This window comes from Mixophyes fleayi, chromosome 5 (assembly GCF_038048845.1).
Source record: "Mixophyes fleayi isolate aMixFle1 chromosome 5, aMixFle1.hap1, whole genome shotgun sequence".
Taxonomy (NCBI): domain Eukaryota; kingdom Metazoa; phylum Chordata; class Amphibia; order Anura; family Limnodynastidae; genus Mixophyes; species Mixophyes fleayi.
Window position 1 is genome coordinate 52,999,493 of NC_134406.1, and position 239,455 is coordinate 53,238,947.

The 239,455-nt window shown below is 39.9% G+C and overlaps 2 protein-coding genes across 6 annotated transcripts; one reads left to right on the forward strand and one right to left on the reverse strand.

Annotated features, from left to right (window-relative positions):
• The first annotated feature begins 18,806 nt into the window (after nt 1-18,806).
• On the forward strand, nt 18,807-23,393 carry SP8 (Sp8 transcription factor). The gene is made up of 2 exons (XM_075211247.1): nt 18,807-19,180; nt 20,009-23,393. Exon 2 carries the CDS (start codon nt 20,042-20,044, stop codon nt 21,545-21,547), a length of 1,506 nt encoding a protein of 501 aa, XP_075067348.1. The 5' UTR covers nt 18,807-19,180; nt 20,009-20,041; the 3' UTR covers nt 21,548-23,393.
• Nucleotides 23,394-75,708: 52,315 nt separating this feature from the next.
• On the reverse strand, nt 75,709-217,349 carry ABCB5 (ATP binding cassette subfamily B member 5). 5 transcript variants are annotated; one of them, XM_075212203.1, is made up of 28 exons: nt 217,197-217,349; nt 207,534-207,646; nt 204,815-204,875; nt 203,110-203,260; nt 198,704-198,746; nt 197,337-197,528; nt 197,089-197,260; nt 189,868-189,992; nt 189,617-189,791; nt 188,799-188,912; nt 185,628-185,738; nt 184,986-185,111; nt 184,665-184,868; nt 183,325-183,495; nt 182,772-182,933; nt 181,019-181,177; nt 179,809-179,952; nt 179,079-179,183; nt 177,721-177,798; nt 177,547-177,630; nt 176,846-177,049; nt 175,603-175,703; nt 174,995-175,135; nt 170,199-170,355; nt 84,362-84,559; nt 82,968-83,174; nt 79,104-79,250; nt 75,709-76,926 (listed from the first exon to the last, which is right to left on the reverse strand). In XM_075212203.1, the coding sequence occupies exons 1-28, from the start codon at nt 217,236-217,238 to the stop codon at nt 76,729-76,731; spliced, it is 3,885 nt and encodes a 1,294-aa protein (XP_075068304.1). In that variant the 5' UTR covers nt 217,239-217,349; the 3' UTR covers nt 75,709-76,728. The 5 variants fall into 5 exon arrangements, with proteins under 5 accessions (XP_075068304.1, XP_075068302.1, XP_075068305.1 ...); XM_075212201.1 differs by lacking the exons at nt 170,199-170,355; nt 174,995-175,135; nt 175,603-175,703; ... (19 more) ...; nt 207,534-207,646; nt 217,197-217,349 and adding exons at nt 84,687-84,843; nt 88,060-88,200; nt 88,825-88,925; ... (19 more) ...; nt 119,827-119,948; nt 146,409-146,500 and having other exon boundaries at nt 75,718-76,926; XM_075212204.1 differs by lacking the exons at nt 170,199-170,355; nt 174,995-175,135; nt 175,603-175,703; ... (19 more) ...; nt 207,534-207,646; nt 217,197-217,349 and adding exons at nt 84,687-84,843; nt 88,060-88,200; nt 88,825-88,925; ... (19 more) ...; nt 119,827-119,948; nt 131,741-131,806 and having other exon boundaries at nt 75,718-76,926.
• Nucleotides 217,350-239,455: the final 22,106 nt, after the last annotated feature.

Consider the following 239,455-nt stretch of genomic DNA (forward strand, 5'->3'; position numbering starts at 1 on the left):
ACGTACACAAAGCTTAAAAGTTTTGCTATCTGGTACGCATACATCTGCATAAGTGTGTCCTGGGTGTTTAATATATGGAAATTCTGCGAGTTCACCCACTGTGACTCTGTTGGAGAATAAGCTGTAACTTGTATTCTACATCTACACATTGGATGTTATATTACAGTTTTTGTTTCCTGGTTTCCCCTCCACTGGTGTTTCCAGTCCTACTGTGGGTTCTTGTGTGATCCCAATACTATATCAATATACTACACTATTGTGTGCCTCCTCCTCCATTTTTCTTATATATATATATATATATATATATATATATATATATATATAAATAAATGTAGGTGTAACCAACTCCAGCTCTAAAAAACTAGATTATGCACCATGTTTACATCAGGAGAAACAAGTGTGTATATATATGCACCACGGTAGCACAGAGAAAGTGAAGAGAAAACATAGGGATAATGTAAGGGTAGTATAGGGATAGCGTAGATAGCGTAAAATGCAGAAATGTGGCTTGACAGTATTAGTAGTAAATGCAACTTTCATATTACCCTATTTGTACACAATATAATAATGCAATAAACTGTCATGTACACATTAAAGAATAGTGTCTGGACAGTATTAATAATAAATGCAAAAGTTGTTTTCCCTTTTAAAAATCAAAAGGATATCTTCTTTATTGATGCAGTCCAAATGGGAATATCAGGTAATGCAAATAATGTAGGAGCCCCACTAATGAATGAAGTGGGTGTGGTCAGAAAATCAGAAGCAGATAGCTAGTGCTATGGTTATTATCCCTCCAGCACCCGCAAGAGATATTCCTCCTGACTGGTTTGTATTTGTATGCATCCAGGTCTACTTAAGTTGCAATTACGTGAACATGCCCCTATAGCCTATACTCACCTGCTCCTCCCCTTCCCATTCCGCCTCTCCAGTCTTAAAGAGCCGTAAGTGTACGATGCAACATAATCTGCGTACGGACATATGTGTAAGCATTTTTGGTGCGCATAAGTAATATTTAAATGTGAATTTTACAAGAAACAAGTATGTGCATCCAACTCTACATTAACCTGTGTATGTATATGGTACATGCAAGGTGAGAGACCACAATGTACTGCTGCCAGAGGTAAGGTGCTCACTAAAGAGAGTATAACCTTGGTGGAAATGATTGTTTTAACAAAATTCAAATTGCATAATATAACAGCTATACTGTATTTATTATCATAAAGAAAGTAAAACATTTGATGGACTGAGAGATTTCTGTGAAATAGGTGTTCCTACTAAAGGAAATTGGTAATCAGCATTGCATGCTTGTCTAAGGAGTCCTGCTTGAGCCAAGTTGAAGTGAAACTACTCACAAACTACTTGCAAACTGCTGCTATTTCTAGAGATTTGCTGAAATGTGTCACTTCTATCAAATAATTCATGCAAAAGCTCTATGGAAATCAGCACTATATGCTGGTTATATCACATTTTTTAAAAAATAAATTTCTGCTAGAGAGAGTGAATCCAACTCTAATTACAAGAGCAATATTTACCACAAAGGACAACACTTTTGAATTTATCTAATAACTCTCACTGACTTGGGGTACTTTGTTGATGTACCCCACTCGCTGTGGCCTCCTGCTTCGGCTATGGTGTGGCTGTGACATACATATCCAGTGTGTCCCCTGAATACTCAGGGATTTAAACACAGATACAGTGTAGTGGCCACTAGTAATTGGACACCAGACTATCTCAGTTCCAAACATGACATAAACTTTATTTTACTCCTCTTCCACCAGCACAATGAGCATAATGGTTGTAAAGAATTGTAGACATTCAAAGTGCCTTCTCCTCCTGCACATTCTTAAGCAGATGGTAATGCTTTCTTTGTTTCTCACTAAACTCCTGCACACGGCCTGTCAACACATAATATCACTAATTTTGGGTGAGGAATATGATTGCCTTCAATGGACATTCCTCTTACAGTGAGAACATGTCGGTGGCCATATTTTTTTTTTAATTGTCAACATATACTCTCCCACAATGATAGTTTTTACTCATGTGGTTAAAGCGAAATACTGTAAACCTCAAGAATAACACACTATGGTTAATCATTTCATTTGGATTCTTTATTCCATTGCAGGAACTAGAAAAACTTAAACACTGGAATCTTGGACCTTGGCCACTCCAGAAGCCAAAGAGCTATGGATAAAATTATAAGCTGAAAAAAATGGAGTTGCTCAGGAACATGTAATTTAGGAGAGAAATAGACGGGTTGTGTTTCAAGATCACATATATTATAAATATCATATATCAAACCTAATTCACTGGTAAACTAGAATGAAATTCATAGATAACAGGGATCCTATTCAACCTATTGAATGTAGCTCACCAATAGAGGATGACAGAAAATACTGACCATATGTAAAATTGATCAGTCTGCTGTGAGCTCTTCAGGAAAATGAAATTCGGGGACTATAAAATTTTTGCAGCCCCTTTGGCACTAGCCCTGGCATACAAACTAAACCAGCCTACATTTGTGAGTGTACGTTGAACTCCCCTACCTCATATTCTACACTTAGGGGCCGATTCAATTGTTAGTATAACACAGCGTTAGACCATTCTAACGCTATTTTGTGTGATTTTGGAGCACGATGCTGTTCCCCGCAATTCAATTGTCAATATTTTTTATTTTTTTTTACTGAAAACAGCCTATCGCTGCGGGTTAGGCTAAAGGTATAGGCTAAAGCACAAGTGAGCAATTCAATTATATGTTAACCCAGCGATGTAAACTGTCAAATAGGCAGTTTTATCTCGCACCTCTCCTGGCGGGGTAAAAAAACTGGAGTATGTATTAAAAATGTGATAATTGATTGTTTTTTTAAAAAATAAAATTACAAAGAACTAAAAAAAAACATTATAAAGGACACAAATATTTTTATTCCAAAAATTGCAAATCTACCCTATTATGTATATATGTTTGTAGTAATGTGTTTTGAGGTACTTTGGTATGAATATAACTGGAAATTAGTGTAGTGTAATTAAAATATAATATAAAATGGGTACTGTAATGTAATGCAATTGAATTTTTCACTGCAAAAAATTGCTAGATCCTATGGAGTCACAAGGGAATCACCAGAAATCCCAGAGATGACAGTAATGTTGCTGAAGATTTTTGTTATAACTTCAACATGAAAGCGTTAAACCCTCCCTTCTCCTCTCATAACATTTGCATTCACCTATGATATTCGCACGGGAGACGCATTTATAGTTTTTGAATTGAATTGCACTATTTAGAACACGGCGGAAAATGAAAACAGCAGCGGGTTCTGAGTTAATGCAGAGTGTTTTGTTTTCTTTTCGTTTCAGCGCAGCGTTAGAAAAATTAATTGAATCGGCCCCTTAGGCTGGGTACACACTTTACAAAATTACTCCCAATGTGATATCCTTAATTAAAAAATAGGGAGCATTTAGCTTGAATAAAATCACAGAAGTGCAGTCATTCTGCAATTCTGTAGCCCTGTATATGCCAAGGGCCAGAATCAGTTGTTTGCTGCCTCACTGTGTACCCAACATTATATTATAACTGTGCCATACGTTTAATGCCATCATGTTGCTCCTCACATCATACCTTCACTATGCTCCCTGTGTTATCAATGTTTAGAGCTATCTCTCAGAACCTGCATTGACTTTCAGCAGGATGATTGGGTGGATTTAATCTCTATTGCCAAGTTTGCATATTATAATGCCATATATAGCTCTACCAAACAAAAGTCCAGTTTTTAGTAGTTATTGGTATCATCCCCGACAATGGTGCCCATGTTCCTGAATCTTTATAACAAACAACAAGACAATTGGAAGCTTTTGACAATTAAGCTTAGTGAAGCTCAAAAGCTATATAAAATTCTGGCAGACAAACTTTGCAGACCTGCTAAAGATTATTGTGTGTGGGATCAGGAGTGATTGGCTACCATCACCCAAATTAGCAAATACATTTATTGGAGCATTTTCTCTGATAGGCAGACCATCCCCATCTGTGGTGAAACATTGTTTTCCATTTTGGCTTGCTGTGCCACTTTCTTTGCAAAATCTCACCACCCCATCCATCAAAGTCTGTAGTCATGAGAAGTTTTTAGTAGAGAAGATTTTGAACTCTCATATTTTCCATGGGGAATTATAATACCTTATTAAGTAGAAGGATTAGTTTAGATGAATGTTCATGGAAACCCGCCAAGAACGTGCATGCCCCCAGATTACTCTGGGCATTTTTTTTCTGTACATTCAACTGAGCCTGAAGCGCCTAGAAGTCACTCATTATGAAGACGGTACTGTCACAAAAATCTGCTGCACTGTTCCAGCATCAGAGCATCTACATTATTAGGGCTAGTTTCTATAAAGTACTGGCATTAAGGTATGGGTGATATACATTTTTAAGATTGGCATCCAGATTGAGATGTAGGAAGTGTGGAGGTTGCGGTTCCCGATCACCAGCAGCAGCCAGCGGCTCTGAACTATCAAGTGCACGTAACAACCAGCTGGCAGAACAGAGTGAGGAGTTTCTTATCGACTCTGCTATCACATCATCACCGACGCCTCTAAGGCGCTATATTAATTCAGCAGCCTATTCACTGGGTTACAAGATTATTGAGTATGAATCCTTAGCACCAATATTTGCAGTAAGTAAGATGACTACAACCAAAGGAAAAAGTCAACCTTGCTCCTGAAACAAATTTAGCTTGGAGTATATTGCGGCATACTTATATCCTTATCAGGAGGTCTCTTGCTGGTTGGTACATACATGATCCATGTTCTTTTAATATTTGACTGAAAAAAAAGAGAAATAAAACAATAATGTACACTGTGTGCTATAGAGGTTATTCTAATAATAAAACTGCACTCACCTCAAATGGGTGAAAGGAGCGCTTTGGACGTTCTTAAACCACTGTCCACCAGTGGATGTGTCACAGTCACTAGAAGTTCTTGACCAAATGCTCTGCTAGTTGTTATCACTACTCTCGAGGCGCGGAGTCTAACGCAGTGACTGGTCTTCTCCAGGGACTCCCGCAAGAGGGTTTGGGTTTTGCGGCGTCACAGCGCAGGTCGCGGTCCTCAAGAGAGTGCCGCAGAACAACGGAGTACAGCTAACTTTAATGTTGATAAATGGAACTAGGAAGTATCCGGCCAACAGGTGGGAAGCAGCAGTCACTGTAGCATACAACAGGAGGCAGGTTTACCACGGATGTGGCTAAAAGTATCCGGCCAACAGGTGAGAAGCAGCGGTCCCTACAGCATACAGCAGGAGGCAGGTTTACCACGGATGTGGCTAAGAGTATCCGGCCAATAGGTGAGTAGTGGTCACTACAGCATACAGCAGGAGGCAGGTTTACCACGGATGTGGCTAAGAGTATCCGGCCAATAGGTGAGTAGTGGTCACTACAGCATACAGCAGGAGGCAGGTTTACCACGGATGTGGCTAAGAGTATCCGGCCAACAGGTGAGAAGCAGCGGTCACTACAGCATACAGCAGGAGGCAGGTTTACCAGCAGCCACAGAAAGAAGGTACACAGCTGACACGAGGAGGTGAGAATCAAGATCAGACAATTAAGGAGGGGTCAGGAGTGCCTAAATAGAGACAACGCTAATGGATAGCCAATACCAATAAAGGAAAGGTTATAAAGAGAACTCCTGATCTGCACATGCACAGAAGGCTAGTCAAGATGGTGGATGGCCAGAGGGACAACTGGCCCAGTGTGCACTGTGTAATAGAGAAATGAAAACTTTCTATTTGTGTTAATTACAATCTTCTCTCAGGTTATTGGATGCTAGGCAACCATGATGAAGCGTAGCCCGGCATTTGGTAGACACATGAACGCATGGCATCCAGTGACCTGCTAGGGGTTCGCTCTTGGGAAGCCTACAGTTTGGCTCCCTGGGAGCGGAGTAATTGGGAGGGAATAGGGTCGAGTGGACAGGTTGTAGGGTGAGATGATAAGATGAGTGCAGAGACTTCGTCTTCAGTTACTGCAGAGAATGAATTAAGGGGGGATTGGGGAGCGTAGATAATGATGGGTAGAGTGATTGGAGTGAGTGGAATTTGGCATGAGGAAATATCCTGTCGAATGGTGTCAATTTTGCCTTTGAAATAGGTGGCAAAATCATGGGCAGTGAGGGAGGAAGAAGGAGGAGGTGCAGGTGGGCAAAGAAGTAAGTTGAAGGTGGCAAAGAGGCGACATGGGTTAGAAGACTGTGTGGATATTAGAGATTTGAAGATTGTTTGTTTGGCAATTGAAAGGGTAGTGCTGTAAGATGAAAGGATGAATTTATAGTGGGGGAAATCAGGATAGCAATGACATTTCCTCCAGTGTCGCTTTGCAGTGCGGGAGCATTGTTGCAGGTGGCGGGTCTGTTTGTTTGCCATAGCTGGGGTTTTGATCGTCGGAGACTATGGGGTATATTTATTAAACGGCGGGTTTGAAAAAGTGGAGATGTTGCCTATAGCAACCAATCAGATTCTAGCTATCATTTATTTAGTGCATTCTACAAAATGAAAGCTAGAATCTGATTGGTTGCTATAGGCAACATCTCCACTTCTTCAAACCCGCCGTTTAGTAAATCTAGCCCTATATGTAGTAGCTAGAGCTGCATTGTCAAGGGTTGTAGTGAGTGTTTTGTTATAGAAAGAGGCAGCCTGATTAGGATATGACAATGCAGTCACTGGAGAAAATAGTTAAATATATATTATCAATAATTACCACTTTTTCTGTGACTTCTCTCCTTTCCTCATATCTGAGCTCAGCCTAGTGCTCTTACATGAGCTTCTGTTGCTTAGAAGTTATAGTAATGTCATGCAGCTCATCTCTAGAACCACTTCTACCTACTAGACTTCTCCTTTGCTGCTACTCACTTATGGAATTCCCTACCATGCCTGATCAGATCAATTTGATATCATTAGATGAACAGAGGCATCAGGAAATATTTAGATATGTAGATACCCAATTGTAAAGCGCTACGTAATTTACTATCGTTATATAAATAAATGTTGATTAAGGTGATTATAACAATGTTGTTTGTCATCACTGAGGAAGATGAAGGTGGTCTGCACTCATTCTAAAAACTTTAAAGACTAGTACTATGCACTTCTCAAAGGGAAAAGCATTCATCATTTTACTTAAGTGGTTGTTTAAGCTACGATTGCGGTAGATGTGGACCGTAATGCTGCCCTTGTGAATCAAACCGTGATATATATGCCAGTTACAATGTATATCTACATCCATTTACCATGGATTTACATATTAATGTCCAGTTTGAGATTCTTGTCCATGTAATATATTTGTATACATGTAATTAGTGTAAATAAGTCAAGTTGTATACAGAGTGGTTGTAGTGTAAGAATAAAGTCCATTGTTTGACAGGGAAAAAATCATTCTCCAAACATTCCATATCAAGCTGAGACTAATGAAACAATTTGTTAAGGCCTTTGACAAAGATAGCAATTATTTCAAATACATTTGTAGATCCTACCCTGTGCTAAGTATGGAAAACATAAAAGCTGGAATCTTTGATGGCCTTCAAATTCGTAAGCTTTCACAAAAATTATGAATGGCATTGAAGCTTCTGCCTGGTGCAGTTATGCCTCAGTTGTCAAGAACTTCTTGGGTAACCACAAAACAGACAGTTATGAAGAACTGTTGCAAAACATGCTCAAAAGCTTAAAAATGAGGGTAATACTATGCCTAAAGGTACACTTACTCCATAGCCACTTAAACAGATTTCAGGATAATCTTGGTGGTTTAGTGAAGAACAAGGGAAGAGGTTTCATCAAGATATAAAGGTGCTGGAGGAAAGGTATCAATGCCGATGGGACAGACACATGATGGCAAACTATTGATAGAGCCTCCAACGTAATTGTCCTGATAACCCACATAAATTAAAATAGTACAGTGTTTTACTATGTATTAATTGTAATTATCTGAATCAGCATAAAATGCCATTATATATTTCATATGTTTACTTTTGTATGGTTTGAGATCATTTCAATGCGACTTGTAAGTAGGCTCTGCCTGACATTACATTTTTAACATGTTTATGTTTATCAATGGGGTACCAATTATCTAAAGAATTAGAGCCAATCTAGGAAATCCGTTTTGATTTGGAATCAGAACCACAATTTTAGCCCAAAGGCACTCTATTATGATTGAGAATAAAATGAGTGTCGACCAATGTAATCTATATATGTTATATTAGTGAAGTTTAAGAAATATGTAAAACAGACTGTTCAGTTAGGCCAATAATTGGCCTTCCCACACAAATAAGTGTGTATAAGTGACATTGATGCAGATTTGGTTGCCAAAAACATCTGTCTTGAGAAGACCATGCAATTGTCCACATTCAGAGAAATTAAGATGACTAATTGGCACTGGCAAATAAAACATGTATAGATGGAGATATGATGGCTGACTATGTGATGGAGTTAGAGAACTGTATAGACTGATTAATGATTTTTTGGATTGAATCAGAGAAAGCAAATGCAATGATAGCAGAGTTATAAAATCCTTCATTAAGACGAGAGTGGACACAAAACCTCAACTACGGACAGCAGCATTAATAGACATTTAAAAGATGATGAGAGGGCACAATGTTAAATTGTGCAAGTCAAGATGACATTGTCCTTGGGCCCACACCCATATGTTTAAAAGGACATGGACATAGTTTAACAAACCAAGCACTTCAGCGACAGGGACTGGCACTTTTGTGACTGAAGTGCTTGATTAGTTTGGGCCCCCATAAAAGCCAACATTTTGGTTGTTGAATTGGGGAATAGATAGGAATGTTAACAAATGAAACCTGGGGGAAAACCTGTAACAAAGCCAAAACACAAAGATTTTTTAGAACCAAAACCACATCCAAAACCAAAACACGTGTGTCAGCACACATACAGGGGCTGTGCACACACATGTAGTAGTACAGTGAGCTGCTTCTTTTGAAAAGTCCTCTTTGCACAGCGGAGGTAATTCTGCCCCTTCATTCATCTCAGCTCTGATTGGCTCATCCTGCTTAGTTCTGGTTATGCACACCAGCAGGTCCTTCCGCCAATGCAGAGAGCTGGAGCATGGAAAATGGTGACAAGAGGCAAGTAACGGTCACCTGTTCAGTTCCCAGGACTCCTGAAACCCAGGCAGGGCATCCAAGAAAATGAACTGTCCCTACCAAAGACTCCTGTGTTTGAAAACATTAATTGTACTGCGCTGTAAAAATCACTAATACTACATTGACAAAGGATGATAACAAAATAAGTTATTTTGAATTTAAATATATATATATATATATATATATATATATATATATATATATATGGATAGATAAATAGATAGATAGATAGATAGATAGATAGATAGATAGATAGATAGTACAATGACAAATACATTACATCAGCTGTACTCGCTTATTATTCTTAGCAATGTTTCTGTGGAAAAATTGGAAGTCCCCATAAGGCACATTACCAAATAAAAATGGACACGTCCTAGAAAAAGAGGCTGTTGGGAACTCCAATAAGTGACGGTGGATTAAACTATGAATATTATTGATTAACATTAAAAAGATAAGTGAATTATCAATAGCATGTATTAATAAAAACATTACTTGATAGTCAAAAATAAGCAAATATCACTGAAAAATGTCAAAATCAAATGAAATTTTTATGGATCTTTCTGATTGTCTTTGTGTTACAGGTCACATGAGACACAATCCAGTCTTCCAGTGCATTATGGGTCTGATTTAGGAGCAAATCCAGCTGGAAAGTGCAATTTTGCACCTTAGCAAAAAAACATGTTGTGTTGCAGATGGGGTGCATTTAAAATGTGCAGATAGATTTAAAGTTAAGAGGGGGAGCAGCCAAGCTCAATTCTAAAACGCAGTGCTAAAATAATGCTGGCCAGTATTTCTGTGCTACACGCAGAAGCAGACAGTCTAAATTAGGCCCAGTACAGCTGTTGGATTGTACAATACAGTGGAAACTATTAGACTTGAAGTCCTGTAGTTACACAAATAAAATCTGCAATCAGCTTAATGGTAATGCTGAGGCAAATTTATGGATTATACCTGAGGAGAGCTATTAAGATCATTCCAATGTAAAAGGATATTAGAGCTTCTAAGCTATACATTGGGAAATATAAAACAGTCTCAGGAGATTACAAAATACGTCTATCCTTTCACCTCCACACGTACTTCAGTAACAAGGCATTCTATTCTATGGGAAGCAGCCCATCTTTTGTGCTCATTGAAAATAGTCAATTTGTATTATGCATGAGGAAATGCGGTCTTTTAGACTTATTATATGGAACTGCAAAATCATGTATGTGCAGAATCATGTCTATATATTTACATACCATATTTATCTAAATATGTCTACTGGTATGTAGGACAACAATTCTACATAACATTTTAAATTTAGAAAACAATCATATAGTTATGCAAATATAAGGTAGCTGATGATTCCTTTGTCTGTCTTTTTATAAATGTGGCATGCACATTGCTTACAGGGCTAGTGCGAGTAAAGCCACTATATACTTAACTAATTCACCATGGTCTTTTCATTGCTCTGAGGCGGGATACCATGCCATGAGGGAGGTCCTTCTATAACTTAGCCATACTTGCCAACTTTGAATAGTCAGCCTGCGGCAGATAACGGAATGGGGGTGTGGTGGGAGGGCTTAAGGGGGCGGGGCATGGTGGGGAGAATCACATCATTTTAGCCCCACCTCCAGCGTCAAAATGTTGATTTCATCACGGAGGCAGGGCATAAATGTTGCCTCCCGACGGGCAGGATGCGGGAGGCTTGCCTGCTCTCCCAGGAGTCTGGCAGACCTACCCGGATTTCAGGAGTCTTCTGGACATTCCGGGTGAGTGGGCAAGTATGAACTTAGCAGATACAGTGTGACTGACAGTCTTGCAACTATGCTCTGCAGAAATGCCTAGTGTGAATTGGTAACTTCATACACAGGGGCAAGGACACTGGTGACAGAGCAGCTTACCTGCCTGGAGTCTCCATATTTTGGCCTACATCAGATCCCTTTAGGATACTGCTCTACAAATGTGGTTGGTAGCTTCAGCACTGTGTAACTGAGTGTACATTTATTTTGCAACCTCACCCTGGAAGTGATCAACTTGTGTGACAAATTGGACAGTGCTCCTGTGAATGGCTGAGCTGCAGGATAGCAACATCTATGGCCACATTTAGAATGTTGCAGAGGAATTGGGCAGCTTTCCTTTGAATGGCTGAGCTGCAGGATCACAGCATGTGTGGCCACATTTAGAATGTGTCATGGTGCAGAGAGATTGCGCAGTGAAAACTCATCAATTTTTAACCCATTCAATTTTTTGAAAGAATACATTTTATATTATAATGGGTAAAATTAATATTCTGCTAATAGTTTAGTCTAGTATTTTAACTTTTGCTTTTAATGTTTTGCATTCGTAAGTTAACAGATAATGTAGTGTCTTACAATAGCCACACTCAGTTTCTAACCCTATCTCCGGTACTCATCCCTTCACCAGTGTGAAAATAATCCTTACCTAATGTGTGTGTGACCTATTTATTTTTTTTAATAACTTCATTTAGAAAGTACTAACACACAGTGTATAAATACAGGACCTCATTTAGCGTCGGACGCAAAGTCCATTTAAGAAGTGTAGGAGTGGGAGTGTGCCCAGCTTGGTAGGGTATTACGAGTGGCAAGCAACCCCAGTTGTGTCCCACTCGTAATACCTTACCAAGCTGCGAGCAGTTCCTGCAGCTAGCTAACTGCTTGCGCCACCTAATTCCTGCGGCACAGCTTTAGCCCTGTTTTGACGTGTGTTGTGTCTGCGCCTCACTGCGACTAGGATTTATTTACATGGTCACACCTTTACAATTCCGCGTTCCTCCCATTCTCTCGTAGTGAGTCGCAAGCTGTCGTAAGTGTTAATTGCGTCCAAGATGCAGGCGGATATGGTGCTTTCTGCACATGCGTGGTAGTGTTTTTTTGTTGGATGCGCCTAAAACGGATTTTGCATCCGACTCTAAAAGAGGTCCACAATGTAGAAAGCCAAAGTAGACCAAAATAGGTGACAGTATATACATATGGAGGGGGCTGTTTGACAGCACCAGCCTTTACACAGAAGAACGTACAAAAAAGGTAACAAAAAGTCAAATAAATTACACGTTCCATTATATGGTCTGAACTGTATCAAAATATTAAATACCAAACCATTGAGTAATATATTGGATTGTGAGGTCTGTTTTCTGTAATGTAATAAGGGAGGGAGAGAGAGGGAAGTAAGGGGGAGTGGGGGGGGGGGGGTAAACTGAGACAAGACATGGGGTGTGTGACCTATTTTAATGTTATCGCATATGAACATTCTAAGGCCTATTTTCTAAGAAAGAATGGTAAACGCACAAGGAAAGGGACCAGCCTCCATCAAATCTTATTCAAATTCAAATATTCCCTTATATCAATGAGGGAGTGCTCTTCCAACAAACACAAACTATAACACTAAAGAACCAGAGTTGGAATTAGTAGAACAGGCACTCCAGGTCCACTGAAATACATAGAAATGTCAATTTTATTCATTATTGTTAAAATCAATGAGCTATCTTTGTGGACCTCATTTAGAGTCGGACGCAAAGTCCGTTTTAGGCACATCATCCAAAAAAGCACTATCACGCCTGTGCAGCAAGCACCATATCCGTCTGCATCTTGGACGCAATTTACACTTGCGACAGCTTGCGGCTTACTACGAGAGAAAGGGTGTAACGCGGAATTGTGAAGGTGTGACCCTGTAAGTAAATCCTAGACGCAGTAAGGCGCAGACGCAACACACATCAAAAAAGAGCTAAAACTGCAGGAATTAGGTGGCGCAAGCGGTTAGCTAGCTGCAGGAACTGCTCGCAGCTCATTACGAGTGGGATGCAACTGGGGGTTGCTTGCAACTCATAATACCCTACCAAGCTGCGTAACACTCCCACTCCTCCACGTCTTAGACGCACATTGCGTCCGACTCTAAATGATGTCATGTATGTTAATTAATGGGCAAGTAGCCTTTATTATCAAGATATGCTGGCGAAATATTAAAAACAAAGAATAAGGGAGTGAATGTACAGAAAGTATGAAAGATAAAAAAACATCACCGAATGGTTTTAATGTTTGATGTTTGACACCTCCGGTTAGTTTAAGATCCACACTGATGATGTCCATTGTGCATAAGATATGTTTGGCTTGTAATACAAGTAAAGTACAGGATGCAATTTACACTTACATGACCCCCACAATGAAAACATGTACACAATGCTGCAAATTACATCAGTACTGAATATGAGAGGACACTGCTTACTGGAGTATATACAGTATTTTACCTTCTTCAATCCTTGTGTAGTATTTTATTTATGTACTTGCACCACAGTGCATTTCCTGATTTTTGTAGCACTAAATTAATAACAAGCACAAATGGTGACATTATTGATTTGGCCAATATATTGTATATCAATACTTAATATGTAGAGCGTAATAAAAATGAATATTCAGCCTTTCTGCAGTGTGGCATGACTACAATAGGATGGTTCTGATAAGTAGGGTTGTATTATGACAACAGGGTTGTATGCCAGATGAACACTGCCATACAGAGAAACAGCTGCACAGCTCCACCAGACTCACATTCACCAATAACAGCGAAAACTAAAACTTCACTTAGGAATATTATGTCATTTATATAAAGGCAAAATATGCTCAACAGATGATAGTAAAAATGCAGCCAGAAAACTACTCCAGCTATTGAAACTGCCAAATGTGACATAAAGCTGCATTGTAAAAATCATCTGGAAAGCAGGTTTAGCCATTGAAGTATCTATGTGTTAATTACTGTGATCTGGAAGAGCTGAGTGTCTGAGTCTGACTATCACTCCGCATATGTAAATGCTACTGGTGCTGAATCCCAGCCAGGGGTTTCATAGCCCGGTCCTCTCCCCCTGTTTGTGCCGAGACATCATTGTGTAAGGCTGGTGCCTGCTGCAAACTCACGTTCTGGGCTCCTTTACGAAATTATTCGCGTTATTATGTATGCTACATTGAGCGATCTAATTTCTTCCTGAGAGTCAGCTAATTGCTATGGCAGGTAATTAGAACCGGTTTATAAAGCAAAGGAGTTTTTTTTCCTTTGCCCCTTAGATTATTAAATGTGCTCTGTCAAAAATATTCCGTATATGGGATATTATTTAAAGAAGTGAGTGTCTCATCTTTTCTAGTAAAATGTATTGAAAAAATAAACACAGAAACAAAAGAGAGAAGACAGATCGGGTGAGGGATAAAGAGAAAAGGAGAGAGATAAAGAAAGAGAGAATGGGGGGAAGAGAGAGATTGTGATGTTTTTGATTTTAAAGTTTAACAGAAATAAAAAAAATATATAAATAAAGCTGGAAGTCTCCACCTAAAACTCTGGCCACAGTTTCCCTGAAATGTAAACTCTCTTTAAATAGTGGCAACTATCAAAGGGTGCAAGATAGTGTCAGCATTATCGGAATAAATTCACCATTATCCATAAGTAACATTGAGTTTTAGAAATGATTCATATAATCCACAGTCACTCTGATATTCTCTTGTTGGAGGACAATGGTTTGTACTTTCCCACTGCACAGGTGTGTTAGAAAGAGATTGCGGGTCGTGGTTGTTGAGAGCAGAGCAGTCACATCATATTCTCTGCCTTTCACAGCTAAATAATTCTTTCAATCATAGTGAACGCTGTATGTAGCTGTGGACGCTTTGTTATAAATTCACGCGTTCCCATTTAACGCGCAATTTGCGACTGACTGGTAATTATCAGCTTTCCTTATTATTTAATATCCAGACCCCTTGCTTCAGTCCCCAATAAAATGCTTGCGATTTTCGACTTTTTGACCATATGTGTGCTTAAAGATGAAGACCCAGAACAGCTCCTAGATTACTTCTAATTAAGCTCAATTCCCAAAGCAACATTTATCTTCCAAACTGCGATTACAATTGTCATCCGTCTGGGGGAGACGCTGTGTAATCTGGATACATCCCCACCCCTTTAAGAGGAGCATGAACAGAAATCAATACGGGGCAGGGATGAAATGCACTTTTTTTTCAACAGAAACCTGGACCAGTGAGAAAGTGATATATAATGTTAAAAAGAGTACAGACTCATCCTTTCTCTCTAACGAACAGAAAAAAAAAAAATAGAATACAGCAATTTATATATCCCTCTATACATTGAGCTTATGGCAGTAGAATTTACACTGTTCATCTTTTTATTGACTTACCTGATCAGGACTCAGACACATGATTTGTAGGGTTATAAGTGAATAGCAGAGACTTTATTTAATCTTACTAAATGCACATACTTAATTTAGTGAGTGCATACACATATATTATGTATATGTATAATAAGGCACATGTGCTCAATATTAGTCATTTTGAGGAGTATGTGGCGGCTGTGTCTTTGGCACCAATAATCTGCAGCTCTTAAACTGAGTTCTGATTAAATCCGCTGCTAACAGTCTGAGCTGTGCTCTCTATCTGTTTTAAAGGCACAAGACCAACATATATATATATATATATATATATATATATATATATATATATATATATATTTAACAATAAATGTGAGCACTGTATGCTTGATTAAGTTTTGAACAAACAGGATGGTTTTATGTCTAGCATCCTTATTAATTAAATATTATACTGCTGAGACAGTTACTCTACCCATAAGCTTTGTCAGGAACAATGAATTAACTGTGAGATTCTTCATGTGTTTGCGGAGAAATATAATTTCGGTGTGCACACAAGATAACCCCTTAACATTGACTTAATAAAGTGCTTTACAAGGAGTAATTCAATACACTCTTTCAACGATTGTAAAAAAAATTGTGCAAAATGTTTACAAACATAATTTTTAACCATCTAGTTAGGTAATTTTTAAACAAGGAATATATGCTAATACAATTAATACAATGTGTATTTCTTATATTTGCAATAGAACACTATACAGATATGTAAGGACTATATGATGAGCAATAGATAGATAGATAGATAGATAGATAGATAGATAGATAGATATATGGAAAGATAGATGGATAGATAGATGTATCCCATATCGCCATCACTAGCAATGTCACAAGCTTACAATCTCTGTACGTGTATATTTGTAGCTTGTGTTCCATTGTGTTTTGTTCAGTATAGGTGTTTGAATGGTAAAGCTACTTACTCGCCCTCCCCTCTAAAAATAAAATCTGGTTGGGCATCTTACACGACTACTCGGTGCAAACAAGTCACTTCTTTGAAGGTTGTTTGCAGGATGTAAATTAGGTCCCAAAAGCTGTTGTCCAAATCGAAGAAACAGAGAAATTAATCTGAAATACTATCCATCATACCCTGTAATAAAGGAAGCGACGTAGATGAGACAGATGATATGATTAAGGAGCTGTGGTCGTTTTAATTAACTTTTTGCTGTCCTGTAATGATCAAACTGGTCAACAGACCCGGTCAATAAGCATGTTAATATCAAACAAATAAAACCGGGGATGATTAAAAACCTCCTGGTTTATTAAATTTGAAATTCAAATGAAATTTATGCTGTGGATGCTGTCGGAATGTTAATACTTGTCAGCATTAGAAGAAATCATACAGGTTTTAACGCAACAGCGTCTTCTAAGACCGTGTGATCTGCATTCACATGGGGGGGGGGGGAGTTTTACCTCCTTAAAAATTCTTATATTATTTAATTTATTTATTGAAAAAATACTTCTTTTGTGTCATGTTCGCCCAATAATCTACAACAGCGCGCTTTTCAAAAATAGTAATGGGAAGTAATAAATTCAATTTATTTTTCTTATTTCTGATTCCATTATATATGCTTGTATTTTTCATCTTTAGAACTGAATGTACATGCCACATTTAATTGTCATTGTTCTCTAAAGTTCAAATATATTTTGCTTCTGTACTTTACAGAAAATATTACAAAGATTTTAATTTATCATATTGTCAAATGAGTTTTTTAAATACATTGTCAGGGCCAACAAAATCCTAAATAACATTTAATAAAACAACGCTGTGAAGTGCATCACACAAATAAACTAACGAGATGCATAGTAAACAGCAGATATAGATATATATATATATATATATATATATATATATATATATATATATATATATATATATATATAGTGAACACTGTATGACACATTTTATATTGATGCACAAGAACTAATGTCTGAATCTATACTTATATATGTATCTATGAATCTGTGTGTGTCTTTTAGATTTTATCGATATCTGTATGAGGTAGTAATAACCTTTTCATTGCCAGGGGTCTTCATATCACACCCCCGGGCATCGGATGGGTTAAGTTCCCAATTTAAACAAGTGTGCATTAGATCCTGGAAATGAATATCATTATAGGGAGCAGAGCAAAGCAATGAAGTTAATTCTTTTTTATTTGTTAAACGGAGTCCCCTCCTTGTACCACCCCTTCCTCCTTTTGGGCCGGGCTGTCACGCCTTCTCAACAGGCTAAAATCATTCAGAGTATCTCGGAGAGATAAACACGACATTTATGTTAACCGTCAACCTTCCCAGAAAGAAAGCAGTTCATTAATTTACTTCCCACTTCCCTTCAAAGTGCCATAGTGTAGGTATCAGCCCGTAATCAATAGATATGATGTCCAGCAATAGATCGACCCCCAGCAAGAGAAAAATGAAAGATGAATCCGTTTTGCTTAGAGAAATCAGGAGGCACTAATAACCCAGACTTTGCAGTGTGCTGTCATTACAAAAGCTTGCTGCAAGACAAATAAAAACTATAGAGACCTTTATGGTCCCTGAAAGTGACTTATATGACTGTTTAATAATATGTCTACATGTTGCATCATCTACAGCTGAGGGTCGATAGATAGATAGATAGATAGATAGATAGATAGATAGATAGAGAGATAGATAGATAGTTATGCACTTCCATTCTATAGATCGGGTTTAAGCAATATGAGGCTATTGGGGAACTATAAATCGCTGCCAACCTCCTGCAGTTCCCCAATATCTGGAGAGCCATAGATCTTCCTTATCTCTTCTTAATAGTTTCACTGCCCTTAACCCCTTCAATGCCAGCAATGCTTTCTGTCCTTCCCTAGCAGTTCACTGTTTAATAGCTTGGTGGAAATGAGTTTCTGAAAAGAAAAGGCTCGTTCAATATATCAAACAAACTTTAAGTTGGTGAATCAACAACATAATCCACAACAAGTACAATGTAAACAGTCAGTGTATGCAAAGCGGACGTCTTTTGCTTGGGAGTTGTTGCAGCCACTGCCAAGCAGTCACTTCCGATTGGGTAAATTGCTAACTCCTACTCACAGAGAGAGACAATAAGGGAAAAATCTGAAGGAAGAAAAACTGATGAACAGATTCAGGCTGAATTTGTACAATAACAGAATTCGCATAGGCTGAAGAAATGGTGCTTGTAAAGGTGGAGGGGGGGGGGGGGGGGAGACGCTGGGGAAATGTCATTGTATTGGTTCCACTCCCTCCTGTTTCCAGCGCCCCCTCTCCCTCTGCCGGGGAGGAGGGGAGGGGTGACAGTGTCTAGATGACCTCACGCAGCAGAGGGTCTAGGCGACCCAGCAGCGCCTCTGATTGGCTGGCTGGGGCTCAGCGGTACTTCAAAGCCAGAGAGGAGCTACAATTGTGCTGGAATGGGCGGACCTGATCATTGTATTGCACACCTCTAAAAAAAACACTGCTCTGATTTATACATATAAAAAAAGATCCTCTGAGGAGGGCACTTTTGTGATGGCAACTTCTCTACTAGGGGTGAGTCTAAGGATTTTCTTGCTGGTTTAATTAGATCTTTTATTCTGAATCTTTTTTTTTTTTTCACTGCCTGAGTGGAGGGGTTAAAATAGCCCTGGTCCAGACAAGGGCTATCAGTCTCCTATTGAGTCCTATAGTACGAGGGAGTGAGAGGGTGAGAGAGAGAGAGAAAAGAGGAAGGAACTTAAAGGGGGGCAGAGTCACTTTGAGTGAGGATAAGGTATTGAGGGCATTTGTACCAACATCCTTACAGCACGTTCCTGAGGAGAGGTGGCTTCTTACATGACTGCAGACACAACTTAAATATATCGGCTGCCTTTTGTAATAAATCTCAGCCCTCTTCTCTGCCAGGTACGTTTAAATGATCTTGTTTATATATATATTTATGCCACTTAAATACGTTTTCATTATTCACTATTATAATTTACTGTTATTTTTTAATACTATTCAATAATTGGCCGATAAGTGGAATATGCACTACGTACCTTTTGCACTAATGATGTAGTGGATGAATAGGACTCAATTGCTTTTATATGTATTATTGGGCTATTATAATTTTTTTAAATGATTTGCTATATTTATATTTTGAGTGCTCGGTATTTTGGAAAAGCTGTTGCTTAAAATCTATTTAATATGAAAGCATAGGCAAAGTTTGTTATCTCAATGCATAAAACAATACATCAATGAATTAAATGACTCGGGCAGAGTAACCAATCTGAATTTGAATCCTTAAAGTATTATGTATTTCGTATAAATGTTTGTTTAAATGTAATGATATGCAGAGTTTTTTTCAAATTAGATTTTAAACAATCTCGAAATATTATTGGTCATGATAGTATCCCGTTCGTATCTTACTGGTGTAACATGCTTAAAAGTCAGACACTGATTCATTTTTATTGAGGAATCGATATAAAAAAAACATTATAAAAATTATTTTTTTCATTCGTGAAATATCTGACTTACCATGAGTTACAGTTTGGTAACTGTTGCATTGTAAAGTTTTTCTTATAATGAATAACTAAGTAGCTCATATAGAACATTATTAAACAAACATAATATTATTAAAGAACCACTGATGATGTTACTGATGTATGTGATAAATGTGTGTACACTGCAGCGTTTATGTCTAACTCCACTGACAAAGTTCCCTGTTCTCTTGTCTCTCTCTTTCTGCCCCAGGAAGAGCCCAGGTTGGGATCCACACCCCTGGCCATGCTAGCCGCCACCTGTAACAAGATCGGCAGCCCCAGCCCGTCCCCGTCCTCCTTATCGGACAGCTCCGGCTCATTCGGGAAGGGTTTCCACCCCTGGAAGCGCTCATCCTCCACCTCCTCCTCCGGGAGCTGCACTCTGGGTTCCGGCTCACTCTCTGGCTTTGGGGTCGGCGGCTCTCACCGAGTCGGCTCTTCTTCCTCCAGCGCAGCAGCGGCCGCGGCTGCTGCTGCTGCTGCGGCTGCCGCAGCGGCACTAGTGTCGGACTCTTTCAGCTGCGGGGGGTCCCCAGGCTCCAGCGCCTTTTCTCTGACCTCTTCAGGAGGGGGCGGCGGTGGAGGCGGAGGAGGAGGGGGGAACGGAGTGGTCTCAGCAGCCTCACCATTTGCTAACGAGTACTCGGTGTTCCCGGTGAGCGGGGGATCACAGGAGGCGGCGGCAGCAGCTGCGGCAGCTGCAGCAGCGGCGGCCGCGTCCCACCACCAGCCGGTCTTCCTGTCCAAGGTGCATGCCTCAGTGGACAGCCTGCAGAGCATCTATCCCCGGGTCGGGATGGCGCACCCGTACGAGTCCTGGTTCAAGCCCTCACACACTGGAGAAGTGAGCGCCGCAACTGCAGGGGGCGCGTCCAGCTGGTGGGAAGTTGGAGCTGGCTGGATAGACGTTCAGAGTCCCGGTGCGGGAGCAGCTCTACACCCGGGCACCCTGCAGGGCTCTCTGCACTCTCCTTTGGGCGGATACGGCTCTGACTATACAGCCGCTGGCTTTGGACATTTCACCACCGGGGGAGGCGGAGGAGCTGGTGGAGGAGGAGGCGGAGGAGCCAGCGGTGGAGCTGGAGGAAGCCCTGGGGGTCACTTATTAAGCCCAGCAGGGCAGCACCTGATGGACGGATTTAAGCCAGTAATAGGCCCTGGGTCCTACCCTGACCCGTCCTCTTCACCTCTATCTGCGAGCTCCATGCTGGCACCGACTGGGCCATTAGGGGGATCGCCCCGCTCCTCGGCCCGGCGCTACTCTGGAAGAGCCACTTGTGATTGCCCCAACTGTCAGGAGGCAGAAAGGCTGGGGCCGGCCGGGGCCAGTCTAAGGAGGAAAGGGCTCCACAGCTGTCATATCCCGGGCTGTGGCAAAGTGTATGGCAAAACATCCCATCTTAAAGCGCATCTACGCTGGCACACCGGGGAACGACCCTTCGTCTGCAACTGGCTCTTCTGCGGCAAAAGGTTCACCCGCTCAGACGAGCTACAGCGGCACCTGCGCACCCATACAGGTGAGAAACGCTTTGCCTGCCCTGTGTGCAACAAGCGCTTCATGCGCAGCGACCACCTCAGCAAACATGTGAAGACGCACAGCGCAGGGGGAGGTGGCGGTACTGGCAATGGGGGGCCAGGCAGTGGGGGTAAAAAAGGCAGCGACACCGACAGTGAGCACAGCCCTTCGGCCAGCCCGCACTGTCACTCCCCAGAGTTGCTGCACACCACGGACAGAAACGGTTTGGAGTGAGATATGAACAGTTAACCCCCTGCCCCCTACACTCTCCTGCAATATACACTAGGACCTGGTATCTTTGCCCTCTGCCCCTCTGCTCATTCTGTTTTGTAACTAAGGACATGGACATGTAAGTGCATGCATTGTTCTCCGGACAGTTGGAAGGCTCAGTCACACTTGAGCTCATGACACCATGCACTATAACAAGAGTCGTGTTTTCAAGGAATTATTTAAAAAGGTAAAACCCAGCAGCAAATTCCTCCATCCCTGCTCACTGGAAGAATGCAGTTAGAGGACCTAATATCTGGAGCTAAACTTGTATGTAACAGGGCAGTGGGGAGCACGGAGCCAATAACTGAAGTTAATGTCACCAATTCATACTTGCTTTGCTAGGGCAGAGTCGTGTTTGCATTTCAGGCTTCATTATCGCGTTTTTAATGTAGTCTTGAAATATGTAATTAAGGGTCAATGTTTTTATTGTAGTCTTGAAATTTATCATCAAGGATATTGCCATGGACAGCAAAGCATACCAAGGCCTAACTATATACTGCCCAGTTCGTGTTTAATGCACTGTATACATGGAGCAACACCCTCACAACTCAAACTTTTACAAGCTGCTGTCTATATTAGTGGGTTTAACAATACAATGGGATGTTTCAGTAAACAGGTAAACACGTGACAATTCCACTGGAATTCAGTAATGAATGTTGGTAATGTTAGTTTACTTGATTTACACTTATACATTTGACCTATTTGCAATATCAAACAGTAACCTTTTCATGATAACTGGGCATATGCCCCTAAAGACACTAAAGTGATAATAAATCCAACCAGGGTTTTAGTAAACATATCCCATTATTGGGCAATCCATATACTAACCCTGTTTCAAAATATTTTACAATTTATGGATAATTGAAAATGTTTGGATTTTATTTGTTATTATTGGTGTATGTACAGCTCTAAAAGCAATATTTAAATATATATTTACCTTCATAAATATTGCAGAGTAAATTCAGCCCATCCAAACCCCTTATAGAAACATTACCCATCATTTCACTTTCTGCAAGCTCTTGGCCAAAGGCCCACACTCTAAATAAATTATATATAAACAGTCCTTATAACTGGAGAAACTCAAACGGGTTAATATCAAACACCACTAATACGTGGACTAGAGGAACTGAGTACTGAAGTCGATTTTGTATAGTATTTTTCTTGTATATTAATTACAGTAAATATTTGAAAATATATAGGAGTACAAATGAGTTTCTTTTTGTCACAAAAATACTGAGTAATTGTCGCAGATCACTGCATTCTTTTTTTATTATTATTATTATTATTATAATTATTATTATTATTATTTTGTTTCTTGAAGTGTACATCAAACAGAAAATGCACTTTGAGGATCTAGTTTTTGCTTGAATATGACTTTAGATAGATATACACTGTAACTAAGCAGACACTATTTCATTAATGTTGAATGACATTTAATTTACCCGAGCATGTACTTTTGCTGGCAGTTCAGATATAGCTAAAAGTGAGAATCCTTTATTTCAGTACGAGTGGGTTAGGCAAAAACTCATGTATTAAATAAATTTGTCAGAGTGAAACTGAACTGTCTATGGCCTGTGTATTTCCTACTCAAAAAAAAATAAATCACCACAGACCTATATGTCTATAGCTACTGACAACACTACATCCATAGTTTGCAAGTATTGCAGACTGTACTCCTTGTTGTAATGTTGAAATAATTTGAATATTTCACATTGAAATGGAAAAACCTTTCACTGGGACGTTTTAGATTGCATTTTAAATGCATGAGATGTAATTGGTTTTATTTGTAATATTTTAAATAATGGTATTAATAAACGCTGAAAAAAAATCGAAACATTTATTATGTGTTTATTATTCTAATTGTTATGCTTACTTTATTTCAAATTATTTGTCAACCAGTTTATATTACTATTATTATTATTATTATTATTATTATTATTTATTTATTTATTTAGACCCTATCACACAAAACTTTTTTTTAATCAAATAAATAGTACAATATTATTTACGCTATTGGTTGAATTTATGATGTAAATGTATATACAGTAATGATTTACATTTACGGACACATTTGGTTATTTTAGCTTAACTTGTGGTCAAATGGTTGATCTTTACCATTTAAACTGTGACAATGGATTGATTACACTCATTACTTCTAGACAGGTGGCAGCCAGTGAGCCTCTAATAGAGATTATTCTTGATGTATGCTCGCCATGGTCTCTTCACATGTCATAAATTTGAACTGCATTCTAACCTAAATAATGCTATGGACTTTTAAATGGAGATCGGGTCCTGTAATGCAAGGAAGCTTCTATTACTTCCAAAGGCCCACATGGCCCTTCAGGTACAATTGGACTAAACTGAGGGTAATTTATCCAAAGCGTCCGGTTGTTAAACTGAAACAAAACCTTCGCATTTGTCAAAGGCACTTGGATTCCATAAAGTGATGAAAGCCGTTTTTAATTTACAATCATTACTTAATCAAAGTTGTTTTTGTTTCTAGATATCTTGTAATTCTACAACAAAAATAGCTAGTAATAATAATTATAAGCCCACTAACTGTGATGAAAAAAACATACAATCGATGTTTGCTTAAACTCTCCATTTTACGCGTTTCTAAGGTCATCTTTCAGTCTTTGTTTGTTTAGCCGAGTATCCTTAAGATAATTAAAAATGTCTGACTCCAAAAAACATTGATTAATGATGCTTTATATATGTATAGAAAATGTATAAGATGTATGAAAATAGCAAGTATAAGTAGGGACTGGAGGCTTTATATATGCATAGAACATTTATAAGATGTATAGAACATCTATCTATCTATCTATCTATCTATCTATCTATCTATCTACATAGATATATATAGATAGATAGATAGATAGATAGATAGATAGATAGATAGATAGATAGATAGATAGATAGATGTAGCTCTTTAAGCTCCTGAAACCAATTGGTTAATATTATTCTACAGCAGTTACGCTTCAATGTAAACTCCCTTGTAAGTCATCTGAGTAGTTTTAAGTGTTCTACAGCCCCGGTACAGTATTATGAACTTTGTTAGTTTGCAGAATAACCCGAGCCCAAGCTTAACTGAGACTGATATAAAAATATTGATTCTCCACCCAGCACTCAGCCAAGCGTGGGACACTGGACAACACGAGTGTTCTGGATAACTGCGCTAAATCTTTAAAGCGGAAATCTCTCTTCATGGATTTGTTGGGCTGAGTTGAAATGGATTTAGGAAAAAAAAACACAATTGCATACTTAGCAAGTCTGCATCATCGCCCCCAGCTCTATTATCCCCGCGGAGTTTTAAGGCTGTCCATCTCGGTGGTGGGATTGTACAGTATGCAATAAAAGGTATACGCATGTTTTCTAGCAGACCTGGCACCTTGTATTTATTTATTTACCAATGCAACCGTTACAATTGCTCATATTGTTTGAAAACATCAACTTTCCGTATCTCTTTGAGTCAGTGACGCATGGCATGGCACAGATCAAGACCTACTTAAACTAGCTGTTGACCTCAAGGTCAACCAGTTGTCCATCAAGGCATTTCCCCGCTACGCTCGATCAGATCGCCAGCCCCTGTTATATTTCATTCTTCACTCGGATCTGCTTTAAATTATACACTAGTAGCCCAAACTATAACATTCTGTACAATATCCAAATTGCGTAAAAACAGTTCCCGTAAATACGTTATACAAGCTGCAGTGAGCACGTTATCCGGGGTATTTACAATGTCACAGTGCGTGAAACAATTTGCTCAAAGTTCTGAAATGTGTAAAGAAAATATGTAGCTCTTTTTAAAGCAATGTTTAAAAAGTAACAGTAGTTTGTTGCAGTGTAATCTAGTTGTAACCTTATAATAGAATGTAATTGTTTCCGATAATCACAACAGTATGAAAAATAAAACTTAGAATATTTTGAATACATTTCATTAACATTTTTATAAATGACATTAATGCGATAAAGGTCTTACAATTAATAACTGCTATGCTGCGCCTTTGTGGCAAATAATTTCTGCCATTTTCTTTATTAAATGATGATCGTTTTTAGTAAAATTGGTTAAAAGCTGATATGTTTTATTAACGGGTCAGCATAGGAAAATTCTTAAAAATATAGATTTAAGTCCTCAGACAGGTAAATTAATGAAAATGTACTTTGGGAAATTACTTTCCAGCAACACTTAGATGGTAGAGAAGCATTTTGTGCTGGATCTACCCTGTCCAGCGCTTGTCCTCACCACAGCTGGAGCGAACAACTGACCGGTTGATCCGGAGTGGCAACAAAGGGTGAAGTTCCTGTGGCTGTTGTCAACCCGCTTATGCGTTAAATCTAGTTGTTTTGCAAAGGAGAGGAAATAACAATACTTATTTCCCTGCCAGGATTAAAAAGCCCTTCATTACTAACTAAATGTAACCTGTTTCATTCTTCAGTGATTACAAACCGCACTCCCTAAAGTTCCTATTGGGTCAGTCAAGCAGAACATACTTGCAGCACTATGTTTGTATAAGACGATAGGATATATATATATATATATATATATATATAGTATATATATATATATATATATATATAGATAGATATGAGACAGACAGATAGATAGATAGATAGATAGATAGATAGATAGATAGATAGATAGATAGATAAGGCTAAAGCATCAATCCAAAATTTTCTACAAAAGAAAAAAAACTCTGTCAATGCTTTTTTTAAAGGAAGATATAATTATTATACTACTATCATCCATATTATTTAAATAATTATCAAAATTCACAAAATAGATATGTCATTTGCACAAGCGAAGATTTTAAGCAAATTGGTGTATTTAAAAGCACACGCACACACACACACACATATATATATATATATATATATATATATATATATATATATATATATATTTATTCTGAACATTGAAGTAATTTATCACTGAGATGACAAAAAAAAGCAAATGCTATGTTGTGATTTTACCCACAGTATACACCAAGGTATGTCTTATTAGCCAACACTGCGCCTGATTTTATTGTTACCATACCAGTACGGAAAAACAAGTGAAATTGTATTTATAATTGAGAAAAACAACCTATTTGGCTTGCTAGATATCGAAATAAATTGTAAAACAAATAATACTGAAACAAACTAGTTATTCACAGGTATTATGTAATGAATACAAGAGTCATCAGTGATCACTTGTTGATAAGGCATTGGTAAGCTGTGTCTCTCTTGTTGTTGGGCAGCTACAAGTCCCAGCATGAAATTCTACGACTTGTGGTTCCACAACATCCGGAGAGCCACAGGTGGCCTAACTCTGCAGTACACAGCCTACGGTGAGCATCTTACAAGAGCAATAGGGACATCTAGCGGTGGACTCTGGTAGTTCAACAACCGGTGGAACAATTTGCGGTTTCATTATTACTATTAAAATAACCTTCATATTTCCTTTCCTTGAATAGATTTTAATTTCTATAGCTTTCTCAAAATACGGCTCAGTTAGCTGTGAAATTATTTCTTCACCCTTGATGAATATGTTATCTTTCAGGCAGACCTCAATAATGATATGAATTAAACTCTACACTGCCTCAGCTATAAAACACTTATAAAAAATAACACTCCACAACTGAATTTATAATTTTAATGATCAATAATAAATATAAAGTGTCGTCAGCCTCTAGACTGTGTAAGTTTGTGGCATGTGGCAACGTGATCTAATATTAATACAATATTTGTACCGTCAATATCAAACGTACATCCAATGACTATTTTTCGCAATTTATCATGCGTTGTTTTTTATTAAATGGAGTTATACATCTTATATGTTCAATTTACAGCTACTTCAGAAAAAAAAACTAACAAAAAAAAATTATAATAAGAATATTAGGGATAATAATTACAATTCGTTCTGCAATACTGTTTCCATGTATAGATTAAATGTAGAATTAACACCTTTAGCTATAGGTTTTCACAATTCAGAAGACCTTTGTGACATTGATCCTGCTTCGATGGTCAATAACTGCTAAACTGAGGTAACAGAAATTGACGTTTCTATCCGTGTATAATTCACACACTCCTAACTGGTTTGTCGATAGGTGAATATTTCTACTTAGAGGACCAGTCGGCTTAAAAAAAAAAATCTTCCAATAAATACAAACACTCAGGTGGTTTTCTATTTAATAGAAAATCAAGCTGGTATATACTTTACATGACATCTCCATTTCGTTTTCCCAGTTGATTCCACCTTAAATGCTTAAGCTCTTCTCGCTGATCGCTAATTAAATTTTCTTTCTTTGCGGATCACTTCTAATGGGCCCTGGGTAAAAGAATAATTATGCAGTAACATTTCATGGCTTGTTGGCCGAGGAATTCCCAGCGAGCTGGAGTCAGCATTTTATACCCCAGACAGAATTCCCCGGTGCTGTTCTGTGTTAAATGAGGCTCCAGCGATGAGAGCAGTTTTGCAGCCTTAATTTGCTCCAAGCTGGTGAAATAAGCGGGATAGACACATAGATCCCGATACTTAAATTCCTGTAGCATCTCCAGACTATATTCAATTTCCAAGGCTAGAATAACACTCCTCAGACGAAGTACATTTCTCCAGGCTTTCATGATTTCCTGCAGAAATGGGAATTGTTATAGTTTGCAATCTAGGACTATGAACACTTACACCACGGTATAGTCATGTCTTATAGATAGTATACTGTAATAAAACGTTTATGAATTATTTTCTTTTGTTAAATCAGCACATATGAATATAATATGTTTTATTATTCATAATACCGTTTAATTACATCCCTCCTGAATTATTATTTACTTATGAATCTATGAAGAGGCAAGTTGATACATGTAATGGTATCAATATAGGAATATACAATAATAAGAAGATATGATGATGTTGCTTGAGTTTACAATATAAAGGAGATAAGGAGAATGAAATGTAAGGCACAACAATTCCATGTTATGGTCCAGCCACATACTGGGTATGTTCATAAATTTTAAGTAATGCAATTTAATAAATTCAGCTGATGAGTTGGGTGGAGTTCAGTATATTTTTTTCGGATGAGAAGTAGGAATGGGGTCTTATGACATTGTAAATATTAATCATAGTTTCTAAAAAAAGATATATGTACATATATAATATGTACAGCACTATGTGCACCACACGTTAGTAAACTATTAGGGCCTGTTTTTAAGTTAGGAGCAAAGCAAAGAAAAGGAGTAACTTTGCACCTTGGCAAAACCATCTTGCATTGGGGAGGGGGTAAATTTTAAATGCAGGGACAGATTTATAGTTGGGATATGGCATGTCATAGATCAACTTTAATTTCAGTGTAAAAAATAAAGCTATCAAGTATTTGTGTACTACATGAAAAAACAGCCAGTATTTCCATTGTGTGCAAAAAAATAAGTAATTTTGTACCCCTTGCATTGTAACATGGTTTGTCCAGGTGCAAAGTTGCTCCTTAATCTGTAAATTATTAGTACATAAACATAAGGGACAGCTATACAAAATTATATACATTTTTACTTAAGTTTGGTTCCTGTGAGATAAAAACATCTCAATGCACAAATGATTTCAGTTATCCTATTCATCGTCGGACATTGAATTTCACATAACTTTATTTCCGAGTGGAAAATAATTACGGATCCCTGGATGTCTCACTAAATCCACCAATGTGTGAAGTCTGTGCTTCTGGTGGGAAATATTAGTCATAGATAGAACAAAGAGATATTCATTTCCTCTATAATCTGTTATTTGAAAGTCTGTTGGTACTGAATGAAAGTCACTCGCTTTTATATGCTTTACATACTTTATCATCATCATCATTTATTTCTATAGCGCCACTAATTCCGCAGCGCTGTACAGAGAACTCTCACATCAGTCCCTGCCCCATTGGAGCTTACAATCTAAATTTCCTAACACACACAGACAGACAGACTAGGGTCAATTTTGTTAGCAGTCAATTAACCTACCAGTATGTTTTTTGGAGTGTGGGAGGAAACCGGAGCACCCGGAGGAAACCCACGCAAACACAGGGAGAGCATACAAACTCCACACAGATAAGGCCATCGTCGGGAATTGAACTCATGACCCCAGTGCTGTAAAGCAGAAGTGCTAACCACTGAGCCACCGTGCTGCCCACTTTACATACTTACATACTTTGCATACTGAACCTACCCTATGCAAGTAAAATATAAATATATTCTTTAGTAAACATTAAAAAGCAGATTACACCTGAAAACTAAAGTATTAATAACTTCCACTAAAACCAACCTTCTACATCCTTCCTCTGCCATGATACCTAAATTGGATATTTGAACCATACAATGGAGATTTGTCCAGTAAACTGTAATTTAAAAACAGGACGAGATACATTTAAAAACTTTTCTATCCTCTTTTTTGGTTCCATAGACTTGCTGTGTTGCATCATTTCAACTTGAACAGCCTAGCTAATACAGCCTAGCTAAAACAGCCTAGCTAATACAGACTAGCTAATACAGACTAGCTAATACAGACTAGCTAATACAGCCTAGCTAAAACAGTCTAGCTAATACAGACTAGCTAATACAGACTAGCTAATACAGCCTAGCTAATACAGCCTAGCTAAAACAGCCTAGCTAATACAGCCTAGCTAATACAGCCTAACTAATACAGCCTAGCTAATACAGACTAGCTAATACAGCCTAGCTAATACAGACTAGCTAATACAGACTAGCTAATACAGACTAGCTAATACAGCCTAGCTAAAACAGCCTAGCTAATACAGACTAGCTAATACAGCCTAGCTAATACAGACTAGCTAATACAGACTAGCTAATACAGCCTAGCTAAAACAGACTAGCTAATACAGCCTAGCTAATACAGACTAGCTAATACAGACTAGCTTATACAGCCTAGCTAATACAGACTAGCTAATACAGACTAGCTAATACAGCCTAGCTAATACAGACTAGCTAATACAGCCTAGCTAATACAGACTAGCTAATACAGACTAGCTAATACAGCCTAGCTAAAACAGCCTAGCTAATAAAGCCTAGCTAATACAGCCTAGCTAATACAGACTAGCTAATACAGACTAGCTAATACAGACTAGCTAATACAGCCTAGCTAAAACAGCCTAGCTAATACAGACTAGCTAATACAGCCTAGCTAATACAGCCTAGCTAAAACAGCCTAGCTAATACAGCCTAGCTAATACAGACTAGCTAATACAGACTAGCTAATACAGCCTAGCTAATACAGACTAGCTAATACAGACTAGCTAATACAGCCTAGCTAAAACAGCCTAGCTAATATAGACTAGCTAATACAGACTAGCTAATACAGCCTAGCTAAAACAGACTAGCTAATACAGCCTAGCTAATACAGACTAGCTAATACAGACTAGCTAATACAGCCTAGCTAATACAGACTAGCTAATACAGACTAGCTAATACAGCCTAGCTAATACAGACTAGCTAATACAGACTAGCTAATACAGCCTAGCTAATACAGACTAGCTAATACAGCCTAGCTAAAACAGCCTAGCTAATAAAGCCTAGCTAATACAGCCTAGCTAATACAGACTAGCTAATACAGACTAGCTAATACAGACTAGCTAATACAGCCTAGCTAATACAGCCTAGCTAATACAGACTAGCTAATACAGACTAGCTAATACAGACTAGCTAATACAGCCTAGCTAAAACAGCCTAGCTAATATAGACTAGCTAATACAGACTAGCTAATACAGCCTAGCTAATACAGACTAGCAAATACAGACTAGCTAATACAGCCTAGTTAAAACAGCCTAGCTAATAAAGCCTAGCTAATACAGCCTAGCTAATACAGACTAGCTAAAACAGCCTAGCTAATACAGCCTAGCTAATACAGACTAGCTAATACAGACTAGCTAATACAGCCTAGCTAAAACAGCCTAGCTAATACAGACTAGCTAATACAGCCTAGCTAATACAGCCTAGCTAATACAGACTAGCTAATACAGCAGGAACAACTTTGCTACATGCATGCAAAACAAAATCATTTTTCTAACTTTGCTCACAACCGACTACTAAAGTCTCAATAAGTGTCTGTGAACCATTTGTAAGCTTCTAATTACTAGCAGTTCTCTAGCAATTACCTGAACATGCCCATACTGTACATTGTCTATGTTAAATCATCCCTTCCATCCAGTGGCGTATCCAGGGGGGGGGGGGGCGATCGGGGTGATCACCCCCCCTTAGCAGGGGCTTGCTGCCGACGGCTGCCAAAAAGGGGGTTGGGACTAAATTGCCCACCCTAAATCGCCCCCCGTAAAATAAAATTCTAGATCCGCCCCTGCTTCCATCCCCCTTCACACCTCTTCAGGCATAAGGAGTCGTAAATGTCAAAAAGTTGCAGGTTGGAATAGTCCTAGTTGTATAGGTCCCTTTTTGAGCATGTGCAGTGTGAAAAAACGCAAAGAAACACCGCACTATCGGGTGTACGACTCACTCTGAATCAGGCGCTTAATCTCCTTTTTGACCTTTTCTTTACTGATGTGATAAAGGGCAAGCACTACGACCTTAGGCAGTTGCTTAGGGTGCCTAGGAGTAGGGGAATTTCTCACATTTTAATTTGTTACATCACAGGATAACATGTAATGTATTCTTACCACTGAATAAGACAACATTCTAAGCTTTTTTAAATTAGTTACATTGGGCTTAATGCAGCATATTTATGCCCATATGCTGAGCCGTACGCATCTTAAGATCCGCGCAGGTCGACATCAGTATTATAGGTGCTCAGTTTACACCAGGTCATTACGCCCAGCATTCGCTAATAGGCCTCAATAAAACTTAAGTAAAGCCAAAACAATTTTTGTCTCATATACAAAAAAACCCCACACAAATGTAGCTTAAATGCACACACATAAGCATAATATATGCCTGAGTGATGAAAAAAAGCACCAATCACAGAGAGCCAATCACAAGCAGTTCACTAGTGCCGGAGACTGTCATCATTATCATCTGCTATGTACAACTTCCCCTTACTACCCATAAATAAAATTACTTTCTCAGACATATATACACATCTTTTTCCCAGTATGCATCCATTAGTAATTGCATGGGTACATACAGGGCCGCCGAGAGGGGGGGGGAGCGGGTACTAATTACCCGGGCCCGGCATGTCAGGGGGCCCGGCCCGGGCCCTTGCGCTGCTGATTTTTTTTAATTTTTTAATTTTTTTTTTGAAAACGTTTTTTTTCCTTTCCTTTTTTTTTTTTTTTTTTTTTGGCGGGGGGGGGGGGGGGGGTGGGGGGGGGCTCGGTCGTTGGTGGGGGGAGCAGGCTAGTTTAAAAAAAAAACAAAACATACTCACCTGATCGCGGAGCCGGCATCCCTCCTCTCTGCTGCTCTGTGCTCTATTCAGACTGTCTGAATGCTGGGTGTGATGTCATCATGTCATGCCCAGCATTCAGTCAGTCTGGAGCAATGGAGCACAGAGCAGCAGAGAAGACCAAGAGAGGAGAAAAGGTAAGTGAAGGGAGGAAAACGAGGGGGGCACAGAGGGGTTAAAAAACGGGGGGGGGGGGGGGGGCAGCATGACAGAGGGGTTAAAAAATGAGGGGGAGCACAAAGGGGTTAAAAAACGGGGGGGCAGCATGACAGAGGGGTTAAAAAATGAGGGGGCACAAAGGGGTTAAAAAACGGGGGGGCAGCATGACAGAGGGGTTAAAAAATAAGGGGGGGCACAGAGGGGTTAAAAAACGGGGAAGCAGCATGTCAGAGGAGTTAAAAACGGGGAAGCAGCATGTCAGAGGGGTTAAAAAATTAGGGGGAGCACAGAGGGGTTAAAAAACGGGAAAGCAGCATGTCAAAGGGGTTAAAAACGGGGAAGCAGCATGTCAGAGGGGTTAAAAAATGAGGGGGAGCACAGAGGGGTTAAAAAATGGGAAAGCAGCATGTCAGAGGGGTTAAAAAATGAGAGGGGCACAGATGGGTTAAAAAATGGGAAAGCAGCATGTCAGAGGGGTTAAAAATTGAGGGGGGAGCACAGAGGGGTTAAAAAACGGGGAAAGCAGCATGTCAGAGGGGTTAAAAAATGAGTGGGGGCACAGAGGGGTTAAAAAATGGGAAAGCAGCATGTCAGAGGGGTTAAAAATTGAGGGGGGAGCACAGAGGGGTTAAAAAACGGGAAAGCAGCATGTCAGAGGGGTTAAAAAATGAGAGGGGCACAGATGGGTTAAAAAATGGGAAAGCAGCATGTCAGAGGGGTTAAAAATTGAGGGGGGAGCACAGAGGGGTTAAAAAATGGGAAAGCAGCATGTCAGAGGGGTTAAAAAATGAGTGGGGGCACAGAGGGGTTAAAAAATGGGAAAGCAGCATGTCAGAGGGGTTAAAAATTGAGGGGGGAGCACAGAGGGGTTAAAAAACGGGAAAGCAGCATGTCAGAGGGGTTAAAAAATGAGAGGGGCACAGATGGGTTAAAAAATGGGAAAGCAGCATGTCAGAGGGGTTAAAAATTGAGGGGGGAGCACAGAGGGGTTAAAAAATGGGAAAGCAGCATGACAGAGGGGGTGAAAAAATGAGAGGGGCACAGATGGGTTAAAAAACGGGGCAGTATGGCACAGTGGGGTTAATAAACAGGGGTCAGCATGGCACAGTGGGGTTAAAAAATGGTGGGCAGCATGACACAGTGGGGTTACAAAGGGGGGGGGGAGGCATGGCACAGTGGGATTGAAAAAGGGGGGGAGCAGCATAGTATAGTCTGATGAAGGGGAGCCAGATGAAGGGGGCAAAAACAGCATGGAGGGCACAGTGTGATCATAAGGCATGGCGATGATGAAGGGGCACATTATTGTAATATTGGAGCTGGAGGAAGGCCTAATTATTAATCGTGGGTGCTATTGATTTAACGCTGGGGCTGGCTGTAATTTTCTAAATGTAGCCATTTTTTTTTCAAAATAGGTCCTTCAACATTTCTGGATCCGGACAAGCCACAACTAAAGAAAGCAGCAGCCACAGGTGGAGAAAGTGAGAAGAACAGGTAGGAGAGAGCAGCACAGTGTGTGAAATGTTGTGATTCTAGTAGGGACAATACCAATTTTTGGTGAATGTTGTGTCCAATGTAAGGTGTAGGCCAAGACTGAACTGTTTGTGTACACACTGCATTGTTTGTATACTACCCTGTGGTGGTAGATGTCCTGAAAGTCAGGAGTGCTTAAACATATGTGACGCTCCGGCGAATTGAGAGCCTAGTGGTTTTTATGTTAGCCACGCCCCAATGGCACGTTTGCCACGCCCCCAAATGCATGACCGCACCTCCCAAAATTTTTGCACTGCCGTTTGGCTAGCCACGCCCCTGAATATATGACCATATACATAATCTTTTTTGCGCCGCCGTAAGGCGGCGCAAAAAAATTTTGGGGCTTACTTCACTATGAGGGGGGCCCCATGAATTTGTTGTACCCGGGCCCTGAATTCTTCTTGGCAGCCCTGGGTACATATGCATGCGCCCCATCCTCTCCTGTTCCTCCAGCATACACAGCCCAGCCAGTAACAAGTTGCATATACTTTAGGTTAGGAAGAAATTGCCATTGCACAAGATAATAATGGAGGTCCCCACTCCTCACCAGATGCAATATACCTTTTAGGTTCTCATATAGGGTTGATTGCAGGACAATTTGCATTGCGTATAATACCAGTTTCACTACTACTCATGCCTACAAAAAAGATTTAGGGGTATATTTACTAAACTGCGGGTTTTAAAAAGTGGAGATGTTGACTATAGCAACCAATCAGATTGTAGCTGTCATTTTGTAGAATGTACTAAATAAATGACAGCTAGAATCTGATTGGTTGCTATAGGAAACATGTCCACTTTTTCAAACTTGCAGTTTCGTAAATATACTCCTTATACTATTTGCAGAGTCAGCCGCATTTTACGTATACAATTTCTTTCACTTATAGAGGTCCTATCAGTGGAGCCAAGGGACATGCAAGCTTATTATTATTATTATTCTTTATTTATATGGCGCCACAGGGTATCTGCAGCGCCGTACAAAATACAAAAATACAGTACAGACAGTATACAAGGGTACAACGGTACAGATTAAAACGAGTATAGCCAAGACTTCAATATCTCCAAGCATAGCAAGTACAGCAGTGTAGGAGTAGATGAAATGGTATTGAGGCAGAAGGGAGGATGGCCCTACTCATACGAGCTTACCTACTAAGGGGAGGTGAAACAAACAGCAGGCACAAGGGGAGTCAGAAGTGGGGTTCAAGCACAAGAGGAGACAGGAAAGTAGGAGGTGATGAGAACAAAGATGGAGAAAGTCAACCAAGCATAGACAAAGTACAATGAGGGCACGTTCAAGTCAATGCGACTGATGTAGACCCTGGTATAGACACAGATGCGACTGTCAGGAAAGCAGTCTGTTGTGGGTGGGTGAGTTACACCTGGTGTAACTTCTGAACTGATGATAATGATGCCTTCCTACTTAACATACTGGACCTCAGTTAGAGTCGGACGCAAAGTCCGTTTTAGGCGCATCCAACAAAAAACACCATCACGCATGTGCAGCAAGCACCACATCCGCCTGCATCTTAGACGCAATTAACTCTTGCGACAGCTTGCGACTCACTGCCAGAGAATGGGAGGAACGCGGAATTGTGAAGGCGTGGTCATGTAAATAAATCCTAGTCGCAGTGAGGCGCAGACGCAACAAACGTCAAAAAAGGGCTAAAGCTGTGCGGCAGGAATTAGGTGACGCAAGCAGTTAGCTAGCTGCAGGAACTGCTCAGAGCTGGGTAGGGTATTACGAGTGGGACGCGACTGGGGTTGCTTGCCCCTCGTAATACCCTACCAAGCTGGGCACACTCCCACTCCTACACTTCTTAAATGGACTTTGCGTCCGACTCTAAATGAGGTCCACTGTGTAGAATGCTGCTTCTTTCATGCAATTTACCCCTGCGTTTTAGGCAGAACTTACTTCCAACTCTGCAGGAGACCCTTAGCTTCATGAGCAGCAACAAGCCATCAGCAACTATCTCATGGACACATTATACACTGCACATTGATTCCAGGGCAGTGGCAAATTTCTTTTGACTTCTGTCTTCATTTGCAAATAAATTTAGCAGGAATCTAAACTTGGTTATACAGGTTTACTGGCATTTTTCAAAACTGCTGCGTTAAATTCTTAAAGCAATGCTTCGTGTTTCCTTTCACATTCTTATATAGTTGTATATTTTTAGACTCCAATTAAAATGATCAGACATATTTATTGGAGGTGAAATTTAATTATGTCATTTTATTGCAAATTACTTTCTAAAAATAATTACAATGCCTGAATTGGAACAGAATGATCACAGATCGAACTACTTTTATTATTTTATCACGTATTTATCACTCAAATATTATCCTGCATTCCAAATCACCACAAACAAAACACTATGGGCCTGACTCATTAAGGAATGTAAATGCGATACACGCCGTATTTTATGTAGAATCACTCTATGCATGTCCAGAAACAGACAAGGCTCCAATGAACATCCAATTCAGTCAATTCATCTTCTAGTGCAAAGGATGCTTACGACAGCCTATGATTTCATTAGTGAAACGGGGAGGGGAATGGCCGTGTGCACGTAGACAATGTACAGTAAGGGCATGCCAACCTCGAGCACAGGCAGCAGTGCCCAATTCAAGCTTTGGGTATCTCTAAGGTACATGTTTTTATGACGTATCACTTGCACCAACTACAGGCAGGGCCGGATTAACCATAGGGCTAACTGGGCTACAGCCCAGGGGCCTATGGCATCCAGGGGGCCCTTGAAAGTGCTCAGCAGCAGTATTGATCGGTCGGGGGCGGGGGCGCCCCCCGGCGCGAACAGTGCTGCTGAGCACTTTCACTGCAGTCCTTCTCCGGCGCGCTGTAGTCTCCTTACTGAGGAGATCTCGTGAGTCTCACTCTCACGAGATCTCCTCAGTAAAGAGCATACAGCACGCCGGGGAAGGAAGTAAGTGCCAGGGGGGGGGGCGCGGGAAGCTCGGATCACGGGGGGGAGGGGGCCCTCACGGGGGAATGGAGGCCCCCTTAGCCCAGGGGCCTCCGTTCCCTTAATCCGGCCCTGACTACAGGTCAGGTGTAAGTGCCGATTGACAGTGATGGCGGCTGTGTCTGCCTGCTAGAACATGTGTATACAATCTGGAGCAACTGTAAAAAAGCACTTTATGTACAGTAGATATTAAAAACATCATGAAAAAGTGTTACAGAATTTCCTGGCACTATATAAATAAATGTTGATGTTGATGATGATGATGATGATAAATGTATTTCATTGCAAAAAAAAATGTAAAAAAAATTTTTTTTGTCTTTTTTGGAAAAAAATGTTGTCATTAATGACTATATTATTAACAGGTGACGACAATTGAATATTTTCTTTCTTTTTCTGTGTTGTGCTGGGACCTTACATTCCACATATGTATTGGACGTATCCTGCAGTGTATTGTGTGTGTCAGAGCAGACCATACCTAGAACTGTATTCATCAAGAGCTGTTTCTTCCTACCAGCTTCTAGTTGAATACTTACGTGCGTCTGACCGAATTACATACATTTTAAAAATAACATAATTGATGTTCGTTTAGCGTACCTTAATGAATCAGGCCAAATTTTTATTTAAAAAAACAAACAGTATCTCCTCCTAGACTTTAATATAATTGCTACCACACCATTGTGACAAATGAATGTGAATCAGCGTATAAAAACCATACAAAATATTTTTACCTTAATGTTTATTATAAATAAATCTTACAGTGTCTTACCTACAATATCAAGTAGATATTATCAAAATATCTTTATATATCCACTAATAGCGCACAACAACCGAAGAGTAACAAAGCCTATTATTGCAATATATTTAGGAAAAGGGCTAGTCAATATATCTAGTCAATTCTGTAACCTGCATTGTATCATCATCATCATCATCACCATTTATTTATATAGCGCCACTAATTCCGCAGCACTGTACAGAGAACTCAGTCACATCAGTCCCTGCCCCATTGGAGCTTACAGTCTAAATTCCCTAATATAGACACACACTCACACACAGACATAGACAGACAGACAGACAGAGAGGGAGACAGACAGACTAGGGTCAATTTTGATAGCAGCCAATTAACCTACAAGTATGTTTTTTGGAGTGTGGGAGGAAACCGGAGCACCCGGAGGAAACCCACGCAAACACAGGGAGAACATACAAACTCCACACAGATAAGGCCATGGTCGGGAATCGAACTCATGACCCCAGTGCTGCGAGGCAGAAGTGCTAACCACTAGGCCACTGTGCTGTATTAATTTGTTCAATTTATCAAGTTTCACACTGTAACAGTACACCCCTTCTCTCTGGTAACTCATTTTCTGTAATATCTGCCATGTCAACTTTTATGTTTCTATTCATAAAAAGTGATGGACTTATTATGTTCCTGATCTCACATTTGTGTTCATTAATCCTCAATACACTGACTCTTACAGAGAACCCACTGAGGAAGCCACGCACGGTGGCGAACGTGTTTGGACACAAACACAGTTTGATTCTTCCCTTTATTTATATGTTTTTCTGTTTTATATTTGTTTTTTTGTTTGTTTATTATTTTTTCAGTTTTCAAAACATTTACACTGTTTACCTTATTTTACATAATCTTCTCTGAGAAAACACTTCACACAGCCATTCGCATCCTCACTTTCCAAAACTTATCCCTAGCTCCATCCTGCTTTCCACTTACACCCCCAACACCTATACTTCCCCTCTCCCGATCTAGATTTCTATATCCACATACATATATCTAGCATATATCCTATACTGATATCCACATTAGAATTATCCTTTATACACAATGGGCTCAATTAGAGTCGGACGCAATGTGCGTCTTAAATGCAAACTCACAAGCATCTGTGGGAACTGGCCGCAGCTTGCCACCTTATTTCCTTATTTCTACTTTTCTTTAAGACTATTCTTCACTACTTACCTCTCATTTTTCAATACTCATATGTACCCCTTTACATTTTAGCATCTCATTTCCCAAACCATCAGTACCTCATTTTGAGAGAAAAAACTGTAGAACAACACCTGCCCAGACATCAATTATCAGGACCATTGAAAGCGCACCATGGCTAAGATCAGATAAATCCTCAATACACATTTTGGCCCATCCAGGGCACCACAATTATGTCTCCCTGACTCTTACTGTCACTGCTTATCCCTCTGTCACACGCCGCTCCCTTAATCAGGTCCCGGCTCTGTGACTTTCCCTTTAAGAACCATGATTCTGCTTGCTTCTCCTTCAGACCTTACTTTCACAGGTGTTTCCAGCTACTGTGATCTGGACCACTCCCTAAACCTTATTGGTCCTGCAGCACTATATTAACCTCCCAAGGTTATGGGTTTATTGCCTGATCTTCGTGTTACTCAGTCTACCCTGGTCTAGGCTAATCTGCTACTGCTGTTACCTGTGTGCTGGACTTCTACATCTACAACCATCATACCTGGTACTTGTAGTTCCACACTGCTTGCTGGATCTCCTACTGCTGTTACCTGTGTACTGGACTATTATGGCCACGCTGTACTTCTAGCAACTTTCAATTGCATGATTACTGATTAACCAAGTTCTGGGACTGCTTTAACATTTCCTGTTCCGCTGTTTGAATCATTATGTTACCTCTATCACCATCTCAGCGTTGAACTATTTCTTTCAACCTTCATGCCGTTGCTATTGGTTACCAACTGAACTCCTTTTGTGATTTCATTGTATTTTGTGAACTGCCGTGTACTCAGCTTGCTGAGTTGTACATATCTTATACTGTTGCTGTTATACCATCTATCAATATACTATATTGCAACGCTACTAACATCTTCTGTGTTTTGTTCAACCTTCACCATCCACTGCTAATAATATCTAAGTAGTGGCAAAAGAGATCCATAAAATATCCTTAGCCGTGATACCCTCTCTGGTCATGTGTTCTCCTTGGTAGTGATGTTTAGTACGGAGGACAATTGGAGGTTCTAGAAGAAGGGTCAGGTTCACCGTATGCAAATCACCTTCTCACAGCAGCAGTTAGTAGGACATACCCCGTTATTCTGTGTTTCAGGTTACAGCATACTTACCCACTTTTGAAGGCAGCTGTCCGGGAGGGGGTCCGTCGAAGGGGCGTAGCCACATGTGGTGCACCATTAGGTTCCACCCCTGTCAATCTTATGTAATTTCGGCCAATCGCAGCAGGGGGCGAAGCCACAATGCCGTGTTTAGCCCCGCCCCCACCCATCTTCAACAAAGGAGACAGCTGATCTGGGATTTTTGCCTGCTCTCTCGGGAGTCCGGGAGAACTCACAAAAATTCGGGAGTCTCCCTGAAATTCCGGGAGAGTAGGCAACTATGGGTTACTGTACGTCGTGGAGTGGAACCAATGCGGGTGATAAATGTTAGTCCGAATTTTGTGCTGAACACTAATGACCAAAGTACACTAGAGAAACCTGCAAAATGCTGCAGTAAAACACGAGAAAAATATTTTGCAGAACAGTTTTGAAAATTTTGCTCATCTGTGATATGTGATTTTAGTCAATATTGTATATATATACTCTGTGGCACTATAGCAATAAATACAATAATTAAGACATCAAGACATTTCTATGTTCTATATAGTTAAAAACATAGATGATTTTGGTAGGCCTCACTTCTTTCTAAATATTTAAATAACTTTACTTCTTAGATCCTTATATAGATTGAAAGTCTAAAAAACAGATTATAACAAAAATGAAAAGTACAGCCAGAATTTATGCATCACTATGTATGACTCATTCACCTGCTAAAGCAGTCTAAGAACCTTGTGAACTTGACACCTTAGTAGGAAGTGGTATAATAGGATTAAATGAAGTACCCTCTAAACTTCTGACATTGACTGACAAATCTCTTTATTGCTACAGGGCTTTCAAAAGAGGCAGCAGATGATCGATGCATTGCTGTTAATTCCAATGAAGGCCAGATTACAGGCACTACTATACAAGCTACTGCCAAGGTGCTCATCCAGGAAAACAAGTTATGCAATCCAGAGAAATTATGCCAGCAAAGAAAGTCACGCAGTGGTCTAAACTACGAGAGGTTTGAGAAAGGAGAAATTCTCCCCGAAATGTCACCTGCTGATATCCGGGTGTAGTACCTTTTAACGGTACTGACTACCACGACACCAAAGAAAACGACATGAGGAGTCCGATTGTATACTACAGCGACCTGCAAAAAAATGTACTTACCAGAATGCAGAAGACTTGATGCGACGACTCGCTGTGTTGCAGACTCTAGTAAATGACGTCATCATAAACCGCGACGTCTCTTAAAGCGTCGATGGACGGACCCGCCTGTCATTTATGTCATGTAAGTATTATTTTAGGGATTTTAGGGGTATTAGAGTTAGGATTACCTCTAACCCTAACCCTAACCGTAACCCCTAGAATACTGCATTCTGGTAAGTACATTTTTTTTGCAGGTAGTATACAATCGAACTCCTCATGTTGTTTTATTCGTTGTCAGGGTAGTCAGTACCGTTAAACTGACTACCACCGTGATATCCAACTAAATGCTAAATTGTTTATTTTTTTAAACCTTGAGAACTTGAGATGGGATGACCAATGAGTGACTTCCTTTGCTGACACACAAGCACACACACACACACACACGTATATAAGAAAGAAAAACAGATTCCTTTGAGATGGATATATAATTTCTTGATACTGGAGATGGTCAGGCTCGGGTTTCCGAAAACTGTATCCCCCGAACATTGCCAATCCAAGTACCGGCCTGAGCCGGCTCCGTACTTTCCCGCTTCGTCGGATTTGAATAAAGACAAAACGTCATGGTTGTGTCGTCGGATCTTGTGGGTTTTGGATTCCATAAGTACCTCCCTCCCCAGGAGATCCAGCGCCATTTCTCACACAGAAACAGGGGTAGCAGTGTTCTTGTCACTCTCCATTCTCCAGTGACATTGCTCATACAGAAACAGGAGGGGTAGCAGTGTTTGTGTCACTTGACAAAAATTGACTGGAAACGTCTGAAAATTAATGTTGTTGAGGTTAATAATAATAATGCAGGGACAAAAAGGAGCCAAATTATGAAATTTTAGCATTTTATAGCATTTAAAAAAAAAAAATACAGATCCAAAACAAACACCAAAACCAAATCGAGTGAGGACGGTTTTGGCCAAACCAAAACCTAAACACAAAGTTAATACAGATAGAAAAATAAATCAAAACCAAAACATGGGGCTCAGTGAACATCCCTACTTGATACACCCATTGTAACATTAAGGACAATGGACATTTACATACTGGAAAAATGTATGTCTGCAGCACGATTCATTATGTAAGATGCACCCATAATATCTACACTTTCTTTTATGGGATAGCGGTTTTAGCAGGAAACATATATGGTGAAAAGAGTAAAAACGACACTTAAGACCACTCCATTAATTTAAAATGTTCAATTTTTTTACTAAAATATTGTTTCAGTTATGCCTTAAATGAATCATGAGAGTAATGGGATATCCAGACTGCTGTTATTTTATGAATCGTTATCATCAGGGCCACCAAGAGGAACCGGTACCAACAGCTCACTAGTTCCCCGTGCAGCGGCCCCATTATCTCCATGGTCCCCGGTGCACAACACCTGCTGCCCCAATGGTAGTTCCACCATTGCCTTGAGTCTGCATAATACGGAAATTGTAGACATTTGAGTAACATACTGTTAAAGTGTAGGGTACACTAAAAGTGTATGATATGCTTTAAGAGCATGATTTGGAAGAAATTACAGGCATCATCTTTAATGGGATGAGAAAGATGCCTGTCGTCTACACAGGCTTGTTTAAATAAATAAATATAAAAAAGCAGCACTGTGTTGAAAACACTAGGGCAATTCCCAGACCCTTGGAGCGCTTAGTGTGGTTTAATTATTATAATTAAAGTGATATTGTATAATTTTTACATGGTGCACTACAGATCCTTGTATGCCCTGGTCACCTAAAACTGTTTTGGAATGCTGGCTATGGTAGAGCTACAAGTGCCAGCATGTCCTGGCATCCAGGGCCCGCTGGGACTTGTAGTGCACCTTGAAAAAAAATGACACACAGTGATAAAAATATTTTATTATAAACACCCCCCCCCCCAGCCCCTGCACAATCCTAATTCCTGAGGTGGTTCTTTAATTTATATAGAGTGGGAATCTCCTATGCCCTAAACATAGGCAACATTGCACCCAGTTACAGACATACAGGACATGCTGGGATAAGTAGTGCACCATGTAAAATTATAACAATTATAATCACTTTAAATATAATAATTATAATAATGACCCCACACAGCTCCAGGGATGTCGGAATAGCCCTAGTGCTTTCAGTGTAATATTTCTTTGGGGTGCAATTTTTTGTTTTGCGGACTCGATCCCCCAGGGGAATTCAGCACTGTGCTGGTTGGCACTATTGCAGGGGGACCACAAGGTATGTACTTCCCATCAACACTGGCTGGCACAGTCTTATGCTGGTATCAGCATTTTTGGGAAGATTCATACTTTTCGTCCTCTCAATTTTGTCGACATCTGCCTAGGCTGGTTTGACTTTTTTGGGTGGAGAAGGGGCACACTTTTTATTTTGTGGATGTATTTTATTTTTTTAGCAACCTGTGCAAATGATGTATCTGAGCCTGTTTCCATCCCTACATAGGTCGTTAGGTATGTGAAAAGTCTTTACTGTACACTATGTTAAGCTGGGTACACACTACAGGGTTTTCGTCCAATAATCGGCTCAACCAGCCGACATACAACTGCTCGTTCAAAAGTCGGGTCAGTGTGTGTAGTGACACAATGGTCGAAAGTCTGCCCAAATGGATGATTGTCGCCTCATTTGGTTGGTCGTACCGTTAAATATTTTCGTTCCAATCTCGTTTCCGTTGTGTAGTGTGTAGAAACTTCCGACCGATCCACGACAATTCTCCGATACTTCCTCGACCTGGCTGGCGTGTGTATGTAAATTTGTGATGCCTGTACCAATCCCACGTGGTGCGGGATCCGCACATCACAGGCTTGTGTTTTGTATAGATGTATATTGCACCTGTCTGGCTGCAGACCATTACACGTGTATAAAGCACGTGTGTTATTACCCTTTGCATCTATGTTGGCAATCTATTCACATTTAACCTTTATAAACTTTAACCTTTATAAACTATTAAAGTTATAAAGTCATATTTACCTTTATTAACTAATAACCAGTACTTTGACCATCATCTCCACCTCTCTTGGGCTCATTGGATTTGCTCTTTGCTCTTCTTGAGTATCTCCATCCTCCACCTTAACTTTTTCAACATTTTTTGGCCCTTCCAGCACCATCTCTGACTCTGTCTCTGTCTCCATAGCTGCAACCATCACTGACACCTTCTCCTCACCCGCAACCCCCACTGACACCTTCTCCTCACCCGCAACCCCCACTGACACCTTCTCCTCACCCGCAACCCCCACTGACACCTTCTCCACACCCGCAACCCCCACTGACACCTTCTCCTCACCCGCAACCCCCACTGACACCTTCTCCTCAACCGCAACACCCACTGACACTTTCTCCTCACTCGACATCGTCTCACGCTCCGCGGCGCCAGACAGGTTCGTCTGTCATTTTATACACTCAGACATGGGCGTTCGCTTTTGCTGTGGACCAATAAGTGATGATGCCCACAGAGAATGGAGCATTCCATTACACACAAAGGGATTTTATTATTAGGGAATATTCATTGCATTCGACTTTACCAGTTAAATGTTTTTCTAAATTTTATGTATGGTAGTAAACTTCTATTTTATAGGAATGAATGAAGAGACAAGTGTTGCCTTCTCTTTTTATGCGGCTTTGGGTGTTAACTATAGTGAAAGCTATGCCCTTTTATGCTAATGTCTTTGGTATATCATTACATGCCCCGCAAATGATGCTTCAGTGTGTACGAAATTAAAATTATTGGTCACAACAACATGGCTGTAAAAAGTAGATAAAGGGACGTCCGCTCTTCCCTTTATCGTCATAAACAAGGCTAGTGTGTATGCAGTCCATGGACCCAGCGATCGGACCATCGATCGCATCTAAAATCGATCGGCATAAAAAGTTGGTGGAAAATTCTGTAGTGTGTACCCAGCTTTAGCGCACCCCAACCCTCCCTCTTCTGTCTTTTTAAACTTAGAGGAGTGCAATGGACAGATACATCTAAATCTGCATTCTGACTGCGCATGCACAGTTCAGAAAAGTTAATTTTGTGTTGACATTTTAGACTTCCGTGCAACTCTACACGAGCCACATAATATCTCTGTTGCTAGGCTATAACTAAAATTGCATTAATGAAGGATTACACTATCTTTCCTCTACAGCTTTGTTAATAATCACATTTTTAGGTAGCATTTTTTCAACTTCATCAAAAACAGCTAAAGTCAAAACCATTAGACATTGGCTACTGAAGTGTTGATTCAGGCCAAAACACTCAAGTGTCACAGCATAACATGTCAGTTGTCAATTATGATAGCTGTGCAATTAATGGTCCCACCTTTATGGGAGGGGCCACATCTCTATCCAATCAGCATGTGTGTTAGAAATTAACATGGTGCTGTTTCCTTTTCAATCTTCTGTGTTGTAGACAGGGGGTAAGAAACTGGTGTGGCATGAGTGTGCAAATAGGAAGAAATTATCATGAGAGCGTAGCAACGTAGTGAGAAGAAATGAAGTTAATAGGGCAAACAATAAGGTGGTATTTGTAGAGGACAGATGCAATTGTTTTCATTGAAGGAATAAAAGTGACAAGGATGTGTGGGGGTGGGAACGGATTGTATAGCTGATTGGGTATTTGTAGATTATAAAGACTGTTTTTTAAAATAATTTATTTACACCTCTAACAATTACCAGGGAAGACACATATGTTCACCTCAGTTACAGCATACTTGAGATATTAATGGGCCAGATCAGTTCAGAGGCACGTAGGACATTTCTAGACAGTGTATGGTTGGCATATATCATTTTATGGAATTTGATTGAACCATTAGCTACATACATACTGGAATCCATGTGTCTTGTAATGTGCACTGAAGACACTAGAGCAATTCCCACACCCCTTGGTAAAATCTTTAAAGATAAAGGAGGTACAAGATAGACAAAGGGGAAAGTTAAGGGTGTTTTAAATTGAACTATCTTATCCAGGAACACAGTGCTGATCTTGATATGCGAATAAACCAACTCCCAGGTTATTGATTTTTTGAGTTTGGAGAATTGTATTTTAAAGCAAAAGTCATGGATCTCTCATTACATGTGTGTCTACTGAACTATGTATACTATCACATTACTGTGCAATCAAGCATGGACTTGTTGAAAGGTCACAAAGGCCTGGTCAGTGGCGGCAGAGTTGGGGGCTTTTCATTTTAATTTTTATTTATTTATTAATAATTATTTATGCATTATGAACATTTATTGATAGACCCAAATTAGTAATTCCTATGTATATATTTTATGTAAATTGGAATAATTAATGGGATGGAATAATGGATGGATGATGGAATAATGGAGAACAGTGGTAAGGGTGGGGGAAAAAGTGGCCTAGCTGGGTTCACGGTACCAGGGCCGCTTTCTACTCACACCAATCAGCCAAACTTGTTAGCTGGCAATGAATTTCACACCTCATCGGTGCTTATTTTCATGCTACAATCACCAAAGCGGCCATAGCACTTTACTGCCTAGTTCACATACACTGTATATCACAATGCAACCCAGAGGGTAGCAATACTTAACATAGAAAGTACTTGGCACAGGTTATTACACATCTTCTTGGCAGCGATCCACTACAGACGTTACCACACTTTTTGCTGGCACACACAAGGGGTATGAAGGGGGTGTGAACCTATGGAGATGGGTAGCGGACAGTGCTTCTGCTAGCAATGATCACGTAGAGTGATTTTGGTTCTCGACAGTCCAGTGGAAGCCGTAACCTCCAACCAATCCTGACCACAAGTCTCTCATCTGGCCTCAGGCATTGTCCTTTTAAAGAACCCCATGGCCCTAGAGAGCAATGGAGTGCTATGAAGCTATCCCACCCCAGCATTAAGACTGGTGGCCCTTATTTTTGATGAAGTGATAGGATGCTAGTCATATCCAAAATATACTCCCTGGAGCACCTGCTGTTCAGGCTCCTCAATGGCTTTTGCTGAAAATATGAGCAAGTTTGGAAAATAAACTCTCACAAAAGGAGCTTAATCCCATTGGATAAGATTAAATGGTGGCTGCTTGCTGATGTTAACCCCTAAATGTCTTTCCAACCAAGTTGGACCTCCGGCTTAACTTGGACTTCCAGCCTGAGGTAACTGACCACTATAGCTCAAAGTCCCACAGTCAGTAATGACAGTGGTCAGGGCCTGGAGGGGTCTCCCAACAATCCCCAGGATCACTGGTATCAGGGTGCCCATAGACCTCTTATTGACATTTTAACTACACAAAAGACAAACACATTTAACCGTGCTATAAGACGCAATTCAAGAATATTTACGTAAATCTTGACTTGTATGCTATAACCCCTGTATAATTATAATACAAGCCAATTAACCTGCTAGTATGTTTTTGGACTGTGAAAGAAAACGGCAAAATTATTGGTTGAACATATGAACCATGGAAAACATGCGCAAAATTCAAATTACTAGATCCATAAAATAAAAACTAACATAAATATTCGCTGGGCTGAGGGATAGGATGTTTTCATCACTGTCCGTGCTGAATGCCTGTACATGCTACTTATATTTAAAATGATTGCAAAAACAATGATAGAATGCAAGGGGATAATAAATATGTATGTATGTTGGTTGTAAAAAAAAAATTAATTTTCACATTTTTTCCATATCTACTTATAAAATGTGTATCTATGTTGAGTATGTGTACCTAGTGGAAATCACTGCACTGAAGCATTTTCCTGTTCTTTGCAATACTTATTGTAATTTAATGTTATTTGTATTATTATGATTATACACACATATTTATATATTTCTGTGCAAAATAACTATATAATCAGTCAGTTCTGAAATGCCACTGGAAACATATATATTCCTTAACTTATAGTAAAAAATACAATTTCCTTATTACAAGAGGTAATATACCCTGCACTTTTTTGAAAATAAGGAAATTAGAAGTCACAGCAGAGATGCTGTGGCTTTGTGTCTCTGTATGGCTATAGAGCTTCATGGGGGGTTCTAATTAGAGATGCTCAGGCTCGGTTCCCCGAGGCCCAGACACCATCATGGTTCCTGCACCATCCTGGTCATTTCCCAAATAGTTTTGGACTAAAACGAACTTTGGGATGGTTGTACATTTTTTGAAAATTGTAGAGTTCAAGTTTTGCTGTTTTTGTAGTTTCAATACTTTTCATAGAGAGTTTTATTTTAGTTCACATTTATTGCACTTTTTTAGTGTATATTCTTTTTGAGTATAAGATTATTGATTGGCAGCGCCATCTTTGTTCTCGAATTTTATGAATATTGTTTGATTTTTTGGGTTGCATTGTGATATAAAGTGTATGTGAACTAGTCAGTAAAGTACTATGGCCACTTTGGTGATTGTAGATCAAAAGCCAGAAAACAGAGGGCAGCTCTTGATTTTCTGTGCTAATACACTAATATCTTTTATTCATTTCCCAAATAGGCCTCTGCACCAACTGGACCATCCAGAACGCTGTACTACCTAGGCCCCTTCATCATCATGGCCCAATCTAGGCCTCTCTACTTCATGGCCTCAGTATCTTGTAAAACCTCTGCACCCAAAATGTCTATTGTTCCCACTTGCTCCTTTTGTCTCCCTCCCTCTAGAATGTAAATTCTCATGGGCAGGATTCTCTACCCTACGCCTCATGTCTGTGCTCTATGTCTCATGTCATACTCTCTGTCCCTGTTTTATCTTATGTTCAATTGTTTTTGTATGCCATGCAATTTGTTCTGTTAGTTACACCCATGCATTTATTATTCTGACAATTTGTATCCATTGTTCTTAACTGTAGGTAGTTGTGTAATATTGTAATTTTGTTGTATGTTCCCACCCACTACAAACGGTGCTGCAAAAGCCTTGTGGAGCCTTATAGCTAAAAGTAAATATAATAGTAATAATAATAATATACATATGTAGGATAGTTTCTTAATCTTAGAAATGCACATATAACCAAGAAAATGTGCATAGCAGTATAAACATGGGAAGTAAGTTAAATGCACAATACATTCAAAATAACTTTTACCTATACGATTTTTTAGTGTTACAAAGAGTTATTTCATAGAAAAGATTATGCTCTTTGATGTAAGAGCAAAAACCATTGTTTTGTGAATAGACCGGCATTAGTAATTTTCATGCTGACTTTGCCTGTTTCGATTCATTTAACTGTCCGTAACACATTGTTCAGCTTTTAAACAAGCCATACAGTAAAACATAATCTGATAGCTTTAACGTCATACTTACATAAGATAACCACAGGTCTTCAGGTAACAAAGTAAAAGAATCCATCTATTCTTAGAATTCAAACAATCTAATACTTAGTGAAAGGGTTTCTGCAGAGAAGTGCTTGTTATACTACATATGTGAAGGGAAGGAAGTCAGCAATTTAATGAATTTCTGGAGTTCAACCACAAAGGTCTATACTGACAAAGCTTTAATGCGAAGAGAGTTGTACATGTCATAATGCAGACACAAAAGCTTTGAAAGGTGCCACAGTTTACCTTTGACCTTGAGAGCGCTTTGTACTTCTCTAGTGCATCTGTCATGCCAGGAGGTGAGTATCTAGCAGATTTTACTATAATTAGCATGCAATGCTTTGGTCAGGAACCTGATCCTTATCCCTTGTAATTTGTGCAAAGTTCACCGGGTTGTCATATTTTGTAAATTACCTAGGGTGAGCCCTGGAGGCAAGAGCGTCAAGGAAGGCTGAAGAAGAGATTTTCATTGTTTATTGTTTTTATTATTCGCAGAATATTAATATTTAACAAATTTAAAAAACAACAAAACCCTGATGTTTAAAATAGCACAATATGTAGTAACTCTTCTTTTCCCAATAAGGTGATTAATAGGGTTAACTAGTTTAAACTGCACTACCACCTACTGTAAAAAGTCACTAACATGCTCCTCCCCCTAGCTGGTGCCCAGGGAATGCTACATACCACCTTTTCCCGATGCTGCTCCATTCTAATTCTTCTAACAACGTGCTCCCATCCTTCTATGCCATTTAAAATTGGTGAATGGAATTGATTTGCTGGTTCTGTATTACAGACCTGTGGAGCCCAGTGACATATATCTGCAGGAGCACATTAATAAGTTTTACAGTAGGTGTTTTGGTGTTTTAAATAACAAAAAAATCCTCCTCACACCCATTTGGTTATTTTGTTTATACTTAGACATATCCAGAGATGCAGTTCTGATACAGAGGTGGTCCAGCTAGCATAGCATAGAATTTGTCAGGTATGTATAGACCTGTGTTTTAACACAAGTCTTCTGTGTATCTAATAAACTGTGCTATATGGATTAGTACAATATAGTGCAAGGTTTAGAATGTGAAAATAAATATAGCATATTCCAGAACAGTAGAGTAGCAGAAAACGTGCATAATAACTTAGTTCTACAGACTGGTCAAATCCGTCACCATGATGCTGGATCAGGGAGAGTGTCAATATAGTGTCTGCAAGCTACTAACTGGATAGCTAAATGTAAATAAAAATAAACAAAAACATTATAGGGTTGGTGGGGTCATAAAGGGGTAGATGGGGAATTTTCAAACTAACTGGAGGACCCCTTTACTCACTTCACCTAGCAACCTGTTTTTACTATAGAAAACTCTAGAGTCACTGTTTGAAATGGAAATGCCCTGTTTTTGTCAGCATATATTTATTTTTTATCAAAGCTGCTGCATGTTGTATTCTGGAGCAACCTAATAAATTATAACTGCCTAGTACAGTTAGAAACTTAAAGCAAATGTCTTACTGGCTGCTGTGGGCTATAGCACTGACTTTAAAGTTACCTGTACACCAGTTGTCATGAAAATCCCCTAATATGTTTTGAATGTCTCCTCTTTTCTGAAATCAAAAAGGATACTGTCACATATGAAGGATGTTTTACCTACTATGTACTGCAAAGCAGAGATGATCAAAGTTGCGGAGGAATTTTGGCTAAATCAAATTTTGTGGCAAAACAGGCCACTTTGCAAAGTTTGAAGGTTATGAGATAAAGGCCTGATTCATTAAGGAACATGCCATATTTGCGGAAAATCACTCTGTGCATGTCCAGTACTGGACCATACGCCAGTGAATGCAGCAACATTCAATTTATCTTCCAACGCAAATGATCTTTAAGGTAGCCTGCGATTTCATGGGCGAAAAAGGTAGGGGCTAGGAGAATTCATATAGTCAAAGTACAGCAAGGGCGTGCCAAGCTCAAGAGAACGCAGCAGAGTCTGATTCAAGCTTTGGGCATCTCTAAGGTATTTGATTTTCAGCCAAATCACTTGTACCAGCTACATGTCGCGTGTAAGTACTGATTACTAGTGATGACGGTTGTGTATGCATGCTACAACATGTGTTTGAAATAAAGAGCAACTGTAAAAATGCTTTACATGTACAGAAGACATTAATAAAATCCTAATACATTTATTTTTTTGAAAAAAAAATGTTTTGTCATTAATGACTGTCGTGAACACAGAGAACTTAAAGTTATTTATAGTGGTTAACCCATCACATAATTATGGGGAATAAGGCCTAAATCATAACTGCAGTGTAAATATGGTATATCAAATGAATCCATTGATAAGTTGAGCTACTAAAGTGTAAAATGTGAAGTCAGAAAGTGTGTTGTGTGTGGGTTTTCGGTGGCTCTGTACATTCCATTGTTAGAAGATAGGAGTGCCACCTGTAGCAGCTTCAAAAGGCCCCTGTGGTGAGATATATCCTGGCCTGGGATGGAGTTTTGACACCTGAATAGACTTTTAGGAACCACTCAGCATGGTGTCTGGCTCTACTAGACTATAAGCTCTACTAATATTGTATTTAGGCCTGTTTGGTATCAGAAGATGGACAAATTCATAAGGGATTTATAATTAATAATAAAATTGGGTCTGTGTGACGCTCCACAGAAAAGTTAGGTCACATAGTAGAATTGGGTAGTAAACCAGACAACATGCAAATGGTGACTGAAAAAAGTATCACAGACCACAACCCCCGGGAGGTGGGAAAGGTGTAAAGGTGTCTTTAAAAAACTGAGACCAGTTACAACAGTCAGTCTTTTGGGAAAACCAATCCACATTGATAAGCAGTCCATCTTCCTAGCCAATTTCCCATGGCACATATTATACAACTCATGTAAGTTATGTTCTGAATGTAACCCCTTTTTTTTAAACTGCTTTGCTTGTGTATGTTATGTCAATTGTTTGTTGTTTTTTTGATATCTGAATGCCCTGTACCTTTGTATATTAAATCTATAAAATTAATAACTGGCGCCCTTGATACTCTAACAAATCCATTAGCCTGTTAAGAAGAATTTGCCAGTGTGTGATTTGTAAATACATTTGACTAACAAGCCTAGTGTGTGTTTGTGTGTTTGCATTTACATTTGTGTAGTAGTCTGGAGGTGTGAAGAGTTAACCCTTTGTTTGCTAGTGTGGGCCTTGCTAGCCTGTGGGTAGCCAGAAGCCTTGTGTGCCAGTGTGGGACAGTATATTGGGGTCCTATTGCCCATATTCAATTGGTGGTGGAAAACCTGAAGTGTATAGGGGTGTGAGAGCACTGTGTGGGGGCGATTCAGTAGGTCTATAACCTGTGTGATAGGTAGAGAGAGACTGCGGGCTAGAATCGTATGTAACCTCATACAGCAAACACCCCAAAGTCACGAAAGCTGGGAGCATGTTCGTGACAATGACTATGGCCTGATTCATTAAGGAAAGTTAAGCAAAATATTGAGTACGTTTTCGTACTCAAGTTTTCTGAACAAAACCATGTTACAATGCAAGTTAGTTTATTATTTTGCACATAAGGAATATACTGCTTTTTCATGTAGCACACAAATACTTGATAGCTTATTTGTACACTGAAATTTAAAGTTGATTTAGGACATGCCCTACCCTAAATATAAATCTGCCATCATATTTTAAATTTACCTCCCCCTCCAATGCAACATGGTTTTGCCTTACTTACGTACGTTTGCTTAACTTTCCTTGATGAATCAGGCCTAATATTACTAACAGGTGAAATTAATATATATTTATGATTCTTCTGTGTGTTCTTTTGGGACTTCATGTTCCACATATGTATTAGACATATCCTGCAGTGTGCTAAATCACAAACAAATAAATATAGAAAATACATACACTACAGGCACACAAATATAGATGCAGCCCTTTCTCACCCTCACAGTAACACCAGACTGCAATAAACACAACTACAAAAAAAGAGTGGATTCAGCGCTTCCATTTATTAACCCTATAATAGGGAAAAGAATCAAACCAGTCCTCTTATCAAAGAGAGACAAAAATGGCAAAAATAATACGTTCGTCACAGCAGTGCCGTAACTAGCCATTTTAGTGCCCTGGGCGAGACAGGGAATCGGCGCCCCCCATCTAAGTGGGAGTGTCAATTGTCGGGTGGGTGTGGTCAGCCTACTGTGGGGGCGTGGCTAGCACTTTACAAGTTCTAGACTGCACTGAAACCCCCTCCCTCTCCATTATTCTTGGTCTGGCTTTGTAAGGATCTTTATGTAACAAGCCTCCATAGAATCAAAGTACTTTAAATGCAGCTATCACATGCTAGCTGTATAAAAAAATTAATTGGTTATTGAAATAAAACTCACTGAAACAAATTAAAACATAAATGTAATGGTACCATCTGTATCACACTGCCCCTTCATCCCACTGTGCTCTCCATAACAGTTTCTCCTTTATCACACCGTGCCATGGAGCCATCTCTATCATTGTGCCCCCTTGTCACCATCACACTAAATATAATATATATATATATATATATATATATATATAAACACAAAACAAATGGGAGGGGCGCCAAATAGTATAATACTGTATATAAAAATACAGAAAGGTGTACCAAAAGTCAGAATCTTAACCACTAAATAGGTATAGACACTCAGGTAATAATAGTGGATCAACAGGAAGAAGGAAATGAGGAACCACTCTAGAACACCAGCGCCGTGCCAATATAATATGCGTACCAGATAAAAGATCTTTAAAGCTTATCTGTAGGTATAACCGGTATCTTCACCAATCAAGTTGAGCCTTATTACCCCATGGGAATAGCAGATGCTTCATACAATGTTGAAAGGTTCCGGAACTGGCACTTCATATATACTCAGTAGTATTCAGGATAATGGAGAGGAAGAAACTCACATAGTGTAATGCTGTATAGCAATACATTTATTACATAAATAATGTGGATGTGCACTTACATAAAAAATATATATATATATACACACACACATACAATATAAAGAGCCTCCTAGTGTCCGCCATACCTTACAGAGAGCATTCCTGTGACCGCCATACCTTACAGAGAGCATTCTGTGACCTCCATACTATACAGAGAGCATTCCTGTGACCGCCATACTATACAGAGAGCATTCCTGTGACCTCCATACTATACAGAGAGCATTCCTGTGACCTCCATACTATACAGAGAGCATTCCTATGACCTCCATACTATACAGAGAGCATTCCTGTGACCTCCATACTATACAGAGAGCATTCCTATGACCGTCATACTATACAGAGAGCATTCCTATGACCGCCATACCTTACAGAGAGCATTCCAATGACCACCATACAATACAGAGAGCATTCCTATGACCGCCATACTATACAGAGAGCATTCCTATGACAGCCATACTATACAGAGAGCATTCCTTTGACCACCATACTATACAGAGAGCATTCTTGTGACTGCAATACAGATAAATACCTCACCTGAAATTAATAGACCCCACCATTAAATAAAAAAGCCCCATCAATAAATTAAATTGACCCACCAGCACCTCACAAATAAACTAGTACCCATTAAATAATTAGCCCCCACCTAAACGTCACCATTAAATTAATAGCCTAACTCCCACCCATGTACTAAGACACCCAACCTCCCTACCCTCATATCACACATTATATTAATACATACCCCCCTTCCCTCACACATTATGGCAGCATACCACCCCATCCCTCATAAAGCATAGCAGCATCCCCCCCCTCCATAATAGCAAGATGCAGCACACATTCCTCCCCTCCCTAATAGCAGCACACATTCCCCCCCTCCCTAATAGCAGCATACATTCCCCTCCCCCCTCCATAATTGCAGCTTACATTCCCCCCCTGCCTCCCTCCATAATTTCAGCTTACATCCCCCCCCTTGCCTCCATCCATAATTGCAGCTTACATTCCCCCCTCCCCTTGCCTCCATCCATAATTGCAGCTTACATTCCCCCCCCCCCTTGCCTCCATCCATAATTGCAGCTTACATTCCCCCCCCCCTTGCCTCCATCCATAATTGCAGCTTACATCCCCCCCCCTCCCCTCCATAATTGCAGCTTACATCTCCTCCATAATTGCAGCTTACATCCCCTCCATAATTGAAGTTTACATCCCCCTTCCCCTGCTTTGAAACTTACCTCCTGTCCAGCCGTCGCTGCCTGGCTCCTCTCTGCTTCTCTGCTCCTCTGCTGCCTAGCAACGTCATGACATCAGACGCTGAGGCAGAGGGCAGAGTTCAGAAGGGGGTGGAGCCGGGTGCCGGCCGCCATCTTGGATGCGCCGGGCGGCCGGCAGTCTGAATCTGAGGTCTGTTTAATTTTTTTTTTTTTCTTTTCACTCCTCACACAGAAGTCGGTGCGGGCGGCCACTGCGCCCCCTTGGGACTGCGCCCGGGGCGGTGGCACCGCCCGCACCGGCCTCGTTACGGCTCTGCGTCACAGCAACTCATATAAAGTCATGAAAACACTCAATAGTGTAATTAATAAGAGATATCTCTAACTTGTCCTATATGTGTCCATTCAGAAATATTGTAATTTCTTCCTGCCCCCTACCCTATGTGTTTGTACTCACAAGAGGATGATAGGAGATCTACAGTTTCAGCCCGGGTATCTGTAATGATCCAGTAAATAATTTCTTTTAAACAGGGAACACCTTTCTCAAATGACTCCCACTGAAGCCAAAAACTGTATAGTAGAAAACTCGTACCGGATGTTAAATGTCAAAAACGCTAACAACCTGCGAGGAGCGACAGCCGTAATACTCATCACTGCACCAGCTCCAGACTCCACGAGCTCCACGCAACAATCTAAACAGTCATAAACTGCTCCCCTGTTGTGCACCAATGTGTTTCAACTATTACAAGTCTTTTTCAACATGATTCAGGGGAAGGAGTATTTAAATACTCCTCTTTAATTAGTCCAAAGTATACCTGCTGGTGGTCAATTAATGTCATCGGAGACCTACCGCACACCTCTCACAATCTCAGTTCTATTAAGCCCACATATAAAAACACATATGGCATATAATTTATCTGAAAAGTTAAAATATGTGAATCGCATTCATAATGAAGACTGGAACTTCAGGCCTGCACTGACCGAGGTTTCTCAGTGGACTTCCACTGGAACCTCAAGAGGAAGGAAAGTCTTATCTTGAACTACAGTATGCAGTGCAATGCAGACTGGAGCATTACAGCGAAGGGCAGTGCTCTCTATAATTCAAGACACAGAGTAATCCTTTCTGGGCCGTAAGAGCACAGTGCAGCCCTCCCAACATCTGGGCTGCTCTGCCCAAGGTCTTTGTGAGGACTGCCTCTGGCATTTCAATTGCACTTCCCTCTTCTTATGAACTGCAGTAGGCAATGCAATCCCATCTGGAACCTTACAGCCAAGGGCAGTACGTTCTGGCCCTCAAAATTCATGGCAATCCTAGGATGTAAGGCAGTCCTGTGTAAAAAAATCATGTTCGTACGCATGCCCTGCCTCCAAGAAGAGGTTCTTCCCTCTCAATGCCCTCTGTACCTCTTCTTTGTGGCAGGGATGGCTTTCAGAAATTAAAAAGCACACCCAGTTAAATAGAACGTTTGCTAAGAACAAATAAATACTGACATCAACATATTCTATCAAACAATAAGTTAAAGCAAATATTAGGAAATTAATGTTAGAGGATTGCAAATGCAGTACAGGAATTTGGTACCTCAAAATACAGGGTGGTTCTGCTTGGAACATCAGGAGATTGGGCTGTCCTCTGTTGATCCTCAGGAGGCACTGCAAACCTTTCTGGAACAGCAGAGCAGTGCAGTCCTCTTTGCAACCTCGGAATTCAAAGCAGTCCTTTCAGGAATTGCTGCGCTGCACTGACCAAGGTCTCTGAGTGGACTTCCCTTGGAACCTCAAGAGGAAGAGAAGTCTTATCCTGAACTACAGTATGCAGTGCAATCCAGTCTGAAACATTACAGCGAAGGGCAGTACTTTCGGTACTTCAAGACACAGGGTAATTCTTTCTGGGCCATAAGAGCACAGTGCAGTCCTCTCTACAACATCTGGGCTGGTCTGCCCGAGGACTCCGAGAGGGCTGCCTCTGACACCTCAAGAAGCTGTTCACTCTTCTCCTGAATATTAGTAGGCAATGCAATCCAGTCTGGAACCTTACAGCGAAGGGCACTACTTTCTGGGCCTCAAAATTCATGGCAATCCATTCTGAAACTTCACATGCTGAGATGTCCTGTAAAAAAACGCAGGGCGCAAGCCACTCCTCTGTCCAACCTCTGGGCTGCTCTGCCTGAGGGCTCTAAGAGGACTTCTTCTGAAACCTCAAGTGCCAAGTTAATCTTTTCTTCAAACTCAGTAGGTAGGACAATCCAGATTGGATCCTTAGAGCATAGGGCAGTTCTCCCTGTAGCTCAAGAGATAGGGCAATCCATTCTTGAACTGAAGTGTGCAGTGCAGTCCATTCTGGAACATTGCTGTGTATGGCAGTCCCCTCTGGAATAATGGGATGTAGGGCAGACCTCTCTGGCACTTAAGGTCACAGGGAAATCCTCTCTAGAACCTCTGGGCTGCTCTGCCTGAGGTCTGTGAGAGGACTTCTCTTGGAAACTCAAGAAGAAGGGAAGTCTTACCTTGAACCACAGTAGGCAGTGCAATACAGTCTGGAGCATTACATTAAAGGGCAGTACTTTCTGTACCTGAAGACACAGGGTAGACCTTGCTGGGATATTAGAGCACAGTGCAATCCTCTCTACAAAATCTGGGCTGGTCTGGCTGAGGTGTCTGAGAGGGCTGCCTCTGGCATCTCAAGAGGCAGTTCACTGTTCTCCTGAAATTCAGTAGGCAATACAATCCAGTCTTGAACCTTACAGTGAAGGACACTACTTTCTGGGCCTCAAAATTCATAGCAATCCATTCTGAAACCTCACATGCAGGGATGTCCTGTCTAAAAAATCAGGGTGCAGGCCAGTCCTCTCTACAACCTCTGGGCTGCTCTGCCTGAGGGCTCTAAGAGGACTTCTTCTGGAACCTCAAGTGGCAAGCTTTTCTTCTCTTCAAACTCAGTAGGTAGTACAATCCAGTTTGGATCCTTAGAGCAAAAGGCAGTTCTCCCTTTAGATCTAGAGAGAGGGCAATTCATTCTTGTACTCTCGTGTGCAGGGCAGTCCATTCTGGAACATTACTGTGTATGGCAGTCCCCTCTGGAACTTCATGGCCCAGGGAAGTCCTGTCTAGAACCTCTGGGCTGCACTGCCTGAGGTGTCTGAGAGGACTTCCCCTGGAACCTCTAGAAGAAGGGATGTTTTACCTTGAACCACAGTAGTCAGTGCAATATATTCTAGAGCATTAGAGTGAAGGGCCACACTCTCTGTGCTTCAAGACACAGTGTAATCCTTGCTGGGACATGAGAGCATAGTGCAGTCCTCTCTATAACATCTGTGATGCTCTGCCTGATGTCTTTGTGAGGACAGCCTCTGTCATCTCAAGAGGCACCTCACTCTTCTTTTGAACTTCAGTAGGCAATGCAATCTTATCTGAAATCTTACAGATAAGGGCTGTACTTTCTGGCCCATAAAATTGATGGCAATCCTAGGAAGTAAGGCAGTCCTGTGGAGATAGTCATGCTCGTATGGATGCCTCTGCCTCCAAGAAGAGGTTCCACCCTTTCAATGCCTTCTGTACCTTTTCTTGGGGGCAGGAATGGCTTTCAGAAATTAAACAAGCACATCCAGTTAAATAGAACGTTAACTAAGAACATATAAATACTAGCATCAACATATTCTAGCAAACAATGCTTTAAAGTAAACATTAGCACATTAATCTTAGATGACTGGAAATACAGCACAGGAATTTGGTACCTCAGAATACAGGGTGGTTCTGCTTGGAACATCAGAAGATTTGGCTGTCCTCTGTTGATCCTCAGGAGGCATTACAATCCTTTCTGGTACCGTAGAGCAGTGCAGTCCTCTCTGGAACCTCAGGGAACAGTGCAGTCTTTTCTGGAACTTATGGGCTGTACTGACCGAGGTCCCTGAGTGGACTTCCCTTGGAACCTCAAATGGAAGCAATGCCTTATCTTGATCCACAGTAGGCAGTGCAATGCAGTCTGGAACATTACAGTGAAGGGCAGTACTTTCTGTACTTCAGGACACAGGTTAATCCTTTCTGGGCCGTGAGAGCCCAGTGCAGGTCTCTCTACAACATCTGGGCTGGTCTGCCTGAGTTCTCTGATAGGGCTGCCTCTGGCACCTCAAGAGGCAGTTCACTCTTCTCCTGAAATTCAGTAGGCAATACAATCCAGTCTGGAACCTTACAGCGAAGGACACTACTTTCTGGGCCTCAAAATTCATAGCAATCCATTCTGAAACCTCACTTGCAGTGATATCCTGTCTCAAAACTCAAGGTGCAGTCCAGTCCTCTCTACAACCTCTGGGCTGCTCTGCCTGAGGGCTCTAAGAGGACTTCTTCTGGAACCTCAAGTGACAAGTTTTTATTCTCTTCAAACTCAGTAGGTAGTACAATCCAGTTTGGATCCTTAGAGCAAAAGGCAGTTCTCCCTTTAGATCTAGAGAGAGGGCAATTCATTCTTGTACTCTCGTGTGCAGGGCAGTCCATTCTGTAACATTGCTGTGTATGGCAGTCCCCTCTGGAACTTCATGGCCCAGGGAAGTCCTGTCTAGAACCTCTGGGCTGCTCTGACTGAGGTGTCTGAGAGGACTTCCCCTGGAACCTTAAATGGATGCAATGCCTTATCTTGATCCACAGTGGGCAGTGCAATGCAGTCTGGAACATTAAAGTGAAGAGCAGTACTTTCTGTACTTCAAGACACAGTGTAATCCTTGCTGGGATATGAGAGCATAGTGCAGTCCTCTCTAAAACATCTGGGCTGCTCTGCCCAAGGTCTATGTGAGAATTGCCTCTCAAGTGGCACTTCACTCTTCTTTTGAACTTCAGTTGGCAATGTAATCCCATCTGGAACCCTACAGCTAAGGGCAGTACGTTCTGGCCTTCAAAATTCTTGGCAATCCTAGGAAGTAAGGCAGTCCTGTATAGAAAGTCAAGCTTAGAGGATTGGAAATACAGCACAGGAATTTGGTACCTCAGAATACAGAGTGGTTCTGCTTACAACATCAGGAGATTGGGCGGTCCTCTGTTGATCCTCAGGATGCACAACAAACCTTACTGGAACCGCAGACCAGTGCAGTCCTCTCTGCAACCTCTGCGTACAAAGCAGTCCTTTCTGGAAATTCTGCGCTGCACTGACCGAGGTCTCTGAGTGGACTTCCCTTGGAACCTCAAGAGGAAGAGAAGTCTTATCCTGAACTACAGTATGCAGTGCAATCCAGTCTGAAACATTACAGCGAAGGGCAGTACTTTCTGTACTTCAAGACACAGGGTAATTCTTTCTGGGCCATAAGAGCACAGTGTAGTCCTCTCTACAACATCTGGGCTGGTCTGCCCGAGGTCTCTGAGAGGGCTGCCTCTGGCACCTCAAGAGGCAGTTCACTCTTCTACTGAAATTCAGTAGGCAATACAATCCAGTCTGGAATCTTACAGTGAAGGACACTACTTTCTGGGCCTCAAAATTCATAGCAATCCATTCTGAAACCTCACATGCAGGGATGTCCTGTCTAAAAACTCAGGGTGCAGGCCAGTCCTCTCTACAACCTCTGGGCTGCCCTGCCTGAGGGCTCTAAGAGGACTTCTTCTGGAACCTCAAGTGACAAGTTTTTCTTCTCTTCAAACTAAGTAGGTAGTACAATCCAGTTTGGATCCTATGAGCAAAAGGCAGTTCTTCCTTTAGATCTAGAGATAGGGCAATCCATTCTTGTACTCTCGTGTGCAGGGCAGTCCATTCTGGAACATTACTGTGTATGGCAGTCCCCTCTGGAACTTCATGGCCCAGGGAAGTCCTGTCTAGAACCTCTGGGCTGCACTGCCTGAGGTGTCTGAGAGGACTTCCCCTGGAACCTCTAGAAGAAGGGATGTTTTACCTTGAACCACAGTAGTCAGTGCAATATATTCTAGAGCATTAGAGTGAAGGGCCACACTCTCTGTACTTCAAGACACAGTGTAATCCTTGCTGGGACATGAGAGCATAGTGCAGTCCTCTCTATAACATCTGTGATGCTCTGCCTGATGTCTTTGTGAGGACTGCCTCTGTCATCTCAAGAGGCACCTCACTCTTCTTTTGAACTTCAGTAGGCAATGCAATCTTATCTGAAATCTTACAGATAAGGGCTGTACTTTCTGGCCCATAAAATTGATGGCAATCCTAGGAAGTAAGGCAGTCCTGTGGAGATAGTCATGCTCGTATGTATGCCTCTGCCTCCAAGAAGAGGTTCCACCCTTTCAATGCCTTCTGTACCTTTTCTTGGGGGCAGGAATGGTTTTCAGAAATTAAACAAGCACATCCAGTTAAATAGAACGTTAACTAAGAACATATAAATACTAGCATCAACATATTCTAGCAAACAATGCTTTAAAGTAAACATTAGCACATTAATCTTAGATGACTGGAAATACAGCACAGGAATTTGGTACCTCAGAATACAGGGTGGTTCTGCTTGGAACATCAGAAGATTTGGCTGTCCTCTGTTGATCCTCAGGAGGCATTACAATCCTTTCTGGTACCGCAGAGCAGTGCAGTCCTCTCTGGAACCTCAGGGAACAGTGCAGTCTTTTCTGGAACTTATGGGCTGTACTGACCGAGGTCCCTGAGTGGACTTCCCTTGGAACCTCAAATGGAAGCAATGCCTTATCTTGATCCACAGTAGGCAGTGCAATGCAGTCTGGAACATTACAGTGAAGGGCAGTACTTTCTGTACTTCAGGACACAGGTTAATCCTTTCTGGGCCGTGAGAGCCCAGTGCAGGTCTCTCTACAACATCTGGGCTGGTCTGCCTGAGTTCTCTGATAGGGCTGCCTCTGGCACCTCAAGAGGCAGTTCACTCTTCTCCTGAAATTCAGTAGGCAATACAATCCAGTCTGGAACCTTACAGCGAAGGACACTACTTTCTGGGCCTCAAAATTCATAGCAATCCATTCTGAAACCTCACTTGCAGTGATGTCCTGTCTCAAAACTCAGGGTGCAGTCCAGTCTTCTCTACAACCTCTGGGCTGCTCTGCCTGAGGGCTCTAAGAGGACTTCTTCTGGAACCTCAAGTGACAAGTTTTTATTGTCTTCAAACTCACTATGTAGTACAATCCAGTTTGGATCCTTAGAGCAAAAGGCAGTTCTCCCTTTAGATCTAGAGATAGGGCAATCTATTCTTGTACTCTCGTGTGCAGGGCAGTCCATTCTGGAACAATGCTGTGTATGGCAGTCCCCTCTGGAACTTCATGGCCCATGGAAGTCCTGTCTAGAACCTCTGGTCTGCTCTGCTTGAGGTCTCTGAGAGGACTTCACATGGAAGCTCAAAAAGAAAGCAAGTCTTACCTTGAACCACAGTACGAAGTGCAATCTATTGTGAAGCATTAGAGTGAAGGGCAGTACTCTCTGTGCCTGAAGATGCAGGGCAATCCTTTCTGGGACCTAAGAGAGCAGTGGAGTCCTCTCTAAAACATTTGGGCCGCTCTACCGAGGTGTATCAGAGTGTCGACTCTGGCAACTTAAGAGACAGTTCACCACTCTCTTAAACTTCAGTAGCAGTGCAATACAGCCTGGAATCTTACATAGAAGGGCATTACTTTCTGGATACAGCAGTCCTGTGTAGAAAGCCATAAGGTAAGGCCCAGTGCCTTAACTCTTATCTCTATGGACAGCTTTCGTCATAGCATTGTACATTGTTCAGCTGCCAAAACAGTAAAATACTATTAAATCGCACAATAACAAGAATTTTGGAAAATGGGAAAATATAATATAATCTTACCTTAGACGCTGCAATGTCTAATCAAAGAAACAAGGAGTGGCTATATGCAACCCACACTCATTCACAGGCATCTGATAATTGCCCAGCACTAACCTTTATACCCAGGCTGAGTGACAAAAGCTCTTTATGGTGTAGGCTAGTGACATAATCAGCCTAGTCAAAATTGTTATTTCTCAACCAGCCTGCTTATTGTGGCTGAATAGATTTATCGCTATCTCAGGAAAATGAATGAAAAAATGTATTCTTTGAATAAGGCATTTTTCAATGGTCATTATTTTTGTTGCATTTTTAAGCACACTATTTTCACTTTTTTCTATCTTTATTTTTTTTTAACTTAGTGGAACTTAAAGCCCAAGGTCTGGTCTTTCAGTTCCACCGTGCACTATTGAACCAGCTAACATAGACTGGAGTGAGTTAATATTTACTGCTCCGAGCCATTATTGCCAAGACAGCTGAGTATTGTATTGATAAATTGCAGCAACAGGTTATTTTTTATATATAAAATATAGATCAGCTTTATCATAGCATATTAATAAACCCATTAGTATCTAGTTATTAAAAATATTTAGGATAAAGCAAAACTTGAAGAAAAAAACTTAAAAAATAATAACACAGCTGGATATTTTAAACCTGATACATAAAATCTGTGGTAGAAGAATGTCAATGTGTAAAAGTGCAAAAAAAGTTTGGATAGATTATTAAGATGAATAGACTCCAGCTCCGAACCAGTGACTAATTCTAATTACTTATTTACTCACAGTCTATGGAGCCCCCAGCATTACCTCACAGCTCCAAGCTCCCCCTGCTTGTAATCAATCATTTTATATAACCCTTACCTTGATGACTGTGAGAGTAATCTGCCAAAATACACTCTCCTCACACACTGTACCTTGCAGGAGGGGTTTATTAGCCATCATCAACCAGGAGCCAGGAGGGGAGGAGTAGAGCTCAGCATGGGCAGTCACTGTTGCTAGGTTATGGAATGCTGGGGGCGGGGCAGGGGCTCATACATCATACAGAAGCGGGGCTCAGACATCACAATGTAGGAGCCAGGAGAGGAGGAGTAGAGCTCAGCATGGGCAGTCACTGTTGCTAGGTTATGGAATGCTGGGGGCGGGGCAGGGGCTCATACATCATACAGGGGCGGGGCTCATACATCACAATGTAGGAGCCAGGAGAGGAGGAGTAGAGCTCAGTGTGCAGTCAGTGTTGCTAGGTAATGGAATATTGGGGGCGGGGCTCAGACATCACAATGTAGGAACCAGGAGGGGAGGAGTAGAACTTAGCATGTGCAGTCAGTGTTGCTAGGTAACGGAATGTTGGGGGCGGGGCTCATACATCACAATGTAGGAGCCAGGAGAGGAGGAGTAGAGCTCAGCATGTGCAGTCAGTGTTGCTAGGTAATGGAATGTTGGGGGCGGGGCTCAGACATCACAATGTAGGAGCCAGGAGAGGAGGAGTAGAGCTCAGCATGGGCAGTCACTGTTGCTAGGTTATGGAATGCTGGGGGCGGGGCAGGGGCTCATACATCATACAGAAGCGGGGCTCAGACATCACAATGTAGGAGCCAGGAGAGGAGGAGTAGAGCTCAGCATGGGCAGTCACTGTTGCTAGGTTATGGAATGCTGGGGGCGGGGCAGGGGCTCATACATCATACAGGGGCGGGGCTCATACATCACAATGTAGGAGCCAGGAGAGGAGGAGTAGAGCTCAGTGTGCAGTCAGTGTTGCTAGGTAATGGAATATTGGGGGCGGGGCTCAGACATCACAATGTAGGAACCAGGAGGGGAGGAGTAGAACTTAGCATGTGCAGTCAGTGTTGCTAGGTAACGGAATGTTGGGGGCGGGGCTCATACATCACAATGTAGGAGCCAGGAGAGGAGGAGTAGAGCTCAGCATGTGCAGTCAGTGTTGCTAGGTAATGGAATGTTGGGGGCGGGGCTCAGACATCACAATGTAGGAGCCAGGAGAGGAGGAGTAGAGCTCAGCATGTGCAGTCAGTGTTGCTAGGTTATGGAATGCTGGGGGCGGGGCTCAGACATCACAATGTAGGAACCAGGAGGGGAGGAGGAGACCTCAGCATGTGCAGTGAGTGTTGCTAGGTAACGGAATGTTGGGGGCGGGGCTCAGACATCACAATGTAGGAACCAGGAGGGGAGGAGGAGACCTCAGCATGTGCAGTGAGTGTTGCTAGGTAACCGGAGGCTGGGGGCGGGGCTAACCATTAAAGTAACAGGAAATCCTGGTTTCTTGGAGGGCTTCTCAGAACCAGGGGAGACTGTGATTGTGACTATAACTTGCAGAGTGCAGTGTGGGCTCATATGTCAAGGAGCCATCGCAGGATTTTTGGCCAACTGGGGGGAATAAAAATTTTGGGGGTTTTATACATAAGTCAAAAATCTAACATTGATATCATAGCGCAAACACTCCCAACCACAATTGTAATTGCTAGTGGGTATGGGATCAATACAATTATTTATATGCTTTCACTAGCATTTAAAAACTAGTTAAACATATATTTTGTAGAGTACAGTCTAGGCCCATAGTTTATAGTGGAACACGTATACTAATTATAAATGCAAACAAACCAATGTAATAAAGCTTAAAATGAATAATTGTGACATATGAAATAAAGAGACCTCAATGTTCTTTTACTGTGACAAGCAATATTATAATCATAAAATAAGTGTCGTTCATGAAGAGGGAGGAGGTGCAGGTGTCAGGCAACTTTGCAAGGAGAAAAAGATTGGTAGCATCATGCAAACTCAGGAGCACATTTATATATGGCCAAAATTCACTCCTTCCTGATATGCCAAATGTTTCACCCTGCAAAACAGTGCAACAGAAACTACTGTTTATCATAATTGCCTATTCTCCCGGAATGTCCAGGAGACTCCTGAATTTCGGATATGTCTCCCGGACACCCGGGAGAGCAGGCAAGTCTTCTGGGAGTGCCGGGACGTGGAGAGGTAGTGTTTCTTGTTTTGCTGGAGGGCACAAAGTATTTTCCTCTCTGCACAAGGACATAACTTTTTCACCACCTCAGAGTGTGAAGGTTCTGTCTTATCCTGGACTCGTCATCATCATCATCATTTATTTATATAGCTCCAACATATTCCGTAGTGCTTTACAATTGGGGACAAACATAGTAAACTAATAAACAAACTGGGTGAAACAGACAAAGAGGTGAGAAGGCCCTGCTCGCAAGCTTACAATCTATTGGACAATGGGAGTGTGACACATGAGGTTAAGTCTACATTTGCAGTCGGCCCAGCCAGACTGCAAAGGTAAAAGTGACTCATAAGCTAAATGATCCTGTCACACAACAATGGTGATCAAGGGGTAGTTGTATAACAGGTGGTAATAGAGTAATGTAGTGAGGTTAAGAGGGTGGTTGAGGAATATTATAAGCTTGTCTGAAGAGGTGGGTTTTCAGAGAACGCTTGAAAGCTTGTAGACTAGAGGAGAGTCTTATTGTGCGAGGGAGAGAATTCCATAGATTGGGTGCAGCCCAGAAAAAGTCCTGTAACCGGGAATAGGAGGATGTAATAAGAGTGGATGAGAGACGCAGATCTTGTGCAGAACGGAGTTGCCAAGTTGGGAGATATTTTGTGACAAGAGAGGAGATGTATGTTGGTGCAGCTTCGTTGATGGCCTTGTAGGTTAGTAAGAGTATTTTATATTGGATTCGGTAGAAAACAGGCAACCAGTGTAGAGACATACAGAGTGATTCAACAGAGGAATAACGATTTGCAAGGAAAATCAATCTTGCCGCAGCATGCAAAATAGATTGTAGGGGTTTGAGTCTGTTTTTGGGAAGCATTTTGCACTTTTACAGGAAAGTGAATTTCTACGTGCACTACAACCAATGCAATAAAGGCATTAAAATACACAAAACTCAGTTAGACTCAGCAATTTGTGAAAGAAGTGTAAATCTTTAAATTAAAAGAGGGCTATTATTTTGTTTTGTTTAGGCTGTACTAGTGAGGGTTCACTCTTTCCACCAAGTACATTTTCAGAAGTAGCGAGGAACAGATTGAATTTCTGCGGACAGCTGCAAGGACAGGGAAGTGGGCATGCAATTTGATAATTTCCTAGATCAGCAAGTACACATAAGAGGCATTGCGGACCTGACAAACCACGTTACAATGCAAGGAGTGCAAATTAATTTACTTTTTTGCATGTAAGGAAAATACTGGTTTCTTTTTCATGTAGCACACAAATACTTGATAGCTTTATTTTTGATAGTAGGTGTAAGCTGCTAGTTCATATATAGGTCTTTCAGCATTACCTGGGGCAATGATTGAATGTCACAGTTTATGTCAATACCATTTGTATGTATCAGATCTATTTGATTGTTCATATATTATTATATAGCAGTACAGCTGTGGATTAGTAAGTACATATAGTAGGTGTACCACATAGTTCCAGGAATTGTTATTTTGAAGTAGCACTTTAAACCTAGCATGGATCTGCAAGGAAGCCTATACTCCCATCTGTTTCCATCCATCAGCAACTGCACAATTTGTTCATTCATTACAGCAGTCATATTGTAGTGCAAACATATACACAGTGCTATATTTCTATGTTCTTAGCTCACAAATGGTAATACATGATGCTACAATAGCATTTGAGGGTCCAAAGACCTGTGGGTCCTCTTCGCAAAATACCCCTACTGTCTATGTAAAATAAGACAGTTATCTTATAAAAGTTATTTTTGTTACACCATATTTAGTTCCTTACACTAGATGGCAGTAAATGTATTATTTTTTGAACACTTGGCTTCTGCAACTGTATTAAGTTAAGTGTTTCATGTACAGTATGAGAAAGACTAAATAAATTAAGAAAAAGAAAATATGAAAATATGTCGGCTTATGTAAACTTAATTTCATAACTGATGGCCTGATTCATTAAGGAACTTAGGCAAGAGATTTCTTACTTAAGTCTTCTGGATAAAACCATGTTAAAATGAAAGGGGTGAAAATGAGTTTTCTATTTTGCACATAACTTAAATACTGCCTGTTTTTTCACGTAGCACACAAATACTTGATAGCTTATTTGCACACTGAAATGGAAAGTTGATATTTAAATATATAGTTGTGTACTACATGAAAAAAAATTATTATTTAACTTATGTGAAACATGATCTCAAACTGATAGCTCAGGTATGGACTGAGGCCAAGTGGGCACTGAGCGGCCCGGATTACCCTAGCTGTTTTTATGTTTGTGGGTTTTTTCTGAGGGGTTCAGATTACTTACTATTTTAATAGTTTTTTGTTTTTTTTTTACAAACGAAGTGAGTAGAAGGGCAGTGGCGCACGCAGGGGGGGTTTCTGAGTCTCCAGAAACCCCCGCGCGCTTACTTAGTGCCCACCATAGCGGCACTGTCCTATACAGCAGCCGCGGCGCTGTCAAAGAAGCGTTCGCGGCGGTTGTATACAGCACCGCCACAGACGCATCTTTGACAGCGCCGCGGCTGCTGTATAGGACAGCGCTGACAAAACGGGCGCATGCGCAGCAGCTCTCTCTCGTGTTTTGGTTTTTCCCCCCCCCCTGACAATCCTGCGTGCGCCCCTGAAGAAGAATTATCTTGCCCCATGGGATCTTAATCAGGCTCTGGTACCTGGTAATAGGTTTGGGCGAGGGAATTTCCAATTGAGTGGGTGTGGGCATTTCAAATATTTTGGCTATATCTTTTTATATTTAGCGGGGCCGCCCCTCAGCGGGTACTAGAAGAAGTTTTTGTACAGAAGGGTAAAATGCACATTTACAAATCTAATCACAGAAAGGTAGACGTCAGTAGCCTTCCATCTCTGAGCTCTGACATTACATGCAGTGAGAAGCACCTCACAAAGAAATCTGTAAATTGTTGTTAAATGGTTAGAGATGATTCCCAGGGGCCTCGTTCAAAGGGGATTCAGGAGCACATATAACATACATGCTAAGTTTGGAGATCACCCCTCCGGGAGACCTCCAAAGTTGGCCGTGTCTTGGGAGCATGGCCACGCTTATCACATCATTAGGCTTCGCCCCTGCTATACAATACCAATTTTGGCCTATTATAGCAGGGGGTGGGGCCAGGATGACAAGATTAGCCCCACCCCCTCACACTTCACACTTCACCAACGAAGTGGCCAGGATTCGGGAGGTTGCCCTACTTTCCTGGGAGTCCGGGAGAGCTCCCAAAAATTCGGGAGTCTCCTGGACATTCCGGGAGAGTAGGCAACTACAACATATAATCATTTAGAAATAACTTTTCCCAGAATAACTCATCCATGCGGTGACCTCTACATGACTCTCTGTGCGCAAAATGCAACCTATTAACAATGAGTTAAAAATGTAGAAGCAGAAGACACCATGTGACAATACACTACAATATGAGTCACCAGCTAGCCTCAGGCTACCAGGCCCCAGACAAACCCGGGCCACTAGGCCCCAGCATCCCTTGGTCCCTGGCTTGTACCCCCAGCACCAGAAGCACCTGAGTAGGCCACCCCTAGTCTAGTGCCCTTAGCGATTTTGTGTCTTATTATATTGCCTAGCATAGCATTCCAAGTCGCACAGATCTTTAGATCCATGCAACTTAGAATACTATGCAAATTGTACAAACACTCCTCTTTATCTGCCCTATTGGCTGGTGTGCAAGACACACTTAAGTGTATCAGTCATAGTGGTCCTGTAAAGCATATAAATGAATGAACAAATAAATTAATATAAAAAAAATGTACTTCTCCCACCCAAACAGGGTTGGCTAAGCTGTCTGGGAGGTGATGCACACTGTTTTTTAAAATTTAGGGGTTTTTTTTACTTCTTTTTTTAACACAGCAAGGTCTGTTGCACCAGGAGAAAGCACCCGAAAAAAGATACGTCTGTGACTGCTTTCAGCTCAGCATAGCATGTAAAGTGTGTGAACACACCTTTTCATTGCTAGGCTCGCCCACTACCTCCCCCGTTCACCTCTCTAAGCGCAGAGAGGTTCAAGGGGGAGATCCGTCTCAGTCTAAGTGCAAACTGAGACGGATCCTTGACCAAAATTGCTTTTTGTTCTGATCAGTTGGACTTGCATCCAACTCTGCAGAAGGCCCTGTATCGTGACTGTGTGCTGAACTCTGCCCCTCCTTTTCTATTATATTCCCATTGTCATATTACTGCTGTGTGGTGTACTTTTCATTTGTGAATTGCACACATAGGATAGTTGTCAGGGTTGGTGTGCAAGTGATCAGATGAGTATTATTGCAGCTAGGGTCGGGTCAACTTAAGTAGGGAGACTGTACTCTGTTTACAGACAGCGGTTGGTGGACGAGGACATTGGATGACCACAGCGAGTGAGATAAAACCCCTGGAGTAGCCAGGACCAGCAAATTCTGAAATTTTGTTTCAAGAGACAATCTAGCAGAGAGAAATACCTCACTGTCGTTATGGAGAAGCTTCTAGTACCACCTTCCTTCAATCTTCAAAACGATACTATTCTGTCCCGTTTCAGTCCATCTGATCTTCTTTAGACATTTGATTACACATATCTATAAGTTATTTTAAGTGCGTCATGTACTGATGAAAAGGTATTTTATTTTTATTTTATTTTTTTATATCTGGAGTCATGTAGATACTGATTTCTATAATATGGTTTTTATGTAGTAGTAGTAGTAATTAGAGATGCTCGGGCTTGGTTTTCTGATAACCGAACCCACCCAAACTTAGGGGATCCGAGTAGGCCCTCGAGCTGGCTCTGTATTTTTGCGCCTCCTCAGATCTGAAGCAAGACAAAACGTCATTGTTGCGTTGTCGGATCTTGCGGGTTTTGGATTCCATAAGTAGCTTCCTCCCCAGGAGATCCAGCACCATTTTCTCACACAGAAACAGGGGTAGCAGTGTTCTTGTCACTCTCCAGTCTCCAGTGACATTGCTCAGTGCCATTGCTCATACAGAAACAGGAGGGATAGCAGTGTTCTTGTCACTTGACAAAAATTGACTGGAAATGACTGGAAACTATTGTTATTGAGGTTAATAATAATAATGTCGGAAGAAAAAAAGAGCCAAATTATGTGATTTTAGCAAATAAATAGGGATTTCAGAAAAAAAAAATAGGGATCGAAAACCAAAACCAAAACACGCAAGGGCGGTTTTGCCAAAACCAAAACACAAAGTTAATCCAGATCCAAAACCTAAACCAAAGCACGAGGGTCATTGAACATCTCTAGTAGTAATAATATGATGTTCAGATTCTATGCAAAAATATTGCTCCTATTTGAACATTTCTGATAGGAAATATGTATATATATCATTTTTGTAATTGTGCTGTTTAGAGGAGTCCAAACTAGTGCAGCTGATTTTATTTTGACACAACAACCAGGGTTAAGAGGTATAAGCCATATGCTCTGGAGTACTCGATAAAGAGAGTAAAACAATGGAAGAGAAAATCACCATTACTCTTAAAGAAAAAAAAAGATTTCCCTCTGTGCTTGTCTATTTTCGTTATCAACTTTCCCTATTTTCCCATATTCTTTTTCAGCAAAAAGATATCTATTTATAGAGGCTTGGTAGCAGTTTCATGTTTTTCCCACCAGATGGCAGTAGAATCATATAAACACCAGCAACCCAGCTTTACCAAAGCATTTACAGCTATAAATGGGAACAAGCCAATGTGGCACTTTTATTGCAAAGTGGTAGAAGATAAGAGAGGGGTTTAATGGCTGGATGAGCTTGGGATACGATTATAAAAAGCATGTGCAAGGTAACTAAATGTAAAGGAGTCTTGTTGCACAATTTATAGTTACAATAATATTAGATTTGTTTAATAATCATCATTTATTTATATAGAGCCACTAATTCTGCAGCGCTGTACAGAGAACTCATTCACATCAGTTCCTGCCCCATTGGAGCTTACAGTCTAAATTCCCTAATATTGACACACACACACACACACACAGACACACAGAGAGAGGCTAGGGTCAATTTAGATAGCAGTCAATTAACCTATCAGTATGTTTTTGGAGTGTGGGATTAAACCGGAGTACCCGGAGGAAACCCACGCAAACACAGGGGGAACATACAAACTCCACACAGATAAGGCCATGGTCGGGAATTGAACTCATGACCCCAGTGCTGTGAGGCAGAAGTGCTAGCCACTAGGCCACTGTGCTGCCCCAGTAATGCCCCAGTAATGCCCCAGTAATGCCCCAATAATGGTATAAAAGCAGCCTATCTCACAATATGATGGATACTACCAAACTCTGGCCAGAACAGTGGCTTAGTGGTTAGCACTCCTGCCTCCCAGCACCAAGGTCATGAGTTTGATTCCTGACCATGGCATTATCTGTGTGGAGTTTGGAATTTGATAACGGAAAACCACTTGGCCCATGCTCCCCGTTATTTCCTCCCACACTCCAAAAACATACTTATAAGTTTATTGCTGACAAAATTACTGTGTGTGTTAGGGAATTTAGACTGCAAGCTCCAAAAGCACAGGAACTAATGTGAATGACAAATATTCTCTGTACATTGCTGTAGACTTGATGGCGCTATATAAATAAGTGATGGTAATGATATGCAATCAATGAAATATCAAGTCTAACACACAACCTTGCATTGTAATTTTATGTAGCTAAACAGTATTTCTCTCTAGTATGGTGCGGCTTGGCAAGTTGGGAGTGTGATTAGGATCGGCCTCTGTGAACTTGGACTTGAACGTATAAGATATGAGAACATTTGCGTTCCTCTATCTCTTTGTGCCCACTGATAATCAGGCTGTGTAAGTTTATTGTATTTTTGTTCACATACGTGTGCTAAAATGTGCATTTATTTTTCCTTCGTAATTTAGATTATTGATTGTGTGTTAGATGAATTTATTCTTAAATGTCGCCAAGTGGAAGAGTTAATCAAAGACAGGACAAGGGGTCTGGGCTAAACAATGAAAGTAAACAAACTCTATATTATCCTCTTCTGTCTAGAGATGTTCACTGATCCCCATGGTTTTGGTTTTGGATCTCGATTAACTTCATATTTTGGTTTTGGTTTTAACAAAACCGCCCTCGCGTGTTTTGATTTTGGATTTAGCATTGGATCCCTATTTTTTTCTAAAGTCCCTATTTTTTTTTTGCTAAAGTCACATAATTTGGCTTTTTTTGTTCCTACATTATTATTAACCTCAATAACATTCATTTCCAGTCATTTTTTGTCAATTGACAAGAACACTTCTACCCCTCTTGTTTCTGTATGAGCAATGGCGCTGAGAAATGGCACTGGAGAGTGACAAGAACACTGCTATCCCTGTTTCTGTGTGAGCAATGGCACTGAGCAATGCCACTGGAGAATGGAGAGTGACAAGAGCACTGCTACCCCTGTTTCTGTGTGAGTAATGGCGCTGGATCTCCTGGGGAGGGAGGTACTTATGGCATCCAAAACCCGCGAGATCCGACAATGCAATGATGACGTTTTGCCTTGATTCAGTTTATTTCCCCCTTAGTGCATAATTGCCAATTCTCCTTAATTTCCAGGAAAAGTCAAAGGTTTTATAGTTTTATGCCTGGAGATGATGCCCTATTTTCAGTATTGATCACCTGCACAGTACAATTGCAATATAAAAAGACATTCTACATAGTATGCTGATTGGGACACATCTCAGCAGATCGTCATCATTATCAGTTGGAATCTTACACCCGGGGTAGAACACCCGTGAAAGACACGTTTCCTGACAGGCCTATCTGTGTCTGTGTCCAGGTCTACATTAGATGCATTTACTTAAACACACCCTTATTGCACTTAAACTACGCTGAAACGCCCCTTGCCTCCCCCGACCTGCCTCTATAAACATAAAGAGACGTATACACAAGGTGAGACTGACACTGCATACAGACTCAAGCACAAGGTTTTGTTGTGCGCAGTAGTGACATTCGTATTTTACGCTACGCAAATGGACTTGTGTCTAACTCTGCTTGAGGCCCTGTGTTTGTAACGTCCGCATTCCACATTCATCCTGTTCTGTTATGCGAATGGGGTGTCAGTCTGGGCGAATAAAAATTATAGGAGAATCTTGCGCAGAACACTTAAGGCAAAGTTCTGCCAGTGAAACGTGCTAAATTCTGGTCCCAAATACAGATTGAGGTCAATATTCTGCAGAAAGGTTTGAAGAATCTTGCCCATCTATGAATATATATATATATATATATATATATATATATATATATATATATATGTAGTTAACTGAGCTGCCTTGTAGTAACACTGCTCACCATTCACAAACACTAATCAGAAACATGGACACATGGGGGTATATTTACTAAGCTGTGGGTTTGAAAAAGTGGAGATGTTGCCTATGGCAACCAATCAGATTCTAGCTATCATTTTGTAGAATGCACTTAATAAATGACAGCTAGAATCTAATTGGTTGCTATAGGCAACATCCCCACTTTTTCAAACCCGCAGTTTAGTAAATCTAGCCCATGGTGTCGTCATCCACTACACATACTTATATATTATCTCTTATTTTCTAGTTTGTCCAAACTGCCAGTAACTCCAATGACATTATACCACAGAATATTATGTAAGTTTGTCAGTAGGCCAAGTTGTTGTATTTTGATTATTTTATCACACATAAATAGAGTGATAGGAAAGCTTTGGTCAGAGATATGTGCTTTATGGGATAAATACAAAAATATAGCTCTCTATTGACTGTTATGCTCTGCAACAAAATCCAGTAACATCTTTATAGAAGCAAAGTAACATCACAAAAACAAAATTATTAATATAGATCAAAATTTTAATTTGTCAAATACAAGGGAAAAAAGAAAGAATGGGCTTTGTGCACATTTAAAGACAATTAACGATTACAGTGTTATTTATATTAAATATAGCAACAATTTTTGATCAGTAATTGGTGCAAAGGGGCAAAATATTTAAACTATATTTTTAGGGTTAACAGTTTTCATTAGTAAAAAATTCACTTGATAAAGGTTCAGCTGTGGTAATTGATAGGAATGTTGTGTAAAGTGTAACACATTACATTTGCATTCTCAAGTGGTGTTTTTTTTTATACCAGAACATAATTCATATATATAGAGAAGTGAAACAACTTAACAAGATGTGGAATTTGACAGATTTCGGTTAGATCACAGAAAGTTTGCGCACAGCTGAAAAATTTGATAACTCTAATTGCTAAAAAAAAAAATGCATTAAAATGCATACTCTCAGCAGCAACCAAAATAAAATACATTTACAGGCGCAGTGCCATGTGATATGTTAAACACCACTAACAGCCAACAGAACTTTATTTTATGAATTATGGGTTATATGCGATTTATTCACCTTTGTGCAAGCTAATATTTGATTATCTCTTGGAGTGTACCTAGCACTAGTTACAGCAACCAGTGCTATATAGATTATGAAATACCACTCCGCCAGCAATTCTTATGTAATACACAACTTTTAGATGGTATCTTACGTCATTTGAGGTCTACACACAAGTACAGTGTTTATTGACAGGTAAGAAGGAGGACAAGAGGCATTTGTCAGTGTTGAGCATCAGTTAGGCCTCAACACTCACACTGGTGACCTTAGACACACCTTGTGCTTTGTAGCACTTTCTACACCTCACCTTAACACCTGACGCATACACACATACCTGTGCATATGTTCTATTCTTTGCGTTGCTTTACACAGCAACAGTCTCTCTTCTCAAGACCACTACAGTGCACTCGCAACAATAGAGTATCCAGCTGACTTTTATCCAGGCTTTTTTGTTTTTTTACATTTACGTTATAGTTTGTGCATTTACAAGATCAAAATATGCCCCTTTCTTTGCTAGAAGTTGTTGATGAGTTCCATGTTCTATTATCCTCCCGTTCTTCATGACGACAATAAGGTCCGCATTCTGAACTGTGGACAGTCTGTGTGCAATCATGATGCAGGTCCTTCCTTTCCTCGCTTCATCTAGTGCTTGTTGTACAACCTGAATATGATAGAAATTATATTGTAGTGAGCAAATCATTTCTGCTTATTGTAAGATTACGTTAGTGAGTATATACAAGAAGCCTAGAGATATTTGAGATGAAGCTCTGAATGTAAAGTAAGCTTTTATTTCTGTAAGCACAAGACTTCCTCTTTTCCTTCTCCTTAGACAGGGTAATTGTACATTCAGGGGCTCATGTAGAGTCAGACATAATTCCAAAACATAAGCGCAAAATGCACTTTTCTTTACTGTGCCTGTACAGTAAAAAGGATTATTCTGCAAACAGACTGAGACATATCTCTACATTGTACACCTACATGTAGAGAGTCAGAACGATGGAGGAGGGGGGCGGGCTGGCTTAGTTCGAGAACAGCAAGGGCGTGCGTACTATGTTGAGAAGGAAGCAGCCGCCTCTAGGAGGTGTATATGTTGTTGCTACTTCCCCCCAGTGTAAGATCTGTGCTGATCATCATCATCACAGACAAGAATTAATTTTTCATTTGTATGTGGTGTGCTACAGGCCCCAACATACCCAGGCTTCCTTTAACTGTTTGCGCATGCTGGCGCTTGTAGTGCTACAAGAGCCAGCATACCCATGGCTGCCAGAGCATGCTGGCACTTGGGGAACCACATGTGCCAGCATTCCCTGGCATTCAGGGTCCACTAGGACCTGTAGTGGACCAGAGAAAGTAAACACACACACATATATAAAAAAAAACAAATCTCCCCCACACCATCCTCATTGACCCACTTGGGTTATTTGAAAGCAAAAAAACATTAATAGACTCCGCAAAACCAGCTCTGTTAAGAGCCCTGATGCAAATAAGCTCTTAGCGGCTTTGCAGTTATATTTACAATTGGGGAATTTCTCATTGTTTGATGTGCTGAGGGTTTTCCTGCTATAGTGCCACCCAGCCCAGACTGGCATAGTCTAGTGCTGGATTTTAGGGGGACCCCATGCTTCCCAGATTTTGTCAATTCCACCCTACGCTTGCAGCACTGGGACTGGTTTGGCCTTGTCGTCTCTTTTTAACAGTGATTTAATTAACTATTTTGGCCCCATCCTGCAACATAAGTGTATCATACTTAAGGTATTTTTTTGCGTACTGTGCACATTCTCACATATATTAGGAAATGTGCAGCTCTACATACAAAGTAAATCACGTATTTTAGATGGCTTTTGTAATTTACAAATACTCTTTTGGTGTAAATTACGTCCAACTCTACCTCAGTCCCATAACATCTTGAATTCTGGGAATTTAGATGCATCATGCATCATACTGTGTGGAGCTTGTATGTTCTCCCTGTGTTTATGTGGGTTCCCTCTGGGTGCTCCAGTTTCCTCCCATACTCCAAAAACATACTGGTAGATTAATTGGCTACTATCAAAATTGACCCTAGTCTCTCTCTCTGCCTGTCTGTGTGTGTGTTAGGATATTTAGACTGTAAGCTCCAATTGGGCAGGGACTGTGCAGCACTGCAGAATTAGTGGCGCTATATAAATAGATGATGATGATGATCATACATAACCTGTAGGATGCCAATAGAAATGATGCTCTGAAAGAGGTATGAATGTGTCAGCTACTGTATTTGCTGTTTGTTGTCAGTAAAAATGAAGATATATGTTGATTATATTTAGCGCTCACAATAATTCATCTGCAGTTGTCTCACATGTCCAGGTTTTCCCGAAACGTATTATTTACCACTGGAAATCATTAACTTGCTTATTTTCCTAGAATTCAGATTCCTGATACATTGGACTTTGCAGGATTAGAAGGAGAAGAAGCCTAAAACTTAGAAAATTGCTGTGGGGTAAAACTACATTTTCTTGAGCACCAGTTTTCAGAAATGTGCCCATATGAGTCAACAGCATTCAGCCAATCAGAAAGCACATTTAATGGGAGTATTCAATTTTGTACGGTGTGCCGTGATGCGCCCCTGGTACAGTAGCGGGGGCACTCCACGACCATGCAACATGGCTGATTTTGCCTTGTGCCCCCATAGAGGTGTGCAGAAAAAAACCCTCTATTTTGGGGTACCTTAGTAACCGCAGATGCGCTCAGTCAAACATCGCAGTTATGCTCGCGGCACATCGTGGAGAACTGTATTCCCCCATTATTTGTGAAAAGATAAATGACAAAATAAGTAAAATTCTAATTATGAAGTTCTGTTCTCACCTTTTCACTTTCATTGTCTAATGCTGAGGTGGCCTCATCGAGCAGTAATAGTTTTGGAGAACGGATAAGTGCCCGGGCAATGGCAACTCTCTGCTTCTGACCTCCAGACAGCTGAGTTCCTTTCCCACCAACCGGAGTGTTATATTTCTGGAGAATTAATAACATACATCAGAAGCTTTGTTTCAATGGGACAATAAGGTTACATGTATAGTCAGATCACATATAGGTTTTATCCAGTGCTTGCTTCTGCTCCTATAAAGACATTCTTCTATCTTTACACTGGAATAATTGTTTTCATAGATTTCAGACTCCAAGAGCAGCTAAATAAAGAATATGAGGCAGGTTTTACAACATCTTTAGAAGGGAAAGACAAGGTAATGACACATCGCTAATCCGTTTGTTGGTTTCAGGAAACTGGGAATCCTAGGTGTAGAGGACGGAAAGTAGAGGAAATTGACCTTGTAAATCTTGGCCTTGGTGATAGTTGGTTGACAAAAGGATTTAGTAGGTGTGTAAGAAGGTACTCAGAGGCACATGTGATTTAGTAGGTGTGCAAGAAGGTACTCAGAGGCACATGTGATTTAGCAGGTGTGCAAGAAGGTACTCAGAGGCACATGTGATTTTGTAGGTGTGTAAGAAGGTACTCATAGAGGCACATGTGATTTAGTAGGTGTGTAAGAAGGTACTCATAGAGGTACATGTGATTTAGTAGGTGTGTAAGAAGGTACTCAGAGGCACATGTGATTTAGTAGGTGTGTAAGAAGGTACTCATAGAGGCACATGTGATTTAGTAGGTGTGTAAGAAGGTACTCATAGAGGCACATGTGATTTAGTAGGTGTATAAGAAGGTACTCATAGAGGCACATGTGATTTAGTAGGTGTGTAAGAAGGTACTCATAGAGGCACATGTGATTTAGTAGGTGTGTAAGAAGGTACTCATAGAGGCACATGTGATTTAGTAGGTGTGTAAGAAGGTACTCATAGAGGTACATGTGATTTAGTAGGTGTGTAAGAAGGTACTCAGAGGCACATGTGATTTAGTAGGTGTGTAAGAAGGTACTCAGAGGCACATGTGATTTAGTAGGTGTGTAAGAAGGTACTCATAGAGGCACATGTGATTTAGTAGGTGTGTAAGAAGGTACTCATAGAGGCACATGTGATTTAGTAGGTGTGCAAGAAGGTACTCAGAGGCACATGTGATTTAGTAGGTGTGAAAGAAGGTACTCATAGAGGCACATGTGATTTAGTAGGTGTGTAAGAAGGTACTCATAGAGGCACATGTGATTTAGTAGGTGTGTAAGAAGGTACTCAGAGGCACATGTGATTTAGTAGGTGTGCAAGAAGGTACTCAGAGGCACATGTGATTTAGTAGGTGTGTAAGAAGGTACTCATAGAGGCACATGTGATTTAGTAGGTGTGTAAGAAGGTACTCATAGAGGCACATGTGATTTAGTAGGTGTGTAAGAAGGTACTCATAGAGGTACATGTGATTTAGTAGGTGTGCAAGAAGGTACTCATAGAGTCACATGTGATTTAGTAGGTGCATAAGGTACTCATAGAGGCACATGTGATTTAGTAGGTGTGTAAGAAGGTACTCATAGAGGTACATGTGATTTAGTAGGTGTGTAAGAAGGTACTCATAGAGGCACATGTGATTTAGTAGGTGTGTAAGAAGGTATTCATAGAGGTACATGTGATTTAGTAGGTGTGTAAGAAGGTATTCATAGAGGTACATGTGATTTAGTAGGTGTGTAAGAAGGTACTCATAGAGGCACATGTGATTTAGTAGGTGTGTAAGAAGGTACTCATAGAGGCACATGTGATTTAGTAGGTGTGTAAGAAGGTTCTCATAAAGGCACATGTGACTTAGTAAAACTACACTAGAAAGTTGGTATATGTTGCTAAACAAATATCCCTATTGACTTATGATACATTATGACTATATATAAATAAGAAACACTGATATTAAATAACAACATAGTAAATGTAAAAACAATATCTGAGTTTATATTCAATTTTACTCATTGTAATATTATTAACATTGAAAATATGTAGACTATATTATATATAGATTTTCTATATAAGTGTTGTATATAAGTGTCTTACAAGTGAGATGCAGTATACTTATACAGTAAATATGGATCTGTTTACCCTTCTTAATGATTGCACCATTGCTGTGCACTTGTACTGAATATCACATTGCTACCGATGAGCAAAACGATTTAGTCATTTTCATAATTTTGGCTGATTCGAGAGTCTAAAACTAATTAATACTGTTCCGAAAGCTTTTTTTTTTTTTTTGCAAAGCCTGCAGACTCACAGGTATACACTTCTGTGTACACCTGTGTATAGTTTGAAAGAGGAAACACAAAAATGTCAAACTTTCTGGTTCAAACATCACTGGTTCAATGGTTCAGACAAACTAAAAGATTTTAACAAATGATTCAACAAACTTAAATGTTCAAAACAAAGCAATGAAAGTTTGTTCGCCTATACTAGAGATGCTCGGTCTCGGTTTTCTGAAAACCGAACCCACCCGAACTTAGGGGATGCGAGTAGGCGCGCAAGCCGGCTCGGTACTTTCACGCATCCTCGGATCTGAATTGAGGCAAAACGTCATTGTTGCGTTGTCGGATCTCACAGGTTTTGGATTCTATAAGTACCTCCCTCCCTCCCCAGGAGATCCCGCGCCATTGTTCACACAGAAACAGGGGTAGCAGTGTTCTTGTCACTCTCCAGTCTCCAGTGCCATTGCTCATACAGATACAGGGGGCTAGCAGTGTTCTTATCACTTGACAAAAATTGACTGGAAGTGACTGGAAATTAATGTTATTGATGTTAATAATAATGTAGGAACAAAGAAAGAGCCAAATTATGTGATTTTAGCAAAAATAAATAGGGATTTTAGAAAAAAGATAGGGATTCAAAACCAAAACACGTGAGGGCGGGTTTGCCAAAACCAAAACACAAAGTTAATCCAGATTCAAAACCAAAACCAAAATATGGGGATCAGTGAACCTCTCTAGCCTATACCCATCATCATTTCTCCTGCATGTAATAAACGTGCATTAGTTCACAGCAGCAAAATGAAAGCTATTTACCCAAAAGCAAAACTAACAGGGCAAGTCTTAATCATCGCATCATCGCTACTGCAGTCATACTATAGATTAATCAAACATATTCCAAAAATCTTTTCAAGGTCTCATCACATCAGCATTGGCCAAAGATGTGAAACTGAGGCCACATTTAGCAAATTGAGTTTCATAGCAGAACAGTAGTTTCTCAGGTGTGAAATGTCACCAATACAGTCTTAAGTCATTAAGGAGAGCAAAGCATAAAAAAGGAGTAACTTTGCATCTGGGCACAACCATGTTGCATCGGAGGGTGACATAAATTTATATTGTGGGGACAGATATATATTTGGGATAGGACATGTCCTAGATCAACTTTGAATTTAAGTGTAAAAATAAAGCTTTAAGTATTTGTGTGCTAGATAAAAAAGCAGCCAGTATTTAACTTGGAAGCAAAATAATAAACTAGTTTTCACCCCTTGCATTGTAACATGGTTTGTCCAGGATTAAATTGACTCCTTTTTTCGCCTTGCTCCCCTTAATGGCTCAGACCATTTGAATTGGCTTTACTATTCCACCAAATGCCATTCTGAGTTTCCAAATTCCACATTTTGAGGAATTTATAGTCTATAAATAGAGCTGAGACAACAATGGTTAAGTCATTCTGCCCTGTAGTGTGGCTTTATCTCCTGGTAGGACACAGGACAAATTTCGCAAGAGAAAAATGTAAAATGTGGAATATTCTGCAGAACAATTCTGAAAATTTTACTCATTTCTCATCCTAGGTATTTACCTCTGGCAGATTTTCTATAAAAGAGTGAATATTGGCTGCTTTTGCAGCCTGCTGTATTTCCTCCATTGACACCTGGCGGGAGTTGTCTCCATAGGCGATATTCTCAGCAACGCTGCAGTCAAACAGCATTGGCTCCTGTGACACGATTCCTATCTGAGATCGGAGCCACTGAACGTTTAAGCATTTAGCATCAACGCTATCGTACAACTGAAATAAGAAAGGTGAAACATTCAGAGCTTGCTGGACTGCTAGTGAGCAGTATTAGACAGAGAAATACACTTTTTTCCATTTGATACATTTACATAACCATTTTCCTCTTTTATTCATATAGAGTTGATGTCACCCTGTGGCATTGGTGAATAGCTGTTTAAAGGTATTTGTGTCCAATTTACGGCAAATGGTAGTGCCGCTAGGGCACAGAACATTGCAGTATCTTGGATAGTAACCCAGATTGTTCAGCAACCATAGTGCTGGTTCTGAATCAGTCCTTCAATAAGTGTGGGTAAATTCTATAGTGATACTCACTTGTGTATGCAGCTATGCAGTGTATAAAATAATACACTCTTTTGGACAACTATCTATTTTTCAATAATGTTCCACATGTAATGATTCAGCCATCTTTCACCCACTGTCAAATGATCACAGCTGCCAATCACAGCAAGGGGAGAGATTCAGTCTGATAGGATGGGAGGTTTGTAGTGAATGTAGAAGCTGATTGGATGTCCACAGCTCCTGTCCTATCAGATGCTGCATTCTGTACACATTTCCAGCCTGGACAGAGTTTAACTGCCCACGAAGGCTTGGTCACCTCAATCAAATCTCCTTAATGATCCTCCTACTTTGTCCACTAGTAAAAACTGGGATCCTGGTTGTGGGGACTACACACTAAAGCCCTATTTTGGGGTCAATATGTGAAGAAAGGCGCTTCAGGTGGTTTAATTTAACCTACTCCACTGTATGAAGGTGACTGCCTCTTCTGATTGAAAGGATGACTTTTCTGGAGATCAGAAACACTAAAAACAAGAATCCAATTGATTCTAAAATGTAGCAAGTTTATTTATAATAGGATCTAACTTATTCCTCATTCTCCATTATGAATCACAATAGCATCATCTAATGTGCGGTTATACAAAATATATAGCAAGGTATAGCTAAATCATTACTGGTGGCAGATAAAATAATAGCTAACTTTTTACAGGGTTTTTTTTTTGTAATTAAGTGACTCAATAGAGCATTAAAGAAAAAACAATTTGTTTTATTCATGGGTTTAAAAAAATATAGCCCACTTAACCAAGGTGGTTTTATTTTCTGTTTAATGCTATGCCCTGTATCGTTTCATAATGACTATTTACTATTTGTGTTTCACCAAGTATTTTGTAAATCCCAGATCTTACCACTGCCCCCTGGTGGGGATCATAGAACCTCTGCAGGAGCTGGACAGAGGTGCTTTTGCCACATCCGCTGCTGCCCACAAAAGCCACAGTCTGCCCACTGGATATTCTGACAGATAACTCTTGTAGCACAGGAACATCCGGCCGCGATGGGTAATTGAAGGAAACTTGACGCAATTCCAAATTTCCTTGAAACTTTTCCTAGTTTAAATACAAAAAAAACTGATTTTATACCCCAAGACAATTTTTACAATTAAAATAAATAGATACATGTAAATCACATGTCATTATATGTACACATTGGTGGTGTAACGTAATGCTCACTTACTGGTTTCTGTCCCTGCAGGCTGTAGCTGTCTATTGCTGGTTCACTACTGAACAACTGAAACAGGTGGGAAGCTGCAGATTTTGCTTTGGCGTAATCAGGAGCAAAGGATAAACTCTGTCCTACAGTTATAGCTCCGTATGTCAGTAAGGAAAACACACTGTAAAGTAAATCATAAAGTCAATAACTAGATACCCAGAATGTACAACTTTTCATGCACGTGTCTCACCATGCTCATCCTTATATGTACATTTTGCCCCTGTGATAACATATGTGAAATACTGTTACAGTGTTACATAGTGTAATCAAGCAATGTGTGAAGGCAAAAGCACAGACTACTGGTACTGATTATACAACTGTATAGGTCCTTACAAGGAAATTATGCCTAAATATTTGAAGGTCTAGGGCAGAGGTGCCTTTTGGGGAGGCTTTTCAGTTGCCCAGAAACCCCCCCAACACTAAAATCATGACAGTTGTGTGGTTTAGAAAGCGTAAATATCTTATAGAAACCCCCTCTTCCAAACTGTTTTAAAAAATAATAACTCATAGGGGCATAATCAATTGTTGGAGTTGCAGCCAAAATTAACGCTCCCGTCATTACGGTAATAGTGCGTGTAAATACCAGTATTACGGTACTTTTCTTGCTGAATTTTAGCTTACGGCTCAGTGAGCTGTGAGCTGAAATCCGGCTTACTATTACCATAATACCGGTAATAGTTTTTCCGCAGCGGAAACCGCGGACAATTGAATATGCCCCATAGGGCCTGATTCATCACGTATCTGCTGATTTTGAGCGTATCATATGCAAAACCACTCTGCACACGCCCAGAACCAGGACAGACGTCCGTGAATGCAGCCCTGTCGTACGTGAAGGACACTTAATACAGCCTATGAGTTCGAGGAACAAATGGAACAGGAAGGGACGTTTTGCTGTAGACACTGTACAGTGCTGGTGTGCCAAGACACCTCCGAATCAAGCCCTACGCACCTCAAAGTTGCTTACTTTTATGATCCCTTGTAGCTATAGAGCTATTCTAAGTCCTGAGTCCTAGTGATGATAAAAAACATTTTTGAAGAATGTCGAAATGCTAGAAAAATATTACTATAGGTGAGATTTTTTCAACCCATTTTTTTCTGTTTATTTATATTAAAAAAAAACAGTTCTATAAATTGGTGGTTTTTTTTTTAAATAAATGAAAATATGTATTCATGTACATTTTGTACCATAAAAAAGGATCATGTTGAAGGTAAGCTAATATCTATTATACATTTGTCCCTTTGTATTGGATATTAACTCCCAGACAAGATAAGAAGTTTGTGATGAGAGTAGCAAGGCTAAAACTATTGATGACATCAACCCCTACTACTGTAATGACCGAGGAAATTATTTGCATTCCACACACACTATTATGGACTCAAAGCCATTCTGCCATTTCCATCATATGGGATATTGCCATAAATCACTACATTTGTACAGACAATAGAGTAAAAAATCATTTAAAAAAAACGGTGAACAGCCCAGAAACAGCTTATCCAACTCTAGTGCTGCCAGGCTAGACAGGAACAGCAAAAGACAACGTGGGTTCACCCCGATTTCACTATTCCCAGCACTAGAGTTTGCCCACCTGGGCTGGTGGCACTACAGCAGGGAATCCTGCGGCATGGGGTCCCTCTGCCATAATGACAACCAGCCCCAGAGTAGTCAGCATTGGGCAGCATTCCCATGTGGTCCTCCAACCACCACCCCTGTGTAGAAAGATCTATGGCTTTTCCCACCCCCTGGGCGATGGGTGTTGGGTAATATTAATAGTATAATGCATCAAAGTATTTTGTCTCTGGTGCACTACAGTTCCCAGCATGGCCAGGCTGCCAATAAGTGTATGGGCATGCAGGCGCATGTAGTACTACAAGCACCAGCAGACCCATGGCTGCAAGCCCATGCTGAGACCTGTAGTGTCCCAAAGGAACATGTAAATAAAACACAGACATAAGTGTTAGCATTATTTTGAATGATATAAATACACCCTACACACCCACTGACTATGTTTGTTGGTCACCTACATCAAGGGTCTTTCATAATACATTGCGGGATTCAAATAAAATCAAAACCCTGGTAGATTATGCAAAATCAGCTCCTAAGAGCTTCCCTGCAAAGCATCAATGGACGCACTTATAACAAGCAGGCAATATAAATGCCTAACGTACTCAGACGTACGTGTGCTATGTAGTCAGTAGTGGAACACAGACTTTTATGAATTCAGCCGTTCACAAAAGCCAATATACGTGCGGGTTGCACTCAGACTGCGAGTCTTGATGAATCAGGACCTTATTCTGCAGTCTTAAGTATTAATGAACTTTGGCTTCAGTAAAATGGCCTCCATGACTGTTCTCACATTTGGCACTAATGTTTCTGTGACCTAGAATATGCAGTAAAAGTTTTATTTAATTGAATGTGAGGGAGAGATTTGTATTCATTTGTAGAGCTGTCTTATTTTACAAGGTATTTCATTATGTTTCTTTGATAACATGGTCATCTGCCCAGCTGCCCTTGGGCCATTTTTATGGTAAATTGGCTAAAAATAGACTTTCAGTCACTGAGATCAGCAGCGATCAAAAATCTACCTCAACAGTGGGTCTTCCTAAATAGACCCTCTAGTCTCTAGCGCAATATGCCTAATATTTACCTTCCCCATGAAATCTCCATCATCTGGCTGATGCAAGTCGTTTGAACTGGATAATGCTAAAAACCTATGATGCTGCTCAGTTCCAACCGGGGGTCTGGCTATAGACATGAGATTGCATATGTCTGGCCCTCAAAGATGGAGGAGGAAAAGCAAGCCCTAGAAGCACTCTGCTAGAAAGTATCTAGCAGGCAATTTTGAAACCTTTAGCCCTTGAAAAAAGTCTTGTAGACTTTTCATTTACCTGTTTTAAAGATGGTTCGTATAAAGCTGTTGCCTGGGTAAATGGAAGCTGACCTGTTATCATATGTGACTTCTCTCATCCACCTCTCCCTTTCATATGCCTAGTAATGACCTACTTTACTTACTGAACATATACAAAATATGTTTCTCATTAGTGCCGCTCATGAATACCTGTGCATGCTCATTAGTGCAGTGCATGAATACCTGTGCATGCTCATTAGTGCCGCTCATGAATACCTGTGCATGCTCATTAGTGCCGTGCATGAATACCTGTGCATGCTCATTAGTGCCGCTCATGAATACCTGTGCATGCTCATTAATGCCGTGCATGAATACCTGTGCCTGTGTAGTCACACCAATGTGTTCGCTCATGGTTTGTTGATCAGGTAGTTAAGGTATGGAGAACAGAACTTGGGTAATGAAAGACAGGTATATAATAATATTATACTTACAGAAATACGTCCTCTGCTTTCATCCTTTCTATTTCAATCAGAAAACCCCCAAAGCGGTAACATGCAGCATAGGTAAAATGTAAGAACGACTGACTGAATGCGAAACAGATGCCGTATATCATAGCCTTGCGCTGAGCGTTCCTAAAATATATCAATTTAAGAATACATTGTAAATTACTATTAAGGGAACAAAGGGGGGCATTTCAATGACAAATAACTGATTTATCATGGTATTATCCCTGTTCACCAGCTGGTATAATGCAATGAAACTTATATGTGCAATAACTATGTGACATGGCACCCACTGTATAAATATACATTAATAACTGCTAATTTCCCCTTAGTGAGCTCCTTCTATTTTACAAAGCGCTAAAATATCCTATAGCGATGGAAATAACTACATGAGACATAGATACATAAACATCCAGATGTAACAGGTGGTGATGGTCAATATGCAAGATAATAATAATAATAATAATAATATTAATAAGTATTATAGTATAAGATGAGGTAACTGTTATTACCTCAACCCATCAATGCACAGAATTCACTGCACATGGCCAGTCCATGATATAAATTAATCTATTAATTGTTTGTTTGGCTTCTAAGTCAAGTAGCCAGTGGTGGAATTTCCGATTTTATATCCAACTTTATTGTAACCCCTTCCAGTGAGAAGTTTTATTGCTAAAACGCCTAGTTAATAATACATATGAGACCTATTTCATTATAGTATGAATAATTATTAATTAAATATATATTTCTGACCTGTAGGGTTTCAGTAAGCGCTCTGCATACATTTCTTCAAAAGTTCGCTCTCTAGTTAATGATACAACTGTTCGAATGTTATCCACTGCTTCCGTTGCAACCTATTAATTTGTTGAGAAAAGAAGAAAATTATTATATGCTACAATACATACCTGTGACATCATTGAAGCACTTCGGTAACGAACATCAATGACAAATGTTTCAGCTAAAAAAAATATGGCTGCTTTAGTTGTGCTTAGGAAACTAGTAAACTTTAATGACTGCTATTGGTACATGTTGCAAGGATATCCAAATTTAGGCGCACCAGGGGGTAAATGTATCAAAGTGCGATTTTGCAACTCCAGCGATTTTCTCGGGAGAGTTGAAACTCGCCAATGTATGAAGCTGAGATTTCATGCAAAATCGCCAGAGTTCTGCTTCTGTCAAAATCGCTACTTGCAAAATCGCCAGAGATCAAACTCCCGACTGTTTGCCACTGCAGCTATACAGCTCTCAAATGTATGAAGCTGCGAGTTAGCAAACTCAGGAGAGTTTGCTTCAAAACACACCAGATACAACACGCTGCTTGATAGCAGCGTGTTGTACAAACACATCACTGTTACACTGCCCTGGTAGTGTTAAAATGGTAAAGAACAGATAAAAGTTGAAAAAAAAAAGCTTAACCCTAGTGCTGCCTGACTAGTGCTGGTCCCGTGAAAATCGGGGAAAAATTTTGCGTGGGGTCCCTCTGATTTTTTAGTAATTACAGCTTACGCAAGTAGCGTTGCGCATGCGCAATGAGCTACGTTACTTGCGTAAGCTCTAGGTACAGTATTAGGTGATTCCCCCACTAGCGTGGGAAAATCACATAATACTGTAGTTATAGCTTACACAATGAACGTACGTTCATTGCGTTTAGGACCTCCTACCTATTAGGAGGTGTTTGCGTCGGGTAAAGACTTTTTTTATTTTTCTACAATCAAGAACAAAGATTTGGGATCTTACAAATATGGGGCCCTCCTGGCCGAAGCAATGAAGATATTGGACAAGCCATCATTTTTGGAAGTATAATTTGCTGGGACTGGGGCAAGCACAGACTATTGGAAGAAGAAAGAAGACATCTTTGGTGAGTATTTGGGGTGTTTTTATTTTTAATAAAAAGATGTGATTTTAATGAGGGTGGTTAGTGTATTTATTGTGGGGTTTTTATTTTTAATAAATATGTGTGGTATTTACAAGGGTGTTGTTATTTATTAAACTTTTTTTTGTGGTACTACAGGTCCCAGCAAGCCAGGGATGTCAGGGCATGTTGGCACTTGTGGTTCTCCAAGTGCCAACATGCCCTGGCTGCCTTGGGTATGCTGGTGCTTGTAGTTATACAAGCACCAGCATGGCCACACTGTTTTTGGCAACCTGGCTGGCTGGGACTTGTAGTCCCACAAAACAAAATGGCGTCCGTTTATTTTTTTCATACTTTTTCGCCGTATTACCTTACTACCCACAGACCAGGGGTAGTAGGAAGAGCCCTAGTGCTATCAGCACTGGGCTGGTTCTTTCTAGGGGGGGGGACCGCTCGTTTTTTTCGGCGGACCCCACTCCCTAGGGAATCCAGCCCAGCGCTGAACAGTCTAGGGTTGGTTAGTCATTATGGCAGGGGGACCCCTGCCGCGTGTCCCCCTGCTATAGTGCCGCCAACCTTGGCTGGTTTGCCTAGTGCTGGTAAAGTGAAAATCGGGGGGACCCTACGCAAAATTTTTCCCCGATTTTCACGGGACCAGCACTAGTCAGGCAGCACTAGGGTTAAGCATGAATAGTGGGGGACCTCAGGCTTTCTTTTTTTTTTCAACTGTTATCTGTTCTTTACCATTTTGACAGCTGCCGCAGCTCCAGCAGCTGTATGACAGGTCAGTGTAACAGTGATGTGTTTACAACTCACTGTTACAACACAGCAGAGTTTGCCAAACACAGGAGAGTTAGCTATACTCGGGAGTGTTTACATCGCACAAAATCGCCAGAGATGACCAGCGATTTTGAACATGAGTGTCAAAATCGCAGCTTGATACATTTCATGTTTTTTTTTCAAAACTCGCAGGTAAACACCCGCGATTTGCCGCGATTTAAACACGCTGGCAAACTCGCACTTTGATACATTTACCCCCAGGTTACCATTAACTAACTCACTTATGGCAATGTACAGCAGGTACATCCTAAAATGAACTATTTGTACTGCTAGAAAAACAATACAGTTATTATATGAAGTTTAACAATGTGTTAGATATGAAATAGAAATTAAAGTGTGAAAACTGAACTCATTAAAAAAATCCACAGTGAGTTGTTGCACGGACCAGTAGATTTTCAAAGCTTTTAGCTATTTAATTTCTGCATTGGTCAGCTTTAAAAGGAACATTATTGCAAATGATATGATTGACTTGAGAATATATACATATTGAGATGATATTATTATTATTATCCTTTATTTGTTAGGCACCACAAGAGTTCCGCAGTGCTGTACACTGCACAAACAGTAGACTATACAGAGTAAAACATTACTGAACAATAAACAAAAAATACCAAAACTTCAGAAGCTCCAAGCAGGCTAATGCAGTAAAGACAGAGCAGAAGAACTAGAGATGGGCGGGTCCGGTTCTCCGAGAACCGAACCCACCCGAACTTTGGGTATCCGAGTACCGAGCTGAGCAGCTCGGTACTCTCCCGCCAATTCCGAATCCAAATCGAGGCCGAACGTCATTGTGACGTCGTCGGATCTCGGGACTCGGTTCTCGCGATACTTCAACTTTATAAATACACGCCTCCACAGCAATCCATCGCCATTTGACAGAGGGAGAGAGCAGGGTGTAGTCATAGGCTAATTAGAGCAGGGACAGAGAAAGAATACAATATTGTTCTTGCAATTGCTCTAACCAAAATCGCTAGTGCAGAGAGGAGGATAGAGGTTTATTATTTTTTCTTCATATTTGGCACTCCCCAGCGCTTTTGGGTTGTCCCCCATAATTGTGCATTAATATTTCTGGCTGTCAAAAGTCATATCTGTCAGCAGTATCTACTCAATAAATGTTAGCACTCCTCAGTGTTTTTGGGGTGTCCTCTCTAATTGTGCATTAATATTTCTGGCTGTCAAAAGTCATATCTGTCAGCAGTATCTACTCAATAATTTTAAGCACTCCTCAGTGTTTTTGGGGTGTCCTCTCTAATTGTGCATTAATATTTCTGGCTGTCAAAAGTCATATCTGTCAGCAGTATCTACTCAATAAATGTTAGCACTCCTCAGTGTTTTTGGGGTGTCCTCTCTAATTGTGCATTAATATTTCTGGCTGTCAAAAGTCATATCTGTCAGCAGTATCTACTCAATAAATTTTAGCACTCCTCTGTGTTTTTGGGGTGTCCTCCCTAATTGTGCATTAATATTTCTGGCTGTCAAAAGTCATATCTGTCAGCAGTATCTACTCAATAAATGTTAGCACTCCTCAGTGTTTTTGGGGTGTCCTCTCTAATTGTGCATTAATATTTCTGGCTGTCAAAAGTCATATCTGTCAGCAGTATCTACTCAATAAATTTTAGCACTCCTCAGTGTTTTTGGGGTGTCCTCTCTAATTGTGCATTAATATTTCTGGCTGTCAAAAGTCATATCTGTCAGCAGTATCTACTCAATAAATTTTAGCACTCCTCTGTGTTTTTGGGGTGTCCTCCCTAATTGTGCATTAATATTTCTGGCTGTCAAAAGTCATATCTGTCAGCAGTATCTACTCAATAAATGTTAGCACTCCTCAGTGTTTTTGGGGTGTCCTCTCTAATTGTGCATTAATATTTCTGGCTGTCAAAAGTCATATCTGTCAGCAGTATCTACTCAATAAATGTTAGCACTCCTCAGTGTTTTTGGGGTGTCCTCTCTAATTGTGCATTAATATTTCTGGCTGTCAAAAGTCATATCTGTCAGCAGTATCTACTCAATAAATGTTAGCACTCCTCAGTGTTTTTGGGGTGTCCTCTCTAATTGTGCATTAATATTTCTGGCTGTCAAAAGTCATATCTGTCAGCAGTATCTACTCAATAAATTTTAGCACTCCTCAGTGTTTTTGGGGTGTCCTCTCTAATTGTGCATTAATATTTCTGGCTGTCAAAAGTCATATCTGTCAGCAGTATCTACTCAATAAATTTTAGCACTCCTCTGTGTTTTTGGGGTGTCCTCCCTAATTGTGCATTAATATTTCTGGCTGTCAAAAGTCATATCTGTCAGCAGTATCTACTCAATAAATGTTAGCACTCCTCAGTGTTTTTGGGGTGTCCTCTCTAATTGTGCATTAATATTTCTGGCTGTCAAAAGTCATATCTGTCAGCAGTATCTACTCAATAAATGTTAGCACTCCTCAGTGTTTTTGGGGTGTCCTCTCTAATTGTGCATTAATATTTCTGGCTGTCAAAAGTCATATCTGTCAGCAGTATCTACTCAATAAATTTTAGCACTCCTCAGTGTTTTTGGGGTGTCCTCCCTAATTGTGCATTAATATTTCTGGCTGTCAAAAGTCATATCTGTCAGCAGTATCTACGCAATGGATTCAAAGCAGTCCACATATGATCTAAATGAGCAACCAGGTTCTGTCACCAGTCCTGATGTTAGTGTTCCCAGTACGTCATCTGGCCAAGGCGATGTCAAACAACAGAGTGTTTTCAAATTAGTGCAAAAAACAAAAACCAAAAAAAAATTTACTGTATTGAAGCGAAAACGAAGTGTAACTGAGCAAAAGTTAAGTGACGATAAAAAAAAAATTGCAAGCATGCCATTCTACACACGCAGTGGCAAAGAGAGAATGAGGCCTTCACCTTTGGCTATTAGTGGCAGATCCCAAAAAGTTACCCAGCCTACAATTGGTGCACAACTACTGTTACGCGTCAAAGCTGAGCTGCAAGATACCAGTGAGGCATTACAGGAGAATATTTGCTCTGATTCACAAATGACAACAATCCCTGTGGAGAGTCCATCCAACAGTGGGATGTCTAATCGTGAGCATTCTGCTGATGTGTGCCTTAATAGCCCGAGTGTAGCCGGTGATACCCAAATTGAGGATGCCACTTTGGAATTAGAAGAGGATGAGGGGGAGATTTGTGTAGGCGACGAGGGCGCTAATGAGGATGTTGATGAGGATGAGGTTGTTTGTGTAAGTCCTGCACCAGTGGCAGCAGTTCTGGCACGTGACAAGAAAAAGGCCATTGTCATGCCTGGGCATAAAACAAAAAAATCCACTTCTTATGTGTGGAATTATTTCTACCCAAATCCAGACAACAATTGTATAGCCATTTGTAGTGTATGTGAAGCCACAGTCAGTCGAGGGAGGGACCTTAACCATCTTGGAACCTCGTCTATGTTACGCCATTTAACGAGAGTTCATGGCAAAGTGTTGGGAAAAGCTGAAAGTTCTTCCCAAAAGAATACAAGCACTCCCTCATCAGCTAAGACCCTCCGCTCACCGACATACCGACGGCCACAAAATACACCCACCACACCATCCTCATCAATATCCTCAGTAGCGCTCGGAGTTAGCCCGGCATCCCACTTAAGGCTGGATGACTCCGGCACTATTATTGATTCCTCTGAAGAAAGCGTTAGTCCTGCTGCTGCTGTTGCTGCTGCTGGGGGTGAATCGTCATCCCAGAGGCAGGTGAATAAAATGAGCAGTCCTACATTTCAGCAATTAACTGTGAAACAATCCTTTGCGAGGGGAAGCAAATATGACAGCAGTCACCCAGTCGCCAAGCGAATCACAGACGCCATGGCTGCAATGTTAGTGTTAGATCTGCGTCCAATCTCCACCATAAACGCAGCTGGTTTTTCACAGTTAATTGAGGTTTTGTGTCCGCGTTACAGAATTCCATCGCGACACCATTTCTCCCGTAAAGCTATTCCACAACTATACCAAAAAGTGTGTAAAAATGTAGAGATTGCGCTGAAAAATGCCATTCTGCCCACTGTTCACTTAACCACAGATATGTGGACAAGTGGAAGTGGCCAAACCAAAGACTATATGACTGTGACAGCCCACTGGGTTGGTCATTCACCTTCACCAGCAGGAACAGCAGCAGCATGTACACCACTACGTAACATTTGTCACAGGCAGGCCACTCTTTGTATCACCGGCTTCACTAACAGGCATACGGCTGACAATTTGTTACGCAAACTGAGAGATGTGATTGATGCATGGCTTATACCACTCGGACTCTCCCCAGGGTATGTCATTTCAGATAACGCCAACAATATAGTGCGAGCATTACAGCTGGGTGATTTCCAACATATTCCCTGTTTTGCTCACACCATCAACTTGGTGGTGCAGAGCTTCCTACGAAACAACCGTGAGGTGCAGGAGATGCTTTCGGTGGCCCGTAAAATTTCAGGCCATTTCAGGCATTCAGCCACAGCATGTAGGAGATTACAGCAGCTCCAAGAGCAGTTTAACTTGCCCTGCCACCAACTTAAGCAAGAGGTGGTAACTCGGTGGAATTCCACCCTGTACATGCTTCAGAGGATGGAGGAACAGCGCAAAGCCATCCAAGCATATTGCACAAGTCATGACATTGGGAAAGGAGGGGGGATGTATTTCACTCTTGCACAGTGGGGAATCCTTTCAGTGCTGTGCAAGGTGCTGAAACCATTTGAAGTTGTGACATGTGAGGTCAGTGCAGACTCTGCTAGTTTGAGCCAAGTCATTCCTTTAATTAGACTATTGGAAAAGCAGCTTGAGAAAATGAAGGAGGAGCTGAAAGCAAGCAATTCAGCAAAGTATGTTGGCCTTGTCGATCAAGTACTTAATTCGCTTCACAATGATCCTCGAGTTATTAAGATCTTGAACTCGGATCAGTACGTTTTGGCCACTGTGCTTGATCCAAGGTTTAAAACCTACATTGAGTCTTTACTTGTAAATGAGCGAGATGTGAACTTTTGCAAGGAGCTATTGCTCAGCAAGTTGGCCGCTGAACTGGGCCTCGGCTTGACGACGTGTCCTCCTTCACTTTCTCAAGCTGTTGCTCGTAAAAAATTAAATTTCCAAAAAAGAAGCAGGGAAGACACAGGGGGCAGACGAGAACAATTTAACATCTGGGCTGGTTTGAAGGATTTTTCAAAAAAAAGTGTCACTTTGCCCATAAGTCCATCCAATATGAGTATAAACATGCAAAGGATGGTGGAGGATTACTTTCAAGAGGTAGTTGATATGGAAATGTCAGACAGTCCCTTTCCTTACTGGGAAGAAAAGCAAGCTATTTGGAAACCCATGTACAAACTTGCTTTGCAATACCTAAGCTGCCCACCCTCCAGTGTGTACTCTGAACGAGTGTTCAGCACAGCAGGGAACTTAGTCAGTGATCGCCGTAGAAGGTTACTTCCCAAAAATGTGGAGAAAATGATGTTTATAAAAATGAACTACATCTTCCACGAGGAAGGCCTTCACCATCCAAGACATGCAAGCACTGACTGTTCTCTAATGGCGGATTCAAGCGGCGATGAATTGATAGTCTGTGATGATGACGATAACACTGATGAGGGTGAGGATGAAGCTGAAGATGATGCCGATAACATCTTTTTAAAACTTTCTATGTAAGTGTAGGGTGCAATCTACCCCCAAAGAGGAAAGGGACTTGTGGCATTTCCATATCACATACCATCTTGAAAGGCTGCTGTTAGGGCAATTTATCCTTAAGGGTAGGGTGTCATAGACAGAGTGACCCTAAACTGGCTTTGTCCATTTTTCATAATATTGTACAGTCTATAATGGCTGAATTTTTTAGTATTTTATACAAGTGGAGGGGGGCCTAGAGAGACAGAAACCAAACTGGCTTTCTCCATGTCAATTAATATTGTACAGTCTATAATGGCTGAATTTTTTAGTATTTTATACAAGTGGAGGGGGGCCTAGAGAGACAGAAACCAAACTGGCTTTCTCCATGTCAATTAATATTGTACAGTCTATAATGGCTGAATTTTTTAGTATTTTATACAAGTGGAGGGGGGCCTAGAGAGACAGAAACCAAACTGGCTTTCTCCATGTCAATTAATATTGTACAGTCTATAATGGCTGAATTTTTTAGTATTTTATACAAGTGGAGGGGGGCCTAGAGAGACAGAAACCAAACTGGCTTTCTCCATGTCAATTAATATTGTACAGTCTATAATGGCTGAATTTTTGGGTATTTTATACAAGTGGAGGGGGGCCTTGAGAGACAGAAACCAAACTGGCTTTCTCCATGTCAATTAATATTGTACAGTCTATAATGGCTGAATTTTTTGGTATTTTATACAAGTGGAGGGGGGCCTTGAGAGACAGAAACCAAACTGGCTTTTTCCATTTCTTTACATATTTAACTATAAGTGTAGGGTGTAATATACATTCAAAGACGATGGCTGCCTTGCCAATATGCATAGATGGAGAGGAAGACAATCTGTTTTGTGTGTAGAATAGGCCTACCAACGAAGAATTAAACTGTTTTTTGGGATGATTTATTACCTCAACAATTAGATTACTTGTCTCTAAAACAGTTGGAGCACTAAATTGGGTTAATTTAGGCCCAAAAACATGGATTTTCCCAAAAAATAGCAAAACAAAACCAAACAAAACCAAAACCAAAACCAAAACACGCAATGGAGGTTTTGCAAAACCAAAACCAAAACCAAAACACGACGGTAATCCAGATCCAAAACCGAATCCAAAACCAAAACACGGGGGTCAGTGACCATCTCTAAGAAGAACAGGTATGGACACAGGAGGGAAAAGGGCCCTGCTCAAATGAGCTTACATCCTAAGGGAGGGTGAACAAAACTCCTGCACAAAGGGAGCCAGTTGACGTATATGGAAGAGAAGTGGGGCAGGGAGGAGAGAGAGGAGAACGGGTTAGGTGGAAGGTTGGTAGGCTTTGAGGAAAAGGTGAGTTTTAAGTGCCCGTTTGAAGGAGTTTAGATTAGGAGAGAGAGACAGATGGAGCGAGGGAGGTCATTCCAGTGAAGGGGGGCTGCATGGGAGAAGTCTTGGATTCTGGAGTGGGAAGAGGTGACCAGAATGGAGGAGAGGCGACGGTCATTGGCCGAGCGCAGGGAGCAGGCGGGAGTGTGAATGGAGAGAAGGTTAGAGATATAGGGGGCAGTAGATTGGGAGAGAGCCTTGTACGTAGTGGTCAGGAGTTTGAAAAGGATTCTATAGGTGACGGGGATAGCAGCTTTAGATAAATGAAGTTTTAATTTTATAGAAAATGAATCTACAATGCCAATGAATACAAACAGCTCCCTATCAACAAATTCTGAGAGTGTACAACTGAGAAGAATTGGCCGGTCTTTTTTGAGCTTTTAAAGATAACATCAGAAAATTGTACGCTTAATATTGACATTTTTGATTATTTTTTATTTTCTAGAGTTACTGCTATATTCTTAAACTAACCAAATATCACAAGAGAAAAATACCTTCCCAGCAAGTTGAAGTTGTTTTTTATCTCGATTTGCGAAGCCAGTAAGTGCTCTGGTCTCAAGGAAACCAGTGACCCCAAGGATAGGAGTAATAACTAAAATCAGCAAAGACATTTCCCAGCCGAATGCAAAAGCAATTATGATGCACAGAACCGTTGTGGCAATGTTTTCTGCAATCAAGCCAAGTCTGGAACCAGTTGCCTGTATATAAATGAAATTGAAAAAGGCAATGCAAATAAAAATAAAATAACAGTAACATAAGTGTAATAAACAAAATCCTAAATCAAGCATATATCCTCTCTCAACCTGAGGTGCATCGCACTGTTTGACCATGAGAAGAATGGTTTAGGTTACGGAAGGGGAAGAACAGGTCAAAAGATGTAAGAGAAACAAAGATCACATATGTATCTTTTATTTAGGAATTTGGGGAGTTATGACTCTGCTTTCGCAATTAAGTAAAGTAATTTGCTATATAATCTTATTTATACTGTTTCTGTGAATTTAAAACCTGACTTTTGGGAAAAAACATTATTACAAATTACACATTTCACCTGTCAAGAACATATTTATCTTGTAAAACTGTGGTGTATATGTCCTACGACATGAGCCCATGCACAATACTCCTGAGTACCGGAAAGTACAGTATAATGGTTCCATATTGTTAACTAAACTACTAATACATTTAAAATTTATTTGAAAGCAATTAAAAAAAAAACGTAATGCTCATTTTGACCTAGTGGCTCTTTCTCTGGCAATAGCCTGAAATTAAATAAATATTTGTGAAGGAAATTATTACCAATGTTTCAAATGGAAATTTACATCTATATCTAACAGACACTGTTTAGATGCAATAAAGAACCTTAAGAACATTAATAATATACATCGGAACCAAAAGAGGAACATTGGGGAAATTTAGGTTGATAGTAAGAGAGACAATGTGTGGATAGATATATATACACACACACACACACACACACACACACACACACACACACACACACCTTGGACACGTACTTTTTACTATTGCAGGTGTGATAAAATCTATTTGCTAGTGTAATGTAAGGTAATGTGTGTTTGTGGTATACTTTATTTGCATGACTACAGGTGCTGGCCAATCAGTGAAGGAGAGAGCTGGATGAGTTGCACATGGAGGCAGAGCGGGAAGCTGGTAATGCTGCTGATCGTAGTCTTGGAATTATAGCCAAGCTACATAGTAAAAAGGGACAGGTGCAGCTGACATCACAGAGGCTCATTGTATGTATTGATGTTTGTGAGAGAACAGCTGATGCTCAGATCTTTTGCTGTGGTAATTTTAATATGAAATTCAGAAAGAAAGCAATAAAACCAGTTATAAATACTGTATTTATGTGTTTATGAAAATATGTATGCAAACACAAATTCATGAATAGCCAGTAAAGCTGAGGGGCTGGTGAGGCAATTAGTGTATAGTAATAAATCATACTTATCATACGTAGCAGCTGTGGTGGGTTTATGATACGGCATTTGCATCATTTCGGCCTGACCCCCTCAACGGAAAAAGGTAATCACATCATCGCGCTGTGGCCAAAATGACACGATGTGGGGAGGGGGGGAGTGCGCAGTATGCAGCAGGGGGGCCTGCTGTCCCGGGAGTTTGAGAAAACTAACTAACATTCAGCAGTCTTCAGACATTCCGGGAGAGTAGGCAAACATGGCATAAATAATGCTATGTCTGAGACTGAACAGAAACTGTTATGAAGATATGTGAAAAAATGACCCAGTACAGCTGAGGTGCTGGTGTAACACTGAGGGGTATATTTACTAAACTGCGGGTTTGAAAAAATATAGATGTTGCCTATATCAACCAATCAGATTCTAGCTGTCATTTATTTAGTACATTTTACAAAGTGATAGTTAGAATCTGATTGATTGCTATCGGCAACATCTCCACTTTTTCAAACCCGCAGTTTAGTAAATATACCCCTTAATCTTACAGGAAAAGCATACTATAATGCGTTAAATTTTCACTGAGTACTATGTTGAAGAATGTGTAAAAACATGTGAAACTATAAACCAGTCAAGCTGAGGTCTGGTGGAATATAAATATCTGTGCCAAAACAATGTACTATTAATTTAATTATCTGAGACCATATCAAATGATGTTATTTTACCCTGTATATACTGTATGTATGAAGTAAACTAACCAGTGCGCTAATGCTCTGGTTAATCCACCTGTAACTCAAAGGAAGAAAGTGACTATCAAAGTTTTGAAGTGAAGAAGTAAACTTATGAACCGTTCAGATATAACCAGGGCAGGATTAAGGAAATGGAGGCCCCTGGGCTAAGGGGGCCTCCATTCCCCCGTGAGGCCCCCACCCCTGTGAGCCGCCCCCTGTGAGGCCCCCCTTGGCCTAACGTAGGCCAAGTACAGTACATGCAAATGAGGCTGAGGCATCCTGAGATGCCTACGACATATGGGAGTAAATATGTTGTTTTTATGGGTGGCTTTTTTATATGACAATTACACCAAATATTCATCCAACCCAGCATCAGGCTCTACATGAGGTTAGTTCTGACTGGAGATGTCAGCCGGGAAGAAGTTGCTATTACAGGTGGCTGCAGAATCGAACTCTTACTAATGGGAATAAGGCTGTGTTATCAGGGATAGGATGTTTCTGTGGTGTCTTCCTTCCATGCTAAATCCAGACCTGAACATATTGTACCAAATGTGACCAAATGACACAATTGCAGCTACTTACAGTCTGTATCTGAGAAGCATCTGTGGCAAGTTTGGTTGTTAAAGCTCCAGTGTTGTTTTTCTTGTTATCAAACCATGAAATATCCTGAGGAGAGTAAAATGAAGACAACATGAGAAAAATACCCAAACAAGTAATCACCTGGCTGACATTGTCATATATGGAATAGGAAGTGTCTCCAAATTAACCTGACGAAGCATGGCCTGGAACGCCATCTGTCTCAGCCGCATGGTGAGGACTTCTCCCGACCTTCCAAACATGAAACCCTGACAAAAAGGGGGATGATATGTTGTTATACAGATACATACATTTCTTAATAAAAATGTTTACAATCAGCATATATTATTAACAAGGTTTAGTCTTCATAACTAAGAAAAGAGTATATATTATTAGATAACATATATAGACTAATAATAATAATAATAATAATAATTATTAGTGCTTTGCTGATGGTATGATTATATATAATATCACAGTGGTAAAGTGGGCATAAAGTGCTCAGACGCCCTCTCATTAATCATCTAGCCCGCACATGCAGGGAGAACGCACAGCTCTCTGTGAACAGCATATGGTGCACCATGGAGAGGGCGGCAGGTGTAACTTGGTATGGAAACCAATTAGTTTGTGGGGGTGTCAGTTGTTTGAGGGCCTCACAGGTATGACCCTGCTTGCCTTGGTTATAATCCTGCTCTGAACTAGGTGGCTCTTTCTCCAGCCCTTGCAGTCAAGCAAAATAACTCTGAATGCTTCAATCAATAAAAAAAGATGTGAGGCTGTGGGACCGATGTCTCAGATGTGAAGGAGGAGTGGTTCAGCATCAATGACAGTCGGAGCACCCGTGACCCACTCCTCACTCACATCATCATGGTACTACCAAGTGCCAAAATGCAAGAGGCACCATCCGGTCACTTGTCTCACTTTTCCTCGTACCTGCCAGCCATCACTATGCTTCTGGTGGACCCATTTCTCAACTCCTTCTCTCTCCTCCATTCCCCTCTGTCTCCTCCACTCCCCTTTCCACTACCAACTCCCCTCCCTCACTCTTCCCCTATCTCTCCTCCCTCCCCTCTCTCTACCGCTACCCATTCTCCTCCCTCACTCTTCCCCTATAACCCCCCCTCCCCTTCCGTCCTACTTCAGGGACTGAACTGAGCTGGTGGCAGAAGGACTTGAATAGAGCCACTGTGTGTGTAGGGAGGGGAAATTAAATTGGGGACTTGGCATAGTATTGTTATGTGGGGGTATTAATCTTATGTTGGAACTGGTGGGGGTATCAAATTAATGTGGGTTTGGAAGGCTATTAATGCAATATGGGTCTCTGTTAAATGTGAGGGCTAATAGATTAATGTTTGAATGCTATTAACTTGATCTTGTGGCTGGTTGCAGGCTATAGGCCTATTAATTAAATGGGAATATTATTATTGTTTAACCAAATACCTATTTTGTCCCTTGGTAGTAGCATAAATATATGCCGAACTCTTCTCATTGTTTCAGTGAGCATGTCTCTATGGTGCCAAAAAATCCTATCCTACACTGATGAGTCCTTATTAGGGCAAAGAAAGCTGTCTGTAGGGGATATTCTTTGCTAGCACAAAGCCCAGGTTATGCTCTAAAAATCCGGTCGGCAAAGCATTGACTCAAAAAGATGCCATGCAAATGATATCAAACATATGTCTGTCTCCTAATGTGGCTTATTTTCTTATGTTTAACCCAAAATACATAAAAACATACAGTACATTCATAGAATGCTAATTATGAACATTGATTGTATGTAAAACAATTTACCTGTATAAAGTATGTAAAGAAAGAAACCACAGCAATTATAACAATTATAATGGAATAAAAATTTATTTCACGTTGAATTCTCTCATCATCGTTCGTCCCAAAAATCTATAGAGAAAAAAATACAAAAATTTACATATGTTCATATATTTATATAAGCATGCATTTAAAATGGTGTAGCTGTGATCATTGTGCTTTTCTGCCATTTACAGTCATCTCTTCACGGCTCCCCTCCCACTACAGAGTCCTGTTAAAACTTCGCACCCTCACTTATTAAGCCCTAACTCAATCTTCTCCCCCATACATCTCTAACCTCATCTGCCACTCGCTCTCTTCATTCTGCCAATGCAGCCTCTACTCCTCACTCATGACTTCCTCACAATCCCATAACCAAAACTTCTCCTGTGCTGCACCCCTCCTCTAGAACTAATTCCCTCTCCCAATCAGGCTCTCTAAGTCTCTCCAAAGCTTCAAGTGGGCTCTTAAAACCCATTTCTTCATCAAAGTCTATTAGCTCTCCTCCACCTCACCCCCTCTGTCTCACCCTTTTTGTATCACCCCTTTCGTCTGGCCGTCCCTATAGATTGTAATCTTTCGGTAATAGCATCTTCTTCCCTCGTGTCCTCCGTTCTCCATTATCATTATCACCAGCTTGCCAGTGTCTTCCCTTGTTTCCTCAATCAGGGACTCTGACCCTGTTTGCTGCACCCACTTACTGGGTACAGGTTCAGCTTGTGCTGTTTTGCTTCCATTTATTCTGACCTATCCCCATGCCTCATTATCTTGTAAGCGGTTATCCCTCACCTAGCACCTGGTTATGCTATTCCTTGCAAGAATATTGTTTTGCCTCTATAGCAGTGCATTGTTTATATTGTTATTGTACTGTTTTTGTGCCTTTGTGCTGTTTTTTCATTTAATGTCTTACTGTATATTCTTTGTATGGTGCTGTGGACCCCTTGCGGCACCTTATAAATAAAAGATGATAATAATAACTTTGAAGTGCCCCCAAACCTCGCGGCATGTGCTCATTTACGCATGGTAAAGGGCTCTCAGCTCAGCAAAAATGAGCTGAGATTTCACATTGGACATCGCCACGGAGCCTCATCGCACAGAACTTTGCTTAGAATTGCCCCTTTGACCTTGATCTAGCAGGTCTATGATTGTTATACACTTAATTATGCTTGTTTTGTGCTACTTAAACCAAAACATACATACTGACCCTGACATCATTCAATAATTTATTAATATTAAAAATGTATTTTAGCATCAATCATTTCATTTAAATAGAAAACATAGATTATAATTAAGTGGGTAACATTGGCAAATATGCATCTAATATACTTACAGCTATAATTTTGGCAAATAAAATGCTGAAACCTGGATGGACAGCTCCATTGACAGTTGCTGCAAGCGTTCCAAACATGATATATGGCCACTCTGATTTATTTAGCTTCAATATCCTAAAAAATGAAATTTTAGGAAGTTTTTCCTGGAAAGAGGAGAAAAACAATACATTGATTTGAATATTTGTAATATCTTGTCTATTATCCCTATATGCTTGTGAATTAGGGTTTTCCTTATAAAGGGGTTTTCAACAACTTGGAGCATCATGCTTTAAAAATAATATATTCATTAAACATGACCCCTCTCTTTCCCCACGCTGCCCCTGACATTTCCCTCCAGCTTCCTTAGGATTACTCCACATAGTAGAGCTTATTTACTAGCAACATTTAGGTGCACAATTTACACTAAATCGCACCAACCAAAGAGACACTTTCATCCATTTCTGTGAGTTAATGCAAACTTTGTATCCAAAAGCAATGTTAGCAAATGAGCATACGTGTCACACGTGATACACTCAGCGATCGTGTCTGTGTGTGTGACATCACCACAAAACACCTAGCATTTGCAGTTTTAGTTTTCTTTTTCAACTTTTTAAATGTTTCCAGATGAGAATTCTGGGAGGAGAGTCATTATCTTAACCCACTATGTTCCTGAAATGGAATCCCCACAACACCCCCAGACTACACAGAATAGTGGTTACTGAATATCACTTTGCCAGATGGGTACAGTGCTGTGCATACAAATAAAAAAAAAATCAGATATTTATAATTATTCACATTTGTAATTACATGCGCCCAGGAGGCAGCCGACAACTGGCTGAATATATGCAAGACAATAGGCAGGGGCAAACGCAGGATTTGTAGAGGGGGGTTTCCTCACCATGCTGCCAGTGGGCGTGACCAGCATGCATGGGGGCGTGGCTATAATTTTAGACAGTGCTTGGCTGCTCTCCAACTCCTGCTATCCCCATAATATACATGGGCAATGCTGCGTGCACTACTGTTAGGTTTCAAGCAGAGCCGTGTGAAGCGGGGACAGGGTCCAGTCACCTCAATTATACAGTGCCCCAGGCTAGGAGGGGTTTCCAGGCACTAGGAACCCCCCCCCCCCCCCTCGGTTTGCTTATGATAGGGGCTTAGATTTTGATACGGCATTCCAGTATAACACATTAGTTATACTAAAAAGTGGTATATATAATTTCAGAAAATATTTATGGGACTTATTCACCTATATGTAAACACTGTTAGTTACCTCTTCTACGTCCTCTTTTATTTCTTCTTCCTCTCCAACTTCAGACATGGAATATTTCCCATTGGACATATTGGAATGTAATCTCTGTATCAAGGATGGTTTCCCCTGTTCATTCTCCTTTGTTTCACTATCATCTGCTGTCTGTATAGTCTGAAGAATAGATATTAACCGGTTACAAGACTCTCGTATTGTTTAAAGTCCCTAGCACACATAGGCTTTTATAATATTGTCTGTGTGCTTGTATATATCATCTTTATTAATATGGAGTGCTTTAATGTGATGATTTGTATATGTATCTATGGTCCATGGTTTTCAGGGGGTAACGACACCAAATATGTCATATAATAACTGGGCAAATCCTGTTTATAAAATGTCATTCAGCAGTGACTTTGGGATTTTCCAGGGAACCTGCAGCCCCCAGAATGCCTTAGTGAACAATCAGTTGTCAGGGCAATTGAACAGCTATGGCATGTACTCGGCTCACACATTTCCTGAAATGGTAGGTTTGTTATTACTATGTAGACAAACTAGGCATGTGCCTTGAGTAAGTACCATTGCTCAGGAAGCAACATAAGATGTTATTTATTTTTTCATTTTTGCTACTTAGTTTTTAGTTTTACACCTATGAAGGACAAGGATGGGATAGTACATCATAGCAAAATTTACACAGGGGCCCTGCAATGCCATTCCACCCTCTCTGCTCTCAATAGAGCACAGAGAGACCTCTTCTGAGCATGCATGACTACTACAGCACCAGAAGAGAACTCACTCTACTCTACTGAGCAGAGCGGGCATCAGCGGGAAGCGAGGTGTCAGAGCATTACTGGGCCCCCTCACCTCTAGGCCCCATAGCCACCGCACTCACTGCACCCATGATATATACACCCCTGTAAGTAGACATGAATATGTGGGGTACACAATTACCTATTTAGCAGGAGGTTCACTCACAATGCCTAATAACAGTCATGGAAATGGGTAAACCCATTGTTTGAATTTTGTAAAGTCATCTATGTACATGTATAAGCCATCTATGTACACATATAATTGCCTACACATTTTTTTTGCCATACTGTTGCTGGTTTTCACCATGCAATCATCTGGCTATTTCTTAGATCAAACTCAGTAATGTTGGGCCAGTTAAATATTTTGCATTCATCAGGAAGTTCGAAGTGAGACAAGAAGTACAGTGAGTTTAGTTATATAAGGAAGCCTGACACGCTGGAAAATTAAATAACTCTGTAAGAATTGCATCTCCAATGTTGTAAATGTACCTGTGCTGTTGCAAGTGAATGGTATATTCCCTGTTTTTCCATTAATTCCGAATGTGTTCCTTGCTCAGCCACAGCACCATTTTGTAGTACAACTATAAGATCCGCTGTCCAAACTGTACTCAGACGATGAGCAATGACAATCGTGGTACGACCTTTACTGGCCTGAGAAAAGGATATTATCGCTGTTATTGAGTCAGATGATGATGGAACACATATAACAACTTCACCTCTGTAGTACAGAAAACCATGCAGTACGACAATCATATGACATCTTAAGTTTACAAAGATTTACCTTATCTAGAGCAGCTTGCACAATAGACTCACTCTCAGTATCCAGAGCAGAAGTGGCCTCGTCCAGCAGAAGTATTTTAGGGTTACGTACTAAGGCTCTAGCAATCGCTATCCTCTGTTTTTGGCCACCGCTCAGCTGAGCTCCTCTTTCCCCAACTAGAGTTTCAAAAGTCTAAAGAAGCATCAGAAAATAGAGATATACAGGATAAATCTATACGCAATATGTATTTGGAATCTGAAACACAGAAGCTGAGATTCTTACCCTCCTGTGGTAGCCAAAGAACCACAAACTAATACAAAAGTCAGCAGTTTAGAATCAAGAGCTGTACCTGTATTAATGTGATGTCTAGCTTAAAGCTTTGCTACCCCACATGTGCTTTACAAATTGCATTGAGAAAGATCTTTTTGCATTATGTGAATGAAAGGTAAACAGTACAGAGGAGGCACCTGTGTGCCAGCTTTGTAGAGCAGTGCAAAAAAATGAGAGCTAAATGATTATAATGAGACAAAGGGAGATGCATTTTAGGGGTGTTCCTTGCTTTGAGTGAGAGCACATAGCAAATATCTGAATCAGGTTACAGCCCAGAGCTGGTGGATATCAGGGGGTAAATGTATGAAGTAGCGGTTTCTGCAAGTCGCCGGATATCGGCGACTTTGCAGGAGAAATTTAAAGCGGCAATGGCTTTCAAGGCAAAAGGTGAAAGCGATTGCCGTTTTAAATTTCCTCTGCAAAGTTGCTGATATCCGGCGACTTGCAGAAACCGCTACTTCATGCATTTACCTCTAGGTCTTGTCCTATCCCTTTATAGAAACACATTTTGCATATTTAGCTTAAATTGGCAGAGAAGTATTTCTAGCTGTACTTTCCCTAGTATGAAGAATGATTAAAAACACACAAAAGTCCCAATGTCCCCTGATGAGTAATGTGGGCCAAAAATGAGGCTTTAACGAGCTGTACGGAAGCCTGATGAAAGGGGTGGATCTAAAGTTGTAGGTACTTGGACTTTTTATTGAATGTTTACACTTTAGTGAACCTAGAAGCACTTCTAGTTTGCTGACTGTTTTCAAAAAGCGTAAAGTAGGCATGAAAGTGCGCTGGGTGGACCATACAGGGGAACCAGTGCAAACCAAAATGTTTAGCAATCAGCCTCCAGCGCACTTCATAAATGAGTCCCAATGCATTACCTGTGAGTCATCATATTTAGTGTAATACAAAATCTCATTTTCTCTCGGGTTGCAGATACTTACATCAGGCAGTGCCATAATGAAATCATAGGCGTTGGCTTCTTTAGCTGCAGTTTCAATGTCTTCATCAGTGACATCTAATCTTCCATATTTGATGTTGTTCTTAATGGTAGTTCCAAACAGAACAGGCTCCTGGCTCACCACACCAATCAATTCTCTGTAATGTCTGACATTCAAAGATTGTATATCATGACCATCAACCATTATCTAAAAAATAAATTCAAACAGAACACTAGTGGACAAAAACTTATTAAGTGGTAGCAAGTTGAATTTCTGTAGTCCATGGATGTTAAAATAAAAGGTATTCTGTGAGAGGAATGGATAAAGCATATTTACCACGCCCTCTTGTGGATCATACAGTCTCTGCAGGAGCTGCACTGTGGTGCTTTTACCACATCCACTTTGCCCAACCAGTGCCACTGTCTGACCAGATTTAACCTTCAGATTAAGTCCTTTTAAAACCTACAGTCAAATGGAATATAAAAAGAAACACAAATATGTCAACAAATAAATTATACATCCCCTTAAAATAGAAACTGTTATTTGTAATTTAAAATATTTTAGTAATGCCGGAGTCCCGGGGGCAGCTACATGCAGAATTTTTTCCCCAAAGCTCACCATCTTCCCATGATTTCACACATCTCTACCCATAGTGGATTAAGGGGGTGAATGTATCAAGCTGAGAGTTTGAAAAGTGGAGATGTTGTCTATAGCAACCAATCAGACAATCAGATCCTAGTTATCATTTATATAGTACATTCCACAAAATGATAACTAGAATCTGATTGGTTGCTATAGGCAACATCTCCACTTTCCAAACCCGCCGGAAACTCTCAGCTTGTCCAAATACTATGTTGGAACAGTGTAACAATCCAATCTGCAAGTTGTTATGGCAAATGTTAGAACGCTTGTTTGACTTTACCAAACAGTGCACCCTTTAGGGTTAAAGTGAGATGGGTAATGCACTATAAATACTGCAGTAATAATAAATGCAGTCAAAAGCAGACACTTTTCAGTTCTGTGGAATAATGCTGGTTGTTATAAACCAGCTGAGAGAATGTCTTAAACATTTACTGCTCAATAGCAAAGCATCTCTCAGACACATGATGATCCCTGTTATAAGTGAGATAATTTTGCATAACACAATATAAAGTCTAATTCTGCAGAGTGCATACACACTGCAGAATTGGACCGACATTGTTCCATAACTGACCAACATCTTTTAAGCAGCATGACCAATCAGACCGACCGATTACCTGTACTTTGGAACAATGATCATTCCAGGGGAAACACTCATGTGATATCGGGCCAATCAGTCATTTATCGTCTGATTGGCCCAATAATTGGCTTAAAACAGTGTAGTGTGTACCTAGCCTAAGTCTAGGTAGGTTATTTTATGAAAATATATAATTTGTCTGTTCAAATTGATCAGTGACATAATGAAACACAAAATCATCATATGACCATTTCTTACCTGAACCTTTGGTCTTGAAGGATAACAAAAACGCACATTTTGAAATTCAATGTTTCCTTTTGTATAATCAGGCTTGTACCCCTCTATTGAAAAGCTGTTTATTGTTGATGTCTAAGGTCACAATGAAGAGAAGACATAACTATTAATTAGCAACATGGTTAAGCAAACAACAGACATAGCCCTACCTTTTCCCAGCTAACAATGAACATTGTGGGCAGCACGGTGGCTAAGTTGTTAGCACTTCTGCCTTACAGCACTGGGGTCATGAGTTCAATGCCCGACCATGGCCTTATCTGTGTGGAGTTTGTATGTTCTCCCTGTGCTTGCGTGGGTTTCCTCCGAGTGCTCCGGTTTTCTCCCACATTCCAAAACATACTGGTAGGTTAATTGGCTGCTAACAAATTGACCCTAATCTGTGTCTGTGTGTGTGTATGTGTGTGTGTGTTAGGGAATTTAGACTGTAATCCCTAATGGGGCAGGGACTGATGTGAGTGAGTTCTCTGTACCGCGCTGCGGTATGGTGCTATATAAATAAATGGTAATAATAATTTAACACTCATCAAATCAACATCTCGTTGAGTTCCCAGGGCCTGATTATCCAACAGGCTGACTAGGCTGCTTCCTAATATGCACAGCTTTTGCGAAGGGGCCACTACATTTTTAGGCGTGCAAAATCGTGGCAGGAGAGTTATAAACTGAAATTCCTTTAAAATATAAGAGAATTGTTAGTCTCCAAAGTAAAACGAAAACATGAAAGAAAAATAAGGTTTTAATCTTGATGTATTCCCATGGTAAAGGCTGAAGACAATTTGGCATATTCAATTAATTTCTGGATCATGGCTTTGTGTGGCCGCCTCCTCCCCTATACCGTCCACCGCATATTTCCCTTCGCACCCCTTAGAGTTTCGAAGGGAAATCTGCAATGCGGCGGTACCGTAATGGCACTTTATGTCCCGGAAGCTAATTTAATATTCCCCAATTAGTCATCATTGGGCGGGCACTTGAGGATAAGTGAGTAGGAAAGACAAAGATGACGACAGCCCCCTCCACATCTTCACCCTGAGTAACAGTCATTCATGCCTCCATTGTGCTATACTGTTCTGACTTTAATGAAAGCTAAATGAGTTGCAAAGATAGCTGTGACCCTTTTAAAAAAGCCAAAAGGAGCCGAGTTTCGTAAAATTGAGAACTTAAACATTGTTGGGGGAAGGGGGGGTGAAGGAAGCAGGATTTCAAATTAATGACAAGTTTGTTAATACCTACCACGTACTAGCCTGAAGTGGGAGGCGAGGGTGTGTTACGAGAATATTAGCATAGGGCGGACTAAACCACTGAGCCCTCAATCAATCCCCGTGAGTTTGCAAATTAGAGCAGGATTTAAGGATATTAATGATAATGAAAGGAATGGAGAATGTATTTCCAACTGTTTTCCTAATTATTCCATTAACTAAAACACAATGTGATCCATACAGAAATATTATTTGCAACAAAACCAACCATATATGTAAAAGTTACCATATCAAGACTGGCGCTAACTTTACATCTACCTTAGTTTTTATGGTTGTATTAGCTGTGTTGGAACACAAAGAATTGCAAATTTCTGTAAACTCTCAAATGCTCCTACACTTATAGCAGATGTATTGGAAAAACAATGGCCATTGCTTAAGATGTTTGAAACTATATGTAATCACATTAGGTGGGTGACTAAAATATATTATTATTATTATTATTATTATTATTAGTGCTAACCACTGTGCTGCCATGCTGTTGTCCCCTAAGACAGTGTAGGCTCCTGCAGCATGTTGTATAATTGGCTTACATGCAGAAGTCTGGTGTGCACAGAAATGCTTTATCATCACAGTCTTATCACAGACATTTTAGGTCAACACAAACTAGGTTACAGCTATATAGAGAATTCCAGTAAACATTATATTTCAGTAATAAAGGAATAAGGCTGACTTGTCAGAAAAGGTTTTTCTTGCAATTAAGACAAATAATACTCTTTCTTACCTGATCAATGGTATTAAATATGTTATAAGCAGCTCCTCTAGCCACAGAGAAAGCTTCAAAGTGAGAAGCAGCCTGACCAATGCAATAACTGCTAAGGATCACACTGAAGAAGACCTTTAGGGAAAGAAAGGAATTAACCAATGAAATAAACAAATGGATTGTCAAAATTTACAGAGTAATAAATGTATGTAGTTAATGATCTACTAAAGTAAATCAAATTAGGAGCCCAGGCAGGAAGTGCTGAAAACGGTGGACAATGGATTTAGTTTTATTCATTTATAATAGCGTATATTATATTTAAGTCATTGCATATTTTTTTTAAACTATTAATTTCAAATGTAAAGCTTACCACAAGAGTAGATCCAATGGTATAGCCTTTACCTCCCAGTATCAAGGTTGTACCGTACCAAAATCCAAGTCCATAGGAGGCATAAATAAGAAAGAACATAACACCAACAGCAAACTGGGAAGTAATGGATTTTCTTATCCCAATTTTTTTGGCCTCTCCCAAATTATTTGAATACCTGGAAAAGTAAAGGGAACACATTTGAAAATAGTGTAACATTTTAGTTTGTGAAATAACTTTTTAAAGTAATTACACAAAAAAAGACTAATACCTTTTAATTTCTTTCTCTTGTCCTCCAAATGCCACCACTGTCCGTATCGAGGAGAGAACTTCTTCAGCCACAGCTCCGGCCTTTGCGTAAGCCGAGAGCTCCTGGCTTGTCAGTGATACCACCATCTACGGAATTACAGATAATTAGCGTGGCATCACTAGTGTGAACCCAAAAGGGTTTAGATAGCTAGTGTACAGCACATCTTTATTAGATATATGTTGCTATGTATTTCTGTATATTGGTAAGAAGCTTAATCAGCATCACAAACATTTATTTTTAGTGCAAGTTTCCACTGATAGGCCTCAACTCACACAAGAAGTGCAAAGAAATTCTGCAGAATTTGATAGCGCAGATTAAAGTGAATACAAATCACACCAAAATTAAGCACATAAAAATGTATAATCATTTCCTTTTGTTTATAACCCTTTTGCTGTAGTTGGATACCATGAAATTCCTGATTTAGATTTAAAACGTTTCAAAATCCAGAAACATAATATTTTCAGGTTTTATGAGGCCTCTAAACACTTTCCACTCATTATTCACATTTATACTCACCCACAGTGGTCAGGGAAGACTCATCCTTACCACTCAAAAGTTTAATCCCTTAAGCATGAGTATTTAGACATGAGATCATTAGGGGCCTGATTCATTAAGGATCTTAACTTGAGAAACTTCTTATTTCAGTCTCCTGGACAAAACCATGTTACAATGCAAGGGGTGCAAATTAGCATTCTGTTTTGCACATAAGTTAAATACTGACTGTTTTTTCATGTAGCACACAAATATCCACTTTAAATTTCAGTGTACAAATAAGCTATCAAATATGTGTGTGCTACATGAAAAAACAGTCAGTATTTAACTTATGTGCAAAACAGAATACTAATTTGCACCCCTTGCATTGTAACATGGTTTTGTCCAGGAGACTGAAATAAGAAGTTTCTCAAGTTAAGATCCTTAATGAATCAGGCCCTAGATGTTTAAATGGGGCAGTTTAACTAACAGCCTATGGTGACTTTCAAGTCTGTGCTCTCTCAGTTAATATGAGAATTTTCACGTGGTATTTTGTATGTTATATATTTTTAATGAAATACAGTCACTTTAGTTTAAATAGGACATTTGATTTTTATTTTAACAAAAGTGCTTTAATGCGTGTGCAAATTTGTTTAATAAGGTAACAGAAAAGCCAAGTGAAAACATGTTCAGATCTGCTCTTAGCAGCTAGTACAATTCAGCAACAACAGGTTTAGAAGCAGGGCTGGTAGAACACGATAAGTCCGGTAAGCGTGGCAGGATGGCATCGTACCAAGGCTGACTTTGGCATTGCCCCTCGTCTCCAGACCCAGTAGCAGTCGCATCCATGCACCCACTATAGATCTGCCACTGGCTTAATTCACAGTGTCTATTTTTATCACCTTGAAACTTTAGCACTACCTGTTTGTCTAATAATTGACTACGCATATATCTAAAGGCCACACTCATACCTTTTCATATACTTCAAAAACATTACTGATATTGCATTTTATAGAAAGAATTGTAGTCTTTACCTTGGAGCATATAGCCGTTGAAATTGCTACAAGTGGACTGGTGGCCATGATGACCAGTGCAAGTTGCCAGCCTTTAATAAGTCCGACTACTAGTCCTGCTACAAAAGTTGCACAATTCTGCACAAGATGACCGACTTTATCTCCTATTCCGTCATTGATTTTATTGATGTCTCTAGTAAAAAAAAAAGTGCAAACAAGAATGATTGGAAAATGTTGTATAAATTATAAATCTCATTGGGGCAAGAATAGGACATAGGTCTCTTACTCTGTAAGACGAGTGTTGAGTTCTCCAGATTTGGTGACATCAAACCAGCTAATTTCTTGGGACAATACTGAATGGAAAAACAGTTGCCTCATTTTCCGTGTCTGTCTGGCTGCAGTTAGAACCCAAAAGGACACCTGGAAGTATCCACAGACTATAACAGCAGCTCCTATTCCTACATAGTACAAGGAAAACCTGAGGAGAGATGTAGATACCGCATAATAATCCAGCCTTCACACATAATAAAGTGGTGCAGAATATTTAACCATAGCATAAAACAAAAAAAAACTTACAGAGCCATCTGTTCAGATAGTGGTTTTTGAACACATGCAGCTGTTTGAAAAAAAAGAAAAAGTTACTGTTTTGTTTCAATTTTATTACATTACCAGTTTATTAAACTGTGTGATTGTTTTTGTTATTATTTAGACAATCACTGTATATTTTAAATCCCAATATATTGATCACATGACTTAAAATAACTCTTTTTTTCATTCAAATATAATTATACACTGAACTCCTAAGTGAAAAAAATGGTAATAGAAGCTATTATTGAAAAAATAAATAAATTATATATATATATATATATATATATATATATATATATATATATATATATATTTACACACACATATATATATATATATATATATATATATATACATACATACATATATACATACATATACATACATATATACATACATATATACATACATATACATACATATATACATACATATATACTTGTGTATATATAAATTAAATAGAGATACTCATAGACCCTCCTTTAGAATGGAGCGTAAGGTACAGGCACAAATGTACACATACAATTTAGGCTGCAAAATTGCGCTATTACCTGTATTACCTGTTTATTTTGAGTTGCATGTATTTTACAATATGTGTCACTCAAAATACTATGTAACTATGTGGTCGCATTAAGAGGTGTTTGAAACATATTTTGATGAGGCCTCAGTACAGATACACCATGGCGGGCTAAGGGTAGGTCTGTTGTTGGGTTTATTCTGATCAGTGTAATGTCTGGCTGAGGAAAATTTGATGGAAAAAGAGAGGGCTAAAGCAGATAACCTATAACTATTACTCAAACATAATGTATGAACAAATGTGATGCATAGCTGTCTCACTGACCTGGATGAGGTAAGTCCTAATATGGTCACCGTAGTGTACAATATTATCTTCCATTACTGGTGATTTCAGCTACTATAGTTATACAAGACACACCATATGTATAATAATAATATTTAATAATAATAATAATAATAATAATAATAATAATAATAATAATAATAATATGCATGCCCATGGTCCTTCAGCATTTCATCACCATCATCATTAATTTATATAGCGCCACTGATTCCGCAGCGCTGTACAGAGAACTCATTCACAACAGTCCCAGTGCTCCATTACAGTCTAAATTCCCTAACACACACACACACACACACACACACAGACAGACAGACTAGGGTCAATTTTGATAGCAGCCAATTAACCTACTAGTATGTTTTTGGACTGTAGGAGGAAACCGGAGCACCCGGAGGAAACCCACGCAAACACCGGGAGAACATACAAACTCCACACAGATAAGGCCATGGTCGGGAATTGAACTCATGACCCCAGTGCTGTGAGGCAGAAGTGATAACCACTTAGCCACCGTGATGCAGCATTTCTATCAAAGTCAAATTAAAGAATTTTTTCATGTTCATTAATTAATAATTTTTCTGTTAACAGGATTGAAATACATTTGGTAATAATGAAAGATTATTAGTCTTACATGTATTTTGAAGTGACGAGTTATGACACACGATGCTGTCAGCCATGTCGCCAAACACAATGAGCATTAAAGGATGGCAGATACCATTCACAATTCCTCCAAGAACTCCAATGATCATATAGAGAATGTCAAGCCCTTCTGAAAATCGAAACTAGCAACAACAGAAGAACGTGACTATAACACATATCACTTTACACTGAGTAATGCACAGTATCTTACATGAGACACTCAAAGCAAATTCTCTTTTTGTGTCTCCTTTAATCCACTTAAAATCTTTAGCTGACAATTACTTCCTTATAATTCAGACAATTGGTCCTCCATAATTAGCAGAATATGAATGTATAGTTTCTATAACTGTTCTACCTTACTTAAGACCCTCATTTGGGGTGGATTTCTGACCTGAGCACATTTCAGGTCACATTTGTGTTCCAGTCTTTCAATAACATCAGATTCCTATTCTATATGTAAATTCCCCATGTAATATTGTAATGTGTGTACAATATAACTATTGTTATATGATGAAACTGGACCAGTTTTTACAGATTTAATTAGTGATGAAAAAAAGGAGCCAATCAGCACAGTTCATCATAAAACTCACCGTGTGTCAGGAAACTGCTGCGCTTCAAACTCCAGGCCCTGCATGAACTAGATACATACAGTATTGCTGAGCCACATGTGTATTGCATACTTTGCAACAACTCCCTTTGATCACTAGATATGTAATCTCTGTGTTAGCTGCCTTGTTATCTCCCAGCTGTTAATAAACTGACAGCTCCTGACCCTTGTTATGGATACTTTCCTACCATAAAAATTTCTTCCAGTCTGATATTCATTTCTGATGTTACTTGGTCCATGCTCTTGGTTATTCCTGACTTGTTTCTCCTGGTTTATGTATTGGTGTAATTTTCTTGCTCCTTGAATCCATTTCTGATCCAGTGCTGGACTGTATGTCTATGATTCTGCCTCCTCCCTATATATGTTAATATTCTGCACCTGAGCCGACCTATCGATTAGGCAACCTAGCCTCCTGCCTACGAACCAGTGCGCATTGAGTGGCCCGGGTTACTCTAAACTATTTGTGTGTGTGTACTTTTTTTGACAAAAAAAAGAGGGTCCAAACACATATCTAGCCAAGGGCTCCGTGGGGTCTTAGTCAGACTCTGCCCTGCACTCCTACCCCATTCCTTTATTTTTGCCTTGGTTTGTGACTTGGCTTACGTTTGATCCTGTTCTTTCTCTGCTGACGTTTTCCCTGGTTACTGCCTGCCCTGCCCCTGGACTGTCTGACTACAGCTCTGTGTTTTACTTACACATGTTGTTATCCTGTAAGGTGTCCATGCACAGCGGTGTGTGCAGAAATACTTTCTGGGCTCTCCAGGTAATATTATTGAGCTTTCTATATACTGTCTTTCTGCTATATGCCCCCTCATTACTCTGCCTACGCTGGAACTTCAACATCAGGCTCTACTCTAGTTATTCTGCAGAGACCAGTCATGTCAATGTTTTTGTTTGATTGGCTCATAACAGTGTAGCTCGTTAAATGGGGCTTAATTGATGTCTACAACTCATGGGGGCCACCATCGCTAAATCATTGACACAGATTTATTTATGCAGTAAAGACAAGGAGCTACTGTTTTTCAATGCACTACAGTAACATGTTGGTGTTTAGGAAAAAGACATATGAATAAATGTACAATATAATTGTCATGTTGTATAATTAAAGTGTCCATCTTATATTGACTTACAATTTGAATTGGTCCAACAGTTTTCGGCTTTTCTTTCTGTTTGTTTTTCTCATTTTCTTTCCTTTAAAAAGCATTAAATGATTCAGTAGACTATCAGAAAAGGTTTCTAGTAATCCTGAACAGAACCACGTGATAACCATGGTTTTGAATGGGATGTGAGATTGTTAATAATTCTGTAGCAATAACTCTAATTGCCTGATGGCTTCAAGGGGTATATTTACTAAACTGTGGGTTTGAAAAAGTTGAGATGTTGCCTGTAGCAACCAATCAGATTCTAGCTGTCATTATGTAGAATGTACTAAACAAATGATAATTAGAATCTGATTGGTTGCTATAGGCAACATCTCCACTTTTTCAAACCTGCAATTTAGTAAATATATGTGGCCAACGACACTGATTGATATTTTGGGAGGTGAGACATCACAAATATTATACCAATACAAACTATACTAATATTCAAACTTCTTTTTACACTCAAAATATAAAATTAATATAGCTACTTATTACACACCTAAATAATCAAATATCAATATAATCTATTTATCGAAGGGCAATAGGGCTTTTTTTCACTTCACCCTATATCAAAGGCGCTACCGCAAGCGATAACTGTGCTAATGGTAAGTTTCACCAGCAAAGCCTATTTATCAAGCGTTACTTTTTCCACTACTTGTCCATCCACTATTGCTGTTCTTTTGACACCATTAACAGCGAAACTGGACAAAAAAGTATTTTGCTGAAAACAGTTTTTTTCAATCTGTAAGATTTTAAAAAGAATGGGACTAGACCCCAGAAAATAAAAAATATTATTTCTATTTCTGTTAGTGGTGGGGAAAGTTAATATAACATTTACATTATATTATAAAGTTTACATTTTATCGATCTTATTTTTTACATGTAAAAGTTTTAGATATTTTTGGAAATAAAAACATGCTTTATTTGTTTCAATATTTGAAATGGAAGATTCATACATGGTCACTGAGCATGCTCGGCAAAGCTGAACGGGGTCCTCCCTAGCAATAAGTAACCCTTATCACCCTGGTTGTTTGTCAGCTGACAGCTGAGTATTGCTTAGAATTGCTCAGCTGCCACAGTGATAAAATTATGGAAAATCGCAGGAAAAAGTCATTTCTTACCTCCGCGATAAGCAGTGCTGAAAAAGAACATTTTTTGCTGCAATAACCATTTTGAGGAATAAACTGAACCTTTGGCCACAAATGTTTACCAAAAATAATTACATACTGTGCTCACCACAACCATTTAAACAAAATGATATATAAGGTGTGATCACATACTACAAGCAAGAATGGATCAAATTCCTTCTTGTTTGTGATATGTGGCCACACTCTTTTTTCATCACAGTTTTGTTTAATGGTTTTGGTGAGCATGATATATCCCTATGTTTGTTAAATAGGAGCAGATCAGAGCTCTCTATGTCTTTGGTATGATGCAGCAGCCTTCATAGGCAGGACACTCCCAATTTGAGAGATGTCCTGTCGTCCCGACAGTCAGTACAGTTGTCTCGACTCCCAGGAAGTTGGGAAGGGTGCCCCCGATCAATCACCATGGTTGTGCAGGTGCTGAGCACACCAGTGCCAATCCAAAGTGCTTAGCATGCCCCACATGGTGTGACCACAGCTCCCTTCTGTGTGGCACAGCTTGTACCGATGTCCAGCAGACCAATGTTGGGAGATATGTTAGAGATGGTGTATTCTGTTTTTGTCTTTTGTGCAAGAATATGTCTTTTCAACTAAACTTAGCTATCTCACCTCCCACTTAACCCCCATCCCCCTCAAAAAAAAATGTGAATAAGTAAACAATTATACAGAGCAGTAAGCATTGGATAGGCAAGAATTCATGAATATGTTCTGCCCACCCAGCTGTAATTATTCAAAATGGTGCCAAACGGCACAGCTCATAGGGAGGGCAAAAAAGTGTGTGTGTATACAAATCACATTGCTATTCTACTAAAAAAAAACAAAAAAAACAAAGAAAATACAGGCAAACTATAATATTATCCTACTTTCATAAGTAATGTGAGTGAGTCGTAGTTAAATGTCCACATATTTTCACCAATCTAAAGACACTTTATCACATTTCCCACTTTCTGAAATACTTCCATTAGTAAATATATATTCGAAATATAAATGATGTAATATGTGTCAAAACAATACAGATGTGAATAATGGTGTGATATTGTACATACATGTTGTCTTCTTGTATTTCATCCAGTAAGGTTTCTGTTGTAGGGTACGTGTTATTGTCCTTCACATCATTGGTCTTTGCGTCAGTCATTCCTTCGCTTAAGTCACGCAACCAAGAACACCACTATGGAGAATGGAAGGATGACATTAGACAAAATCAAATGTAAAATATTTGTTTAATCTAAGTTATAAACATTCTATTATGTTTATATTTAGACCTGAATTGTCTTCCCCTCACTCTGTTACACATTGGATCAAACAACAATTTTAAAACGAGTGAATGTCTAGAAGAGAGTGTAACCTGTTCCTTGTGTCAATAAGGACAGACTGATCAGGTGAGCAAAATATGTGGTTCTTCCATTTGCCAAACTGCACTAAAAACTAACATTTATATTTTATCCTTTATTGAATTCGACACAAATTATACCTTGTTTTTAAGAAGACTGAGTTTTCCGAAAATACCCTTTATTTTTTTTATATCTCCAGACATGGCAAATAAAACCCACCCAAATTGTATTGAAATTTTAAGAAAGTGAACTAAAAGCAAATGTGGGTATTTTTTTTAAACATCACTAACATATACTGTGTAGTTTTTGCTTTAGTATCAATACACCTTTCCAAAACAACAAAAATCAGGATTTTATACCTAGGTTTCAGAATAAAATCTGCACTTGAAAATGCATAGGAATAATATGTATAGCGCAACAATGTATATTGATTTGCAACTAGACAAAGTACTGCATCAATTGAGGATATCCCTGGGTTTCGGATGGAGGTAATCTCAGGGCCGTCTCTTCCATTGGGCACGATGGGCAGGTGCCTGGGAGCCCTGCAGGCAAGGGGAGCCTGTCCGAATCCCAAAAAAAATTAAATACTTACCTTGCGGCCACATCAGCGGTGATCCGGCTCCCTCCCTGGTCCCCTCTTCAGTGCTGTGCTCGCAGTGAATGCTGGGCGTGATGTCACGCCCAGCATTCGCTGCAACCACAGCATGGAAGAGGGCAGAAGAGACTCAGCGGCGTGGAAAAAAGAAGAGGATCGGACTTAAGGTAAGTTAAGGGGGCCCATATATATATATATATATATATATATATATATATATATATATATATGTAAAAAAAAAGTGATTATATATATATAATCACGTTTTTTTTTACATACATATATAATTTTTTTACACAAACACACACACACACACTATTTATATATATATATATATATATATATATATATATATATATAAAAGACAAAAAGAGAAGCGCCACGCATAGTGTATTAAATGACCAACAATTAGTCTTCTCAATGTGGCAAACTGTCACGGGCACTAGGAGTCTTTACCCAGGGATCACCAGGTGATAGGCTTACCAGAGCAGTATAGGTGGTAATATGGTACTCTGGTAGCAGGGTGATCACGGAACAGGAAATAGCAGATGATGAGATGCTCAGGAAAGTCTATGACTAGCAGCACTGGCAATATGGAGGTAGTAATACACGAGGAACTGTATGGACAAAGGACACGTGAAGGTAGTCAGTGGTCTGCGGTAGCAAGTTGTACCACTGCTATAGTGAGGAGGAATGTCCAACAGAAACGAGGAGGTGATGAGAGTCAGCGGTCTGCGGATAGCAAGTTGTACCGCTGTCTGAGTGAAGGAATGGAATCCAAGTGGAGGTATCCGGGGAGTCAGTGGTCTGCGTTAGCAAGTTGTACCACTGCTATGTGAGAGGATACTGGAACAGGTGAAACTGTAAACAGGGGTCAGTGGTCTGCCACTAGCAAGTTGTACCACTGAATATATATGTGAGGAGGTGCACGGGGAGAGACTGCAACACAATATATACACGGGCACCTTGACTTTGAACCACAGTGATATGCACAATATAAATGTATAGATGACTGAACAATACTGCCAATATAGAAAGTCTCTTGAAGTAGTCCAGCATAAGATAACACAGTCAATGATGGCAATAGACTCAGCGGATAGCACACTCCAGAGGAGAACCAACAAGGTATGCAATACACAGCACAGTCAATGAGAAGTATGCATACCGTGGTTCAGGAGGCAGTCAGACAGGAGTGCAGAGATACCTGAACGGCGGGAGGCCGGCAGGATGCGAAGTCCCTGGATGGGTGAAGCGGTGGTCTAGTAGGTGCAGCGCACGGGTAGGTAGACCAGCAGGGAACACAGGAAAGCGTGGAGAGCGGATCAGCAGTAGATGGATGAGTAGTGCTGAGGAGTAGCAGCAGCGGGTCTCTGCGGGAACACGGAGGTAGCCAATAGCAACCAGCAGGTGCAGTAACGATGGGACACGGGAGAGCAGAGTTGAACAGGCACTGTTGATCACGGAGAATAGCGGGTAGCAATAGTGGAGGCAGACTCAAGGAAACACGGGAGCGTTGACAAGGACTGAAGACTGAAGCGCACAGAGGCAGCGGATAGGAATCAGCCAAACAGTCACGATGAAACACAGACGGGTTGCAGGTTGAAGACTGTAGTGCACGGAGGCAGCGGATAGGAATCAGCTAGCAGTCACGATGATGAAACACAGACGAGTTGCAGGTTGAAGACTGTAGTGCACGGAGGCAGCGGATAGGAATCAGCTAAACAGTCACGATGAAACACAGACGGGTTGCAGGTTGAAGACTGTAGTGCACGGAGGCAGCGGATAGGAATCAGCTGGCAGTCACAATCATGAACAGGTGAGTGGATGTGAATGAAAGACTGTAGTGCACGGAGGCAGCGGATAGGCATCAGCTAACAGTCCCAATGATACATGGTAGAGTTGAAGTGGTTAGAAGACTGTAGTGCACGGAGGCAGCGGATAGGAATCAGCTCACAGTCACGATGATACAGTAGATGGTAGAAGTGGTATGGGAACCACAGTAGCAGAAGTGGTTTGGAAACCACAGAGGTAGAAGTGGTTTGGAAACCACAGGAATCAGCAGGGCTGAATAAACAAGGAAACACAGGAACACCTTCAGAGACTCATGGGGAATGAGACTCCAAGATCAGGCAATGTGGTGATGACCACAGGTGCTTAATATAGGGAGGTTGCCTGATCTGCCAATTAAGTTAAAGGAACATACACTGGAGGTATAGAAAGGGCTGCGCATGCGCAGTCCCTCAGGATGGAGGACGGCCACGGTTCCTAAATGTCCGGGAAGAAGCACTCACAGTCCGGTGAGTGACAGTACCCCCCCTTTTAAAGGTGGGCACAGAACGCCTGGAACCGGGCTTGTCCGGATTTTTGGAATAAAACTTCTTCAGAAGGGCAGGAGCATTAAGATCTTCAGCTTTGATCCATGAACGCTCCTCAGGACCAAAGCCCTTCCAATGAACGAGGAAACGGAGGACTCCTCGCGAAATTTTTGCATCCAATACCTCAGTAATCTCGAAATCCTCCTCCTGATGAACTTGAACTGGCTGCGGTGCTGAGGAAGGAGTCGAGAAACGGTTGATGATGAGAGGTTTGAGCAAGGACACATGGAAGGCATTGGAGATCCGAAGATTCTTAGGAAGAAGAAGTTTAACACATACTGGATTGATAACTTGAATGATCCTATATGGACCAATAAAACGAGGGGCGAATTTCATAGATGGAACCTTCAAACGAATATTTTTGGTAGATAACCAGACACGATCTCCAATTTTTAGTGGTGGAATAGCCCGCCTCTTCTTATCTGCGAAAGACTTATATTTGTTAGATGTCTTCTTTAAACAGGTTTTGACCTGAGACCAGATATTTTTGAAGGTCTGACAAGCAGTCTCCACAGCAGGAACTTGGGTGGGCGGGAGGGCAGGAAATTCCGGAAAAGACGGATGGTGACCGTAGACCACAAAGAATGGAGTTTTGGATGATGACTCATGGTACATGTTGTTATGGGCGAATTCAGCCCAAGGGAGCAATTCTACCCAGTTGTCTTGGTTGGCTGAAGAGAACATCCTAATAAAAGTCTCAAGATCTTGATTGACTCGTTCCGTTTGTCCGTTAGATTGCGGATGGTAAGACGATGAGAGTGCTAATCGTATGCCCAAGGTTTTACAAAGGGCCCGCCAGAATCTGGAAACGAATTGTACTCCTCTATCTGACACAATCTCAGACGGACATCCATGGATGCGGAAGATTTCTTTAATGAAATGTTCAGCCAGAGTAGACGAGGAAGGTAAACCGGACAGAGGGACGAAATGAGCCATCTTCGAAAATCTGTCTACCACTACCCAAATAGTATTGTGATTCTTACTTGGTGGCAAATCAGTAACGAAATCCATACTAATATGGGTCCAAGGCTTGGACGGAATGGGTAGTGGTCGCAGCAACCCTGCTGGAGTTCTGCGGGAGGATTTGAACTGAGAACATAAATCACAGGAAGCAATAAACTCTTTGACGTCTCTCCTCATTGAAGGCCACCAGTAACTACGAGAGAGAATCTCAAAGGTCTTATGTTCACCGGCGTGTCCAGAAAAACGAGAGGCATGGAACCACGAAAGGATTTTCCTCCTCAGAGTAGGAGGCACGAGGGTCTTCCCAAATGGTAGCATTTTGGTGGATGAAGCAGCCAGAGAAATACATTTGGGGTCTAGAATAGCATGGTTGGGAACCTCTTCTACATCAGAGGACGTCACAAAAGCTCGAGATAGAGCGTCAGCTTTCTTGTTCTTAGCAGCTGGTTTGAAGGTTATAATTAATTCAAAACGGGAAAAGAAAAGAGACCATCTTGCTTGACGAGGGTTCAAGCATTGAGCAGATTGCAAATATGACAAGTTCTTATGATCCGTGAAGATCGTCACCGGATGGCGAGCTCCTTCCAACAAGTATCTCCATTCCTCTAATGCAGCTTTGATGGCCAGCAACTCCTTGTCCCCGATAGTATAGTTTTTCTCTGCGGGCAGAAGACCCCGAGAGTAGAAGGCACAAGGATGTAATTTTTGTTGCTCCGAGCGTTGGGAGAGAATAGCTCCTAAGCCCACATTAGAGGCATCTACTTCTAGGAAGAAGGGGAGTGTCACATCAGGTTGTCGCAGAATGGGAGCAGACGAGAAGGACTCTTTGAGGATTTGAAAGGCTTGGAGAGCCTCAGATGACCATTGCTTAGTATTAGCCCCTTTCCGAGTTAAGGCCACAATGGGAGATGCAATGGATGAGAAGTCTTGAATGAAGCGTCTATAGTAATTGGCAAAACCTAAAAAACGCTGGATGGCACGAAGAGTAGTTGGCTGAGGCCAATGTAGTACAGCATTTACTTTGTCTGGATCCATCTTCAGGCCAACTCCGGAAACTATATACCCCAAGAATGGAATCTGGGGTAACTCGAATGAACATTTTTCCAATTTACAGAACAATGAGTTTTTCCGTAGTCTGGAGAGGACCTCTGCCACATGTTGGTGATGAGAAGGCAGGTCCTGTGAGAAGATCAATATGTCGTCCAGGTAGACAACGACACATACATATAATAAGTCCCGAAAGATCTCATTGATGAAACCCTGGAAAACCGCGGGGGCATTACACAGCCCGAAGGGCATTACTAAATATTCGTAATGCCCATCTCTGGTGTTAAACGCGGTCTTCCATTCGTCACCGGAACGGATTCTAATTAAATTGTAGGCACCACGAAGATCCAACTTAGTAAATATCCGAGCTCCCTTGATGCGATCAAATAGCTCAGTGATCAGCGGAATGGGATACCGATTCTTGATAGTAATGGCGTTGAGTCCACGAAAATCTATACAAGGGCGTAATGATCCATCCTTCTTTTTGACGAAGAAGAACCCAGCTCCAGCGGGAGAGGTGGAAGGTCGAATGAACCCACGCTGGAGATTCTCCCGTATGTACTCAGATGTGGCTTGAGTTTCAGGTAACGAGAGAGGATAGACCCGACCCCTGGGAGGAGTCTTGCCAGGTAGAAGGTCGATCGGACAATCCCAAGAACGATGAGGAGGAAGACGTTCAGACTGAGCTTTATCAAACACATCGGCAAATGAAGCATACTGAGGAGGGAGTCCCGGGGAGGAAGATGAGATGGAAGATTGCTGTACTTTAAGAGGAATAACTTGAGAGAGACAACGATGGTGACATTCAGGCCCCCAAGACGTAACTTGAGGGGTGCGCCAGTCAATCTGGGGAGAGTGACATTGAAGCCATGGAAGGCCTAAGACAATCGGACTTGTCGTAACAGGAAGAATTAAAAACGAAATTTCTTCATGGTGTAGTACACCAATCTGAAGGGTTACTGGAGACGTACTCTGGGTGATGAGACCATTGATGAGACGTGATCCATCTATAGCCGTCACAGTAATGGGTGTTTTTAAAGTGATCACTGGTAGGGACCATTGATTCACTAGTGATTTAGAAATGAAATTTCCTGCTGCTCCGGAATCAATCAATGCCTGTGACTCAAAGGATTTAGTAGCAAAGGAAATCGTAACATCGAAAGCGCAGACTTTAGATTTCATAGACAATGGAGAGGACTCCAGGGACCCTAACTTCACCTCTCCAGAACTAGTTAGGGCCTGGCATTTCCCGATTTCTTAGGGCAAGAACTGAGCATATGTGTGGAATCAGCACAATAGATACAGAGTCTATTCTTTACTCTTCGTTTCCTCTCTTCTAAAGATAATTTGGAACGTCCTATCTCCATGGGAATCACAGAAGGTGAAACTGGACGAAATTGAGGGTTTAAACGAAGAGGTGCTTTAGCAGAAGTTGTTTTCTCAGATTCTCTTTCACGAAATCTCATGTCTACACGATGGCAAAGAGAGATCAAATCTTCTAGTGACGAAGGAAGCTCTTGGGTAGTCAGTGCATCTTTAATTTTATCGGAGAGCCCCTGCCAGAAGGCGGCAACTAATGCTTCAGTGTTCCACTGAAGTTCAGAGGCTAAGATCCTAAATTGAATGACATACTGTCCTACTGTATGGGAGCCTTGTCGCAAACGAAGAATGCTGGAAGCAGCGGAGGTCACACGACCTGGTTCATCGAACACACTTCGGAACGTGGAAATGAATTTGGCACTATCTTGTAGAATTGGATCGTTTCTTTCCCACAGAGGGGAGGCCCAAGCCAGGGCTTGTCCAGAAAACAATGAGATAAGATAGGCCACTCTGGAACGATGGGTAGAAAAATTTTGAGGTTGGAGTTCAAAATGGACTGAACATTGGTTAAGGAAACCTCTACAAGTTTTGGGGTCCCCGTCATATTTTGACGGAGTAGGCAGGTGAAGCGTAGGAGCTGTAGACACCTGGGATGGCACTGGGGAAACGGAGGAAAGCACAGGAGCTTCAATACTAGCTGTAACAGTCTGTCCAGATGTTCCTTGGGAGGTTAACGATTGGTAACATTGAAGTAACAGCTGTTGGCGAGCATCCTGTTGCTCCACACGACTGACCAGATGCTGCAGCATCTCTTTAGCAGTAGGTTCCGTATCTGGGTCTGTCATGGCCTGATCTTACTGTCACGGGCACTAGGAGTCTTTACCCAGGGATCACCAGGTGATAGGCTTACCAGAGCAGTATAGGTGGTAATATGGTACTCTGGTAGCAGGGTGATCACGGAACAGGAAATAGCAGATGATGAGATGCTCAGGAAAGTCTATGACTAGCAGCACTGGCAATATGGAGGTAGTAATACACGAGGAACTGTATGGACAAAGGACACGTGAAGGTAGTCAGTGGTCTGCGGTAGCAAGTTGTACCACTGCTATAGTGAGGAGGAATGTCCAACAGAAACGAGGAGGTGATGAGAGTCAGCGGTCTGCGGATAGCAAGTTGTACCGCTGTCTGAGTGAAGGAATGGAATCCAAGTGGAGGTATCCGGGGAGTCAGTGGTCTGCGTTAGCAAGTTGTACCACTGCTATGTGAGAGGATACTGGAACAGGTGAAACTGTAAACAGGGGTCAGTGGTCTGCCACTAGCAAGTTGTACCACTGAATATATATGTGAGGAGGTGCACGGGGAGAGACTGCAACACAATATATACACGGGCACCTTGACTTTGAACCACAGTGATATGCACAATATAAATGTATAGATGACTGAACAATACTGCCAATATAGAAAGTCTCTTGAAGTAGTCCAGCATAAGATAACACAGTCAATGATGGCAATAGACTCAGCGGATAGCACACTCCAGAGGAGAACCAACAAGGTATGCAATACACAGCACAGTCAATGAGAAGTATGCATACCGTGGTTCAGGAGGCAGTCAGACAGGAGTGCAGAGATACCTGAACGGCGGGAGGCCGGCAGGATGCGAAGTCCCTGGATGGGTGAAGCGGTGGTCTAGTAGGTGCAGCGCACGGGTAGGTAGACCAGCAGGGAACACAGGAAAGCGTGGAGAGCGGATCAGCAGTAGATGGATGAGTAGTGCTGAGGAGTAGCAGCAGCGGGTCTCTGCGGGAACACGGAGGTAGCCAATAGCAACCAGCAGGTGCAGTAACGATGGGACACGGGAGAGCAGAGTTGAACAGGCACTGTTGATCACGGAGAATAGCGGGTAGCAATAGTGGAGGCAGACTCAAGGAAACACGGGAGCGTTGACAAGGACTGAAGACTGAAGCGCACAGAGGCAGCGGATAGGAATCAGCCAAACAGTCACGATGAAACACAGACGGGTTGCAGGTTGAAGACTGTAGTGCACGGAGGCAGCGGATAGGAATCAGCTAGCAGTCACGATGATGAAACACAGACGAGTTGCAGGTTGAAGACTGTAGTGCACGGAGGCAGCGGATAGGAATCAGCTAAACAGTCACGATGAAACACAGACGGGTTGCAGGTTGAAGACTGTAGTGCACGGAGGCAGCGGATAGGAATCAGCTGGCAGTCACAATCATGAACAGGTGAGTGGATGTGAATGAAAGACTGTAGTGCACGGAGGCAGCGGATAGGCATCAGCTAACAGTCCCAATGATACATGGTAGAGTTGAAGTGGTTAGAAGACTGTAGTGCACGGAGGCAGCGGATAGGAATCAGCTCACAGTCACGATGATACAGTAGATGGTAGAAGTGGTATGGGAACCACAGTAGCAGAAGTGGTTTGGAAACCACAGAGGTAGAAGTGGTTTGGAAACCACAGGAATCAGCAGGGCTGAATAAACAAGGAAACACAGGAACACCTTCAGAGACTCATGGGGAATGAGACTCCAAGATCAGGCAATGTGGTGATGACCACAGGTGCTTAATATAGGGAGGTTGCCTGATCTGCCAATTAAGTTAAAGGAACATACACTGGAGGTATAGAAAGGGCTGCGCATGCGCAGTCCCTCAGGATGGAGGACGGCCACGGTTCCTAAATGTCCGGGAAGAAGCACTCACAGTCCGGTGAGTGACACAAACAAGTGAATTGGCCTCGTACCAAAAGACAAATAATAAACAGCTTATCTGTAATTAGATTCCCGACATCCTATATAGACTCCTTGATGTCCAGTCCTTATGGTTCCAGAAGTTCAGATCAATAGTATATAACAAATATAGGCTTATCTGCAGTCTTTCCTGATGGTAATCACGGATCTCTCAAAACCACCTGGCCAGGGGTATATGTGGTGATCCACGGAAAAAAACACAGAAAACGCCTTATCCCCCTCAACGCGTTTCATCACTCGACTTTTTCAAGAGGATTCCGGGTATGTAGTATCATACTACATACCCGTAATCCACCCTGGCCAGGTGGTTTTGAGAGATCCGTGATTACCATCAGGAAAGACTGCAGATAAGCCTATATTTGTTATATACTATTGATCTGAACTTCTGGAACCATAAGGACTGGACATCAAGGAGTCTATATAGGATGTCGGGAATCTAATTACAGATAAGCTGTTTATTATTTGTCTTTTGGTACGAGGCCAATTCACTTGTTTGCCACATTGAGAAGACTAATTGTTGGTCATTTAATACACTATGCGTGGCGCTTCTCTTTTTGTCTTTTAGAATTATTTGAGCACTTGCAAATGAGTGCTTGTTTTTTGAGGAGCTGCCTGCTGCGTAAATCTGTATGTTTTTATATTTATATTGTGTATGAGGTACACACATATACATGAAAATTATTGTCACAAATTTGGTGTTTTTCTAATAATGCACTAAGCGCCTTTTGCTTATTATTTTTCTATATATATATATATATATATATATATATATTATTTTTTTTATTTTTTTTTAGGGGCCCGGTACACTGCATTGCCTGGGGGCCCATAAAGTAGTTAAGGTGGCCCTGGGTAATCTGGACATTATCACTCCCCCATCTTCTGTAGAGTAGGGTGTAATTGTCTGATGATTACCAAACAAGAAGTACTAAAGGAGCACATCATATGAAAGAGAGGACTATCCTCTTTCAAATGAATGGTCCCCATACTTTCTTAGAGCCAAGATGTGAAAGATATGTACATTATAATACCCCTCCCCATCCCTTGGCTGCTTAACTTTTTCTGAAGTGTTGGGTGTTATTTTCTGTTGATCCCATATGATCACCAAACAATAACTACTAAGGGACCACATCATTTGAAAGAGGGGACGATGGAATGGGTGAGATCTGGGCTTCCTATTTGTGCCCTCTTCCCCATCTGGGGGACACTTGTAGTGCAGTCCCTCCATCCCCTGGCTGTTCACATCTGTATCTGCAGTATTTGCCTGAGCGCCAGTGAGCTCAGTGACATCATTGCACATTGGCGTAATGACATCACTATGCATCACCTCAGCCCCCACCGGTAACATACTCTCACTATTCCTGCAGTACAGCAATGGTGAGCGCTATTTTTAGATGTTTAACCAAATGAGGGCTAAGGACGAGTGCGACAACATTATAGCAGTTTATGTGGAGGACTAGTCCTATTTAATCTGAGAAATGAAGGGGCTAAAGCCACTTATGATACAGGCTAACTCCAGTTAGCCACATATCCTTGAACATATTCAGACGAGGCGAAAGTTTCCCATATGGATCTGTATTTGGCCCTGATCTTTTTAATACTTTTATTAATGACCTTGTGGATGACCTAGAATATAAGGTATCTCTATTTGCTGATGACACTAAGCTACACAGGGTAGTAACTAGCTATAGAAAAAAAATAGAGAAAACGGCAAACTAGCCTATGGAATGGCAAATTAACCTTGTAGACAAATGTAGGTCGCAGGTTGTGTGTCCACTTGTATACAAATCATTTGTACTTGTTTTTCTTAATAAAACTTAAAAGTTGGCCTTTATGGACCTGTATCTTTGTCAGACTTACAATGTAACTGATAATTTTATCTTAACAATTTACAATCAACTTTTTATTCAGACAAGTATACCACTTTCACACTGGCGCCCTGGCAATGTCCCGGGTTTATGAACCCGGATATTGCCGGGTGACAATGCAGGACACCCCGGAAAATTCCCAGAGGTAGACCGTGTTCACACTGAACATGGGTCTGCCCGGGTCTCCATGGCAACATCACAAGAGGAGCTTTGATTGGCTCCTCTAGTGATGTTTTTTTTCTCTTTTTTTTTTAACTTTTCAATAGCATTCTGTGAAAACCTGGGTCTCACTGTTCAGATTGGAGGCTATCAGGGTCAGATCCGGAAATAACCCTCCAAAGGACACGGGTTCCCGGGTCATCCGACCCGTGTACATGTCCCTGTACCCGTTCACACTGAGCTTCGACCCAGATCGACGGGGCTTCCCCCGGCAATAGCACAAGTTTTTGAGGCAGTGTGAATGGGGTATAAGAAACCAAGTGCAGACATTAACACAAAAAATTATTTTTACTCTAGATTTGTAAATATTTCACATAATCTAAGCTAATACAGGATTTCATTTACATAAAGTATCAAGAAATCTTTGCGAGAAAGAATGTTTTGTATGTAGTAGATTAATACAGGTCATAATTACAATGTATGTTTTGTAACATTTTATTAAATCACAGGTTTAATTAAAAAAAAAAGTTTGTTACTAACCTGTTTCTAGAAGGTTTAAGCTGCAGTTCACTGGCTTGTTCATTTATATGAAGGCACAGAGACTGGTGATTCACCTCTGGCTCATATAATTTAATTATTAAGAGACTGAGTTTAAAGGTTCGTATTGCGTAAGCAGCATGCAATAATTTTATTATGTACAGTTTTAGCAATGAGTGATATCATTTCCTGTTAATTAACAGCATCAATGAATTAATTCAGCACAGATTCTAGTGCAATTATAGAATAAGTGGAGTGTAATAGAATACTGTGAAAGGGGCTATTATGGAATCTACAATGGCCATAAAAAAATTATTCACCCCATCCACATTTTCACATTTTATTTTTTTTACATTATGAAATCAAAATGGATTTATTTGGGAATTCTTACCTGTGACCAACAAAAAATATTCTGTAATGTCAAATTTAAACAAATAAACTGTAATCCCTTTTCTGAATAAATTACAAAGAGTAAATAGAAAATCATTGATTGCATAAATATTCACCCTTTTTGCTAAGCTACACCAATATAAACCGTGGTATAATCAGTTGCCTTGAGACTTCACATAATTGATTGAAGTCCATCTGTTTACAATTAAAGTGTTTTTATTGAAATAAATACACCTGTCTGTTAGAGGTCTCACAGCAGGATCTGGAGGACAAATTTTAGACTAAGGGACAAGCACACAGCACTGACCCATGGGCAGTGTATTATCCTTAAAATGTGTTTTTTGGTATAGAACATAGGGTCTGATTTATCAAAGGGCAAAAAGTCCTTTTGTCGGAGAAAACAGATATTTTTAGCCAGTGAAAGAGCTTGTTTTCAATTAACACAATATATCAATGGGGTTACCTCTTGTGATAATTCCCAATAGGGGAGCCTATTTATCAAGCATCGAGGCAATACTCTCTGCCTTAAACTGGTGTTATCAGAACAGAAGCATTTAACAATAATCTTTATTATTGGAATAAACATTTTATTTAATACAATACTGTTTAAATTACACTTATTTATATAAGAGAAAGGTACTTGTACAATATATGGGCGCCATATTTAAAAACAGAGGTCTAAGTGGAAGAAGTGGCGCCATGCTGGTGAGGTACAGCTGTGTCCGTATAATTAACAAGTGCCAAAAGAAAACTATAAAGTTTACTAATTTGAATAAGCTGTTTATGTGTGTGTGTGTGTGTGTGTGTGTGTGTGTGTGTGTGTGTGTGTGTGTGTGTGTGTATGTGTGTGTTTACATAATTTATTTTAAATGGTCTGCAAAAGAGAAGCTATTTTTTAGTTCAAACAAAAAATAATAATATATTAATACCATAATATATACATGTTTCTAGGAGCAAGGAAACAAAAAAACTATAACAGGCACCTAATACCCCTTTCACACCAAGGCATGGACCCTGGAATAACCCAGGTGGTGTGTCGGTGTGAATTGGTCAATCGGTCGTGCGACCCAGGTTATTCCAGTGTTGGAGCCAGATACACTGTGGTATGAAAGGTGTTCCCTGGTTATTCTACCCAGGTTCTGTTAAAATCAGCTCATTGGAATCTGCTACGTCATCTATATGAGCCTCTGTTGTCCCCTTTTAATGACTCAACTTGATAATGCAGGGCAGACATGGGTCCAGTTTTAAAGGCGGCGACCAGGGATATATCTGGAACCAAGATGTGGTATAAAGGGTTGCACCATGGATTGAAACCTTGTTCATTATCCCATGTCTGACCTGAGATTTTGATGAGAAAGAGGTATCAGTGTTGCCTGGCCTGGATTTAAATAGGTGCTGAGCACAATTCAGTGTGAGTGTGAGGGCACATTCCTACCCACACGACTATGACTCTGCAGGGACACAGTTTAGCAAGGACTATATTCATGCTTAATGAGATACTGGCCAGGTAACTAACTTACCCAGAATGGTGCCTCAGGACTCTTATCTTTTGGTTTTTTAGGATAGTTTTTGTGGTAACAACTTTCTAAGCATTCCACATGAACACGTCTAGTGGATGCTCATGATCTCTTCTCAGTATTACACCCCTACCAATGGATGAAGTTCTCTAGTCTATTACTTTTTTAAATCTAAAATCTCATACTCAAGCTATCTGTCCAACAGTATGGGAACTGACAAGATGACGAAGTAGGAATATGTGTGCTTGCAGGTTTTATGAGACTGACATAAAAGGTGTTAGGGATTCTGGGAAAAAGGGTAATTTAAGACACTATGTACCGAACTGTATTATTTAATTTAATTATTGATAGAATTTTTAGATGGACCATTGAACTTAGGACCTAACTTAGCTGAAAGGAGACAAAGTTGAATGTTTTTATTGGACAACCAAACTTTGACCCGTTTTAAACTTAGGTTCATGTCTCTGATGACTCCAAACTGAGGTAAATGGGACAAGTCATTCTAGAAAGTTCTTTAAAAACCTGATTGGCTGACCAGTTTTGTGTCATGTATTTATTTTGGAAAGTATAGAGGAATGTTGATTGGAACACACATACATTAATTGAAGAGGTTTGTTAGATGGGAGTCTGGGATTGTTTGATATAAATAGAAAAATATAGGTTCGGAGAAATAATTACATTATCAGCAGGGAGAATGATAAGGATTTCAAATGAATCGTTGTGTTCATTAAACAAAAACCTACAAGACAGAGGATCTTAGTTTCTGGTCCATATGTGATATTAAAGTTAGATTGTTGTAAAAACAAGGACCATCCAGCCTGTTTGGAATTCAGTCTTTTAACTGGTTCAAAATATTTTAAGTTTTTAAGATCAGTATATACCATGATAAGATGTAGAGAGCATTATGACCAATGGGAGCCATTCATCAAATGTCAATTCACTGTTAAAATCTCCTGGTTACTTATGTCATTTCTCAGTTGTGTTAATAAGGACAATATAAACTCAATCTGAGTAATTCACCCATCTGGCAATTAATCAAAGGATTATGTTTATGGAACCAAGAAAGACCTAAAAGTATCTGACAAAGAGGAGAATGAATCAAGAAAAAATATATTTGTTGAACTTGTAATTCAGTTGCACAAAATAAATGATACCATCCTTTACAGGTCAATTATCCAAGGATAAAAATCCAAAGGGAAAGTCTGACATGAAATTCACAAAGAATTGTGCAGGATCATTCTACTGAGAGTCAGAAGTCCAAGGGCGAAATTCTGTACAATACTCTTTAGCACACCTCATTCCCTATCTCAAAATGTACAAGCTAGCTTCTGCACTGGCAAATCTGCCTGTCACGAGAATGGCCTCAATTCCTATGGAGGAAGCATCAACCACTAAAAAGAGCAGTCGAGAAATATGTGGCTGCAATAACACTGGAGCCCCTTTTAAAGACTGAAATGCCTTGAGAGCTTCAGAAGGCCACGATATGGGGGATGCTCCTTTGCAAGTGAGATTCATAATCTGAGAAATGAGGAAGGAGAAATCCTTGATAAAGTGTTGATAATAATTAGTGAGTCAAATAAAGCGTTGAATCACCTTAAGCCCCAATGGTTGAGGCCATTGAAGAATAGCAGCAACTTTTCTCGGATGCATAGACAAGCCAGAACCCGAAACAATATATCCCAGAAAATAAACTTTTGGGACCGCATAGGAGCATTTCTTCAACTTACAGTATAGATTAGATTGCCGTGGATATGATGGAGCCCTTCCTTAACGTGAGACCAATGAGAATCCAAATATTCTGAAAAGATAAGAAGGTCATCCAGGTAAACTACTACCGAATGGTAGAGTTAGATTTCATTAACAAAACCTTGGGCATAACACAGCACAAAGGGTATTACCAGATATTCATAGTGCCCACCTTTGGTGTTGAAAGTTGTCTTCCTTTCATTCCCTTTACTGATCCTTATCAAGTTATATGCCCCCTAAAGGTCTAATATGGAAAACTTTTTGGTTCTGCAAATGTGATCAAAGAGTACAGAAATGAGGGGCAGAGGATAGTGATTGTTTACGGTGATAGCGTTGAGCGGTTGATAGTCACTGCACGGTCTCAAGGAACCGTCTTTGTAAGAAAATCCCGGCTCCTGCTGGGGAAGAAGACTTCCTAATAAAGCCACGCTTAAGGTTTTTTGAGATATACTTGGACATGGCCCAGTTCTCAGGTGGAGAAAGAGAGTAAGTTGTATCTCTTGGAATCTTCTTACCCAGAATAATTTGAATGGAACAATCCCATGGGCGATGCAGTGGAAGGGTCTCCACCGCGGTCTTGCTTAAAACATCACTGAAAGATGCATAGGTAGAGGGCAGAACAGGTGTTGTATTTAGGGAGTGTTCCTTCTCAAGAGTGCGTTCCTGAAAGCAGATGTCCACTTTGATACATAAGGGAATGAGATCATACAGTTTGGAGGGCAGGTCTCTGGTCATCCTTAATTCAGTCCACTAGTCTGACACAAGGTTCCAAAACTGGACTGCGTATTGACCCACTGATAGGGAACCTAGATATAGTTTTAAAATGCTGGAAGCAGCAGAGGAAACTCAAAAAGGCTAATCAAAAACCTTCTTAAAAAGGTGTTGATAAAGGAAATGGAGTCTTGCAGGAGTGGGTCGTTCCGCTCCCAGAGAAGGAAAGCCGAGGCCAGCGCCTGACCGTTGAGCAAAGAGATAATATACACCACCTTAGCTTGCACAGAGGAAAGGTTCCCAAGCGCTAACTCAAATTGGATTGTACATTTATTCAGGTCCCCATCAAATTTATCTGGACGAGGAATCCATAGACTACTGGAAGAAGAAGAAGCTGTAGAAGTTGTAGGCATGGATGAAGGAAGTGAAGAAGTCACAAAAAGTTGGAGAAGAGGTGAAGAAGTCCCCAAAGGTCTCAAGGATCCCTGGAGCACATCACGACGGATAGCCAATCCCTGCAAGCAAAGCAGAAGTTGTGCCTGATTAGATTCCTACTGATTGACGCAACAAGACAAATGTTGAGGTAACTCCTTAGTGGAGGGTTTGCCGGTATCATCTATCGCCAGAGTATTCTGGCATGAACTCAGGAATTTACGATGGCAGCTACCTACCAGTAGTTTGTGCTACTGACACTGAGGTGTGTCATGCCCCTGATATTCACCAGGGATCCCTGCAAGGGGAATTGAACTTAGCCGCAAGGGATGTGCAGGTCACAGTCCTCAGAGTCAGTTGCTGAAGAGGTAGTAGGCGAAGAACAGTCAGGTAGGCCAGTTGATATTGAGAAATCACCTGATAACCGAATCAGGATCCAAGGGTGTAGTCAGTGGAGGAAAGTCTAAACAGGAGAGCCAAATAGGAGCCATAACAGACAACAGAAGAGTGTTCAGGAATGTCGGGGTCAAACCAAAGATCCAAACAAGCCCAATAGGATAGCAGGAGGATAGTCAGTAACAAGCCAAATTCAATAACAGGAGACAATCAGGAGGCATACAGGAACACTGGAGCTGGATTGGACTCAATAATCTGGTAGCAATAGGCTGCTAGAGACTTCCTTTTATAATGGCTTAATGGCTTAATTAGGTGGTCAGTGACGTCACTGACCGCCGACCCTGCCATGGAGAAGCAAGCCCCGTTGCCTGGCAACAGGTGCGCACGTGCAAAGAGAACTGCTGGCTGGACGGGGAAGCACCGCATGTCGTTGCTGAGCAATGGGTGCGTGTAGACACCGCCAGCTGGTATCAGAGGCAGCTGGCACTTGGAGACAGGAGGAAGGTGACCATCCCTGTAAAGGAGCAGGTATGTGGGGACGGCTTCTGACACTGTCTGAGTCACTATAAAGAAGACCCAAAGCCTCAAACAATGAATCAACTGAAGACAAGTCTGGACTCTGGGGATTAAAACTAGACTGAGGATCTCCAGGTATAAGTGAAATAATTCACATTTTGACATTTCTAACCAAAAGGTGGTGTATTTATCTTAAAATATATTTGCAATAGACTCAAAAGTCTAGTATTTTTAGAGATCTTGAGAAAACATATCTGGAAGGTTCACTTTCAGTTCAGGAGTACTGTAGAAAATAAAGCCAGTGGGGGTTCAGATCATCGAACAACACCTTCTTCGGGTGTGATCCTGGACAATCTAGGATAAGGTTTGAATTTGGTCAGCACCAATCCAAGATGGGCAGGGACGAGATAGATAGATAGATAGATAGATAGATAGATAGATAGATAGATAGATAGATAGATAGGAAACAGTAAAAAAAAAGTTTATCTAACTTTTTCTATTGGTTTTCACCTTTAGCTGCCCCAGCCACAAAAAATACCTGGAAGTACAGTAGTTCACAGAGCTGCACTTTATGGCAGTGTAAGAAAAAAAAGAAATCCATTCTTGAAGATATCAGCAGGACAATGACCCGATCATACAGCAAAAGTCACATTGGAGTGACTTCAATACAAAAATAAAAAATGTCTTGGAGTTGCCAAGTCAACACCCTAGATCTCAATCCTATCAAGAATCTGTGGAATTATATGAAAGTTGCTGTTCAACATTCATCCTGATGGAATGTAAGCAAGAAAGCAAAGAAAAATGTGCAATAATTACTACATCTAGATGTGCAATGCTGGCAGTGACTTACCCAAATAGACTCAGATGTAATTGTACCTAAAGGTGCTTCATCCAAGTATTAAAACAAGAAAAGTGAATACTTATATAATAAATTACGTCTTTTTTATTTGCAGTTAATTAGGAAAAAAGCTTTCAAAAATGTTTGTGTTGACAATACACAGTATTCTGAGATGATCTACGATAAGAATTCCCTTATTAATATATTTTGATTCCAAGATGTAAGAAAATGAAATGTGAAAAAATGTTAACGGCATCACTGGTGTGCTCACGGGGTGTGCCGGGTGTGCCCAGGCGCAACCACATTAACGTAGGGACACAGGTGCAGCGCCGCTGCTGCTTCTCTCTAGACTCTGAAGATGGCTGCGCATGCCCAACCACACCAGCTCCTACCATGTTCCTTTGTGGAACTGAAGAGGTCTCCAGAGGTGAATCGAGCTGCCTACTGCCTACATATATTTTATTAATAAACTGTATGTGATAATGTGTGTATATGAAATTGGTGGCACTACTGTGTGGCATAATATGAATTGGGGGTACCACTGTGTGTCATAATATAAACTGGGTTCCCTACTGTGTGCCATAATATGAACTGGGGGTCCGACTGTGTGACATAATATGAATTTGGAGCACTACTGTGTGACATAATATGAATTGGGAGCACTACTGTGTGACATAATATGAATTGGGAGCACTACTGTGTGACATAATATGAATTGGGAGCACTACTGTGTGACATAATATGAATTGGGAGCACTACTGTGTGACATAATATGAGCTGGGCACTATTGTGTGGCAGAATATGAACTGGGGCACTTCTATTTGCCATGATATGATCTGTGACAATACTGTATGGCATAATATGAATTGGGGGTACTACTGTGGCATAACATGGACTGGGGGCAGTACTGTGTGGTATAATATGAATTGGGGGCACTACTGTGTGGCTTAACATGAACTGGGTGCGCTACTGTAGCTTTTCCTTTTTATATACACCTTTAATTAAATGATTGTATCTTGGGCTGGCTCACTGGGCCACCTGCATTTTTTTTTCCTTTAAAATGTTCCTAATAGGCGGGTCAGTCGAGTCTTGCCCCCGGGCAAAAATTTGCCAGCCCTTCCCTTTTCCACAAGAAAAAACAACCATGTTTATTTGCAGCCGTGCTCACTTACGAACACCAACAAAAAACAAAAACAGTCTAATACATGGGTTTTGCATATGTAAATATGTATGTTTGTAGTCTCTACAGCTTCCTTGTGGAGCAACTCAGACACACATCTTCTCCTGTACTCACCAATACTTATCATTATACTGTGTTAAATCCCAGAGTTCCCCGATAAATAGGACTTATAGTCAGACACAGCTGCTAATGTACAGCTGTCAATGAGGACAACCAGTAAATGAGTAATTCATCCAAAAAATCCAAATTATTACTTAATATCTAGATGTCCTATTTTCAGGTCTGGGTATTACATTTGTCCTCCACTAGGCCTCTATCCCTGTGCTATACCTGTGGGCTTATAGAGGGGTTTAAAGCCCCCAGATGACAGCCAATGTAACTAGAATGGAGTTGTGCATAAAATGTAGAGAAATTTCAACGCAGCAGCTATGACACCATTTATTATATCAAGGGCCAAACTACAAATTCAACTAAATTTTACATATAGAGAACCAAGCGATTACACAGTTATGTGAAATAATTTAAAGTTTAAAAACTCTATTATATTATGCTAAATTACACCCACAGTGTATTATTATACCGTATGTGGTTTTTTAAAGCACTGTGGTTTATACAAATTGTACATTAACAAGAAGTTCAAAGTATTATCGGATACATAGTTATACATTAACATCATGACAAATGAAGTAGGTAACCTCACATTACCGCTGTGAGTCAGATGTCGTCCACTAGTAGCAGCTTACATAAATCACAGGACTGAGCTTGGGCACATCAGATGCTGGGGAAGGGATGTGAATTCTGCATAATCTCAGCTTATTTTGCAAGATAAGTAATTTTATAACTTTGTTTTTGAGTCCAGAATATTTCATGCATTCTAGTTCTTTATATCTCTATATTAGACATATGTTTGTCTTTAAGACATTTGCAAAGAAAAGATGATTCCATGTCAGCAATGATGAGCTAAAACTCCTCCAAAGCTTAATTCATATATCGCACTGACAGTTAAACTGCTGACCACTGGATCTGTCATGTACAGTAGTTATCAGTTTCTACATAAGACAACATATTAGCATTTTTTACACTAAGGGTCAGTGATTAACAGGAGGTGCAGCACAAGTGTCATTGTGGCACAATGCTCAGCATTGCTGCAACACAGAGCTGGGGTCGTGAATTTGATTCCGACCAGGGCACTATCTGTCCAGGGCTTCCAGGGCATGTGTGAACTGTCAATGCCAGTTCACGTATGCACAGAGGCACCCTTGACAGGCTGGCAAAGAGATAAGAGTCCTGTTACTGCAGCCAATCAGTATCACCAGGGAGGTCTTCTATTAGGCTGTAAGATCTATTGGGAAAGGGACTAATGTGAATGATATATAATCTCTGCACAGTGTTGTGTAATATGGTGGAGCTATATAAATAAACAAATTATTATTATTATTAATAATAATAACAATAATAATAGTAAATTGTAAATAAACCTAAATATACACAAGATCCCCAAGAAACAATATTTATCTACATTAAAAGAAAAATCTAAGCATTTAAATTAAGTATTGGGAAGGGCCAAATGTCACAGTAGGATATGCTTAGTGCTGACATTATTACTTGAGCAAGGACATTAACCATGTAAAAAATAGCATTTTTTTAATGTTCCTAAACATAGCATGTCCCTCATGATCGTGTGACAGACACAATTACCTTAATATATTGTAACATAGTAACATAGTTGATGAGGTTGAAAAAAGACACCAGTCCATCAAGTTCAACCTATTTTGGATCTCCTGCGATCCCTCACTTATATTTGAAATTGATCCAGACTAAGCAACCGCCAATCTGTTTCAATTGTGAAAATCCCCCCCAGAACCAATAGTGCAGTGCTATTTTTACCCTATATCCACTACTATCCCTCATTTTAATTAACCGTCGTATCCCTGGATACACTTTTCCGCAAAACATTTGTCTAACCCTTTCTTAAACATATCTATTGAATCTGCCATCACAACCTTCCCCGGCAGTGAATTCCATATCTGACTGCTCTTACTGTAAAGAATCCCGTCCTTTGCTGGTTGTGAAATTTCCTCTCCTCTAACCTTAGGTGGTGACCGCATTCCCATGAAAGTTTTCTGTATTGACCATTAATGTATTTGTACATTTGTATAATGACTAAAATTAAGAGAAGAAATACCCTCAATATGCACTCTGACAATCCCTGTTGACTTTAAATGTATTGATATAAAAAGTTATACTAAAAGCACAATAAAAACAATTACAGTTCATCATTCAAATGCTGAAATAGTGAGACCCTAAATATATCAACAATCTTATAATAATCATTTAGTCAATGCTACTCCCATCAAAACACAGTGGTAATGAGCAAAAGAACAGCATCTTATAGAAATAACAAACCAACAATCTTTCATTAAAACATAACATGATAACAGCTGAATTAATGACACACACTTTGTATTGATATATACAGCATATGCTCTGTCAAACAGAAGCATAGCAAATTGAAATGTAACTCACTACCTATTGAGGTTTCTATATCAAAACAATCTAAGCCATAAAAGTTCATGGTAAGGTTTGACAAAACATATATGGATAAATATGTGGATAAACTAGCCGAGCCAATGCATAACTTAACTATACGGAACTCTAATATGTTATAGAGCAAAACATTGATGTTAATAGTTAATTTGAGAAATTATACATATATGACCCTTATTTTTGTCAATTACTGTAATATCAAATCGATAATATCAAATCGATTTCCACCCCATAGTAATTATTTGTATATATTGAGATTGCTGAGATTATCAGATTGCAGCCCACCAAAACATTTAAACATAATGATATAAAGTGCTGGTACTAATATGATTTGTATAGGCTTCATATACCTCATTGCAATATTGGTCTAAACACTGCGATAAGCAGCGATAGAAAACCCACCCTATCGCCAGTATTAGTAAATAGGCCCGTTAGACAGATGCTTTAGGCTGATTTGTATAGGAGGTGAAATGAGTTAATTTAAAACTTGTAATGAAGCTGAATTACTTGCTTGTGGTTGGGTCAACTCCATTACTCCATCTCATGATACCTCTTCATTCCTTGTATGTCACTTCTTTGCTCTAATCGTCAGCTTCTCCTGAGCACTGTTCTCCAAATCTCACATATCTTTTACTTTCTTTGTGCTCCATTTATACACAACGTAAATACAAGTAAACTACAAGTAAACTGTGTACACAGATCTGTATAAAACTTTATGAAGCCCTACTAACCAGCTGTACAGAGAAGTTGGAACATAGTGTTGTTTTAGAGGGATTATCAGTGAAGTCTATTTAGCTAGTTACCATGATACAGAATATAAAAACAAGTACATGGGCAATACAATAAATAAAAAGGGCATAAAAAGATACGCTTGCATATGTATTTCAAATGAAACATATAGCAAGTTACATAATTCCGGTTAGTGCATAGTAATATAAAGCATTGCCTGCAAAGTAATAAGTAAGCAAGGAGTCCTCTTCTGGCAGTGAGTGGTACTGCAGATGCTGAGGATTGCCTTTCCTTTTTATATACACTTTTCACCCTCTTTGACGCTGCTCTTATAAGATGTTAGGGATTGTTTTCTAATTAAATGATTGTACTGTACATCTGTGTAGTTCAATAACATCTAGGGAGATTAATAACAAATAATAGGAATAATATTTTTAGGACAAAATAATGTTAACCGACGAACAACTATCATCATGTCACAATTTTAAAAAATTCAGTGCAGAGCAAATATTGCATAATCGTGGTGCCTATTTAGGGGAATTTATGCTTGCAAAGGATATTAGTATGGTCTAGTTATGACCCTACTTTCCTCTACTGGATTGCCCTATTGCAATCATTTATTTTTTTCCACAATAGTTTTTATTAGCAGTTTTTCAGTTAAGGGTACTAAAAGCAAAAAGAAAATAGGGGTTAGAGGGGGGGTGGGAAAGCACAAGGGGAAGGGTAGGGGTACGGTACATGGATATCAAAACAGGCATTGCAATGAGGTCAATCAAATCAACAACTATTTCAATAATTTAACCTGAAAGGAGGGGGCTGGATACATTTGTTGATCACAGCAGCTCTGGGAAGGGATTTCTCCCAGACACATCCCTGACAACTGTCAGTAGAAAACATTGAGTCTGGATAGAACTTCCACAAGAGTCTGGAATCTTTGGTCTAAAACGCAGATGGAAATTGCATCCCAAAAAAAGACTGATCTTACATGGTATGTTGAGCCAGACACATCTAAGCTGATGGTCATCACTATAAGTTTGGAACTTAACCCAGTGATCGAGCACCCGCATGTATCATCTCCTGGCAGGCATATATGCCACTGAGTCTCAGTTTACATAAGGCACATTTGCTCCAACACATCCCTTACATGTCCCCTCATTGCTCCCCGTTTCGCCTCTTCAATTGTAAGGGACCGCAAATGGCCATAAACACAAGATGTGTCTACAAATGGTCACAAACATAACTAGTGCTTTGTCGACATGCTCAGTAGCAGCAAAGCATATTATACACTGAAAACGCATGAGCCCCTGACTCAGCAAGACAGCTATTGCCAGAGATGCTTTTCTGTAAAGGGCAGTGACAAAAGGTGCAATATTCCCTGAAATGTTGCATTTTTCCCACCTATATAAAAGGTGTAAAGTGAACTGTGATGAAACAAGTTTGATAACACCTTAACCAGCCTGTTCCTCGTTTACTCATATAATGTGGATTATAGCAAGTACTTTTTATAGCCCTTTCTTTTGTTCCCCAGCTCAACAGACTACCACTGCAGTGTCTAATTACATGTGAATAAGGGGATATTGTAGCTCATTGTAAATATGTATATTGTGTATTGTATATTGATGATGTGGCAATGAGGTTGTTATTCATTGTCCTTAAAGTGAAGTCGGGTGGGTTATGGCTAAAGATCAGGTGGTGTCTAGGATACAGGTGAGGGTGCTGGAGCTGCATTCATGCTCCCCCCTCCTTCCTCTACAAGAAGCATGGAACAGCTGGGGACCCTGTGACATCACAAAGTAGTGTAAGGGGTTAATTTTAGGAGGGGCTGACTGCTACCCTAATTTTGGAGGTGGGGTTAGCCAATTAGTATCCATTGTTCTTCATAGGACTAGTACAGACATTTTGTCTGCGTCCCAGCAGGGGGCTTCTGTGGAAGCACAGCTCATCTCCACTGGCAAAACTCTTATTGCACAGCATACAAGACAATTTCACACATAAGACAATTTCTAATTATTGTGAAGTGATAAAAATAAAATAAAATAAAATAAATACTATAAGATCCAAGCGAAAATATATAGAGGAAATCTCTCATAGGTACGCCACCTTTACCATCCAGTCATTGAACCTAAATATATAAGTCCATAATTAGTAATGTTCTGATTAGGGAGAAAGATAAGACCAGTCTGTATATATATAATTCAAAACTAAAACAGTGCCTTAGTGTAATGTACTATACCGGTATGATGAACTATTTTAATAAAACAAGTTTTTCTTGCAGAGATTCCAAATAAAGCCAAGCTGAGCACTTGCATCTCTGCGTTCCAGTTGGAATAAATGTCGAACGTACAGCAGTGCTTCCGGGTGTGCTGAATGTATAAAACATCTGTATGGGTGCCTCCAGTGGACAATAGTCCCAATTCATTCATTCATCCACACAGACTTCTGTGGTGAAGGGCACGGATCAACCCAGGACTTTCCAAGGAATATTTAATGAGATGGCTGACCCCTGGGGAGAGGCCTGGACAAGAAAGTGCATTCAGCCCTGGCCCCAATCCACCCATAAGTCTATCACTAATGGGAGGCCTGAGAGTGCAGTTCCATTGTAAATCCGCTCTGCGTGTTAGCCATCACTATTAGTAGTCACTGACCCCTACCCTGTATCTGATGCAAATGATATGGCTGAAACCAGGACCTGAACAATTGGCACGCCATTAATGTACATGGCATATGTTAGTCCGCCTCTTCCCTCCCTAGTTCCTCCTTTCAAGTCATATGCTGTTATGAATGTTGTTTGCGTTCAGACATGAATTGCAGCAGTTGTGGTCTTTGGTGTAAGATCCATTTCTCAGCATGCGCAGAGCTATTTCACACAAGACACCTTATGCAAGTGGATGTACGTCCACACATGAATCAGGCCCAAAGTGCCACTGTTATTCACTGCTGTGAACTTTTTGTGCTTGACAATGTCCTATACACATATATATATATATATATTTCCTACTTACAATATTGTCCAAATGCTCAGTTCAATTTTTCTTAGTACTTATAATCAATTTAGTTCTCATTATCTAGTCTTATTACCAGGGTATTTTAATTTCATGTGCATAAAAGATAAATATTTAAAATGCTCAAAAATATATTGCATCCAGAATCATGTAAAATCACTGTCAAAGAAGTGCCCGCGGTGGTGCTGTATTGTATACAGCACCGCCGCAGACGCTTCTTAGACAGCGCCGCGGCTGCTGTATAGGACAACGCTGGCGAAACGGAGCTGTTGCGCATGCGCAACAGCTCTCTCTCGGTTTGTTTTTTTGGGGTCGGTGGGGAGAACCCCCCCCCCCCCCGACAATCCTCCGTGCGCCCCTGATTTCATTATATAGATTTAATTATATTAACTTCATTATATAACTATATGATAACTATATAACAATAGACAATTTCTTTCTCCCTATAACTTATATAGATGTGTTGGAAGGTTCGGTGCTGTACAAAAATAAATTGAGAATACAAGCGCTATTAATACTTGAGTTACTGGGAGACTTAGAACAAAGTTACAAGAAAGTTACAATGATTACATCATGTATCTCAGTTCTGCTGTACACTTAGACGTTGTCATTTGAGAAACTACCATAATTAACTCCTTTAATGTCCCATTAAGTTTTGTCCTCTTACCCCAGGAAACATTGTGGTTCTTCTTCTTCTTCCCCTCCTGTTTGCAGCCATCCTGTCGCCTGTACTTTCTGAGTAGTGTGTGAGCTCTCGTGTGTCAGACAGGAGAAGGAGGAGTTATATGGGATGCTGTGTCTGAGAGTAATGATTCATTTCAGAAAGCACCGCTTCCTGTTCTAGCACGTGGGAAAGCATCATACCCGTGTACTGCTGCTAAGCTGTAGGAAACCTACACTAGTCTAGATATTTACTATAAAATGGAAACAATATTACTTGTATAAATCAAAGGCCAGTTTGGGATGAGAGTAATAATACAGGTGTTAACATTTCAAATGACTGAAGAATGACACTTTTTTTCTTGTATTAATATACAAATGACATCGTTATGTAGGTATCATTTTCCTAGATCAGTGTTTCCCAAACCCAGTCCTCCTAACAGTGCAGGTCTTCCAGGTCACAAGTAAAATAATTACCTGTGGATCTTTCAGAATGTGTCAGTCAGTAATGAATACACCTGTGCTCTAGCAGTGAGATATGGACATATGGACTGTTAGGGGTCCCTGAGAACTGGGTTTGGGGATACACTGTCCTACATATTATGACATCTTTTTAGATTATTATCTAAGTTAATATTTTATTGTTGTGATAAAGTCAGAGGCAAAGTTTGGGAAGGGAGACACTTGCGTCCTCTCAAACTTTTCTATACTCCCTGACAGAAATACTCATCGGGATAAAACAACCTTTGATTAGCTGAGAAGCACACACCTTGTCAGTCTGCACCTGTATGATAAGAGAGCTGCTGCCAGTAAATGTTTCTGAGCTCAAAATCAGATTGATAAATGTATTTACTGGTGCAGTGGTTAAATGGTGGCAGAGGCTTAGCCACCCAGTTGGGTAGTCAGGTAAAAACCTGTATATGAGCCAGCAGTCTTACATGGAGTGTGATTTCATTTGTGTTACGTTGATTTGTGCACTTGACAAAATAAATCTTCGATCTGGTATAGACAAATGACTTCTATTTTTGTGCAAGTTATCAATGGCTTACTGCATGCTGCTATTCTACAGCAGGAGGCAGACAAGCAGTAAGAATTACTCCACCACAGAAGGCAGCTTGCCTGCTACTAGGAAAGTATGAGATCCCCAATACACTTACTGGTGCCTCTGAGGGTTTAAAAGGAGGGGGACACTGCAATACACCCACCGGACCTGCCACGCATCAATACAGCCGCCGGCAGAGAAGAGTTAAGATATAAACAAAACAACAACAAAAAAATGACATACCATGACCCCCCCCCCCCTCCACACACACACACACACACACACACACACACACACACACACACACACACACACACACACACACGACAGATTAAGCCCTGTCCTCAGATCCAAAGTCATGGGAAAGCCTCAATGTTATAAATAGAAACATAGCAATCGATGGCAGATAAGAACCACTTGGCCCATCTAGTCTGCCCATTTTTTAACCTATGGTAACCTCAAACACTATTTGATCCTTAATTCTTTGTAATGATATCCTGATGTCTATCCCAAGCATGTTTAAATTGCTCTACTGTATCAGCGTCTACCACCTCTATTCCATCTATTCCACTTATTCACTATGCTTTCTGTCGAGTAATTTTTCCTCAGATTTCCTCTGAACCTACTTCCCTTCTTGTCATTTGAAGAATGTTTCCCTCCTGTACCTTGTTAAAACCGTTGATATATTAGAAAGTTTCTATCATGTCCTCCCTTTGCCTTCATTGCTCCAAACTATACATATTAAGATCTTTTAGTCTTTCCGGATAAGTTTAGTGCTGAAGAATATGCACTATTTTAGTTGCAATTCTTTCTACCGTCTCTAATGTATTTATATCCTTCTGGAGATATGGCCTCCAGAACTGGACACAGTATTCTAGATTACTGACACAGTGCATTATTACTTCTTTTTTTTCTGCTACTGATTCCTCTCCCTATGCAACCAAGCATCTGACTTGCTTTTCTCATTGCTTTGTTACATTACTTACCTGCTTTTAAGTCACCTGAAATAGTGACTCCCATATCCCTTTCCTCCTTGATAGTTTCCATTATATTGCCATTAATGCTATTAAATTGTAATTGCCACACTCTTGACTATTCCTCTAGTCTACCTAGATCATCAGTAATTTGTTTTATCCCCCTGGTGTGTCTACCCTGTTGCATATCTGTGTGTCATCTGCAAAAAGGCATACTTTCCCTTCAAATCCAATTGCAATGTCACCAATAAAGATATTAAAAAGCACTGGTCGAAATATAGATCCTTGAGTTACTCTACTGGTAACCTTGCCCTCCTGTGGTTGCACTCCATTTACTACAACTCTGTTATCTATCCTGCAACCAAGATCTTATCCATTCAACCATCTTAGAATCCAATCCCAAACTTTTGAGTTTATTTAACAGTCTGCAATATGGGACAGTGTCAAAAGCCTTACTAAAGTCTAAATATGCTACATTTACGGCCCCCATTGAAAATAATACTTTAGTCACCCAGTCAAAAAAGTAAAGAAGATTTGTTTGACACCCCAGTAAATCCATGCTGTTTAGGATCCTGCGAGTTACTGGATATGAGATATTCTACAACTCTTTCTTTTAAGAGTGTTTCCATCAAATTCCCTACTACTGATGTAAGGCTCACTGGTCTGTAGTTGCTCGTCTCTTCCTTGTTTCCACTTTTGTGCAGTGGGACTACATTGGCTCTTTTCCAATCCTCTGGAATTACTCATATAGCCAATGGCTACTTGAATAATTCTGTTAATGGTGTTTCCAGCAAACCTTTAAGCTCTTTTAGTATCCTTGAATGTATCCACTTTTAGTTTTGAGAGCACTGTTAGGACCTTTTCCTCTGTAAATGTACTTGTATCATTTTTATGAGTATACCTGCAACTTAACTGTTGCCCCTTCCCTGCTCTTTCTGTAGTGAACACTGAGCAAAAATAATTATTAAGATGAGCTGCTATTACCTTGTCTCCCTCAACAAGACCCTCACTTTCTGTCTTTAGTCTTATTATTCCTCCTATTTTTTTTCTCCTTTCACTTGTATACCTAACAAATGTTCTGCCCGTTTACCTACTGACTGGGCCATTTTCTCTTCAGCTTCTGCCTTTGCACATCTGATTACCTTCTTAGCCTCCTTTTGTCTAACAAGATAAACTTCTTTGTCTTCATTGTTCTGAGTCTGTTTATATTTCCTAAAGGCCATCTTTTTATGCTTTCACAATACTTGCTACTGCTTTTTCAAATCATATTGGCTTCCTTTTCCTTGTGCTTTTCCTAACCCTTTTTATACAAAGGTCAGTTGCTTTTACTATTGCAATTTTTAATCACTATTTGTAAGAATTAAGTCTAATATTGCGTCTTTGGGAGTGGGCTCCCTCACCATTTGCTTGAGAGATGCTGCCTGCAAGGAATTCAGAACGTCCCTACTTCTAGTGGAGGTTGCAGAAGACTCCTCCCAGTTCACATTAGGTAGATTAAAGTCTCCCATGATTATTACCTCTCCTTTTAATGTCATTTTAGTGATATCCTGCAATAAGTTCCTCTCCAGTTCTTCTTCTTGCCCTGTGGTCTATAGATCACCCCAGTATGCAGAATATCCTTGTCCCCCATTTCTATGGTCACCCAAAGAGTCTCAGTTTTTTTTTTCAATACTTTGTATTAAAGTAGTGTTTACGCTTCTTTTCACATACATTGCTACTTCTCCGATTCTTCCTTCTTGGTCCTTTCTAAATAAAGTACATCCTGGTCTAGCTATGTCCCAGTAATGAGTCACAGCCGCAATATCCAAATCACCCTTGTCATTATCGCACTTAGTTCTGGGATTTTATTTCCTAAGCTCAGTGGTTTGGCTGGTATGTGCCGGAATGACATACCGGCCCATCTACCAACTTGCCTTGAAGCTGATAAATGCTGTACAGGCAGCGCAATGCAGGAGAATGGGCATTTTGCACTTTTGGACCATTAGGACTCCCGTAACTAGGAAGTTCTAATGCGTTCCATCGTCTGCATTCCAATGCCTTGCGATGTACTGGTTGGTCTGAGCAGTTCCACACTGATGTCTCCCCATTTACTTGCAGACAGCATAGCAGCAGCAGATCATGACATTGCCGCTTTAAATCCGGAAATGTCACTATCGCCATTTTAGTTTACGTCATTTGCAAGTGCCAGGATTTTCTCCATTCGGAAGCTATAGCAGGCTTGTCAGGTATGTTCTGTGTCTTTTTACAGTAAGTCTACATTTCATGGCTATTGGGATTATTGTAATCACCATTCTTTGGTTGAGGTTGCCATTGTCGAAAACGTAAACCACCCAGCCAGCAGATGTCTTGCACAACTGATCATGTCTTTCCCTTCTCACTGCCAGTGGTCCTGCTTGTGGTGGATTTCTTAGAGTAGGTTCTATACTTTGCTTAATCCATTATTTAAGCAAATGTGTCTAGAAAGTGCTGACCACATGTCTACTTCTTGTGAAACGCACAGTAAAATAAGAATCATTGATTCCTATGTCACTCTTCCTATCCTGTCCACACTGTAACCCATGGTACAGTCTACTACTCAGTTATTGCATTATAGGCTTCCTTCCCTCCCTGCTTGTAAAATGGATGTTTTAAAAATAGTGTTAATGATCCCTTAGTATTGCTGGGCAACCGCTGCTTAATTACCACAAATAGTAAGTAGAAGAGAGGCAACTCTCAGCGCTGGACAAGCCAGTCCATCCAATCAGGCTCTGTTCAAGCAGTATGGATAGATTGCAATGTGTTTAAACTACATTTAATATTTTCAAGTATTGACTAGAATTTTTCCTTGAATTAAAATTACAAATGACCTTTAATATCTAAATATATACCGGTATATATACAAATCTAATCTGTATATGTGTGTGCATATAATGAAAATGACAAATTATCATCATTGCCTGGTCCCAGTGTGGTCCAGTAAGTTGCCAGCTCAGAAACTTGTAGTTCCACAACAATTACAGAGACAAAGGTTGATTAATTCCTGGCACAATATTCATATTCTCCATTTATGTACACTGTTGAAATGTTACATACATTAATTATATCAAATATATATGTCCTGTTGAGGAAGAGACTATAAATCACACTGCCTTGCAAATGCATGGCATATATAATGGTCATGGTATTCCATCTTTTATATGGGAAACAGTATTTTTGGATTAGTCAGAGGACCTCTGACCATCCCTGCCTTTTCCTGTGACCTAGGCCCCTAGTTTCGTCCTTTCTTTTTATCTACATTGAAAAGCTATTACCTCCAGCCCTTTCAACAAGAAAGGTCTAAGGTAAATATTTGTTTCCCACAATTTACATGTTGCATTGTCCACATTTTGAAAAGCTGGTTATCATCTTTATAACTGTATGTTTGTGATTATGAATGGATTTTCCCTTTCAGATAGTTTGAAGCAGTAGGGACTGTGCTTTGTACAAACAACAATGCTATTGCAAAATCTTGCGACATAATTATACAGGTAATCTCTGGCAACATCTGATCTTGTTTCTGTATGCAGTAAGAATTACAGAAGCAATGACATAATAACCAGAACAAGTTTAAACTACGTACCACATGTGTTGCAACACTAGGAAACAAAAAGTAACTAAAAGTCATGTGCAAGAGTCCTACTTAAGGAATAAATCACTATGACACAACATAAGCATTTATGCAGGATTTGTTACTACCTCATTCATAAAGAAGCCCTAATTGTCTGCCAATCACAGATATAATAACTGGCACTTTCGACAATTCTTTGGCATTTAATTTAAAAAATAAATAGGATAATATGATACACGCCTGTAAGAAAGGCCTTGCTTATTTCAGAATCACCACTATTTAGTATCATAATATAATGTCTCATCCTCCACGACATACACAAAGAGATTGGAAAGAGGGGTGTCTAACACTTCAACACATTTTTGTATTAGTCCATGGGGACTATTTCACCCATCAAATCCTAAGGTCTTTTTTGTTATTTGCTGTAGGAGTCTGAGCCCATTGATTGGCTCATTGAGGTACACATCATCCACCACCACAAAGTTAAGGCAAGAGATTGGGCACAGGATATCCTTAAATGATTAGCTATGTAGGTTGTTTTAGATATAAAATTAAATACATTTGCTTGTAAATAGAAGGAATAAACATTTTTTTCTTTTTCAGTTTGTTTCCTACTTAATATTTTTGTATCTGCCATCAAGTGGGCAAAAAGCAAATATTCAAGTCTCTAGAACTGCAGGGACTTGGGGAGTGGTTAGGGTTAGGTGCCCCCAGGAAAAGTAGGGCTGTTGGGAGGGAGGTTAGGGTTTATCAATTTCGGGGGAAAATAAGGATTGGGAGCTCCTTCACATTTGTGGAATTGCTTGTACTCAAATAAACCACGGGGAATAGCTCATATAAAAAAGTGTGCAAACTTACCACTGGAACAATGCGAACTTTATGCAGTTTAAATCTGTATAACTAGCTCTTATATCCATCTTTAGACAAGATATAGGGCTAGATTTACTAAGCTGCGGGTTTGAAAAAGTGGGGATGCTGCCTATAGCAACCAATCAGATTCTAGCTGTCATTTTGTAGAAGGTACTAAATAAATGAAAGCTAGAATCTGATTGGTTGCTATAGGCAACATCCCCATTTTTTCAAACCCGCAGCTTAGTAAATCTAGCCCATAGTGACTTATATGTATGTTATAAAACAGAACTGTAATACTTCTCATCCAATGAGTAGCAAGTGTCTAGTTATATAGTACTTGGTGCAAAATATTGCTCTATTTTTTTATATTAATTTGTTTAAATAATAAACTGATGATCTGTATCATCAATTGGTTACATTTAGTTCTTATTATAAAAACAATGAAGACAAGTTGAATGTATGAAGTGTGTGTTCATGCTAGATTGATGCATTTGACAGCACAATTTTCCTGCACTGGTTTGAAAGGTGCTTCACTTAAGTATTTTGTGCTGTTGGAACCCCGGTCCATTCACTGTCCATTAGTTATTAGCTTTTTGCTTGCCTGCATTTTCCCCTTTACATAAGGACACTGCATATGTAACCCTCTTCTCCCTTGCATAATCACATGAGTGGACAGGTCAGTGCCTTCCACAAGATCAACACACTTGTCTCATGAAATAATCTCTGCTGCTGTGGGAACTGGCAAAAAAATGAGCATAACTTGGACAAGCAGATGGGGATTGATTAGAAGTCGTTTTGACCCTAGTCAAATACATTAAAATTGTTATTTTGTGTGTTTAATGAACATTCACTCAACTGTTCAGGGAAAGGAAATTACTGATCTTCAATCACAGCACAGATAATGCTAATTTTCTTTCTCCATGTACAGATTACGAAATGAAATTGTAAATATTTGCTTAGAACAAGAGTAAGAGATTAAAGCCTTGCAGAGGTTGTGTAAGGACACGGTATTAATAAAACTTGTGACTCAGATCACTTTGTATAAATCCACACCCCCTTGTATGTGGGCTGACTGAAACTGCTGTTTGTAACAGGAGGACTGACAGCACAACATTATATACTACAATGTGTAGTGTGTGTATTACATTACAGAGTTATATTACCACATAAGTGAATATAACTAACTTTTTAGGGTTAAAAGCTAAGAGGAAATGTGTAATACTATTTTAATGAACCATCCAGTTACCTCCTTGCTGAAAAAGTAAGAGATTGAAACATCTGTATATAGTGGATAAAGTTAACCTGGAAGCTGGACAGTGCCAGGTATTACTGAGATTGAATAATATGGCCAGATTTCAACCCAGATGAACTACCTAGATTATGAGTGGTAAGGATGAGGCTGGATTGATAACAGTGGTATTCTGTAAAACAACACAATAGAATACAACCAATTATCAGATTGGCTAAATCATTTAGTAAGATAACAAAGAAAAAAAGAGTTACGCCTTTTTTCATCTTGAGTTCCTACTATTTATATATATATACATATACATATATATATATATATATATATATATATATATATATATATATATATATATATATAAAAATAGCATTGTCATTGTCAAACCATATATTTTATCAACCAATATTAAAATGAAAAATATCTCTGGTATATGGAAGGGGAAGAGAATGTTGATTTTATTACTCCAATAATGCCTGTTTTTTTTTAACTCCAACGTGGATGTCAATCAGATAGAGACATCATTATGAAAGCACATCAATCTGTGGTGTAACTGAAATAAAGCATATACACTGTGCACACCCATACCATGATACCGATGGTACTACTTATATTCGTGACTATACAGATTGTACCAGGAAGCCTCAGACCCTATCCACGATCCCAACTGTGGTTAGATTCACCTCCCCACACACAGAAAGTGGGAAGACATATTCTATTCTTTCAGTTTATTTATTTTATTGGCACAGAGTGCCTGGTATATATTATTTTAAAAGCAAAAAGTTGTATGCCAAAAACATGGTTGTGTAAAACTGAAACAGAAACTCTCATAATTAGCATCTTGTCTGAGGCCAGGTAGGAAGATGGTATTAGCTTGACCACCACATTCCTTTGTTTGAATGACAACCAGGGGGTCCCCTTGTGTCTTAGAGATAACAGAAAATGTTTACAATCCTAGGTTACTGTCAACTGTGATTAAATCCACATTTTCAATTTTAGTGCTCCTCTATGTGCCTAGGGTTATCCCCAGATGCTAAAAATTAAGGGCCTGATTCATTAAGGCAAGCAATGTGAATATTTGATGAGTTGTTTTTAAAAATGCATGTAAATCGGGCATACACATGTTCAACAGCGGATGTAAAGATACATCTGTTGTTGAATACAGGTCTAGGTCTGCTCTGCTCTATCAGACAATACACTGCAGGATACATCATCATCAGGTATTTATATAGCACCACTAATTCCGCAGCGCTGTACAGAGAACTCACTCACAGTCTCTGCCCCATTGGAGCTTACAGTCTAAATTCCCTAGCATACATACAGACAGACACAGACTAGGGGTCAATTTGATAGCAGCCAATTAACCCACTAGTATTTTTTTTTTTTGGAGTGTGGGAAGAAACCGGAGCACCCGCAGGAAACCCACGCAAACAAACAGGGAGAACATACAAACTCCACACAGATAAGGCAATGGCCAGGAATTGAACCCATGACCCCAGTGCTGTGAGGCAGAAGTGCTAACCACTAAGCCACCGTGCTGCCCTACATACATACATACTATAGATATGTGTAATATAAAGTCACAAAAGAATGCACAGAAAATTTTTTAAATTAATGTCACCTGCTAATATAAAAATAAAAATAAATAATAATTAATAAAAAAACAATTTTTTATTTTTTCTTCAATAAAATACATTAGGATGTTAAAAATATAAATTTTTACAGTTGCTCCCAATTGCAAATACTTGTTCTAACATGTGTACACTAATATCATCACTAGTAATCAGCATTTACACCTGCCCTGTAGCAGATACGACAGAATAACACCTACCTTTGAGATGCCCAAAGCTTGAATTGCGATACTGTGTGCACTAGAACTTGGCACACCCCTACTGTACATTGACTACGTGCATATGCCCAACCACCTCTCCATTATGCCCATGAAATCTTAGGCTGTAGTTAAGGACGTTGCTGCGTTCACTGAGGTATGTTCCGGTTCTGGGCATGCGCAGAATGATTTTACGCAAAATACAGCACAAATCGGCATTTATGTTTCTTAATGAATCAGGCCCTAAATATGATATCCCTGTGTTGTAAACTCTCCTCCTGACCCAGTCAAATCTAGCCCTGTTTGGTTGGCTTAGTGCAGTCTACCCCCTCTCCCAGGTTGGCACCCTGCTCAAACATCCACAACAATTGGTGCAGTGTTTCAAGTACTTATTTGAATTTATGGCAGTGATGGCTCTATATAAAGAGCACATGTTGTAGTATTGTGTGTATACACTCTTGTAATCCATCTGAGTGGATCATCAGTGCCACATGCTGATGTGTAACAACCATTTTAAGGGCTACTTGTGAGCAATAAAGACACTGCACTATACCCATTTCCTGCTGTAAGCCTGTGACCTACAGGGCTGCCAAGAGGAATCTGGGGCCCAGGCAGGGCTGCCAAGAGGAATTCAGGGCCCCGGTAAAATAAATTCATGGGGCCCCCCTCATAGTTGAGTATGGTAAAAAAAATTCGCTGCCTTGCGGCGGTGCAAAAATTTTCAGAGGTTTGGTCATGTATTTGGGGGTGTGGCAAATGCACCGCTGGGGCGTGGCTAACACATCAAAATCACTAGGCTCTCAATTCACCCGAGCGTCACATATGTCCAAGCACTCCTGACTTTCAGGACATCTAGCACCAAAATGTAGTATAGAAAAAATGCAGTGTGTACACAAAGAGTTCAGTCTTGGCCTCCACCTTACATTGGGCACAACACTCACCAAAAATTGACTTTGTCCCTACTAGAATCACAACATTTCACATACTGTCCTGCTCTCTCCTACCTGTTCTTCTCACTTTCACCACCTGTTGCTGCATGTTTCTCTAGTTGCGGCTTGTCTGGATCCTGGAATGCTGGGGGCCCTATTTGGATAAAAAGAGCTACATTTAGATAATTCCAAACAACCCTGGCGTTAAATCAATACCATCCACGATTAATAATTAGGCCTTCCTCCAGCTCCAATATTACAATAATGTGCCCTTTCATCATCGCCATGCCTTATGATCACACTGCGCCCTCCATGCTGCTTTTGCCCCCTTCATCTGGCTCCCCTTCATCACACTATACTGCTCCCCCCCCTTTTTCAATCCCACTGTGCCATGCCTCCCCCCCTTTTTAACCCCACTGTGCCATGCTGTCCACCATTTTTTAACCCCACTGTGCCATGCTGACCCCTGTTTGTTAACCCCACTGTGCCATGCTGCCCCGTTTTTTAACCCCTCTGTGGCTCCCCTCATTTTTTAACCCCTATGTCATGCTGCCTCCCCGTCTTTAACCCCTCTGTGCCCCCCTCATTTTTTAACCCCTCTGTCATACTGCCCCCCCCCTGTTTTTAACCCCTCTGACATGCTGCTTTTCCGTTTTTTAACCCCTCTGTGCTCCCCCTTATTTTTTAACCCCTTTGTCATGCTGCTTCCCCATTTCTAACCCCTCTGACATGCTGCTTCCCCGTTTTTTAACCCCTCTATGCCCCCCTCATTTTTTAACTCCTCTGACATGCTGCCCCCCCCCCCCCGTTTTTTAACCCCTCTGTGCCCACCTCTTTTTCATCCCTTCACTTACCTTTTCTCCTTTCTTGGTCTTTTCTGCTCCATTGCTCCAGACTGACTGAATGCTGGGCATGACATGATGACATCACACCCGGCATTCAGACAGTCTGAATGGAGCACAGAGCAGCAGAGAGGAGGGATGCCGGCTCCGCGATCAGGTGAGTATGTTTTTTCTTTTTTTAAACTAGCCTGCTCCCCCCACCAACGACCGAGCATCCCCCCTCCGCCGCAAAAGAAAAAAAAAAGAAAAGAAAAGGAAAAAAAAAACGTTTTGAAATAATATATATATTTTAAAAAAAATCAGCAGCGCAAGGGCCCGGGCCGGGCCCCCTGACATGCCGGGCCCGGGTAATTAGTACCCGCTCCCCCCCCCCTCTCGGCGGCCCTGGGCCCAGGTACAGCAACTTTCTAGGCCCCTCCCCACACATACATAGCAGGAGAAGAGATGGGGGCATAGCCACATAGTGATTAGGGTATGACCAACATGGGCCGTGGCTGCGCCTCTTTACACATGACATTATGGGGTGGGGGGGGGGATTCAATTAGCAGCAAAGTGTCTCTTCACGCAGCAAGATATCCGTGCGCCACATAGCCGGCAATTGAATACCCCCCATTATGTATTAAAGTGGTGTTACTCTCACCTACCTGTTATTGCAGCTTTCATAGCGCCACCCGCTGGATGAAAAAAAAAAAAAAAAAAGTTTTTTGAACTACCTGGCAGCGGGGCCCTCCCAGGCAGGCCTGGGACCCGGTAAACTGTACCCGCTCCTTCCCCCCTCTTGGTGCCCTTGGTGACCTACAGCGAACTCTGCAATCTGTTCCCCAGCTGTCCTGTATTGAACCCATTGCTTTGAGTCTACGCCCCCCCTTTTCTGAGCATGTTCAGTGCAATTTTACGCAAAATATGGTAGGTATTGGCATTTATGTTCCTTAATGAATCAGGCCCTTCAACTTTACCAGTCCATGTATTGCTTCTGATGGGCTGGATATAAAAAGACAAGCATGTAAATGTCTGTATATTTTAAAACATTTTCTTTATTAAATTTAAAGATTAAAATAAGTTAACTATAATAATATAAAAAAAAATGGAAAGAAAACTCTCTTGGCATCTAGCAAAATATAACAAATATGCAATATTTGCCTTCCATGTTTCTTATGCCTATGCAGTAATTTATACAATGTACTAAACAATAAATACAGTGTTGAGGATTAGTATGTTTATTGCTACATAGGCTGCAGTTGTGCCAAATTGGCAGTGTTAGCGTTAGACATTCTCTACTCCTTATATTTCCAATTAGAAGGCACATGAAAAAGTACATAGATAATCTCTAACTGAACTTGAGAGCACTAGTTCTGGTATGAGCACTAACACCAAACTTTCCACTATTGAGCTTTATTTGTAATGTTTTTTGCAATAATTTTTTTTTTTTAAGTTATAGTTTGTGCATTTACTAGATGGAAATACGCCGCTCGGTTTGTGAGAAGCTGTTGATGAGTTCCATGTTCTATTATCCTCCCGTTCTTCATGACGACAATAAGGTCCGCATTCTGAACTGTGGACAGTCTGTGTGCAATCATGATGCAAGTCCTTCCTTTCCTCGCTTCATCTAGTGCTTGTTGTACAACCTGAATATAGTAGAAATTATATTGTAGTGAGAATAGCATTAGTCAAGTGATTGTTATTTAAGATGTAGAAACATGTAAAGCATGTGCTAAGATTTAGGAAACCTCAAAATTACCCTGAATCCTATATTGTTCCATCTCTAAGGATGGATGAGACCAGTGATGGGCAAACTACGGCCCGCGGGCCAGATCCGGGCCACTTAGAGGTTCTATCCGGCCGGCCAATATTTTAAAAAATTTCATTAAAATATGCATAAAATTATTAGGGCCGACCTTGTGTGTCAGAACCTTCATTTTTATGCCTTCCCAGCGATTTTCTCCATTGCACTTCATCCTCCTTCCTAAAAGGACACTTCATATGTCAATCACTCAAACACCTGCCCGTCCCCTAATGGCTGAAAGTCATGTGACAAGAGATGGGCTGGGCCATATACTAAGGCGGATTTCGATTGGCTGCTGTGTTGTCAGTGGCTCACCAGAAAGACGGATCTGCAACAACCTGCTGAAATAAGTACTGTGTCTGTACGATCACTGCACTTATAGAGGTAACACTGCTATATAACACCCTCCCGTCCCATTCAAAAAATTTGTATTATATATTTCGATATTTGAGTTTTTTAATATATTATATTGGCCCGCCTAAAGTTTTTCTTTTTTATTTGGCCCGCTCCTGCTAAAGTTTGCCCATCACTGGATTAGACCACCTTTGTTATTTTATGGAGTCCAGGTGCCTAGAGCAGAAGGCTTAAATAAATACTTTATAACATGGCTGTAATTTGTTGTGGTCTATGCAGAAACACTTCCAAAGCATCACCAAGCAATTACACATGAAGAGCCTATTGATGGAATATGATATGGAATTGTTTGAATATTTAGTTTGGATTACGAACTGGAGTCTAGCAGTTATGATTGTACTTATATGCTATAGCGTTAATGAAATTAAGTTTTGCAAGAAATTTAAATATTTATAGCTTTCATTATTCATGGACTTTACCCATTGTTCATGGAATCTACCCTTTTTCCATGGCCGTACTATCTCATACTAGTGCTTATTTGGAAACATTGATAAGAGAATTAGGGGCAGATTCAATTCCCTGCGTTGTTCTTTAGAACAACATAGGTCGCGCACTATTACCGTTACTACTTCACCCGTAGTAGTAGGGGCTCATGAGTTTAGGGTATTTGTGGGTGTGGATGGAACAAAGCAGGAGACCAGCAAGGAGCAGGATAAAGACAGGGAAAATGCAGGGACACAGGATCCTAATGCAGAATACAGAAGAAGGGTTAAATGGCAGGGATAATAGGCTGAGAACAGGGGCAAATCTGAGACAGAGTTGTGAAACAGGCTAGGGCCAGGCCTGGCAGAGATCTAAAACAAAGTCTTAGAACAGTTGAGGTTAGGGCACACAACATACTAAGCCATAGGAATCAGCCACTCCCATAATTTGAATTAACCTGCATTTGTGCTGAATAGAAAGCTATTGCTGCTTAGCAACTAGCTAGACAGAGGAAATTCAGTGAGCAGAGTTCACATTCTGCAAAAAACTGCAGGTGCTTAACAACCAGCTGACACAAAAACAATGAGCAGAGATCACATTACCTAACAGTACCCAGCAAATACATGATGGGATTATATTTATGTTTTCACCTTTTCACTTTCGTTGTCTAATGCTGAAGTGGCTTCATCGAGCAATAATAGTTTTGGAGAACGGATAAGTGCCCGGGCAATAGCAACTCTTTGTTTCTGACCTCCAGACAGCTGAGTTCCTTTCCCACCAACTGAAGTTTTATATTTCTAAAAGAAAACAAATCTGTTAATAAATGGAAGTATGTTATTGAATATCCTGTTTTATAAATACAATCCCTGGAGCAAAACAGGAATTCTACACGTGGGGCTCCATGTGCTTGATTTTGGAACTAAGCAAAACAAATTGCCAAAATAAGCCTCTGTCATGATTTATTGGATACATGGTTTATGTATTATGCACTTGTTTAAAAACACAGTGAAATACACCTGCATAATACATAAAGGGCCTGAGTCATTAAGGAGAACAAAGCATAAAAAAGGAATAACTTTGCACCTGGGTTAATTCATGTTGCATAGGATGGGGAGGTAAATTTAAAATGTGATGCCAGATTTATAGCTGGGGTCGGGCATGTCCTAGATCAACGTTACATTTCAGTGTAAAAATCATACCTGCCAACTCTCCCTGAATGTCAGGGAGACTCCCTGAAATAGGGGTGATCTCCCTCACTCCCTGAAGAGTCCGGCATTCTCCCTGATGCTGAGCCAGTACAAGACGTGGTTGGCTTCCCCATCTATGGCATGATGACACAGTTCAGTAATTGTGTCCTATGTCCATGTATTGATGCCTATGGAGGTGGCCATTTTCATGGAGACCAAGATTTAATCAAAGACTGGCAGGTAAGACAACATGACTCCAGTAATGGAGACAGAAATGTAAAAGACACTTCAGTCTCTAGAGATTTATTAGCTGCTTTTCTTTAACGCATAGTTGCCTACTCTCCCGGAATACCTCCCAGTTCTCGTACCCGCAATAGATAAGCGGCGGGGAAGGGGCGGGGGGCTTAATGATGCAAATATCGTGTCATCTTAGCCCCTGCTGTAATTGGCCAAAATTGTGACAATCGTTTAGGGTGTGGGGCCAAAATGATGTGATTCGTCAAGCTCCGCCCCCGCACGCCCACCTCCCCCGGGATCTCCCTGAAGCCAACGATGAAAAGTTGGCAAGTATGGTAAAAATAAAGCTATCAAGTACTTGTGTGCTACATGAAAAAGCAGCCAGTATTTAACTTATGTGCAAAATAGTAAACTAATTTTCACCCCTTGCATTATAACATGGTTTGTCCCGGGGAACATTTACTTCTTTTTTTTGCCTTACTTTCCTTAACGACTTAGACCCACAGTGTCTATTGCAAATCAGAGAAAAAAAATAGATTAAAGCAGGAAAATCTATACTTCATACTAGTACTCATAATAAATGAGCATTGTTTTAGGATCTACAAATTGTCAGTGCTACGAACCTAAATTTCCTGTGTCAAAACATTAGTTTGATCAAAAAGCACTCCAATGTGAAGTATACCTATGTGTGACTATGCACAGAGAGCACTCTATAAGCAAGACCGAAATCTTGAGTCTGTGCAGCAAGCATACATGCATAAAGCGAGCCCCAAAGTGCATTGCTGTACTATTACATTCAGAATGACTGTCATAAAGTTCTTTGCGTTTCGGCAGAGTTTATGAAATGTGATATATAAAAAAATTAATCAGCATACCAGAGGTGGGCAACCCATGTCCCAACGATAGTCATCTAGACAAGGAGTGAAAGTTCCTGATACATGTATGGGGCACCCTCTGCAGGTCACTCTGTTAGATACCCAAACAAGTTCAGACATATCACTTCTGTGCCCTCATATGCACTCCGCTATGCCATGTGCCCTTACATGCCTTCCACTGTACCCAGGGCCGGATTAACCATAGGGCTAACTGGGCTACAGCCCAGGGCCTATGGCATCCAGAGGGCCCTTGAAAGTGCTCAGCAGCAGTATTGATCGGTCGGGGGTGGGGGCGCCCCCGGCGCGATCAGTGCTGCTGAGCACTTTCACTGCAGTACTTCCCCAGCGCGCTGTAGTCTCCTTACTGAGGAGATCTCGTGAGTCTCACTCTCACGAGATCTCCGCAGTAAAGAGTGTACAGCGCGCCAGGGAAGGAGGTAAGTGCCGGGGGGTGGCTCGGATCACCTGGGGGGGGAGAGGCGGCTCGGATCACCGGGGGGGAGGGGCGGCTCAGATCACGGGGGGGGGCCCTCACGGGGGGGCCCTCACGGGGGGGCCCTCACGGGGGAATGGAGGCCCCCTTAGCCCAGGGGCCTCCATTCCCTTAATCCGGCCCTGACTGTACCTCACAATGCCCACACGTACTATTTTGTGTCCTCCTCATGTCATTAAATATGCCATGTCCAAACATGCCATTCATTGGGACAAGTGCTTCCACATACTACCCCCTATTTGAGTCACATTATTATGTCCCTCACGATGCCCACACATACCAACATTGTGCATCTATATGCCATAATAGTGTCCTCACACACCATCAACTCTTCCAGCCAGAAGTTTCCATGTCATCTTCAGTAAGTCAGTTACACCCCACCTCCATTGACAATCACCCATGCTGTCTATGTCCCTCAAGCCACAAAGACAGCTTACAATAGTGGTTATGGGCAGCCAATGACTTGTGTGCGGCACTGTCTTTGTGCCTTCTTCACATTCCAAACAGAGCTCTTTTTCTTCTCCAGTGATGGTGCCAGGATAACATCCTTCTCACTACTATGCAGTTAGGAGCTGATTCAGTGTTCTCAATAGCTCCCTATCACTGCGGGATGTCAATGGCTCTGCACTTTCTTGGGTCCTGACTGTGACTGAGAATACAAGCAGTCAGCTCCTATCTGTAAGAGAGTGCTGAGTACTTCTACACAATGGTACCCTGTCACCACCAAGTGAGTGCAGAGGTTGTGAGCACTAACTTCTGCAGTGACAGTAAAAATCAAAGTGGGGCATTTTCACAGGTGCACAGGACTAGTTATGCCACCGAGCCCAAGTATAGGATTACGTTATTGAACTTGAAAAACGTGATGTGCTGAGTATGACTCACGCAATTCAAGCGCTGGGGCTGGGAGAGTTCCTGTGCAACAAGAACCCTCACTAAGTATACGTCTGCATCCCCATGGTAGAAACTACCTGTGCAGTCCTGGATAGCACTACCTGACATTAAAGCAAGAAGGAGCTGGAAATCACAGGCAAAGGCTCAGAGTGCTGGCCATTGCCCATCACTGGTCAAAAATGATAGCCACACCCATGCAAGATGATCATGCCAACTCTGGCAGGCTGGCGAGTATGCCCGCCTTGCTCCTGTAGTAACTGACTATTCAGCCATGGCAGACATCAGGTGAAGAGAGGTAAACTGGGGACTTGTCTTGCAGCACCTTTTTCCCAGCAGAGAGAACAATAAGAGGTGAAGTCAGCAGGAACGGCTTTGGTTTACTTAGCATTCTCTCTGAGAACTGAGCCCACCTGAATTTCGCCGATTGAAGTACCGAGCTGAGCTGGCTTAGTACTTTCGCGCACCCTCAGAAGTGAAAACGAGGCAAAACGTCAATGTTGCGTCGTCAGATCTTGCGAGTTTCAGATTCTATAAGTACCGCCCTCCATGGACATCCAGTGCCATTTCACGGAGAGACACGGAAGGGGTAGCAGGGTTGTTGGCAGTCTCCAGTGCAGTTGGGTAGCGTCATAGCTAAAATATAAAAAGGAGGGGTGGCAGTGTCCTTCAAAGTCTTCATTGACATTTTATAGAGTTATAGCTCACACAGAAACAGGAGATGTGTCAGTTTTCAGTGCTGAAAGACAAATTATAGGGCTGGCAGTGTTTTTCAAAGGCTCCAGTGACATTCTACAGAGATAAAGCTCACCCAGAAATAGGAGAGGTGGCAGTGTTTAGTGCTGAAACAGAAATTCCAATAATAGGGCTGGCAGTGTCTTTAAAAGTCTACTGTGACATTTTACTGTGCCATATCTCACCCAGAAATAGGAGAGGTGGCATTGTTCAGTGCTGAAACAGAAATTCAAATAATAGGGCTGGCAGTGTTTTTAAAAGTCTACAGTAACATTTTACTGTGTCATCAAAATGGATTGACATCAGTCCACAGAAGACCAGGAGAACCAAGCAGCTGTTGGCACCAGTCTTGATGCCCTCTACGTTTTCTGCTAAAGCCTATGTTAAAGTGCGTAGTGTTTTTAAGTCAGGGAAACAAAAATGTAAAAAAAACACCTTTTACCTTGGTCAAGAAAAAAACATCTGTAATCAAGGCAAAGTTAAGTGGCGAAAAAAATAAAATTGCCAACATGCCATTCTACACACGCAGTGGCAAGGAAAGAATCAGGCCTTCACCTTTCTCTAGTTCTGTAACTGTCAGTGAGGCATCTTCTTGCAAGCAAGACCTTGTCATTCTGACTCAAAAAGTGGTGCCAAAATACTTTTACATGTAAAAGCCGAGCTGGAAGAAAACAAGGCATTAGAAGAAACTGTATGTTCAGATTCAGAAATGACACAAACCCCTGAGGAGAGTGTATCCATGAGTGCTATGTGTAATATCCATTCCTGTGTCTACATAAGTTTGGCAGTTCTTCAGGTATGAGAGGAAGGTATCCAAAAAGAAGAAGGAGACTAAAGATGCAGCACGAGCAGACATGGTTTAATAATGTAGTGTTCATTGACAGCACTGTTGGGCTTAAGGCAGCTAAGCTGTTGGTAGCTTGTTATGTGGGGGCCCAAACAAACCGAGCACTACAGCCACAAGAACGGCACTCCTTGTTAAACTGTACATGTCCTTTTCAATATCTTATATAAGGGTGGGTGGGAGGGCCCAAGGACAATTCCATCTTGCACCACTTTTCTTTTTCTTTGGCCACTGCTGTGTGACAATGTTTCCTAGATGTTCTATGTACTGTCATGTGTTGGTGTCGTTGCTCTGTCGCTTAGCATCCAGCCAGCTCACTGCAGTCTTTACCCGACAGTGGATGAAAATAATATTGTGACCTGTGATGTGGTCAAAATTGAATGGAAATGACTGGAAATAAGTGTTATTGAGGTTAATAATAATGTAGTAACAAAAAGAGAGCAAAAATATGTGATTTTAGCACATTTTAGCTATTTTTCTAAAAAATATAGATCCAAAACCAAAACACACGAGGGAGGTTTTGCCAAAACACGAACTTAATCCAAATCCAAAACCAAAACACGGGGGTCAGTGAACATCTCTACTTAGCATGTGCTGACTGCGGATAAGTTACAGAAGCACCAAGGAGTCAAATGTAGTTCTGTAACTGCAGCTGCACAAAGGAGCGAGATGAAACAGGACTCAAAGTGCAATTTAAAATGAATATTCATCACACAGTCAAAATGTAGTAGCTCACGGGATGATCTTATTTTAATGGTGGGACATATATTTTTAAATGCTTTTTTAAATTTAAAGGATAAGAAAGTAAAACAGATTTAGTAGAAGGCAGGGAAAAGTTTCTGAATAAAATAAAAAAAGTTCACTTTAAATTTAATTTCTGTAACAGTTATCACTTCCCTATATTTCAAAGTAGAGAAACCATTTCTTTTCAGTTATCTGCTAAAACAGGCAGCAATGAAGTATAATTTCATTATCAACAGATATGATTTCCATGGCTCTTAGATAACGTCACCTCTGGTAGCTCTTCTATAAAAGAGTGAATATTGGCTGCTTTTGCAGCCTGCTGTATTTCCTCCATTGACACCTGGCGGGAGTTGTCTCCATAGGCGATATTCTCGGCAATGCTGCAGTCAAATAGCACCGGCTCCTGCGACACGATTCCTATCTGAGATCGGAGCCACTGTACGTTTAAGCATTTTATATCAATGTTATCAAATAACTGCAAAAAAAAAGTAAAACGATTCATGTGAATTATATGCCTATTACACTGTTTGTTTTCAGGCAGTACATTATAATACATATGCAATCATTATCCCCTTAATTTTATACATGCACTCAACTCAATATTGGTTGAATCCATACTGAACCCAACAAAGCATATTTCTATTGACAAATGGAGTGATAAGCACCAACAATAGGTCTAGGGATGCAGTGTATGGTGCTGTACTAATCCTATCCACTCCAAACTTACACTATGGAGTTACTGCACAATTATAAGTGAGCAGCACAACCAATGTGCTGAGTGACAGCCACTTGTTTAATAATGTTTAATCTATACAAAAGGTGCCCCCTTTCTACTGTCTTCCACACCATCAATGTCATACTACCTGTGCATTGTAGATTGCAAAATAATATACTTTATGGAGCACATACATTTAACACCATAAATGCATAATAATCTGGGACATGTTTATCATATTGCACAATAATCTTGGACAATATGGACATATTTTTTTCTGGGGGCAATTAAGTAACTTAGAAAAAATATTTCAAACATGTCTAGTATCAAACATGCTATAGGGGTCTTCTTGCACTTTGGGACCACTAGAAAATCCTTTAGTAATTGTAGTGGTCAGAAAATAAAAGCAGCCACAAGATCAGACACTAAAAAGCAAAAATGTGCTGTTCTGCAGGTAACTAGTTGTGCCTCCTAAATTGTACAAAATGATCAGATTTAGTCTTAGGGTGTTGTCTACAAGGACATAGTACATTGGAAGTGTCTTCTGTGCATCAGACATGCTCCAAAGCTCTCAAAAACGTATGTATACATTCTTTATTTACCTAATGTGCAGCAAAATATGGATTTTGCAATTTTGGTACACAGTTTGAAATAATATTTAGCACTTATTGGCTGGGTTTGAATAGGTATTGTATTATACATTGGAATTATATCAGAAAACAGTGAAAGCTAAAAGTATAGAAAGCAGAAATGTCATATAGGCAATATAATTACAAGTGTCTAAAATTTATATTGTTTACACATAGCTTATTGCATAGAGTTTTAACACTTCCATTTCCAGATTGCTCAAATAGTCCCAAAACCATGAAAGTGTGAAATAGTAAAACCAACCTCTAAATTTTTGTTACACTGCTCAGTCGCACAATTTGCGCCAGTCCTTTGAAATTCACGTATCTAATACTTGTGGCTCCTTGAGGCAAGTCAACGGCGCTCGTGTGCAAGTGCAGTATAGTAGGTACAGGCAGACGCAAGGTAAGCACAACCCTCAGGGATGCCTCTAATTATTTTTTAAAATACGTCCCTTACTATGTTTAAAGTTGATGAGGACTGAAGAAAATTTGCTCTTAGATGCATCACTACATTAGATTTAACACTGAACGTATCTTAAGATGCGTGTAACTCCAAATAAAGATGTGGAAGCGTATGTTAGCAGACGCAAATATTCACATACACTGATGGCAAACTTTATGGTCAACTATAAATCATCTCTTAAGTATCAATTACAAATCGGAAAAAATGCGGATGACCTATGCATATTATTTTCACAAACGTGCTGTGCAGATACAGCAGCACTCCCCCATCCCCTTCTTAGATGTGCTTCCATGCAGGCAGCTTGCGCAGCCCCTATTGGGATTCCGATCTATAGAGCGAATGAGTATCTTGGCATGTTAATATGTTACTATTACTAAAGGACTACCCTAATTAATTAGGACTTTTCCATTTTTCTCCTGGTTGGAACTTAATTTCTGTATTAAATAAAACGTGATGAAGGAGATATCGAGACTATCTTTATGTTGTCACATCTGAGTGTTTTAATGTTTTTATTACGTTTGTATATGCGTGTATATAATAATATATGCACTTGAGTTTTTTCTACAAGCTGCTTCTAAGCGGTGTACAAAGCGTCCTATTGAAAGGCAAAGGCTGACACTCAGTCTGCAGCCTCTAAGGACATATAATATTCAAGTCATTTTGTGGCAGAAAAAAGACTCCGAAGCCACTCGCTAAATTGGAAACTACTTTAAAGAGCCCTCTACTTCCACTGATGCTCATTAAAATATGTCTTTCCACAAAAGGAAATCTCAGCTTAGCATTTTGCATAGTATAAGGAGCATTAATACAGCTAGCTCGCTTTCACCAAAGAGTACCCTGACCACCCCAGCATCTCACAACAGAAGAAGCATATTATGTAACCCTGCAGTCACTGTCATCAGGCTGCACAAAGCCATGCACTGACCTCACCAAACTGACACAATGACACACAAATAGGCACATAAAGTCACACTAGAAGAAAAAATGTCATCTGTGTTCTGCAACCACAATTATGCAAGTTTGTAGATAATCCTTAATGGTAGATTTACCAAAACGTTTGAAAAGGAAAAGTGGATGTGTTGCCCATAGCAACTAATTAGATTCTAGCTATCATTTATCTAGTGAATTATAGAAAGTGATAGCTAGAATAAGATTGCATGCTAATGGCAACACCTCTACTTTTACTTTTACTTTACCTTACCTTTAGTAGTGTTAGCTATAGTATACACCAGTGAGTGAATTGCCAGAAAAAATGAAGCTGGCCAAGACACAGACATACATTTTGATTGGGTAAACAGTTAATCACCAGTACAAACCCCTTTCAATAAACACTCTTCAGTCTGAACTGAATATTATAAGCCTATGCACTGGTCACTAAGGTTACATTTATTAGGTATAATAAAGATGGCCCTGCAGACCGATCTTACCACTGCCCCCTGGTGGGGATCATAGAACCTCTGCAGGAGCTGGACAGAGGTGCTTTTCCCACATCCACTGCTGCCCACAAAAGCCACAGTCTGCCCACTGGATATTCTGACAGATAACTCTTGTAGCACAGGAACATCCGGCCGCGATGGATAATTGAAGGAAACTTGACGCAGTTCCAAATTTGCTTGACAGTTATCCTATAATACATAGATAAAGATTAAATAAATAAGGAATTAAATAGATATTTAGAGAAAATAACTTATTAAGTAGACGTCACCTACTGTTCACAAGTGACATTACTGCACCAACATACATGATAAGTTCCAAAAGTTGCTGTATGTTAGGTCAATAGTCAATAAGCTGTGACCTTAGGCTACATTTTGCAATACACAACTGTGTGCTATAGTCACAAGTGACAAATCACATGATCTGGAACGAATAGTTCCTTATGAGAGTAGCAACTTATGTAACTTTCAAAAATCTCTAGTGCAGCTGAAGCCCAATGACTGCAAAATTATAGGGGTATAAGTTTACATTTGTACAGACAGAAGTGAGCAATCACAATCATCATCATCATCAGCTATTTATATAGCACAACTAATTGTGCAGCGATGTACAATGCTACAGAAACTAAAGGACTTACTGGTTTTTGTCCTAGGGAACTGTAGCTGTCAATAGCCGGTTCTCTACCAAACAAGGCAAACAGATGGGAAGCTGCAGACTTGGCTTTAGCATAGTCAGGAGCGAAGGATAAAGTCTGTCCTACAGCGACTGCTCCGTAAGTTAGAAGGATAAATACACTGTTGAGAAATCAGAGTGTCGGGTGTTTCAAAGTGTGCTGTATTGTTTAAGAGCTAAACATAATTAAAGTCATAATATAGGCATTTATTTAAACAGACTCAATAACTGGTTTGGAAAATTTAGACAAAACTAAAACAAACAAAGTAGCATCAACTTTTGATTTAATTCAGAAAAAGTATACAGTAAAATCTATAGTTGCCAATTATCCATATTTTCCAGCGTTTAAAGACAGGTCCCTGTAAAATGTTTCCCCTGAGATGACGCTGTTTCTCATTAATGCCCAACTGCACAATGAGATGCTTCCTTTTCTGCATGCTAGAGGCAATTTATACTATATGCTCTTAAACAGGGCTTAATATGTTAATATTTATTGATGAGGTGTATTAAGATTAAAAATGCCCATGGAAATTATTTTAAACTTTTGGCAGCTGCGTAAATTGGGCTAGCAGTAATAACAGCAAAGTTCACTTGCAGTGAAGAGGGATAACAATACAAACAAGAGATACCTTTCTCTCTGCTACATATCACTGCAGAATCTTGGAATTTTCTTTAATGCCTAACACCGATCGCACCCAATCTAGCGGCTACATGGTTGTATGCCAGATTATAACAAATATCTTCTGTTTAAATATTGTACTAAGTGGACGTCCATCCCAAGAGAGAGAGAGAGAGAGAGATAGAAGAGGAAGGGGAAAGGAAAACAATAGATACCGAGATATAGAGTTGCACAGCTACCTTGGATACAGGTAAGAATATATTGCCCCCCCCCACCCTGTTCCCAAGCATATTTGCACATTTACTGCCCTGTGAAATAGACAGAATTGCTTTGAATGTGATTTGAATATATGGAAAACAGGAGACAGCCAAGAAAGGTAATCAGAAGTTCTTATTTCTCCAATACAAAATACTGATTAATCCTCAAATCATCTCATTCAAGGCTGTAACAGAAAACATCAACCCCATGTATTGTTTTATCACCTTGCAGCATGATACATTTGCTGTTGTTAGTTTTTGATTCATGAGAAGATATTGCAAAAAATAGTGGAGTAATTATATTTGAGGAAAAGTTGTAAAGTTTATATATGAAATATCTATAATATAAATGCCTAGTGGCGTGTGTTAGTCTGTGTGTGTGTGTGTGTGTGTGTGTGTGTGTGTGTGTAAAAAATAAAACCAAGCTGCAGCGCCACCTGCTGGGCGGAGTTATACACTGACCTACTAAATTCTTAGTGTGTGTGGGGAAAAAAATTCAGAAAGGGCTGAAATTTGGTATACTAAGATGTTTTTAATTTGTTAATTTAATTTGTTAACTGTTAAAAGTGTTTATAAAGATTTAAAAAAAATATATATATATATATTTCTTGAAGGAAAAGTGACAGTTGGGAGTGGTTGGTGGTTGCCGGGGGTGACAGTGGGGAGTGGTTGGTGGTTGCCGGGGGTGACAGAGTGAGAGGAGTGTGATACTCAGGACCGCTGAGAGAGATCCCTGTGTCTGGATAGACATCTGGATAGATGTGGCAATGAAGATGAAGGATGAGGTGATGGAGAAGAATGATGAGGTGGTGACATGTGAACAAAACCACGTTAAAAAAGGGCGCTTACGTCGGGAAGTAACGCTCTTCCCCTGAGGAGGCCGGGGCTATGGCCCAAATGCATGACAAAAACCTTTTTAACACCTTAAGTAGCTTGATTTTACTAGAATGCATGAGTATCATGCACGGGTTAACTTGCATATATATATATATATATATATATATATATATATATATATAGTTTTTTTCAACAGTGCTACCATCAATTTGCCATCAATAAATAATCCTTTGTTGTGGCTTAAAATACATTTAAGACCAAGTAGTGAAACAATAGTCCAGAAGCATATGCTCCTTTCATATAAAAATATGATGCACCTAATAAATCCAAAAAGACAAGGGAGAGAGGGATATAGTATAGTATTTAATATGCCAAATAATATCCTTATGCACATATGTGCTTACTTGGAATATTAGTGTGTATATATTTATTTATTTATATTTATAGTCTAGTCATTAATTTGTAACGCACCACAGTGCTCCGCTGTGCTGGAGATTGGGGAAAACAACAAATACATAAGACAGGGACATAAAAGGTACAAAAAAAGCACAGATGTGAAAGCAAAGGTTAGGGAGTATGTTTTTTTTTTGTTTGTTTTTTTTTTTAAATCCCAAAGGTAGAAAGGGTACTGGTTCCTGTTCTGGTTGGCTCCAGTCAGAAAAAAGGAACAGGGGTCCTGATTCCAGCTCTGTGCTCCTTCAATCCAGTGTAACTGGTGTCCATTAATGTGCTTTGTTTTGTTTTAGAGAACAGATCTTTGGGCCTGATTCATTAAGGATCTTAACTTAAGAAACTTCTTGTTTCAGTCTCCTGGACAAAACCATGTTACAATGCAAGGGGTGCAAATTAGTATTCTGTTTTGCACATAAGTTAAATACTGACTGTTTTTTCATGTAGCTCACAAATACTTGATAGCTTATTTGTACACTGAAATTTAAAGTTGATATTTGTGTGCTACATGAAAAAACAGTCAGTATTTAACTTATGTGCAAAACAGAATACTAATTTGCACCCCTTGCATTGTAACATGTTTTTTTCCAAAAATAAGAAGTTTCTCAAGTTAAGATCCTTAATGAATCAGGCCCTTTGTCTCTAATATGTAACCCAAACTGCTACCAGGTAGCGTTCTTAGTGTGTCATCTGGGATTTTTGTTTAAATACATTTTTTTATTTATTTTCAATTTCTTATTTACATTTTTCTAAAAATTTAATTGCTTTGAAATAGCAACCTTCAAAAGTATAATCTAGACAAGTGAACTTGCACAAGCCTAACCCGCAGAAGTAACCTTCAGCATCCCAGACAGAGAATACTCTGACTAATCATTCATTTTTGTTGTGAAATGAAACCACAATACACGCTCTTCAACAACAACATTTCCCTACTAACAGCATTTGCAAAACCCGCATACAGAATCAGTCTAACCTTCTGAATTGAATATTTCAATGGGCAATATTTTAATGTGCACAGAACTTGCCTTCTCTTATTTTTAATTATTTTCAAGCAGCTTTTATTAAAGATTATCTGACTACATTTAAAACCATGGACAGACACCAAAGGATAAAGAAAACCTTTACATCAACTGCTTATAATCCTCAATCATCACCTGCACAACCTAATGCAGGTATCGTGTCTGCCACTCAAATCCCAGAATAAATATACAAACATCCACTCTTCTTTATTGGATGAAAACATTGGAGCCCTACATGGAACCATGGAGACAGCTATAGCACAACTCTGCCCAAGGTCGACCAATAACTGAAGAGGAGCAGAGGACCTTCAATATGGTAGAAGATTCAGAAGTTCAAAGCAGCTGAAATAAGTAAGAGTTATAGACCTACCTGAACACATAAATGGAAAACACTTATCTTAACACATAATGGAATTGTTACCATAAGAATTGGATATTGGATCTGCTGTCAATCCCATACTGATTCAAAAAAGCAAATAGAATTGGTCCAAAGAGGAAAACCAAAGACACAGTGATAAGGGGCAATTTAATTAAACTGATAAGCCCAAACCAATGGAGGCATACAGAAAAAACTAACTTAATCTATGTACGTCATAAGCTACCAACATTTTTCTAATATGATGGCACAGCAACACAGTAAATACTCACATGTTTGTAAATCAATTTATACTAAGAAGATAAAATATGCCCTTCTTTACCCAGCCAAGATGCTAATAATATTCATTGGAGGAACTCTTTCATTCACATCATTCAGGAATACCTTATATCTGGCACTCTCCTGACAGCTTTAAACGTTCACCAAGATATTATATATATATATATATATATATATATATATATACTGACATTGTTTCGACAACCTAATCTTGTGTGGACTGCGAGCTGCCTTGATTGTGCCTCAAAATATGGATGGCACTGTGCTAAACATTTAAGAGCAAATACATTTTTATAATAAATAGTTTCTATGACTATGTAAGAGTGATATGTAAACAGGTGACTGAGGTAAAACAATGTCTGCAGTAGTAAACATTGCTGTTAACAGGACAGTTATATGAATCCAAGTCAGAGACTGGGTAGGAGGGACATACTATCTCAGAATTATGTCAGTGTGCACGGATCGTGCATCATGAAAGTAAAGTTAACAGACCTGAGTCATTAAGGAGAGTAAAGCAAAAAAAAGGAGTAAGTTTTCTTCTGGATAAACCATGTTACAATGCAAGAGGTGCAATTTAGTTTATTAATTTGCATGTAAGGAAAGTACTGGCTGCTTTTTCATGTAGCACGCAAATACTTGATAGCTTTATGTTTACACTGAAATATAAAGTTGATCTAGGACATGCCCTACCCCAACTATAAATCTGTCCACACATTTTAAATTTAGCTCCCCCTCCAATGCAACATGGTTTTGCCCAGGTGCAAAGTTACTCCTTTTTTTGGTTTGCTCTCCTTAATGACTCAGGTCCAACATATTTACACTTTTTTTTCAGGCTCACTTTCCATTCAGCATATAAACAGTAGTTTTTATCATAAGCTATGTTACTTCAAGAAGAGTCAATATATTCTATCCATTGATACTTACAGCAACACTTGCTCTACGTTCATCCTTCCTAGTTGAATTAAATAAGCTCCAAAGCGGTAACTTGCTGCATAGGCAAAAAATATGAAAGACTGACTAAATGCAAAGCAAATGCCGTATATCTGTGCCTTACGTTGTGAGTTCCTACACATTGAGGTGACAAAACACAATGCTAAGAATTACATTAAGAGATAAATGAACAGTACAAATAAGAGCACAATGAATAGTGAACAGATAAGCAAAACATGCAAATGCAAAATGGTTGTATTGTTTATTATTTAAATAATAGTACAAGATGCATGTGTGCTTCATTAGGAGTTCCTCCTGCGTATGCCCAACAGGCTGTGTAACTGGCCTTTTCTATCGCCAAAGAGACACTTTTCAAATTAGTAAAAGCGAGGTTACCAGAAAAATAAGTAATAACAATTTTGCAATTATATGACTAATTGGGAAATATAAATGTAAAAAGTACATTCAAGTGGAGATTACCTATAAAATGACATTTCATGTCACTATAACCTTTAGATGGGTAACACTTAATTTTTAACTAAACGATCACTAGTCAAATCCTAATTTTATGTTTCACAGACACCAAGTGGCGTTATTGTTACCTGTAGGGTTTCTGTAAGCTTTCCGTGTAATGTTTCTCAAAAGTTCTCTCTCTTGTCAGTGATACAACAGTTCTAATATTATCCACAGCTTCAGTTGCAATCTATTCGTTTATTGATAAGGAAATTAAAACAATAATAAAATGTAATTATAAAGAAACAATGTATAACACACAAACATTGTATATAGGATTCTAAAAGTAAAAATGACATTTGCTGGAAAACAAAGTTAGGATACATATGATAAAGAAATGATCATACTATTTAAAGGTATCGCTTAATCAATGTCTCTTAATCAAACACGATTACAGAGTGACATGTACAGTGTCTGACATTGGTATATATTACATGACATTCATAAATAATTAAAGGCGTGCATAAATTATATTATGAAATAAATCAGTATACAACAAGATATAGTAGATCGCAGCCGCACCACATTTATATAACGGTTTGATTTCACTTTTGGTACCGTCTACGACTTAATACAGACACAAATTCCTGAGTAGATAAAACAAGAGCAGCTGGCTAACTGTCCTTGAAGCTCACATAAACCAACTTGTGTAATGTTACTGAAAAGTAATTAGTTTCGAAGATACTTGACAAAAGGGAGTACAATATATCTAAGATAAGCCGCTGTGTATCTTATTCTCTGTGAGACTGTTTCACATTGTTGTAAATATTAATTTAAATTCCTGCGTTTATCAGAATATAAATGATGGACCCATAAAAGCCTCGGGTTACCTATGTAGTTGAAATATATATATAATATATATATATATATATGGTAAACAGACAGACAGATATTGTTCCCTCTAAGATCAATAATCTGGAAATTGTAGTTTTTAAATGAAAACTAGTTAAATGAAAAGAAGGAAATACTGTTCAAAATTGCACTGATCAGTAGTGTCTCAGTAAAGCCCTTAAGTGCGGTGATGTCAATAGTATAAGCTGTAAAATTATTTGACTTCCGGATTGCTCAGATGACAAAGTTGAGTGTAACTGAATTGAAAGTGAGTAGTTAGATCCCTGTATGCTACATATTCAGATTTTCATGTATATATATATATATATATATAAAAGTGTTCATAGACAAAGCCATTTTTGGGACCACTCACCATGGCCACGTAGAGGCAGATTATTAACAATTAGCAGTGTGATTATTAGTGAAATGAGTGGGACTTTTATGAATATAGGGAATGTTATATCTGTAGAGTATGGACTAATGTTCCTCGGTAACAAATACCTTTCCTGCTTGCTGAAGTTCCTTTTTATCACGATTTGCAAAGCCAGTCAGTGCCCTGGTCTCCAACAGTCCAGTGATCACAAGAACAGGAGTCATAGCTAGAATCAGCAGTGACATCTCCCAACCATAAAAAAAAGCAATTATAACGGACAGTCCCATACTGGCCACATTCTGTGCAATTAAGCCAAGCCTTGTGCCTGTTGCCTGAGTAAAAAATTAGAAAAGGGAAACTTTAATATCACAGAAGACAAACATAAGATAATGTATAAGAGAGATCACTGGTAAAACTGCCCTAATTAGTGCTCTTGAGGGAGAAAAGCCATGTCTGTTGGGCTATAGCTTGGACATACTGAAAGCTGCGAAATCAGGTCAATGTGTTCACTGATGCAAGTACACAGTGTACATCTTATACAGTACATCTTTCTAGTACCCATTTATGCCTGAAAATATTTAAGAGCTCCCCGTCATGTCTGCTAATGAATACCAAGGAACCTCTAATGTTACAAAATGGGAACTAATGTCTGAATAAATGTTTATAAATCTGTGCAATATGTGTGTGTAAGTGGATTGCAGGTAGTTAAAATGGATCACTTTTAAACTGAATATAATGCATAATAGTAGATCTAAAAGTCAGACAGATACAGTGCAAATATGTGAATTTTGCATATAACATAAGAATTCTAAAAACAAGTTGTACTTACAGTCTGGATTTGGGAAGCCTCCAAAGCAAGGCTTGTTGTTAAAGCTCCTGTATTATTTTTCTTGTCATCAAACCATGACATCTCCTAGTAAGTGTACAAAGAAAATATTTAATGTAATATAAATAAGTATTCATATAAACAGAAAAACTGACATTACATTATATTGTCACTCACCTGACGCAACATTGCTTTAAATGCCATCTGTCTTAAACGCATGGTGAGAACTTCTCCAGATCTTCCAAACATGAAGCCCTGACAGGTAACAAAACTTAACTTGGAGTAAAACGACCAAAAGTGGTGACAGTGACAAGACAGGTAGGAGAGAGCAGGACAGTCTGCCAACTGTCATGAATCTGCTGGGACAGTCCCGAACTTGGGTGACTGTCTCGCTTAGGACAGTTGGGAGGTATGTCCCGCTTCACCGTGTACTGCTCGTGAAGGCAGAACTGTGTGCACCTAACAGTAGTGCACACAGTATTGCCTGTGTATTTCTCTAAAATGATAACCATGCTACATCATAGGGGGTTACACAGTCTAAAGTGCCCAGACCCCCCAGAGCCCTAATGCAGCTCTGGGCCTGGGCATAAAAAAATATATATATATATATATATATATATATGGATTAAGCAACACTACAATAGCCTCTTTTTATATAGATAAATATATATTGTACCAAAAACCACCCTTTTAGGATGGGCCGCTGCTGTCTGCTTTCCCCGCGGGCTGAAATCTGCCAGCCCTCCCCTGGCACTATGTATTGCCACATATGTGCATCATAAATAATTATTGCCCCCATTAGCAATCAGATAGTATTGCCCAGTTACTATTATTATATATTCATGTTTCCCCATAATAAAGTACAATAATATTGTCCCCATAATACAATGAAAAATTAAACTGTCCCCCATAAGTTAATTATAAATTATTTTTGCCCATTAATCAATAAATAATGATTGCCCCTATAATTTATATGTCAGTAGTGCTTCATCTTATGTTCTGGATGGCAAAATAGCTCAAACAGCATGCAGTTTGAGCAATCTCGCCCCTCAAAACCACCTCTTTTGTTTTGGGCGCTTGTATAGTGGTTTTGCTGTGGTTTTGCAAACCCCAATTTAGTAAATTCATCTCTTTGTATGTTCATCATTGTTAAAATCGGGATGGTGATTTGTAAAGTAGTGGTTTTTAAAAATGTTCATTGGACGTTTTAATGGCGGTGTGGCCTTCAGTAAATCCGGGGTTTTTTAAACCGCCAGAAAAATAGCAGAAAACTGATGGTTTTATCAAACTGCCCTTTAGTAAATCTAACCCTAAGACAGTCTGCCTGAGATCCTGTCTTGCATTGGCCAAAGTCATACTCTGAATGCCCATAAAGTAATACAATGACTCAAAGGGCTGCAATGATAACAGCAAACTCAGAAGTCAATAATCCAGGAAAGGAGCTATATTTGCAATGCAGTGCCGTAACTAGAGTTATATCTGAATTTCTTGCTCCTTATAATGGTAGAGTAAGATTGAAAGCAACATTGTCTTACCTGTAAGAAATAAGTAAAAAAAGATATAAATCCAATGACTGCAAAAATTATACAATATAAATCAGATTCACGTTTTATTTGATCAGGATCATCATTCCCAAACAGCTGTCAAAACAAGAAAACAATATTAATTTTGATTCACTGTATACATCATTGGATTAAGTTAAAGGATGATCACGATGGTAAATATTAACCTAAAGATGAATACACTTATCTAAATGCAATTTAATGAGATCCATTCCTAAACATGTTTAAATGTAAGATATATCGACTTACATCAGTTCTGTAATCTCTGCCTTTAATATCACATTCTACAATGAAGCAACACAGTTAGCAGCAGTAGTACATATATAAGGCAAGTACCATGAAGTCTTGGCTGAACCTCCTATTTGGTCCAGAGAAATAATTACAGATGGCTATTAATAAGCCTGAGTATTATTATACTGAGACAACAGACTAATGTGATCCCATGTTTGTTCTGAGGCAATTCTATATAGTAATTGTTTTACATTTATTTATCTTGTGACTTTTTCTATGTCAAATGCTATCTGTTTTATTTCCTTTTATATGTTATGGCATTATATTGTAGAGGTGTTCACTCTTATTAGAGCTTCTCCGCAGTCTTTTAAATAGTTCACTCTTAAATCAGTTTTTTATGCTCACTTAGAAATCATTGATATCTATAGCGAGACGCAGGAAGAGTGAAACTGAGCACTTTTTGGATACTTACCGCTACAATTTTGGCAAAAAAGATGCAAAACATCGGATGACTCCCCCCATTAATTAATGATGAAAAGGTTCCAACCAGAATATAAGGCCACTCTGACTGGTTTAGTTGCAATAGCTTTATGAAGGAAACATCAGGAAGACCTTTCTGTAAATGGAAACATAGATGTTATATATATATATATATATTTCTTATGACACATTAGTTTGCCAATCAAAGTGTGTGCAGACCGCAATCGCTATCACAAGCAGTTGCAATAACTATAAGGGGCATATTCAATTGTTGGCGTTATAGCCAAAAATCTCGCGGCGCGCACACTATTACCGTCATTACGGTAATAGTGTGCGTAAATAGCGGTATTACGGTAATTTTCTTGCTGGATTTCAGCTCGCAGTTCCCTGAGCCGCGAGCTGAAATCCAGCTTACTATTACCGTAACACCAGTAATAGTTTTAAGACCGCAGGGCAACTAAACAATTGAATACCCCCTTAATGTGCCATGCTAAGTATTGTATTGCACCATCCTGTGGTAGATGACCCCCACAGTGTACTTCATAAAACAGTTCCATACAATATTCATTTAGGGTGCAACAAGTATGTTTAAAAATGTATCAACATTTAAGTGTGATCATCGAAATATTTTGTATCATCACTTTTGTTATTTTTATAGCCTAAACGTCTGCAAAACATTGCCCTGTTTTACAGACCTATGACATTATATTTTGAGAGCATCTACTCAACTTTGCCAATCCTTAAGCAAACTTAGTACTTTTTTTTATCAGAGCCTAATTTTTGCATGTTCAATCTTTCTTGCACTTCTATGTTAATTCATACCACCAACTCCAAATAATACTGGTAGCCATTAAATTAATTGAAATACTAACTAGGAAAGATTCAATTAACAAGTTAAATTGTTCTGAATCGTACAATGGCAATACTGACCTATGATCAGTCCATAATGTATCAAATATCTGTCTGTTATTTTATACTGGGTGGAAGATATGCCACCAGATATTTGCACAGCATGCATCTATAAGATATATTTCAGGATGCATGTATCACAACATGCATCTTACTCAAAACACAGATGTGAAAACACAAGTGTACAGATGCATATTTGCGTATATGCAAAAGTGACTCTTTTTCATCCAACTCTAAGTCACGCTCTATGTATTTCACCCATAGCTTTTTAAAAAAGTTAAATGAAGTGCTACCTCTTCCACATCAGTAATTTCATTTTCTTCCTCTTCTTTTTCCTCCACCATGATATGTTTCAGAGCAGAATTTTTGGTGTTTGGACACTTTACTGGAGATGGTTTGCTATTTGTTCCATTTTGAGTTGTTTCGTCTTTTTCATCTTCTACTTGTATAAACTAAAAAATATCAGAAGTGCAATAACTGTACCTCATTCAATTTGGTAATCTCTGCTGGACCAGTAAATTTAAATTCATCATCATCATTAATATTAATCATCATTAATATTAATTATCATTAATATTAACAATATTTAATTAACCAGTTATTTCATTTGTTTTTAGTAGATTTTACTCTGTAAATTTGATTTTAAAGTCTATCAGTCACCCACGCACAGCAGAGATAACCATTTTGGTGTATAATTCAACATTATTGACAATCCAGCTTATAAAATTACTAGGCTCATCAAAAGCACATCAAATGTACACATACAGCCAGCACACCTTTGAATCAGAGCAATAGAATATTCACAATCCTAGAGCAAGCTGTAGCCAATCAGAGTTTTAGAATATTCTAGAATTAGAATCACAAGTGGAATCAGAGATCTACGAAAGTGTAAACTTCATTTAGATTTCATTATTACACTTGAAAATATGCAAACATTGACAATTGTTCAGAGTCTTTGGCACATGGCTATCAGATTCAGGAACTCAGGATAGCTCACAAGGGCAAAGTATCAAGAATTCAGTATTGCACATAGGCAGCAGAGTGTCACAAACTCAGACTTGCACTCATGCAACAGGGTGTTAGGAACTTACAATTGCACATGGATAGCACAGGCCAGGAAATCATGATGGCACAAGGGTAGTAGAGTACCAAGATCTTAGGACAGCACATGGGTAGCAGAGGGTTAGGAACTCATAATAACACACTGGAAACAGGGTGTCAGGAACTCAGGATAACACAGTGGTAATAATGTGTCAGAAATTCAGAATAGAAGATTGCTAACAGGGTATCAAGGAATCAGGATAGCACACTTGTAGCATGACAAACTCAAGATAGCACACTGGTAGCAGGGTACCAGGAAAGCACACTGGTAGCTGGGTGTCAGAAACTCAGGATAGCAAAGTGATGGCAGGGAGTCAGGAACTCAGATAGCACCCTTGTGGCACAGTACCATGAGCTCAGGATAGTACACAGTAGCAGAGTGTTAGGAACTCAGGATTGCACCAGGTAGCAGTTACAGAAGTACATGGACAGCAGGGTGTCAGGAGCACATGGATAGCAGGACCAGGAATTCTGGGTGGCAGAAAGAGAATAGCAGAAGTTCAGGATTGCAGGACAAGGAACTCAGGATAGCAGAAATAGGGTCAGGACAGAATTACAAGAACTGCAGTTGTGTGACAGTGTAAGCTCACCAATTACCTGGCAAAGAATGTAGGGAAAACCAGACCTTTCAAAGGACAGCCTGCTGGTGCAATTCATTAACTGCTGGGGAATGCAGCAGGATTTATTATCTGCTGCATTGGACAGCAGCACTTCTGGTTGGAGTATGATATTAGACTTACCAAGTCCACAGTCAGGAGAAAACAGAGCTTCTGCTACAGAGAACCCTGGGTCTAAATTTCATAAACCCATTATAATTTCATTTGGAGTTATTGGTAGTATGTAAGAATGAGAATATGAATTGCAATTGTGGAACAGCACAGTAAGGTAACCCTTCCCCACTAGCTTTTGTAAATATGAATATATATACTGTTAATATCATAATACCTGTGCTGTTGCGAGTGAATGGTATATTCCTTGTTTCTCCATCAATTCAGTGTGTGTTCCTTGTTCTGCTACACTGCCATTTTCTAATACAACAATTAGATCTGCTGTCCAAACTGTACTGAGACGATGGGCAATGACAATTGTAGTACGACCTTCACTTGCCTGAAAATCATAGAATCATTATTAACATCACCTAAAACATAACACATACCATATAGAAAGACTTGCCATTTTGTAGTATCTCTGTGGATAAAATGCTCTACCACTCAGAGCCAGCAGGAGTGCTTGCACGCTATCTTTTACTACCCCATTTACTTATAATTTATTAAATATTACATTTATAGGTAAAGAGAAGGTAATACTAAACCATTAAAAACACAGATAATAATTCTTTGTGTTTGTAGTACATCAGCATTATCATATATATATATATATATATATATATATATATATATATATATATACATATATATATATATTTTTATATATATATATATATATATATATAATATATACATAACAATACAATATATGATCTATACAACATAATTACCTTATCTAGAGCAGCTTGCACAATAGATTCGCTCTCAGTATCCAGAGCAGAAGTGGCCTCGTCCAGCAGAAGTATTTTAGGGTTACGTACTAAGGCCCTAGCTATTGCTATCCTTTGCTTTTGGCCACCGCTTAGCTGGGCTCCTCTTTCCCCAACTAGAGTCTCAAATTTCTAGAGTGTGAAAAATAAAGATTGTGTTAAACACATAAGCAAAGTAATGGCCCAAAATAAATAAAAAAAAATCTTTTACATTTCTTACACTTTTCTAGCAAGTGTTCATAACCTCCCAGCACAAACCAATAAAACATGATAAATCATGTCAGGTATAGTCGCCCTTAAGATTTCTATACTACAATACTACAATGTACAAAGTAGAATAACTGAATGGCTCATTTTAATCACAGAAGAGTCTTAACAGTAACACATTGTTCCTATGTGAAAGCTAATTATGTAACATTTACTGTTATATTTAGAAGTTTCCGTATTTGGTTGGATGACACATTTTATCTCTACTATCTCTAATGTGCACTTCCTCTTGTTATTGTAGTACTGTAGTTCCTGCCTATTCTTTTGAACCATACCAATGATGGATTGCACAATGCATATTTAAACAGATATAAAAGCCATTAGACATATAAATCATATTATCTGCACATTATACACCATCAAATACAAATTGTCCATCTGACAATAAACGTCTTTTAGGGCTCATTCACACATGTACTGGGAAAATAGGTAAAAATGCATGAAAATAAATTGTACTTTAGATGGGTTTTAGTGATGCGTTTTGACATGTTTTCCATGTGCATTTCATACATTGTGCTTTTACTTATAGAACCTTTTATACTGGTAGTGAGCGTTCCTGGAACAGATATGGGACATTACAATATCTACTCTCATTGGCAGTTTGAATCCCCTGACATCAGGTGAATGAATCAACACCGGGGCACAGAAGGGGACAGGAGGGGACGGAAGGGGTCAAACTCCCAGTTCAAATAGCAATTTGCATTTACAATTTTTTAATCCCCTGTGGGGGTATCCATCTGAATCTGTACCTTGAGAAGTAAAGACGTAGGTGAGGGGTTCAATCAGAAGAATTGTTAAATTATGGGGAATACCAATGTAAATACTGATTTATTTGTTTATTGGGGGCCACAAAATACCTCTTTAGTACACTCCAGTTTTGTTATATATAGCATATCTTATGAAGTTAAAGCTTTTTATGGTATATTTGAATGTTTTCATAGATTATGCGGTCCTTGTGGAAGGGATATATTTAGAACATTTGGCTAATCTATTTATTTTTGTTCCAATAGCCAATCTTATTTCTATATTCTTACCTCAGGAAGTGCCATAATGAAGTCATAAGCGTTGGCTTCTCTAGTCGCCGTCTCAATTTCTTCATCAGTCACATTTTCTCGTCCATATTTGATGTTGTTCTTAATGGTAGTTCCAAACAGGACAGGTTCTTGGCTCACCACACCAATCGATTCTCTGTAATGTCTGACATTCAGAGATCGTATGTCATGGCCATCAACCATTATCTGTAATTAGACAGTTCCTGCATTAGTGTGTCCAAAAATATAAGTTAGTACCAGATTGTTGTTCTATGTGTGGTTATATAAGGTTCCATGTAAGATGAATGGATAAAATATATTTACCTCACCCTCTTGTGGATCATACAGTCTCTGCAGGAGCTGCACTGTGGTGCTTTTACCGCATCCACTTTGTCCAACCAGCGCCACTGTCTGACCAGATTTAACTTTTAAATTAAGTCCTTTTAACACCTTGAAAAATAAAACAAAATGTTGCCAGGCAATGATTTACACATAAATTTTAATTTTTACTTAAAAATATATATTTTACTTTAAATCACCCGAACAGCATAAGCCAAAAAATAATGTTTAAAATAATGTTTTAAAAGTATTAACTGTGGTGAGCTAACAATACATAAAAACAACAACAACAATAATAATAGTAATACTATTGCACAGTCCATAATGAACAGAATTAGATTTCTATACCTATTTAAGGCTTTAAGGCGGCTGTAGTTGCTTACATTAAACAAGTGAGGTTTACACTGCATTTAGCACTCCACTTCAACAGCCTAAACAGTACTAAATTAAGCTATTTACGACATCTCTGCCAAGCTATGCTGCAAAAGTGTCAAATACAGATACATGGGGCTTGTACAGCTAGGTTGACAGTGGTTGGTTATATTTTTAGCTTAAAATAAAATATGATTCTAGTTGGTCACTGACCAATAGTCATTAAATAAATTTAGAAATCTTTACTATCCTCACCTGGATGTTTGGCCGAGAAGGATAACAAAAGTGAACATCTTTAAACTCCACATTTCCCTTTATAATATCTAATCTGTATCCTTCTATTGAAAAGCTGTCAATAGCAGATATCTAAAATAAAGAGAAAAAAAATAAAAATGTTGGTAAGATGACCGGTTAATTCCAGTGAGGTAAGCAGATCTGTAAAGTGCCACAGTCCAAACCATTGAAAAAATAGTAGCAAATGTTTTCTATTCTTCTTCCAATGTTTCCTTCAAAATATAGGGAGTTTTTGTGATATTTTCTCCATTTACTGTTTTCAATTTTGTTAACATTCTGTGAGTTACAGGTTTAACTAAACACAATAAAAACACTTATTTCAAACATCCATATGTGAGGTATCTATTTATACTTGTGAAAAACTAAATTGGTATTTTATATGGATATATTAGCTTCACTATCTCAGTCTCGCCTGACTGGAAGCTGAAATGATGAGCTCAAAGTGTATTCTGCTGTAAGTATGTTGATGTACATAATGCATTATGTGAGCACTGCCAGTGGTGGATTATAACAAGGGGGAAAGGCCCCACCCACTCTGGTGATGTGCAGCCCTGGGGCACCACAAACTAACTGGCCCATTAGGGGCTGCAGCAATGTAAAACAATAGCAGAGAGCTTATACTTCCCATTGGCATTCGTGGTAACACCCCCCTGGCAGTGCAAAAGCTGGTACAGCGTGGGAGTCGCTGCACCGAGGTTCCCTCCGAGCGGTTCTGGGCAGGATCAGTAGCAGGGAGGCATTATAGTGGAGACTTGTTAGGGGAATGCACTTGGGCAGAAGTGTTGAATAGAAGATGGGGTAAGAACATGTAATTTAAATTAAGAAGTGCTTGCATTAATTTAAAGTCTTAATTGTAATTTAAGGGGTTTCATATAATTTTATGATGCTTCTCTTCCTTTGATTCTTAGTTTAATATGCCATGTGTGGGGGAACCCTTATTAAGTCAATGCAAGCTATGAATTAGTGGTTGGAGAGGTTCATTTGCAAAAGTAACCTTAATCCTCCAGTGAGCACTGTGCTGTATATTCCTGTGTCTGTGCTCTACTGGATGCAATTCTGTATTTGGATACAGTCTAATATCTAGACACTGCTGGGGAGAATCATGCTTGTGTGAACTACTTGACATATTTGTGTGTGTGGTCAGTGTGGGACAGTTTGCTGTTTTATGCACTCATGAGCTTAAGGAAGGATGAGGATATAGACACTGTTACATACAATGGTCTGTGGCACTACTGGGTATAATACTGTAAGTGGGTACAGTCACATCCACATTGATAAAAGGGGAGATTGTAGAGTGCAAAATGAGAAATTAAATGCACCCCACATCGATGGAGGCACCTCCATATAGGAGGGGGCAGCTGAAGACTCCAGTCCCATGGAAGTTTTCAGCTGACCCCTGGGAAAAGGATGTCCATCTGAGCTCTGGGAGTTCAGGAAGACCAGGGAACCCCCTAGGTTCAGCAAAAGGGTTCTTGAAGACCCTTACCCATTTAAGGGGTCTTATGGCTCTGGGGGATAGGGAGGAACAGGGTCCTTCTCATTTTGGAGAGGGCCCAAAGTACCAAGTTCCTAACACAGAGTCACACACTTTGGGCTTCAATAAAAAACAGTTCTGCACAACATGCTTGTGAACGGTGCCCATGCTAGATCAGCTTGTTATTAATTTTAGCAACAATTTAAGAAGATAATTTATTTTAAATGTACAAAAACCTAGCAGAGTTGCTCTGTTTTACAGTAGGATAATTTAACCCTTGATCCAATATCTTAAAAACAAAATATAGCAAACAGTTTCATTAAGACAAGCTAAACAGGACATGTATTGTGTGCAGATATATTTAGAATATGTTGTCTATATTAAATTATAATTATTAGAACAATAGTTATTCTTTAACAAGGAAACGTCTTGATTTACAGGGCTGATATGACATAGCATGGCAAACAAAGTGCAATAATATAATGCTCTCTGTAATTACAGCACACATCAGAAATGAACTAACACTGATCCCCAATTTCTAAGAAAAGACTTGGACAAAACTCCAACTGAATACAATTAATTTAAAAGGTAATATGCAGTGGAACACTTAGTCATGGGAAAACAGCAATCTGTAGACATTGTCTGCGATAATACAGTAATCAATACATGACCTGCAGTGAAATGTTTCCATGAGCTGGAAGAGGTTTATTTGATGCATGTCTCAAGCAACAAAATTGTAGGCACCAAATAGTGTCTCTCCTTAAAGTAAAATTTAATATAAGCATCATGTGGAAACATGTTGAGAGGAGCTTATGTATACATTTACATTTTTGTTCTCACTAGAACCACTATTTCTCTCTCTCCTCCCACCACCTTAGAGCTACATGGTTCCAACTCCCCTCTCATTTGGGTAAAAACCAAACAAACATGAAAACAATTCAAGCCAACTGAGACCATGATTAAACAGTACAAATGGTTCTAGCATGTAAATGACTGAATAGCAATATACAAAAGAAGAGACACAATGAGAATGATGAAAGAAGAAGAACAATGATGTGCAAATTGATGCTGCCTGTGTCTATGTGCCTGTGCCAATGTGACCTATCACCAATCCAAGCCTGACCAGGTACTGAGGAAGATGTGACCAAACCAATGGATGAGACTGAAGTGCATCTAAGCATTACCTGCTACCTAATTGGTGGAGCTCAATGCGACATACTAATTGGTCCTCTTTAAGTGGCTCTACTCCTTATGAGCTATTGATTATTTTATAGCTGTTGCTGAATCTCAAAAATGACTGCAGAATACAAAGGTTTTGTCTCTTTCTTCAATGTCATGCTTTGGGGCATACTGACAAACAGAAAAATAGATGCTATGCTCAGGCATGACTCATCCTTGTAAAAGGGGAATCGAGCCATTGTGGTTATTCTACTCCGAGCCACCTTATTACCCACTGACTCGCAGAGCTCTTACCGGCCCGACACTCCGTCATTACAGACAAACTAGGCATGGTTTAAGTGTTTTGTATAATTTTGCATAAAAGCTCACTTAAACTGCAAAAGTATTATGCCTGGTCTCTTGACTATGGTGCTCAGCAAAAGGGCATACTGTATAGGTTTGTTGTATTAGTTTACATTTCATGTACAGTCCTGACTTACCTGGTCAATTACACAAAATATCCCATAGGCTGCACCTCTTGCAATGGAAAAGGCTTCAAGATGAGAAAACGCCTGACCAATGCAATAACTGCTTATCACCACACTGAAGAAGACCTGACGGAGAGAGCAAGTCCCATCAGTAATAGCAAACACACGTCAGTAAATCAATAAATATACCTTTCTTTTGTTCCTCATACAAGCCTATGTCTGTCTCTTTCTTGATATGAGTGTTGTTCTGGAGGCCTTCATACAATAGAACCAAGTGTGACTGTAGATGTCAGACTGACACCATAGTACATGCACTGCGATCTTCGTGACATAAAGGACAAGAACTGTACTCAGATTGTAAAAGCCAAACTTCTTTATGGGTGGTAAATGCAATACAAGAACTACATGGACCTAGTTCCACTGCCTCTCTTAACTAGTTGCCTCAGGAATAGGTCATGTTTGAAAAAAAGTAAAAACTGTGGCAGATGGCAACCTTTCACAATGTATATGCACAATGCAAAAAGTAGGACAGGACCTAAATATTATTAGTTGATACTCCTGTCCTCAATTCTACTAAGGCCATGTTCCATATAAACTACAACTGCAAATCAGTGGCCGTTTATATTGGGGAAATCTATTGAGCTGTGTTGACAGCTGACTCATCAAAAGTAATAGAACAATGCAAACACTTTTCTAGGGTAAATATGCAAATAACACATATTATTGGACATTATTAAAAAGAACAAACAAAAATGTCTAGATCTGGAATAAACATATGTGCAGTGATTTATTGAGAATGCCTTTATTTTGTTAAAAGCAGCTAAACTTACAACAATGGCATCTCCAACGGTATATCCTTGATCTCCCAAAATTAAGATTGTGCCATACCAAAATCCTAGCCCATATGAGCCATAAACAAACAGGTACACAAAGCCAAGAGCTAGCTGAGATGCAATTGCTTTCTTGATACCAAGTTTTTTGGCCTCTCCCAAGTTGTTTGTGTATCTAAAACAAAAATGAAAAAAGACACATAAATGATGCAATATGTTATCTGCTCTGTATCATGGGACTAGAGAAACACCTTTTTATCTCCTTCTCTTGTCCTCCAAAAGCCACCACTGTCCGTATTGAGGAGAGGACTTCTTCAGCCACAGCTCCGGCTTTAGCGTAAGCGGAGAGCTCCTTGCTTGTTAGTGAAACCATCATCTAATTGCAGAGTAGAACATCATTAGATCACTTGAAAGGAAATTATTATTTGATATATACACAAAATTGTAATGATCAACAGTGACACCATTTACATGAATATTTTTTTTGTTCATTTGTTTGTTGATCACCATAGAAAAAATAAAAAGAGGCAACCAAGATTGAAAGTGAGGACACTCTTATTTCAAACAGTGCTGCCCCTTTTTATTTTTAGGGACTCCCCTTTTTCAAATTAGGGTGACCCATTTACTGTGGAGCTAGGAGAGAAGGAAGGGGGGGGGGGGAATCTGAGCTCTTGCGGTCAACCTCTCCTTCTCGTATCTACCACAATGTTATTTATTGCCTGCTAATTAATAATTTCAGCAGGCAATAAATAAAAATGACTACTTTAATTTGAAAGAGGAAATTTACCTTAGAGAGATAGAGACTCTAAACAAGCCTTCCCTTTTACTATACATGTTTGTGCATACTGTGCCATCGGTGTGCACACATGCACAACGCCTTAATGCTAGAGCGGCTCCTCCGCTTAATAATTATTAGAAAACCCATGGATCATGGTGGAAAGTGATTGGTGGGATTAATGCCCCATCACTGGAGGACGAGTGGGATTCATTCCTTGCAGTTTGGGTGTAGCCTGGAGGACGTCCCACTCGTCCTCAGCAGTGAAGGAGTTAATGAACCTGCAATCAGCACAGCGGATGGTAACATCTCAATCCAGAATCCACTTTAATACAGTATCAATGAGATGAATTGTATTCAAATCGTAGCAATCACTGGAAGCGTTATATAAAACCATTGGCACGCCGCTGTCTATCGGCAAGCATCATTTAGAAAATTAAAATAACACGTTGAAAGCCAGCCGGCATTATTCAATGATCATATGATACAAAAGAATCTGTTCCAAGTCAGAATGTCCGTGTTCCTCCTACTGGGGAAATGTGCTTTCCTAGTAGATTCAAAAGGTTTGGACAACCTCATGCTAAGTTACCCACACATAGGGCTGAAACAATGTCTTGAACATCCACATGTAAACTCAAATATAGAGTTATCTTAATGATTTGTTCTTTAACGAACCGGGACTTCACTTATATGCTTTAGTCACAGTGCATTAACTAAATGAATCATCAGTGATTATAAACAACCCTTAGGGTGTATTCGCATTCACTTATTGCAGCAGAGGAATTGCTGCTCTGTTTTCCAGGTCAAATTTAAAATGTAACCAACCAATCGCATAGTACTCATTAGTCTCATAAATTCATTCGGCAGATTACTGTGCACATTTCTTTTTTACAAAACTTTAAGTGTGCTGGCACTAAAAACTTTCAACACAATCTATGGCAATGAAACAAAAACATAAATAAATTGTATTATATACAGATAAAGTGACAAGAATAAACAGCACAGCAAACTGTGCTGACAGCTTACTATCTGATTAGAACACTGTATTCTTCCTAAGTATAAACAAATAGATAGAGTGGCAACATAAGAATAAACAAAATACAAAACTATTCTGACTGCTTCCTAATTTTTTGCAGCACAGTGCTCATATTGACACATACATATATAAACAAGGAGCCAGGATAGACAACACAGAGAGCTGCTAGCAGCTTATTGACTCAATAGGACTAAGATTCCTTATATAGATAACCTCTACTCACATAGAAGATTTTATTATATTTCAAATTAAAAAGCTGACAGGCTAACTTAATAATTTATTAGAAAGATCACATATTTAACTAACATGATTTTCTTATATTTCAACTTTAAAAGCTGACATGTTGACTTAATTTGATGTAATTCCTTAACAATGAATTGTTCAGAAAGAGCACATGTTCTGCTAATTAAGAATAACAGTTACAGTTATCACCTAATATACATAGCCCCAAATATTATTGACAGTGACCCAATTATACTGCACTGGTTTCGGGAGAATACCCTTATGGATGTTAAGTAAATTCAATCAACCAACTTAAACATAACATTTTGGTGTTAATCCAAGAACCAATTAGACTAAGACCCAGTAGACCCAAGAAATATAACCATTTAACTGAGTTATTTAGAGTAGGAGTGAAACTTAAATCTTAAACATATTACATAAAGAGCAAATGATGTGTCAGCATTAGTCTCTCAGGATATGTTAAGAATCATAGCAATTTGAACTGTAATTAACAGATTGTGGGGTCTATTTATTAATATTGGGTGATAGGGAAGATTTTCTGTTGCTGTTTATTGCAACCTACCACCCAATTTAACAAGAAAATTTCACAGTGGAAGCGGAGAGAAATTGGCTAGCTATAGTAAGAGGAGTCTTAGTGTAGGGATCATCTGAGCATGGGTGAGCCAGAATGCCTGAACTTGGCCTTCCAGTTCCAGATTAATAAAGTAATTGACAAGTGCAGCCATTAGCTAAACATCCCTAAACGCAGATGATAGGGTTAACAAATGGTACTTATACCTTAGGGGTTAACTCCTTTCCATTTTCCAGCCAATGGGATTTGATGGATAGTTACTTCCTGAAGAGGATATACTCCTAAACAAAGCATGCAAAATCCTTCTTTCTCTACTGGAAATCCCACCGCACTCTCCCTTAATGTGTTGTTTATTTACTATTAACTATTTTGCTTTGCGGAACAGATATTTGGCAGAAAGGCAAATTTTGTGAGTCGTCACATGGTACCATCGCTAATTGGCCGAAGGCCACTACCCTCTTCAAAGCACCTTTGCTCTTGGTCCTTTAAACTGGACTCCTTGGCCTGTCTTGTATGGTTGGGGCATTGTGAGCCCAGAGGGGGGCAGTCAAGCTAACGCCAGATTTAGCACCGGCCAATCGTAAAGGATTTGCCCTGGGACCAGTGGTTAGTGCCGGATGGCCAAACACTGTTTGGTAGCTTGACGTAGGTTGGGTCGCCTCACCAATTTGCCTTCTCCACCACCGATTTAAATTCAGACTTAAATTCCAATTGAAATGTAATGAATTACGACTTAAATTTTAGTCAAATTTAACAATTGCCTGGTGTCATTATTTTTAGTGATAAGTTATCTGGTTAAAGTTTTATGAGGGGTATAGTAACAGAAGTGAGAACTCTGCAGTCTGCAGTTTAATAGATCCCTATGTAAAAAAACACATGACATATGTCTCAAAATACTTGACCGTAGCATCTCTAGTGGACTTTTTAGCAGATCTAATGATTATTGCCTTATACCTAGCTAAAATAGAATAGGATATAAAAAGAAGGCCTATAATTTCTTATATTATTGAGTTACATGGTATCATTAGGCCCTTGAAGAGGGGATCGCATGTGAAAAATCCAGTAGGTTGCACATTTGCAAAGCAATTTATACCCTCTTTGGGTATGCTTAATACGTACTTTTCCTTGTATTGTCAATTCTCTTATGTTCCCGTTATGATGTTTAGCTACATGCTGAGAGAGAAGAGAGTGTGTCTTGATTTTATTATAAGCATTCCCTCTATGTTCTAAGATTCTAATATTCATGGGTAATTCTTCCCACGTACTGGATTGCACATTTGCACCCAATTAGATAAATGACATCTCTAGTAGTGAAGGGATGAAAATCTGTGTCCATTGGTTCCTCTGGTAACCAAAATAGTTTTGCCTCTTCTCCACAAGCTCCTTTTAAACCAGGAGCTTTAATCTTAACAAAAAGTGGAGCTAATTTATTTTTCAAATTCTGCGATTTTCTAAAAACTACCTGTGCCTGAGTTGTAAAAAAAAGGATTTCAATTTACACCGAGGGGTATATTTACTAAACTTCGGGTTTGAAAAAGTGGAGATTTTGCCTCAGATTCTAGTTATCATTTATTTAGTACATTCTACAGAATCTGATTGGTTGCTATAGGCAACATCTCCATTTTTTCAAACCCGCAGTTTAGTAAATATACCCCCAATTCTCAATAAAGAAAATTTCTTATTGACAATTGTGTTTTAATATCTTTTATTGCTATATAGTTTGAGTTAAATGTTTTCAGCATCAATCGCCAACACACTTAGAGCTTGCAATAAAAAAAAGCATACATGGTAATCTAACGAATTAATGAGTACTAGAAGATAATTGGTTGGTTACATTTTAAATTTGTTTGAGAAACCTGAGCAGCAATAGATGAATGCAGAGAAATACGAAAGGATTTCTTACATTTACGGATGCTGCTGATCAAAGTACAGTGACTAAAGCATATAAGTGAAGTCTACAAGACCAGGTCATAAGACAATAGTGGTTACAAGAACGAGTCATTAAGATAAATGTAATCTCTATATTTGAGCTTATGTGTGGATGTTCATTGTCAACCCTATATTTGGACAATTTAGCTTGAGGTTCTTCAAACTTTTTGAATCTACTAATACCCCATTCATACTGCACCAAAATCCCGGGTTTTTGCCGGGGCGAGCTCAAACGACCCGGGTCTTGGTGCAGTATGAATGGTACAAGTCAAAAATCCCGGGTCTAAAAACCCGGGTCTTCAACCCGGGATTTATCGAGGGGTAATTCCCGGGTCGGACCCGGGTTGCCTGCACTATGAATGGTGCAACCCAGGTTTTTCAACCCGGGTTGCACAGAAAACAAGCTGATTGGCTGTCTGACCTGTAATGTTTACAATATTTACATTAACTGCATACATAAAACTAGGAAAAAAAAACTCGAGAGGAAAACAACAGTATGGACTGAAACAATTACTTCTATCATCCACACTATAAGAAACAAACGAAAGAGAAAGGTCGCACATACTTTACATAGGTGACTAAAGTAAAGTACGGAGCGGTGAGCAGTACAGAACGGAATTGGTGGAAACACTGAAGAAATGTCTGATTGTTTACAAATGATACAATGGAACAATAAAAATTAAAATATCTTATAAGATACACTCACACATCTTTATGGACAAAACAGCAGAAAAGCAGACTATTACAAAAAAAAAAATGTTTTCAGCCAATGAAAACTGCTCTGGTGATGACTCCCACAAATTGCCAGGGCACAGACTTGTGCAGTATGAATGGGGTCAACCCGGGAAATTCCCGGGTCCGAGGTGCAGTATGAATGGTGTTTCTGAGCTGGGACGCTCCGAGCCCCAGCAAAAACCCGGCTTGAAAAACCCGGGATATTGCCAGGGGCGGCAGTATGAAAGCTAATTTCTCCAGTTGGAAAAACACATACATTCTGCCTTGAAAATATACCTATTGAAGGTGATCATTGAATAATGACGGCCATAATGCTGGTCATCTTTCAGTCCAACATGTCATTTTAATTTTCTATATAACGCTTACCTATAGACAGTAGCGTTCCTACAAATTTATGTAAATTTATATAACACTTCAGAGATTGCTACTATTTGGATACAATTATTATTACTGATATTGTATTACAGTGAATCCTGGTTGAGATGTTTACCATCCGCTATGCTGATTACAGGCTCACTAAGAATCATGATTTACAGATCAATTATATCAGAATAGCTTTATATTCATGTAAGCAACTTTTTTGTTTTTATTGTTAGCGGGATCCGTATATATGTTGTTAAGGATTAGCCGTTTCTCTGTGCTCCCAATTCATATATTTGCATTTAGAAATAAAATCTATGTCTTTTTATGTGACACATACATTAAAAACTGTCAATATGTAATTTAAGTAAGTTATATGGGTAAAATTTCAAACATTACTTGTTTATCCTAATCAAAGTCTTAATGTAATTTAAGCCAAGTAACCCTACTTCCTCTCTGGCTGGTATATACCTCCGTTCCATATCCCTCAGCCCGAGCATAAAAATGAAACACAGTCTGTGTAAACTCATGAAATGTCCCAGAGACAGTAGGAAGCTTAGAATGCAAAGTGTTAATTTACACTATGTTGTTCTTATTGCCAGAGAATGAGTCAAAGTATAGAAGACGTAGAAAAAAGGAAATATAAGTGAGGAAGCCATGTTCCTACTGTTATACTACATAGATTATCTGTGAGGAGTTTGTATGTTCTCCCTGTGTTTGCGTGGGTTTCCTCCGGGTGCTCCGGTTTCCTCCCACACTCCAAAAACATACTGGTAGGTTAATTGGCTGCTAACAAATTGACCCTAGTCTGTGTGTGTATGTTAGGGAATTTAGACTGTAAGCCCCAATGGGGCAGGGACTGATGTGAGTGAGTTCTCTGTACAGCGCTCCGGAATTAGTGGTGCTATATAAATAAATGGTGATGATGATGATGATGATAGATGGAGCTTACAGGCAATTCAGCAATAGCCTCATTGATGTGACGAGCTTTTCTGATGCAGTTTCCTATGAACTTTAGCAAAATAAACATTAAGTTCAGTTAAGTTTAGGGAAACTGTTAAATGAACAGTTGCAAATCAGCATTTATTGTAGATAGTCAACAGGGAGTCAGTCACTGAGTACACTTATATTTACTGCAACCATACGCACATATCTTTATTAATTACTATCAAACTAATTTTCCTCCTTAAACTTGTGTTTTTGCTGCCTTCCCCTCCGACTAACACCATGGAGGGCTCCCCCCTTTTGGATCCCTGCAATTTACTGAATTCAGCTGTGTCATGTTACCTACGGGTTGGGTACGAAATCCCGACAAGGGAAATATCGAAACTTATATTGCCGACATGAAAATGCCAACAGGCTAAAAATCGGTATTTCAATTTCCCTGACACAGATAAAATACCGACACTGTGATTGGCGACAGTAAAAATGCAGACAGTCACAATGCCAATATTAAATCAGCAATGCCAGGTGGTCCAGCAGCTATACAGCCACTGGAGGCGCTGGAAGTAATCAGTCTTAAAAATAAATAAATGTAAAAAAAACCAAAGTGTGCCCCCCCCCCTCCCCAGTCATATTAACACTAGTGCTGCTCAGACGAAAATCGTGGGACAAACAGCACGGGGTCCCCCCGATTCTCAGTCAACCAACCCTAGGATCATTAAGTAATGCAAGTACTTTTGATAGTAAATTAAACATGTATTATTGAGCCAATTATAATGTGTTATTTCAATTGTATAATTGTATATTCAAATTAACCTTTGATTAAAGCAACATATATAAAAATCAAAAGGAGTTGTACTGCATCAATGTCATGTGGTTACCTTAGAACAAAATGCTGATGATATTGCCATTAGTGGACTTGTAGCCATGTACACTAATGCCAGCTGCCATCCCTTTGCCAAAGCAATAGCCAGTCCTGTTACAAAAGCTGCAAAATTTTGCAAAAGATGACCAACTTTGTCTCCGATTCCATCGTTAATTTTATTGATGTCTCTAGGAATGAAAATAAATATATGGAATGAATAATCTTTCCCAAGATTCTAATCAATTAAAATGAAAGATAACTTACTCTGTGAGTCGACTGTTAAGTTCTCCAGCTTTGGTGACATCAAACCAACTAATCTCTTTAGATAATACTGAATGGAAGAATGCTCTCCTCATTCTTCGTGTCTGTCTGGCTGCAGCTAGAACCCAAAATGAAACTTGCACATATCCACAAACTAAAACAGCTGCTCCTATAGCCACATAGTACAAGGAAAACCTGTGGAGAGAGATGAATAAAAATAGACATTGAGGGCCTAATGCTGAATAGGATGTACGGCCATTTGTGTAGTGTAACACATGCAGATTTGTACTGCGCCTGTCCAGAATATAACACGCACGCATATCAGGGGCAAACGCAGGAAATGTAGAGGGGGTTTTCCACACCACGCCGCCAGTGGGTGTGACCAGCATGCATGGGGGTGTGGCTATAATTTTAGACAGTGCTTGGCTGCTCTCCAACTCTTCCTATCCCCATCATATACATGGGCAATGCTGCATGCACTACTGTTAGGTGCACGCAGCTCTCCATTTTTCGAGCAGAGCAGTGTGAACCTCAACTATACAGTGCCCCAGGCTTAGAGGGGGGTTTATAGGCACTAGGAAACCCCCCCTCAGTTTGCCTATGCATATCTGATCATGCACAGTTGCATGCATGTATCTACACTCAATATGATTGGAGAGGCAGGATGGGGGAGGGATAGGTCGATCTAACGTAGGCAGAGAATAGTAAGGGTATGTTCATGCAAATATGATTGAGGCAGACCAGCACAGAGACACATTTACACCTGTTAGGAGGCGTATCTTTTGATTGGCTGACTGTAAATTCACTAATATGTTCTTTCTGCATTGATAGTGTGTATATATAATATAGAATTTTGTGGACATATGTAATCAAATTTTTTGCTACTTTCATTCATACACGAGAAGGAATATTATATCTACATTATTAAAGAAGTTTTTGTCATTTTTATAGCCAGCTTTTTTGAGCATAAACTCCCAACATGCCTCCAACTCAGCAGTCATTATAGAAGTCTAAAAAGATATATGTCCCCTGACACAGCTTTAGAAGTGTTCATTAAAAGATAAATATTAATAGCTGATTTCTATTTTATGAATATTTGTCTACATTTAAATAAAAAAAAAACCCTCCCCATCTTCCCAATTGAGTAATATAACTCCCAGTAAGGTGATTAGTAACGGAGCACAATACATGCTGAAAAATTGTTTGAGCATCGATAATGAGAGATAAGCCAAAGTAAAAGAGCATAAGGGAGGGTAACAAATGCTAAAGTTATTATTAAATGATGTACATGCTACTTAAATAAGCATATTGTACATATGTACAATTAAATTCTATTTGTAACAAATGAGACTACATACACTATAACTTACAATGTCATCTGTTCTTCTATTGGTTTGAACTGTACACATTCAGCTGTCAACAGAAAATAAAAATATTATAATTTACAGATTAAAACAGAATTTCATCTTTCACATAACTCTTTACTCAGGATTGTATGAATTACGATTACCAGGAATGTCTGCTTAGATGTTATTTTGTTTGCGATCTAGCCTAGCCTGTGGCATAATTAGCTTCCTATCTGTCCCACGGACAAACTCCACCCCAGCTGTTCTAGAGTCTTACTGCAGAGAGGCACAGGTGCTGAGCCATTGTTTGGTGCGACAATGAAAGGGTGTTTTGAAGGTGGGCGGAAGGCAGCATTTGGACCCGCCCTAAGTGTGACATAACCACGCCCGTGATGAACAACCACGCCACCTTCACGAACACGAATATATAATCCCGATTCCCCAACTTTGAAAGTTGTGAGATGCTTTTACCCATTACTGAGCGCTAAATCATTGATGGGCCCCATCGGCCCTCCAACCCTTCCACTCCAGCTCTTTCCTGCTTTATTGTTAAATTTATGTGTTATAGTTTTCAATACTTGTTTAAAAATGCTTATTTTTCTTCTTTTCTATCTTGTATATGCCTTGTGAAATATTTGAATAAAAATTTACTGATGAAAAAAGAAAAAAAAAAATGTATTATCGGCGGCGGTCAAATTTCCGACAGAAGAAATACCAACACTTACTCTGTCGGCATGAAAATGCTGACAGGGTAAATACCGACATTTCCATATTACCTACACTAAAAAATGCTGACAGTGTGATTGCTGACATTAAAACAGTAATAAAAGTTAAAACTAGCCCCCCACCCTCCCTCCCAAAACACTTAAAAAGTTGTGCAAACCGCTGGCATAGAAATGGTTAAAAAGAACACACACACACACACACACACACACACACACCCACTCCCCAATTAGATTAGCGTGGCATCTCCCCGATTTTACTACAACCAGCGCTAGGCTGTGGCAGCCAGGGCTGGTGGCACTGTAATAGGGGAACCCACAGCATGGGCGGAGGAGGAGGCGAGGCATCTGGAGAGGTCCAAGCCCCAAGTTTCCCAAAAGAAACATTCGTACCAATAAGTATTTTCCAATTTTCAATTTAATTGGGTTAGGTAATGTATTGATGTACCTTTTCCACACGTCAAAGATTTTGGCTGTTTATTTCTCTTTGTCTAAATTTGTCTCCAACCAATCTATCTTAAACAAATAGAATAGTTTTTGCTTAAATAAAATAGTTTTTATTTTTAACTATATTTTTATTTTTAACATTTCTTCTTATATCTCTGTTGTGCAACCATTAATACTATTAGATCCATTTTTCTCCAAACTATTGGTGTTTTGCAGGGTCTTCTCTGATTCAATAGGGTCTCCCCAGGTAAATTAACAGTTAAAAGGGGTTACCACTTTCTACCTTTGTTTTGTAGTGTTCCCATCCTTACCATAATGCTTTAAGGGTGCCTTCTAGGGCGCAATTTGCAATCACCGGACACCATGGCAACATTTTTGGGTGAATCGGCCACTGCTACGGAACTTATTGCCATTTGCGTTACTTGATGAATCAGGCCCTCTGTGTGCAGGTACATCCGGGGTTAAAAATATAAAAAAATGGAATGTTTGTAATTTCTGAACTTCCTGGGGCTGATTCCCACAATATGGGAATATATTACCTTTAAAAGAAAAGCACAGAAAACTAGTGCAGAGCTGTATAGATCTCGAGATGCACCCGCCTCTGCATCAGCAGCATATGCGACTAGTTTAAAGTAATTGCACCTGCCCTCTAGAAGTTGCAAAAAACACCCAGGTGTATAAGCATGCTTGGGCAGGTCTGTCTGAGCTGCAGTTGAGTAAACACAACTTTACTGTATTTGGCCAACATAAACACACCCCTTCCCTCCCAAGTCCTGCCTCTCCAGGTGCCGATAGGCATTAGTGCCAGAAATGCAGAAGTCAGCGTGGGCCTATATGCGTTCACCCACTTTCTGGGCATGCAATTTCCCCAAGAGAAGGACATAGATCTGAGAATCCAGCTATGCTTCAGTTAATTATCTGTAGATGGACACATTCCATGTTTAACTGAGCAGAAAGCTGCTGCCTCCAGAACAAGGTTATGGTGGTATGATAAGGTCACCATAGGACGGAATGATTTGGGAAGTAGGGAAAATTACTCAGGTGGCGTATTCACCTGCCCAATTTCAATTTGCAGCCATTGCAGTGGAGATGGGCTCTCACACCAAAATAAAAATGTTTCACCAGGTGAGCAGGGTAACCATCATCTATGTTTGAAGCAATCAATGCATATATATATATATATATATATATATATATATACATATATATATATATATATATATATTATATATATATATATATATATATATATATATATATGTATATATATATATATATATATATATATATATATATATATATATATGAATATATATACATATATATATATATATATATATATTTGTGTATAAGAATTTCTGACTTGGCTTGTGATTACAGGGTCATTAGCATATGTGCAGCCTTCCCTCAGTGACCTAACAAAGGAAGGGCTGAGAGGGTAAGGATTTGGTTTTAAAAATATGAAAAACTGTTATACATTGCAAGATTTGTCAAGGGGATCACTTGGTTAGTTCAATCTGAATTTCTTGCTTTCTTGGCAAACAAATAACATGAAATTAAGTGTCTGTTTTCTGTTTTTATCCTTTTATTTTCTAAAGAAACTGTTTTGCATTATTTAACTGTATGTAATTTTATTATATCTTTTATATACCAGCAGTAAAAAGAACAGAGTTTCCTAAGGGTGGTGCCAGTTAAGTGCACAAACCTTACCAAACTCTTTCCTTTTTTACTACCATTAATTCTAGTTTGGTGGTTATACCCCACATTTAACAAATGAATAAAATTATAGGTAAAGGAATATAGGGTAGAATAATCTCCAATAAGATACATTACAAGAATTGGTGCGACAGAAAAAAAACCTTTCTTTCTAAACGTTTATATTCCCTAAATATTGTGACATGCATTTGTCATGTTAAACTCCATTTAGTAACATTCTGTCTTTGTGTTCTTAACAATTCCCATGCTAGTTAAGCTTAGTTATTATAACTATGCATTACTGAAATACAGGGAAATTGTTTGGCTTGCAAACTCTGTTTAATTTAAGTTGAATTGTAGTGGGATATAAGTTAGGGAGAACCTTAGAACTCCAGCAAAGTGTAAGAAATTAAATCTTGGTGGTGACAGTGCATGTGACGTGTAATTACAAGGGTATTTTAATCATTTTAGACAGACCAGGTGTTTTTATTTTGATTAAACCTTTGTCACACATGTCACTCAGGTGACGGCTAGATGTGGCAAATTGTATCACCATTTTAATGTTTAACTCTTTGTGCAAATGTTATGTTTTTATGTTTAATCCGTATCTTTGCATTTGTACTTGTATATCCGCTACTTGTAATTGTACGTGTATGACTTGTTATAATGTTCGTTTTGTATTTATATGATATTTTAAGCTGACTGACCAGTACTGCATAATTTGTGGTGCTATACAGATAAATGATGATAATTATCATCATCATCATCACAAATATCCCAATAATCAGCATTATATAAACACAGTTATTTCAAATAAAATTATGACAATTAATAATTATCTGAATAATTACAAATATCCCAATAATCAGCATTACATAAGTACACTTATTTCAGATCAAGTGATATCACTATTATCACAAATATAGCAATAATTAGTGTACCTTACTCCTGCCAACCAATTTAGGTAGGATGGGCCAGCTGTGAATTGGACATCATCAGAGAGTAAGTATTGATATAACATTATGGGCAGAGAATTAAGCAGGACTACATCTCTCAGAAAGTGAGAAGACGGGGCTAGAGGTAACCAAATCTTGCAAGATCTGATCCCTTTCAGAACGCAGGAGCACGGGTAATTGTGAGTCAACCCCAGGCTCGACTCACATATGTAAAGATTGAATGTGGCTGATTCACCCGAATACAAACCCTCATCTCTAAAAGCTGTGTTTAATGAGGTGACTTTCTGTGACAGGTTTTACTATGAAGGTACAAAGGACAGAAACAGAGAAAGTGGTGTTTAGTATATGAACAACTGTTAAGTATATTATCTTTGTCACTCAAGCATGGATATAATATGTCCAAAAATGGACACCGTAGTGGAAAATATTGCTATCTTTAATGACTTAGTTACGGTACAGAGTGACAAAGATAATATTATGTATCACAGCTGTTTATACAGATATTCAAAACACTAATGCAAAAATAAATAAGCATTCTAATATTCCAACAATAGTATATCTTTCTGAATATTGTTTTTTTTGCTGCTGACAATAACACTGGAACTCTTACATGAATTTTGTAGTGATGAGTTGTGACACAAGATACTGTCCGTCATTTCACCAAACACAATGTGCATTATAGGGAGGCAGATACCATTCCCGAGTGCGCCAAGAGACCCGATAATCATGTAGAAAACATCCAGTACATCTGCATAGCGAAACTAGATAAAATCAAATTCAAAAGAAAAGAAAATTCAAGTTTAGTATGTGTTAAGGATAGTGGGACATAAACATTTGTAAATATTGCCTGCGGAGTCTTAGTATTCTTCTATTTAATTATATAGGGTTCTACCTGTCCTTCATATGGCTTTGCCCGCTTCTACTGTATATTTATGTCATCATTTGTGCTGTGTGATTTTCCTTTAACATGTCACCGAGAATAACTTCCTGTGTAAAATGTTAGTACACCAATGCCTCAGTATGTCTCCCTTTATTTCCCCTCCACTGTCTCTTGATCTCATTATTTTGACCACTACTTTATTTTGTATACCTCCCTTTGTCTCTTCTGTAGCTTCCTTTATTTGTCATTTATTTGTATTTACCCTTTGGGTCATTTCATGGTAATTTTGATTTACCCTGTGCATGTAGATGCTGTGTAGATTATCCATCATCAGGAGGTGTTGCAAAAGGCACTGTTATGTGATTATATTACTGTGTATGTGCCCACAAATTTATGCAATTGGAAAATATGCAATTGGAAAAAAGTGCTACGGAATTTGCTGGCGCTATACAAATAAATGTTGATGATGACGATGTTGATGAAATATGAGTTCTGGAGAGGCCGCACACAATAGATATGTAAAGGGTACCTCCCACGGTAAACCTTGGGCCGTGGCTAGTGGAGGGGTCCTGTTAGGACCTGATTTAGGTAGGAGAAGCACCTCAGGCTACAATGGGCCCATGTAGACTGATCCAAAATGCTACCTCTGCAATCCCTATTGCTCCACCACTAAATTATCAGGGATCACTATGCCCTTACAAAAGTCATTGGATTCCCATGGAAAAAGACCACTTTGGAATGCATCTTTTACTGTGATAATCCTCTATATTTATATGACAATTGCATTTGTTCTCCATGACATATGTAGCAGTGCTATAAATAAACTATGGTTAAATCACATTTTAGCAGTGGAAAGTTTCCTTTAAACTATTACAATGCAATTGATATTTGAAATTAGAGAGAAACTATCTTAAGACTGTAAAATTAAGAGACTGTTAAATAGATGATTTTTTTAAAATCTGTCAAGAATTTTTTGGAGTTAAGTCTTTATGGGAAAGTCACTTGCATAACTAGCAGAATGGTGGGAGTCAAACCCATGAGCACTCACCCTCCCAAAATCCTGATATTCAAATTACGAATCATTTAAATAGATAGCTAAATAGCAACTACAGCTATTTAACTAATCTCATCAAGTGTATCTATTTCATGTGATTGCTTCCCCTTATAATTCAACATTTAGGAGTCCAGACACCAGAAACTGGGGGGTCCTGGATGGGACACTCATAGTTTTCTCATTGAGTCCATGGTAATAAAGTGATAAAATAATGATGATGATGATGATGATGATGATGATGATTTCCTCTTTAACAGCAAGAAACTCACAACATTTACAAGGATTATGCACAGCTTTGTCCAGTAGGTGCGGAAGTGTAAGGCTGGGTACACACTACAGGTTCCATCCGAAACATTATTTGTAAAATAAAACTTTACTTACAATGCTGATTGGACCAACAACCTTTGTTTTTCCTTTCTTCCCTGTATGTTCATTTTCGTCCCTTTGAGCAACAATAAGCAACAAATTAAGTGAAGGATAATGCGATACATTATATAATAGAAATATACAAGAAAACAGATACAACGTGGCGCTGCACTCAATAATCTGGCTAAAAGTCCAATCATATAATAAAAGTCACAAAAGTACTCCTCGTGTACAGACGGCTGCCTCACTCCAATCAGCCAGGTGATTAATCTGGAAATATTAATATTAATCTGGAAACAAAAGAAGAAGGGGGAAGCGGAGTGGGCGCCGAATAGTGCAGTATTTTTAGAACAGATTTGTTCCACCAAAATGCAATATCATGTATGCGTACCAGATGGATATAAGCAAGAAGTGTGTAGCAAGCAATCAATCCCACAGATTCAGTTGGGGTTCTTCAGTAGTTTCTTGTCATCTCATAATAAAGAGGCAAGCAGAAACCAATAATAGTCTAGTATCATTAAGTAAAAGTGGTTCCCAACACCACATCACACACACCGCTTGTGTTTGTGCGTACCAAATATGAGATAAAATTCACTTATCTGTATCTTTTATTGTTGTTTGGTCATCTCGGTTACCACTTTCAAATAGAACAATAGAACAAAGAAGACACATATGGTGTAGTATTTCATACAAATAAGTAGTTTAATAAACATATAGTTAATGCACTCACAATGTGATGTAAAAAATAAGCTTATCTGGGAACACGGTTGCAAACCGGAGCTACACCTGCCAGCGTTTCCACAAATCCAAGAATATTCCCAGGTTTTCCTATCCTCACAAGAAGCCTGTCTCCTATTCATCTGGGCCACACTCGTTCGCAGTATGTAATAGGGTTTACATTTGGTCGATGGCAGAAAAGGAGCTGGTCCTTGTATCTGAGAAGCTTACAAACTTGTTGCAGCAAATTAAGTCAAAGAGTAAATTCTATGTAGAACTGTGTAGTGAGATTAGCCATTTAATGTAGAAAACCATGGTGTAGTGACAGTAGGTCAGTTTGGGGCACTTGCTCTATAGTGGGTACAGTCCATGGCCAAGGGTGCTACAGCCACCCACAAATTGGTCAAGCCAGATTAAGTAGTAAATCCACATGGCACAAGCACCAAGCTGCCTACTCTCAGAGAACCCACTGTACTTGCTGCCCCACTCTGCCCACAGTCCTACATACGTGTGTGACTCACAGATGTGATTGAGTTACTGTCATGATGCTGGCAGTTCTCTGGAAAGAATCACTTGGCTGGAGCAATTCTGGCCCGGGGTGGTAAAGGTTAATTTACGACTTTGCCGGGCAAGTGTCTGACGATATGTGCATGTGTGAGTCTAAATTTTGGCTTTCTTAAAATAGAAATAGAGCAATAATAGATTTTCAAAAATCTAAAAAATTAAATATATTTAAAACCGTTTTAATAATTTTAAAAAACATTATTCACATAATAAATCCCATCTTTAGTAAATCAGCCTGAAAATCTGAATTCTGCACTTGGGTGCCGAATCAGGAGCTTTACTGCAGCTGGCCTACATTTGGCATGAAACACTCCAAACAACCCATGTTTGGCCAGCTGTTCCTATCAGATGTATCAATATTTTTTGCCCCACAATTGAGCCCACTTTGACACACTATCCCATGCACATGCCTATATAAACAGATGCAATGGCACAAAGACAGGCACATGGCACACTACACCTCAACAATTTTCCTCGTTCACAAATGCATACCTCCCAACTGTCCCGATGTAGGCAGGACAGTACCGATGTAGGCAGGACAGTCCCGATGTAGGCAGGACAGTCACCATTTGAGGTCTCTGTCCACCAATCTGATCAGGACAGCTTTGTCCCGCGTGTGGGAAACTTGTAAGGTATGTCTTATTCATTGCTGCTCTGCATGGCAGAGATGCCTTGTGCACTGGTGAGCACAGCAATGGACGTGATCACACCCCCTGTCCCAATGCCGGATACCCAAATGTTGGGAGGTATGCAAATGACCCTTGCAGTGTTGTTTATTTACATTGTCTCTGAATACAACTGAGTGCAATATAGGTAGCCAAGCACATTTGTGTCATATCCAATAGCTAAAACAAAAACCTTATAATGCAAGCTCTAAAAGGCAGGGCTCTCTACCTATGTTTTATTTCCGTACCCTATTATCTCATTCCAGTCCACTTTACGTCCTCCTCCATACCCCCGTTTTGTGTTGTGCTAAATTGTTGTTGTATGCTATGCAATTTGTTCTGTTAATTACATCCATACATTTATTATTCTGCTTATCTGTTCCCATTGTTCATATCTGTATGTAATTTTGTAGTATGTTCCATGCCCCTATGTACGGCACTGTGGAGGCCTTGTGGTGCCTTATAAATAAAAGATAATACACATAATAATAATAAACATGATAATAATAATAATAATAATAACTATAATAAAAAGGCTGCTTGATGATATAAAAAAAGGCCCAACATGTACAGTAAGCCATGCATTTAGCACATGTTGCAAGACGGTGTGTCCAAGTCAAAATATTAATATCATCAGAAGGTAGAAAATAGAAAGTGTTGTGCAGCTTAATAATGTATGTATGTTTTGAATAAAGTTATTAGACTTGGTATTTGTTTATAGTAGCGGTGTACCCTTGCTATCATGGCTGCCCAGGTAGATACACAACATATGAATTCATGATACATACATTTGCGTTCCATCAAGTAAAGATTCTGTTGTAGGGTGAATGTTGTTTAACTCTGTATCCATTTCTTTGACACCAGTCTTACTTTTGTTTATGTTGGACAACCATGAAAACCACTGTAGAATAGGGAAAAGTGATATTATATGCAATACAAACTTTTAGAGATAATAATTACATTTTTTTTAACTTTTAATTAAACAACTGATTAAAAAAACAGCAGAAAAGAATATGTTAAATAAAATATGAAATCAAATTAAAGCTCCAATGCCATGAAAAAAATCAGGTATATTTTTTATCTTCAGGCTGCTATTAATGATTTATGATTCTGGGCTACCATGGCAGCCACAGTTACATGATGTAGTGAGCCGAGCGGTTTTGGAATACACCTCTGAGCTCTGTCTGCACGGTGACATCCTTTTTATCCCCCCCCCCCCCACTGCCATCACATAACATTCTGAGAGCTGTGAGCATGTGTCTGTGTAGCAAAACAACTGTGTCGTCAGTCATTTTTGTTTGTCAAACAGAGAGCTTTTGAAAAACATATAATGATTTGTAGGTGGAAAGCTATGACTAATAATGATGCATTCTTAAAATGTACTTAACTTGTTATTTAAATAAATAAAATCTATGTGGAATTGATGCTTTAAGTGACAAATTTACAGATTAAATAAAGAGAGAAAGCCAAGCATCATGACATGAAATTGATTAGAGAAATATAGAATATCTAGAAAACCATCTGCATTTTTAATTTCCATGAGATCACCCACTAAGATAAAAATTAATATGGGAAAATACAGCAACAATACAAATATTGTTCAAATACAGCAACCGTCATAGAGAACAATAAAACATACTTTACATTATAGCCGTGGCGGATCCAGCCCCGATTGCCCCGATCGCCCCCCCTAGCAGACACTTGCTGCAGGCGGCTGCACATTATGTGCAGGTCCATTCAGCAGTGACAGGCAGGGCCAGCGTCCTGCCCGGCCGCTCTGATTGTGTTTTAAACACAATCAGAGCATCCGGGCAACACACTGTCCCTGCCTGTCACTGCTGAATGGACCTGCACATAGTATGCAGCCGCCGGCAGCCTCAGATGTCAAAAAGGGGGCGGGGCCTAAATCGCCCCCCCCCCCCTACATCGCCCCGGGTAGCAGTATTCTCTAGATCCGCCCCTGCATTAGAGATGGGCGGGCTTGGTTCCCCGAGAACCGAACCCACCCGAACTTTGGGTATCCGAGTACCGAGCCGAGTTCTCCTGCCCGTTCGGAATCCAAATCGAGGCCGAACGTCATTGTGACGTCGTCAGATCTCGGGGCTCGGTTCTCGCGATACTTGAAGATTATAAATACACGCCTCCACAGCAATCCATCGCCATTTGACAGAGGGAGAGAGCAGGGTGTAGTCACAGGCTGATTAGAGCAGGGACAGAGAATACAATATTCTGATTCCAATTGTGCTAACAAAAATCGCTAGAGAAGAGAGGAGGATAGAGGAGTTTGTTTTTCTTTCAATATTTGGCACTCAAAGTGCTTTTTGGGTGTCCCCCATTATTTTGCCTAAATATTTCTGGCTGTCAAAATTACTATCTGTCCGCAGTATCTACCAAACAATTTTTAGCACTCCCCAGTGCTTTTGGGGTGTCCCCCATAATTGTGCATAAATAATTCTGGCTGTCAAAATTACTATGTCAGCAGTATCTACCAAATAATTTTTAGCACTCCCCAGTGCTTTTGGGGTGTCCCCCATAATTGTGCATAAATATTTCTGGCTGTTGAAATTACTATCTGTCAGCAGTATCTTACCAAATAATTTTTAGCACTCCCCAGTGCTTTTGGGGTGTCCCCTATAATTGTGCATAAATATTTCTGGCTGTCAAAACTACTATCTGTCAGCAGTATCTTACCAAATAATTTTTAGCACTCCCCAGTGCTTTTGGGGTGTCCCCGATAATTGTGCATAAATATTTCTGGCTGTTGAATTTACTATCTGTCAGCAGTATCTACCAAATAATTTTTAGCACTCCCCAGTGCTTTTGGGGTGTCCCCCATAATTGTGCATAAATATTTCTGGCTGTTGAAATTACTATCTGTCAGCAGTATCTACCAAATAATTTTTAGCACTCCCCAGTGCTTTTGGGGTGTCCCCCATAATTGTGCATAAATATTTCTGGCTGTCAAAATTACTATCTGCCAGCAGTATCTTACCAAATAATTTTTAGCACTCCCCAGTGCTTTTGGGGTGTCCCCTATAATTGTGCATAAATATTTCTGGCTGTCAAAACTACTATCTGTCAGCAGTATCTTACCAAATAATTTTTAGCACTCCCCAGTGCTTTTGGGGTGTCCCCGATAATTGTGCATAAATATTTCTGGCTGTTGAATTTACTATCTGTCAGCAGTATCTACCAAATAATTTTTAGCACTCCCCAGTGCTTTTGGGGTGTCCCCCATAATTGTGCATAAATATTTCTGGCTGTTGAAATTACTATCTGTCAGCAGTATCTACCAAATAATTTTTAGCACTCCCCAGTGCTTTTGGGGTGTCCCCCATAATTGTGCATAAATATTTCTGGCTGTCAAAATTACTATCTGCCAGCAGTATCTTACCAAATAATTTTTAGCACTCCCCAGTGCTTTTGGGGTGTCCCCCATAATTGTGCATAAATATTTCTGGCTGTCAAAATTACTATCTGTCAGCAGTATCTACCAAATAATTTTTAGCACTACAAGTGCTTTGGGCTCAGAATGGATTCAAAGCAGTCCACATATTATCAGAATGAGCAACCAGGTTCCGTCACCAGTCCTGATGTTAGTGTTCCCAGTACGTCATCTGGGCAAGGCGATGTCAAACTATACAGTGTTTCGAAATCAGTCCAAGAAACAAAAACAAAAATTTTTTTACTGTGTTGAAGCGAAAAAGAAGTGTTACTGAGCAAAAGTTAAGTGCCGATAAAAAAAAATTGCCAACATGCCATTCTACACACGCAGTGGCAAAGAGAGAATGAGGCCTTCACCTTTGGCTATTAGTGGCAGACCCCAAAAAGTTACAGAGCCTACAATTGGTGCACAACTACTGTTACACGTCAAATCCGAGCTGCAAGTTAACAGTAAGGCATTAGAGGAGAATGTTTGCTCTGATTCAGAAATGACACCAATCCCTGTGGAGAGTCCATCCAACAGTGGGATGTCTAATCGTGAGCATTCTGCTGATGTGTGCCTTAATAACCCGAGTGTAGCCGGTGATACACATATTGAGGATGCCACTTTGGAATTAGAAGAGGATGAGGGGGAGATTTGTGTAGGCGACGAGGGCGCTAATGAGGATGTTGATGAAGATGAGGTTGTTTGTGTAAGTCCTGCACCAGTGGCAGCAGTTCTGGCACGGGACAAGAAAAAGGCCATTGTCATGCCTGGACATCAAACAAAAAAATTCACTTCTTATGTGTGGAATTATTTCTACCCAAATCCAGACAACAATTGTATAGCCATTTGTAGTGTATGTCAAGCCACAGTCAGTCGAGGGAGGGACCTTAACCATCTTGGAACCTCGTCTATGTTACGCCATTTAACGAGAGTTCATGGCAAAGTGTTGGGAAAAGCTGAAAGTTCTTCCAAAAAAATTACAAGCAGTCCATCATCAGCTAAGACCCTCCGCTCACCGACATCCCGACGGCTACAAAATACACCCACCACACCATCCTCATCAATATCCTCAGTAGCGTTCGGAGTTAGCCCGGCATCCCACTTATTAAGGTTGGATGACTCCTGCACTATAATTGATTCCTCTGAAGAAAGCGTTAGTCCCACTGCTGCTGCTGCTGTTGCTGCTGCAGGGGGTGAATCGTCAGCCCAGAGGCAGGTCAAGAAAATGAGCAGTCCTACATTTCAGCAATTAACTGAGAAACAATCATTTGCTAGGGGAAGCTAATATGACAGCAGTCACCCAGTCGCCAAGCGAATCACAGACGCCATGGCTGCAATGTTAGTGTTAGATCTGCGTCCAATCTCCACAATAAACGCAGCTGGTTTTTCACAGTTAATTGAGGTTTTGTGTCCGCGTTACAGAATTCCATGGCGACACTATTTCTCCCGTAAAGTAATTCCCCAACTATACAAAAAAGTGTGTAAAAATGTAGAGATTGCGCTGTAAAATGCCATTCTGCCCACTGTCCACTTAACCACAGATATGTGGACAAGTGGTAGTGGCCAAACCAAAGACTATATGACTGTGACAGCCCACTGGGTTGGTCATTCACCTTCACCAGCAGGAACAGCAGCAGCATGTACACCACTACGTAACATTTGTCACAGGCAGGCCACTCTTTGTATCACCGGCTTCACTAACAGGCATACAGATGACAATTTGTTACGCAAACTGAGAGATGTGATTGATACATGGCTTATACCACTTCGACTCTCCCCAGGGTATGTAATTTCTGATAACGCCAACAATATAGTGCGAGCATTACAGCTGGGTGATTTCCAACACATTCCCTGTTTTGCTCACACCATCAACTTAGTGGTGCAGAGCTTCCTTCGAAATAACCGTGAGGTGCAGGAGATGCTTTCGGTGGCCCGTAAAATTTCAGGCCATTTCAGGCATTCAGCCACAGCATGTAGGAGATTACAGCAGCTCCAAGAGCAGTTTAACTTTCCCTGTCACCAACTTAAGCAAGAAGTGGTAACTAGGTGGAATTCTACCCTGTACATGCTTCAGAGGATGGAGGAACAGCGCAAAGACATCCAAGCATATTGCACAAGCCATGACATTAGGAAAGGAGGGGGGATGTATTTCACTCTTTCACAGTGGGGAATCCTTTCAGTGCTGTGCAAGGTGCTGAAACCATTTGAAGTTGTGACGTGTGAGGTTAGTGCAGACTCTGCTAGTTTGAGCCAAGCCATTCCTTTAATTAGACTATTGGAAAAGCAGCTTGAGAAAATGAAGGAGGAGCTGAAAGTAAGCAATTCAGCAAAGTATGTTGGCCTTGTCGATCAAGTACTTCATTCGCTTCACAATGATCCTCGAGTTATTAAGATCTTGAACTCGGATCAGTACGTTTTGGCCACTGTGCTTGATCCAAGTTTAAGACCCACATTGAGTCTTTACTTGTAATTGAGCGAGATGTGAACTTTTGCAAGGAGCTATTGCTCAGCAAGTTGGCCGCTGAACTGGGCCTTGGCTTGACGACGTGTCCTCCTTCACTTTCTCAAGCTGCTGTTGCTTGTAAAAAATTAAATTTCCCAAAAAGAAGCAGGGAAGACTCAGGGGGCTGACCAGAACAATTTAACATCTGGGCTTTTTTTGATGGATTTTTCAAAAAAATGTGTCACTTTGCCCATAATTACATCCAATACGAGTATAAACATGCAAAGGATGGTGGAGGATTACTTTTAAGAGGTAGTTGATATGGAAATGTCAGACAGTCCCTTTCCTTACTGGGAAGAAAAGCAGGCCATTTGGAAACCCATGTACAAACTTGCTTTGCAATACTGAAGCTGCCCACCCTCCAGTGTGTACTCTGAACGAGTGTTCAGCACAGCAGGGAATTTAGTCAGTGATCGCCGTAGAAGGTTACTTCCCAAAAATGTGGAGAAAATTATGTTTATAAAAATGAACTACATCTTCCACGACGAAGGCCTTCACCATCCAAGACATCAAAGCACTGACTGTTCTCTAATGGCGGATTCAAGCGGCGATGAATTGATAGTCTGTGATGATGAGGTACACACTGATGAGGGTGAGGATAAGGCTGAAGATGATGATGATAACATCTTTTTAAAACTTTCTATATAAGTGTAGGGTGCAATCTACCCCCAAAGAGGAAAGAGACTTGTGGCATTTCCATATCACGTACCGGCTTGAAAGGCTGCTGTTTGGGCAATTTCTCCTTAAGGGTAGGGTGTCATAGACAGAGTGACCCTAAACTGGCTTTGTCCATTTCTCTTAATATTGTACAGTCTATAACGGCTGAATTTTTTTGTATTTTATACACGTGGAGGGGGGCCTAAAGAGACAGAAACCAAACTGGCTTTCTCCATTTCAATTAATATTGTACAGTCTATAACGGCTGAATTTTTTTGTATTTTCGACAAGTGGAGGGGGGCCTAGAGAGCCAGAAACCAAACTGGCTTTGTCCATTTCAATTAATATTGTACAGTCTATAACGGCTGAATTTTTTTGTATTTTCGACAAGTGGAGGGGGGCCTAGAGAGCCAGAAACCAAACTGGCTTTGTCCATTTCAATTAATATTGTACAGTCTATAACGGCTGAATTTTTTTGTATTTTCGACAAGTGGAGGGGGGCCTAGAGAGCCAGAAACCAAACTGGCTTTGTCCATTTCAATTAATATTGTACAGTCTATAACGGCTGAATTTTTTTGTATTTTCGACAAGTGAAGGGGGGGGCCTAGAGAGCCAGAAACCAAACTGGCTTTGTCCATTTCTCTTAATATTGTACAGTCTATAACGGCTGAATTTTTTTGTATTTTATACAAGTGGAGGGGGGCCTAGAGAGACCGAAACCAAACTGGCTTTCTCCATTTCGATTAATATTGTACAGTCTATAACGGCTGAATTTTTTTGTATTTTATACACGTGGAGGGGGGCCTAGAGAGACAGAAACCAAACTGGCTTTCTCCATTTCAATTAATATTGTACAGTCTATAACGGCTGAAATTTTTTGTATTTTCGACAAGTGGAGGGGGGCCTAGAGAGCCAGAAACCAAACTGGCTTTGTCCATTTCAATTAATATTGTACAGTCTATAACGGCTGAATTTTTTGTTTTTTTCAACAAGTGGAGGGGGGCCTATAGAGACAGAAAGCAAACTGCCTTTTTCCATTTCTTTACATATTTAACTATAAGTGTAGGGTGTAATATACATCCAAAGACGATGGCTGCATTGCCAATATGCATAGATGGAGAGGAAGACAATCTGTTTTATGCGTAGAATTAATGAAGGCCTACCTACCAGGAATTAAACTGTTTTTTTGATAATTTATTAGCTTTACAATTAGATTACTTATCTATGAAACAGGTGGAGCACTAAATTGGGTTATTTTAGGCCCTAAAACATTGATTTTCCAACTAAATAGCAAAACAAAACCAAACAAAACCAAAACTAAAACCAAAACACGCAATGGCGGTTTTGCAAAAGCAAAAGCAAAACCAAAACACGACGGTAATCCAGATCCAAAACCGAATACCAAACCAAAACACGGGGGTCAGTGACCATCTCTACTTTACATACATATATATATATATAATTTACTTTATTGCTCAACACCTCAATGGTAAATCTCTTCTCTAGCACAAATTACATTTACTCAGAACAGTAAGCAGCAATGAGAAAATGGCAAATCTGCACTTCCCTTATTGTGCCATAGACAATTGAGAGAATAGGGCAGGTGTTTGTTTCTTGTGTCTAGAACCATTGCTGTAGCTGGTGATCTGCACATTTACCTCAATATAGGAACAATTTCAAACTGTAGAGATTATAAATGATTTGTGACACTAATCTAGATTCACCACTCTAAGCCACCATATCGATTCTGAAAGACCAAATTCTGATGATGTCACAGGATGTCTCTCAGGCACACAATGAGCATGCTCCTGCCAGTACATGGGGTGCTCTCTCTCATTTATACTCAGCACAGAAGATGGCTCTGTTCCAGTAAATATGTACAAAGGTAGATAGGTAGATATAGAAGATACTATACAGTTGTAATACATAGTATATATAGTATATAGTATATATATATATATATATATATATATATATATATATATATATATATATACATACATATATCTGTGTGACATGAAAAGAAGTGTGAAAAGGCCTTTTTGATGTTTTTTTCCCTAGACACTTCACTCACAGGATCTGGGTTTGAACCATGCTCTCTCAGCATTTATGTAAAATAACACATATTCCAGAGCTCTGCAGAAAGTGACCACAGGAAAATAAATGTTGTAAAGGGAAAAGCATATTAGGAGGATGAACATAAAGTTAATAGAACTTACTCTATAGGCCCATATGAACCCAAACCTATATGACCCTACCTTTCCTGAAGTGATGACCATAAGGCAAAGAAAGTAGTTGAAGATGTGTGCTAATGTCTTTGTGGGCTGGGAAGAATTGGGTTCTGAAGAAAAGGATAAAACCGGCAACATATACCTCATATCTATTGTGTATTTATTTATGTATGTACCTATGTATATTATCTATATATCTGTACATCTATCTGTCTACATAAGAACAGGATGTGGCGGGTGTACCTAGGTACACTATAATAATGGACCCCTCACCCATATGTTTACTTTTGTTTTTTGTTATTAAATAGCGGTGGGGTAGAAAGCTATGTACTGAGCTCTCAGCTCTGACACCTACAACTAACTGATGTCCTAGAATGCTTTGTCAGTGAGCTGGCATTCTGGAGCTCCAAATTTAAACTTGCTCAAAAGGGAACTGGTCAGTCAACTATCATGAGAATGAGGGATTTAGTGGAGATTGATAAGGATAAAGGTGAAAGTGGGTTAAAGGAGAATCTATCTAGTGTGAATGTGAGTGTGTGTGGAGCCGTTTGCATTTCTCTTGTGGACCTTATCTATGAAGTGTACTAGATTTGCATTGGAGCCTTGCATCTAGATGGTCCACCCAACACTCTTCAAGATGCACACCAACACTGCTGTCCCCGGAGACACCTACGTAAACAAAAAGTGCTTGAAGATTTGCAAGGAGATGGAACAAACTGAAGAGGTGCACTGTGCAAAGAATGGTGTAAACGTCATATCAATGTCCAACCTCCTACTACTTTGGAAACACCCCTTTTCTTAAATTAAAGGGTGTCAGTTTTTCTCTTAATATACTACTTGGGTTAGTCTGATCTATGGCTTAGCTGTATCATGAGAGTGAGGGAACATTGGGACTGCTTTCATTGCTTGTGTAACTTTTGTGTGTTTGAAGCTTTGTCTTTAGATTTGGCAAAGGGTACCCATACATTCGCTTCTCTGCCGAATTGTATCTGAAAGGTGCAAAATGTGACTTGTATGGTCTGGTGGAGCCAAAATATCCTGGATTTGAGCACTGTTCTTCAATACTGTTAGCAGTACATTGGTGCTGGATCTTACTGATGCCAAATATGAGGAACTTTATATGATACAGACTGTGTCATTTCCATGAAAAGATCAGAATCTAGATATATGATTTAAAATAATGGGCATAACTAGAGTGTAAATCTAAACTGTCCTAATTTATAATAGTGTATAAAGAAACCTATATTTCTGATCAAGGCCTCTCTAATTATAACTAATTGTGTACAAACATGTTACTGTGTATCTTATTTAACAAGTTGCGTATTACTCTCTTATCTGGGTGTTCAATCGGCAGTGACAGAGTGGGTGTGGCCTGTGTAAAGAATACATTTAAATAGCAAGTCAGATCAGGAGGGTGCAATAGTGCAATCTGTGCTCCTAAAAATTATCTGAGCTATAAATAATCTATCTGAACACACAGAAGATTATTATATACATCATACACTGGACTGAACTCTATGTTCCTCAAAATGAAACAGTCATCTCTGTAACCTCCTGTTCCTTTTTAAAACACATTTTGGGTTTGCTCTATCTTTACCATTTTCTGTGCAATAAATCTCTATGCTCTTACCCCAGGACGCATTGTGTTCCTTCTCCTTTTCTTTGCAGCCATCCTGTCTCCTGCACTTTCCCAGCAGTGTGTGAGCTCTCAGCTGTCAGGCAGGGGAGGAAGGTGGAGTCGTGCAGGATGCTGTGTCCTAGAGACCTGCTTCAATAAACAAAGCTCTGCTTCCTGTGAAAACACACAAGGTCCATCCCAGCTCTACCTGTGTCATCATAAAATCCCAGCCACAGGTGCTGCTACTAGCGTATATAGTACGGTCATCACAATCCCTTTTTGTTTTACTTGGACTAAAGCACCTTTTGGACAACAGTTGCTGGCTTCATAGGATTCTGGACACCTGTGATTCTTCCTAAAACAATGGCAGAGTTTTATATAATATGTAACTAATTGATCTCATGTCATTATAGATAGATGGATCGATAAAGATCATCTTGCAAATATCTGCTGCTGACAACATTAACCCCAGCGAGTGCATGTCTGTGTTTTATGGACTTTAGACTGTAAGCTGCAATGGGGCAGGGACTGATGTGAGTGACAAATATTCTGTGTACATCGCTACGTATTTGGTGGCACTATATGAATAAATGATTATGGGCGGCACGGTGGCGAAGTGGTAGCACTTCTGCCTCACAGCACTGGGGTCATGAGTTCAATTCCTGACCATGGCCTTATCTGTGTGGAGTTTGTATGTTCTCCCTGTGTTTGCGTGGGTTTCCTCTGGGTGCATCGGTTTCCTTCCACACTCCAAAAACATACTAGTAGGTTAATTGGTTGCTATCAAAATTGACCCTAGTCTCTACCTGTCTGTCTGTGTGTGTCTATATTAGAGAATTTAGTCTGTAAGCTCCAATGGGGCAGGGACAGATGTGAATGAGTACAGCGCTGCGGAATCAGTTGCGCTATATAATTAAATGATGATGATAATGCATACCAGCCACAGATTCTTCTGTAGATATCAAGCAGATCCAGACAAGAACCTCTCTCAGCCTTAGTTATCACTGGCTGAGAGCATCATGTTTACCTGTTCTACAGAACAGTGAACTCTCGCTGCTAGAACTATTAACGATGAACAATTTATTTTACCTTTGTGGTTATCTGAAATTTTCAACTTTGGAGTTTAGTGGTCCTTTCATTGTATAACTTGGTTAATAGCCTAATCATCCTGTCTTAGTACAATCACAAAAATGAATCAGTCCTTTAACCCAGTTACATTATCTGATATCCTTTAAGATGAATTCCACACAGAACTATTTTTCTTTTTTTGGGTGGCGTTCATTTAAGATAAAATACAAGGTTCTACTTGTGCCCAACTTTGCTACCACATGGATACCACCTTGGAGGCTCCAGCTGTCCAGTTCTGCAATCCTCTCTACTTTTACTGCTCACCAGACTCAAACAGGAGCAGTGTAGTCAATGTGCCATGAAATTGGAGAGTTCATGGGAATTGCCCATCAACAATGCCTGGATCCGCCGAATCGGGCTAACGAAGACTCAGTGAGATAAATAGTAATCACCTTTTGAAATGAGGCATTTTAGTTACCTGAAAACTGGGATTTGATCTAATGACTCAGATCTAGGGCCTGATTCATTAAGGATCTTAACTTAATGAAGTTTCTTATTTAAGTCTCCTGAACAAAACCATGTTACAATGCAAGGGCTGGAAACTAGTTTTCTGTTTTGCACATAAGTTTAATACTGACTGTTTTTTCATGTAGCACACAAATATCAACTTATAAATAAGCTAGTTTGCTACATGAAAAAACAGTCAGTATTTAAATTATGTGCAAAACAGAATACTAATTTGCACCCCTTGCATTGTAACATGGTTTTGCCCAGGAGACTGAAAGAAGAAGTTTCTCAAGTTAAGATCCTTAATGAATCAGGCCCCTAGAGTCTATTTTCAGGGACACAATGAAATGTAAAACAGTGTAGGACACAAACCCAAGGCAGGTCATTAGCTACTTGGAATAAAATTAAATAGACATGACACACATGATTTATTTCAAATGCTAATGCATGTCTCAATTTTTTTCAGTAGGTTTATCTCATAAGTGTCTTGACCTGACAACCTAACCTCAGTGTTAAAAGACCAATAAACCACATTCTTGTTTATCCCAGATAGAAGGTCAAATATAATTATTATTATTATTATTATTATTGTAGATTTGAAAAGCGCCACAGTACTCGACAGCACTGTACAGTAGGGAAAACAGGACATGCATAAAAGAGGGACATACAAGGTAGACACAATAAATGCAGACATGAAGACAATGACAAGTGCAGCCATAAGCGAAACGTCCCTAAACTCAGATTATAGGGACAACAAATGGTACCTGCAGCTTAAGGGTTAACCCCTCTCCAGTTTCCAGCTAATGGGATGGGGGTGGGTGTTGACTCCCTGGAGAGGATATGAGCCGGGTCCAGGCATGTTCCTTCCTTCTTACCCGGCTGGAAATCAACAGGACAACATCAGGCAGGCTGAGTAACATCACAGTATCGATTTGTATTCTTGTTTTTGGGCCTTTTTCCCTGAATTGTGCTCTTGGTTCTTTGTTCCTCTGTAGCCTCATCTCTTCCATATTATTTCCTTTAACTCTCCTTTCTGTTTTGCTTGTTTCACATTTACCCCCCTTTTTCTCTAAACCCTGTCTGCCCTCCCCCCAGATGGTCTTTCCCTCTCTTCCTATCCTTGTGCCTCCTGAATGCTGTATTTTCCTCTCGCTGGCCTGCTTTCTCTCTATTTTATTGTTTTGTAGTTTATTGTATGGTATTTATGGTAGGCCTGGTACGGTATTTCCCCTTGTGACTATAGATATTGTGTGGTTATTGTCCCCCTGGACCCACATGGTCTCCGCCTGCCTGCTTTCTCCCTATCTGGATTGTACTGTGTTCATTGTGTCTTATTCATTATATTTCTCCATGTGACTAGAGATCGGGTAACCTGTACACTTAGCCCCCCCTTTCCCCTTTGTCGGCCTGCTCCCGCTGTGTCCAGCGTTTATTAGTTCCCATGCTGGTTACCTTGGTGCCCAGTTAGATCCCCCCCCCCTTTTTACTCGACATGCGCCGGGCAAGCAGGAACACCCCTTCCCCCCTCCTTCCCGTTTGCAAGACACTCCAGGAATGGTGGCCGCAGTGAATAGCACTGCAGCACGCCTCTCCAGGCACTCACACAGGACCTTACCTGCTCTGGAAGCGGACGCTACAGCTCCTGTACCCGGAGCTCGCCACAGCACCTGCTCATTAGAGCGCTTACATTCTAATTGGAAGAGGGCACAGCTGAAATGAGCGAGTGTGGCTCAGAGTGGAGAATGTAATGCTGCAAATCACAACATCGCACAGCAGTCACGTCATTACGCCCTACCTCCGTCTGGGATCCATGAGGTTGCCTCCTCATGGTATGACCTCCCCACACCATTACAGCTGAAACCCTACCCAAATCTTTAGGACAGTCTGATTCAAGGCACAAAGCTGTGACTAGTTGATTTGAGATCAAGTCACCGGGTTTATTTTTGGCCCAGTTTAATGCTGACTGGCCACCCAGAGGTACCTTTTATTTGCATGGTCCAGACACCACACACTGGCCCTGCCCCTCTATATGAATTCACCTATCCATAAAAAGTGAAAGTGTGCCAGGCTGTCAGTCACTGCCTGTTTGTTTAGTTAAGCACCTACTTTGTAACATGACAACCTGTTGCAAGAGAGTGAAACCGAGCATTGTGGACAGATTTAGTTACACCAGTTATTTAACAAATATTATCAAGCTCTGTAATACTCAGTGTTTGATATATATTAGTATAAAATTATAATGTTCCTTCCTCTTTAAATGACCACTGGACATGATTATATATATATTATTTTCATTACTTTTTACTCGTTTGTAAATGTTTTACTTGTAGAAAAGACATGTTACATGGGTACATGAAGTTGCTCTATCAAGGATATTACAAATTAATTAATCACCCTTCTTCTACTCACTTATTTCATCCAAAGCACCAGTGGCATGGACTTGAAAAATAATTGAAAAATTGCCACATCAAACAGATATTATTAAATACAACCCGGTGCTGTCTGACCAGTATTTGACCAGTGTACTATATACGGGGCATACTAGTGACTAACATGCAATATAAGGAGTATTCTTATTCCCACAGTACAATGCAGACCATATACTTCAGACCACTATACTATTCAGAGCACAGTCTGGAGACAGCTATAAAATGCACAGCAAATTCATTACCACTTTATAGTGCAGCCCTCGATCTAGTGCATAATAGATAATATAGACCACAATTCCTGGTGTGTACTAAAAAAACAGACCTTCACCTGTTTACTATGAAGACCTTATAGACCCCAATCAAGCAATATTCAATGCAGACACAGTTTAAAGAATCCATATGAACTAGCAAACAGATTGTGAGAGCACAATAGTGGCTTTAATAATGAAGTGCCCAGTCCTCGTACCTGAACTGTGGGGGTCCTCCCCTGAAACACCTCTGCCAGTTATTCAGTGACCAAGCCCAATGCCACTGCTTTTGGCAGGAACACATCAATGGAACGTCTCAAACATACTTGAGAAAGTCATATCTGCAATGACAAAACGCTTCAGTAAAACACTATACCCGTGGTTGAGGCCAAGAAGCAGGTTTATGTCGATCTTGATCAATTTCTGTCGTTTTATCTTCTTTTCATGAACATGCAAAAAGACTGTGCTACAAGATCTGAGAGATGTGCTGACTAACGCCCAGATAAACGTGTAGAGATACCAACTGTGGGTTGTCTGTCTACTTGGATGGATATTAAGAAGGAGAGATTCCCCCCCAAACAGCTATTACTCCTAATCGGGTGAGATCGCTACCAATGTCTCTTAATCGATTTTTCATTTCAACTTTGAGTCCAATATGGTCCACAAATAAGATCAGGACTTATTATGACATCTGCATATACTATTGATTTACATCCCATTAATTAAGTGAACAGGCCATTCACTTTGGAATATAGGATTATGCATTCTGACATTTCAAACGAGATCTGAGCTCGTGCACTTTACCTGTGATTGTGTTTCTGCAGGATACAGAGCTCATTATTTGCATAAGGATTACCTGTCTTTTTGAAGGAACCTGAGACACTTGGATACTAATTTATATTCAATGGCGTTATTATAGTCTTTTGAGATTTTTTTTTATTACCTTTAGAGTTGTAGATTGTGTGATGATTTTACCTTTCTTTTGTAATAAATTATTTTTATATAAAGTAATGCTGACTGTGCAATATTTATGCTGGGTAATTTTATTCTGATGTTTTATATCTTTTCAGTCCTATGGTGCACCTCTGATCCAGTCTCCATGCATTTTTGATACTTGGTTGTTTTTAGGGATTGGCACCTCCAAGACCGGGAGCGACACCGGACTATGTACTTTTCAGAAATTGGTACTTTAAATTAACCCCTTCAGTATGAGTGCTTAAGAATATATTACTTTATAACTGCTTTTATCTGCCTGCAGACTGTTGGACCACCTTTACTTTGGCTCTAAAGCTTCTCTACAACCCGGACCTCTGTTTGCTTCAGTACCTGCAGAATATCACTACCGCCTGGTATCCTGCTACAGACTCTACAGCTTGCCTGGACCTCTGTGTTACCTATACCTGCTGACTTTCCTTACTTAACCTGGACATTCAGTCTTTCTCTGCCTGCTGATCATGCCACCTGCCAGGATACTGTACTCCTCAGCCCTATCTGGCAATCCTGACATCTGACATCTAGTACCTGTGTTTATCTGCTGTTTTCATTTGCTTTATCTCAGTTGAATCTGTATGTTCTGTACCTTACAAGCCACTTTGCTTCATTCTACGCAGTGGCGCACACAGGGGGGTTTCTGGGTCTCCAGAAACCCCCCCCCCCTCCGCTAAAAAAGTGCCCTGCATATCGGCACTGTAGTATACAGCAGCCGCGGCGCTGTCTAAGAAGCGTCCGCGGCGGTGCTGTATTGTATACAGCACCGCCACAGACGCTCCTTTGACAGCGCCGCGGCTGCTGTATACTACAGTGCAGCCGAAACGCCCGCGCATGCGCGGCAGGGCTCTAGGTTTGTTTTGTTTTTTTGGGGGTGGAGGAAACTACCCCCTGACAAATCCTCCATGCGCCCCTGCTACATTACTCTTTGTGATATTCTTGCTGGGAATCCTGAGCAGTCCTTTATACTCATTTAGGTTCCCCAGCTAGGTTCTTATAGTGTCATGGTCAGGGTACTGTGAGCTAAATAACAGACCTTATTGGCACCTACATGGGCCCATTCCTTACACAGGCAAGAATCTCCTGCTGTGGTTGGCTCTGAACAGCAGGGCCACCATGCAGGAAGGGGGAGGGGGCGGTCAGTACAGAGGGACGGGGCCTAGCCTGACAAGGTGTCCTGCCATGACCTACCTGCCTGCCCTCTTTGCTTTCTTTTTAAATTGTTTTCAGGTTTTTTTTTCTGTTCTGGTGATGCAGAGGCTCCCAGCCATTGATGGGCTGTAAGTGCACCTCACTGTGATGAGGTCACTGGAAGAGAGCAGGAGAGGAAGAACGGTGGCGGAGAAGGCAACAAGGTAAGTGAACTGGGGAGGGGTTTAATGTGCACAACATTGTTTGGAAGGTCTGTTGAGGTCTGATGACGTGTGAAAATGCAGATAACAGAGCGAAAGCTGCCTAGTGCCACCAATCATTATAAAATCAATATCATATACCAGCAAATATATTTATATACTTTACTGTAGAGCTTGTGTGTTGTTCTCATTATACTTTTGCTTAAGAAAATCATATTATTGATGTACATCTGCAAGTGCCTGCCTGTGATGTGCACAGAACATCTCATTGCTGGCATTTGTGTCCTCTACTTAAATCAACAACTTTCTTTTCATCTTCGCCTTAGCAACCAACAGGTTTATTACTGCAAATGAAACTGGCTGCATACTTTCTCAGTGATCATGTTAATGACCCAGCAATGCTAGAACTCGATACTTGATCTTTGCTCACTAGCGGAGCTAAACTGGTAGTTGTGACCTGCAAGCATCTCACTCTGAAGCCCTAACTTCCTTCCTGGCTTTCTGCTCGAGACTGGTGTGCCCATTAGTTTCTACATCATATGTAAACAGCTACCAGCAAAGTCAATGCAAATTGCCTTGTGCCTATAGTTTTGCTCATGCCATGTGAATATAAATCATATACTTCCTGCAATGCACTGAATGCTATTTATGCTGCTCTTGCCACACCAACTTTATGATTTGCCATTTAAAGTGCTGCTTCACGAACAGTATATGTACTGGGACCCCATGAACTGCCTCCCAGTTTATCCATGTCTGATTTTTTCAGGCACAAATTGCACTCTATACCCACATGTGCCTCTGGTAAAGTTTAGCAGACCACTGTCACTTTGTGTGGCACTGGTAGTCATGAACAGAATATGGCAGGGCGATCATAGCTCCCTTTTGGATAATAATACTGTAACATATAACATATATTAATATGATAATGTTGAGCAATATGCAGTTGGTCATAAATAGACCCCTTAGTTTGCAACCCAGTTTGCACATTGATCTTTCAGACCATTAAATGAAACAAGAGCTCAAACTACTGATTAATCTATTGTTCATGGAGGTTTAAATATAGCATAGTTTATGTAATAAAGTATATGTATGGTATATACTATAGTATATATACAGTATATTATGCAGTATAGTATACAAATGGTAATATACAATACAATAGTAATAGACTATATTATAATCCATCTTAATTTTATCTGAGATGCAATGAGTTAATAAAACCAGACTAATCCCTTTCATACCAAAGGGCTTATTAAGGATTTGCATTCCAGATGAGTGATGGATTATTTTTGATTATGTTTCTTTCAAGCAGTGTCACCAGATCTCTGACTCCCACAATGACAATAGCAGTTTTGAAATAGAACTTAATTTATCTGCTAAAGATTTGAAGGGAGCATATCTAGGATATACAGAAGGTCCTCTAATCACTGGGATGGATGAATTTGTAGTGTGCAGGTTTAGATCTGAGAGCGTCACTGTGGTTTGGATTGTAGCCATTAATGTCTAATTGATATCCATCTCCGTGCTCACTGGTGAATCAATGCTATATATTTGGAGATGAGTCCTTTCTTAAATGGAAGAGCAGCACATCACATAATGCTAACTCACTGTGGGATGTATCAAAGACACAGAAATAAATACAGTATCATTTTTGTGACTGTGTTGTATAAAAAAGATGATGAACAATATATTAATTAAACCTATTTATTACAGCTAAATAGCAAAACGTACCTTTATTTACAAACAGAACAATTTGTGCAGGTGCGCCTAGTTTTCTGGCAATGTGCATGGATTTACAAAAAAAGATGTCATCTTTTGCAGAAGAGAAGTTTGCATTGGGATGGTTCAGTCTATTGAACGCTTTGCTTCTTAAATGTGCAGCAGGAACATATGTGCCCTTTTGTGTAGCAGTGCAAAAAAGTTGTCAGTTTGCAACATGTGATCATTGAAATAAGATAAAAGCTGCTGTAAGGAGAACCAAGAGAAAATTAAAAATGAGAATTGCAGAACATAGTCACAATATCAAAAAGGGAATAACGAGTCATAGTGTATCCAATCACTTTGCAGAGAGACATGGAAAGGACCCCAAAGCCCTCCTAGTGTATGTCAAAGGACTGGAGAAGAGGGAACCACTTAGCTGAAAGGTCTAAAATGGAAACTAAATACATTTATCAACTGAAACCATCAGGTTTGAACATTAAATTTGATCTGCAGGCCTGTCCTATTCTAAAGAGAGAAATAAAAACTCACTAATCAAAAGGATAGTACCATCCTCCCATAATTCCCTTTTTTGGTTAATATCACAATTTGAAATGAATGATTCTGAATTTAGATTTTGTTTTATTTTTATATACATCTTTTGATTATTTTGATCTTTATTTTTTTTGTCTTTTACATACACTCACGTCCTTTAAATGATCTCTCACAGAAATAACATTGTATGTGGTAATCTTTCGCCAAACAGGCAAAACACTAATATTATATATGTGTTCAAATATATATATGAACTAGTGCTAAAATCATGGATACATGTACATAGCGTTTAGGAATAATATTAATACAGTTTAATTTATATAGTATTTTTTTTATATCAATAAAGTATTATGATCCCAAAAGCCTTACATAAGGGTAAGGACTTGAAAAAGTCTCCTGTTGATGAAACGCTTTGAATGCATAGCAACATACACACTAACACAAGCTGCTGCAGGCCACCATAATAGAGAAAGAGATTGTGCAATTCGACTGCATTCCAGACCTGGTGCCACAATCAATATCTTCATCGGTGCTCAAAGAAACAATTCCGGTTCTTGCAAGAACCACTACAAGGGAGAAGGTCACAGAAGACAAGAAAAGGAGCATCATAGGGAAAGTTTAGGGTAAGAACCTTTATTCTGTTACTGTGACTGGAGCGATTACCGATTTAATCCACTATACCACACAGAAAAGAGCTTTTAAACATGCTCCTGTTATACTTGATCCTAAGATTGACATATGCATATTTTTTTTACTCATTATTTAAGCTGTAATACTGTCTCCTTTGATCTACATTGTCCACAGACACTACACACATAAGCACATATGACAAAAGAGTCTCATGCGCTTGCAATTCCTATGCTATTTGGTTAACCTTTTATTTGAAACTGTAAAATTCCCTGAAGTAGCTCAGATTTGTTTACTAACATATCCCGCTGCTGAGCCGGCGCATCATTAAGGACCAACCCTTGCTGCTCAATGCTGCGATCTGTGCCAAGTATAAAGGGAGCAGAGCTGGGATGGCGCATTTCGCTGTGAATAACGACACTAAGCTCACCCAGTTAGTTACGGAAGTAGGCAGGATATGGGAGCTTTTCGAGAGTCCAGGAGATCTACAAATTTTGGAGTTTCGCAGAAATTTCATGAGAGTTTGCAACTTTGGATAAAAGGTGGAAGATGGCACATGATTAGCTGCATATCTTGCTGTGCAGAGGGGTGTATGGCCATTTTCACTCTGAAAAAGGACTTGATTTTTGCACCAGCTCACAGCTGGCCATGGTCCGTTCTTGTACGATACTTTTAATGGGACACATCTTTTGCTTTCCTGATACAAAGTTTCAAACATACAAAAAAGTGACGTAATTGACAATACCGATGTCCCCACACTATTGTGATTAATTTATGACATGAATGAGACTAAACCAAGCAGTAGTTTAGCAGAAATATAGAAAAGGTTTATGTAATGAAAGGGTTTGTCTACAGTTGTAGGAGGTTGAACCTTTAATGTGACATTTATACTTTGTACAATGGGCTATTTACGATCTATCCACTTCCCTGCACACCTAGGTGCACTTATAGTTTTTGGCGTTGTCTCTAGAGAGCCTAGATTAGGCATGCAAGTTGATGTGTGCAGGGCATACTATATATGAGCACCAAAGAAAACCAAGAAGTTTTGTGGTGCATGTATTTTTCTAAATGAGCTACTGTTTGTGTACAGCCATACATGGTGCCAAAATTAATGTGCAGAGCCATATCTGATACCAATGTTAATGTAGAGAGCCATGTCAGGTGACAAAAAATATATTATCTCACAGACATCTTTAAACATAAGGAAGTTTGTGATGAGGGTAGCAGGGCGAAAAACAATTAAGATATCCCCTATTACTGTAATGAATGAGGTACAGATTGTTTGGGGCATAATCATTTCCATTCCACACACACTATTATGAGCTCCAAGCATTATGCCATTATTAACATTTGGGATACAGCCACAATATTGCCATAAATCATTACATTTATACAGACAATAAAGTAAAAAAAATAATGGTGGGCCCCCCAAAAGAGCTTAACCAAATCTAATGCGGCCAAGCTAGACATGAACTAGCAAAACAACTTGAAATTATACATATGAAGTCTTTTTACAGGGATAAGGTTTAACATCTGAGAGGAGGGTGATTAGTTTAATCTGTTTACCTCTTCTTGTGTATTGGTCTCTGAATTATTGTGCTCTGCTTTCTGATGTCTTTATGAGAAGAGGTCAGCCAGCTATGTGTGCTTTGCTGCAGGTGAGACGGTCTGATAGCAATTCATACCATGTGTCATAAACACTAAAATCTCCCAGGATCCTTCTAAAAGCTTATATCAGTATCCATCGATAATATCCAAAAACATACCCCCCACATTCCCTATGTGTCGGTGAGCTCTCAGGACAGCAGGCTGAGCAGCTGGGCTAAGTTTCAAGACAAGTAATAATGACCCAGGGAAATGTCACATTTTCTCAAATATACTTCTAGTACAAGATTAATGTTTAATATGCTAATTAAGAAAAACATATGACCTGTTGTGTGGATGTAACATTATCTTTGTAGGACATTCTGGTAAGAAGTTCGCCCAGTATGAAGAATTCCTATCTAGAAAAAAGTCTTGAAAAGTAGGTCATAAATGCCTCAAAGGGAGCTGTGGGCATCTGTAGCATGCTTAAAAAAGTCACGTAAGATGGAAAGCTTTGTTCATTTCATGGAAGTCGATTTTCATTTTGAGAAGTGTTGCTGGATCACTTATAAATAACTTATTGTATAAATATATTTAAATTATTAGCGCTGTGTGCTACTTTATATAATTGCAAATGTACTGATTTTATTATATTGTGTTGTATTTCTGTATAGGAAATGCATTCATTTCTGAGGTATTGATTTGTAACTTCGGAGACAGTATGTCACGATTTGGTTTTTTAACTTTGCTAGAGGAAACCCTAATTAGGCTAATTAGATCTTTTTCATCCAAGAAGTGTCAAAAACCTGCTTAATTTGAAGGCCCAGCAGGAGGTTGTTACCTGTTGTCACGTCTTATTAGAGAGACAGGAATCATTCTGAGCAATGTAGATATAGGATACAAGTATTAGGGTATAACAGATTAATGTAAGTTTTGTTAAAGCTTAAATTGCGTTAGCTCCATGGTTAAAGGATATATTACATCATAAGGGTAATTATTAAATGTGATTCATCAGTCTTTGTGGAGCCATCTAGGATCATGGGGCAGTGTTATGCTCGGCTAACAGTTTTGTCAGAATCTGTATAAAAAGGAGCTCTGTTGGACCATGTACCAAAATCTCTTATGGCCTGATGAGGCCTTAATTGTAAAAGATATGTATTTTGCGAAGAGACATCACAGCTCATCACCCAAAGAGCAACATTCTGTGAAGAATAGTGGTGACAGCATCATGCTTTGAGACTGCTTCTCTTTAGCTGGGACAGTGGCTAAAGATGAACAGCTCCAAATATCAAGATATTTTGGCATAAAGTCTGCTGGCCCCACTCAGGAATCTGAGGGTGAAAAGAAATTTCACATTTCAACATGATATCTCACCAAAACACATATTCAAGCCAACCAATTAATGTGCCTTGTAATCGCACAGTTAAATCCCAGACTCCAATTCCTTTGAAAACTTGTGGAATGACAGAAAGAGGTTTGTGCACAGGAGAGATCCCCTCACAATTTAATAGACCTTGAACTTTTTTATAGGGAAGAGTGGCGCAGACTTGCAAAGTCCAAGGGGTAAATGTATCAAGCTGAGAGTTTTCCGGCGGGTTTGAAGAACCAATCAGATGCTAGCTATCATTTATTTAGTACATTCTACAAAGTGATAGCTAGAATCTGATAAGTTGCTATAGGCAACATCTCCACTTTTCATACCCACCATAAAACTCTCAGCTTGAGACATTTACTCCCAGGTGTGCAAATTTGATGGAGACTTGTTCAAAAGTCAAAGATGCTGCAGCAAAGTATTAGTTTAGATTTTTTTTATTTTCACTTTTGGAAAAAAGTGACATGATTTATATTGATTTCAGACTTTACATCATAAACACCTGCAATTTCGATAAGGGTAATGTAGACTTTTTATATTCACATATATATATATATATATATATATATATATATAACCACACCACCACTGCAATTGAGTGCTGTTAGTTTAATGTGGGGTCTATTTCTACGAATGGTATGTGGACCTATTAATGTAATTGGATTGTTGAAGGCAATCAATATACTGTAGGGGTCTAAATGAAGAGGATCCTTATTTCAGTCTCCTGGACAAAACCATGTTACAATACAAGGGGTGCAAATGAGTGTTCTGTTTTGCACATAAGTTAAATACTGCCTGTTTTTTCATGTACAACACAAATATCAACTTTAAATTTCAGTGTACAAATAAGCTATCAAATATTTGTGTTTTACATGAAAAAACAGTCAGTATTTAATTTATGTGCAAAACATAACACTCATTTGCACCCCTTGCATTGTAACATGGTTTTGTCCAGGAGACTGAAATAAGGATCCTCTTCATTTAAGATCCTTAATGAATCAGGCCCCTATTTATTAAATGTGGGTGCTATTGATTTAATGTCAGACTGGTTGGGGGTAAGGAGGCCTAGAGTGTTCCCTAGCAGGGCCGGACTGGGACTAAAAATCAGCCCTGGCATTTAAAGTCCACAGGCCCACCTCAGTTCCAGCAGGAAAGAAAATTCGGTGGGCCTGCGCGGCAGCATCGAAAAAGGCGTGACCACATTGTGTTGTGGGTGTGGCCACATGGGGAAATGATACATACATTAAAATAAAACATTACATTTATCACACCATCCCCCGAGGCACATTGTGACATCCCCAGCCCACTGTGCTTATCTATGCTTCTGGTGCTGCTGACATCCATCAGGGTGGGAACTTCCTGTTGAGTGAGCAGGGAAGCTCTTAGTCTCACAAGATTACCAAATCTTGTGAGACCTAGAGCTCCTCGGCTTGCTCTGCAGGCTGTGTCCTATCCAGAGACTTGGAGCAGCTATCCGCTCCCTCCTGCTAACCAGAGCTGGATTAACACTTGGAGGGCCTGAGGTGTTTAAGGCAGGGGGCCCCTATTATGTAACATGGCTATCATTTTAGACAAATGTTAGACAAATACACAGGCAATACTGTGTGCACTACTGTTAGTTGCAAGCAGCTCTGCCTTCACAAGCAGTACAGTGTGAAGCTGGACATACCTCCCAACTGTACTTGTAGTCAGATCAAATCTCACTAAACGAGACAGTCACCAAAACTCGGGACTTCCCCACAGATTCAGGACAGTTGACAGACTGTCCTGCTCTCTCCTACCTGTCTTGTTACTTTCACCACCTATGGCTCCTGGTGTCTTTAGTTCAGTTGCTGCTTGTCTGGATACTGGAATGTTGGAGGCCCTATTTGGAAAAAAAATGGGTACATGTAATTTAGAAAACTCCAACCAGACCTGGTGTTTAATCAATACAACCCATGTTTTATAATTATGCCTCCATCCAGTCCCAAAATTAAAATACTAGTATTTACATTTAATATAAATAGCTGCTGCTGCTGATAAATAAACCTATTTCCCTCCCTCCAAACTACCCCAGCCATAAATGAAATAGTATTTACGTTTAATAAATATACCTATTTCCCACAACCATCACTGCCATTAAATTTATATTCACATTTTTTTCCCAAACAGCCCCACTTTCAATTAATAGTCCCCTAACCACCCCAGCATTAAAATAAAGGTCCAATCACCCTATCTTAAAATGCTAGGCCCTAATATAAAATAAACCCACATCACCGCACCAATAAAATAGCACAAATTAAATAATTAGCCCCCACCTAAACTCCACCATTATATTAATAGCCTACCTCCCACTTTATATTAACATTCTCCTCCTCCCCTCATGCCTGAGTACATGCCCCCAATTGATATTATGCCAAACAGTAGTGCCCCAAAATCATATTTTACCACACAGTAGTGCCCCACAATCATATTTTACCACACAGTAGTGCCCCAAATCATATTATACCACACAGTAGTGCCCCAAATCATTTTATACCACACAGTTGTGCCCTAAATCATATTATACCACACAGTAGTGCCCCCAGTTGATATTATGGCACAAAAGTGCCCCCAGTTGATATCATGCCACAAAAGTGCCCCCAGTTGATATTATGCCCCAATATTGCCCCCAGTTGATATTATGCCACAAAAGTGCCCACAGTTGATATTATGCCCCAATAGTGCTACACAGTAGTGGGCAAAATAATATTATTTGCACCCGGACCCCCACCCCCTGTTTCCTGTGTGGCAATCTTTCTCTTCTTCCCCGTTTTCTGTCTGACACATTTTCTCCCCCCCCCCATTTTCTGTACTTACCTTCTCAGCTTCTTCCCTGTCTGCTTCTCTCCGCTCTTTGTCTGCTGCCTTCCAGGACCTGTACTGGTCACGTGTGCCGCGCGCAGCGCTGCACATGTGGGCAGGAAGTGTCAGTGCACACCGTGCAGTGACAGCTCAGACCGGCCTATCTGACCATCGGCCATTCTGGCATTTGCCAGAAGTGCCAGATGGCCAGTCCGGCCCTGTTCCCTAGTAATGACTGTATTCCAGGAGTTGAATAATAAATATACCCTTTACAAATAGGGTTCCAACCTGTTTGTGGAAGGGCATATGGCACAGGTGACAAGGGGAGCATGGTGGGGGAACATACTGTAAGTGACAAGTGAAGTGGGCATATCTCCATTCCACTTGCACATGTATATACCCCCAGACTGGCACAGTGTACTGGTTGGTAAGTTCACCTGTACAACTTTGGGACAAGAGGTTCAGTAGTTGTCAGACCAACCACCAAAATGGGAAGAATCGGGATCTAAGTGATTTTGACCATGGAATGATTGTTGGTGTCAGACAGGGTGGTTTGAATATCTCAGAAACTGCTCACCTGCCAGGTTTTCACACAAAACAATCTATAGTGTTTACAGAGAATGGTGCTTAAAACAAAAAACACTCAGTGAGCTGTAGTTCTGTTGGTGTGAATGCCTTGTTAATGAGAAAGGTCAGAGGAGAATGGCCAGACTGGTTTAAGCGGACAGGAAGATGACAGTAATTAAAATAACAATGCATAACAGCAGTAGTATGCAGAAGAGCATCTCTCAAACCTTGAGATGGATGGGCTACAGTAGCAGAAGTTTCACTTCTGTCAATTAAGACCAGCAAACTGATGCTACAATGGGCACATGCTTACTAAAACTGGACATCTGACGATTGGAAAAAGACTAGTCTGATGAATCTTGATTTCTGTTGTAGCATGCAGATGGTAGGGAAAGAAATGGGTGTAAACAACATGAATCTGTGGCTCCATCTTGCCTTGTGTTAAAGGTGCAGGTTGGTGGTGTAATGATGTGAGAGATGTTTTCATGGCATACATTAGGCCCTTTAGTATCAATTACACATTGTTTAAATGCCATAACCCACCTGAATGCTGTTGATGACCTTATGCATCTCTTTATGGCCACAGTCTACCCATCTTCTAATGGTTAATTCCAGCAAGATAACGCACCATGTCAAAAAGCACGTAATCTCAAGTTGGTTCCACAAACATGACAATGAGTTCAGTGTTCTCCAATGGCCTCCACAGTGACCAGATCTTGTCCAGTAGAGCACATTTGGGATATGGTGGAAAATGAGATTTGCAGCATGAATGTGCAGCCGACATTTCTGCAGCAACTGAGTAGTGCTATCATGTCATCATGGACCAGAAGAAATGTTTCTAGCACCTTGTTGAATTCATGTTGTGAAGAATTCAGGCTGTTCTGGGGGCAAAGGGGGTCCTACCCAGTACTAGAAACGTATACATTATAAAGTGGCCAATGAGTCAATATATATTTTACAAAGCTTTTTTTACTTTTTTCATTACAATACAACCGTAAATTCTGTATTTATACAAGAAGGTGCAGTTTTCAAGTTGATTATGATAATTGTCATGTTTGCTCGACATACATTTATATCATAGTTTTATTAGTGTAGGTATCTTGATTTGCGAGTAACTTAAGACACAGATGGGAAAATGTAAAAGCATATGCAAATGGACAACTCTGGGTACACACTACACTGTTTTCGTCCAATAATCGGCTCAAACAGCCAGCATACGACCGCTCGTTCAAAAGTGGGGTCAGTGTGTGCAGTGACACGATGGTCGAAACTCTGCCCAAATGGACGATTATCGCCTCATTTGGTTGTTCGTACCGTTTAATATTTTCGTTCCAATCTCGTTTCCACTGTGTAGTGTGTATAAACTTCCGACCGATCGACAACAGTGAGTATGAAATTACAGTCATTGCTCACGACAACATGGCTGTAAAAAGTCGCTAAAGGGACGTCTGCTCTTCCCTTTATCGTCCTAAACAAGGCTAGTGTGTATGCAGTCCATGGACCGAGCGATCGGGTCATTGATCGCATGTAAAATCGCTCGGCATAAAAAGTTGGTCGAAATTTCTGTAGTGTGTACCCAGCTTTAGTCAGCCCCTATCTAACTAATTTAATTGGGTTGTGTATACACAAAAGCGGTAACCACTGGTGCTGGGTTAGGCTTTTGTGGGGGGACAACATACTATTCGTCACCTGCATTAGATGCGCCTACTGAGATGGATAACTGGAGATACAAGCTACTCACACTAGGCCCCATATCCAGGGTGCGTGTCACACTTATGTTCCTTTACTGTACTTCAGTTGCATGTGCACATCCTTGTTCTGCCTTTCCAGACCACAAATGCAGTGTGCATAAAACTCTAAATTCTATGATGTTTTACCATGTCTGAGTAGTAAATCAAAGCAACATTTTGCTTTGTGCTGGACATGTACAACTCTAAATGAGGCCACTGTGCACTCTTCCTGCAGTCCGTTGTATAAATAGCAATGATGGACAGTTGAAAAAGAACTCTAAGTAACAGCATAATTTGTTTGTGTTAAATAAAAATCAACAGTATTATAAGGCTCCAGGTTATGCCTTTTGACATTTGCACCAGCATAGGTAGAAAATAGGTCTTATTTAGCGTTAGACGGAAGTCCATTTGTGTGGTATAAATATTCGAATTTTCATAGTGCACATGCATACCAAAATGCACCTGTTTTTAGATTTGAGTGCATATTGCAGCCCCTTAAACCTGGAGAGGTGATGCGTAAGTCTAGCACGTTCCCTGTCGATTTGACCTAATGGGACTTGGACACATACCCAATTATGCTTCTTAAGAAGCATATCTTTGCCATGTCGCCAGGGCTGGATTTCCCGCTAGGCAACCTAGGCAGGTGCCTAGGGCCCAGCAGTACCCAGGGGGCCCTACAGGACCGGCAGTGAGTGGGCTAAGTAAGGCGAGAGGGGTGCCACGCCTGAGAAGCGCTCCCCTCCGCCTGCTATCCCCTGCTGCCGGTTATCGAGGGGAAAAAATGCGGGCAGGAAAAAAAATCAAAAAAAAATCACGTGACTCAATGCGACGGTGCCCAAAATCTCCAGAAGAGGAAGGAGCAGTGTCATCTTTGACTTCAGGCAGTTTGTTTGAGTGTGTGCTTTGTGAAGGGTTTGAACTTTGGGATTTTAGTTACGATTAAGGTAAGGCTTTAAAAGCAGGAATCTTGCACTTCAAACCACCAGTTGCCGGGGAAGGTTTTATATATATATATATATATATATATATATATATATATATATATATATATATTGTTTTTTTGAGAGGTTGGGATGTCCACAGAAGGTAAATGCTCTATGTGAACTTGTGCCTCAGTGGCTGCTGTGATTGCAGACTGGATTGCCATGAGCATTGATTGGTCTAGCCCACAAAGATAGCTGCCTCCGCTTTGTGAACGGTATAGGTACACTTTGAAAAGGAGTGGAGATCACTGCATGGTGCAGGCTATATCAGGATATAGATTTGCAGTACAGACCCATGTTCTATTCTCAGCGCACTGAAACAAATGACAGCCTAGTGCTCTGCAAGCCTCCCCTCCTCAGAGAACCTGCCACCTTACTGACAGCTCGGCTGTAGGCAGACATGCCCATTATTCACGATGTCAAACCACCAGTTGCCGGGGAAGGTTTTATATATATATATATATCTATATATATATATATATACACACAAGTTAACCCGTGCATGATACTCATGCATTCTAGTCAAATCAAGCTACTTAAGGTGTTTAAAAGGGTCTTGTCATGCATTTGGGCCTAGCCCAGGCCTCCTCAGGGGAAGAGCGTTACTTCCCGACGCAAGCGCCCTTTTTTAACGTGGTTTTGTCCACATGTCACCACCTCATCATTTTTCTCCATCACCTCATCCTTCATCTTTATCGCCACATCCTTCATCAAGCTACTTAAGGTGTTAAAAACTCCCCACTGTCACCACCGGCAACCACCAACCACTCCCAACTGTCACTTCTCCTTCAAGAAATATATAGGTCAGTGTATAACTCTGCCCAGCAGGTGGCGCTGCAGCTTGGTTTTTTTTTTTTCACACACGCCACTAGGCATTTATATAGTAGATATATATCCATTTGATGCCTGTTTAAACCCATATCTGCGTTTTCCCCTCAAAGCTGCGGGCTCCAGTTTATTAAGGAGTATTGAGCTGTATTGCAGATATTAAATGTTTTTTCTGATCCTCCAGGGAGCAGTTTCTGTGGGCGTATAATGGAGCAGGTTTGTGTCTGTCATTAAAGGTGCACTATCCTGGAATCTGTCAGACACTGTCTCATGTTACTCATCTTTAGTTCGGTTCAAGTACTATGAGGGTGAAGGCACAGTGAAACTTTCATCTGCACTATGCAAGGGATTATTAGTTTTGTAACCTTACTGTACACTTTCATCTGTTTATCATGGCGTCCAGCAGGTAATGTGTAACACATTGTCAACATGACATTGGAAACAAAGGCTTCTATTGATTAGATTCATACATGACGCATCAATGCAGGGTTTTTTCTATAGGAGGGCATCCTACCTCTTTTCACCTGCTAGATATGCTTTCAACGACGCAAGCCACGCCCCAATGATATGGCCATGCCCCTTTGTTGGCGCCACTTCTTTCTCCACTGCTCAATTATAGGGGTATAATATCTTCATCATCATCTATTTATTCATATAGCACCAGCAATTCCGCTGTGCTGTACAGAGAACTCACTCACATCAGTCCCTGACCTATTGGAGCTTACAATCTAAATCCCCTAACACACACACACACACACACATACACACAGACAGAGAGAGACTAAGGGCAATTTCATAGCAGGCAATTAACCTACCATTATGTTTTTGGAGAATGTTAAAAAAAAATAAAGTGCTGTGAATTGTTTCGGGCGGGGAAGGGGGGAGGGGGCCTGAAACCAGTATCCTGCCTAGGGCCCCATGAGGTCTAAATCCGGCTCTGCATGTCGCAGAAACCTGATAAAAATCCATGATGATGAGAGCAGCCGTATTAACTAGCTGCTACTGATTGGCTGCTGATAGTACTTCATTCATTAGTGCTGCAGATACATTGGGCCTGATTCATTAAGGAACGTAAATGCTGATACATGTCGTATTTTGCTTTAAACTGCTTTGTGCATGCCCAGAAACTAACTATATGCCGGAGAGCGAAAGTTTATGCAATTAATTTTCGCACGCAAAGGACACTTACAACAGCCTACGATTTCATGGGCAGAACGTGGAGGGAAATGGGCATATGCATGTAGTCAATTTATTGTAAGGGCGCAGTAAGCTCGAACACACTCAGCAGCGCCCGATTCAAGCTTTGGCCATCTCTAAGGTACAGTATTTCTGTTGTATCACTTGCATCAGCTACAGGTCAGGTGTAAGTGCTGAGTGATAGTGATGACGGACACTCATGCATGCTAGAACATGTGTTTGCAATCAAGAGCTACTGTAAAATGCATTTTACGTACAGTAGACATTAGTAACATCAGTATAAATAAATTTAATGGAAATCTTTTTTTTTTTTTTTTTAAAAACAAACTTATTTTAAAAAAAACATTTTTTCATTAATGACTATAATATTGTCAGGCGCCATCCCGCTGTCTCCTCAGGACGGCCGCCTGCGTCTCTGCCCAGCGCGTCTGGTTACCAGGCAACCACACGCGGAAGTTCCGGCCGCCCGACGCGGCCTTCTGCGCATGCGAGTCCTGTTGTATAGTCTCGGCGGCAGCTGAGAGAAGCGCTGCCGCCCACCACTATTCCTATTGGCTCCCCAAACTTTATAAGGCACTTCCTGTCACTACACCTGTGAGTATCAGGTCTTCCTGCCTCCAGCGTTTTCTGTATTGTCAGTTCCAGCATTGTTCTTGACTTTCCTCGTTTGCCTGTGACCTTTCTGACCCGGACCGTTTGATCACCCCTTTTGGATCTCCCCTTGTACTGCGCTACCTGAACGTTACCAAACCGGCTTGCTTCACCATCCCTCCGGATATCCCTGTGTACTTCCTATTACCAGCACGTTACCGACTCGGCCTGTCTGACACCCTTTTCTTGTATCTCGCTGTTGACTCGTGGAAGGACAGCGACCTGCGTGTCCCTGCAGCGGAGTCCATACCTCCTTGTGGGGGTCCCTGCTGAACACCAGGGGCACGTTAGATTCCGCACCTTCCTCTGAGTTGCGCCAACAATAGCAGGTACGCAATATAGTTGTGACAAATATTAACAGGTGACAATAATACTTTTTTTTCTGTGCGTTCTGTTGGGACTTTATATTCAATATATGTATTGGACTTATCCTGCAGTGTATTGTCTGTCAGAGCAGAGTGTACCTAGACCCGTATTTAACAAGAGACGTTTCTTCAGATCCACTTCTAGTTGAATGTGTTTTAAAAAACTGCACAACACGTTCGGTTTGCTTGCCTTAATGAAACAGGCCCATTATGTTAAGTTACGGCTATCTATTCAGATTTTTTAATTGTCATTCCATTTCAACAGCTGCAGGAAAGAATATGTCCATTATATTTTTAAAGCCTTACAAAACAGATGTGGGAGTGTTTGTATGTAATTGCAATTTATATGGCATATACGACTTTCGCATTTATTACTAATACTGTCAATACACTATACTCTCTTGTATATATGACACTTCACTACATTATATTGTGTATTAATAGTTAATGTGACCTTTGCATTTAACACTGTTAAGCCGCTTCTCTACACTACCGTTGGGTGTGAGTATAAGCATTTGTACGACTGAAGCAGAAATACTCCTGTGTTTTGAGTTGGATATATATTGAGATATGTGTGTCTCAAACTACATATGTACAAAAGTCATTCTTGTAATAGAATTTGCATGCAAACACATCAAAACCTAAACGATGTCCAATACATTCACTTTACTCAATTCATCAGTAAAATGTTCCAATGATA

Coding starts and splice junctions, on each gene's coding strand:
- SP8 (XM_075211247.1), top strand. CDS start 20,042: ATGCTAGCCGCCACCTGTAACAAGATCGGCAGCCCCAGCCCGTCCCCG.
- ABCB5 (XM_075212201.1), bottom strand. CDS start 146,459: ATGGCTGCAAACAGGAGGGGAAGAAGAAGAAGAACCACAATGTTTCCT. Junction 108,390..108,518: donor ATGATCCACAAGAGGGCGTG/GTAAATATGCTT, acceptor TTTATTTTTTAG/ATAATGGTTGATGGTCATGA. Junction 107,110..108,185: donor TCATTATGGCACTGCCTGAT/GTAAGTATCTGC, acceptor ATGCTTCTTTAG/ACTTTTGAAACTCTAGTTGG.